At 54.6% G+C, this 234,368-nt stretch overlaps 1 protein-coding gene across 3 annotated transcripts; it reads right to left on the reverse strand.

Annotated features, from left to right (window-relative positions):
• Positions 1 to 1,178: 1,178 nt before the first annotated feature.
• Positions 1,179 to 122,186, reverse strand: MBOAT2 (membrane bound O-acyltransferase domain containing 2). Of its 3 annotated transcripts, XM_062208923.1 has the most exons (13): positions 122,104 to 122,186; positions 78,549 to 78,694; positions 71,231 to 71,308; positions 39,558 to 39,653; positions 32,333 to 32,388; positions 27,844 to 27,898; positions 22,713 to 22,896; positions 18,607 to 18,799; positions 14,072 to 14,175; positions 9,345 to 9,409; positions 7,405 to 7,537; positions 4,899 to 5,050; positions 1,181 to 3,845 (listed from the first exon to the last, which is right to left on the reverse strand). In XM_062208923.1, the coding sequence occupies exons 1-13, from the start codon at positions 122,176 to 122,178 to the stop codon at positions 3,620 to 3,622; spliced, it is 1,563 nt and encodes a 520-aa protein (XP_062064907.1). In that variant the 5' UTR covers positions 122,179 to 122,186; the 3' UTR covers positions 1,181 to 3,619. The 3 variants fall into 3 exon arrangements, with proteins under 3 accessions (XP_062064908.1, XP_062064907.1, XP_062064909.1); XM_062208924.1 differs by lacking the exon at positions 39,558 to 39,653 and having other exon boundaries at positions 1,179 to 3,845; XM_062208925.1 differs by lacking the exons at positions 71,231 to 71,308; positions 122,104 to 122,186 and having other exon boundaries at positions 78,549 to 78,618.
• Between the last annotated feature and the right edge of the window lie 112,182 nt (positions 122,187 to 234,368).

Below are 234,368 nucleotides of genomic sequence, written 5' to 3' on the forward strand. Positions count from 1 at the left end.
TCTCCAGGTTCCGTTTCAGGAAGTTCTCTCGAGCAGGGACCCATTGGGCTTACCAACTCTTCACTGGGGTTTGCACAATGTTACAAACCTACTAAATAAATATTATGCTGAAACATACAAAGACAGGATTGCGCAGCCTGCCAATTAAAATGCACTGGCTGCATCCTCTGTACAACAGCCCTCAAAAAAGCGGCTTGACCATGGAGCAGAGAGCATTTCTACAGAGTATCAGTGTGGAACTGTCACGGTAAGTTTTCTCTAATGAGTGACTATAACTAGATGTGCCTACACAGTGACAACGCTAGAAACCCCCACGATCTCACCTTCAGAACTCAGATCCGGAGCGCCTTGAGCACCGGGAACATGCACGGTGCAGGCTGCCGCGCATGAACCCCAGCATCCACGGGACGTGCAGAGCGACCTGCAGGCCTTGGAGGGCAGGGAGGCGGCGTCTCACAGTGGCCCAGCAGCGCTGGTTCCTACCTAAGTCCGGACAAATCCTTGGCTGACACAGCTCAACAGGCACCGTTCTGAAACACTATTCTCTCAATTTTTTCTCTCTCAATTATAAGGTAGAACTAAAAAAAAAAAAATTACCTCATAATTACTGAGCAACTGGAAACAAGGAAACAAAGAAGTTTCCAGGCCCAGCTCCACCTGAACACACAGGAGAAACAGACAAGGTGTGAATTTCAAAGATGCAAGCTTTTTGTCTGAAAGAGAATCTACGCCTCAAATAAAAAAATAAATCTTATGTTATTTCAAGGGCAAATTTTTTAATTGTTGCCTAAAGAGTTTAAAACAAGGCAGAGGTACACCAGGTGTTGTCTTACGTATCTTTGAAGGAAGTGACCTGTGCGAAGTGACACGGCGGGGAAGCCTATCCAGCAGCAATGTGTAAGTATATTCACCGGCATGGAACTCCTCCCCCCACCCCACAGCAGAGCGAACAGCAGAAAGCCAAAGGGAGCTCCGGGTCAGCAGAGGGGATCTCACTGGCACAGCGCCGCTCGGGGCTTCAGGAGGAGCCGGCGCCTCCGGCCCCGGACTGCGGCCTCCACAGCCTGTGAAGTCAGGGCCCGAAGCTCAAGTACGCGCGGCCGCGGGTTCGCAGCTGCTCTGCGGGCCTGCTCCCCACCGGGCCGGGCGCGCCAGGGTCACCCAGTGCCCAGAGGGCCCTCGCCCTTCGCCGCAGGCCGCCTCGCAGGTGGCGCCAGGCAGAACAGGCGGGCCCGTCCTCTGCTGTCTGAAGCTGAGTGGATTTCCCCAGGCGCCCTGCGTTCCACGAGCAATGCGCCTAAAACCAGAACGAGCCCCTTCTAGACGGCGACAGCCCAGCTGGCATCACGCTACGCTTGCCGAGGGGCAAGGGCACTTCCGCTGATCGGTCCCCCGAGAGCTGCCGAGCGATCGCCTCTGAGTGACCCCACGACCCCTCACGGGGAACACCAGCACCAACACGGCGCTCCTTTCTTCAGAAGCAACTGCGCCCAGTTCCACATCCCACCGCAAGCTGAGCAAGCGACCCTGCCCACCCGAGCAGAACACGCAGCTCGGAGCACAGGAACCTCCCGAGGAGAAAGGCCAAGCTCCTTCCTCAGTCCCCCGTCCAGACTGTCATCTGTGGTCATCGTTTCCAGAAGCTGGCGGAGAGCTGGCCAACACCCTTCCCACAAGAATAAAACCAGTGTTTCAGGAAGATGAAAACCATGCTGGATGTGCCACTAGTTATTTTCAAAGTAAACGGAAAACGGATAACAAACCCCGCCTTCTGCTGAGCTCGGTCTGGCGGCTGACACAGACATACTCAGGGAACGGAAAGAAGCGGTGATTACGTCAGTGGCCAGACGGGCTCCGCCACCAAATGCCACGGATTCTTACGAGCTGTCCTGGTGTTCACTGAGGACGCGCCTGGGCCGGCCCCTGTCCTTTCCAACAGGGACAGGGTTCTCGGCAGCATGGCTACAGCGGGGAGACGTCCTGGGTGCACACCCCACCTGCACAACCTTGTCCGTGCTCTCTACGCAGCCATCTGAACTTCAGCGGACAACAGCATGTATTTGGCTGTTCCTCCTTCCCCGGGAGGCGGGGACGGTTAATCACACGCATCACACAGGGAACTCCGCCGTCAGAAGAATCAGGCCATCTTGATTTCTGAAGTTCTGCAGCGGAACGCTGGCATGTTTGCTGATTACGATCTCGACGGTTCTGAATGCATTCGCTTCCTTTAAATGAGATACCACACAGCCTATGCCAGCCTGCTTTTTCTGTCCTCAACTTCACTTGCAAATTTATTAGTGACAAAAAGCAAATAAACTCATCATGGACAATTTGCATCTCACTAAAAAAATTTAAGGCAAAAAGAAAATAAATTGCACAAAAGATTGGTCAGATACCAGTGAAAGTTAGAGGCCCCGCCCCTCCTGTTCCTAGGGGATGACTGACCACCGACTAGCCCCCAGGCTCGCACCTGCTGCAGCCACACAACCCCGGGGGCTGAAGGGGACACCTGCCAGTGCAAGGCTGCCTCAACTGCGGGGACAATGGCCACAGGACGAAAGCACATTTTTCTACTTACAGAATCTACAACTAATTTTAACGAGAGTTAACAGCAACATTTTAATGTGAGAAGAGTTCAGAAACAAATTTATAATATTTTCAAAAAAGAAAAAAAAACCTCGATTCAATGACTAAGTTTGTATTTCCATAAAACCTTCCCAAATACAAATTAGTGTCAGGTAAGAAACTGATCAGACAACAAAGGTACCTGGAGATTTCTCTTTCAAAACCCCGAAACAATCTACCACTATCACGCTCTTAATCTCTAATTCTATATGATTTATGCTCGATAAATTCCATTCAGAAGTCCATTACCAAGCATTACCAAGCTGTGAAGCTAACAGGCGGGCGGCCTGTGCCGAAGCTCCGGACCACCGCACTCCTCACTCCTGCCTGTCATCTTCTAGGTTTCCAGGAAAAGCAGCTTAAAACACCACATGACCACCCTAAGTGACTTCAAAAATTCCTGCTGGAGGGTGCTCTGACCGGCACGGCTGATGTGGCCCAGCAGAGCAGGCCCGTGTCTGCGCCCTGGCCGTTGGCTCTCTCGCTGGGGCTACCTTGAGAAAAGCCCTCCTCAAAGACTGAGATGTTTATTGCATGTTTTCAAGTATCAGTGATCTCAAATATCCTGTTTCAAATTCCTTTACAGCGCACAACACCAAATGTTGAAATAGTGTTCTCACAATGTTACACATGAAAATACCATGTAGGAACAAGATTTCAGGAAACAGAGGGTTTAAGGCAAGACGTTCGTTTGGAAAAGTTAATTTCTCCCAGTCACCCAGACCGACACGATTAGCCGTCCACCTCTTCAGCGCTTGGGGTACACAACGCCCATTCAGCGGTGGGGCCCACGGGGGGCGCTGTGCGTGGCAGTGCCCCAGCGAAACAGGGAAGGACCAGGGACACGGCGTGGGAGGGGCAGCTTCACTGCGCTCCCATCTGCTCACCCGGAAATCCCCTCTCCACGACTGTCCCACCCCCCAGTCCCTTTCTCCTCGGACAGGTGCTACGCCAGGCGTCTGTCCCCAACGCGCGGCCAGCGGAGGGCTCCTGGTCACTGCTTCAGCAACGAGTGTCTGGAGGTCGTCCCTCGAGTCTGGCTGCAAATATTGTTGGTGGTGGAAAAACTGTTCTGGCCCAGAGAATTTTCCCTTTCGTCAGACTTTTTGGATGGAGAGCGCGGAACGTTCTCGTGTCTATTCTCTCCTCTCTGAGTTTTCTTCCCTGGCAGCAGCAACAGTACTAAGACACAAGCAACGTGCAGGCAGTAATACCAGGAGCTGAAAGGGAAAGAGAGAAATTCACTGTATTCAGTTGTGCGTGTGTGCACCTTGGTAACTGCACAGGTGTCAGAACGTCACGTGCCCCGCCCCCGGGTGTGTTTTCCACGACCTCGCTCCGCTGTGCCCGCCGGCAGGTGCTGCGGCTCTACAGCCTACACCAGGGTAACTGGGAACAGTGCACACGCCCAGTGGCCGGGACGCCGAGGGTCGGCTGGAATCCCCCGCGAGGTCCTGGGACCACGACCGCACCCAGCAGAGCAGGGAAGGACTTCCACGCAGCCAGGCGCAGCAATCTGAAAACCACCTCTCCCACCCCGTCAAACGCGCAGTGCACGGCGAGTGCAGGGAGGCCGGCCTCCGCTCCAGGCACTGTCTGCAGGCCACACACGCTGGGGGGCCAGGCACCGAGCAGCACTATGCTCCTGGGCGGCTGCTTTCATCAAAGAAAGCTCACGTTAGGGAACAGACTCCCCGAGCGGAGCACGAAGCAACGAAGCGAATGCACCCTACACGGCTTCCACAGCTGCAAGTTCCAGTGCTGTGAGACTAGTGTCTGGGACAGGAACCGAACCACGGCCCAGTCACGCTGCAAACATGTCCCACCCCTGCTAGATGGGAACTTCAGCGAGTCGGGGCTTCCTGTCTGGCTGCTGTCACAGTTGACCCAACCGTTTTTTGGCCACGTACTCTGTGCTAAGCCACTCTAAAGGCTACAGGGGTGAAGAGCCCACGCAAGAAGGCCAACCTAACGTGGGAGGGCTGAGTCTGGTGGGGCGGGGAGAGGGAATAAGAGAAGAAAGGACGTGGGATTTCAGACAACGTCCATAAAGAGGTTTGATCACAGAACCCTGAAACATCAACACAGAGTGAAAGGAAAACAAAGGAAATAGAAGCTGTTCACTGGCAGGAGTCATTCACTCTCTAAAGAAACTCAAGACTGCTCGGTTTAGGATTAAAAAGCAACTGACAGCGATGGGACTACTTTCCTATCCTATTCGGTGCAGGGAACTTCAACCGCAGTCAGCCCGTGGAGTCCTCGCGAGCACTCACCTGTAGAACGAGAAGGAAGGTTTTACGGAAAGCAGCACGAACGGCACCACCGTGTAGCTGACCGCTACCTGAGTCACCGTCCAGGTCACAGCGTCGTAAAACAACTTAAGCTGGGGGGGTTCGAGGAAGTGATGTCGAAAGGTGCTCCTCATCTGAAACCAAGAAACACAAAAACGTTTGCCACATCATCGCGACAGCATCGCTACTGGAATCCCACCGCCAGGCCAAGGGTTTGAAGGGCACTGCCTCTGCGAACGGGCCTCTCAGATGCCACTGCTCTACAGGGGACTCACGCAGGGCCCGTAAGAGAGGGAGCGGATGCAGCCGGGCGCCAGCGAGGCACACACGTGGCCCAAAGGGGAGGAGGCTGCGGGCGCTCTGGGCACCTCCTCCCGAGATCTCAAGTCGCACTGAAAGGAACATTTCCCTCCAGAGCTCAAGGAACACTGCCCAAAGCGCCCGTTACACTCGGAGAACTACAGCCTCCAAGTCCACTCCACTGTCAGTGTTTTTACCACTGTGAAATGGACAACGTCTGCACCTGTGAGAGACAGACAACCACTACACCCCCAGCGTGGGTCAGTCTTCACAAAACACACAGCAACAATACACGTTGGGAATGGTTTCTCACAAAAACCAAAAAGGTGTTTTCTAACATGTACTTTTTAATAACTTTTCTGGGGCTTTCAAAAGTCCAGATATTTCGATTTTGAACTATGCGAACTTAACATGATTTTTTTCCCTATCACATCCCTTGCTGCTTGTCTATGTAAAAGTGAAACATGGCCCTGCTAGGAGGACACCACGCCTGACTCCAGAGGAGAGCCGGCGCGTGACTGGGGGCTCTTCCAGACACACACCATCAGTCCTAGTGGCCACAGTCACCTCCTGGCACCTGCAGCTTCTTGCCTAGCTCACTGCCACAGCAGCCACCCACTCTTTAGCCCACTGTGCCCACCAGTGCCAACAACATTTTCCTCAGCTATAGTCTTCAGCATTCCTTCCCATGCCTGGAACACATGATTCGACCCCTGACTGGACAGGACGAAGCAGGCTCCTCCCCTATGCACACAGGACGGGGCAGGCTCCTCCCCTATGCACACAGGATGGGGCAGGCTCCTCCCCTGTGCACACAGGACAGGGCAGGCCCCTCCCCTACTGCACACAGGACGGGGCAGGCCCCTCCCCTACTGCACACAGGACAGGGCAGGCTCCTCCCCTATGCATATAGGACGGGGCAGGCTCCTCCCCTATGCACACAGGACAGGGGTAGGCGCCTTCCCAGTTTGGTGTTCAAGTTCTTTTCATATTGGCCCCCTCCCCCTCCTCATTTGCGGACCCTGAATCATCACCGTCTGCCCACGTCCTCTGTCTCAGGCTTCCTTGGTGGCCCAAGCACACCACGCACTGTCAAACTTGGTTCTGCTAATGCTATTCCTATGCCTAGAGTGTCATTTTCTCCTACACTGTGCCTCACGATTGAAATCCATTTCATCTTTCAAAGCCCAGGCCCAAATACTTTCTTAATGAGGCCATCTGTAGTCAATCCAACCAAAGAGATTTCTTCCGTCTCTAAAAGCCTGTGTGCTGCTTATCTACTCCATGGAGCCTATTACATGTCTTGTAATACACACACAAACACGTAACCCCTTGTGCCTCTAATTCGAGGCCTAATTAGGCTAAAAACTACTAAAAGTATAGCCCTTAGTGAACACTTCTTAAAACGTCCCCCACGCGTCCCCAGGGCACCTCAGAATTGCATGATCTCTACATTTACTTTAATGAGTGAAGGTGAATACATCTCATTTGAGCATGTTCACAGCCCGCGGCCCACTGTCCTGCTGGATCATGGTCTCTACTTCTGTTGAGCTCTTCATGTAGTAGAGCCATTAAGCTTTTGACTATAATGTAAATTAAAATTGTTATCTCAAAAAATATTAAGCTGAAAAAGGTTACAGAAGAACTGAACGGAGTAAAAATCTGCTCGAGTATGAAATGAAGCCAGTGAGCTGTTCAGCCACAGCGCCGGCGCCGCTGGCCGTGCCCGCAGTGCGGGACTTCCACGAACGACCCCCCTTGTCCTCATCGCTGTCCCTGGACCGCACTGAAGTCCCAGCCCCGCTGTGCTGTGGCGCCCACCCCCGGGTCTGTCCAGGCCCCAACTTTTATCTGAAGAGGACTCAGGGTTCCAACGTTAGGACACATTTCAGAAGTGAACCTACCCACCCCGATCACCCTCCTCCAACTCAGTGCTGACCTTCAGCGAGGTACTAATGCTCTGAGCGCTGCCCGGGAGCCAGGAGGCACGCAACAGCGTGTCTTCTGCGGTGAGGCACACAGTGCGGACGGAGCCTGGCACACGGGGAGCCCGCGGCAGGCAGGCACAGCGCACGCTGGCTGCCGCTGGCCACGGCCAAGAAGTGAGGTCTGCCTTAGAACAGTTACTCGGGCTTTCACAACAGTGCATGTCGACCACGGAATTAAAAATAAAATGCTTGATACTTACAGCTCGTGCTGCTAATGTCATTAAGACCCCTGTTAGAAACGTTAGGTAATATCCTGGGTAGACCCCATGCCAAATGGCAGAGAGAAAGAACGTCTGGATAGTCGGACTGAAGGAGGCTCGTTCATAACACACCCTAGAAACCACGAAAAACACGGAGAGCCAAGAGGAGTGAGTGAGCCGAGGTTAGGAAGCCACACGACTGTTTGATTACCTCACGCAGTCATGGTAACCAGAAAACACGACGTCACTTCTATCCTGGGGGACAACCTGACCGGTGATCCACTAACGCCAGCTGCAGGGACTTAAGTTCAACTCCCTCCTTCTTGTTGGTACAGATAATAACTACAGGGGTCATTTCTAGTGTTGGAAATCTATATAATTTATAAAAGAAAAGATACATTTTAACTGTTAATTTTTATTCTACCCTATTACTTTCTTTAAAAACACTACAGACTTTCCAATGACCTGACGACAACACTATTCTGGCAAACCAGCTCTGCTGTGCTTCCTCTAACTAAGGTTTTTCTAGGCATCAAATTTACAATAGGAGCAGCACCACGATGTAACAGCTCAGCCCCGGAATCCGGGCTGCTGGAGGCCACCAGGCTCTGTGAGGTGATAACAACGTCGTTTGGATATAGCAACAGACACTCAGCTTCTCAGTTTTCATAAAAAGGACAAAAGGACATGACAAAGGCAGGCTGCTCACAGCCCTGCCAGGGCAACCTGCAGTGAGATACCCCAGACGGGACACGGGCCCGTGAGGACGAGGGGGAGCCCTGTGGTCTCTGGGGGTACCAGGACACGGGCCCGTGAGGACGAGGGTGAGCCCTGGAGTCTCTGGGGATACCAGGACACAGGCCCGTGAGGACAAGGGGGAGCCCTGGAGTCTCTGGGGGTACCAGGACACAGGCCCGTGAGGACAGGGTGAGCCCTGCGGTCTCTGGGGTACCAGGACACGGGCCCGTGAGGACGGGGTGAGCCCTGCGGTCTCTGGGGGGTACCAGGACACGGGCCCGTCAGGACGAGGGGGAGCCCTGGAGTCTCTGGGGATACCAGGACACAGGCCCGTGAGGACAGGGTGAGCCCTGCGGTCTCTGGGGGGTACCGGGACACGGGCCCGTGAGGACGAAGGTGAGCCCTGGAGTCTCTGGGGGTACCAGGACACGGGCCCGTGAGGACGAAGGTGAGCCCTGGAGTCTCTGGGGGTACCGGGACACGGGCCCGTGAGGACAGGGTGAGCCCTGCGGTCTCTGGGGGTACCGGGACACGGGCCCGTGAGGACAGGGTGAGCCCTGCGGTCTCTGGGGGTACCGGGACACGGGCCCAGGGTGAGCCCTGCGGTCTCTGGGGGGTACCGGGAGCGACTCCGCCTGCGCAGCCGTGCCTGCCCGTCCACTGACAGCAGGAACCTCAGCTGAAGCATCGGCTGCTGCTGAGAGGCCTTCGCTCGCTTCTCTTCCCGTGCTCACGGTTCCTGCTCTCCTCTCTCTCCTCTCTCTCTCTCTCTGTGAGTGCAGGGCCTGGGTCTTCTTGTCTAACTCATCTTTTGCTCTGTGCCTAAGGGGGCAGGCCTGTTGAACTCAACTATTCAGACCTTGGACGGCTCTGGAGACCCAGGGCGTAGGTGCAGCAGTGGTGCAGGCATGTCTCCTAACCAAATCTCGAGCACCGAGAGCAGGCTCTGCCGGGGAGGACCGGGCGCCCTGAGATGCCGCAGGGGCCTTCGGGGCGGGCTAGGACGCTGGGAGCAGCGTTTGCAACTCAGCCCGCACAGTCTGACAAGCGCCTGGCCTGGAGGACACCGACAATGGTTCCTGGGCAACACCAGGCCACAGCGTCACTCAGCACAGTTAACTCCAGCAAGAGCCTGAACTCACTGCAGCTCAACCTCACATCCAGAGGAAAAGCACGGCTAAAAATTTCTTACAGGAACGTACCTTTTGAGCCAAAGAGCTGTCTGAATGTTCCAATTATCCAGAAACATCTTGAAACTTGTTGACATCTGAAAGACAAAGGAATCACTGTTTTTCGGACAACAACGAAGCCCTAAATTAAATAATGGCTTTTTTTGTGCTAAAAGCTAAAGTTACTTCACAAGGATTACCAGCACTCTGGTTTTCTCTGGATACTATCTTTTTAAGCAAAGTAACATCATTCCAAAGGAGGAGCTTATTGTTGGAAACAGCAGTAAGGTGTACGGATGCTCACCACTTCCTTCTGTGTGCCAACACTCACACAGCTGGTCACGGAGACAGGAGACAAACGCCCTTGAAATGACCTGTGCTCTCACCCAGGAGCCACACGCCTGCCTCACTAACTTCCTCTCCTGCCAAGTTCCGCCGCCATTCTGGCTGAAGGGGTGGCCACAGCGAGGACCAGGCCAGCGGCTGCCCCTCAGTCCCCTGGCCACTGGGATCCTGGCACCCAAGGGCTCTGTGGGACTCCACACACGCTTCCCTCAGGTCACGGCTTCCCACCCTTCTGGGCCCTCTGGCCAGCTCCTCTCTGACCCCTGCCCCGTGTACTGTCTTCCCAAGGGGCTGTCCCCTCCTCCGGTCTGCACTGCCTTCTACCACTTTAGATCCTGCGGCCCACAAACCACTGTCTCTTGTCAAAACCCTTGATGTCTTCATTTCCTTTTCAACTCACCCAACTCAGATCAGTCATCCTGCCAGCCTTCCCCACGGTTAACATCTGCAGGCTGTGTGCAGATATCACACCCGCTCTCCACCTGTCCTAAGTTCATGGCCCTCGACCTGCCAAGCGGTCTGTTTCCCTCGACAGTTCCTTCTGCTCCTGCAAACAGCTGTTGGACTGAATGACCTGAAACTGTCATTTTGGTTAAGTCAGAAAGAGGTAAATTCTACATGGTTCACCTGAATACTCCGGAAGTTCTCCTGGTCGCCCATCCATCCATGCACAATACACGCACACACACCCATCTGTGGCCCTGAGACCACCACCTCCTTCCTCCCTCCCAGCAGGGACCTGGGCCTCAGTCATGACACCCCAAGTGCTCCCCACCTGAACCCCAACCTCCTGCCTGTCTTTTAACTGGAGAAGGTCTTGCTACTCCAGGGCCAGCTCTGCCTGTCCTCCGTGTCACACGTCCTGCCACCTTCTCTGCAGCTCCTGCTGGACTTCCACACGTCCCCTGACAGATGCTCTTTCCCGTCACTGCACGTGTTCCAGCCTCCAGCTCTCCTCCCTCCCCTTCCGCTCGGCCACTGCCCTGTCCCCCTCCACCCCCCACTCCGGGCTCTCAGGACCTCCCTGCCCCGACGCCACTGACCGGCCAGTTCCCTCCCTGTCCGCTGCCTCGATGACCCGTGCCTCTCCTTCAGGAAAACGGCCTTCTTTACCTTTTTCTTTGTAACACCACGGTCTCCGCAGGCTGACACTGCCTCTGAGGAGGAGAGCTGGTTCGTAGGCACAACCCTGCCTTTTTATGCAGGAAGCACTGAGACACAGCACCCATCTGTGGCGCTATGTTCCAGGGGGCGTGGAGTGGGAGGAGCCAGCACGCCCAGAGAGCGCCTTACGGGGCTAGAAACACAGCCGTATCCACCCGATTTCAACATCTATGTATTTCCCTTCCCCTTCCCGGTTTTATGGCTGAAATTACCATTAAGAGCAGCTGTGATATTCTGCACTCACAAGTGCTGGCGTGGTGGCGTAACAGGTAAAGCCACCGCCTGCAGTGCCAGCATCCCTTGTGGGCGTCAATTTGAGTCCGGGCTGCTCCACTTCCAATCCTGCTCTCTGCTACGGCCTGGGGAAGCAGTGGGAGATGGCCAAAGCCATTGGAACCCCTGCACCTGCGTGGGAGACCCGGAAGAAGCACCTGGCTCCTGGCTTTGGATCGGCCTAGCTTCACCTGCTGCAGCCATCTGGGGAGCAAATCAGTGGAAGGGAAGATCTTTCTCTCTGCCTCTCTGTAACTCTGCCTTTGAAATCAATCAATATATTTTTTTTTTTACAGAGAATATTTCATGGGGCTGGCGCCGTGCCTCACTTGGTTAATCCTCCACCTGTGGCGCCAGCATCCCATATGGGCACTGGATTCTGTCCCGGTTGCTCCTCTTCCAGGCCAGCTCTCTGATGTGGCCCGGGAAGGCAGTGGAGGATGGCCCAAGTGCTTGGGCCCTGCACCCGCATGGGAGACCAGGAGAAGCACCTGGCTCCTGGCTTCGGATCAGCGCAGCGCCAGCCATAGCGGACATTTGGGGGGGTAAACCACTGGAAGGAAGATCTTTCTCTCTGTCTCTCTCTCTCACTAACTGTCAAAAAAAAAAAAAAATTCATAGCAAATACCTGACATCTTATTTTACCAATAAATACTTCAGAATTTACATTCAGAAAATAGGCACTTTCTGAACATGACAATAATATCTAAGAATATTAGTAATTCCTTCACATCCTTGTAAGGACACTGATTGCACTTTGTATCCAGGTACCCCTGGCTGTGTTTACAAAGATGCCTTCCCCCAGGGCTCTGTTCAGTCAGCATCCCCAAACGCCCTCACCAAGTGACCATGTGTCTGCTGCAAACCCCTGGGCACACATCCTGCTGGTTACCCGCCAGCCGTGGCGCTCCCTCCACATCCGGCAGGCTCGAGAGGTGGCACAGGACGGCTGGCTGGCTGCTGCTGGGGCTCCTTCCCCTGCATGGCTTCCCCAGCCTCTCGCTGCAGCTCGGCTCGCTCCCCCTCCCGCAGGCTGCACGCACTGCGCTGGCCGTCCCCTGCCCCTCCCGCCACCCTCCTCTGCCAGCCTCTGGCGCTGGCGCCCCTCCGAGGACGCCCTGCTTCTCTCACTCTCAGGGCTGCTCTCTCGTTCTTTCTCAGGCCTTGAGCTGCTGCACGCTGAGACCCCCAGTTCCCTCCTGAGCTCTGATGTCTCTGCTGTGCACCTGCTGGTCAATTCAGTAAGTCCAAAAATTAACGACAGTGCTTTCCCTTCAAGCCTGTGCTAATTCCCTGTTTCCTATCTCAGTGAAAGGCGTCACCAGGACCAGCATCGTAGTGCAGCGGGTAAAGCCGCCACCTGCCATGCAGGCATCCCACATGGGGGTCAGTTCACGTCCCCGCCGCTCCACTTCAATCCAGCTTCCTGCTAATGGCCCGGAAAAAGCAGTGGAAGATATTCCAAGTTTTTGGGCCCCTGCCACCCACATGGGAGATCCAGATGAAGCTCCTGGCTTCGGTCTAGCCTAACCCTGACCATTGTGGCCATCTGGGAGGGAACCAGTGTATGAAGACCTCTGTCTCTCTTTTTCTAAAAAAAAGAATGCTATCACCAGAAGCCTGCTGTCTACAGCACCATCTGGGCAAGCACTGTCACACAGTGGCTGAAGCTGCCCCTGGGACACTCACTTCCCGTATCAGAGTGCTGGGCTCGAGTCCTGCCCCACTTCCAATCCAGCTTCCTACTAACGTGTATCCTGGGTGGCAGCACATGATGGCCCGAGCGCTTGGGTTCCTGCCACCAAGAGACCCAGACTGAGTTCCTCGTTCCTGGCTTTGGCCAGGCCCAGCTCCAGCTGCTGCAGGCATTTGGGGGATGAAACAGAAGATGGAAGACTGATCTCTCCCCCCACTTCTACCTTTCAAATAAAAAAGTCAATCAATAAGTACGAGTTTAAAAAAACCACAGAGCCGCGCAGAAGCCCAGGTGCCTGTTCATTCCGCCTGAGTGGATAAATAAATGAATGACGGACACCGGGCTTGCAGAATGGCCTACTCCCCGTGCGGATTCCAGTCTGTCCCCAGGTCTGCTGAGGCTCTGAGCTCTCTGCGGCACTGGTGTCTCGGTAGGGAGCCCAGGTCTATGCTCTGTACTCACACAGCAGCTCCTTGGAGAGCAAATTTGTTAGGACTCGCACACCCACAGTGCTCCATCACACTCCTCGGACCCTCACCCTGCTCTCGAAGGCTGTGCCTGGCCTGCTGCTCCTTCTCCAGCCTCATCTCCCAGCCCTCTCCACACCAGGAGCCACACACGCCACGGGCCTATCTCACTCCGCACCAGGAGCCACACACGCCACGGGCCTATCTCACTCCGCACCAGGAGCCACACACGCCACGGGCCTATCTCACTCCGCACCAGGAGCCACACACGCCACGGGCCTATCTCACTCCGCACCAGGAACCACACACGCCACGGGCCTATCTCACTCCACCAGGAGCCACACACGCCACGGGCCTATCTCACTCCGCACCAGGAGCCACACACGCCACGGGCCTATCTCACTCCGCACCAGGAACCACACACGCCACGGGCCTATCTCACTCCGCACGCAGCTCCGCTGGAATGCCTGGCCCCCTCCTAGCTCCACTTGGGACTCAAGACATTAACTCTCCCCAGGCTCCCTTCCCCAGACACCTCATCCCGGGGGTCCCTATCTTGTGACGCCCACGTGCCCTACACTTCTCAGACTGGAACCTGTTTCTCGGTTCTCTATCCCCTGACTGGACAAAAGCTCCATGAGGCGCAGACGGTCCTGGGCCCTATGGCTGATGACCAGTAACTATTGGCTACAGGAGAGAATGAGTCTGTTTATTCAAGCTCTTCAGTGCCACTCTTGGGGAACACACCGCCACCCGGGGAGGCACACTACGACGCTCTAAATGTCACAAGGTGAGTGACACCTGCACTCACTCACCTCTATTTGCTGAATTCTCAAATTGGAGATCAAGTCCCAGCGAGCGGCTCCATTTCTGTCATAGCCTCTGAAACCAAAGCCGGCAGCATTATTAATAGCATCCGCTGTAAAGAAAATAAACAGAAAGCACTGAGCATCGCTGTAACAATCCACAGCATTCCCCAAGAGGTGTGTTACACCTGCTGCTCAGAAACACCAACCCCCCAAGAAGAGCCTGATGGGGAGCAGGGTGTGAGGGCAGGTGCAGGGAGAAGCCCCCGAGGGCCTGGGGCTGCAGGTGAGGACGCACGGCCAGAAGCACCTGGCGGGCCAGGCGTGCACCAGCGGCACACGGCAGAGCGCGCTGAGCCGCCTGGAGAGGAACCGCGAGGGAGCTCTGGCCCGGCTCCCGTGTTCTCCTCAGTCTCGTATTTGTCCTTTAGGAGAAAGAATCCACAGGTGAGGCAGTATTTCCATCCTCACTTTTCCTCCTTGGTTCGCCCAATCCACTCTCTGTCTCCAGGATTTGCTTCTAACCCTTTACCACAGTGCTTGACGAGCCACCCTGGCTGAACAAGCTGCTCAGTTAAGCTGCAAAGGAAGTTTCTGTCTCAAATGAGCAATTTCCCAATCAACCATCAAAGTGTTTACAATGTGTGCTGTTCATGCTATGACCAGAGAATAACATCCAGCAACATCCAGCAAAACAACACACCTACGTGGACGCATATACGTCAAGTTAGTTAATTTCTCATCAGTGCGTGTAGTACTTGGGAGAGGAGTTTAGACAATTACACCTTAAGGAAAAAGGAACAAGCAAGATTTCACTCTGCCAGATTTAAAGACATCAAATACGTTCAGAGCCTACAGTGAGCCTATCACTATGGTGAGATTCACGCTTAATAGAGCGACAATAAAACCCACACCAGCAGCCCCAGGCAGCTCCTCTGTCCTCAAGGCTGGCACCACATGGCGTCTTCACTGACCCCCTCCAGCCCTCGCTGCCAGCCTACTGCACACTGACAGCAGCTCAGCTCCAAGCAGCTGCTCACCAGCCCGGCTGCGGCCAGTCACCAGAGTCCAAGAGAACTGGGAATCAGAGCACAGGAGCCAACCTCCCACAGGCCCCGACCTGCACCACCGCCCAGCCTGAGTCTCATCTGACGCAGCCTAACTCTACTCCAAGCAACTGACCATCACCCCAGACTAAGCCAGCAACCTCCAAGCCCAAGTTCAAGGGAAACACACTGCTCACATTTCTAGAAACTTTTCTGAAGGGGTGAGGAGAGGGCAGGGCCTTGGGAGAGAGGAGACCTAGAAGTCTGAGAAACCCTGCATTCAAAGACCAAGCACTGGCCGGTGCCGCGGCTCCCTGGGCTGATCCTCTGCCTGCGGCGCCGGCACACCGGATTCTAGTCCCGGTTGGGGCGCCGGATTCTGTCCCGGTTGCCCCTCTTCCAGGCCAGCTCTCTGCTGTGGCCCGGGAAGGCAGTGGAGGATGGCCCAAGTGCTTGGGCCCTGCACCCACACGGGAGACTGGAAGGAAGCACCTGGCTCCTGGCTTTGGATCAGCGCAGCGCCAGCCATAGTGGCCATTTGGGGGGTGAACCAATGGAAGGAAGATCTTTCTCTCTGTCTCTCTCTCTCTTACTAACTCTGCCTGTCAAAAAAAAAAAAAAGACCAAGCATTATATTCTAGGTGGCCACTTAGTATCAGTGAAACTGTAAATCCAAAAATGCATGTGCAGGCAAGAAACCAGTGAGGTGATTATCCACACTGTCTCTTACTGTTCTATTTTAAATGATCACCAAAATGCAAAAACAAATTAAAGAATTATTTTGGAACTCCTGGATTCCTTAAATATATTCTTGGACCTTCCGAGACTGCAACTGGACAATCCAGTAGACAACCTAGGAAGAGGCAGCGGTGGGCATCTGGTGCAGGGAGTTGAGACGTGGCTTGGACCCCGCCAGCCCACACTGCAGTGCCTGGAGCTCAGTCCCTGCTCCACAACCCACGCCAGCTTCCTGCCAACGTGTATCCAGGGAGGTCGCAGGGATGGATCAAGTACGTGGGACCCCACCACCGACCCTGGAGGCCCAGGAGTAAGTTCAGGCCTCCTGGCTTTAGCCTGGTTCAACTCCAGCTGTTATGGGCATTTGGGGGAAGGGGAGGTGAACCGGCAGATTGGAGATCTGTCGCTTTAAATAACATTGTTTAACAAGCAGACACTGGGGAGCGTGCGGAGCTGCTGAAGTTTTCCCTCAACTTCTCTGCTGCTGTAAAGTCTGACACGGAGTTCAGGCTTTGACTGTTACGAGGCCCTCGCCCGCTGCTCGTGCGGGGCCAGGACACATCTCCCCCATGCACACACCACACTGACTGGCCTTACAACACCATGGCTGAGAATTCTTTAAATGCACTTCAGTTGCAAACCGCTCTCTTGTATAACCTAGCACATTTATATTTCCTTAGGTAGGAATCATGGAAAAGGAATTAGTTTACTTCTTTCCAGTTTTTCCAACCAAATACTGAGGGTGGGGATCAGAGTTCCCTCAGAATAATTTTTAGCTTCATAAATACCAAATAGTTAATGCGGAATATCTATATATTTACAAATACCTGTGCTTGTTCTGAAAAGCTTTATGAAGTCAATGACCTCATTCTCTAATAGATTTTTTAAAATTTATTTGACAGGCAGAGTTAGACAGTGAGAGAGAGACAGAGAGAAAGGTCTTCCTTCCGTTGGATCACTCCCCATATGGCCGCTACGGAGGGCGCTGCGCCGATCCGAAGCCAGGAGCCAGTTGCTTCTTCCTAGTCTCTCAAGCGGGGACAGGGGCCCAAGCACCTGGGCCATCCTCCACTGCCCTCCTGGGCCACAGCAGAGAGCTGGACTGGAAGAGGAGCAACTGGGACTAGAACCCGGTGCCCATATGGGATGCTGGTGCCACAGGCAGAGGATTAACCAAGTGAGCCATGGCGCAGGCCTCCTCTAATAGATCTTCAACAATTACAAGTAGAATCAAATCCCAGAGTGTATAGAGCTCTTATAATCTATACCTAGTGGCCGAGCAGTTAGGTCACATTTCTTATCAGATCCTAAAAATAACAGGTTGGTGGGTGAATTTTCAGTCTCAATTTAAAGTCAGAATTTAAGCAGTAGAGCAGGCACACAAATATCGTCAAAGTCTGTTACTGATGTTTACATTTGGCTAGAACAAACAATTTCCATCCTTAAACATTAGTTTAAAATCCACACATAGGGACACTATGCTATTCAATGCTGGCCATTAAATAACCAGGTAACGATGCTGTCTCTGGAGACTGACCACACGGATTCTGGTTCATTATGACCAAAACACAGGCAAGAACAGAGCAGGCCTCCGGCTGAGCTGGCCGTGCTCTGCTGATGTGCTTCTCAGAGAACCACAGCTGAACACCACCAACAGGACACAACCGAGGAAGACAGGACCTGCATACTGGAGGGAGCAGCAAAGCAGACACACAGAGGTCTTCCATCCTGGAGAGCGTCTCTCCAGCTTAGCCCCCGGAGCGTGGCCAGCATCAGGCCAGCACCAGCTCAAGGCCTCTCGCAAGGGAGCCGCCTCCCCTCCTGCCCGGCCCCCTCTACACACATGGAGAAGGCAGCGTCTCCACAGCTCCTTGTTCCTGAATGCAAAGCCAGCATTTCCCATGTGCTACAATCACATGCAGTCTCAAATGCACAGCTGGACGCCACCTTTTCTCTAGTGCTTGCTCCTCCTTAGGCAGGCAGAGCGGATGATCTCCCCTGAACGCACAAGTCTCACTCTGCTCACTCCGCTCATACAGCAGCCAGCAGCCTGTGTCACAGATCTCACAGCGGTAGGATCGGCAGTGTAGTGCAGCCACCCTAAACACACGTGTGCTTCAGCAGGCTGTGTCTATTCTTGCTGGTACAGAAACCAGCATACTGTAGCCTTTCAATAAGTGCCTGTCGTCTTCTCACTGATCCACTGATTTCTGTCTTATATAAAATGGGCCCTGATCCAATTCTGAAAATAGACTTCCATGAGCTGTAAGGTTCGTTTCTGCCACAGGGGTGACCACAATTTTTCTAACTGGTCATTAATGACACATCCTCAAGAGGGCACTCTTCTGGCTACTTATACACTTCGGGGGCTGGTGTCGTGGTATAGTAGGTAAAAGCCATAGCCTGTGCTGGTAGCATCCCATATGGGTGCTGGTCCGAGTCTCGGTTGCTCTACTTCTGATCCAGTTCCCTGCTAACATACTTGGGAAAGCAGGGGAGATGGCCCAAGTGCTTGGGCCCCTGCACCCACGTGGGAGACCCAGAGGAAGCGCTAGCTGCTGGCTTCAGCCTGGCCCAGCTCTAGCTGCTGCAGTCATCCGGGGAGGCACCCAGTGGATCGAGGATGGATCTGTCTCTCCCCGTCTCTCCCTCTCTGTAACTCTTTTAAAATAAATAAATAGATTCTTTTAACAAATAAACAAACAAAACACATATACACTCAAGCAGAGAAACAGCACAATGTGCTGACATCTTACTTACCTAACGTCCACGCAAAATAATACTTGGGTCTGGCAGCCAGAAGCGAGATGTACAGATAGGTGACCTTTGCCGGCCACGACGCCGTCGCCTGGAAGTGCTCATCAGTGTTGTATTCCACAGGCAAGGATTTGGAGACGGTCAGGTGGAACAGCAGCGAGAGCCCACAGACCACAAGCTTCTGCACGACCGCCATCTGGAAGGGGAGAGGCACGACCTGGAAACTCCTCTCTTTCAACCCTTCCCACACGCCCTCACCAGGTGGCGCTCCCACTCGACATCAGCCCCAGCCTGCTGCTCAGGACCAAGAGCCGCACATGATCTCAGCCCATACACACTTCCAACCCCATCGCCGCCGCAGCCTCGCAGGCAGGGCTCACCTCAGACCAGAACCTCCACCGGTGTTTTCAGAACTTTTAAGAAAAATAAATAAATAAAAGCACAAGTGAATGGGTGTGAATGGAAATGAACACAAAACACATGGGTGTTATATGAACACGTTTTTTTCCATTGTGCTTTTTGAATACATAATTTTTACATCTCTTTGAATAGGAAATTTTTTTTTTTTTTTTGGACAGGCAGTTAGTGAGAGAGAGAGAGAGAGAGAGAGACAGAGACAGAGAGAAAAATATGAACTCGGTTCATATTTGAAATCTTGAACTCGGTTCAAGAATGATAAAGCCAAGAGCTAGCTATACTCTGATAAGACTAAAGATCTGCACCAGAGGCTCTGACGGGAAGGGGAGGCCTGGTTTTGCCACAACGAGCCGGGGTTAAAAGACCACCTTGCAGGGCTCGCTCTGCAGCGTAACTCGGGCTGCTCTGGCGTTGTTGGAAGAGATCACACAGGCCACGAAAGGAAAGAAACAACCAGAGGCTGGAACTAAAGAAGGACGCAACAGAACGCCTGCACCGGAGCGCACCGCATAGAACCCAGGTGACACTCAAATCCGCTCAGCAGCTTATACACGAGCAGTCACGTTCCAGTGTTCCGTGTAACCGTGCCAAAAGAACGGCTCAAAGGTGAGTCAAGGCGCACGCTGGGCTGCTCGCACGATCAGTGATTCCCGGCTACTGCCGCTGCCAGGCGGTGCCAAACGGTCAGGCCTCCCTCGCTGCAGCGGCTCACCTCCCGTTCACCCGCCCCCAAACGCCTTGCCCACACATTTGGATAAACAGTCTCATGTGTTAATCTAAAAAGAAGCAGACCATTGGACCACATGCAAAGGATCTAGGTCTCAGTTTAAAAAAAGAAAATTAAAGTAGCACACGTGGGATCTCAAATGCCAGGAGGTACATGTGCCAACCAGAATCAGCCAGAGCGGCTATCAGATATCTGGGAAGGCGAGGGGGAAGAGGGAGGGGCCTAACTGGGAGAGAAGGGGTAGTGGAAAGGCAGACGTAACCAGGTTCCCGTAACCTCTCTGCTGAGCAAGGTGGATGTGTGTGTACACACGCACATGAATACACACATATATGACATAAAACACATATGGCTAAGCAGGCGTGTAAACATAATACACATGTATGTAACTCCTTTTTCTCATATGCAAGTACACATTAAAATATATATAAATATATAAGAATACCTCATTAGATACACATGAAGCTACCCCGCTTTATGATTTCAGCCCCCCCCCCCCCCCCCCCCAGTGAGGAGGACATCTGTCTCCCACTCCAGCAGAAGGCCAGAGGAGATACTGAAGTAGAGAAGATCCAGGCCCAGCAGAGCTGGGGGCTAAAACGTGGGCAGTCTGGGAAGTCTGGATCCTGGGCCCTGCCCAGCTGCAGAGGATCTGCAGCCCAGTTGTACATCCCTGGGAGAAGACGGCAGGCTCCTTCACTCAAAAACCAAACAGCCCCAGAGAAAACGCGACAGACGTGGGAGACGGGTGTCACCCAAGAGCTCACTCCTTCCCACCTGGCAAAAAATGCCTTCCTGGGCACAGGGAAGTCTGGGTGACGACGCCGTGCCCAGCCTCCCTGGTATGAGTGCAGCTCTGTCGCCACCTCCTGCTCAACGTGCGGGGAAGCCGGGGCGCGGACCTGCGCACTGTGGGGCAGCCACGGAAGTCAGGCGCTGCTCACGCGAGCCCCGACGAGAGGGCAGACGCACCTCCACCTGGAGCCCCCGCTGTTGGGCCTTGTCTGAGCCAAACCTGCATCTTCATTAAGGTGGACAGCCAGCCATGAGGGCTGCGCAGAAGACCAGCGGGCAGCCTCCCTCTGCCCTACACCCACCGCACTGGTGCACACAGGGCTTCCAATGCCGCCCAGGGGCTTTATAAACGCCCAGCACGTTCCCTTGTAAACTCTAGGCAGGCGGAGTAAGTAAAATACAGTGTTGAAATGCTGGGATGAGACGCTAAGAACGGTCGTTAACAATCAGTAACCTCTGATTTACAATGTCTATACACCAAGAAAGTGACATTTTGTGAGTGAATCTCACGAAAATTCAGAGTGAGGTGACAGAAGTAATATATAGGCTGGAATCATTCCCTGTTGGCTTCGACTTACGATTACAGTTAAAGCAGTTTGTATTTTTGAAATGCTTCACAAGACTGACCTTACACCTCCCTGACAGAGGAAGGGGTTAAGAGTCTCCCCCCACAGAGGGACGCGTGTAGATCAACCGCCTGGGAGTCTTGCACCTTTTATTCTCTCTGTCGTATTCAAGATCAAACTTTTATTTATTTATTTTTTATTTGACAGGTAGAGTGATAGACAGTGAGAGAAAGAGACAGAGAGAAAGGTCTTCCTTCCGTTGGTTCACCCCCCAAAATGGCCGCTACGGCCAGTGCTGCGCCGATCCGAAGCCGGGAGCCAGGTGCTTCTTCCTGGTCTCCCATGAGGGTGCAGGAGCTCAAGCACTTGGGCCATCCTCCACTGCCTTCCCGGGCCACAGCAAAGAACTGGACTGGAAGAGGAGCAACCAGGACTAGAACCCCACATGGGATACCGGCACCTCAGGGGGGGATTAACCAAGTGAGCCACGGCGCCGGCCCAAAAACCAAACTTCTAAGGTGCTGCCTGTGCAGTGACCGCCCTGTCATCCACAGGAGACTTAATGCCTAATACAATGAGGGGCTCGCTAATCAGCTGTTTATAAAATATTTTTTAGGTAATAAGAAACAAGGAAAAAGTCTCCACTTTTTTCAAGGTATAGTAGCAACCGCTTTTCCCCAAATACTTCTGGCCCACGGTGGGCTGGCTGTGGTGTGGAGCCCATGGCCGCAGAGGGCGGCCTGACATCATCCTGACGCCCTCCCTCCGCTCTGAGGCCTCTGCAGGTTAAGGCTCAGCCTGCAGCTGCAAAGGAGCCAAAGGAAGAGCTGCCACCTTCAAGTCCCCGAGTGAGCCTGGGTTAACAGGGCGGTTCTCCACCAAGCCACGACCCGCGGGGAAGGACAGCACCCCGCGCTCCCAGCGCCTGCCTTCCTCTCGGACATTCTGACCGGCTCCAGTTCTGCCAGGTGCAGCCCAGCAGGGAGGGAGGCCCCGTCCATGAAGCAGCATCCCCCAGCAGCCCAGTGGTTCCCAGGAGTCCCTGGGAGTCTGAGCTTTCTCACCCCGACCCTGGGCCCAGTTTCCTCCTCTGTGAGATGGGGAGAACAGCGGCTGCTGCTCCCAGGACTGCAGGGATGGTGAAGAGCCGGGGGAAGGGAAGAACCGAGGGAAGGGAAGCGCCGACCACAGGTGCTGTCAGAGTGGGCGTGGCTACGCTCCTTCACAGCTGTCAGACCCAGCTCTATGGGAAGGGTGGTATTGGTGGTATTGGAAGCTGGCCTTTAAAGAGGAGTAAGATTTCAATGGGCGGCGGTCAGGAAGCAGAGAAGAGAACTCAGTGTTTCAGTGTGGCGGAGGGCCAGACCAGATGTAGACGGGGCCTGGAGACCCAGCCACTCAGCCAGCATGAGCGCCTGGCTGCAAGGCTCCACAGCCACTGGGCGCTGCCCCAGGAAGGAGCCAGCGTCCACGTTCCCGATTCTGCAGCCAGGGGCTGTGCGAAGACCCATTTCCCCTGAAACGGGTTCTTCAGGACAGACAGGTGAGTCTTACTCTCTTTAAACTAAGACACGCTACAAAGGCAGAGAAGTCTCGGGTCTTACGTTCGGGGACGGCTCTGTCCTCTCACACTGTACTTCTTCTTTGCCGTTTTCTCCAGACTGTGCCATCTGGTAGGATCTGCCTTCAATGAAGGTGATGTAGTCTTTGTAAGAGCAGAGCGGGCCTGCCAGGATCCCCATGAAGTTACAGTTGTAACTCAGATACTCCAGCAGGCTCGGCATGCGCCTGCAACAAGACGACACGCGGCTCGTGAGACCAACAGAAGCCTTTGGAGCGGGACTGGAACACGCACTGCCCGCCTCGCTTCTCTGACCACTTCCAGCACAAAACAAGCTCGAGTGTTCATTTGTACTCACACAGTAAGAACTGAAAAGCCCGGGACCCAGCAAAGCTCCCCGTGTTTTTGGTAAGACAGCTTCTAGGAAGATGTTTACGAGCAAATCAGACCTCTACTAGGCTTCTCACCATGAAGCTGGCAGCCAAAGGTGGACGTGATCGGGCAGCAAGTGCCGTCTCTTGCTAGCCAATCCCTTGCTCAGCCAACAGCTCTGCCACCGTGTTTCAGCCACTACCTGGACGCCCGCATCTGCATCGGAGTGCTTGGGCCGAGTCCGGGCTCCTCTGCTTCCGATCCGGCGTCCTATTAACGCACACCCTGGGAGGCAGAAGACGGCCCGCGTACTCAGGCCCTGCCACCGACATGAAGGATCTGGACGCAGCTCCTGGCTCCTGGCTTCAGCCTGGCCCAGCCAAGCTGTTGTGGGCCTTTAGGGAGTGAACCCAGCTGATGGAAGATCTCTTTCAAGTAAAATTGAAGACACTCCCCTCCCCCATAACTCTGCCTTTCAAATAAAATAAATCAACCTTAAAGAACAAGTTTCTGGATGACTTCTGCGTGTTTCCTTGCAGGCAGCCTGGAGACAGGATGTTCTCAGTGGGTGAAGCCCAGCGTGAGCACCTGCGGCGTGGTTAGAGAGGGCAACCCCGGCTCCAGACTGAACACAGCATCAGGCGCCCAGAGGCCGCTCAGCCTCCCAAGCATAAACTACAGGAGATAATTCTGAACCATGACATCTCCTGGAGTAAGTTCTGGCCGAGCCCACCATGTTAGGTACCAGAGTAGATAACTGTCATATTCACCTCTGAAGTGAGAACTTAAGTCTACCTATGAGATTCGATCTACGATAGTAAGTGAAAGGTTCGTTCCTTCATTCTACCAATATTTATTTGGTATCGACGATGCTCTGTCTTTGGATAGGGCTCCTAATCTCAAAATCTCTCACAATTGGGGTCAACACTCCTTTGTTGTGGGGGACTGTCCTCTGCGGTGCAGGGCATTTGGGGGCATCCCCAGCCTCCACCCCCCAGACGTCGGTGGCACCCCCCCCCCCAACACCATCCAACAAATGCTCTTCCTCAGGACAGGCCAGCCCACAGCGGGCAGCCACCACTTAGGTGACAGGGAATGTGACGATCAACCAAACTGAGATCCTGTGTACCAAGACCTCAGCTGTGGGGAGCAGCGAGAGGGACAACTGAGATCACTGCGTTACAGACCGCCCAGCGATAACACGAACCAGGAGGGAAAACACGGAGGGCAGGGCCAGAAGTGACGGCAGGGAAGGGTTCTGATGGCGGGGGCTTGGGGGCGGGGGGGTCCTAAACAGCTGAGAGTGCAGCGGCCCAGGCGCTTGCCGGGCTCATGAGCTGCAGGCAAAAGATCGCCATTTTATTTTAAATTACATAGGGAGCCAAGGGAGCTGAGAGGCAGAGTTACAGACAGAGAGGTGTCTTCCATCCGCTGGTTCACTCCCCAAATGGCCACAATGGTCAGAACTGGGCCAATCCGAAGCCAGGAGCCAGGAGCCAGGAGCTTTCTCTGGGTCTCCCACGTGGGTGCAGGGGCCCGAGCATTTGGGCCGTCCTCTACTGCCTTCCCTGGCCATAGCAGAGAGCTTACGGAAGAGGGGCAGCAGGGACACAAACCGGCCCTGATATGGGATGTCTGCAGAGCTGGAAGAGGCTTAACCTACACACCACAGCACTGCCCCCCCCCCCTTTTAAAAATATTTTTAAAATATTTTTATTTATTTATTTTTTTTCTTTGACAGGCAGAGTGGACAGTGAGAGAGAGACAGAGAGAAAGGTCTTCCTTCCGTTGGTTCACCCTCCAATGGCTGCCGCGGTAGCGCGCTGCGGCCGGCGCACCGTACTAATCCGAAGGCAGGAGCCAGGTGCTTCTCCTGGTCTCCCATGTGGGTGCAGGGCCCAAGCACTTGGGCCATCCTCCACTGCACTCCTGGGCCACAGCAGAGAGCTGGCCTGGAAGAGGGGCAACCGGGACAGAATCTGGTGCCCTGACCGGGACTAGAACCCGGTGTGCCGGCGCCGCAAGGCGGAGGATTAGCCTGTTGAGCCGCGGTGCCGGCCTAAAATATTTTTTTAAATATTAAAAAAAAAATTTTTAAATGAGAGAGTTGAAAGAGAAAGAGAGGGGACTAGAGTGCAGTCAATCTTCCAGTTGCCGGTTCACTCCCAGCAAGTCAGAATAGCCAGGACTAGGCCACACCTAGGCCAGGAGCCAGCAACTCCAACCAGGTCTCCCACACAGGTAGCAGGGGCGCAGCACTTGGGCCATCTTCCACTGCTTTTCCAGGCACACCAGCAGGGAGCTGGACTGGAAGCAGAGCCGCTGGACTCTCAAACCAGCAATTGCACAGGATGTCAGCACCGCAGGTGGCAGCTTAACCCTGAGCTTCAACCCCACCCCCAAGGGAGGGGAATACTAAAACCTGATGCACACACGTTGGCTGCCAGGGGAGCGGAGGCTGTAGGGGCAGGAGAGGAAACAGGGACACCTGTCAGAAAAGCGACAGACCCAGGACAGGAGGGTCTGGGCCGTCCTGTGAGGGAGAACGGTGGGCAGCAGGCAGAGCAGAGGCACGCCTTCAGGGAGGGCTGACTGGACTTGGTGTGGAGCGAGTCTGCAGTGAGGAGACGGGAGGCTGCCTGCTTACCCAGTGTGCCCCTGGTGCCAGATGTGCTGCTACCAAGCAGGTGGGGGACACACGACGGCGGGGGATGGAAACCAGCGCCTCTTCTGACGTGGCAGACGGACTCGGGAGGCTAGGGCTTGCCGAGAGGGCTGCAGTGGGGCTGCACTCGCGAGACTTCAAAGCTGCAGATGGCACTTAAAGCCAGGCACCCCGTGCGATCGCCTGGAGGAAGCCCTGAGCTCCAGCCGAGAGCTCGGACGATGAGAGCAGTGAGGCAGAGGCAGAGGGCTCCACAGAGGCGACAACGAGCCAAGGCCAGGGCGGGGAGGGGGACGTCAAAGGAACGCTGTGTCCAGGAAGGCTGGTGACGGAAGGCATTCCAGGGCTGAGAGACCAATGGGGCGGGCCATGCTGCCAAGAGGCTGAGCACTGCGCCTACAAAGCTGGCAGTGCCAGTGCCACACTCAAGGCCAACTTCCAGAGAATGCTCCTCAGATACAGTGGGGACAAGAAGCCGGAGTCCAGGGGCAGGGGAGGGCCTGGGAGGACAGGAACACAGACAGCGGTGTAGAGGGGGGCAGGGCCAGGAGGGAGCTCCAGGGAAGGCTGGAGATGGGGGTGGACTGTGAAACAGGACCGGATCATCGCCAAAGAGGAAGGGGCCCTGAGCTGGATGGTCGACAGTCAGCTGTGGCTCCAGGAAAGAAAGTTTGGTCGCAATTCCAGGCAGTTCGGTGGATTTCATGGTTGCAGAATAAAGCAGAGCTGCTTTTATTTTCCAGAACTAAAGTTCTGTTGCCACCGTGGGTGAGGGAGCTGGAGTCAGGGGAGAGGGGCAGGCAAGGAAGGTGCCAGGGTCCAGACCTGAACCACGGTAAGCAAGGCTGGGTGCTGCCCACTGCCGAGACAGGTACACAGAGGGACCTGATGGGCCGGCTGCTGCCCGCTGCCGACACAGGTGCACAGAGGGACCTGACGGGCCGGGTGGTGTCCACTGCTGAGACAGGTGCGCAGAGGGACCTCACAGGCCAGGTGCTGCCTGCTGCCAAGGCAGGTGCACAGAGGGACCTCACAGGTTTGGGATTTGCTGCAAGGGGAAAAGGGCAAACGGGGCTGAGTGCCCAGAGATGAGGGGTCCCTGCAGCCTGAGGCCTTGGGTCACCCAGGTTACAGCAACCTCTCGTCAGTTACGCATGTTCAAGTGCAGGCTTATCAATACATAAATACCGACCACAGAGAATATTGGAATAGAATGACTTTACAGATGGGAAAAACAGCAGATTCCCAAGACCTGCTGCCCGGGCAAGGGGAACAGCTGGTGTGGGTCCATCTACAATTGGCAGCTCTTAGTTCTACATTTAGAAACAGTGTACTCCATAGGAACTCTGTCTTAATGAAATGTGTACTTGGTTTTTAACTATAACAGATTGAAACAGAACCATCTCTTGGATTGGCCCTCAGAGCGCCCGATGTCGACGCAGCAACAGCGCATCCCGGACGGGCGCCTCGGATACCAACTGGCTCTTTGCTCTTCACACCGTGGCAGACACGGGCTCTGCAAATGTGCCGATGCCATCAAGGTGCTGGGCTACAAATGGCTGCCATTACAACAACTGCTACAGGGCGGACACACTATCTTCCTGCCTTTGAAACTCAGAGCCTCACAGACACAAACAGCAGACAGGGGCCGGCACTGTGGGGCAGTGAGTGAAGCCGCTACTTGGCTATGCTGTCATCCTGTCTTAGCTCTGGTTCAAGGTCCAGCTGCTCGGCTTCCACTCCAGCTGCCTGCTAATGTGCCTGGGAAGGCAGCAGATGGTCCAAGTACTTGGGCTCCTGTCACCTGCCTGGGAGAACTCAGGTGGAGTTCTGGGCCTCTGGCTTTGATCCAGCCCAGTCCTAGCTGTTGCAGCCATCTGGAGAGTGCAACAGTGGATAAGTAAATGACAACAAACCTCTAACCAGTCTTAGCAGACACCCTCTGCCATGCGAGCCCGGGAAGGGCTGCCCCGCCTGGCCCAGTGGGACCTGGTGCGGGAGCTGTACAGGAGGAGGGCAGCTGGGTTTTCACAAGGAGGCACCTCTGAAAGGACCAGGAAGCCTTAGCCACGCCAGTGCTGCTGTCGCTGGCAGACACGGCGTGAGCCACGGCGGCACATGCTGCCGGCACACGTACCTTACAGCTAAACCCCTCTGTGACGGCGTCAGCTCTTCATCCTTCCGGAACATCCCTGGGAAACAAAAACAGGCACTTTTATCAACAAAGACGTCTCCCAAGAACGGCATTTTCCCAGACACACTTCCACTGCTTGCCACTTCCTAGTTCAACAGAATGTTTCTTTCTCGTGGTAGCACGGACGGCATCCCTGAAGCACCACAACTCGCCCACCAGAAGCCCCGTGGGGCAGCAGTATGGGCACAACGGCACGCATCCCGGCTGCTCCACTTCCTGTCCAACTCCCGCTACTGGGGCAGGCAGACGGTCCAAGTACTTGGGTCCCTGCTTCCCAGCGTGGGAGACCCACATGGCTCCTGACTCCAGCTTCAGCCTGGCCCAGCCCCAGACACTGGACCAGCGTGTGGAAGATCTCCTACTCTGTGTGTGTGTCTCCCCGTCCTCTGCCTTTCACACAACATTTTTAAAAAGTCACCGATGTGACTGCGCGCTAGAGGAAAGGACATCCCTCACCCAGCCCTTTCTGAATTCCGCCTGTCATCTGCGACCCTTCAGGGGGCATCACAGCCTCTCTGTTCCTGGACGAGTTAAACGACGGACATCAGTACTGCGGGCTAAAACCGACTTCGTTTCTCCTTCGTGACCCCAGTGACTGAAGACGGACTCAAAGCACCATGTTCATCCACGGATTTACCGTCTCCCTGCAAGCGGGATGATACTAGCTATGGTTCACCTCTACTTCCTGCACCCAGACACTTTTGAATATTTACCCTAAATAGATTTAAAGACCAAACAGAGACTAAATTAATAAGCAAACACACCGGGAAGACATTTGCAGCGAATGTGATAAAGAATTAATATCCCCCAAGGAGTCAACACAGAAGCAACTAAAAACACTGAAGTAAATAAATCCCGCACAAACAAAACCCATGAAAAAACAAGTCAAAGAAATACAAGAAATCAGCAGCTAATTAAATACGAGACACGTATGGAAACACAGATGACACTTCCCCTAGAGTAAGTATGCAGGGGTGTTAAGCACTCATACAGCATCACAACCATGTAAAGCACACACTTTTTCTGTATTACATGTGAAACAGAGATAGAAAAGAAACAAGTATCACTTTAAAATGCCCCAAGAGCTGTCCTGGGTACGGAGGAGGCAGCACAGGAAAACAAGCACCTTTCTTTCACAGAACTTAAGCTCAGCAGAGATGGAGTCCAAAAAAACCAATACACCAATTATGAAGAGCCCCCACCATCCTACAGATAAACCAGTGCACAAACCAGTGAACAGAGCCCCCACCATCCTACAGATAAACGAGGGCACGAACCAGCAAACAGAGCCCCCACCATCCTACAGATAAACCAGGGCACGAACCAGCAAACAGAGCCCCCACCATCCTACAGATAAACCAGGGCACGAACCAGCAAACAGAGCCCCCACCATCCTACAGATAAACCAGGGCACGAACCAGCAAACAGAGCCCCCACCATCCTACAGATAAACCAGTGCCCCAACCAGCGAACAGAGCCCCCACCATCCTACAGATAAACCAGGGCACGAACCAGCAAACAGAGCCCCCACCATCCTACAGATAAACCAGGGCACGAACCAGCAAACAGAGCCCCCACCATCCTACAGATAAACCAGGGCACGAACCAGCAAACGGAGCAACATCCTACAGATAAACTGCTTGAACCAGCAAGGGGAATCCTTACCACCTTACAGATGAACCAGTGCACCAAGCCCAAGGGGAGCCCCCAACATCTTTCTGCCAAGCAACACAGCAAATGTGTTAGGATCTTTCCTGCCTGTAGCACAGGGGCTCTAACCCAAGTAAATAACCAAAGATTACTCAGGATTTATGGCAAGGATCACAGCCTTATAAATAACAGCAAAAAATAACAAACTATACACCCAATTAGGGACTGGGAAATAAATAACTACATACTCCTTTTGATAATTATGGAAAAATAAAAACACACCATAAGAAAATGAAGCAGTAGGTCACATATTAATAAAAAGCTGGTTGGGCTCTGGTGGGCTGCGGGGGAGGTGAGCGCGGCGGATGCCTCCATTTTTGTGCTATCTGTATTTTTCAGATGTCAGTAAGCGTAGGCTTCCTTTCTGTCACCAAGAAAAAAGCAGTGAAGGAGAAGACTGAAGTTGGGGCAGTGGTAACCGTCGTCAGGAGCCGAGTCCAGGAGGGGGTACCCGTCCCTCCCCGGGGCCGACGTGCTCCCCGCTAAGCAGACACTCACAGTATGTCCGCCCTTTCCTAAGCAGGAGCGCGGTCTTTGGAGACGAGGATCAGCGTTCGCGTCTTCAAAACGCCATCCTTTCTGTCCTCCCCCCTCTATGCGGAGGTGGCACGCAGCAGCTGCGTTTGTGATTTCAGGCTCTGCCATGCACAGGTTTTCCTGTATCTTATGTGGCACTTACAGGGTCTGATGGAGGGTGGGGCTACGAGCTGGGCAGCAGGGCTAAAATCCTGCTAGAACTGCACTCCACCCAAGGGGCGGAGACAGGACAAATCTGTGTCGCACGTGTGCACGTACAACAAGCCCAGCCTTTCCTTTCAACAAAACAATCAAACATCAATGAAAAACAAGATCGCATTTTTCAAAGCTAGAAGTAGGCCACGCACAAGTGCACAGCCCAGTGTACCATGGGAACAAGGACACTTTTCATCCTCCCGAGCACCAAACCAGGCTGAAGGCTCCCACTGCGACGCAACACCCAGGAAGCTGCCAGAGAGGAAGCACGCTCTGTTCCCACAAGCTGGGCTACCAGTCCACCGTCAGAGCCACACACACTACCACCGCTTCTGGCACCCACGGACGCCCTGGCAACCCCCCGTGCACCGCTCGGAACCAGGAGTGCAGGGAGGTGCTGTCACGTGCGGTGATGGGCTGTCTCCAAACCGTGCCAGGGATTTCCCAAGATGAACGAACACCTGCTTCTGGAACCGCGCTAATGGGCCCGCAGCTGAGCTGGCAGGGGCCAGTTACAGATGCACAAGTCTGCCTGCGTCGTCCAGCAGGGGTCCAGAACCTAATGGTCGCGCAGAGCAGCGGCTACCGAGGCCTGAGCCTGTGATGCCCAGAACAGTCTGCCCAGAAGGCTGGCCCATGGCGGTGTCCGGAACTTGGCCATAAGCAGTCCCCTAAATGGACGAAGACGTCCCCTGTACCCAGTTCGTGTGGGCCAACCCCTGCTTTCCTCCTGGAAGCCTGGCCTCTTGGCAGGTGCTGGGCAGTGTCCCCACGTGAGCAGCCCCAGTGAGAGCCTCGGTGCTGTCTCTCGAGCCTGCCTGGCGGACAACCTCGCTGGTGCTGTCACAACCTCCCTGGTGCTACTGGGAATCAAGCGCACTTTCTGGGACTCCACAGGGCAAGCATTCCTGGTGGCCTCCTCGCCAGGCACCTCTGTCCTTGTCTGATCCTGTTGGGAATCTTCTCACAGCAACGAATTTAGCCATGAATACAACCACATGCTGAGCCCCGCGAATCACCAAGCTGGGCTCGGTCTCGGGGTCCCCACACCATGAGGGCCCCCTTTGTAAGACTTGCTGGGGAGACCTGGGCTAGGTGGGGTTTGCTCCGTCCTCAGGCACAAAGCGGCAGGTGCTGTGGGGCGAGGCAGGTCCACAGCAGACAGTCCTGCAGGCTGGACTGAACTGAGCTGCAGGGAGAGCTGCTCTGAAAACCTCGGGGGTGTGAATTCTCTAAACACTGCTGAGCCTGGCTAACACCTCACGATTGATTCTAACTCTAACATCTGTCATCAGATGCTTCGAGACCTACAGGTGCAGTGGCAGCCCTGCCCCAGGGCTGCCTGTACTGTGCTTCCAGAGGCCCCGAGTAACGTTTCCTGGCCACGGCGCAGAAGCGTCAGCCGAGGATGAACGCACCCTTCTGACAGCCTTCCACGGTGCGGGTTCCACGACAGCGCTAGGGCCTGCAGGGTCCCACTCACTCCACGATCAGGCTGTGAGGACCATGAGACCCTGTATACAAATCATGATCCACCAGAAACCTCCCAGTGGATCGTACTTTCTGTTTCCAAGTGAGAAACCTGAAGCGGGAAGGAGCAGGCGGGGCTGAGTCCACGTGTGCCCCCACCCCCAGCCTCCTCTACGCAGAAGCAGAGCTGCACACAGCACCTGCTACGCCAGGCAGAGCCTTTCTGAGACCAGTGAACCTGCCTCTCCCTCTCCCTCTCCCCAGCTCTAAGGGGCTCATTTTGCCCATTTCCTTTCTATGTTAAAACGCCACTAACGTGGGTAACATGACAGAACCACACTGTCGCACTCTGTGACTCCACTGCAGTGGGGACAAGCGCACCCTCACCCGAGCCCGGCTGAGCACCGCCCACCTCCCTCCTCCCCTTCCCAACAGCGCAGACTCAGTGCCCCACAAGCACAAGCCCGCTGGACTCGGATGCTTCTCAGTGGCGATGGAAGGTCCATTTCCAAACTCTTACCATCGTGGATTTCGTAGGCCAGGCTGGTGATCTTCTGGGTGATGATCATCATGGGGCTGTGAGGAGACAAAACAGAGAAGGAGCTGGGGTGACAAGTTCAAGGACGCACGGGGGAGTGTGCTCTGCTAACCAACTACACGGCCTAACATCCTTCTCGATTAACTTTGTTTGAAAGGCAGAGGGAGAGGGAGACAGACAGAGAGAGAGAGAGAGCTTCCACCTGCTGGTTCACTCCCTTCCAAAAGCCCACAACAGGCAGGGTTGGGTCAGGCTGAAGCCAGAACTCCAGAACTCCATCCAGGTCTCCCACATGGACGGCGGGGAACCAAGTACTTGAGTCATCCTCTGCTGTCTCCCAGATTAGCAGGAAGCTGGAGTAGAGCAGAGCCAGGACTGGAACCCAGCACCGGATACGCGATGCATGCGTATTTCCAAGCTGCCGCCCTGCGCTACCATCCCAGTAGCAGCCTAAGCGCTGCACCAAACACACGCCCCCAATCCTGACGTCTGGCAGAGCAGCTCAGAGCTGTGTGCTACACAGGAGGAACGGATACTGTGCCCTTGCCTTGCTTTGAAAAACCAAAAACAGCCGGTGCCGTGGCTCAATAGGCTAATCCTCCGCCTGCAGACCCGGCACCCCGGGTTCTAGTCCCGGTTGCTCCTCTTCCAGTCCAGCTCTCTGCTGTGGCCCAGGAGTGCAGTGGAGGATGGCCCAAGTCCTTGTGCCCTGCACCCGCATGGGAGACCAGGAGAAAGCACCTGGCTCCTGCCTTCGGATCAGCGCGGTGCGCTGGCTGCAACGCGCTGGCCACAGTGGCCATTGGGGGGTGAACCAACGGAAAAAGGAAGACCTTTCTCTCTGTCTCTCTCTCTCTCTCACTGTCCACTCTGCCTGTCAAAAAAAAAAAAAAAAAAAAAGAAAAGAAAAGAAAAAGAAAAAACAAAAACAAAAACAGCCCAAGAAAAAGCGCTCTAACCCCTACACTGCATCTCCTGTGCAGCAGGGAGCCAGCCCCACCCCTTCTTCTCTGGCATGTGACAAGGCCCAGAGGCTGGAAGCACAGGGCGGCTCTCCGGCTGCCAGACAGGGACCACAGAGCTCACTGCCTTTGGCCTCAGGGCTGAAAGTGAAGGGGAAAAGCAAGTTGCCTGGGAAACTGGACCCAGCAGAGAAGTAAGGCATTTGCATGACAAATGTGAGAGGCGGAGAACAGTACAGTGAGGGAAACAGGGGGGGAAGAAAAGCAACCAACTCAGCTCCTCATCTGAAAGCTTCAGGGGTTCAGGGCCCTAAGGGCAGCCACCTCCCGCACAGTCATGCCTACTTTAAGGAAAAGAAGACTTTAAACTGAGATACGAGGAAGAAAATGTCACCATTTCCCCCGTATTTCAGAATTACTGGAATTGAATAGGACAGGAAAGACCACCGGGTCATTCTTTATCCGTTAGCAGTTACCAGCAGCACTACCAATCACTCCTAAGTCACTCATTTCACCAAACCAGCAAGTCAGACGGCTCAGGGCGTCACAGGTCCCGGGGCCCTCAGGACTGGGGTGGGGAGGGGGTGGGGACCAGAAGGTCGGGCTGTGCCAGGGAGGAGACTCAAACCAGGGGCTCCCGAAGTCAGTTCTCACACTGCCCGGTCTGCCAGGACACGCCTCCTCAGGCAACCCAGCCCCAGCACTGGCTGGCTGGCGCTGCAAGCCGAGCGCGGTAAAATGCCCAGGGATGCCCGTTTCTCAGGGGAGCCCAGTCCCTGCCCTCAGCCTGCCTACCCCTTCGCAGGTTAGCCCAGCACTGACGAACGAAGCCCCCTGCAGTTCTGAAGTCTAACTCTCAGGTCACTGTAAAACACAATTCTTAAAACCACGACAGATGACACAGAGGTTCAGGAACACACAGAATCACCGACGTGTGCCCTTTCAGAGTGCAGCCCGCGCCCTCGCACCATGGCAACTCTCCCGATGGGGCGGGTGCAGGACCCGGCACCGTGAGCAGGCTGCAGGAGGGTGGCGGCAGCTGTCCACCGCCCGAGAGCCCGCTCCCTGCAGGAATGGAGGCCAGGCGGCAGCAGGCCGAGCACGCCCGGCTTCAGAGAGGTCCCCGTGCAGACCACAGACCCCCAAGTGCTGGCTCCCTCGTCAGGGCCGTGCGCCAGAGGCACCGGACAACTCCGTCTCTGGCTTCCACGTGTGTGTGCACGTCCTCCTCTTCAGCCCGCTTCCTGTTCGCTTCCCCATTTGCGGGGGTTTGAACAACTAAGGGAGGCCGGCAGCCTAACAGTCTCGCCAGCACTGACGCCCCATGCCTCGTGATGCGCACGAGATACGAGCTCAGTATTAGTAAGATACTAAACACAGGGAACCTCGGAGCCTGCAGCCAGGACCGGCTACTCTGCTCGCAAGGTCTTCCTCCCTCTGTCCTCTGTCCACCCTGGCCCACGCGTGCGAGCAGCTGCCACCCTCCACTGCCATCAGATGCTCTCTGGTCACAAGAAACCTCAGCTGCTCTCAGCACGGGCACTGCCGTAGCCATCTCCGAGCCTTCGGAACCTGCCTCCAGGGCAGCTTTCTAGGGCCCCCTGCTTGACAATGGTCTTTGCTTTCTGGTTCTTTTACTGCCGATCTTCAGCCCTCACACATGCCTTTCAGTTCCTTTTTTTTTTAAAAAAAGCAAATATTTATTTATCTATTTATTTGAAAGGCAGAGTTACAGACAGAGAGGGAGACCAGAGATCTTCCATCTGCTGGTTTACTCTCCAAATGGTCACAACAGCCAGTACTGGGCCAGGTCAAAGCCAGGAGCTAGAATCTTTTCCCAGGTCTCCCTCGTGGGTGCAGGGGCCCAAGCACTTGGGCCATTCTCCACCGCTTTCCTAGGCACATTAGCAAGGAGCTGGATTGGAAGTGGAGCAGCCGGGACTCGAACTGACGCCCACATGGGATGTTGGCATCACAGGTGGCTTTACAAGGGATGCCACAGTGCTGGCCCTTGCCCTCTAGTTTTGAATGGGTGGCAGTTCTTATGCCTCTGGTCCCAGCTGTCACCAGGGGGCGGTGAATACAGAACAGGACATCAGGAAACAAAGCTGAGGGAATACGGCAAACTCTCGGTGACAGGTGAGTGGATCCCTGAGTGCTCACAGCAGCCAGGGCAGGGAACGGAGCAGAAGCTACAGACAGGGGACGGGAGGCTGGGGGCCGCGGGCCTCTGCAGGGTGTGGCGAGGTCTGGCTGGGATCTGGCTGACGCAGGAGCTTCCAGGGGATTGCAGGTAGCCATGGGATGGCAAGGAGCCAAGGCCCTTGAAGGACTCCAGGCTGTGCACTGCCTAATCCTACTGCCTTCCATGCCGAAGACAGCACAACTCCCCTCCCCCCCGCACCACTGCCTTCATGCAGGAAGCCTTTTTTTTTGTTATTTATTTTTATTTTATTTTTGACAGGCAGAGTTAGTGAGAGAGAAAGAGAGACAGAGAGAAAGGTCTTCCTTGTTCCATTGGTTCACCCCCCAAGTGGCCGCTATGGCGGGCGCATTGCAGTCAGCGTGCTGCATTGCGCCGATCTGAAGCCAGGAGCCAGGTGCTTCTCCTGGTCTCCCATGCGGGTGCAGGGCCCAAGCACTTGGGCCATCCTCCACTGCACTCCCGGGCCACATCAGAGAGCTGGCCTGGAAGAGGAGCAACCGGGACAGAATCCGGCGCCCCGACCGGGTCTATAACCCAGGGTGCCAGGTCCGCAGGTCGGGGATTAGCCTAGTGAGCCGCGGCGCCAGCCCTTTTTTTTTTTTTTTTTTTTAAAGATTTTATTTATTTGAGAGGTAAGAGTTACAGACAAAGAGAGGGAGAGACAGCGAGAAAGGTCTTCCATCCAGAGGACCACTCCCCAAATGGCTGCAACAGCCGGGACTGGGCCCTTACAGCTACGGTGAGCATCTGCCATGTGTGTGTATGCAGCAAAAACCACAGTGCACGCGGGGCTCAGACTGTCCCTGGTTTCAGGCGTGTGCTGGGGTCCTGGGGCGTGCAAAGGAGACTAAGAAACAGTATGTGCCCAGTGAGGCACTGAGAGGCACGTGGACAGAGACAAGGACAGCTTCAAACTGAGCGAGCTGGGGGAACCCTCAAAGGCCTGGGACCTAGACCCACAGCTGGGAGGGGCTGCCAGCACTGAGGACGGCGGCTGGGCAGGGGGCTCCCCAGGCTGCCACCAACTCTGCGGCCTGTGAGGGATCAGCGTCCCACCACCCTGTTTTCTGGACACACGTAACCCCAGGGGAGGGGCCAGCAGGTGGGGAACGGACAAGTCACGAACAGATCCAACAGATCCGGCTCTGTTTACTCACGGTAACCTGAACCACACCGGCTCTGGCCAGAGAGAATGTTTCCTGTAGCCACATGTAGGTCAGGGGCTGGGAGACACTCCCACGGGGCAGCCGGCGAAGAAGGGAAGAGCAGGCTCGCAGGCAGCTGTGTAACTGGCATCGCCCTGCTCCCAGCACACGCTCTGGGCACAGGGAAGGGCAGGACTGTAAGAGCAGCAAGGGGCGCTCCTGACCCTAAGCACAGAACACAAAAGGTTTCTAAATTTCCTCTGCGCTTCAGTGAGCCTTCCCAGGGAGGAGAGAGGGAAACCACCACCACACCTGCGGCTTTGGGACCAAGTGGTCCAGGCCGTCTCAGGCCTGAAGAACGGCCACCCACAGCCCCTGAGCACCCAGCGGCGTGCACAGCCCGTCCTCAATCACCGCAGCGAAGGTCCAGGTGAGCTGTGGGAGGGACAGACCCACTGAGACTGACACTATCTAGTTAGCCCGCCACTAATCTGAATACAAGATTATATCACATGTATCTTTTTGTGGTGACCCATATTTCAGTCTGCGCAGATTACCCGAGCATTCTGCCAGAAAATCTGTCCTCACGCCCAACTACCACTTCCTCATCTACACCCAAGGCCAGGACCCTCCTTTCCAAATGACCCAGGGCTTTTTTTTTTTTTTTTTTTTTTAAAGATTTATTTATTTGAAAGGTAGAGTTACAGCAGGAGGGTGGGGTGGGGTGGGGGTGGAATAAGTCTTCTATCCACTGGTTCACTCTCCAAATGGCTGTCATGGCTGGAGCTGGGCTGATCCGAAGCCAGGAGCAATGAGCCTCTTCCGAGCCTCCCATGTGGGTACGGGGCCCAAGGACTTGGGCCATCTTCTACTGCTTTCCCAGGCCATAGCAGAGAGCTGGATCAGAAGAGGAGCGGCTGGGACTAGTTCACCTTCGTCCTGCCACACCAGTCCCTCGAGCTCACACAACTCTGCGTCTACTCGTTACCAGGTCCCTGATGAAGGCCTTCTTCTTCTTCTTCTTCTTTTTTTTTTTTAAGATTTATTTATTTACTTGAAAGTCAGAGTTACACAGAGAGAGAAGGAGAGGCAGAGAGAGAGAGAGAGAGAGACAGAGACAGAGACAGAGAGAGAGGTCTTCCATCTGCTGGTTCACTCCCCAACTGGCCACAATGGCCAGAGCTGTGCCAGTGAGAAGCCAGGAGCTTCTTCTGGCTCTCCCACGCAGGTGCAGAAGCCCAAGGACTTGGGCCATCTTCCAATGCTTTCTCAGGCCACAGCAGAGAGCTGGATCGGAAGTGGAACAGCCAAGACTCGAACCTGCACCCACATGGGATGCCGGCACTGCAGGCGGTGGCTTTACCCGCTACGCCACAGCACCGGCTCCAGGCCCTCTCTTACACAGCAATTCTGCCTGCACTGCCCACTGCCTGCCGCCAGCACTCCTCACTGTTTTCACCTTCTTCTTTGCTGCAGTATCCTCACTGACTCAGCAGGTGCTCATGCCGCTGTGTGCCAGGTGGGCACTAAGGGTGCAGGACAAACAAGACCGCAAGGCTGCTGCTTGAGGGTCAGGTATGCCAACACAATTCTTCCAGACTGGCATAACCAGTTCCCAATTTCCTCACAACTACGACGATGACACGAGACCCAGGCTGTCCCTCACCTTCATTCAGACATTCACGGACGGCAGACACATGCAGGGTCTGCTCACTCCACGGTCAAGAACACCATCTGCAAGTGGGGCGGCTGGCCTCAGGTCTCCCACACCCCAGGTGCGCTGCTCAATTCTGAACTCATTGCTAATTTGACTGACTGGTCTGTGTTTTGTAAGTGGACTGAATTTGTTTTGTTTGGCTTGCTTGCTTGTTCTGAATGGAATCTTCCTTCATCCAACTCTATTTTTTTCATCTATGTGATAAAATCCACTTTCATCTCATTAGGGAGAAAAAAGATTTCATCTTGTAACATCTCATTTCTTGGGAGGGTCTTTTCTGAGCTTACGTGACTCTGTTCTGTTCCTACTGCGGAATACTTGTTCCTGAGACACCGTGACTGACGGACTCACTTTCTCCACTTTACTTCTCCTTAAACCGGATTTACCGCTCACTTGTGCTGCGCCGCTGACTCCGAACGGACACAAAAGCAGCTCTTCTGCATCCTGTGGAGTGGCGGTGCGCCGGGTCCGCCACAAGGATGCAAACAGTAGCTCCACCTTCCCTGCCTGGTCCCCAGGTGCTGCCAGATGTCCCCTGATGAGGATGGGAGTGACCTGGTCCATAAAGCCTTACCCTGCACTTTTTGTTTTAATAGACATTTAATTAGATTTGTTACAAGACAAAGAGACCCACCCAGGGCCAGGGAGGCAATAAGTCACCTTGATAGGAACAAAGGCCAGAGGTTATTTTCACTGATGCTGATGTTACGGAAGTCCACAGAAGTAGTGAAACCCACGAGGAAGAGACTTCCCTAGGAAATTCAGACAAAGCAGCCCGAGGGCCTCTGGACCCAGGGACGCCCCTGGGTGCTGGGCAGCAGATCTTGCGCGTGGAAGCTGGCGAATGACAAAGGAACAGAGAACAAGAGAGGGAAGGATGCAAGCTCCAGGGGCCAGCCTCTCCCCAGGTGTCAGAACCAGGATGCCACAGGAAACGTACATGCTGTGTATCTGACATTCTATGTAAGACAAGGGTCAAGCACAGGGATTTCTGCGACACAGAGTGTTATCGCAGACTACGTACAAGAAGAAAAGTTCTAAATGCATAAAGGACTTTCCAGCTCAAATGTTCAGTTACAGCTTTTCACTGGAGCTACTAAATGCAGCTGTAGCTTGTCCTTTAACCACCACATTAGGAAAGATAAAAACGGCTACTGAAGCAAGGTTTGGATCTTACCCTGAAAAATCAGCCGAATATTGTCCATAATCAAAGATATAGACTCTAGTAATTTGGCACACTGTGAGGTATCCCAAAGCAAACACAAAACAATATCTGTAAAACAAAAATAAACTAGATTAGTGAAAATAAAAGCTTCATTTGCTAGAGTACATTTTAAGGTAATTTATTAACAAAATGATATGGTTCAGAAATTAAGCGTTACTATATCCACTCCCCAGCGGCCTTTCAGAACCAGATGTGAAAACTCTGCCGAGACCTGCGTCGCTCTCCTGGACGCCACGTTTGAGGGAAATGCGGGAGTCGCCAATGTCACTGACTCCCTTCTGAAGGACACCCTCGCACACATTCACAAGGGGCCACGACCACACAGCCGTCCCGGCTGTGTCATTCTTCACTTACTGCTCTCTTCCAGAGAACAAACTTAGCTCAAAAATATTTGGCCAAGATATAAATTAAGCACATTCTTAAAAGAAGTTTAAGAGCTTGTCCTCACCAATCTAAAGTCACACAGTTTTGGCGGGGTTGGGGGCTCTCACATGCTACAGGAAGGAAGACTTGGTGAGTTCCACAGAACTGAGAAGCGTGGGACAGAGTGACAATAACTGAACACACAGCACGGGGGCAACACTTCACACGTGAACAGGCGCGTCTAGCTACAGAGACTCCAGAACGCGTACACTGCGCAGGGCGAAGGCTGCCGCGCGAGTCATGGACGTGGGTGCACAGTTAACAATTCCAGTGGCAGAGAGGACTACGCCTTCCCTCGTCCTAGAACAATTCTAGATGGACTGATGAATAAAATACAACACCAAAACAAACAGAAGTTGTGGCTAAATATTCATTATCTTCTCAAATTAGGGGAGAAATTGAAGGAAAAAGCCAAGGGGAGCCCCTTGGATGTGTGGCGGAAGGGGCTGACACCATAGTGGAGAGAGGTCCATGCGTGGAACCCCTCCTGAGGCCCCGACCCACAAGATCATGAGCAAAGTAACATTAATATTTCTCTTAAACCACTAGATTTTGATATACAGAAACTGGTTACTCAAAACGAGGTGTTCCTGTAATTGGTTCACCCCCCCCCCAAGTGGCCACTATAGCTGGCGTGCTGTGGCCGGCGCGCTGTGCCGATCTGAAGCCAGGAGCCAGGTGCTTCCTCCTGGTCTCCCATGTGGGTGCAGGGCCCAAGCACTTGGGCCATCCTCCACTGCCTTCCCGGGCCACAGCAGAGAGCTGGACTGGAAGAGGGGCAACCAGGACAGAATCCGGCGCCCCAACTGGGACTAGAACCCAGGGTGCTGGCGCCGCAGGCAGAGGATTAGCCTAGTGAGCCATGGCACCGGCCTAAATCACTTATTTATTTGAAAATCAGAGTTAGAGAGAGAATGATCTCCCATCTGCTGGCTCACTCCCCAGAGATCCACAATGGCCAGGGCTGAGCCAGCCATAGCCAGGAGCCAGGAGCTTCATCCGGGTCTCCCGCATGAATGAAGGGGCCAGGCACTGGGGCCATCTTTCACTGCTTCTCCCAGAACATGAGCAGGGAGTTGGATTGGAAGTGAGCTGGGACTCAAACCGGCGCCCGTGTGAGATGCCAGCAATGCAGGTGGTGGCTTAACCTGCTATGCCACAGCACCAGCCCCAGAAGTCTTGAGACTGGAAATGAGAGAGAGGCAGAAGCAGCAGCTGAGCCTCCTGGGGGCACTTCCATTACCTCAAGGGCTTGGTTCCTGTTGCTTGGAAGTAAACAGATCTCATGCCTGCAGCAGGCTCTCTCCGTGCAGTGGGCCAGGGCTGACCCAGACCGACCTACCGCTCATTCTACATTCACCGGCACACGTCAGCACGCTCAACAACACACCTGCCGGGCGCCATGACGAAACACAGGCCACATAAGGAGTGAGAAGGGGTGGCGCTGGATTCCAGGCCATCAGGCAATTCCCTGTGCTTCATTTAACAACCCAAATGCTGCTAGCCACAGCACAGAGCCCAACCAGGCCCTCAGCGAGCACACCTGCTTCCTCAGTGAACGTCTGTTCTCCGACTCAGTAACCCCGGACGCGGGGTAGCAGGCGGTGGCCGCTGCCCAGGGCAGCAGGCGGTGGCCGCTGCCCAGGGCCAGCAGGACGGCAGGGCGAGAGGAGAGGCAGCCTGGGCCGAGTGGCAGCAGCACTGCCCGCACTAATGGGGATACACACAGCTGGTTTCTTCTTGTAGACACGTGCCATGAGGCTGGGTAGAGAGAGATGAACTAAAGTAAAAAGTGTTCCAGCTTTGAGACAGAAAAAGCAAGCAACACGTCCTGGAAGTCACCGAGGTACGGACGAGTCAAGGGCAGTCTCCGACGGCCTCGGGGAGACTGAAGGGCCATCCTTGACGGACCTCACAGACAGAGCACCGCCTCTAGGAATCCTGCAGCTTTGTCGCGTGGACTTTCTCTGAAAAACAAGAACGCTGCCCCAGCACACGCTGAATTTCAGACCCAGGAGGAAAGAGACATCTGAAGGGATCCGTGGGGGTGTTTCTGTCCAGTGCAGGGATTATAATTAGATACACAGGAGGCCCACACAGCTCTTAAAAGGAGTTACAACAGCTGGGCAGGAAGGGAGACTCAGCTGGAGATGAAGAGCTACCCCTGGTTCCCAGTACTCCACTGGCACGTGGCATGCTGTTCAACAGTGTTACCTCTCGTGGGAAAAGGAGGCCAGCTCCGAGAGCGCAGGCGCGAGAGCCACAGAGAACACCCAAGGCGCTGGGGCCGGGCAGACGCAAGGGGCTCCAGGAGCCGTGCGCTCCAACCCTCTTAGGACAGAAGCATCTGCTCATTTTCCTGTCCCTGTTCACCAAGGGACGCTGCAGGTGCGGGGGCCAAGTCCTGCCTCCTTTTCCTGTCCCTGTTCACCAAGGTACGCTGCAGGTGCGGGGGCCAAGTCCTGCCTCTAGTTCCTCAGACCGGGAAGGAGTCCTTGTGGACTCCACTCCAGACGTAACTCAGAAGGAAAGACAGGCTCGCGCTTGCTGTCCTCATGGGATGAAGCTGTGGGGATCTCGGGGGAGGAGTGAGTTCACTCTTGTGTGGGATGTGAGCGAGCTGAAGGGCCAGGGCAGGCAGGTCCACAGCCCCCGGCCATCATTAACCACTACTGCTGCACACGGCGCGGCTTACATCGGGAGCTGGGGTCCAATCTCCTCCCTTCAAGTTTGTGCTGGACCTAAGCCTCGGTTCCCCGACAGGACACGGTGCAAATGGCTCCCTGAAACTTGGAGACCAGACCATAAGACGTCTTGCAGCCTCCTCCTGGTTCTCTTGGAAGGCTTTCCTCCTCAGAGCCTTGCCACCGTGCGTGGGAGCCCCACGGCCACAGAGAGGCGGGGACACTGCAGTCAACAGCACTAGCTGATCTCACCAGCAGCAGCCGACACCACTGCCAGCCTTTCCAACGACTGCAGCGCTCAACAGCGTTCACGTACGACCCCAGGCAAAAGGGGTCAGCCGAGCTCAGCCTGCACGGAAAACAACCACCTGTTGTCTAGCCACTGAGTCTGAGCGCTCCGCCATCGGGCAATGGCTGGGAGAGTCCCTCAGCAGAGAGGAGCGCACTAATGTGAACTTAAAGAATAAGACACCTCCATCAAGCAGGTGTTCGACAAACGTGAGATTCTATTAGGAGAAGACTAGTAACGTGTGCCATCATACTGATGAGCCAGAGGAAAAAATCACTATAATGGGCCCACAGAAGGACGTTTAATAAAGCTCAGTAATATCCCAACATCACGATAAAACTCTCAGTAAAAAGGATGCTTCCCTAAAATGAACAAAGCTTGTTGAAACGTTCAGTATCTTCTCAGCACTGAAGCTAGTGATTCTGGGGGGGCAGGGGACGGCTGTGGCATCACACATGCTAGTGTTCACAGGCACTCACGTGACACTCCAAGTGAGTCTGACGGTAATTTCTTTCCTGAACGTAGTTTATGAACCTAGCATCACAATCCCAACCAAAATCCTAAGGGCAGCTGGCTGGCTGACGGTCAAGGTCTTAGGAAACTAAATAAACGCATGACGAGGAAGACCTGCCTTGCTTTTATCTCCAGCGGATGACAGAGTAACGCAGATTGTTTCAGAAATAGATCAAAAGGCTAACCAAACAGAAGAAAGGTAAAAAAAAATTTCACTGTGCAATGGAAAATTTTGTTATAAAGCTGGCACTCACAATTAGTGGGAAAGCGAACGAGGGAAGTGAGGCTCAGGAAACACTAGCTCTCATCCCAGTCCCCCGGTTCACACTGCATACACATACAAAAATCCAATGAAACTATGCACATGTCAGAGGTAAAAAATACTTTTACCGGCCACACAGTAAGACAGACCAGAATGCCCTAAAAATCTGGAGTGGTGACATCTTCAGAAGCATGATGAAAATGATGAATTCTTAACAATATTCATTACCGAACACTAGAAATTTCTATGTGACAAAAATTAAATGATATGCAACAGAAACTATTTATAACATATAATCAGGCTAATATCCCTAATAAAGAAATTCCACAAATCAATAAGAAACAGATAAAGAATATAAGCGGTAAAATGGATGACACACTGAGTAAATTATAGAAGAAAAAATTATGACAGCCAGTTAGAAAAATAAATGAACCCGAGATCAGGAAAATCAGAAATAGCGAGGAAGTGCATATCGGAAGGATAACATCTGTCCAGCGTACAACACAGACACACAGGGCTGCCTGTGTGTTCCTGCAGACATTTTCCCCTAAAAGCCAGTTAGCTGTTAACTTACCACCTTACCCCTGCCTGCCACATGTATTCACTGAGCTCTTGAAACGTGGCTACACTGAGATGTGCTTCACCGTACAATGCGTCTCAGAGTTAAGAGACGAAGCATCAAAACAAAGAGCTGTTAAACCTCAGTTACTCGACACTGCAGACCAAACGGACCTAAAGGCTGTCTGGAGGACTTTCCAGCCTACAGTTGCAGGGTACACATTCTTCTCACCACTGCACGGGACTTCCTCCAGGACTGACCACGTGGCCAGGCCAGGAAGCAAGCCAGCAAATCCAAAAACAGCAAACCATGCCACTCATCTTCCCTAGTCACAGGGGAATGGAGCTGGGAATCAGCACCTCAGGAATCTCTAGAACGCATGCAAACACGTGGAGGCTGAACATGCTCCTCCACAGTGGGTCACAGAGGAAATCAAGAGAAACCAAAAATTCTGGAGACAAATGAAGATGACAACATAACATCTGAAAACGTACGGGATACAGCAAAAGCAGTGTTGAGAAGAAAAGTTTACAGCAGTTGGTACCTACATCAAGAAATTGGAAAGGCACCAAATAAATTATCAATGCATCTCAAAGACCTAAAAAAACAACAGCAAACCAAACCCAAAACTAGTAGGAAAAAAGAAATAATTAAAATTAGAGAACCTATTGTGCTCGCTTCTGCAGCACATATACTAAAATTAGAGTACCTATAAACAAAATTCAAACAAACAAAAAAAAACGATACAAAAGATCAGCAAAATGAAGAGCTTTTTTTTTGGGGGAGGGGGGACCACAAAATTGACACACCATTGGCCCAACTAACCAAAAAAAAAGGATTTAGATCCAAATCAGTAAAATCAGAGATGAAAAAGGAAATGTAACAACAGACCCCACAGAAATAAAAAGAATCATCAGAAATTACTACAAAGAGTTGTATGTCGGTAAACCTAGAAGAAATGGACAGATTCCTGGACTTATACAACCTACCTAAATTGAGCCATGAAGACACAGAAAACCTAAACAGACCCATAACCAAGACAGAAACCACATCAGTAATAAAGACCCTCCCAACAGAGAAAAGCCCAGACTGATGGCTTCACTGCTGAATTCTACCAAACATTCAAAGAACTAACTCCAATTCTTCTCAGGCTATTCAAAACAACTGAAAGGGAGGGAATCCTCCCAAATTCTTTCTACAAAGCCAGTATCACCTTAATTCCTAAACCTGAAAAAGAAACAACAGAGAAAGAGAACTATAGACCAATTTCCCTGATGAACACAGACACAAAAATCCTAAGCAAAATACTAGCCTAGCAAATCCAACAATGTGTCAGATCATTCACCTGGACAAGACTGAATTTATCCTTGGTATGCAGAGATGGTTCAACATTTACAAATCAATCAACACAGTACATCACACTAACAAACTGAAGGACAAAAACATATGAATATCTAAATAGATATAGAGAATGCATTTGATAAAATATAACACCATTTCACGATGAAAAATCTAAGCAAATTGGGTATAAAAGGAACATTCCTCAACACAAGGCAATTTACATCAAACCCACGGCCAGCGTCCTACTGGATGGGGGAAAGTTGGGAGCATTCCCACTGAGATCTGGAACCAGACAGGGATGCCCACTCTCACCACTGCTATTCAATACAGTCCTGGACAAGAAGAAATCAAAAGGATACAAATTGGGAAGGAGGAAATCAAACTATCCCTATTTGCAGATGACATGATTCTATATATATACAAGGGAACCAAAAACGAGAGTCTTCACTAAGAGACTACTGGAACTCATAGAAGAGTTTGGTAAAGTGGCAGGATAGAAAATCAACACACAAAAATCCCCAGCCTTTGTATACACAGACAACACCACAGCTGAGAAAGAATTTCTAAGATCGATCCCATTCACAATAGCTACCAAAAAATCAAATACCTTGGGATACATCTGAACAAGGATGTCAAAGATCTCTACAATGAGAATTACAAAACATTAAAAAAAGAAATAGAAGATATAAAAAAATGGAAAAAATCTTCCATGTTCATGGATTGAAAGAATTAGTATCATCAAAATGTCCATACCACCAAAAGCAATTTACAGATTCAATGAAATAGAATCAAAATGCCAAGGACATTCTCTCAAATACAGAAAAAATATAGAAAAAACTCATATGGAAACACAGGAGACCCCGAATAGCTAAAGCAAACTTACTCACAATATCTAAGATATGAAATCAATCTAAATATCCATCAACTGAAAACTAGATAAAGAAATTATGTGATATTTACACCATGGAATACTACACAGTAGTAAAAAAAAAAATGGAATCTAGCCGTTTGTAATAAAATGGAGGAAAACTGAAAACATCATACTGAGTGAAATAAGCAAGTTCCGAAAGGACAAATACCATATGTTCTCCCTGACCTGTGATAACTAATAGAGCACCTGAAAGGTAATCTATAGGAGCAAAATGGACCCTTCAAGAAGCAAAGACTTTGAATAGCCCTTTTCTCCACTGTTGAGAAACAGGTTTTTTTTTTTTTATACTATTTTTAAACTCTTTACTTAACATTGTTAATCATACATATATAAAGTTAACTGAAAACAGATCCTATAAAAACTAAGAATGGGAATAGGAGAGGGAGGAGGAGGAGGGGTGGAGGGCAGGCACAGCGGTTAGAATCATCAAGTCCCTGAAGTTGTAATTATGAAATGTACGAAGTTTTATTCCTTAAATAAAGGGTTTTTTATTTATTTATTTGTGTGTGTGACAGGCAGAGCGGACAGTGAGACAGAGAGAGACAGAGAGAAAGGTCTTCCTTTTTCCATTGGTTCACCCCTCAATGGCCGCTACGGCCGGCGCACCGTGCTGATCCGAAGCCAGGAGCCAGGTGCTTCTCCTGGTCTCCCATGCGGGTGCAGGACCCAAGGACTTGGGCCATCCTCCACTGCCTTCCCGGGCCACAGCAGAGAGCTGGACTGGAAGAGGAGCAACTGGGACAGAATCCGGCGCCCTGACCAGGACTAGAACCCGGGGTGCCGGCACCGCAGGTGGAGGATTAGCCTAGTGAGCTGCGGCGCTGGCCAATAATTTTTATTGATAACAATCTGAAATACTTTAATATACTGACTAAAACATATTACTAGAATTAACATTTCTTTTTAGGTTTTTAAATTATGGCTAGTAGAGCATTTAAAAATGTATCTGTTGCTTGCGTTATTTTTCTACTACACGGCACTAGAAACAGGCCAAGACCGCTCAGGAGAGAGAAGAAAGCTCCTCCTCGGGGGAGCTGCGGAGCTGCCCCGGGGTCCTGCACACCTGACAGCAGCAAGACTCTTAGGAAGGTTTTTTTTTTCCCCCTCTATTATCTGCAAATGAATGTACACCTGACACAAAAGCACAAACATTTGAATCTTTCAGGTTGGACTGCACGGAAGGTGGCTGGGGAAAGCCTCTGAGGTGCTTTTTTATTTTTAAGATTTATTTTTATTTATTTGAAAGGTACAGCTACAGAGACAGAAAGATCTTCCATTCATTGGTTTACTCCTCAAATGGCTGTAATGGCGAGTGCTGCGTCAGGAGGAAGCCAGGAGCCAGGAGCTTCTTCCAGGTCTCTCACGCAGGTGCAGGGGCTCAATGGCTTGGGCCACCTTCTACTGCTTTCCCAGGCCATAGCAGAGAGCTGGATCAGAAGTGGAGCAGCCGGGTCTTGAACTGGTGCCCATATGGGGTGCTGCACTGCAGGCAGCGGCTTTACCTGCTATGCCACAGCGCTGGCCCCAGGAAACAAGTTTTTATACAATAGATTCTTTCTCATCCTAAAGGGCTGGCGTTCAGTCAGCTTCTCTTATCCACTTACACTTATTTCCAAGAGGATCTCATCCCGTACCATAACTGCAAACACCCCCTCTACAAATCAGCTCCTAGGCATTCTCTCTCTAGCCTGGACCTGTCTCTTGATGTCCAAACTCAATCCAGCAAACTACCTGACACCTCTGCCTGGTTGCCTAAGGAGCATCTCAAACTTCCCGCTACCCAGAAGAGAAGTCCTGATCTTCCCTACCCCTCCCACGACCCCTTTTCCTAGTCTCCTCTGTCTTGGTAAACAGTACCAGCTTACCCAGTTGCTCTGCCCAAAAATACCTCAAGTCATCTTTAACATACACTCATGATTCTCTCTTCCTACCTGAATCTTCAGATCTACCTTCATCCCTCACAGATTCCTCACAGCCACCCCCAGTCTTCAGGATACACCCTGACCTGAACAATCCCCAGTGGAGCACGTCCCAGCAGGCCGTGGTCAGAGCCCCGCTGGTGTCTCTCCCTCCACTCTCACCTCCTAGTCTGCTGGCCACAGCCAGGGCGCTCAGAACTAAGTGTGGCTGCTCACCATACTCAAAACAAAACATGGCTTCCGTTCAGAATGTCCCAGGATTTAATTCCTTTTTTTCTTTAAAATTTCACAGGTACAGTTCTAAGAATAAAGCCCTCGCTCAGTCCCCAAGTCCGTTCTGTGGTTCTTATGGAAGCATGACCTCATTTACACGGCTTTGGTTTTCATTACAACTAACGAGTGCGGAATTCCTGACGACTGGTAAAGTAAGAAACTCTCTGGCGCTCAGGAGTGTGGCGACACTGCGTGTTCTCACCACGTGGGTGCACAGGTGGGCCCTGGGACTCCAGCGACAGCGAGGGGACAGGCTGGTCACCACCAGCACTGCTCAGGAAAGGGGGACAGCTCCACTGACATGATGTGCGTCCCCTGCAGCCCAGTAAAAGACGAGACACAGAGCAGGCACAGGGGCTGCCAGGGCCAGACAGGAGCCAAGTGCGGGGCACCCCAAGTGCAGACAGCGCACGGACGCAGGGCTGCTGCGAGCACCCGGGTGATGTCCGTGCATCCTTGGCTCAGACGAGCCCTGCCAGCGACCTGTTCACTCCGCTGGCAGACTTGCACGCAGTCTCCTTTGGGCAGAAGCTACTCGTTCTCTGATCTACAAGGACACTGGACGATGGCCTGTCCACGTCCTGAAACCTGTCTGTCACCCGACCACGGCTGAGCTGGAGCACTGCGAATGAAGCGCTTTTTCAGAATCTTCTTACCATGGCACACAAGACACAGACATAAAAACTCAGGCAGATATTAGAAATCTACTCCTGTGTTTAAAATGCACAGGAACTGTTAGGTGGGAAGTCAGAAATTAGCCTATGTGTGTGAGAGAGGGGTCTCAGGATTGCCACAGCCGCAGAAGCAGCCCAGGAGGCAGACCTAGTCCTGGCCAGACCCTGAGAGCTCTCCAGTGGTCTCAGCCCTGCCCCGAGGAAAGCGCCCCAGCAGAGTGCCCTCTGCTCAGCACAAAAGGGCTACGTGGCCTGACAACATGGAGCAGCAAAGCCACGACAGCCTTCCTCCAAGGCAGGAGCCCTGTGCCCCAGGACACTCCTCTGCCTGGCCAGGCGGCTCCCCACCCTGACAGCACGGGGCAGTCCACCCCTGGAGAGTTTCCCTGATTGACACGTGGCAAACCCTGTATCCTGGAGGAGGAGGACAGGAGGGGAAAGAGAAGCGGGGAGAACTGGGCCCCTTTCCCTTAAAAGCCCCAGTCTGGACCAAGTGCAGCTCGGCACTCAGCTCTCTGCTGAGCCGCCCACCTGGCCTGCCAGGTGTTACCTCTCTCCTTTTAACCATGTACCCTCAGTGACCGGGCACTCTCTTCCAGATTCTGTCCCAGCCGGTCTGCTGGACGCCCTGTCCCCAGTAAACCTTGCGACCTTGCGGACCACTGCGCTCTGTCTCATGCCTGAAGAGCCCACACCGATCTCTGCTAACAGGAATTATTTCAAGTCAGCAGAAACACTGTGTTTTCAGTGCTAGGAACTTGCAGGTGCTAAAATCAGATGTAAAAGAAGAATGAGCCCTTTGCCTTGCCTGTGCTTTAAGCTGAGACCAGGAAAAGTGCTCAGAGCTGTGTTTAGGGGATACCATTTTTGAAAACCCAAAAAACCCTAATACAGAGATTGGTAAACTATTACCTAGGGTCCAGTCTGGTTCAGTGACTGTTAGGGCTCCTACATCAATAGAAGTTTACTGGACCACAGCCACGTCTGTCCCGATTATACTCTGCAGTGACAGAGCTGTGCGGCTGCAACAGAAACCAAGCCAAACTTTGCCAATCTCTATCCAAAAATCCTCCTAGAAGCTCTGCTTTACTACATGCAGTCAGATCAATCTGTGAACATCACCAGCTCCACAATGTGAGGTCCGTCCACCCATGACCACAGAACACCTCTCCATTCAGTCATCTTTAGCTTTTCTCAGGTCTCGTCCCTGCCACTCTGTTACCCAGCTTAGTCCTAAGAACCTTCATGTTTTTGATGCCACTGTGAATGAAACTTTTATACTTTCGTTTTTGGACTTTCAATTTGTACTAGAGAGCAACCTAACTATTCTGTACACTGCTTTATGTCCTGAGGCCTTGACAACCTCATTTATTAGTTTTGGTAATTTTTTTCTTTTTTTTTTTTTTTTTTTTTTTTTGACAGGCAGAGTAGACAGTGAGAGAGAGAGACAGAGAGAAAGGTCTTCCTTTTTCTGTTGGTTCACCCTCCAATGGCCGCTGCAGCTGGCGCGCCACGCTGATCCGAAGCCAGGAGCCAGGTGCTTCTCCTGGTATCCCATGCGGGTGCAGGGCCCAAGCACTTGGGCCATCCTCCACTGCACTCCCGGACCACAGCAGAGAGCTGGCCTGGAAGAGGGGCAACCGGGACAGAATCTGGTGCCCCAACCTGGACTAGAACCCAGGGTGCCCGCGCTGCAAGGCGGAGGATTAGCCTGTTAAGCCATGGCGCCGGCCCAGTTTTGGTAATTTTTAAAATTAATTTATTGAAAGGCAGAGTGACAGAGAAAAGAGGGAGAGACAAAAAGAGACAGATCTTGCATCCGCTGGCTCACTTCATTAATAACTATGTCAACTGGGTGGGGCTGGACCAGGCTGAAGCCTGGAACTCCATCCAGGCCTCCCATGTGGGTGCAGGGGCCCAAAGACTTGGAGCATCTGCTGCTGCTGTCCCAGCCACATCAGAAGGGCGCAGGATCGGAAGCAGAGCAGCTGAGCTTGGAACCAGCGCTCTGATGTGGGATGCTGGTGTTGCAGGTAGCAGCTTAACATGCTACACCACGATGCTGGCCCCATTCCTAGGTTTTATTGTTTTTGGTTTTTTGGTAGCCACTATAGCAGTGCTCTCTCTTCCTCTCTCTCTCTCTTTCCCATTCTTTCACTTTCAACCTAAGTTATTTCTTTCGATCTAAAAAGTGTCCCTTGGACACAACATATGGTTCAATCTTTTTTTATTCAGTTTATCAATCTCTTTAGATTGATGTGTAATGTGTTTATTTATATGGTTAGATTTATACCTGCCATTTTGCTATTTGTTTTGGTTATGTCTCAGGTTGGTTTTGTTCCTCCTCTATTGCCTTCTTTCATTTCAGACAGACACTTGGTAGCACTACTTGGTACTATTCAATTCCTGTTCATTCTTCCTTCATGATTATAATGTGCCTTATTTTACCACACTCCACTTCAGACTGCTGACTTCATTCTGATAAGGCACAGCCAGTCTGCTGCAGCACAGCTCCGTCTTCCCCTCACCCCGTGCTATGATTGTCATTGTCACACGATGATGTCCACATATGTCCCAACCCCAGTAACACAGTGCTACGATGACTGCTTTACACAGCCACACATTCCTTCAGGAATTCAGAACAGAGAACGTGTGCACGCAGTCTTGCATGTTTACCACTTCCGCCTGCAGAACCAAGTGACCACGTGAGGGTGTCCTCCAGCAGGTTTTCTTTTCCCTGTTTTTGACGGACAGTTTTGGTGGGGATAAAACTTATGGTTGAAAACCTTCCCTTCTGCATTCCGAATGTCATCCTACTTTCCTAGGGCTGCCAGCATTTCTGATCAGCATTGCGCTGACCCTCTGCCTGCCCTGAGCCGTTCTCAGTGTCTCTGACTTCGACGTATCTCAGGGAAGACCTGTTTGTGTTTACCCTATCTGAGCTTTGTTGAGCTTGAATCTGCAGGTTAACACTGGACATCCAACATGGGACGCCCCAGCCATTCCTTCCAACACTTCCTCCCTCTCTCGATCCCCTCCTCCGAGAACTCCCATCACTCAGCCAGCACACTTCACGCCACTCCTCGGTCTCCAGGGCTCTGTTTCATGTCATTTCTTCACGTTGGCTAGCATCTCTGACACATCATTAAGCTCACCGATTCTTCCTGTGGCCACCACGAATCACTCTGTAGCACATGCAGTGAATTTGTAATTCGGCTCTTTTCCGCTCTAGGACTCCCTGCTTCTGTATGGGCACCGTGTACCTGCTCAGTCATGGTCACCATTACCTTGCCTGTATTTACAGCAGCGGCTCTGACACCCGGATCCATCAGAGAGTTTCAACTGACTGCTTCTTTTCTTATTTCTCGTAAGTCTGACTTAAAGCTGGGTGTGACCGGATATCACACTCACTCTGGACTCTGATGGTCATGTTTCCTTCAGCACTGCTGTGCGGTCCCCCAGCTCTGCGCTCCGACTTGATCTGCTGAGTTCTCCCCTCCCTGTACGCAGCAGCGGAGGCCTCCACTGTACTTCCCCAGGGTTGGTTTTCTCTTCTAACCTCACTGTGGAGGCCGCTCCTGTGTCTGCACATCCGTGTGGTCAGAGCTGGTGCTCACACACCTTCAGCCAGCCGGGCTCCAAGCTGCTGCTGCGGGACCCCAGGTGGGTCCCAGAGCCTCACTGGAAACTTCCCCCTGTCCACGTGCAGACACGCAGGCTCCGGCCACCCGGCATTCGGTATAGATCTTATCCAGGCTTTTTACAGCTCTCTGGTTTCCAAGGTCTCCCTGCTAAACTCCTGGATCGCCCTCAGGACGGCAGAGCTGCAGGAGCTCTGCTACGACGCTGCGTGGGGCTTTACAGCCCCCACTTCGTGTCAGCAGTGCCCACGGCCAGTCTGCTCTGGCGGAACCACTGGGTCAGGAGACGGGAACCGGGTGACCCTCAGGCAAGAACACCACGTATTCCCACTACGCTTATCCAAAAGCCTACAGTTCCTCGTGAATAAAGGATTCTCAAATTATTTGCTTTTATCAGCTTCCAGAATCCAAAAATAGCTTTCTCAAGTTCATCCAGTCTTGCGGTTTTCTGGGGTGGGTGGGGATACTGGTTGACCTCCTCAGAACTCAACAGCTGGAAACTCTGTCAGTTAACATGAGTGTTGTGGACCTGCTCCTCTAACAGAGGGGTCTTAGAAAACACCTGCCCTTCACCATAAGACACCCATGCTGTCTTCACACAGGATTCGGGCGGCTCATTTGAGAGTGGATTCTGCAGGGTTGCCAGGGTCTCGCTTCATCGATGAACAGATCTCACTAGGCTCTTCCCTGAGTGAGGGTGGGTGTCTGCCGGCCACGAGCACACTCTGAACTCCTTCCTACAGACCGCAGACCACCTCGGCTCTCAACACACCTCTGCCTGTTACTGCCTGCCGGGCTTTTCTGACCAGGTGCTCTCTCAGAGGGAAGAGAGCCAATGAGTTCCCAGTGTAATAAAAGTCAAGGCAGATTTTGCTTGTTATTTTACAAAACCCTATTTGTGAGAGAAAGAAGGGGAGCTGAGCCATGCTGTATCAGACATAAACAGTGACAGCGACACATGAACCACTCGAGTCTTTCCTGCTCTGTGTTTAACGTGACAGAAATGAACCAAACCACCAACTCTTGTTCAGGCTTTTTAAAAAACCCAACTTTTCTTCCCTCATCTGGCTCAGTAACATAATGAAGTCACTTACTTGTTCTTTACAAAGAAAATCCTCTAAGTTGACTCACGTATACAAGCAAAATTGGAGTTTGGCTGTATGTATTAAGCAAGATTATTTTGCCTTTCAAAATACAAACAATAACATAGATTGCATTAAGATTTGAGACCTTTGTACTCTAGGTCAAAATAACACTGGAGTAATAGTTCCCAACTCAGTCTCTCCCATTACCTCGATAAATACACAACAACAAAAATTGAAACTTTTATTAATAACATCAAAAACTATACCTGCCAATATAATGAGGGTCTTGGAGGAATTAAGAACAATTACCCACAAAAATGCACCCAAATTCCAGTTTAACTTAGTTGCTACCAAGACCAGGACTCTGGAAATCCAATTTTATTTATTTATTTTTTTTTAGAGAAAGCTTCCTCCATCTGCCGTACCCAATCTTCGGCGTCTACAACCCGAAGAGAAGGCACCTCTCACTGTCCGCCCTCAGGGGCTGCGTGTCCCACCCCACCTGCACAAAACACCACTTATCTTTCTTCTCACACTTCAGAAGGAATATTTAGGTGGAAAACAGGAAAAGAAAAAAAAGTAATTTGCCGTTCTTTACATGGAGATTCGGGCTCACAAATGTAAAAGATCCAAGAAGCGGGAGCAGAGAGCAGACAGCAGCACGCAGGGCACAGCAGAGCTGCCAGAGCTCCGAGCGGGGACCTGGGAGACCCACACTGCGGCCTGTGAGAGTCCGAGCGGGGACCTGGGGAGACCCACACTGCGGCCCGTGAGAGCTCCGAGCGGGGACCTGGGAGACCCACACTGCGGCCCGTGAGAGCTCCGAGCGGGGACCTGGGAGACCCACACTGCGGCCCGTGAGAGCTCCGAGCGGGGACCTGGGAGACCCACACTGCGGCCCGTGAGAGCTCCGAGCGGGGACCTGGGGAGACCCACACTGCGGCCCGTGAGAGCTCCGAGCGGGGACCTGGGGAGACCCACACTGCGGCCTGTGAGAGCTCCGAGCGGGGACCTGGGGAGACCCACACTGCGGCCTGTGAGAACACGGCCGGCTCGTGTGCTCACACCCCTCAGGTGCACTCACATACACACGTTTAAAATTCTTATAGAGGGGCAGAGTGATACAGAAAATCCCCAAATGCTTGCAGTGGCTAGGGCTGGGCTGGGCCAGAGCCAGGGATTCAATTCAAGTCTCCCTCCCTCATGGATGGGGGGAACCCAGTTACCTGACCGGTCACCTGCTGCCTCCCACGGTGCACACAGCAGGAAGCTGGAGCTGGGTATCAAACCCAGGTCCTCTGATGAGGGAACTGAGTGTCCTCACCATCATAACTGCTGGGCTACACACCTGCCCTGGAACATGCATGTTAATCCCCCGAGGGTGGTGAGGGTCTGGGGACACCACACAGACAGGACCAGAGGCCAACACACGCTGGGCACTGCATGCAGTGGCCTCCCCGGGCTCCACAGCTGCAGCCCTGCCCACCCCGGATCCAAGTCTGACACACACGCATCTTCACACCCTAACCTCCGGGAACGAGAACCCAGCCCCAGACGATGGCCTATGGTAACTCTTCCAGTCATGGCCTGTCACAGCTGAGAAATGGGGTATCTCTTTTAACCTGCCCTACAATCTTAGGACATACCTGTTACTACTCACAGTTGATAAAAGAGGAAACTCAAGGGAGAAAGGCTAGATCACCCAGACAGTGTGACAAGGCTACGGCACTGGAACCTGGACCTGTTTGAGATTTCGTTTATTCATTCATTCATAGGAAAGGCAGAGTGAGGTGCGGGGAGGTGGGGGGGTGGGGGATAATCGATCTTCTACCCACAGGTTCACTCCCCAAACAACCACAACAGCCAGGGCTGGGCCAGGCTGGAGCCAGGAGCCAGGAACTCCATCCGGGTCTTTCATGTGGGTAGCAGGCCGGCTCCTAGGATGCACCTGACAGGAAGCTGTCAGAGCGGAGCAGCCAGGATCTGAACGAACACTCCAATGTGGGATTCTGGAGTCACAGCACCAGTTAACCTGCTGCACCATCGAGCCAATCCCTAGAGCTTGGATCTTAAGCCCACGATTATCCCATCGTGCCAAGGGCTATGTGAAGTGATCAGTGGTACATGCTGGAGGGGACTTACTCTGTTAGGAAAAGGGGGAAAGGCCTTCACCCAGAGGTCATGGGTCAACAGGGCTCTGAAGGCCAGCAGGACTCATGGTGAGTAGGCAGGAGGTCTCTGCAGACACAAAGGCTCCAGGCGTGCACAGCAGAGCGTGCAGAAGGAACAAATAGTTCGCTCTGGCTGAGCCAGGTGAACAGCAACTGCAGGACGGGAGGCACAAGGGTGCTGTTAGGCTGCCTGCAGACAGCAGTGCATCCGGTCAGAGACATCTGGATCATGTGGGGAGCAGAGCACAGGACAGAGCGGAGCGGGCCAGGGAGCAGTGATGTGAAGGTCCAGGGAAGAGACAGCGAATGAAACAGATGGGGCCAGGGAGCAACCATAGGCTGGAGGCACCAGGAAGCAATGATCGCCACACGTCTGGGTACTGTTTTAAAAATGCTGGGGGGGGGGGGGGGGGGGGCCTGGTGATGTGGCATAGATCCAGCTCTCTGCTACGGCCTGGAAAAGCAGAAGACAGCCCAAGTCCTTGGGTCCCTGCACCCGTGTGGGAGACCAGAAGAAGCTCCTGGCTCCCGGCTTCGGATCGGCGCAGCTGCAGCCATTGTAGCCAACGGGGGAGTGAACCAGCAGATGGAAGACCTCCCTCTCTGCCTCTCCTTCTCTCTGAGAAACATGCTGAGTCCCCGGAGGAAGAGAGGTGCACGCACAGGGTGTTCGCTGGAAGTGGAGGTGAGAAGGGAGACATGAGGACTTTACTCCAAGGACCCGCTGGCCGACCAGGAGCTGGTCTTGAATCCCCCCGCTGGGTGTGGGAGAGCAGTACCCACAGGGCAGGAGCATCTCGCCCAGGAGGGAGCCTCAGGCCCCCTGCTCCCACCTCCTTCCCGTGGTCATTTCCCACCTCCTCTGCCTTCCTTTCTGCTGCTTTTTAACTCGTGATCACCCATCTTTAAGGATTGGCTCCTAAAAACCAACTTCATCTCCACTTAAAACTTTTAGTTATGAATGCCCACTGTCTGCCAAGTGTACAGGACTAAGCCGGGTGAGTGAATCTAAGAAGGTGGCTAAGATTTAGACCGATCTTTGAAAAGAATGAGAAAGGGAGCTGGAAAACATGATCAAAAGCAAATGCCAAGAGCATGGAAGACGGGAGCGCCCTGAGAAACCACGCGTCTGCGGTGGCCCCTCTGCCGTTACAACAGCCCTGTGCCCACCCGAGCGTGTGCCCACACCCACAGCCACACAGATAACATGCAACGGGAGAACACGCGGGCACGTGGGAAGCGTGCCCCCTTCCATGCCCTCCCAGACTCTCAGCTCATCCAAAACCCAGTCCTGAGTGGGCCCCGTAGCAGCAGGGGAGGAAGCACAGAGGCGGGGCCCCAGAGCCACAGGAGCCACTGATCGTGACGCACACGGCACAGACACGGAGTGCGCCGGGGGAAACAAGGGACACTGCAGAGCCTCTGTGCAGACGCCAGCCCAAAGGCCACGGGCCACGAGGCAGCACAACTCAGCGTCTTTGGGAGATACTTTATACCCTCAGAACTTACTAAGGAAACAGAAGTGTAACCCATAGTGAGCAAGTCGCTGAAAATCACCTTTTAGAAATTAAAACTGAGAACGCTTAAAATTCAGATTTAAAATCATTGCTCATTCAAGCATGATCATGCCAATTTAAAACACATTTTTACAAAAAAAAAAAAAAATACTGGTGGGAAGAGTGACACCTGTTGACATGCTGTACAAATCTCTGTAATGTCTGACAGCCAGGGGGCTGGCGTTGTAACACAGCAGGTAAAGCCGCCATCTGCAATGTGGGCATCCAACATGGGCGCCGGTTTGAGTCCCAGCTGCTCCACTTCTCATCCAGCTCCCTGCTAAAGGCCTGAGAAAACCAGTGGAGGATGACCCAAGTATTTGGGCCCCTGCTACCTACATGGGCGACCTGGATGAAGCTCCCGGCTCCTGGCTTTGGCCTGGCCCAGCCTTGGCCATTGCAGCCATCTGGGGAATAAACCAGCAGATGGAAGATCTCTCCCTCTTCCGGTCTCTCCTGTGCAGCTCTCCGAGTCTCCATGAGCCCAGCTGTCAGCTGGGGTAACAGTGCCGCAACCCGGGGCTGGGCCAGTATCCAGCAGGAATGGCTTTTGGCAGCTGACACCACACCACACCCACACAGGGCGGCGTTTACCAAGTGAAAAGTTATCTCCTGGCAGTAACCTACCCACGACGGCAGCTGTCTGTCGCCACCTGAGCCCTCTGGAAACTTCAGCTCGCCTCCTTCTCCGTGGGTTTCCTCTGCAGTTCTCAGTTCCACTACTCATTGGGAAACATGGAACTGCCGAAGAGGCAGAGAAGCGCACGCTGACAAGACAGGTGGCAGTGTCCCGACGGCACGCTGCTCCGTGCTCACGACGGGGGAGCCCTGGAGTCCCGACGGCACGCTGCTCCGTGCTCACGAGGGGGGAGGACTACCGCTCAGGAGGGGGGAGGACTACCGCTCAGCCCAGCGCATCCAGCTCCACCCCCTTGGCTGCAGACGCTATCACAGACATTTACCAAGTGCATGGCGCAGACAGCACGGCGCTGGGCACCGCACGCACTCCCCGTGCTCCTCTGTGTCCAGCACCGCGGCCTGGCCGTCAAGGGGAGCAAGTGACTTCCAGCAGACGGTCTTGAAGGGAGCAGGGCACAGAGGCACATGTTCACCAGGGACAGAGCAGCTGGAGTGCAGGGAAACCACCACGTGTCTGTGTCTGAGCCGTCAGGGTTTCCCAAAGATCAACTAGACCCTGACTCAGGCCAGCGCCGACACCCGAGGGAGGCGGGCAGAGGGCCCCGCACGGCTGCCTCTCGCCATCCCCGTGGACAGCACTGCCTCTCCCGGGGGCCTCGCACTCTCCCAGGTCAGTGAGATCCCCGTGGACAGCACTGCCTCTCCTGGGGGCCTCGCACTCTCCCAGGTCAGTGAGATCCCCGTGGACAGCACTGCCTCTCCCGGGGGCCTCGCACTCTCCCAGGTCAGTGAGTCCATGCCTGCGCTTTTTATTTAGTACATGTAAAGATAAAACTGTAGTAAACAGGGACCTAACAAGGTGCCAAAAAATGCAACAGAAGAGATAAATCTCTTAGGTGTAAAAGAAGCAGAGACTCTGACATGAAATGCAAATGTAAATGCAGTGAGTTTAAACAGAAACTCAAAAATCAGAGAAATCGGGTACGGGCTGTGAAAGGGTTCAAATTTCAAAGAAGCAGGAAACACAGGATGAGATGCATCTGTCTTTGTAAAGTTTTTAATTAATTAATTTCAAAGAAAAGATCTCCCATCCACTGGCTCACTCTCCAAGTGGCTACAACAGCAAGCACAGGGCCAGGCCCAAGCCAGGAGCCCAGAACCCAATCCAGGTCTCCCACATGGGTCCAAGGACCCAAACACGGGAACCATTACCTGCTTCCTCCCAGAACACGTGTTAGCAGGAAGCTGGATGAGGCATAACCTCACCTGCCCCCTATACACCATTTTCAATCAATCTCTCCCTTTCCCCTCCTGTTTCCTAAGGAAATAAAATCAGTTACTGCATTACATACGCCTATCAAGGAACACTGTAATTCTCTGAGTTCCCTATCAAACATTGTAGCGGTTAAGCTGCTAAGAAAGATACTGCAGTCTGTTTTCTGCACAGTTTAGAGCTCTGGTCTCTAGGAAGACCGTGACACAGGCAAAGCCCTGCACAGTGCTCCACCTAACAGCTCTCTAACCACTCTGAGCCTCAGAAAGAAACTGTCCCAATGATACAGCAATTCGACACCAGATTCTGAAAATTCTTTGAAAGGCAAATGGTGCCTAACCCATCGTGGGGCAGTCTGTGGTCTCCTAACACAGGATCACCACACACGCTGCTCTGTGACAGCCTAGTCCCCAGCTCCTCTGCGGTGCCCTGTACAGAGCAAGCGCTCAGTGTGCCCGTGAGCAGCAGACACCCACGTTCTGTTCTGCTGTTTGGATGCCCGGGCCCACAGGGCCTGGCCAGCTCTCAGGTCCTCAGAGAATCTCCTCTATTACTTTTGTCTTTCTTTCCATAAAGTTCTAAAGAAGGATTGCTGAGCAAGCCAGCAACAAGAGGAAGTATTTTTTTACATAAACTTAATTTATATGAGTTACTTGATAATTATATTTTTAGTCAACTGATATTAAGATACTGAAGTCTGGCCGGCCCCGTGGCTCAACAGGCTAATCCTCTGCCTAGCGGCGCCAGCACACCGGGTTCTAGTCCCGGTCGGGGCACCGGATTCTGTCCCGGTTGCCCCTCTTCCAGGCCAGCTCTCTGCTGTGGCCCGGGAGTGCAGTGGAGGATGGCCCAAGTGCTTGGGTCCTGCACCCCATGGGAGACCAGGAGAAGCACCTGGCTCCTGGCTTCGGATCAGCGCGGTGCGCCGGCCGCAGCGCGCTGGCTGCGGCGGCCATTGAAGATTGGAGGGTGAACCAACAGCAAAGGAAGACCTTTCTCTCTCTCTCTCTCACTGTCCACTCTGCCTGTCCAAAAAAAAAAAAAAAAAGATACTGAAGTCTAACAAAATTTTAATAATCTCACGCAAAGCACTTATGGAAGTCTGGAAAATTTTAAATAAAGGCAGAGACTCTAGAGATTAAAAATCATTACTACTCAGACACTGAGAGGCTGAAATCTTCTTGACAACACCCTCAATACTATGTTCCTTTAAAAAAAAAATGATTATATTTATTTGAAAGGCAGATTTACAGAGAGGCAGAGGCAGAGAGAGAGAGAGAGAGAAGGAGGTCATCCATCCGCTGCTTCACTCCCCAAATGGCTAAAACAGCCGGAGCTGTGCCAATGGAAGCCAGGAGCCAGGAGCTTCTTCCAGATCTCCCACGTGGGTGCAGGGGCCCAAGGACTTGAGCCATCTTCCACTGCTTTCCCAGGCCACAGCAGAGAGCTGGACTGGATGTGGAGCAGCCAGGTCTCAAACCAGAGCCCACATAGGATGCTGGCACTGCAGGCGGCTTTACCCGCTACACCACAGCGCCAGCCCCCAGTTCTGTGTTCCGATGAAGAAACCTACAGAGAGGCCACTCCCACCTCTCGTCAACAATGCCTGTCAGTCTGTCGAGCAAATAAACCAGGGTGTTTATGCTGTCTGCCGAGTGAATGTCTCGTTGCTTCTCCAACTTAAATGAAGCACCCCTCCTCAGACTCCAACAACCCACTACAGCATGGACTCTCAGACCCTGGCCAGCTGCTGGTTTTGTGGCCTGCTCAACAGACTCTGCTTCTGGAACCTCCGTCTCCACACCCGTCCAATCTGGTGCTTCCGACACCAGATACTGAAAGGTCAATGGGGTACTTGGGGCAAGTTCTCAACAGTGATGGGTTTGCAAAAAAGTCCCAGGTCCAAGTCCAAGATGCGACGAAATCACACTGTTTCTAGCACAGAGATCACAAAACGTGCACAAGCCAAGCCTACAGCTCATAGAAAGATAGCCGGCAACACGGAGAGGTCATCATTTGGTAAGCCCTAATTTTCCAAACAGGTTCTCTGCTTCTTACCTAACGGCTAAAAAAGCCAGTCTGCTCACTGGCACTCTTCTCTCACGGCGTTTATGTAAATGGCGTGGCATTAGGACAAGCCCCGAGGGACCCCTCGCTGCTCATCAGGGCTGCAGGGCTCCTGCGCTTTCCTGTGGTGTCTGACAAGGACCAGCCTCTTCATGCAGGGCACGGTGAGCAGCCACTTAACCTGCCGTGCCACAACACTCACCTGCCATCTTTTAATCACACCCTATTGTTATTGTCAAGACAAGGAAGATACATCATCTAATCGGACAGTGTTTTCAAAAGCCTCTTTGTTTGCACCGATTAGCTTGGAACATTAGCTAGCAAACTGGCATTTTAGATACTCCTGACCCAGCAGCCCCTTCCCACAGGTGATGTGCGCCGACTTCTGTCTACGCTAGGACGCTGCGATGGAACAACACCCACAGCCATGCCTTAGTCACCAGAGGACTGTGGTAGCCACAGTGGCCCCTCCTCATCTGTGTGATCCTCCCACTTCATATAAAAGCCCGTGACCCAAGAGCGGGGGGCTGCTTCCCTAACTTGCTCAAGAATGACTGAAACCCTCTCAACAGAGAAACAGAGATTCGGTTTACAGTTGGAAACACAGACTCAAGTTCAACCATCGCCATGAGCCGTGCCACTGACCTACCAGTGGACAGGCATCCGAGTCACATCCCTTCCTGGCCGGAACTGGATGGACGAGGCTACAGAGTGCCCACACACCCAGCAGGACCCGGCATCCTGAGCGCCAGGTGACCCCCCGGCGATGGGCGGTATTCTGAGGCCTGCATCTGCTCCAAGGAAGAACGCCCACCACACACAAACCCCTGCCTTTGTTCAGGGACCCTGCTGGCTCCCAGGACCTCGCCTCAAAACAGCGAGGATTTTTTTTCATGACACATTCTCATAATGCTAACGGCCAATGCTCTGCAGTTATTAGCATGGTGAGCCCCCGGCTGGAACCAGGCACCGCGAGTCCAAACCCCAGGCCCAGCACCTGCTACCCTGTTTCTGGACCTAAGTATCCCCTGCAGTCCACCAAGGGCTGTTGTTGGGATACAGCCGCAGTGTGTGCTTAGCACAACGGCTGGTAGGTGTAACTGCTGGAACATTGGTCGCTACGAGGCTAAGATCACATACAAATCAATTTGCTAACTGAAGTCTTAGCTTAGTATAGCGCAGCAACACCACAAGGGCCTTTATTGCACATCACTAGAGGGCTCGTAAACCAGTGCCCAGGGACCGTAAAGTGAAAGCCCCAGGTGCACTTTCCTTCCTTCCTCACTGCCTGCCCACCGCGGGATCGCAGGGCCACCCTCAGAGAAGTCCGTATTTGCCCCCATAGAGGTCCTGTCGGGCACCACACTGCTAACCAGCTACCGAGGACAAACGCAACTGATGAAGCTTCCGCACACCAGATGGCAGCCTCTGGTGCAGCCCGGCGACGGCAGCTCCGGGTGACATTTCTGTCCGGGAATCCACACTACAGCTTCCTGTGAGGGGTGCTGGCAATGAGAGGTGAAGGTGGACCCCAGCACTACATGTGAGATTAAGGCCACATCAGCTAGAACTGTCTCCAACTCCACCCCACTTTCCCCAACCACCACGACTGCTGTTCCATGGTGAGCCTACAAGAAAAACAGAGTGGGCAGAGCACCACAGAACCCCTCGGGCCACTGCAAGCGACCCCCCATAGAGGTCATTCAAGGGCAGTAGGAGGGAAGCACGCATCTGCTGGGAAATCTCTCCCAGAGTCAGGAACCAGCACCCAACCCAAGACACCTGAACAGATTCAAAAGCAGGAGCCCCCACACACCCATTCAACAGGACAGGACAGAACACCTGGCCAGGTGAGCGTCCACCATCTGCAAGCTCAACAGCGGGGCACCACGTGAGCACAGCGCCCCCCACAAGGAGCCAGTGTTTTGGGGAGAGCTGCAGCCATGGAGTTTACACGGCAGCCGAGTACTTACAACAGCTCTGGCAGGACACCCTCTGAGAGGCGAAACACAAAATCAGCCCATCAAAGTCTTTGGAACTAAGAACCTTCGCAGCATTTCACTCCCAGGCCGGAGCACCTCTTGTGAGTGGCTAAGCTCACCCTTCCAAGGTCCCCTAGACAGACGCCCCACGGTATGAAGCCCCTGGGCGCCTCAGCAGTCAGGGGTTCAGCTCAGTTCAAGCCCAGAAAGGAAGTCGCTAGGCGGAGATGCTGAAGCTAATGACAATCCAGCAGAGTCTGAATTCGAATCCGTGTGAGACAGGACTTCAAAACATTCATGGATGGAGCCGGTGCTGTGGTGCAGCGGGTTAACACCTTGGCCTGAAGTGCCAGCATCCCATATGGGTGCTGGTTCGAGACCTGGCAGCTCCACTTCTGATCCAGCTCCCTGATATGGCCTGGGATAGCAGTAGAAGATGGCCCAAGTCCTTGGACCCCTGCACCCAAGTGGGAGACCCGGAGGAAGCTCCTGGCTCCTGGCTTTGGATTGGCGCAGCTCCACCCCATTGCGGCCAATTGGGGAATGAATCATCAGATGGAAGATCTCTCTCTCTCTCTGCCTTTCCTCTCTGTATAACTCTGACTTTCAAATAGACAAACAAATCTTTTTTTTTTTTTTAAAGTTTGTGGAAAATGGAATTAAAAGAAATTCACCTTGAAATTCATGCATAGTTTTTTCATACTATGCATTTTCCATGAACCTTATGAAGAATCCTTGTGTGCACAGATTTTAACAACTTTTGCACCAAAATAAACTTACCTTTTAATTCCATTTTCAAGGAACTTTATTTTATTTTAATTTTTATTTTTGACAGGCAGAGTGGACAGTGAGAGAGAGACAGAGAGAAAGGTCTTCCTTTGCCGTTGGTTCACCCTCCAATGGCCGCCGCGGTAGGCACGCTGCGGCCGGCGCACCGCGGCCGGCGCACCGCGCTGATCCGAAGCCAGGAGCCAGGTGCTTCTTCTGGTCTCCTATGCGGGTGCAGGGCCCAAGGACTTGGGCCATCCTCCACTGCCTTCCCGGGCCACAGCAGAGAGCTGGCCTGGAAGAGGGGCAACCGGGACAGGATCGGTGCCCCGACCGGGACTAGAACCCAGTGTGCCGGCGCCGCAAGGTGGAGGATTAGCCTAGTGAGCCGCAGCGCCGGCCATTTTCAAGGAACTTTAAAAACTATCCTCACAGATCCAACTCTAAACCAATGCTCACAATAAAACCAGTCCTGAGGCCGCCCAGTGCAGCCTGGAGTTGGATTCTGGCCTTTTCTCAACCTAATCTGCTGTTCGTCATCAACAATGCAAGCTTCTGATGAAAGTATCTTTTTACTATTTCCTAGCATCACAAAATAATTATCCTGAGGCATAATTCTATTTCACACCGAACACCTGGTTCCGGGTGCGCTATCTGAGGATGCACAGCCAGTGCGGCCTTTCTGTTCGGCATGCCAATCTCCTCTCCCCGCTCCCTGCTCCTCGGCCTTCTCTCTGACAGTATCCCACGGTGATGGGCCCGCGGGTGACGAGCTTGTCTTCCTATTCACAGGAGCAACATGGATTGTATGCATGAACAGACGGCGCATGCTCCTAGCCCAACCATGGCTCCATTCTTTGGGCTTGCAAAAATGCTGTGGCACACACTAACCGTCTGTTCAAACCAGCGGACAGCCACTCTGAGAGCACCATCCTGTAGCTCTCTTAACAACCTCAGGCACAGTTCGGCAACCGTGAGACACACACAACCTTACTGTGTCTATCCACGTCTTCCAGTTTTTCTTTAGGTCATTTACTCTACGGAGAACGGCGTGCCACGTTAGGAAGAAAACACTCCTGCTGAACTTCTCCCGGTCAGCGGGCTTTCCCACTCTGCCGTTCCCACTGCCGCACGTTTCTGCTGCTCGTATCGACATAGGGGCGGTTCCCTTCTGCCATGTTCCAAAAATCTGAAACGTCTTTGGAGCTCAAAAGGAATTTTTCCCACAGAAAAGTCAGAAGACAAATCCAGCCACACCAAGGGCACCTGGGCTCCCCTGTCCTCACAAAAGCCTATTCAGCACACAAGAACACCACAGGGCCAGTCACGCTGCGCCACCTTCTCCAGGAAAATGCTGTCCTCACTCCAGCTGGCTCGGCTGGAAACACACTCCTGACCCCTTCCCCTGTGACCAGGCGGAGCGGCTCCGTTCGCACAGCCCTTCCCGGGGCACGGAGCGCAGCTCAGCCCAGCAGAGGCTTCTGGTGAGGGGTAAGGACAGGTCTCTCAGGGGGGACTGCAGGGCATGCGGGGTGGGCCTGAGATGGCGCTCTGCGGATCGCAGGAAGCCACAGCTGCGGCCAATCAGGAGCAACAGCTCTAGAACGCTATCTGGATGGCATCAGCCAACCCATGTCACCATGCGTCATTCGATCAGCACTGAGCAAGAACATTCCACCTCCTGGTGCGCAGATGGGCACGGCTGACTGCTGTCACAGAACCTGCAGGCTCTGAGGACAACACACAGTACTGACACTCTCCAATATGCTCCCCCACCCCCAGTGGGCTGTGTTAGGAATGCTGAAGACAAAGGAAACTGACAAGACAGCGTGGGAAGAAACCAACACCAGGGACACGGCACAGGAGAAAGGCGCCTGTGACAGCTCAGGAACAGGAGGCTCCAGGACAGGGGACTGAGGCCGGGCCCAACCTCAGAACCTGTGCTAAAGTAAGCAAGCCCCAGGACTCTGTGCCACAACCACTGAGCAGCCATCATGTCAGACACGCTGGGACCCTCCACGCGGCACAGGTCCCAGGAAACAGGCCTTGGCAGCGGCTTTCCAAAACACATCGTCCCTGGGGAACAGGAGGGCATCTAAGGTCAGGAAGGAGACACAGCCGTCCTCAGAATATGGAAGACACATGGTCAATCGCCCTCCCTGAGTGATCTCAAAACATACGTGCACAGTAACTTTGGAAACAGCTGTAACAGTGGAGACAGATAGGAAACAAAGCACAATGTGAAAACCAAGTGAGAGAAGCTGACTTAGACCACTTTATCCCACCTCGGCTGAGATCTGCAACGCCTTTAACAGCAACAGCTTTTCATTTCATGAAGTGAGATACAGCTTAAACTGTTCTGACGGCGTGTGACACTGTTACTTTCAAACAAAATTAAATGGCTTAAAACAGCACACTCAGGGACCAGCCCCGTGGAGCAGCAAGTTAAGCCGCCTGTGATGCCAGCATCCCATATGGGTGCTGGTTCAAGATCTGGCTGCTCCACTTCCGATCCAGCTCCCTGCTAACGCACCTGGGAAAGCAGCAGCAGATGGCCCAAGTGCTTGGGCCCCTGCATCCATGTGGGAGACCTGGAAGAGGCTCCAGGTTCCTGGCTTCTGGCTTCAGCCCCAGCTGCTGCAGCCATTTGGGGAGTGAACCAGCGGATGGGAAGATCTCTCTGTCTTTCTCTCTCTGTCTCTCCTTCTCTCTTTGTAACTCTGCTTTTCAAGTAATTAAAACATAAATCTTAAAACAAACAAGCAAAAACCCAGCATGTGGGTTCAAATCCACCGGTTTTTAGCTACGTGGCCTGCCCCACTGGTCTGCTTGCAAACTAAGGCATTGGGCAGCCAGACAGCAGCTCCCTGCTCCCTGTCTACATGTTCTGATGGATAAAAACCAAGAAGGAATTTGGGTGTCCGTAAGAAAGAACAGATGGCCATTGAGGAATAAAAGACAGAGGCGCTGAAATCGAAGAACTTCTCAATTTTATTTAGGGCTCTTGATGGATTTTCAAAACACAAAAAACAGGTACTTGTCAATGTCCACATTCTGTGGTCCCAGCAGCTCCAGCTGTGGCTGGTCAGCAGCTGCCATCAGAGAGAACCTGGACGGCAGCCTCCAGCATTCAAATGGAAATAGCCCCTAAGCATCTACACACGGTTACCTAAGTCACACTGGCAAACGCTGCAGAGTACTGAGCTCACCCTTCCTCGGGCCGCAAATCCACCCTCACCTACGCCACCAACTCCACCCCAGCACCCAACGCTCCCCCACAGCCTGGAGACAGCTGTCACACCTTCCCTTCAACATCTGCTCCTCTGTGGGCACTGGCCTTGAGGGTCAGCGCTCCTTTCGACCGTTCGTTCTGTTAATAAACACAGAAAGATGCAGGTGCATGTGAACACCTACGAATCTGCTTAAATGAGAAAACGGAAAACCCATGCGCCAACCTGCAGAACTGTGCCTCAGTTTTAGCTGAATACTCACCTGCCCTCCTACACTTCCTGTTTCTCCCCCCTGACAACTTCATGGAGGTAAAATGTACAAAACATGAAACATACCTATTTTTTAAAATATTTGAGAGGTATAAACACAGAGAGAAAGCGAAACAGAGGCAGATAAGAGCTCCTACCCTCTGGTTCACCTCCCAAATGCCCGAAACCCTTCTAGGACCAAAGCCAGGAACCCACCCAGGTCTCTCATGTGCGTGGCAGGGACTCAGCCACTTGAGCCATCACCTGTTGCCTCCCGGGGTACATGCACTTTGGCAGGAAGCAGAGGTAAGACTAAAATCCAGGCACTGACATGAGATGCGGACATCCCCACTGTGCCCACCCATTAGGCCAAACACCAACCACACTCACCTAATCTAAATGTACAATTCAAGGAGCTTTACTCTTTACACCACAGAACAACTTCAGACATTTTCCATCACTCCAGAAAGTTCCCTTGTTCCGGGACCTAATGGGGTGATGATGGGTGGAGCCATGGGGCTGGGGCTGCAGCAAAGGCTCAGCTACCAGGAATGTGCGCCACCTGCCAGGGAAAGCTGTGGGCTTCGTGCCAACCCTGCCTGCAGTGCAGGGCTGGGGGGCGGGGCTCCTGCTCACAGGGTGAACAGACGCTGGACTCGGAGCCACAGGACTAGTGTCTGTCCTACCGGGTTTCTGACTTTGGCCAAATTCCTCCTTTCTCCTTGCCTTCTGCCCCCTTTTGGAACAGGAATCTGTACCCTGTGCCTGTCCCACCACTACATCCTGGAAGGATGGAACTTGACTTTTTGATTTTTCACAGGTTCGTAGCTCTAAGAGTCCATCTTAAGTCTCAGGTGAGACTCTGCACTTGGACTTCTGAGTGATGCTGGGACGATCTGGAATGCAATGAATGCACCTTGCGTTCTGAGGTGGACACAGGCTGGCGGGCCAGGGGCAGAGGTCACGGCTGGGACATGGCCTGTTCCCCACGGTTCACATGTGAGAAGCACGGTCCCCAGAGTGGCAGCGCAGGCAGATGGCGTGGACCTCTAGGAGAGCGTTCTTCTGGAAGGCCCGTGGGTCCCATAAGGCCCGTGGGTCCCATGGAGCTATGATCTCAGAAGGGACTGTGGGCCCACACTCTCTGGCTCCTGGCTGGTGATGTGGTCTCTGCCATGAAGCCCTCACCAGAGCCCAGCTGATGCCACCACCATGACACTGAACCTCCAGAACTACAGCTAAACAAGACTCTCTTCCCCCTTTTTTTAAGCTCTCTAATTCCTGTTTTTCAGTCATTCCTCACCCTCAGCTCTTGACAGCACTAAAATGGGACTACCTTGACCTGCAGTCTCACGCCAGGCCCTTCACTCACATGCCGTTTCCGACACGCACCCCTCCTGTTCGTTTCCCTTGATCAGTAGCACTGCGTGGATGTGCCACAAGCTGACAGACAGGAGCCATCCAGTGCACAGCTGTTTCCATTTCTCTGGAACTGCTGGGTTACATGTTAGCCACGTCCTCCTCCTCAGCAGCCTCCCTGCTCCCCCCGGCAGTGTGTGCAGCCCCGCCTGCTGCCCCTCATCTCCCACACAGCACGTGGAGTGGAGTCCCTGCTGCCCCTCATCCCCCACACAGCACGTGGAGTGGAGTCTCGCTGAGTCCTCACGTGCGTCTCCCTAATGACTAACGCTCATATTCACTTCCACCGCTTTTGCCAGCTTAAATCTCGTGCCCCTTCCTTAAACGGGTTATTTATTCTCTTGACAAGGAGTTGAAAGAGCTCTGTCCTCCAAACATAACCCATCATCAGACACTGTGCATGTGTTCTATCCTCACCCGCGGCTGGTCTTCTCGTCTTCTTAATGGTGTCTTAGTCCGCAGAGTGAAATCTGTTTTGTTTTTGTGAAGTCCAAGCTATGGGTTTCCTGTTATTGTCTGTTTAATGTCGTGTCTGCCTCATCTGCTGTCACACTTACTTTCGCTCGTTTCCTTCCACAGTCTAAAGCTCTTGCTCTCCCATGTACACCACTACTCTGGGTAAATGTTGGTGCATGGCCTGAGGTTCGAGCTAAGATTTGTCCACTGCTTGCATTTGCATGTCCCGTTGTCCTAGCCCCTGATGAGAGGCCGGCCCGTCCCCTTGTGAAGCGCCTGGCACGTCCGCCAGCTGTACCGGGCAGTTTCTTGCTCAGCTGACCGACACCTTGATTTCTGTACCAGCAGACGTGGTCTTGATTACGACAGCTTTATGGTTTTGAAATCTTCCAATTCTGTTCTTCTTTTGGGGCTGGCCTAGGTCCTTTGTATTTCCATTTAAACGCTAGGATTCACCTGACAAGTCCTTAAAGAAAGACCCTGCTGGAATTCTGGTAGGGACGACGGTGAACCAACTGCCACAGTGGGGAAGAGTGGCCACCTTAGCTGCCCGGAACCTCGCTTTGCTCCCTCTCGGCAACACGCTTCCCTCCCAGTGCAGCGGCCCCACTAAATGCCTCACAGACATCTCAGAGTGGACATTCATTTACTCAACAAATATCCACTGCTGAAGCCCTGCTTTGGGGCTTTCCTAGCCACCTGCTCAAAATGCTCCAACCCCGCAACATGCTCGCCACTTCCGGGGCTCCGCAAACACTGCTTCCACCTCCCTTGCTGTTCAGGAAGGAATGGTACTTGCACCTTCCACCCATCACTCTGTCCTTCTAAACTGATCTTCCAACTCCCCCAAGAACTCTGTCACCCATATCTCCATGCTGTCCCCTGCAGACTCAGCCAGCGGTTGTTAACTGGAGGAAGTGCCGCCTGCACCGGGCACCCGAAAATATTCAGAAATGCTGATGGTTGTTCCGGCTCAGGAGGTGCCACCAGCATCTAACAGGTAGAGGCCAGGGATGCTATGAACAGCCTAGATCACAGTCAATTCTGAACATCGAAAACCTGCCCAGAAATGTCAGCATTAATGAGGTTAGGAAACTGTGTACAGCAAACATGTATGACAATTCTCTTAAAATGATCAGAATTCAGAATGACTTTCAAGGTACGAGATTCTGCTACTAAAGTGAAACACGTTATTTCTGTGTGAACGAAGAGACAACTCACTTGTGCATGCTCTCCACTCCTATGATGATCATGATGCAGTAGGAGACCCCACTTTGTACGAGAAAATGTAAGGCATACCTATAAAAAGAAGGAGCCCGTTAGACAAGGCACACCCCAAACACAAAGGCGAACTAACTGAGGCTACAAAATACTTCTGGAGAACCCAGAAGATTCCTAAGTAAAATAACGAAAATAATACCAAGGAATAAATCTTTCAAAGCCTAAAATTCTGAGAACACCCTGGTGAGGGAGTCCTGCACCACGGGACCCAGTAGAGCTGGAAAAATAAAACCCCCGAAGTCACACTCAATGCCCCAGCATTCCAGGTCTCCTAGCTACGTGAAGGCAGCAGGGGGTTATGTGGCTCAAGGACTACAGCTTTCTTTGTAATGACTTTAAAAGGAGTAACAAACAGGGATTTCAGAACAGTCCTAACAGAACATCAGCCGTCTTCCCCAACTAATTTCTCCAATACCAGCTCCATGCTCTGCCTTTATCTTGTCAATAATATTTCTTACAAAAGTCTGGGTACATCCAAATGTATTTATTCTCAAAACACTATGGCTCAAGTAAAACCTGGTCATTCAGCAATCTGCTGTGGCATATGCACAAACATTCTGGCTAGCACGGTGCAGTATTTTCTAGTATTCTATTCTCTTCATCCACATACCACTGGATAAGAAAACCAATTTACCCACACATTCCACAAAATGCAGGCACAACAGCAGTAGACGTTCTAGGGTTACAATCGATACAAACGGCCCCTGAGGATGCGCTTCGTGCACACAGACACACACACACGGACACTCGTTCGCTTTCAAATTTCTTTTGCTTTCGAAGCATGAACAACTTAGGACAGAGTCTTTAGACCATCATGCACAACTTAAAATCTCTCTCTCTTTTTTTTTTAAGATTTATTTATTTATTTGAAAGTCAGAGTTATACAGAGATAGAAGGAGAGGCACAGAGAGAGAGAAAGAGGTCTTCCATCCGCTGGTTCACTCCCCAGTCAGCCGCAACTGTGCCGGTCCAAAGTGAGGAGCCAGGAACCAGGAGCTTCTTCTGGGCCTCCCATGCAGGTGCAAGGGGCCCAGTGACTTGAGACTTGGGCCCTCCTCCGCTGCCTTCTCAGGCCACAGCAGAAAGTGGATCAGAAGTGGAGCAGCTGGGACTCAAACCGGCACCCATATGAGATGCTGGCACTGCAGGCGGCAGCTTTAGCTGCTATGCCACAGCACAGGCCTCACAGCTTAAAATCTTAGTAAGGATCTTAACCCAAGACTGAAATTACTGTTTAACTCAATCATGGTAGAATGACAGATACCATCAATGTGGGAAAACTACTAGAAAGTCTGAATGTATTTTTCCACAGAAAGGTCTTAAATAAGGAGCAGGCACCAAGGCAGGCCCATAAAAGCAGTTTATTTTACTCTTTGTGCAGAGTAGGTCGGTCTCTGTCCACTGTGCCCCTCTCCTCTGCCCTCCTGCACACCACACACACAATTAGAAAGCAAGGTCGGCCTGAAGTGCTGCTATCACCCGAGGGCCAAGGGAAGCAGAAAAACCTGCACAAGTGGACTTCAAGAAGGTCATGGAGGGGCTGGCACTGTGGCACAGCAGGCACAGCCAGCGCCTGTGACGCCGGCATCCCGTATGGGCTCCAGTTTGAGTCCCAGCTGCTCCACTTCCGATCCAGCTCCCTGCTCATGCACCTGGAAAGCAGTGAAAAATAGCCCAAGTCCTTGGGCCCCTGCGCCCAGTTGGGAAACCAGGATGAAGCTCAAGTTCCTGGCTTCAGCCTGGCCCCGCCCTGGCCATTGTGGCCATTTGGGGAGTGAACCAGTGGATGGACAATCTCTCTCTCGCTTTCTCTCTGTAACTCTGCCTTTCAAATAAGTAAACCTTTTTTTAAAAAGTTCATGGAAAGGGCCAGTGCCGTGGTGCAGTAGGTTAATCCTCCACCTGCAGTCCCGGCATCCCACATGGGCGCCGGTTCTAGTTCTGGCTGCCCCTCTTCCAGTCCAGCTCTCTGCTATGGCCTGGGAAAGCAGTGGAGGTTGGCCCAAGTGCTTGAGCCCCTGCACCCACATGGGAGATCGAGAAGAGGCACCTGGATCCTGGCTTCGGATCGTCGCAATTCTGGCCATTGCAGCCATCTGGAGAGTGAACCAACGGAAGGAAGACCTCTCTCTGTCTCTTCCTCTCACTGTCTGTAACTCTACCTTTCAAATAAATAATAAAATCTTTAAAAAATTTTTAAAAATTATTTAAAAGTTAATGGAAAATAATTATGAAAAAATATTAAAACTTCCCTGCACCGGGATAAACTGATTCCCTTCCTGCACAACTTTCTGAAATGGCAGCCTGTGAGTGCCAACAGAAGCAAACTGAAGCCCACAGTAAGAACCCACGCCTGGCAGGTGCAGCCCGGCCCCGTGACTAAAAGCCAAACGCTGACAGGACAGCTGGGTGCTCCTGCGAGCACAGCACGTGACAGCACTCATCTAAATAGGAGAAAATGCTGTGGGGACTTCCGACGACAGTGTCTTCTGTGAGTCAGTTTCCTTGGAACACGAGGGATCGGGCTCAGGGCTCTTTCTCTCAAACAGCGCTCAGTGCCTCCTGGTGCCTTGAAGCACCTGCTGCCCTGGCATCACCACTGAGAACACAGCTTGGCGACCTCCGGGGACAGCACACAGCCCGGCCTGCGCTCTGGCAGCGACAGACACACTCATTCCCTGCTGCACTGGCCTCCCCGGCAGGCGTGGCACTGCGGCTGCACCCAGGAATGTTCCTCACAGTCCCCTGCGCCAGCAGCTCCACCTGCCTGCACTGGCGAGCTCAGATTAACACGTAACGCTCCCGAACACACGGCAGCCACTCAGACGCTGACCCACGACAAGTGCTGATCCACTACCTGGCACAGCAGGCACTCCTCTGCTGGGTGCTGCTCCAGGGCAGACTCCAGACAAAGCTACCTTCCAACACACCTCTCCCTACCTCTCGTCATCCAGGGCTGAGGAACCAAGTTCGTATGCGTGGTGAGTGCCCTAACTGACCTTGAAACCCAGTCGGTCCTGCACAACACTCCCCTGGCTGACTGCTCAAGGCTGGGCAGAGGACGGGGAAGCCCACACGCCACCAGCGTGATCTTGCACGCTGCTTCAGCACTTTGAAAATAAAAAGCACCTTATCCCAAAACGTGTTTGTTTTTAGAAAATATATTTTACTTATTTTGAATTCAAGTAGCACCAAAGGCATGCATAAAATATATTTTTAGAGGCGGGAATTTGTCCTAACTGTCAAGACACCACTTGGGACTCTGGCATTTGAGAGTGGCTGGGTTCGAACCCCGACTGCAGTCCTGATTCCAGCTGCCTGCCGATGTGCGCTCTGGGAAGCAGCCGGTGATGGCTCAGGCGGTGGAGCCCCTGCCACCCACGCGGGAAGTCCAGACTGAGGGAGCTCCAGGCTCCTGGCTCCAGCCTGGACAACCCCAGTCTGTGCAGACATCTGTGGGGTGAACACCCTGTGAGTGGGACTTAGTCTCCCGCCTGAAATAAATTTTTAAAATTTACTTTTAGCGAAGGAAGGAAGGAAGGAGGGAAGGAGGGAGGAGAGAAGGAGGGAGGGAAGGAAGACAGAAGGAGAGGAGAGGAGGGGAGGGGAGTGGAGGGGAGGGGACAGGAGAGGGCATCTAAGTTTTTAAAAAGGCTGAAAATAGGCAGGCGCAGCGGCTCACTAGGCTAATCCTCCGCCTTGCGGCGCCGGCACACCGGGTTCTAGTCCCGGTCGGGGCACCGATCCTGTCCCGGTTGCCCCTCTTCCAGGCCAGCTCTCTGCTGTGGCCAGGGAGTGCAGTGGAGGACGGCCCAAGTGCTTGGGCCCTGCACCCCATGGGAGACCAGGAGAAGCACCTGGCTCCTGCCATCGGAACAGCGCGGTGCGCCGGCCGCAGCGCGCCTACCGCGGCCATTGGAGGGTGAACCAACGGCAAAGGGAGGACCTTTCTCTCTGTCTCTCTCTCTCTCTCCCTTGTCCACTCTGCCTGTCAAAAAAAAAAAAAAAAAAAAAAAAAAGGCTGAAAATAGCTCTTCAATTCTTCAACTAATCTTAGCTGGCCTTCTGAAAGGCACTGTTGTGCACATTGGAAATATCACAGTCGACTAGCCAAGCTTGTTCCTGAAGATCCTGGTCTAGAGAGGAAGACACCAGATTAAACAGGTAGTGCTGGTGCTGCACACACGGAAGCAGAGCCTGGGAAAGACCCTGCTGGATCTCCGGCTGCAGGCTGTAGAACGGGCTGAACACCCCTAATCCATGAATCCAAAAACACCAGTGATGGTGGATTTCAGGGAATTCTATTCAGATATTTCCAGGCTGGGGCCAGCACCATGGCGCAGTAGGTAAAGCCACTGCCTGCAGTGCCAGCATCCCATATGGGCGCTAGTTCAAGTCCCAGCTGCTGCTCTTCCAATCCAGCTCTCCACTGTGGCCTGGGAAAGCAGTAGAAAGTAGCCCAAATCCTTGGGCCCCTGTACCCACGTGGGAGACCCAGAAGAAGCTCCTGGCTTCGAATCAGTGCAGCTCCAGCCGTTGTGGCTATTTCAGAAGTGAACCAGCAGATGGAGGACCCCTTTCTCTCTCTGTGTGTAACTATGCCTTTCAAATAAATAAGTAAATAAATAAATCTTAAAAAACAAAAACCAAACAAACCCACAAATATTTCCAGATCTGAAAAACTCTGAAATCTGAAACACTTCCGGTTCCAGGGCCTTCTGGGTACACAGTGCTCAGCCTGGACAGACTGGTGACCCTGAGCATCTCTCCCTGTCCCCAGTAGTGGCCAGTGCACTGCATGGCTCTTTGTCCTAAGACACTCACAGCCCCATCTCACAGGGGGGCTGAGTGACACATCTCAATCACATACGGGCCTCCAGGCCTGTCTGACCCAGAGTCCAAGTCTCAATCTGTTATCAAAGAAATTTAAATAAATAAAAGTATGAACTGAGTCAAGGAAGTCTATAGATGGTAGTTTAAAAATAAATTAGCTGAGACCCAAAACAAGCAGAAGTAGGTCAAATGATCAGCTGTATTTAGAGTATGAACAGACGTCATTCACAAGGGAGACTGTCCCAAACCATGGCAGACAGGACTGCCTTTGAGCCCCTCCCGTAAAAAACACAGCGTGAAAATCCAGACCAAGAGGATCTGCTCCCGGGGAGCTGAGCCCAGCTGGCACAGTGAGCTCCCACTGGTCCAGAAGCAGAAACAATCTCTCTTCTCAAAGAAAGGAAAACAAAGGGTTTCTCCTTTAAGAAAAGAACAAAGAATTCAATTTTGAATAAATCTCAGCCGAATGACTTGTGGGCTGGCACATAGCACCCAGTGAGGCCTCCCAGTAGGAGGACACTTGTTGGGGGGGAGGGGGGGCCCGGGGCAGAAGGCTCCGCCCACTGGCAGCACCTCCACTTTGCACCTTCATCTCCACCCCCACAGACCGCAAGGGGAAAGGTGCCTCCTGGAGCTGGCCAAGCTGAACCACAAAGGCCTCCCCCAGCCCCTCGTGAAAATACACTGAATACCTGGGGCTGAGACACAGGCTGGAACAGACTGGAAATACTCTAGACAAGTCAGTCAGGGAGAAATAAAACAGGAACGCTGGAATACCGCTGATGCTCGCCAACAGGCCTGAGGGTCCATTATATTCTACTCTACTTCTGTGTGCATGATAAAAGGTTTAACACACACACACACACAGTACACACCCTGCCCTGGGACGGGACCAATAAGATTAAACAGCATCATCTGAGAAACCAGGAAAACTCATAACACAAAGTAGACACTGCAGAGGGAACCAGAAGGCACCGTCGGTCTCACGGAGAGACGGTACCTGCACCTGCTCCCACACTGCACCTGCTCCCACACTGCACCGGGCAGCACGGTACAGACCGAACAAACTGTCCCTGGCTGAGGCTTCATAAGCTTCTAGGAAACACAGCGCCCACCAGGACAGACGTTCACTGAGGAAACCCCGGGGTGTCCCAATCCAGAATCAGCCAACAGCACCCAGGAGACACAGAGAGGTGGGCCGGAGTCCCACAGCTTCCCCCACCAACAGGAGGCCTGAGGCGCAGTCCAGGGTGGGACTTCGGTCCCCAGCAGCGGGCGAGCAGCGTGAGGTGATTCAAGGAAACTCGGGAGCAAACCACAGAGGCCTCTCTGTGCAGTGCTTGGCCACCCGCGGCAGTGGGGAGAGGCTCCCAGCTCCCAGGGCAGCCCTGACCCGAGGGGGGAGGCACCAACTGGGGAAGCACACACAGCCCGCCCCCAGGGTCAGGAGTCCTTTCTTCCCCACAGGGAACAAGCAAACAAAAGGCTTCCTTTCACTGATGGCAGACTTCAGAGTTCCAGCATGGGCGTCGCCAGCCCTGAAAGCCACTTGTACAGAGAAAAAACACGCCTTGTCTTGGCACAGAGTAGCAGCAAGCCAGGTGGGAAGAACCATTCAGGACAGAGTAAAATTTCTTTATATCCTCTTTCATCTTTTTTCACAAATTATAAATGGAAGATTCCCTCTAAGACTAAAAAGAGTCCATCTCCATTCTTTCATTTTTTGCTCTAAAAGTCAAAACTGAGGGCCAGCTTTGTGGAGCTGTGGGTCAGGCCACTGCTCACTTGACGCCAGCGTCCCACATCAGGGAGCCAGTCCAAGTCCCCATCTACTCCACTTCCAAACCAGCTCCCTGCTAGCATGCCTGGGAAGCAGCAATGTTGGCCCAAGTGCTTGGGCCCCTGCACCCACGTGGGAGGCCCAGGCCTGGCTTCGTCTGTTGCAGCCACTTGGGGAGTGAATCAGAAGACAAGATCTCTTTGTCTCTCCTTCTCCTCCTCTGTCACTCTGTCACTCAAATAAATAAACAAATCTTAGAAATAAGAAAAAGTTTTAAAAGTTGATCCTGCCACCAGCACCCCAGTTTCTAGTCCCGGTTGGGGTGCTGGATTCTATCCCGGTTGCCCCTCTTCCAGACCAGCTCTCTGCTGTGGCCCAGGAAGGCAGTGGAGGATGGCCCAAGTGCTTGGGCCCTGCACCCGCATGGGAGACAAGGAGGAAGCAACTTGCTCCTGGCTTCGGATCGGCGCAGTGCCGGCCGTAGTGGCCATTTTGGGGGTGAATCAACGGAAAGGAAGACCTTTCTCTCTATCTCTCTCTCTCTCACTGTCTAACTCTGCCTGTCAAAAAAAAAAAAAAAAAGGTTGATCCTGACTATGTCTTGTATCCAAACAGTCATCATGCAAATACCATCAAGAGACTTACCATCCAAAGCAAAACAGTGCGAGATAAAGGCCCAAAAGGGTCGCGATCCCATGCCTTACAGAGGAGCTGGTTCTGCTTGCGTGCAGGTAAGTTCGAAACCAGATGGCTGCCAGCAAGGCAAAGAGTTGGCACACTACGAAGTTGACCTGTGACGGAAAATCAGGAGTCTGCATTAGTAACACATTCTTGGGTTTTTCATTCAGTGTGACATTTCAACTCTCAGGACAAAAACACCAAACTAACAGTTTTACAAAATTAACAATAAAAACGGTTTTTCAGAAGTTAAGATCTTCTAACTTACAAAAATCAAGGACAAAAACCCGAGACCTTCCCAGGGAGGGGCCTAGCCCAGAGCGACAGGCCAGTGCTGGACTCCTGGCCCCGGGAGATGGAAGGCTCAGGACCCCGCCCTCAGCGGCTGGCAGGAAGTGCTCCAGGAGGGCGGGAGAGCGTCCCAGGCTCCACGCCACCGCCCTCGTGTACGCTCTCAGGAGCACAGCCCTGGGAGGCTGAGACGCTGCGAGAACGCCTGCTTCTCTCAGGCAGCGTCTTCCCACAGAACGCTAAGGAAATGTGTCTTTAAAATCTGCAAATAAAAGACATTGCCACAGAAAGACAGCCAAGTCAGTTCTCTCTCTTGCATTATGAGGAGAAAACAGAGCGACCCGCTGGGCACGGCCTCAGAGTCCACTGTTCCCTGAAACGCTCAGTATGAGCAAGAGCAAAAGCCTGTTCGGAAAAAGTATACCAATTTTCTGAACACATCAGGAAAATTAGTAACCCTGGTATTAACCACTACACCTGTGCAGCTTCTTACAGTAAAAAAATCTTCAAATCTCTCTTCTTTTTTTCAAGTATCTTTTAATTAACAAAAATTCCTAGAGCATCTACCGTGAGCAAGCATGGGAAACGTACACATGCCCAAGTCCTGTGCTAACCTGGATGACTCTGGAGCCTGAGGGGAGCAAACACGGACAGCAGGAGCACCCCCTGCACACTGAGGTCTAGTTACCCCATGAAGTGCCTTAAGACCACCACGGAGAGAGGCCAGCACTGTGGCAAAGCAAGTTAATGCTAATACGCCTGGGAAAGCAGTGGAAGATGGTCCAAGTAATCAGACCCCCACACCCATGTCAGAGACCTGGAAGAAGCTCCTGGCTCCAGCCTGCCCTAGCCCCAGCCACTGTGGCCATTTGGGGAGTGAACCAGTAGATGTTAAGATCGATCGATCTCTCTCTCTCCCCCATATCCCCTCTCTAACTCTTTCACATAAATAAAATAAATCTTTAAAATAAAATAAAATAAAATAAAAAGAACAGCATGGAGGAACGTGCTTGTAGGGATCCAAATCCCAACAATCTACTGGGCCGCGACCCTGCCCACTACCTCTCCTTCCATAGCTGTACATTTAGATACAAAACAGAGCACAGCTAGTACAGGAGCATTCTAGGACCACCAGAACATAGAATTTTACGGAATCTTTAAAAAAAAAAAAAAAGATTGATTTATTTGAAAGTTAGAGTTACAGAGAGAGGGGGAGAGACAGAACTTCCATCTGCTAGTTTACTCCTCAAATGGCCACAACAGCCAGGGCTGGGCCAGGCTGAAGCCAAGAGCCAGGAGCTTCTTCTGGGTCTCTCATAGGGGTAGCAGGGGTCTAATCGCTTGGGCCATTCCCCTGCTTTCCCAAGCCATGAGCAGGGAGTTGGATTGGAGGTGGAGCAGCCGGGATGCAAACCGGGGCCCATATGGGATCCCGACATTGCAGGTGGTGGCTTTGCCCACTCTGCCACAGAGCCGGCCCTTTACCAAATCCTTGTAGCTACCTATTTTCAACACTGTCAACTTTCAAACAAATAAAATGGGAATTGGTCTCCTCCAGGCACCAAATCAGAATCTTTGGTAGACAGGCCCGAAAGTCTACATTTTTAAAAATTAAAGTTGCAGGTTCTTACCCACCCAGGGCACAAAATCAGCATGCTGGACAGGACGGGAGAGGGCATTCCAAGGGGAACACCCTGACGTGAGGGAGGCAGCAGGGCCTGCAAGTGCCCGTGAGCTCGTGTGGGCAGGAGTCACGGGAGATGAGGGTGGACGGGGCGGCTCAGAGCACAAGGGCCTCTGGATGCTGCACTGAGGCGTGTACAGGGCAGCCCCTCACCCGATGAGAACCCACCAAGGACATGAGGTAGGACAGTGACAGGACCCCTCCCCATGCCTCTGTACACAGGGTAGAAACAGGCAAGCGGCTGCTCCATCCCCAGGACGGACGGGCTGGTGCTGCTGAGAGCACAGGACCAAGTCCGTGACCGGTGCCAGAGCCGTGGGGACCAGCCACCAGATGCAGGGGTGAGGAAAAGGCGACAAGTCCATGTAGGATGACAACGCCAGTCATGACCCAGAAACATGGGGAAGGTAGCAGATTGCTCGTGCACACTTGGCTTGAGAAGGCCCCAAGATGCGTGTGCACACGCCAGAGTCTGCAGTGCCAGGAGGTGGGTGTCAGTCTGGGAGTACGACCACCTTGGGCTGAATCCTAAAGGCTGGCAATGGCCATGACCAAGGCCACTGCCCCAGGAGCAGCTGGGGAGCAGTCTTCTGAGCAGGGCACTCAAGAAGCCACGGTCACTGTCAACTGTTTTAGGGCACTGAGTCCAAGCCAGGCACCTAATCTGGCATATTGGTGACCCTGGTGAGATTTACTGAGACGGTTCAGAGCCACAAGGATGCTAAGTGACCAGTCTGAAACCACACGGCATAAGAGTAATTCCCACATTAACCACTCATAGCTAGGAGAGCTGCCCACTCTGCTCCCGGGCGAGTGGCAGACACACGTCTAGAACACAGTGTATCACGTACTGGGCAGAGCCCTTGGAGAGCCCAAGGAAGGAGCAGTCAAGTCCCCAGACTGGGGTAAGCGTCCAGAAGGCCTGCCCAGGACTTGGACCTTGCAACTGGGCTAGGAGGGTAAGACGGCTGGAAGTCAGGGGAGGGGAGCAGCTCTAGGAGAGGGGGAGCAGGACTTCCATCAAGAAAGATAGCTGTGGGACATCCCAATAGAGGCATCTCCCCAATCACCCAGATAATTGCTGTGAGGGTCCCAAACCGTTATGTGGGTGGGGAGGGGTCAGGGAGAGGAAGGACTTGAGACTGTGCCTCCAGGAGTCCAAGGGAGGTTCTGCTGAGGTCTGACTTGGCCACAGCCCGCAGACCCCGACCATGTGCCTGGTGGCCCCAAGGCTGCAACAAGGGACCCTCGGAACAGGTGCTAGGCTGCCGTTCTACTCAACCAACTTAGGGACCAAGCTCACACACACTAGGAGGTGGTGCCCGGAGCCCAGCCCTGCCTGCCTGAGCCCAGCACGCCACGGTCGCCGCTCTGCCGGGCCAGCCCCTAACTTCACGAGACGTCGGAGCACCAGACGCACGCGCTGCCAGCTGCTGACGGACACCGCCTCACTACTTCACGAAGCATCAGCACACGGCCACTTCTCACAGCCAATAAGCACTATCCAAACCCCCAACGTGCAGTGAGTGTCTCTCTGCTTCGGCCTTTTACAGACCCGCTTTTTATACCAGCTCTCTTCTGTGTGTTCTTCCAGAACCACTTTGCTGAAAACGCAGCCCTCGGAATCTGCAGGTTCCACATCTGCGGATTCAGGCAACCACAGATCAAACTTTTCCCCAAAATAAATACCTAAAGACACCACAGTGCATCTGTAGCAGCAGGTACAGACCTCACGTCACTGCTCCCTAAACAATACCGTCTACCTCTATTCACACAGCTTTTTTACCTTGTATGAGGTCCCCAGGAGGCATGCACAGGCCATGGACAGTCCTGTGCCACTCTGGATAAGGGACTTACGCATCCCTGGGGTCCTGGGATCACCCTCCAAGCAGCCGGAGGGACAAGTGCCTGCCCCTTCAAATGACAGAACATTCCAGACAATTCACAGAAGCTGCCTCCAGCAACCTGAGAGTGGGCGGGAGGGCAGGCAGGCCACAGAGGAAGGAGGAGGGGTGGAAAACCTTAGCTAACTTAAGACTTACAACATCCTCTGCTTTATCCGAGATTTTCTGTGGAGAAGCACAGTTTTACATTAACAGAGACAGTGCTCTCTAAGACGTGTGTTTTACTTGAGGTGGTGAGAAGTCCTCTTTTCAACACCAGGTGACTGGGCTCAGTTACCGCGGAGCAGCTCGGTCTGGAAGCCTGCTGCTCGCAAAGTAACCTACATCACTTGGAAGTCATAGCACCAAAGCTAACTTATTTCTAAGAACAAAGAAATTCCTAACATCACAAAATAAACTTTTAAGTAACATTTAAGTAACTTAAAAGCCTTTTCAAAGAGAAAAACACAGACAAAGATCGGCAGATGTTTACCATGTAAAGACTGCAAAGCTACTCATGGCAAGATGAAAAAAGTCAGAATACATGGTAAGTGGGGGAGGCAAGACGCAACCCAGACCACTCGTGTGCACACAGAACGCTCACAGGGACGCGGGGAAACACGAGCCTTCCATGGGAAAACCGGGCACAAGGCACCAACACTGCAGTGTCCCATCCCATAAAAGTCCCTCCCAACCGACCGCGGTGAAGGAAGAACGAAACTGAGCAAGGCACGGCTCTCCCTCCCGGCGCTGCCCCGCTCTGAGCAGCCGGCAGCCTGCACGGCTCGTCAGGCGTCACTAACAACCACCATCAAAATGTCATCTTTTCCAAGGAACTCCGCACGGACACCATGGCCCCAGCAAAGTGTCCCCGGGCCCAAGAGGGAACCAGGGCAGGCCTGTCCTGGACCCACGAGAGTCCTCCGACTGGGCTTTGACAGATCTACCAGGCGGGGCCTCTGCCTCCCCAGAGGGGCCCGGCCAGCCTGGAAGTCAGAGGTCCCCAGCTCCCCCACTCCCTCCAGCTCCCTCACATGTGAGCCCAGCACATCTGCTCCTCTGAGCACCCAGACAGAAGAACTGCGCGGTGACAACCAAGTTAATCTGCACAGCCACCCCACTCACTCAGCTCCACCATCAAATCCATTTCAAAGACAAAGAAACCCAGACAGACAGGGCTTAGGAGCACAACTCATCTCCAACCCAGCAGTTGGGATCCAGAGCCTCAGACCGTAACTGCTACAGGACACTGCCTCCCCCATTTAAAAACAGATGCCAGGTAGAGTAACAGCCCACACACAACTGCGGCGGTCCCTGGTGCTGATCGCCTATATGTGGCCTCCCTGCCTCCAGGTACCTCGTAGGTGTCAGCCGAGGTCACGTGTGTCACCTCCAGGCCAGGATGAAACTCCTTGGAGCTGTCCTTCTGCCTGCGACGTTCCAGAAATGAGAAGCAGCAAATGCGTGGTCAGGCGGGGATGGGACGAGCAGCAGCGTCAGGAACCTCCTTGTTGGCTGCTCACCACACGCGCACCTTCAGCTGATACAACACATGCTCCAGGCAAGAATGCAACAGACCACACAGTCTCTCTAAGATAAGCAACAATGGCTCAAGGATATAAATTTTATGTATTAATCACTCACTATATAAAAATTTAAAACTTCGGGGCCGGCACTGTGGTGCAGCGGGTTGAAGTCCTGGCCTGAGGCGCCGGCATCCCATATGGGCACTGGTTCTAGTCCCGGCTGCTCCACTTCCGATCCAGCTCTCTGCTAGGGCCTGGGAAAGCAGTGGAAGACGGCCCAAGTCCTTGGGCCCCTGCACCCATGTGGGAGACCCGGAAGAGGTTCCTGGCTCCTGGCTTCAGGTCGGCGCAGCTCCAGCTGTTGCGGCCATCTGGGGAGTGAACCAGCGGATGGAGGACCTCTCTCTCAGTCTCTGCCTCTCTAACTCTGCCTTTCAAATAAATAAAATAAATCTTAAAAAAAAAAACTAAACTTCTATGGGCCAAGCCCTTGGGCCCCTGCACCCACGTGGGAGATCCAGAAGAAGCTCCTGGCTCCTGGATTTGGATCAGCCCAGCTCCGGCTGTTGCGGCCATCTGGGGAGTGAACCAGCGGATGGAAGACCTCTCTCTCAGTCTTTGCCTCTCTGTAACTCTGCCTTTCAAATAAATAAATAAATCTTACAGAGAGGTGCACCTTACAGACAGGAGACACTGTGTATGCACGCCCCATTCAGTAGGAGCCCACCGTCACTCGGGATGCACTAGACAGCCACACGGTCTCCAGACACTGTCCATCCCATCCTCTGCTAACCACAGGTGTTCAGGGAGCCTCAGAGGGGGGCCAGGCACAGGGCAAGGCACTGTGCTTTACTGATGAGGGTGGCCCACGAAATCCTCACAACCACCCTGCGTGACCGGGCAGGTCACTGCAGACGGGCTGCTGCCACACAGAGACCTGGACACAGCTAACCACCAGCGCGGGCACCTCCATGAAGGCGAGGATGGACAAAGACACAGGACTCGAGAGTCTGCAGTGTTTCCTACGCTGCACACACAGGGAGCCTGCTGCGCCAGTCCTTCCTTCCAGTCCACTGCCTCACTCCTCCCACCAGGAGAGAGCAGGCTGCACGTGTCCACGTTCATCACGCTGTGTGGCTTTACACACCGCATCGCTCTGAATGCCGACTCTTATGAATGCCTGCAGTGTTCCACTTAACACTGCTACTCCACCCATCCCACTCCTGACTGCTGCCTGGACCCCACTGTGTCCACATCCAGATACGCTTCCGGGCGGAGCGGGCTCCCCTTCACCAGACACTGCTGAAGAGCCCTGCTGCGCATCTGCGTTCTTTACACTCCCAGAGGGGTGTGAGTCCCCTACTCTGTATTCCTGACAACAGCCGGTGCTGTCAGACTTCACATTTTTGCCAAGTTAATGAATATAAAATGTTATTTCACTGTTCTTTAATTTGCATTTTCCCTGACTACTAGGCCAGGCTGAGCATTTTTCATATGTTTATTAGACATTCAGCTTCCTTCTATCTTTTGTCCATTTTTCTATTGGGCTTTTTCTTGGTGATTTTTTAAGAGAATTCTTTCTACACTTGAGACTGACCTTCTGCGCGTAGCTTTTCTTGGTGGATGGCTTGTCTGCCTTTCCTCTTTTGTTCTTGGTGCCTCTGCCAATGGCAATTTCTTTCAAGGTCTGTGTGTAGCCTCAGCTTTTGCTTTATGCATACACATGCAACTATATAACATGACCAGTGACTGGGCTGTTCTGTTCTTGGGCTAGTTGTTTTTTTTTTTTTTTTTTTTTTGAAGATTTATTTATTTATTTGAAAGCCAGAGATACAGAGAAGAGGAGGAGAGAGTCATTAGCTAGTTCATTCCCCAAATTATCAAAATGGCCAGGGATGGACCAGGCTGAAGCCAAGAGCCTCCTCCAGGTATCCCACGTGGGTGCAGGGAGACCAAGTACTTGGGCCATCTTCCACTGCTCTCCCAGACACAGTACCAGGGAGCTGGATTGGAAGTGGAGCAGCCAGGACTTGAACTGGCACCCATATGGGATGCCAACACTACAGGCAGAGGTTCAACCTTCTAACTACAGCAACAGCCCCTAGGTATTTTTTTGTGATTTTTTTTTTTAAACAAAACAGAATAGTTCAAGTGTGCTTATATCACGGACTCAAAGAAGTCAGACTATGAATTTTCTACTTATGACAACAAAATTCTGACCTTACCTATATTCTACTTAAAATATCTCAGTGCTAACATTTTCCAATTCTGAGTGCTGAAGTCTATTACATTTAAACCTAGGTTATCTTCACTGCACATGAGATGCATGTTGTCTCGGTTTAAAGTGACAGGTGGAGGGGCAGGCGCTGTGGCATAGCAGGTTAAGCCACTGCCTACAGTGTTGGCATCCCATATGGGCGCCAGTTCGTGTCCCGGCTGCTCCACTTCCGATCCAGCTCTCTGCTATGGCCTGGGAAAGCAGTGGAAGATGGCTCAGCCTCCAGGCTCTTCCTCCTGCACTCCCCGCAGGTCCCAAGTTGAATCTGATCTTTACCATTTCACATTTTCACTAAGGGTGCCTGGACTTTAATTAAAATGTGGCCAAGAAAATGTAAAAACGCTACTTACAAATCCACACCATTTCCACAGCAGACTGGCCTGTTCTCTTGGAAGCATCACACCCCACCCTCTCACGGGGCACGGAGAGGGAGTCCGGGGGGTGTTTAATGGGCATCACCCAGCACACGCACCACCGCACAGCTCTGCACCTTTCAGGGTGACGGCCACCAGCCACTTGTGCCTATGAGCGCTCTTATGAAACAACTTCAAAAACTTCTTGGAAAATGGAATGAAAAGGTGAACTTATTTTGCTACAAAATGTTTCAGAAATCTTTGGAGTCAATGATGTAGTGCAGCAGTTTAAGTGGCCATCTGCCTCACCAGCATAATCCAAGCTTCTGGCTTTGGTCTGGCCATGAGGGGACTGAGCCTGTGGATGGAAAATCCCTGCCCCCATCATCTCTCCCTACTCTCTGTAACTCTGCTTTTCAAATAAATAAATCCTTAAAAAGAAGTTTTGGGGGCCAGTGTTGCAGTGTAGTGGGTTAAGCGGCCGCCTGCAACACTGGCTTCTCATATGGGTGCCAGTTTGAGTGCTGGCTGCTCCACTTCCTATCCAGCTTCCTGCTAATGTGCCTGGGACAGTAGCAGAAGATAGCCCAAGTGCTTGGGCCCCTGCACTCACATGGGAAATCCAGATGATGCACCCGGCTTTGGTCTTGCCTAGCCCTGGCCATTGAGGCCACTTGGGGAGTGAACCAAAGGATGCAAGATATTCTCTCTCTCTCTGCCTTTCAAATAAATAAAATCTTTTTTTAAAAAAATAATGTTTTGGGCCGGCGCCGTGGCTCAACAGGCTAACCTTCCACCTTGCGGCGCCAGCACCCCAGATTCTAGTCCCGGTTGCCCCTCTTCCAGGCCAACTCTCTGCTGTGGCACGGAGTGCAGAGGAGGATGGCCCAAGTGCTTGGGCCCTGCACCCCATGGGAGACTAGGATAAGCACCTGGCTCCTGCCTTCGGATCAGCACTGTGCGCCGGCTGCAGCGCGCCGGCCGCGGTGGCTTGGAGGGTGAACCAACGGCAAAGGAAGACCTTTCTCTCTGTCTCTTTCTCTCACTGTCCACTCTACCTGTCAAAAATAATAATAATAATAATAATGTTTTAGCTGGCGCTGTGGCTCACTAGGCTAATCTTCTGCCTGTGGTGCCGGCACTCCGGGTTCTAGTCCCGGTTGGGGCGCCAGTTCTGTTCTGGTTGCTCCCCTTCCAGTCCAGCTCTCTGCTGTGGCCGGGGAGGGCAGTGGAGGATGGCCCAAGGGCTTGGACCCTGCACCCACATGGGAGACCAGGAGAAGCACCTGGCTCCTGGCTTCAGATCGGTGCAGTGCACCGGCTGTAGTGGCCATTTGGGGGGTGAACCAACGGAAGGAAGACCTTTCTCTCTGTCTCTCTCTCTCACTGTCTAACCCTGCCTGTCAAAAAAATAATAATAATAATGATAATTTTTTGAAATCCACACAGTTTTTACAATTCACATTTTCCATCAACTTTTTTCTCCCACAATTTGCCTGAACTTTAGTCTCTTGAATTTACGTTTTAAGTATCCCCATGAACTTTGTGAAGACCCCCCTCAGATGTGGCTACACCAACTGTGCTGTGTTTTAAATGCTAAGTACATACCAGGCTTCAGATATAGAGGACAATTTAAAATATATAAAACATCTTATTAATAATTTTCATATTGATCACATAAACTTTTTTTTTTTTTTTGACAGGCAGAGTGGACAGTGAGAGAGAGACAGAGAGAAAGGTCTTCCTTTTGCCGTTGGTTCACCCTCCAATGGCCGCCGCGGTAGCGCGCTGCGGCCGGCGCACCGCGCTGTTCCGATGGCAGGAGCCAGGTGCTTATCCTGGTCTCCCATGGGGTGCAGAGCCCAAACACTTGGGCCATCCTCCACTGCACTCCCTGGCCACAGCAGAGAGCTGGCCTGGAAGAGGGGCAACCGGGACAGGATCGGTGCCCCGACCGGGACTAGAACCCGGTGTGCCGGCGCTGCAAGGCGGAGGATTAGCCTGTTGAGCCACGGCGCCGGCCCACATAAACATTTTAAATATACCGGGTGAACAAGATACATCATGAACATTCCTCACCTGGCCCAGCTCTCCTAATTTCGTTACTATTTGCGTATTTGAAATTCTACACGCATTCAGCATGTGACTCCCATTACACTCCTATTAGACAGTACTTACACATCCGACCTACTTTATTCTGAAAATTTAAAATTTTCTTCTCTCCTCTTATGAAAAAGCTATACATTGAATTAATCAGAATTAAGCATCCTACAATAAGCCAACAATGTATAATAAACTTACAGTAAAAAACAAGACAAGACAACCCTTAAATTTCAAGACCACTCCAAATCAACAAAGACAGCCCAAAAAAATCCACTTCTCCACTGAGGGAGTACACAGTGTGTTGTAACGTGACTTTCCTAAGGACAAGTGGATCTCGGTAAGAGTTCCCCCTCCCGGTGAACGGCAGACTTTGAGACCTCGCCCTGATGGGAAGGGAGGGGGGAAGAGACAGACACTACCCAGGGCTCCATCCTCAGCTCCAGGGGCGGGCGCTGCAGGCTGTGTCTGCGAGGGACAGCCACATAGCAATCACGTGCACAGACAGCTCGGAACAGACTCTCAGATACCACCCCTTGGTGTTTTATTCCCCAAGTCTGAACTGAGACCTTGAATTTTTGCTTGTCTGTCTGACTTCCCAAGCCAAAACTGATGTGCAGCTAAGTCTGGAAAACGATCCTCATTGACCAGCCAAGCTCATCTGCAGCAACCGCAAAAGTCACGCACAAATGAAGAGGGCCACAAAGTAACCAGTCCTCAAGTCGCGAGAACAGTGCTCACCACCCACACCCAACACTCGCTAAGCTTTTCAAGTCTGACAATACCAGGTGTGGGCTTCCAAGCAGAGCCATGGGATTTCCCATGCACAGTCAACAATCCGCTACCCAAGAAGTGCTCCATAGTTTAAGCTAACCGTCCCTACCTGTGACTTCTGGAAGCCTGATCACCTCCAGAGGACAACGCCTCAAAGGTCTGCAGGGCGCACGGCCCTCTCACCCTCAGCGCTGCTCCAGCTTCTCCCACGCCCTGAGCTCCTTGTCAACTCGGCCCAAACTCGTCAAGTAAGGAAAACCAGGTTCCCCTCCATTTTGACAGAACAATTTCTGAATCCTACAATATTAATATATTTTAGAAAACAAAATATCTTGCCCAGCACTGTGGCTCACTTAGTTAATCCTCCGACTTCGGCGCCGGCATCCCATATGGGCGCCGGATTCTGTCCCGGTTGCTCCTCTTCCAGTCCAGCTCTCTGCTGTGGCCCGGGAAGGCAGTGGAGGATGGCCCAAGTGCTTGGGCCCTGCACCCCATGGGAGACCAGGAGAAGCACCTGGCTCCTGGCTTCGGATCGGCGCAGCGCCGGCCGTAGCGGCCATTTGGGGAGTGAACCAACAGAAGGAAGACCTTTCTCCCTGTCTCTCTCTATAACTCTACCTATCTATAACTGTCTATAACTGTATACCTGTAAAATAAGTAAATAAAAATAAATTAATTAATTTTAAAAAAGAAAACAAAATCTCTCTCCAGAGATGCTGAAATCCATTAAAAAGTATTAAGAAGGGGCCGGTATTGTGGCGCAGCAGATAAATCCACTGCTTGCAATGCCAGCATCACATATGGGCACAGGTTCATTCTTGGCTGTTGATGGCCTGGGAAAAGCAGCAGAAGGTGGCCCAAGTACTGGAGCCCCTGCACCCCTGTGGGACACCTAGCTGAAGCTCCTGGCTCCTGGCTTCCGCCTGACTTAGCCCTGGTGGTTCAGCCATTTGGGAAGTGAACCAGCGGATGGAAGATCTCTCTCTCTCTCTCTCTCTCTCTCTCTCTCTCTCACTTTCTCCTTCCTTCCCTCCTCCCCTCCCTCCCAACTCTTCCTTTCAAAAAATAAGTCTTTTCAAAAATCCATGTAACAGTACCTGCAACTAACAGTCATAATCATGACTCCTAATTGTTGAGTGCAGATTTTAAACACTGCACTTGAATTCAACAATGCAAAATTCAAGACTGAAGTAGCTTTCAAAATTCTCCCAGTTTTCCCAATTATTAATTGAAATAATCTACCAAAAACCATAAAAACAAAACTTGATGGCTTTTTATATAGCAAGTAAGCATCAAAGCCAACATCACTTACCAAAATATATCATGACTATAGAAATAGACAAGAGGAGGGAAGGATTCGCTATAGACTCAGATGCAAAAATATCGCATTCATCAACTTAACACATCAACCTACAATCTTCACATGATCAGGAGAAACATGAAATAGAAACAAAAATTAACTGCTCCATGTATGTGTATGCATGTGTACACACACACACAGAGCACCTACAGACCAATAAACTATAACACAATAGCAAAATAAGCCGAGTGGAGACAGGCATGGCCAGTTTTCAGAAAAAGAATTACAACTGACTCACCCTTACATAAAGACGCTCAAACTCAATACAGTGAGAAATGGAAACTAAAATCAGCATAAAATAACATCTTCACCCACCACACTGGTAAAGCTGCAGACCTTCAGAGCTCACTGTAGCATCAAGGGAACAGGCATCCTGACATCGGAGCGGACGTGCAGACTGGCGCTGGGCTGAAGGGGGCAGTTTGGACGTGCGGGAGCCGCATGTTCACATGGCTGTGTATGTGCTGCAGCCCACACAGGAAGTGGGAAAAGACAGGAAGCGGTAAAGCCGGCAGGCACTGTAAGTGGGCAAAGACTCTACAGCCCCCGCCAAGGCCGAGGCGGCCCTGCCAGCACTAGGATGAAGTGAGCTTCCAGACGGCCCAGGGTAGCAGACGATATCCTTGTAGCGAAGCCCTGACTCTGTCCAGCAATGAGGCTGCCATCTGCTTCAAGAGAAACCAGACCCTCCCCAAGTCCCAGTGGGGTGAACAGTGACGGAACTCAACCAATCACGGCCAACAGCTCGCTCAGGGAACACCCCTGTGCTGCGACTCCAGGCAGGGAGAAAGAAGCTGGCGCTACAAAGAGTCTCTGTCAAAGATGGACGCCGCGAACAATGAGCACTGTGGTTTTCACCTGCAGACTGCGCAACTGAACGGAATGGCACCTAGGGAGCAGCCGGAGGGGAATAAACAAGAACGCAAAACCGAGCCTTAAAAACCAACACCTTGATGACAGCACTGAGCTCCTGAATTAACCAGCCCTGGAGCAGCGCTCCACATTTCCAGGTGGAAATGAGGCGGGAGCCTGCCCTGGTGGTTAAGATGCCCACGTCCCACTCCGCAGTGCCTGGTTCAATTCCGGTTTCCAGGTCCTCGCTCCAGCTTCCTGCTCCTGGGATGCAGGGTCCCTAGCACCCATGTGGAAGATCTGGAGTGTGTTCCCCAGGCCCAGTCCTGGTCACTCTGGGTATCTGGAGAATGAATCAACAGACAGGAACTCTCCCTGTCCCTCCCTCAACCTCTGTATCTCTCCTTTTCCTCTCCTCCCTCACCCTCTCTTCTTCTCTCCATCTGTTTCTCTGCTCTTGATAAACAACCTTTCTAATTTTAAAGAATACAGCAGTTAATGTCTGTCTTCCCTCTTCCCTAATGGCTTAAAGCTTTTAAAATAATTGCGATTTTTAAATAAATACAAGAAGCGTAACAATGTATTCTACCCACCATCCGGGCAGCACTTACTGTATATACTTGATGGATGAGCAACATGGGCTCACAAGACAGCAGCAGCACAAACAACAGTAACAGTGACTCCTAAGCCTTGGAGCAGGCGGCAGCCCAGCACCCTGAGACCCCACAGAGATGCACTCAGCGTGCTGGCTCAGGACAAGCACGGAGAAAACCCAGGGACCGACACGGTCAGCATTTGGCAGGCTCTCCGAGGACTCTCTCCTACCTCTGGATTACATGGCCACTGCCTATCCTGATCCCACACCAAACACACTGGGTGTAGCCAGGAAAGAGCCCTGCTCCCCCCGGCCAGGCCTGCACCTTACCCACAACATTCTCGCCTCCCAGGCAGCGGCACAGAAAACTGCAGGGCTACAGCCCTATGTCCTCCTGCCAAAGCAAATGCCATTAAAAACAGCCAGAATCCCAGGGGCTGACTAACTGGCAATCCTAAGTGTATTCTCAGATCATCACAGAAACCGGACGCAGGAAGCTCTTCTGGCGCTCAGAACAGAAGCAGAAAGTGATTTAATCAAGACATCACAGAGATTAGAGTGGGTATCTTCTACCCGCCAGTTAACGAGAGTTGTATCAACTGGATCTCAGTCTTAACCAACTGCATAATACTCCCATGAACCCAGAAGGCATTTATTTATACTCCCCTGTGGAATTAGAAGGTACTGGATTAATTGGATGAACAGCTGCTACACGGTACAGCACCAATACAGGCAATCCAGTGAGACAGGCACAACACAGACTGAAAATTAATAAACACAGCTCAACATACATCCCAAAAAGCCACAGAACACAAAGGAGCTGGGCCTCCCGCCTGTCCACAACACCATCACACCTGCCCTCGCCAGTGGCTAACGAGGCGCTCAGTTAGCCCTGGGCAGAAGGAGGGGTGAACACAGGAACCCCTTCTCTAAGTGAGGTAGGTGAGTCTGTGTGTCTTCCGGCGTTTGTCCCTTAGAACATTACAAACAGTCCTAGCAAATCACAAGTCCTGCTGAGGGGAGAGGGAAGGAGTCTACATCCATGACTGCATACAAAGACCTCAGCAGCTACAAAGCAGGTGTTCCTTAGCAATACAAACGTACGAACCACGACACACCACCAGCACAGGGGAATCTCAAAATAACTGAGAGAAATAACCCAGAAAACAGAATAGTGCAAACTGTGTGACTCTAGCTATAAGAATTTCTAAAAAGTGCAAACCAGTCTCTAGTGACCCAAACTTTATCAGTGGCTGCCTGGGGCCTGGGGGCAGGAGGGGAGCGCTGTGCAGGGCAGGGCGAGGTTTTGGGGAGCCACAGACACGTCCACTCTCTTCACTGTGTCACGGATGGACTCCACGCAGGTCACAACTCAGCAGCACACCCCCAGCTGCTTATCACAGACCCCACGTCACCAACGTGCATAACCACCACCCACCGTGATCCTGCAGGCCTCCTTACCGGTTTATCCTTGCTGGGAAAATTCTCTGATTCCTGCTGGGACTCTCAGGAGGAGCCCAAAACTAAAGTGATCCTCTGATCCCCCTGGGCAGTGCTCGCCTCAGGGGCCAGGCACTCCTCGCTGCTGACAGCGGCCACTTTCAACTGTCCTACCAATCTCACTTCTAAAGAACTGAGAACTCACCGCACTCCTGAGCTGCCTCCTGCTCATCAGATTGTTCAATACAACAACTCACAGACTTGTTGCTTTGACTGTGAAATTGCACTGCCTCCCACTAACACAGCATACGTCTCAAAAAGGACCAAGTCGATATAAAAAATATTAACTTCTAACGATGGGCTTGGGATCTGAGACGCCCTGCCTTTGGCCAAGAGCCAGGTAAACATGTTTAATTTCTATTTTTTGGAGTTTTGAAGTTTTCAGACACTGCTACCAGAAAGCCCCAACTATTCTGCCTCTTGCTGTCACCCATGTCAATGACCTCACAGTGAGTCATCAGGCTCCCTGGAAGGTCACTTCAGCAGAACAGGTGCTGTTACTGGTGTCATTCACTGCACCCCACGCCTCTTCCTGGCGTGCCCTCACCTTTATAAGCGTGCAGTTAAACACATGCAAGCTCCATTCTGTGTGATCTTATGTAGGCTGCCGTGTCACTGGAAACCGAAGGCACACGGTCACTGGTACACGTTCTCTCCCTGCCATCGTGACACCAAGCACCACCTGACAGTAATTCCCAGTCACAAGCAGACCTCTGAATTATGCCTGAGCACCTCAAGAAGTTCATGGGAGATGGAATGAAAAGATGAGTTTATTTTGGAGCAAATATTTTGAAACCCACACATATTTTATCCCCAATACACATTTTCCATGAACTTTTTTGAAAGACCCTCCTGCGATGTCATGTGCTAAACCGATGGCAAGAGATCAACAAAGATTCTCACCTAAGGGGTGATCTCACTTCAGGTGTGCAAAACTCAACTCAGAGGCATGCACGCCAATCTACAACCAGCTCGACAGTGCTGTCTGCCCAGGGCTAGCGAGAGGGCTACAGATGGAAGACCATCTGGACGGCCCCAGCCAGGGACTGCCAGCTGATCAAATATTTACACCAACTCCAAGGTGAGTGAGTGCTGAACAGCCTTGCGCAGCTCATATAGAAGATCGTGATAATCGAGGTCACAGACAGCAATTACGAACCAAGAAATGGCCGGGTTCTGAGGGTGGTGCAGGTCAGTCGTACTAAGGAAAGAAGAGAGTCAAGTTTGTGAGCAAATTAATAAAGATGACTCTCAAAACAGTGCCCTCACCCTCATATGTCTAAGACCCAATTGCTGGGAAATACACCCAACACCACGGACACTCGTGAGAACGCATCTCATGTGAATGTCACCTGTCGTATCACAAAGGGCTGAGATCACCCAGCAACCAGAGACACAAATCCTTGCTCCAGCCTTGACCAATCAACTGCAAGCACTTACAACCTCTGAGACTTACAAAATCTATGTAGAAAAACAAACGTATGCTTCTGCTCCCTGGCCAGCTGTGCTGAAGGGTGCTGGGGTAGGTTCAGACCCTACAGGCAGAGCTCCAGGACATACAAGACGACAAGAAAGGGGCCTTTTACTGAAACAACAAGACAACATTTTGTGAAATGTGTGTTATACCAGTTCACACGCACCAAGATGGCCGTAACCAAAGACACCCGGGGTGGGCTTTGCCGCAACAGTTAAGCTGCCACTTAGGACGCCCGCACCCTGTATCCAAGGGCCTGGGTTCAAATCCTGGGTCCACTCCCAGTTCTGCCAATGAGTGCCGTGGCAGGCAGAAGATGATAACCCAAGCAGGTGGGTCCCTGCCTCTCACAGGGGAGATCAAGATGGAGTTCAAGGCTTTTGGGTTTGGGCCTGGTTCAGCTCTGGTTGTTTGCAGGTATTTGAGAAACATACAGTAGTTGGGAAGTGTTTATCTGGCCCTCTGTCTTCAGACAAGATGAAAACAAATTTAAAGATTTTAAAAGACATACATGCTAAGTGAAAGCAGCCCACGTACTGTGATTCCACTGCCATGAGATGTCCAGAAAGGCACATCTGTGCAGACGGAAAATACCAGTGGTTGCTTGGGGCTGAGGGAACTGGGAAAAGTGAGCGAGAGATTTCCTTTTGTGATGAAAATGCTCCATGAGGCAGTGACGATGGCTGCACCATCAAGTGAGCTGCACAGTACATAAATCGTAACTTGATAGAGCTGTTAAAATACAATGTGCATCACCTTTAAATGATAGCTACAGCCTCCAGCCATCAAACGGCACCTGTCATCCAGATGAGGACAAAGGAGCCATCACCCCGGCACCCCTGCCCCAGGCAGTGCACGAGGCTCTGTCCCAGTCCCTGGCCCTCCCTGGGGCGTTTCAGCCAAAGCTGCCGAACACAGCTCTCTTCCCGGGGGCACGGAGGAGCTGGCTGCATCTGGAGTCTCCCGGGCGGCGGACAGGGAGAAGGGGCCACCCCTCCAAGAGAAGCAGAATGGGGACAGGAGCAGCGGGGAGGGACAGACGCACGGATCTGTGTGAGGTGGGTCTGTGCGATTCACTTCCCGGAGACTGCTAATCCATCACCTCACGGCCAGCTCCGGCTCTGTGTGACTGGTAAACTTCCTAAGGATCCAAACAAAAGGAAAACTAAACCCTTAGTCTCTCATGCCTAATAAAAAGAAAGTAAACACTGGGGGGAGCACACACAGCAATGGTTAAAGAAGTCAGATGGACTTACGTTCAAACCCGAGTCCATGGTTGACCTAAGTGACCTTGGGGGCACTCTTCAACCTCTCCAATCTTGTTATCACTTCCACAAAATGCGAGTGCAGAGTTTAGCTTCCTTAACGCAACGGTGGGGAAGCACTCGGCTCATGGACCTGTGAAATCATTCGGTCCGGCCTTGCCAAGGCAACCACGGCCAGGACAAAAATTCAATCACTCTACAGCAAGCTAATATTTAAGTTCATAATTTTCTATGGCCTGAACAACAGTATAAATATCTAAATGGCCCTGGCAGAAGAAAGGTTCCCTACCCCGCCTTGAAGGGAGGGTAAGGTAAGGATTAATGAGAAACCCGGGGAAAATTCTCCATATGGTTCCCGTCACATGGAAGTGCTGCACCGCAGCCTACGGTTCCCAGGGTGCATGTGCTACCCCCACAAATACATCAGAGCACAGGAAAGTTCTGGTTTACAGCAGAGGTCGTTCAGGAAGACTACAAGGCCAGGCTTAGAGAAAGCTGTACCCAGCTTCATAAAAATGTCTCTCCTTCATTTGGAAAGCATCGTCCTTAAGATGTCAGAGGGTAAACAGGAGCCAGAGCCAAACGTTCGTTCATAAAGAGCCTTCGAGGTTCCGGCCACCCTTGTAGTAGCTTGGTCACAGCCACTCCCTTTCAGCCTGAGTCTGTACCGCTTTGGGAAATCACTGCTCACTTCCGCCTCACAGCTCCAGGCCACTGCCGCCTCGCCTCAGTGACCCCCAGGCTCCCAGCTCTGAGTCTGTTCATCCATCGGCGAGCACCTGCCGAGACGCCACCGCGCTCAGGCGTGCACCAGGTGCTGGAGCCGCGAAGACAACAGGGAAGGTGCCTCCCCGCTCTCACAGGAACTGACGGCCGAGCACCTCTCCGTAACCCCCGCGGGAGGACGCCCAGAGCGCGGACAGCTTCGAAAACACTGCCCAAGGAACGAGGCCTGCGTCTGCGCGACAGGGCCGAGGCCCGGCTGACCCGACCGGCCACGCCCGGGCTCCGTCCGAACCACGCAGTGCACGCGCCCGTCTCACCACGGGCTTGCCCGACACACACGCTCTCACGTAAGGAAGCCCGGCACCCACGGACTCCACAGCCGCCCGCGGCGACCCACGCGCGTGGAAGCCCAAGGCGAACTGTCAACCCCGGGCGAGGGCAGCCCCAGGCCCAGAGAAGCCAACCATTCGCTCCCAAGAGGATTTACCACCGAATTTACAGTTTCTTCCAGGAAACAAGTAGCTCCGGCCTCCCGAGAGCTGCGGGCAAACCTCCCGCCCGCGCCCGCGCGCCTCTCGAGCTCTGGGGCCCACGCGCGCAGCCTGGCTCCAGGAGGCCCGGACCTCAGAACGACCGGACCTTAGGACAGGCGGGGTCTACGATCTCAGCCTGAAGAACCTCCTGAACCGAGAGCCGAGGCAGACCACCCGTGATCACGTAACTAGTCACATGTACGCTAAAAACGCCATATGATGGGCTGTCACTAGCCTTTACACAGAGGAAACCCCGGTACACGTGAGGACATCGCGTGAGTGAAATGAGCCAGGCAGACAGCCCCAAGCCACGTGCAGCCTTAGGCACGTGGCGGCCTGTCCCCTGCTGGCCTCGCTTGCGTCAGGGCCGACAGGAGCCGGCGGGGCCTGCAGGCAGGGATGGAGCCTGGCCCCTGTGTCCAGCGGGGCCTGCAGGCGGGGACAGAGCCTGGCCCCTGTGTCCCTCGGGAAAGGCGGCCGGAGGACTGCTCTGGCTGCTGCAGGCTCCCGGTGGCTTTACCGCTCTAAGCCCCCCACGCTCAGCGGGCCGTCAGCCGGGGAGGAGGTCAGACTCGGAGAGGCGGGGAGACCCGCATTTACCCCTGGCTCTCAGGAGAGCGAGCGTCTGCGGAGGCGCCGTCTCCCCACCCATCACAACAAGTCTCAAGACAAAGTGCAAACTCTTCCAAGATAAACTGATCCTGAGCGCCACACCTTCCGAGGGCGTTTCTACCGCAAAGCCTAACACCATCTGCACTCACAGGGCGGCGGGAAAACCCTGCACAGCCCCAAAGCCTCCTGGGCATCTGCCCAGCTGCTCGGAGCAGGCGTCCTCCTGGACCCCTCTTTTCCTACCTCATATTCCAGCCCCCCTAGTCCCATGAGCGTGCTCCAAGTCGACCATTCTCGCCAGCACCCGCCAGGGCCACAGCAGCCTCGCCCCAGCTGCTCTGGCCATCCAGCTCACAGGGGAGCCAGTGTCCTCTGCTCACAACACCTGCCAGCTACCCTGCGCAAGGGCTGCGCCCGACAGCGTCCTCCAGTGTGCGCAGAGTGGAGTGGGGTGAGAGGGGAGACTGCGGCGGAGAACCCTGGAGACCCCTCAGCCCCGACCAGAGGTCTCCTCCGCAGTGCTCACAGCCAAAGCGTCTGCCTCTGACACGTGAGGAAGGTGGCGCATCATCTCCGGTCTCGCATCATCTCCGGTCTCGCATCATCTCCGGTCTCCCTCGCAAACAGCCACAGCCTGACCAATGAGAAAAGCATTAGACAAACCCCACTTGAAGAACATTCCGCAAAAATCTGACTGGGGCTGGCGCTGTGGCGCAGCGGGTTAACACCCTGGCCTGAAGCGCCAGCATCTCATATGGGCGCCGGTTCGAGACCTGGCTGCTCTACTTCCTATCCAGCTCTCTGCTATGGCCTGGGAAAGCAGAAGATGGCCCAAGTCCTTGGGCCCCTGCACCCGCATGGGAGACCTGGAGGAAGCTCCTGGCTTCAGATAGGTGCAGCTCTGGCTGTTGCAGCCAACTGGGGAGTGAACCATCGGATGGAAGACCTCTCTCTCCCTCTGCTCTCTTTGTGTAACTCTTTAAAAAAAAAAAAAAAAAACCTGACTGGTCCTCCAGGCTGTCAAGGTCATCAAACGCAAATGAGAAACTGCAACTGCCTAGAAGAACCCAAGGACCCCCAGCCAGGTCTGAGGAGCTGCAGGGCTGCCCGGGACCCTGGAGCCCCAAGAGCACTGAACATCTGTGTCCTCCTGGAAGCCCTGTGGGGGCTCCGGCTGCCAGTGCAGCAGCCTCTGCAGGAGCCTTCGGGGGGTCAGAGGAGGCCCTGAGGACGGGGCCTGGTCTGAGGAGGGGCCCTGGTCTGGGGGGGGGGGCCTGGTCTGAGGAGGGGGCCCTGGCCCGAGGGGGGGGGCCTGGTCTAAGGGGAGGGCCCTGGTCCGAGGAGGGGGCCCTGGTCCGAGGGCGGAGGCACTGGTCTGAGGAGGGGGCCCTGGTCTCAGGGGGGCCCTGGTCTGAGGGGGGGCCCTGGTCCGAGGGCGGAGGCACTGGTCTGAGGAGGGGGCCCTGGTCTCAGGGGGGCCCTGGTCTGAGGGGGGGCCCTGATCCGAGGGGGGGGGCCTGGTCCGAGGAGTGGGCCCTGGTCCGAGGGCAGGGGCCCTGGTCTGAGGAGGGGGCCCTGGTCTCAGGGGGGCCCTGGTCTGAGGAGGGGGCCCTGGTCTGAGGAGGGGGCCCTGATCCGAGGGGGGGGCCTGGTCTAAGGGGGGGGCCCTGGTCCGAGGGGGGGCCCTGGTCTGAGGCGGGGGCCCTGGTCTAAGGGGGGGCCCTGGTCCAAGGGGGGGCCCTGGTCCGAGGGGGGACCCTGGTCTGAGGCGGGGGCCCTGGTCTGAGGGCGGGGGCCCTGGTCCGAGGGCGGGGGCCCTGGTCTGAGGGGGGGCCCTGGTCTGAGGGGGGGCCCTGGTCGGAAGAGTCGCTGCCCTTACGAGGGGGGGGCCTGGTCTGAGGCGGGGGCCCTGGTCTGAGGGGGGGGCCCTGGTCCGAGGGCAGGGGCCCTGGTCTGAGGCGGGGCCCTGGTCTGAGGAGGGGGCCCTGGTCTGAGGCGGGGCCCTGGTCCGAAGAGTCGCTGCCCTTACGAAAAGCCACACCACAAAGCCTGCTCCTCCTGCCAGCGAAGCACACAATGAGGAAAGGCCACGCGATCACACGGGAAGGGGCCCTCACCAGAACCCAGCCATGCTGGCCATGACCTGGGACTCAGCCTGCAGAACTGTGAGAAAGTCCATTTCTGTCGCTCAGCCGTGCAGTCCGTGGTATTTCTTATGGCTTTTGACTAATACAGACATCAAATAAAAACTAAAGTGATCCAAAGACGCGTACATTTTAGTTAATAAATACTACCACTGGTTCAGTACGTGTGACTGGGTGGTCTTTGGCACAGTGGTTAAACTGCCACATAGGATGCCCGCATCCCATATCACAGTCCTGGGTTCCAGTCCTGGCTCTCCTTCCATCAGGCTTCCTGCTGATGTGCACCCTGGGAGGCAGCACATGACAGCTCGAGTGGTTAGGGCCCCGCAACCCACGTGGGAGACCCAGACTGAGTCCCCGCTCCTGGCTTCAGCCCACATCACTCTTGGATGATGTGGGGATTTGGGTAGTGAACCAGCACACAGAAGATCTCTCTCTGCCTTTCAAATAAATGTTTGTTTTTTGTTGTTGTGTTTTGTTTTGTTTTGTTTTTGACAGGCAGAGGGGACAGTGAGAGAGAGACACAGAAAGTCTTCCTTTCCGTTGGTTCACCCTCCAATGGCCACTGCGGCTGGCACACCACGCCAATCCAAAGCCAGGAGCCAGGTGCTTCTCCTGGTCTCCCATGCGGGTGTAGGGCCCAAGCACTTGGACCATCCTCCACTGCCCTCCGGGGCCACAGCAGAGAGCTGGCCTGGAAGAGGGGCAACTGGGACAGAATCCGGAGCCCTGACTGGAACTAGAACCCGGTGTGCCGGTGCCACAAGCAGAGGATTAGCCTAGTGAGCCGCGGCACCAGCTCTCAAATAAATGTTTTTTTAACAGTTATGACAATAACCATTCTAATGTGATATGTTAACAACAGGAAAAACTGGATATGGTATAAATAAGAAATGCACTCTTTGCAACCTCCTGTACATTTTAAAAATTAAAATTAAAAATGTTTAACTATTCAAAGGCTCATATTATATTTAGACTATAACCAAACTCCCGCGACTCTTTCTCAACTCATCAGCTGATACCCTAGCCTTGCTCACTCTGGTTTACCAGGCTTGTCTTCTCAGGGGCTATACAGGATATGGGCTGCACAAGACAGTGCTCTTAAGATCTGTGCATTTCATTCACCAGGTATGGGTTAAACTTCAATAAAATTTTTAAATATGTGTTTGCCAAAATGAGTACTTTATTGCAATAAAAATCACTGTTGAACCTGATAGCTTAAAACAATATCATTTCTTTGCTTTTAAATCTGCCAGCTGGGCCAGCGCCGTAGCTCACTAGGCTAATCCTCCACCTGCAGTGCCGGCACCCTGGGTTCTAGTCCCGGTTCGGGCGCCGGATTCTGTCCTGGTTGCTCCTCTTCCAGTCCAGCTCTCTGCTGTGGCCCTAGAGGGCAGTGGAGGATGGCCCAAGTGCTTGGGCCCTGCACCCGCATGGGAGACCAGGAGGAAGTACCCGGCTCCTGGCTTCAGATCAGCGCAGCACAGGCTGTGGCAGCCATTAGGGGAGTGAACCAACGGAAGACCTTTCTGTCTCTCTCACTGTCTATAACTCTGTCTAACTCTGCCTGTCAAAAAATTTTTTTAAAAAATCTGCCAACTGGACAAAGTTCAGCAGGGTCAGCTCACTGGTACCCCATCTACTCTCAGCAAGGGACTGGAATTAGCCAAAAGCACACTGGCTCCCACGTCAGAAATGATGCTGGGCCCCCAGGTCAGACAGCTGCACACGGCCTCTCTGTGCCCCAGGCTTCCTCACACTAGCAGCTGTGTTCCAAGGACAAACACTCCGAGGATGAGAGAGAAACAGAGCCACAAACAGATGAAAGCTGTTTTTTTTTTTTTTTAAAGATTACTTATTTTGAAAGAGTTGCAGAGAGAAAGGGAAAGATCTTCCATCACTGGTTGACTCCCCAGTTGGCCGCAATGGCCAGGAGCTTTATCTGGGTCTCCCACATGGGTGCAGGGGCCCAAAGACTTTGGCCATCTTCCACTGCTTTCCCAGGCCATTAGCAGGGAGGTGGACAGGAAGTTGTACAGCTGGAATACAAACCACCGCCTGCATGGGATGGCAGCGGCTTTAATCACTACACCGCAGCGCCGGCCCCAGCCGCACCCTTTTAAAGATCTGACTTCAGAATCACGTAGCACTGCTTCCAGTACTCCACTGTTGGTTGGAGCAGTCACAAGCCCATCCAGGTTCAAGGGCAAGGGAACAGGAAATGACAGGGTCTAAGAAGGCCAAGGGAGCTGGGAGTGCTGCTAGGACATGATAGGAAAACACGAGCTGCGACAGGCTGGAACGTGAATGTAAATTTGAGGGAGGTCTCCCAAAAACATGGGTGGCAAGAGAGATCGTCTGGGACAGAATTCATGTAAAATGCCCAGAGTCTGGCAGAGTTCCACAAAGAAAACAAAAGACAACAGAGGGAAGAAACTTCCAGAGAAATGACCTGCAACTCTGTCCCAGAGCTAAAGAACACAAGCCCTGGGACTGAAGGAATTTAGCAAGTATCTACATAGACACAACAACATCAAAAAGATACACAGAAGATCCTAACAATCTTCAGGAAAGAGGCCGGCGCTGTGGCTTAACAGGCTAATCCTCCGCCTTGCGGCACCGGCACACAGGGTTCTAGTCCCGGTTGGGGCGCCGGATTCTATCCCAGTTGCCTCTCTTCCAGGCCAGCTCTCTGCTGTGGCCCAGGAAGGCAGTGGAGGATGGCCCAAGTGCTTGGGCCCTGCACTCCCATGGGAGACCAGGAGAAGCACTTGGCTCCTGGCTTTGGATCAGCACGATGTGCCAGCCGCAGCAGCCATTGAAGGGTGAACCAACGGCAAAAAGGAAGACCTTTCTCTCTGTCTCTCTCACTATCCACCCTGCCTGTCAAAAAAAAAAAAATCTTCAGGAAAGAAAATCTGCAAACTATCAAGAGAACCAGACTAGACATGAGCAATGCCGTATGGTGAAAAATAATAGAACACACCAATTGTTAGAGGGAAAATTGTTTTCAATCTCAAGTTCTGGCTCAAAGACTCACAAAGTCCCTCCTTATATGTATGTATGTATATGGTATGTGTGTGTGTGTGTGTGTGTTTATACAGAGAGAGTGAGCAAGCGAGCTCGGAACTCAATCCAGGTCTCCCACATGGGTGGCAGGAACCCAACCACTTGAGCTGTCACCTGCCACCTCCAAGAGTGTTCATAAGCAAGAAGTCTGAGTAGGGAGCAGAACCAGGACTTGAACCCAGGCCCTGCAACGTGGGACACACAAAACTTAGCCACTGGGCTAAGCAACAATGACCATTAAAATCTATGGTTCCTTCCTGTTCGAGTCCCAGCTGTTCCAGCTCCAATGCAGCTCCCTGCTAACGCACCCGGGAAAGCAGAGGAAGATGGCCCGAGTGCTGGGCTCCTGGCTGTGGCCGGGACCAGCTGCAGCTGTTCCCACCACCTGGGAAGGAAACCAGCTGATGGAAGACCTATTCTCATACATTCTTTCATGTTCTCTCTCTCTCTGTTCTAGTCCAGTCCTGCCACTCACCTGCTACCTGACTCCAGGCAGGTGCACGGGACAGCCATGCCATCACTGCCTCACCTATAACAACGACTCTGTCCTGTGGTACAGCAAGGACAAGGGTGAAGTGAAGAGAGAAGTGCCTGGCGTGTGCCCAGCGGAGCGGAGTGACGGGTAAAATCATTTCTTCTCCGTGTGCTTTCTAAACGGGTACACAGCAACAGCCGCTGAGCAGCTCCCACGGCGCCGTCTGTACCGTCGGCCCAGGAAGATTCTCCATAACCAGGACACCTTCTACCACAAGGGCTTTGCTGTAAAAATGAGGGAAATGAAGTGATCTGCCAGTCCGGAGCAGCTGAGCCAGTTTCAGCTGAGGCAGGTCTCAAGGGCAGGCTCAGACCACCGTGGGAAGAACACCCTGTGTTCCCATCTGCGAGTGCCCACTCTGGAATCAAGGCTGAGCTGCCTGGCACTGTCGCTCGGCCGCCTCCTGGTGCAGTCACAGGAGGCGCACGTGGGAAACGGCACGCACCAGCATCTGTCCCCAAGCGCAGGGAGAACGCCAACTGTGACCCAGAGCAGCGAGGACGCCGGACTTGGCATTCAGGATGCCTGACGGGGAGGAAGGGGAAGCAGGCGGCTGTCTGTGGACGGCGTCTGCTGAACTGCAGTTTCGTCTCCTGGGGCCAGCGCTGTGGCGCAAAGGGTTACGCTGCTGCTTCAACACTGGCATCCCCCGTCCAAGAGCTGGCTGGATCCCAGCTGCTCCAATTCCCACTGCTGATCCAGCTCCCAACCAACGCACCTGGAAAAGCAGCAGAAAATGGCCCAAGTACTTGGACCCCTGCCTCCCACACGGGAGACCAGAATGGAGTTCCAGGCTCCTGGCTTCGGCCTGGCCCAGACCGGGCTGTTGCGGCCATTTGGGAGTGAAACAGCAGATGGAAGATCTCTTTCTCTCTCTTTCAAATAAATAATTTTTTTTTAAGAATTTAGCCTTAAATTTTTTGTATGCAAGTATACAGACTTACATTCATTTTTCCATAAAAAGTTCACTTACTGTTCATAATGAGACATACCCCCACCCCGAAAGACCTCACTTTGAACTTCTTCTTCTTTTTTTTTTTTTTTTTTTTTTTGACAGGCAGAGTAGACAGTGAGAGAGAGAGAGAGACAGAGAGAAAGGTCTTCCTTTTGCCATTGGTTCACCCTCCAATGGCTGCCATGGCTGGTGCACTGCAGCCGGCGCACTGCGCTGATCCGAAGCCAGGATCCAGGTGCTTCTCCTGGTCTCCCATGCAGGTGCCATCCTCCACTGCACTCCCGGGCCACAGCAGAGAGCTGGCCTGGAAGAGGGACACCCGAGACAGAATCCGGCGCCCCGACCGGGACTAGAACCCGGGGTGCCAGCGACGCAGGCGGAGGATTAGCCTATTGAGCCGTGGCGCCAGCTTGCTAGTTTTTAATTAGAAAATGGATCCTAGCAGTATCATCTGTCAAGTGTCCATCACTCACGGGAGCCTGACTTCTATACCACCACCTGTGAACGACACGAAACAGTAAACCAGACAGCATAAGCGTCAGGGTGCATGCCCTGTCCAGCCTGGACCTGTGCTCCGGCAGGAAGCAGTCACTGCTATTGTCAGCATCTTACACACGTGCGTATGAGCCTGCTTCCTACTTCACATCCCCTCCTTGTTCTAACAAGGACTGACTCCCCAGTCCACTTTTTTGCACTCTGCCATTTCTCTTCTCAATGATCCAGCGCTGGAGACTCAGGAGATGCTCAACACTCCTTCCACCAGGAGCCCACCGGGTCTAACAAGCCAACAGGAAAACGACTGCTCCCGTCGGTGTGACCCCTGGGTCACGCACAGGAGCCAGGGTGACAGGCACTCCCCACCTCCCCACCTGGAGTGTCTTGTGAACTCCCTGCACACTGGGGACCCTTTGATCGGGGCACCCTCCTCTCCCAGGGTACCGGGAGCTTCCTGCCGCGGCGCCCGGCGCCCTCACCTTCTAGCTGAGACAGCAGCCTGAAGAGAATGTTTTCCTCCCTAGCTGGGAAGTCCGGGAAGCTCTGCTCCGTCCCTGGGGAAGCCTGCAGGCGCCCAGCTCTGCCTGTTGGCTGAGTTACGCTAACCCTGGAGTGAGGTCCCAGGACCGCACACAGGAGCCGTGCCATGAAGCCCAGCTCTTATTCGCAAGGGTGACGGTCTGACCCACGTCCACCTGACTCTCACAGCCCTCTCTCAGCTGGGTCCAAATCCGGCAAGAAAGAGTATCACCTGGAACCCCAAACCTCCAGCACTACCATTATCTGCATTTACACCGCAAGGAACTGAGGCTTCCACATCTCAGAGGTCAGGTGACCTGCTGCCAGCTGCTGACCTAACAAAGACACAGCTGCCACCATCCGAAACCACCACACAAATGCACAAGGCAAACTGAGTTCCCCAAGTGAAACCTAAGGTGGAAATAAAAGGAAATGGAAGTTAATGCTAAGGCCGGCGCCGCGGCTCACTAGGCTAATCCTCCGCCTGCGGCGCTGGCACCCCAGGTTCTAGTCCCGGTCGGGGCGCCGGATTCTGTCCCAGTTGCTCCTCTTCCAGGCCAGCTCTCTGCTGTGGCCTGGGAGTGCAGTGGAGGATGGCCCAAGTGCTTGGGCCCTGCACCCCATGGGAGACCAGGAGAAGCACCTGGCTTCGGATTGGCGCAGCACGCCGGCTGTAGCAGCCATTTGGGGGGTGAACCAGTGGAAGGAAGACCTTTCTCTCTCTCTCTCACTCTGCCTGTCCAAAAAAAAAAAAAAAAAAGAAGAAGTTAATGCTAAAACAAGTCATTTATTATCATTTGCTGATCACTTAGAGAAATGAAACAGGAGGGGCACTGTCGTGTAACAGCTGAGGGGCCTGTTTGAGTCCCAGCTGCTCCACTTCTGATCCAGCTCCCAGCTAATGCGCCTAGGAAAGCAGTGGACAATGGTCCAAGTGCTTGGGCCCCTGAACCCACATGGGAAACCCAGAAGAAGCTCCCAGCTCCTGGCTTCAGATCAGCCCAGCACCAGCCACTACAACCAGAGACTGATCTCTTTCTTTCTCTAAAAAAAAGAAAAAAAGTGGAGATTTGGCACTACGGTTTAGGCATTTGGGGAATAAACCAGTGGATGGAAGATCACTGCTCTTCAAATAAAATTTTTAAAAGTACCATCTAAAATAAATAATATTCTCAGGCCCACAGTCCATTAATTCAACAAATTCTGACTGCGCACCTGCTCTCTGCCGGGCAGCAGGCACAATCAGTGATTGTGATTTCACGGCGCTTACATTGAAGTGATCACTAATAACCAATGAACGTGAACTACCAGAACACCCAAGCTGATGTCGGTGAGAGTGAAATGCCAGGAGGCAGAGGCGGCTGAGGAGGCCTTGAGCACAGGGCTGTGCCCTCCGCAGGCTGCGGCGCCGGCCACACAAGGGTCTGGGTGGCAGGAATACCAAGCGAGGGCCGGCGGGGAGTGTGTGCTCTGCATACCCAGGGCCCAGGGAGGAGGGAGGAGCTGCGGGAGTGAGGCTGGGGAGGAGCCAGGGTCAAACCGCAGCGAGCAGGGATTTCCGGGGAGCTCTGGGCAGGGGACCGGCATCTGCGCTGAATGTCACCTTCACCTTCACAAAGGCCAGGGAAAGTGGAATTGAAAGATAAGTTTATTTTGGTGCAAAAACTCTACAAGTGGCTCCTTCTCGTGTACAATTTCTCTCCACACTAAACAAGCTCAGAATGAGGACTTGTAAGCAAACACTAAGAATATCTGAAGCATGAAGGTGATATTCTAGAAGTGCTTTTAAGTAACTGCTGGATTTGCTTTAAAAAAAAAAAAGCTTCTAATGGAATCCCAAATGGTCTGGAAGCTTAAAAATTAATTCAGTATCATTTTTCTAAAAATAAAAACACTATCATCGGGGCAGGCATTTGGCCTAGAGTTAGGGCACCAGTTAAGATGCTCACAACCCGTATCAGAATTCCTGGGTCTGAGTCCAAGCTCCAGCTGCCCATGCCAGCGTCCTGCTTATGCAGACCCTCAGAGGCAAGGGGGTGAAGGCTCACGAAGTTGGATCGGTGCCGCCCATGTGGGAGACCTGGGTTTGTTGCTGGCTCCCAGCTTCCACCTCAGCCCTTGCACCAGGAACTAAACCAGCAGGTGGAGTTCTGACTCCTCAGTCCCATAAATAATCATGTTAGAAAGACAAAAACAGTATTATCATAAACGCACAGCCAACGCAAACATCCGTGAAATGCCTGCCCCGCCGAGGGAGGCAGGACACACAGAGAAGAGTGAAACCGAGTTCTTACACCAAAGGCAGCGGTCACACGGGCGACGCTCTAGTCACCAGCACTTACAAGATGTGCCAGAGGCAGAGGGATGGACAAATTCTCAATGCTTTCACCTGGACCATGAAGTCGGCGGAGGGGAGGCCACACACCCACTGCCCGTGACCCCGAGCCCCTTCCTGCACAAAGCAGACTGGTGAAGAGACAAGACAAGCACACAGCGTAAGAAAGACAGTAAGGGAGAAAATATAATCAGAGTAACTTAAAAGAAAAATTAACAACTTTAATAATTTCTTAAAACCAGTAATTTTCTATTGTTTCAGACCCAAACAATATTTTTCCCTACAGAAACAAACAGGTCTATGCACCCAATGCATCTATAAGGAAATGTACTACAAAATCGAGACAGCAAAACCCTTCAAAATGAGGAATCATCAAACCATGACACACACAAATAAGAGGACATTGTAAGTTTTAAAAAGTAATTTAATAAAATCACAAATGACTCAAAATGCTAGATGAAAACAACAGGTAATACAAACTGCAATATGAGCCCAATTTTATTTAAATATATACAGACACACAGCCTTGAAGAGAGCTAACAAAAGTCATTTCTGGATGGAAGGCTAATGGATGACTTTAAAACATCCATATTTATACTTTTTTGAACCTTATAAATTTTATACAAGAGATGTACTTTCTAAATTGGATTAAAAACACACAAACTCAGTTCCCTGTTAGGATACATAATATATCAGTGAAAACACAATGGAACTGCAGAGGCACAAATGTCAACATTTTTGCATATGATAAAGGAACCAGCCCCCACACAGCAAGAACATTCTGGGGTCCCTACCTTCACCTGCCTTTAAGTTACTCACCCTCGGTGACTCAGCCTAAACCTACTCTTCTGCTTTGATCTGATTCCAGCCCTCAGAAGCCACGTGGCCTGAGGCCCAAGTCCTGGTCATCTGTAGCATCCCTAAGTTGGTGGGATCAAAGATCATTTAATGACCTATTCAGCAGAACAGCAATGATACAAATAATGCATTCATGTACATTTATCGTTAGCATTTGAGTATTAATTTTCAAATATAAACAAGCATTCCACATTTAATTTAGAATGAAAAAACCCTTATATGTTAACACACTATCAATCAAAATGTAGACACGCTTATTATTACAGTAGCAAATACTGTACGTGATGAGTATGAACTGTTAGTAGGGACACAGAGAGTCATATGAGCATCGAGAATGAGCATGTTTATATGATTTTTAGGAGCCAAATTTTAAGTGAGAAGGGCTGCATTATTCTGCAACGCTCTTTGCTACAGTGTGGGTGTCAGCTCAGATGTCCACTGTCCCCCACAAGGCACAAGTGCGACAGGCTTCGTCCCCAGGTGGTGCTGCTGGGAGGTGGTGGGCCTGTGGTGGTCCACAGGTCACTGCGGGAAGCTGGCTCTCCCAAGAGGGTGGGTTACAAGAGCCCGAGGACAGACCCAGCCATGCTCGCTCTTCTTCGGGTTTGCCATGTGGAGCTTCCTCCACACATGGCCCACTCTCCACACAGAAGCCCAGGCGTCGGGCCACCTCATCCTGCCCAGAAGTCTGAGCTGAGCAAACCACTTTCCGTTATAAAGTCACCGCAGGTGCTTCAGTGTAATAATGGAAAACTAACAGGCTCTTTGTTAAAAGCGAAGGTTAACTTGTATTTTTTTTTATTTAAAAGGCAAAGGTGGGCGGGTGGCGGGGGGGGGGGGCATAGATGCATCTCCAATCCGCTAATTCACCCCTGAACGACTACAACAGCCAGGGCCGGGCCAGGATGAGCCAGGAGCTTGGAACTCAACCCAGGTCTCCCACAGGGGTGGCAGGGGCCCAGCCACCTGCACCACCACTGCTGCCTCCCAGGGTGCACGTCGGCAGTCAGCTGGAGCCGAGAGGGAACTGGAACCCCGGCACTCGGACACGCGCTGCGGCTGCGCCGAGCAGCAGCTTACGGGCTAAGTCTAAATGCCTGCCCGAAAACAATCTTTTTTTAAAAAACTGGGTAGTGTGCTGACACTCAACAAAGTAACCGTTCAAGAACTGTATTTGATTTTTAGTTACTTAGTTTCTTTTAAATGAAAAAGTTCTATTTGTGAATTCTAGGCAGCTTGTGAGAACAATTAAAAGCAGAGCAATTAGCTCTGCCATCTCCATTTCACCAAGGGGAAAAAAAACCCTAACTCATTCACTCAAACAATAACCATAATGAATCATACAGAACAAAGACATACAAAGAATAGGAACAAAAAAGGAAAATGTCAATGAACTGAGTGTCCAAAATATGCAGTGTTCCCATTCATTAAATCTGAAACCAGCAGTCTTGGTGGGAAGGTCTGAGAGGCTAGCCCCTGCAAACCAGCAGTCTTGGTGGGAAGGTCTGAGAGGCTAGCCCCTGCAAACCAGCAGTCTTGGTGGGAAGGTCTGAGAGGCTAGCCCCTGCTGTTTTAAATCTACGGTGGGAAACAAGCATTTGCAGAAATGATCAGAAGACACTGCTGAGCGCTGTCAGGAGCTACCAACAAAGAAAGCTCTGTACTCCGGATGACGCGCAGCCCTCGCTCGGTGTGCACTTCAACACCAGCCATGACACACGTGCTCAAACGCATGATCTGCTGAACCTCTAGGAACATGATCCTCGACAACACTTGTGCTGCATCTCATACATGCTTTGGTTGTACGGTGTCATCTCACTGAACACACAGTCGACCAGCTCAAGTAGAACAAGCCCACTGGGTCTACAGAAGTGGACTCTGGGGAGTGGCGCTGTGCTATAGTGGGTAAAGCTGCCTCCGCAGTGCCGGCATCCCATACGGGCACTGGTGCGAGTCCCAGCTGCTCCACTTCCGATCCAGCTCTCTGCGGTGGCCTGGGAAAGCAGTGGAAGATGGCCCTGCACCCGCGTGAGAGACCAGGAGGAAGCTCCTGGCTCCTGATCAGCGCAGCTCCAGCCATTGCAGTCAATTGTGGAGTGAACCAGCGGATGCAAGACCTCCCTCGACCTCCCTCCCCCTCCCTCCCTCTCCCTCTCCCTCCCTCTCTCTCTCTCTCTGCTTCTCCTTCTGACTTTCAAATAAATAAATAAATATTAAAAAAAAAAAAAAGGTGGAATCTGGGGTATACTTGAGGGTTTCTATCACTTTCTTGACTTATGAGAATGTGCCTATTAAATCAACAATCTTTTCTAACTTTTAGTACATTTCTGTAAACAATAGAGGTAAACACAATAAATCTTCAAACAGGTGACACCCCTGCCAAACCTGAACGAGGACAACCTGGAAAGTCAACTTTCAGATGCAGGGCCACACGGCCCCGTGAGACCCAGAAACACCCACCCCACACCAGCCAGTCCTCACTGGAGCACTGGGGCCTGACACCCAGCACCCGCCACGCAGTCGTTTGTGGCCAGCCACAAGGGAAGGAATGCGATGTCTCCGTTCCTGGAAGGGAACCATGCTGCCCGGATTATTCCAGAAGCCTGCAAGCACAGAGGTGGTAAAATCTCCAACCTAACTCCCCAGACGTGGAAGCAGAGGCCCTGGTCAAGGCAGCAAGCTCGGATGGCAGCCACCAGAGACCTCGGCAGTGTGGACAGAAGCAGCTCTGCTCCTTAGGTACCAGGTGCCCACAGATAAGGAGAAGCCCGAGTGACTCAGAGCGGGAAAGTGACACCAAGCGGCTGAACCAGTGTGAGCCTGGGCTGATCAGGAACCCACGCTTAGTCACCAGAATCTAACATGATACACATATGGTTTTTAATTCGCGAGCGCTGCGCCCCGCCTGCTAGGACTCAAAGCCAGCAATCAGTAAATATTTACCCACAAGCAAGCCTGCCCCTCCTTGGCACAGCGTTCCCTTAACCGGAAGCTGCACTGTTGCTCTGCCATCCAGGGAAAGGCCTCCTTCAAGGGGGTTTAGCTCAAACAGTGCCTCACCCTAGGCAACCCACCCCAGAGTTGTGGTCGTTGCTCCCTAGATAACTCCGGAGAGTGCTGGGGCCTGCCCAGCTCTTCCACTTCAACAGAACCATGGCTGGGCACAGCTCCTAGCTGCCCTCCACCCTGCCCTGAGCCATCTCTTGGAGACCTGTGCCACGGGACAAAGCCCTCGCAAAAGTGACGTGTGCAGAAGAGCTGCACGCGGGCCACCGCGGGCCAACAAGACACTTGCTTTGTCCGCCGATGACTAGGCCGTGAGTTCTCCAGCCTCTGATCTGGAGAATTTGGGGAGCAGCAAGCCACACCGGACCCCAGAGCTGCCCGACCCCAAGAGCCCAGCAATCTGTTTGAACAGATGCTGCCAGAGATTCATCCTCAGGCCAGAGCTGGAGCAGGGCCCTAGGTGAACCAACCTCCGGCAGCTGACGCCCACGGGCCAGGAAGAACAAAGGTATGAGCCGGGGGAGCAGCATACCCACAGATGTGAACCACTCACAACAAAACTATTAAGTAAGAAATAGAAGCTTCTATCATCTTTTTATTAAAAAAAGATTATTTACTGGGGCCAGCACTGTGGTGCAGCAGCCTAATCCACCATCTGCAGTGTCAGCATCCCATACAGGCACTGGTTCGGGTCCCGGCTGCTACACTTCCAATCCTGTTCCCTGCTAATGCACCCGGGAAAGCAGTAGAAGATGGTCCAAGTGCTTGGGCCCCTGCACCCTTGTGGGAGACCGGGAAGAAGCTCCTGGCTCCCGGCTTCAGATCAGCACAGCTCCGGCCATTGCGGCCAATTGGGGAGTGAACCAGAGGATGGAGGACCTCTCTCTCTGCTTCTCCTCTCTCACTGTAACTCTTTCAAATAAATATATAAATGTTAAAAAAAAAAAGCCCCCTCTTGGGTTCTGATCAGTACCTTGGAATCTCCATTGAAGCCAACGGGGGCTGAAACTCAATGTTCTGAGGCCAACAATTTCCTTTACTATGTGGCTTTAACGTATTTTCCAAGAACAAAAGAACAGCTGGTCTGAGAGTGCAGGAAATATGCAGAGACCACCACACCTACAGGACACAGGATTAGCGTCTTGCACTAGATCCCAGACAGTAACGGTGCCCCCACTCTGCCCTCCACCCTCATCCTCATGGCTCTGTTCGTACACCAAGCGCCTCTGTCACTTCTATTCTTGGAATGTGGCTAGTATGACAACAGCTGCTCCAGTCCTAGGATTAGAAAAGGCACGCCAGCACAGCGGGGCACACTGGGGAGTCAACCGAACTCCACGCCTGACCGCTTACCTCCAGACACAGTGCTCTGGCCCCAAACCAACACCCACTCTAGAAAAGCTGAGAACGCGACAGGGGCTTGGTAAAACAGTCAAGACCACCCCAAAGCTCACTTCACTCCCCATACACAGCCTTGATGAGGCACTGTAGTTCTACCTATCATTTAGTTTCAAAAAGAAGAGCCAGAATTTTGATTGTATAAGCAATGAGTTATTTAACATACATGGAACTGAACAACTTAAACATATCTAAAATTATATATTATCTGTAACTCTGACTTTCCACAGACACCTAGTCTGGCACAAGACAAACCAAGCCCCAAACTGAGCTCCTATGGGATTATGGATTAAGACAGAAGCACGTTACATCCGTGTCCGAGGCCTGGACAGGAGCAAGGCAAGCTCACCAGAGGCCTGGGCCTTCCAGAAGACAGCAGCCTTCTGGCTGGCCACTGGCTGGCTGCTGGCTCGGCTCCTCACTCCTCAGAGCAGGTGAGCTACCCCGGGAGCATTCGCTGGGCACGCACCTGCTACTGACCACAAGCCAGGCTTCTGCAAGACGGGCTGCTTAGAGGGCCTGGGTGACAGTGGGGTCCTCCTGGAGGGCCTCACGAGAGGGGAGGGGCAGACACTGCAAGTGGCAGCCCTCTGTTGTTCACAAATAAGGACAACGAGACCAAGGTTTCTTTCCTCTGAAGTCCAGGATGTGGATGCTGGCTGAGCTTCCCTGTCCCCCACCCTGCCGTCACCCAGCTGTTCTCTTCATTCTTCTTGGATCATCCGTCCTCCCCCCCCCCACCCCCCGGCCATTCTTCAATGTTTTGCATGTCTTCAGCATCCTCCGCCTAAGTAGCCCACCTGAAGACAATAAAGTCAGCCGCAGAGGCTTCTTTCTACCCCGCAGAACTCTGCCGTGATGCCCACGAGCCACGCGGACCAAGGGCATCAGACCTGTCCTGGCCGCACACGGAGCAGCCACAGAGCCTGGGCTTGCACAGGGCCCTAAACCTGTGGGAGCTCAGACGCTGGTCAGCTCTGCTCTGCCTTCTAGAGGACACGGGTGCCAAGGGAAGGGGCAGGGCACGTAGGAAAGACCCCTGGAAGCAGCCAGCCCAGCCCCTCCAGACCTCAGGCCCCAGAACACTGCCTTTCTGCTCCTGGCCGACTCCCCAGGGGGAGCCCGCTGTTCCAAGGCCGGCAGTCCCTCCCTCCGTGGTGCCCCGTTCGGTACAGTCTGGCATGGGCTACTCACTCAAGTACTTGCAGTCTGGATGACCAACAATGCCCTAAAGAATCTGGAGAGCCTGGGGGATGGGCTGGGCCTCTGAGCCCCGCAGCACCTTCACGGTGGCCAGCACCCAGCGCGCTGTGCCCTGCCCTCTGCATGCCAGCTCCTCAAACGGCAACCTGGGAGGGGCCTGCTGTGCGCCTCACCTTACAGACGAGGAAACAGAGGCCAAGCAGAGCCACTCACCTACCCAGGCACGCAGCCGACAGGTGACAATCAGAATGCCAGTCTGTGCCCCTCACCACACTGGTCCCACCTGCTCCAAACGTGCTGAGCTACAGCATCCTAAACAGAAGGGATGCAACGATGCAGGGGAGGGCCCGTCTGGAAGGAACTCCGCCTGGCAGGCGGTGAAGTGGGAGGGGTACACAGAGCCAGGGCCAGGAGGGTGGCCAACTCCCAGGGAAGCGTGGGCACTGTGCCACTGCTTCCTCCTCTCCATCTATACCACAGGGACGCCCGCAGGGAGGCTCCTAAGACAGAGCGGAAGAGGCCGCCTGCTTTGTGACACAGGACAGGCTGGGGAGAGTGCGGAACACAGAGGGGCGGGGCCGGACTCACCAGCTGTCGCCCTGCCCTCAGCTTGTCCACGCGCCAGCTGTTACAGATGCGCTGCGCAGGACCTAGGAGACAGCACACCTGGGAAGCTCAGAGCCAGAGGCCGACGCACGTGTGCTAGGCACAAGCAGGCCATACAGGCTAGGGGCCCAAAAAGGGAGCCCAGTGACTGGGAAGGCGGGGGCACAGCGGGAAAAGCTGCATCACTGAGGCACGGGCTTGGGTGAGCGCGGACAAGCACGAACGTGCAGGCCACAAGGGCACAGGGGATCCCAGGCGAGGAAACCACTTCGGCCAAGGCCCGGGACTGCTGGACAGGAGGACCTCACACACTTCAGGTGGCAGCAGGCCAGGCTCCAACCTACAGCTACCACGTCCACACTCGACCAGCTGCACAGCGGCAGCAACATGAGAGTGAGGTGGGACAAGCGTGCTTCCGACACTCTCGGTCTGCCCGAGGCCAGCGGAGCTCAAGGCCCTGCAGGGCAGGAGCGAGTGGGGCCAGGCCTCCGTCCCACAGGGCAGGCAGCAGGGCGCACGGCCCAGGCTTCCTTTCAGTGTTCAGCACGTACAAGTTACATGTACGAGGGGACGCAAACCCCTTACACCCAAAAACCGGTCCCAGCTCAGGGCCGCCCTGCCTAGGGCAGAGTACGCTCTGAATTTCATTGCTCCTAATCTTGTGATTGCATAATCAGTAGCACAGTTACACAGCATTGTATTTTAGAGGTGACATACTCGAGTATTCGTGAAATGCAAACATTTAAAACATCACATTCACATAACCTTTTACAAATACGGAGAGCCTGTAAACATGGCTCGGGTCTTTCTCTACCTCTGAGGGTGCTGCCGGCGGGGAGTGAGTAGGAGCCCCTTAAAATGCAGATTCCCTGGCACCCACTGATGTCTAAGCTGAGTCTGGAAATAGGTATTTTTAATGGCAATCCCAAGTGATTTTGGGGCAAACTTTAAAAAGTGCTGCCGCAGGCCACACGGGAGTTACGAGGAGTTCTGAGCAAGCAAGACTGCACTGCCTTCCTCAAAGTCTGCCGCTGGATTTGGCCATGAGTGTCAGAGACGGAAGCCGACGGCAATGGTGGTGGCGCGCGGAGCCAGGCTGCCGCCCGTGAGGACCGAATCCAGTGTCTGCAGTCCCCGCTTCGGATCTAGCTTCCTGATAATCAATGTGCCTGGGAGGGCAGGGAAGCACGGCCCAGGTACTTGGACCCCTGTCACCTGCCTGGGAGACCCAGACAAGTTCCTGGCTTTGGCCTGGACGGCCCAGGCGGACATTTGGTGAGTGAACCGGCAGACTGAAGCTGTGTGCTGGTGCGCTGGACATGGGCTTGGAGCATAAGGGCCCATTACGAGTGGCTGCTCAGGTCTCCCAAACCCTGATTCTCTCTCCCCACACATCAGCCCCCTGCCCGCTTCTCCACAAGCTACCACCCACTAAAGCAAGATTTCAAGTTTCACTCACGTCATTCTTAAAATTGCACAATGATCACGCTCTTGAGGGCCACACTGACAGCCGGCAGAGCCCAGCTGTGACGCTGACGGAAGGCAGAGGCTGTGAGCCCACGTGCTCTTCTGCCCGGAGAGTTGGCGCTGCCGGACCCCCCTGGGGGAGTGCACGTGCCGTGACCACAGTGGCAGGCGCTCCATAAGCAGGGAGACCAGGAACACTCGAGCGGCAGTCAGGAGGCAGAAAAACAACGTTCAACTCCAAATTCAAAACCAGATTTTAATCTGAGTTTAATCGCTGTGTGGGCAGACGACTGAACCTGAGCCGTCTATTTCCCATCCTAAAAAGGAAGTCCTACAGATTAAAGATGGTACATGGGGACAGATGTTAACCGCTCAAAATAAAAAGTTCCAAATAGCTCATCATTTGCAAGAGGAAGGGATGGTGCAAACTTCTACTAAGAGCCAGACATTTTACAGACTGTTTTTTAAGGGTTGTTTATTTATTTATTTACTTGACAAGTAGAGCAACAAAGATGGAGGGCGGGAGAGACAGAGAGGTCTTCCATCAGCTATTTTACTCCCCAAAAGGTCACAACAGCCACGGGGCCTGGACCAAGCCAAAGCCAGGAGCCAGCACTCTATCCCAGTCTCCACGTGGGTGCAGGAGCCCAAGCACTCGGGCCATCCTCGGGCCATCTTCTGCTGCATTCCCAGGCGCGTTAGCAGGGAGCTGGACCACAAGTGCAACAGCGGGACTCGAACCCGCGCTCCGATGTGGGCCGCTGGTGTCCCAAGCAGCATCTTAACCCACTGCACCACAAGCTGGCCCAACCCACAGCAGGTCCTGTGTATTACTGCCCTCATCCACAGATGGGGGAAATGGGCTGATGGGAAAACACAGCGCTTCGGCAAGGCGCACAGTCCAGCGATCAAGCTCCAAGCCTGAGCACACCGCCCCACGACAGTCCTCTGCGAGCCAGAGCAGCGCGCACAGGGAACCCTGTGGCAGCCGCAGGCTCCAGGGCAGCGCCGGTGAAGCCGGGATGCAGGCTCGGCGCTCTGCCGCCCTCAGTACGCGTTTGTCTGCCTTTCTCCCCTGTGTTTTTATTTATGTTCCTTCCAACTCACCCTACCCAAAAAGGAGTTTAGGAACGCTTCCGCAACCGGTAACACACACCCAGCATCACAGACTTTTTTTTTGGACAGGCAGAGTGGATCGTGAGAGAGAGAGACAGAGAGAAAGGTCTTCCTTTTTGCCGTTGGTTCACCCTCCAATGGCTGCTGTAGCCGGCACATCGCGCTGATCCGAAGCCAGGAGCCAGGTGCTTCTCCTGGTCTCCCATGCGGGTGCAGGGCCCAAGGACTTGGGCCATCCATCCTCCACTGCCTTCCCGGGCCATAGCAGAGAGCTGGACTGGAAGAGGGGCAACCGGGATAGAATCCGGCGCCCCGACCGGGACTAGAACCCGGTGTGCCAGCGCCGCAAGGCGGAGGATTAGCCTGTTGAGCCGCGGCGCCGGCCATCACAGACTTTTAAAACCCGGCCCCACACCCATTCACACAGGAGAGTCACGGATGTGAAGGGACTTCTCTAACACTGTCCGCTCAGAGGGCCCAGAGCCCAGCCCGGGCGCCTCCCTGCTGCCGGGGGAGCGTCAGCATTCCTGCTACCGTCGCTGTACAAGCATACAGCAGAGGGAGCGAGGCGCTCCCGTCCTAACCTGCAGCACACGCAGGGCGCCTAAGCACATCCCTGCACTCCTCCTGCCACCTCCCGAAAGCCACCGTCTCTAAAAGGTTACGCGGAGAATTTCACTTGTTTCTTCGTCTACAGAGTGGGGTTCATCACAGCTCAGACCTGGAGAATGATGAAAAAAAAAATGTTTTAAATTGCTCTGTTCCCTAACATATTCACCTCACGGGGGTGGGGCGTCAAAAGAAAAGTCAAACAACCAACCGCCCAGAGAAGGGACAGGGATTTCAGAAGTCTGCACGCAGCCCTGAGGCTCACTCCTCCAGCCCTGAACCCAGGGCGCAGCCTTGTGAGGATTCCTTTCAATAACACAAAGCCTGGGGCCGGCACTGTGGCATAGGGGGTAAGGCTGCCGCCTGCAGTGCCGGCATCCCAAATGGGCTGCTCCACTTCCCATCCAGCTCTCCGCCAAGGCCTGGGAAAGCAGTGGAAGATGGCCCAAGTCCTTGGGCCCCTGCACCCACGTGGGAGACCCAGAAGAAGCTCCTGGCTTCGGATCAGGATCAGCACAGCTCCAGCCGTTGCAGCCATCTGGGGAGTGAACCAGCGGATGGAAGACCTTTCTCTCCATCTCTGTCTCTACCTCTCTTTGTAACTCTGCCTTTCAAATAAAATAAATAAATCTTTATTTAAAAAAATACAAAGTAGGCCGGCGCCGTGGCTCAATAGGCTAATCCTCCGCCTAGCGGCGCCGGCACACCGGGTTCTAGTCCCGGTCGGGGCACCGATCCTGTCCCGGTTGCCCCTCTTCCAGGCCAGCTCTCTGCTGTGGCCAGGGAGTGCAGTGGAGGATGGCCCAAGCCCTTGGGCCCTGCACCCCATGGGAGACCAGATAAACACCTGGCTCCTGCCATCGGATCAGCGCGGTGCGCCGGTCGCAGCGCGCTACCGCGGCGGCCATTGGAGGGTGAACCAACGGCAAAAGGAAGACCTTTCTCTCTGTCTCTCTCTCTCACTGTCCACTCTGCCTGTCAAAAAAAAAAAAAAAATTAAAAAAAAAAAAAAAAAAAAAAAGAAAAAAAAAGAAAGAAAAAAAATACAAAGTAAGTGAACGAGTCATAAGCTCTAAAGCATCAGGCGCCGTTATTACCTGACTGCAGACTGTGTAACGGGTAGCGTTCTGCCTCCCTCGGGGCCTTCCAATGCCGGCAGCTCAGCCCAGCATCTCCACACCGACCGGGTCCCGAGCCAGGGCCGTTCAGTGACTCACCCCCAACCGGCCCTCTGCCAAGGGCGCCATCCTGGCCACCCCCTCCGCAGGGACACCCCCTCCTCTCAGCAGCGCTCAGGGCTCCATGGGAAAGAAAACAGTTGAGGAGGAGAGGGATGGAAGAAGGCCACACAGTAACCTTATCTGGCAACTCAGAGCGTGTAAACCAAATGTACCAGATAATACGGTCTGTTGAGATTAAAAAGACAAAACAAAAAACTCTAAAAGTTGATCTGGGACATTTAATTAATCTTGTCTCATTTCGTTTCGGAAGGCATTGCTGGGTCTTAAAAACCCACCACAGCAAATAGCACGGTCTGCTGTCTAAGTGGCAAGGCCGGCTCTCAGCTCTGCCTTCCCTCCCGTCCCAGCCGCCCGGGAAACCTTACCCGGGAAGCCACCACCTGCGTGGCCTCAGACTGGCCCGTCTCGGAGCACCAGCAACCTCCCCGGTGGAGTTCACACTTCCACTTACACGCGAGGCCCGTGAATAACCGCTATGGCTACCTCAAGGTCACTCTGGAATCCTCACTGAACAACCCAGGAATCTAGGGCGAGATCTTGGGCTCCCTCCCTCCGGGGCCTCAGCCCTGCTGCAGAACACTTCCTGCTCTCCAGCTCCCCTCACCTGCACGGTGCACTCCGACCCCACACCTGCCAGCGCTCTCATCTCAGGGACCCAGACAGCTGCGGACACCAGCTGTGCTGCGCCCAAACCCTCTTCTGTGACACCAGAGCTGATTCCGAGGTTCTCAGTGCTAATTAGCACGTACCAGATTAACACACTAACAAGTCATATTTTTACACTCTTCCTGTCGAATCGCACTATTTGATTACAACCAATTCTCACGCCTTCTCTCCGCTTGCCCTTGACTATTTACAGGTTTAAAAAACGAACTCCTTTTTTGTTCAATTTGAAGATAACGGTAAAGACTTTTACTCCTGCGGCTTTGGCAAGGCGAGCTGCAGCCACCCCGAGAGCGTCAGACGCAAAGCAAGCCCAGGTCTGGGGGCTCCCAGGGGTCAGTCCACGGCACGGCGACTCGGACGCTGCGCCCACGCGCGCTCACGCCTTCCCCACAGCGCGAGGCGAAGCCGCCCGGGCCTCGAGAGCTCGCTCCAGGTCGGAGAGCGGCCGCCCCAGGGCTGCCTTCGGCCTCCGACAGGTCTCAGGGCACCAGCCCAGGGAGGAGACGCCTCCGTCGGCGGGAGCGCCGCGGCCGAGACACGGAGGGGCTGCCCGCTGCCCGGCCCCGGCTCCCCGCTGCCCGGACCCCAGCCCCCCCGGACCCCGGCCCCCAGCCTCCCAGCTCCCCGCTCCTGACTCCCCGGCTCCCCGCTGCCCGGCCCCCAGCCTCCCAGCTCCCCGCTCCTGACTCCCCGGCTCCCCGGCCCCCGGCCCCCCGCAGCAAGGACATCCGTGCGCGGACCCCGCTCAGCGGCCCACCGAGGGAGGGGCTCAGCCCACGGAAGGTCGCGCCCCGCCCTCAGGAGGGAAAGCGGAGGAGCCGCCCGGGGCCGGGGCCGGGGTCGCCCTCCGAGCCCGCGACCCGAGCCGGCCGCCGTGCGCACACGCTCGCCCAGCTGCTGCGGGACGCGCCGCGCGCCCGTCGCGGGGGAGGCCTGCGCGCGGCCCGGCTCCCGGGTCCCGGCTCGGAAGCGTCCAGTCCCCCCCCGCGCATCGCCGACAGCCACGCACCCAGCCCGGGAGGGAGCGCGGCGACGCGGGCGGCCCGGGCACACCTGAGCGCGGCTCCGCGCGCGTGGGGCCGGGGCCACGCACACCGCGCGCGATGCCCCTGCACGAGGCCCGCAGCAAACTTTCTCTGCCGAACAAACATGGCGCTGCTCCCCGCCTGCCGGCGCCGCGGCAGCTTCCAGCCTCCCAACGGCCGGGGTCGCGCGGCCCCGGGGGCTGCTCGCGCGCGCGACGCCGCGACCTCCTCGGCGGCCAATCCCGGGCCGCCCCGCTCGGCCCCGGGCCGCCCCGCAGCGCGCTCGGCGCGGTGTCCCCCGGAGGCCGCCGCCGCCGTCCCCGCCTCCGCGCCCCGTCCACGTGCACGGCAGCGGCGCAGGCACCCGCGCGTCCCCTCCGCGCGGGCCCACGGCGGCTCGGGCACCTCTCCCCGCCCCCACCCACCAGACGCCGGGGCGGGGGGCGGCGGCCGGCGCGGCCCGCGGTACCTGGTCGATGGGCAGCTGCACGGCGTTGCTGAGCGGCTGCAGCAGGGTGGAGCCCGTGGTGCTCGTGGCCGCCATGGCCGGGCCTCGCCTCGCGCCCGCCGCGCAGCCGGCGACGCCGACGATGGGGATGCAGCGGCGCGCCCGCCCCTGGGCCGCCCGCGGTGGGAGCGCCGAGCTGGGAGGGCCGGGGCGGGGCCGGGGGCGGGGCCGGCTCGCCACGCCCCCTCCGCGCGCCCGCGCCGGCCCCGCCCCGCCCGCCCCCCGACTTCCAGCAGCTTCCAGCGCCCCCTCCCCAGCTCGCGGGCTCGCGCGCCAGACAGCCCCGCGGCCCAATCGCGGCGCGGCGACCCACGCAAGCAGCCAATCAGAGGGCGCCGGCCGCGCCTCGCCCCGCCCCCGAGCCGAGGACCCGCGCGAGGGACTGCGCCCCGGCGCGCCGCCCGCTGGTTCGGCCGCTGCTGGCGCGGGCGGGCCTGCGCCCCCGCCCACCCCCGGGACGGCGGCCGCACAAAGGGCGGCCGTGGGGGGCGCGCAGGGGCGCGCGGGCGCGGAGCCGGGTCCAGCGGCCGGCGGGAGCGTGGCCTCGCGGAGGAGCCGCGTGGAGGCCGGAGCCTGAGAGCGGCGGCGGGGGTCCGGGCCTCCCGGGTGGGGCGCGCCCCGGGAACAGGTGTCACCCGGGCAGAGGCTCGGAGAGCACCTCTGCCGGACCTGCGCGCTGGCCCCGGGGTCGGTGGGCTTCGAGGGCGCGGACCCCTGCGGCGCGCCCAGGGAGGCCGTCGGGGGGCTCCCGCCGCGGGCATCTGGCGCTTGGCCCTGTCTGCCCGCGGGCGAGGTGCGGCTCGTTCAGCCTGCTCCGTGACGCTCCGAAGGCGGGTGGAGCCTTCGTCTACACAGCGGGCACACGCGGGCTGGGTGCTCTCCTCGGTCGTTCAAAGAAACTGAGGCCCGGGAAGGGTTCGGGGTTTGCCCAGGGACTGGACAGCATCCCGGAGGGCGCCGCTCCGACCGGAGGCCTCGCCCTGTCACACCTCACCCGGCCCCTGAAGTCGCACCTGTCGGCAGGTGCACCTTTCACTCGAGTAGTGAGGCTGCGTGGCTGGGGACACACGCGCCCGGCCCAAGGAATCTGTGCACGTCCTCTGAGTAAAAGCCGAGGTTGACAGATCTGTGCAGTCCCTTCCTGCCCAGCGTTCTTACGTTGGCTAATTTAACCCTAACCCGGTGGTTTCTGAACCCACACCCAGCGGAGGGTGGGAGGAAGAAGTCCAAACCCAGGACCCGCCTTCTGCCTGCAGTGTGGTTCCGATGGCCGCGGGAATCAGCAAACCTGTTCGATCAGCCGCCTATGAAGAATGTTATCCACATACTCTGAAAGTGTCCGTTTAAAATAACCATTATCCCCTTTTCTGCGCTTCGGGGCGGGTAGAGGAAAAGTACAGGTGGCTGACATACCCACTGGTGGAAAAATGGAAATACCACCTAAAAACTGGAAGGGTGGGTGTTGCAAACACTCTACCAAGAGGCGCCGCCTTCAGCGGCATCTTTGTTTTAGTAGGACAGGACTCGGAGACATTATTTAGTACCTAGAATGGGAAAGGTTTTAACCATTTGGGGAAACTTGGTTGTGTCAGTGACACAAAAATAGAGTAGCAATTAATAGCTTAGATTTTGGAGTCAGACCTAGATTTTCAGCTGTCTCTGCCATTTATTAGCTGTGAGTTCTTGGGCAAGTTGTTTCACCTTTCCAAGCCTCGGATCCCTCGTGCGTGAAAATGAGCATTGTAATAGCGCCAAATCCGTGGGTTTTGAGGTTATATGAAGAGCTCAGGTATGCTTGGCACATACCAACTTGAGAGAGAATGTATTAGGCAATGTGTGGCCGCGGTCCGGAGAGCCAGGGGAGCCGCTGGGCAGCACGTCTGGAATCAGAAAGCCCTGGACACCGCCTCCCTGGGCGGACCAGGGGCCACAGATGAACCAGCTCCCGCAGGAAGCTACTTCTGCCTTCCTTCTGTCTGGGACCTCAGCGGACCGGAAGAGCCCCCTCGTATCATCAGACTCCATCCAAATGCTAATCCCTTGTGGAAACCACCCAGAAACACAGAGTGACCCCCCGGGCTTATGCAGGCAAACTGACACAGAAAATCAACCATCCAAGAAAGTCAGTGGAATTCTAAACATGGAAACTTCAGTTTCTTGTGTTAGAAATACTGCATGGCTGTTTACCACTGCACGATGTGTGCGTGCATCCAGACACGTGCATCAGAACGTGCCGCTGTACTCTGCAAAGACACACTTTTTATTTGCTAACTGTATCTTCAAAAAAAAAATTGCCTCTCTGTGTTTCTAATGAAGAAACAGGCCCACATTTAAGTGAACAACACAGTGACGAGAGCAGAAGCCGGAGAGAGGTCTCCTTGCCAGCATGTGCTAAGTAGACCACAAAGTCTTCAGTGGAACTAGTGACGTATAGCGGCTCCCTGTTCTGCCAGATAGCAGCCGACCTGTAGAAGCAGTTCTCTCGTTTTTAATTCTTAACCACTGAGTGCTTGCTGTGTCCAAGCATAAATGTTTAAAATCAGAAGAAAACAATGAAATGTTACAAGAAAATAGTCAATAAGGTCATTTTTTCAAAATGTTAAAATCCAAAGAACTTCTAGAGAAGAAAGAAACGTGGTTGGAAATAAAAAGTTTTAATCCAGACATTTCTACCACATATCTGAATTTTAGAAATATGCCTGCCTAACTCCTCTGTGCCTTGTTTCCCATTGTTAAATGTGGATAATAGCAATTCCTTGTCCTACTTCGTGCTGGTAGGAGTGTTGTGTCTATACGTATGAAATTAATAAGAAAATAAATTACTATTAAGCTACTATTACTATTACTATTGATTATTACTATTAGAAGTAAAAATTAGCAGTACAGGGATTTTCGTGTAGCAACCACCCTGTTAGCGAGAGTTATCAACTCCAGCCAAGCACAGAGCCCTGAGCAGTGTTCGCGTGTGACAAGGTGGCCGTGAAGCGGGGTTGGCTGGCGCCAATGCTCTCGCCTCTGAAAATGGCTGTGATAATTAAGCACTGCTGTATTGAAATCTTCCCTCCTCAACTTATTTTTAACTTTGAACAAACCACTCAGAAGAAATGTAGAATCTGCCAAGCTGCTTTTGTTTCCTAAAAGTGGTGTGTGTCATGAAATTCGCGCTTCCGGGCAACTCTTTTGCCTTTTCAATGCCCTTATACACCAAATAACTGCTGCTGCAGGGCACTGAACCATACCCTTGAAATGATCACCCCAGTCATTGTAGGCATTTGCACACTGACTCTACCCTAAGACCAAAAACTGGAATTGAGAAAGTCACCCTTTAACACTTAACGCGCTTCAATTAGGAAGTCACGAAGTAGACCGAAACGAGCACAGATAGCAAGCTCGGTGGAAGCCCCGGTCCCGACCCCAGCCCCAGCCCCGGCCCCGGCCCTGGCCCCGGCCCCGGCGCTGTGGAGCCGTCAGCGCACTGCTTTCTTTCCGTCCCACTGCCCATGTGTTAGGAGATTTAAAACAAAATGATTTCACTGGTACCCTCTTCCTTGAAAACTGCGTGATTCCCAAGAAGTGCTGGGACCTGCTATGTCTTCCTAGGCCCACATTCCATCTCAGATTATGGGGAACAGATGCAAACAAAACTCTTACTCATCAACTTGGGAAAAGCATTGCCTTCCGGCTGCTCCAGAGGTTCAAAGCTTCCTTTTCTAGATCTCTAGTCACATTCCTTCTTCGAAACATGCACTCTTCCTCAGACCTGTGAGAATTCCTGTTCTGTGTTCTACCTGTATCCTACCCACATCTTGGGGAAATAGTCCACTTTCCTTGTGATTTATTTGGCTTTTCACCTTTGAGTCTAAGCTCCTAAGAACACCACCTTTGTGCTTGCTTATTGTAAGATAACGACTTGTGACCCCTGGTTCCCAGGCATGGAAAAGCAAGGTACGAACTCTCTCATGCTTCCATACACTTGCATAATAGTGTTTGCATCCGAATTATGAAACATCTTAGTTGTATCCACCCCAAGTTTCATCATCGTCACCATTGCCACTAGCACCGATTATCATATCTAACCAGGGCACTACTCTGGGTGAAAGGCCTCGTTTTCTCAGCTCTGCCTAATATGTAGGGTTGTCGCTACCATTCTGGGTCCCCCTCCTGAAATATGCCGACAGCTCCCTGCTCTTGGAAACCCTCTGGTGTGGCCACTAGGCGAGCAATTGCACTTCCCCTCTGCTGTCACCAGCCCCGTGACACTGGGCTGTCATACTCTATACTAAGTGTCCCCAGAAGCCTGGACAAACTACTCAACAAAGCCGCCTCCTTGCAGGCAGATGTGACAAACGGCACATTCTATGGTATTTATTTTCAGTTTAAACCTTTCCTCCATGACTGTCGTCTTTTAGATGCTGGGTTTCGGTCCTGGACTTGCAACACCAAGATCAGAGTCCTGACCAGTGACGCGTAGGCAAGGAGATCACCTGTGCCCATAGGTTCTGTGGTTGCGGCATCTAACCCAGTTCTCACCAGGAGGCCTGCTCTCCAGCGCGGGTGACTCTGCAGGCCAAACCGGAGGAAGGGCTGCATAATCAGATAAAGGCCTGGTTTCAGTTTCATCAAATTAGCTTTGGATTTACGTTCCATGTGCAGAGAGATGTGTGGGCTTTTGTATTTAAATTCTGAGCTAGGCTTAAAGTTCTGTCTACAATGAAATAGTTGTTATTAAAACCATGAAAAATGTTCAAGGGAACTACATCACAAAGGAGATATCAAATGCTCCCCCAAGAAGCTTAAGCAAATCGTGTTTTCTGTGAGTACTGAGCTGCAGCGTCCCAAGGCAGGTAGGAGGACGCAGCGAGGGAAGGTACTCCACTCCGGTCCTCATTCTGAAATAGTGCCCCTGGCTGCTGAGGCCCTGGGAGAGCAGGGTACGGAACGCACCAGTAAAGCAGTGTGCCCTGCATCTAGATTGCCTGGTCTGAACCTGATTTGCAGCACACTGCCTAACCTCCGCAGGCCTCAATATTTTCATCTATAAAATGGGAACAATAGTGATTTGTGTGCCATTCAAAGAACGTAATAACAGTACACGTAAGGTACTTAACGCTCGTCACACTGGAAGCCCTTGCTAATTATTTGCTGTCATCACCTCCCTCATCCCTGTGGGTGCTGCAGGTCTTATGCTACAGATTTGTCACATCAGAGGTCTACTACGTCAGGTAGAGGTGTAAATTAACAGTTGGTTGCTTTGATCAGTTGATCCCTCCAAATTGACAGGAAAAAGCCCCAGAAATGGATAAGATTGGGAGTACAAAGAGGACGTGAAATGTTTGAATAGTCGCTCCCTCTCCCCCTGAAAGCATGACCCGAGCTTCCACTTGAAGACGTAAACAAGGTGATAACTGGTTTCAAACCTTGTCTCACCGCTGGAATATTCTCTGGTGTTCCATTGCTTTCTCTTACGTTGGCAATATCTATAGAGTATTTACAACCTACACAGCAGGAAAGAAGTCAAACAGTAACTATGTAAGGATTCCATGGGTAAGGGCTAAGCAAATGAAGGCTGATTTGTAATTTGCAGTATTACTTTGTGTGACACATTTTACATTATTCCTGATCGATGATTTTGAAAACTCAAGACACCATTAGGTTTCATCCTCCTGTATAGCATTTCTCTAAATCCCATCTCTGGATCCACAGATATTTATCTCTCTCTTTTTTAAAAAAATTTTTTTTGTTAGTATCCCACTGATAACCAATGAAATGATCCGCCTTCATTCCAGGACGGGAGCCAGGAACTTGGTCTTAGTGCATAATGCCATTCCGTTCCTCTTTATGTAAAATACATTCAGCCGCTGGTCCCTAGACAGCTCTCCGAGAAAGCACTTAAATTGTTCCCTTTGGAGCTGAGTGTCATTGAGAAATAAATTAAAAGACAAAATCAACAAGCCTGTGTGTCTCTGGGGGCCCAGGGCCTCCTCTGTCAGAATCATTCAAGATGCTTATTTAAAACCCAGATTTCTGAGGCTGGCGCTGTGGCAAAGCGGGTTAAGCCGCCGCCGCCACCACCGCCGCCGACGTCCCATATGGGCACCGGTGGGAGTCCTGACTGCTCTACTTCAGCTCTAGCTCTCTGCTGTGGCCTGGGAAGGCAGTGGAGGATGGCCCAAGTGCTTGGGCCCTGCACCCCATGGGAGACCAGGAGAAGCACCTGGCTCCTGGTCTCCGATAGGCCCAGCTCCAGCCATTGCAGCTATTAGGGGAGTGAACCAGCGGATCGAAGATCTTTCTCTCTCTCTCTGCCTCTGCCTTTCCCTCTCTGTAACTCTGCCTTTCAAACAAATAAATAAATCTTTTTAAAAAGTAAATAAATCCATAACCCTTTGGCTGTGTTAAAATGTTAATTAAATTCAATAATGTTAAGTTGATGCTAATAATTATGGCAGCCAACATTACTAGTCCCATTTTACTATTTACAGAAAATAAAAACCAATTGCTAATTCTTGTTGGCTGTGTATCTGTAGTAAAAATAAAGACACAAATATTCCTTTATATTTCTGAATAACTGTGATGGTGTGTAGTGTCTAAGTGTGTTATGACAGCTTTGAGATCCTGAGTCTGCGAGCCCTGGGAGCAGGAAGAGACTGTGGGGCATACAAGAAATCCACGCAGCACAGCGTTCAGTTTAAGAGGCTCATCTTAATTAAGACTCATAAATAATACGCATTCCTGAGTCTTTGCCAAAGACCTGCAGCTCAGGGCTTCTATGAAGAAAAGGTAATCGAAGACAAAAATTCACAGTTGTTGGCCGGCGCCGCGGCTCACTATGCTAATCCTCCGCCTGCGGCACCGGCACACCGGGTTCTAGTCCTGGTCGGAGCGCCGGATTCTGTCCTGGTTGCCCCTCTTCCAGGGCAGCTCTCTGCTATGGCCCGGGAGTGCAGTGGAGGATGGCCCAAGTGCTTGGGCCCTGCACCCCATGGGAGACCAGGAGAAGCACCTGGCTCCTGGCTTCGGATCAGCGCGGTGCGCCGGCCGCCGCGGTAGGCCATTGGAGGGTAAACCAACAGCAAAGGAAGACCTTTGTCTCTCTGTCTCTCTCTCACTGTCCACTCTGCCTGTCAAAAAAAAAAAAAATTCACAGTTGTCAAGGCAGAAAAAGAAATGAGCAGTTGGGCTTCAGAAACCCGGTAAGCATTTCTTCTCTTCTGCTTTTATTTTTTGAATTTCAGTTCATTTCTTTTTTTTTAAAGTAAGGTATAATTTTACAGATATTAGTTTTTAAATTTTCATTTATTTATTTGAGAGGCAGACAGACGGCTCCTATCTGCTTGTTCACTGTCCAAATGCCCGCAAAGGCTGGCAAAAAGTTGGGCTGGAACTGGGACCCAGGAGCTCAGCCTAGGTCTCCCGGTTACCCGAATCACCCCCACTGCCCCGCCCCCCCCAGATCTGCACTGGTGGGAAGCTGGAGGCGGGAGCCAGAGCTGGCAGCTGAGCCCACAGGCTCCAGTGTGCGACATGTTAACCAGCCCACACCTTTGTTTTTATTTGTGTTAAAGTAAATAGGTGCTCCGTTTTCAAAAGCAAATGGTACTATAAGATTTTAATGAAAAGGAGAGAGAGACAGACAGACAGACGAGGGAGACCCAGAGAAGTCCCTGTCTTCCCAATCCTGATTTCTGTTTACCATGGTAAACTCTGTCAGGTTTTATAATTATTTCTATTGGTATTGGCCTCCACATTTAATAAAAATAGACAGACATATGGTGGCATTTCACGATTTTTCACGACATACTTAAACATTGTACACTGACAACGTTAGCACTGACGATGGGATGCAGGCCTTTGCTCGTCCTCTCTCCCTGTCTCCCCAGTAGGACTGAGCACCACTTTAGTGAGCAGACACCCAAAGTCTCCATGATTACAGTCTCACAGGTTGCTCAAAGATGAGCCACACCGTACGCTGTGATCACCTGTCCCTGCCTCTGTAACTTTGCATTTCTGCAGTTAACAATTGCCATTTCTTCTTCTTCCTCTGATTTCTATGGAACTCTTACTGACGCAAACTCGTCTCCAGACCCTGCCCGAGAAGGCTCAAAAGCCCCCATCCCCAGGGTCATGGGCATGGGTGAGTTGGTCAGTGCTGTGTCTCCCTGGGTGTCCTGGAGCCCTAGAGCAAACCTTCAGCCCTTTGATGTCATGGAAGGCGTCCTCTCTGCTCCCGCACTGGAACACCTGCACGCTGCCCAGCCAGGACCCACACCCAGCCGCACCGCAGACTGTAGAGGGGCCGCGCAGCCTTGCCTTCCGCTGCGAGCTGAAGCACGCTGCATGCGTGCTCAAGGGAGCTGCAAAACGGGCTTCTAGCATAGGGCACAGGGATCGGTGCTGTGTGCAATGGCTTAGGCCGCATCCTGGGACACTCGCACCCCATGTCCAAGTGCCAGCTCCTGTCTTGGTTCCTCCACTTCCAGTCCAGCTGGGGGAAGCAGATGGGGGCTTAGGTGCTTGGGTCCCTGCCATCTGTGTTTCAATCTAGAGCCAAACTCGGGCTCAAAGGTGACATAGAATTATGCTGTAAAAGAACATTCCTTCTGGGGCTGGTGCTGTGGCTCAGCGGGTAAAGCCATATGGGCGCTGGTTCGAGTCCCAGCTGCTCCTCTTCTGATCCAGCTGTCTGCTGTGGCCTGGGAAAGCAGTAGAAGATGGCCCAAGTCCGTGGGAGACCAGGAAGAAGCTCCTGGCTCCTGGCAGCAGAATTGGCTTTAATTGTCCAAGTGCTAGAGACTTTGGGAACATCACCTTTGCTTTTAAAACTTCCATAGGAGACAATAAGCAACAGAAAATCAACTCACCAACATGACTGGACAGCCCATTGAGGTGTTCTAGAATACTTTTAAACGTGTATAAGAGTCATGAAATTAAGGTTTCACAAGGTTTTGGTTGTTGTTGGTTGGTTCTTTCATTCACAAAATGTATTAAGTTCCTGGAGTTGTCAGGCACTGTGCTAATCACTGGAAATAGCAGAGGAAGCAAGACAGCACCCTTCCCCTCGTGGCGGAAAACCCCTGGGGTCACTGGAGAGCTATGTCTCCAAGAGTCGCTGTGAAGTGAAAACCGCCTTCACCATGTGTCTGACCTCGGTGCACCTGCCTCTGATACTTCATTCCAGTACAAGGGCCTTCAAAACCATCGTGGAGAATGTGCATTGGCTCTTTCCTTTTTCCTTCCTTTCTCTCTTTCTTTCGTTGGAGGAAGAGTCACAGAGACACAGAGACACACACGTACACACACACACAGAGAAAGAGAGAAATCTTCCATCTGCTGGTTTACTCCCCAAATGGCCACTACTACCAGGACTGGCCAGACCAAAGCAGAGAGCTGAGAATCTAATCCAGGTCTCCCACGTGGGTGTCAGGGGCCAATCAACGACCTGGGCCATCACTGCTGCTTCCCAAGGTCTACAGCAGCAGGAAGCTAGAAGCAGGAGCAGAGCTGGGATTCGAACCTGGGCATTCCCAATATCAGATGTGAAAGTCCCAAGCAGCCTCTAGCCTCCTGTGGCAAACACTTGCCCTGTGCGTTGTCTTTACAAAAAATCATGTGTGGAGAGAGAGAGAAAGAGAAAGAATATGAACCTTTCATCTGCATGTCCATTCCCCAAATAGCCACAACAGTCAGGTCTAGTCCAGACTGAAGGCCAAGAGCCAGGAGCTCCATCCAATGCCAGGGACCCAAATACTTGGGGCATCTTCCACTGCCTTCCCTGGAGCGTTAGCAGGGAGCAGGATCAGCAACAGAGGAGCTGAGATTTGAAGCAGTCCTCTGGCTGTGGCAGTTGGCAAGCATGGGACTCAAACACATGCTCTTATAATCTGAATTTTGTTTCTAATTATAAAATGGTATTTTTAAAAAAAGATAGGTTTATTTATTTATTTACTTATTTGAAAGGTAGATTTATAGAGAGGCAGAGGCAGAGAGAGAGAGAAAGAAAGAAAGGGAGAGAGAGAGAGAAAGAGAGAGGTCTTCCATCCACTGGTTCACTACCAAATGGCCGCAACAGCCGGAGCTGCACAGATCCGAAGCCAGGAGCCAGGAGTTGCCTCTGGGTCTCCCATGTGGGTGCAGGGGCCCAAGCACTTGGGCCATCTTCTATTGCTTTCCCAGGCCATAGCAGAGAGCTGTATCAGAAGTGGAGCAGCTGGGACTCGAACCGGTGCCCATACAGGTTGCCAGTGCTGCTGGTGGCGGCTTTACCTGCTACGCCACAGCCCTGGCCCCAAAAATGGAATTTAATGTACACGTTATTACTCTATCAGTGGATTCAATGTTTTCAAAAAGAGCTGAAACATTTTAAGTTGTTAACACGATGGTAAAATGGAGAATTTATTTTTAATAAATTTTATGTTCATTATTTGAATCTTTCAGTAAGAAAATATGTATTTGAACAGACTTGTTCCAGCTGCTGTCTGAGCACTGGTCATTTGACTACTTTCTCACTATATTTCAGCAACTTTAACCCTGAGAAGGAGGCAAAAAGAAGTCTGAAATTTTCTGGGCTTTGCTCAAGATCATCAGTGGCCAAAAGATAAGAAGTGAAGAACTGTGTAACGAACAACACAGCGCCAATCACCTTAACCCAGCGTCTCCCAAATGCACTTCGCGAGCCAGAAGGGAAGCTAGTGGGGTGTGGACAGACTGATAGGAAACCAACTCAACTGCTGCAGAGGACAACGCACTGTGCGGCCGGTGGAATCGGCTGCTCAGGGTCGCAGCCCAAAGCCGCCATCGTGGTATCCACACTACAGACGAAGTGTCCCAAGTAGAACGAATTTGTGCACAACGTCCTTCCTGAGACTTTCGGACGACACCTGCCTCGTCCCCATGCTGTAGACTTGTCTCTACCAGCTACAGCCTGACAAGCTACAAAGCGCACATGTTAAATGGGGAGACTGCAAAAAGTTCATGGGAAACGGAAGTCAAAGACAATGCACACGTTCCATGGGCATTGTGAAGTACCCCGTGTACACCCTCGAAGCCTACTCTCACAGTCTCTGCATGCTGCGTCTACAACCTAAAACTACTTCAACATAACCAAGCCATCGGTCTTTGAGCGGGAAAAGCCATCTCCACCCTCTGACTTAACACGAGCAGAAGAGGCACAGGGTGTGAGTTAGGTTGCCAGTTCACAGAGAAAAAAAAAAAAAAAAAAAAAAAGCTGCACATATCATGTCCATTACTTCCAAATACTGCCGTATGTATTTTTCAAGATTAGGGATTTTTTTTTCTTAAATAACCACAATACAGTTATCAAACTCATAAATTATGTTGGCACAAAAAGCGCTCGCCTAATCCACCAGTCTGCAAGCCGTTTTTCAACCTTGTCAGGTGATCCGCTGGTGCTTAGGCATCAGTCGCAGGGCATCTTTCTCGGCCCAGGGCCTGTTTTGGAGTTAGCAGAGTGCCTAAGCCTGCTGGAGTCTGCGCCAGCTCTACAGGCCTTTCTCGTCCTTAGTGGCACGGACAGTTTCAAAGAATGTAGCTCTGGTTCCCGGAACGTTTTCTTTCTTTCTGGTTAATGTCACCCCCCTCATTGTGTACTTTTCTGTTGTCCCCTTCGCAGCTGGATTTGGGCTGTGTATTCCTCACCGGAACACTGCCTGTGTACTACATTCTCTGCAGGGCGGCACATCTGGAGGCACAGGACACCCAGTGGCCGTTGGTAGGTCGCGGTCACTTTGATCACCTTGATTGCCCGGTCATTCCACCGGTAGCTTCAATAGCGGAGAACATGGGTCCGTCTTTCCTCTGTGCCGCCCGCTCCCCTGGCCCTAGCTAGACAACCTTTCAGGCATTATATTCTTTAATCTGCAAGCACTTCTCTTTGTCACTAAACACATGAGGGATGGAGATGTAGCCTCATCTGATAGCAGCCAGTGCTCAAATCCCCTTCATTGTTCCAAAAAGTCTTTTTGGCATTCGGCTTGTTTGATTCAAGGAGTAAAGACACATGTGCTGTATCTGAGTGACATCTTTTCATGGAGAAGAATTCTCCCTTTCACTTTTCTGACTTCTCTCTTTCTCCATATTCACTGTTGTTGCTAAGGAAACCGGGTCATTCATCCCATAGAATTTTCCAGTCCCTGTGGTATTGTTTGACACGTTTCTCTGTCTCCTTTGTCTCCTCTCATTAGCGGGTGGCTCTAGAGCCTCAGTCAGATTCAGGGTGGACGTGTTCCTTTGGCAAGAATCCTTTGTAAGGGGCCGGTGGTGTGGTGCAGCAGGTTAGGCCTGCGACGCCAGCATCCCACGTGGACATTGCCTCAAGTCCTGGCTGCTTCACTTCCAATCCAGATCCCTGCTAATGGGCTGGGCAGAGCAGCAGAGGATGGCCCAGGTGTTTGGACTCCTGCACCCACATGGGAGACCCAGATCAAGCTCCTGGCCATTGCAATCATTTGGGGTGTGAACCACAGAAGGAAGAGCTCTCTCTTTCTGTAACTCTGCCTTGCAAATAAATAAATCATTTTAATGTATATTTTTAAAGATTTTATTTATTTGAGAGGTAGAGTTACAGACAGTGACAGGGAGAGACAGAGAAAAGTCTTCTGTCCATTGGTTCACTCCCCAAAAGGCCACAAAGGCCGGAACTATGCCAATCCGAAGCCAGGAACCAGGTGCTTCTTCCTGGCTTCCCATATGGGTGCAGAGACCCAAGGACTTGGGCCATCTTCTACTGCTTTCCCAGGCCACAGCAGAGAGTTAGATTGGAAGAGGAGCAGCCGGGACTAGAACTGGCGCCCATAGGGGATGCCGAGGCCACAGGCGGAGGATTAACCTACTGCGCCGCGGCACCAGCCCCTAAATAAACCATTTTGAAAGACTCCTGTCTGGTGTGTACTGTCTACTGCAGTGCACCAGGAGAGAGAGGACCTGCGTGCCTGCTCCTTGCCGAGGGCGACGGTGCAGGTGCCAGGGCGTGAACGGCTGGCTCCTTCTGCATGGTTTCTGCAACTGTGATTGACCCATGTGATGCTTTGATGATGTGTGCACACCAGATGTGCGCCTCTCTTCATATTCCCTACGAAAGCTAAATTGCGTTTGGGCCAGTGTTGTGGCACAGCAGGCAAGGTTACCACCTGTGCCGCCAGCATCTCGCATAGGAAGCTCCAGCCCCTGTGCCAGCTGCTCCACTTCTGACCCAGCTCCCTGCTGATGGCCTGCGAAAGGCAGTGGAAGATGGCCCGAGTGTCTGGGCCCCTGCACCCACGTGCGAGGCCCGGAGGAAGCTTCTGGCTCCCAGCTTTGGCCTGGGTCAGCCTTGGCCATTGCTACCTGCCGTCTGTGGAGTGAATCAGTGGATGGGAGATGTCTCCATCTCTCTCTGTAGCACTTTTTGGGTTTTTTTGTTTTGTTTGTTTGTTTGTTTTTGACAGGCAGAGTGGACAGTGAGAGAGAGAGACAGAGAGAAAGGTCTTCCTTTTGCCGTTGGTTCACCCTCCAATGGCTGCCGCGGTTGGCGCACTGCGACCAGCGCACCGCGTTGATCTGATGGCAGGAGCCAGGTGCTTCTCCTGGTCTCCCATGGGGTGCAGGGCCCAAGGACTTGGGCCATCCTCCACTGCACTCCCTGGCCACAGCAGAGAGCTGGCCTGGAAGAGGGGCAACCGGGAGAGGATCGGTGCCCCAACCGGGACAGAATCTGGTGCCCCGACCGGGACTAGAACCCGGTGTGCCGGCGCCACAGGTGGAAGATTAGCCTAGTGAGCTGCGGTGTAGCTCTTTTAAAGGAGTAAATAAACCTTTTGTTTCTTTTCTTTTCTTTTTCTTTTTTTTTTTTTTTAAAAAAAAGCTAAATTGTGCCCAGACACACAGAGTCAGGAGCTACCTCAGGGTGCTTCAGTTGGGGCAGACACCGTTCCCAGGGTGGTGTGGCTGGGTTGTGGCGCGTGATCTCCCCTACACACACACACACACACACACCGCAGCCCAGGCGTGGAGGTGGAGACAGAGAAGTCGGCGATGCGGGCCCTGTGGGCGTTTGTGTTTTAGCTTTTAACAGAAAAGCTGAAAATGCTTTTCAAAAATTAAATAGAAAAAAGGTTGCAGAGTAAGGATATCAAGAAAGAAACTTTCTGTGCAATGTGCCTTTTAAGCCGGCTGTTACGACAAGATCAAAAAGTTCTAAAGTCAGCTGAGGTTAACTCGCTGCTGAAGAGGGCAAAGCTGTGTCACCAGCTGAGCGTGGCCGGCCCACTCGCTGGCTGCCCGGAGCAACCCCCAGCCTGGCCGGGAAGGACGCGCCCTTTTCTGGCCCCACTGCGCAAGCGCAGGCGCAGGCTTGCAGCCCAGGAGGGACCGGCGTGCCCGGGTTAGCACCCAACTCCCTTCTCAGAAGGCCCCGGTGCTAAGTGACCATGTGTGGCGCGGTGGCCGAGTCGCCCCCAGCGCTTGCTCTGGGCGCTCCCCTGGGGTGTGAGGGAGCTGAGCTGTGTGGCTGCGAGTCCCCTGGGCCTGCACAGTGACGCCCCGGCTCCAGAAGCAACGTGTAGCCCTTGCCCTTGCCCACATGGGTGCCACCCGGCACCTTGGACCATCCCAGGGAGAGGAACCTGCAGTGAAAGTTTCTCTTGCTGCTGCTGACCCGTGAAGAAAATGTCCACCTTGTCATTGCTGAGGCTACAGGGGTGGCCGGCGGGGCGGGTTCTGAGCGGCAGAACCTGCAGGTCTGGAGCCGGCCAGGCCGCCAGTCAGCCCTGCTCTCTGCTCGGGGTGTGGAACGGTATTTGATATCCGAGTTAGGACTTTTAGAGATTTCCAATTTTTTTCAAAATTTATTTGAGAAGCAGAGACGCAGACAGACAGTGAGTGCCCACCCACTGGTTCATTCCCCAGTGCCTGCAGTGACCAGGCTGGGCCAGGCCAAAACCAGGAGCCCAAGGCCTTGAGCCCTCACTGTGCCTCCCAGGGTCTGTTTTAGCAGGAAGCTGGAGTCGGCCCTGGGCGGGCATCCATTCCAAACACGCCGACACCGGATATAGCACCTAACTGGTGTCCACCACTGGGGCAAATACTCGGCCCTGGTTTTGAGATTCAGACAGAACAGAGCGAAAAAAAAAAAAAAAAAAAAAAAAAAAGAGTACTTGGTCAGAGAGAAACTTATTAGCTAATTCTGATTCTCTGCCTGATGATAACTACAGTGCTATCACCACCTTCAAACACCTGACACTCACTCTACTTCGAAGCCTATCTCTATATGGCCTATTTTTTTAAGGTTTGTTTATGTAGTTAGTTATTTGAAAGGCAAAGTGACAGAGGGAGAGAGAGGGAAAGACAGAGAGACAGGTTTTCCATCTGTTGAGTCACTCCCCAAATGATTGCAATAGCCAGGGCTAGGCCAGGCTGAAGCCAGGACCCCAGAGCTTCCTCGGGGTCTCCCCTGGGGGCGGCAGGGGCTGTCATCTGCTGTCTCTCAGCTAGGCGTGCACCAGCAGGAAGCTGGATGGAAAGTGGAGAAGCTGGGCGCTGTCCCAGCTGACATGGACAGTTCTGGAAATGTAAACAGGGCAGTTCACTCTATTTACTTTATATGAGCATGACTTAGAATACAAACATGCTTATAATACTTGCATATATATCAGAGAACTCACAGCACCATCCAATCCATCAGGCAGGACAGACTGAGGCATGGCTTTCAGTTCAAAGAAAAACCCAACAGGGACAGTCACAGGAAGGGGAGCTTGATTTCTCCCATCTAAGAGGCTGAGGTTTTAATACTGAGCATAAAAACTCATAACAAAACAAAACAAAACACTAAGAGGCAGCAGGCGGTGGTCCCCTGCCACCCACAGAGGAGACCCAGATCGAGTTCCAGGTTCCTGGCTTCAGCCTGGCCCTGTCTCGGCTGTTGCAGACGTTTGTGGAGTGAATTAGCATATGGAAGATCTCTGTCCACCTCTCTGGTGCTCCCTCGCTTGCTCTCTCTCTGTCAAATAAATACAATCACAAGTAAATTAAGCATCCTGCCAGAGTGCCCATGGGTGTCAGGGAGCAGGGTCCCCGGGGAGCCAGCACCACAGCCTTTGGGATCAGTTTGCGAATCTAGATGCTCTGAAAGTGTCTGAATGTCAAACCCTTCAGCTGAGAACTTCCCGTCTTCATCATCTAGAAGGCAGATTACGGCCCTGCTCAGTTCTGATCAGAGACCAGCTGGGAAGGGGCTCAGACAGAAGTGGAGGCTCAGGAAGAAAATCTGGATTCAGCTGTGAACCCTCTCAGACCTAAGACCCGTTTTGTTCCTAATTATGTAAAGAATTCTTTTGGAACGTTTGCAGTTACTATGTTTTTTTTTTTTTTTTTTTTTTTTTTTTTGACAGGCAGAGTGGACAGTGAGAGAGAGAGACAGAGAGAAAGGTCTTCCTTTTGCCGTTGGTTCACCCTCCAATGGCCACTGCGGCCAGCGCACCGCGCTGATCTGAAGCCAGGAGCCAGGTGCTTCTCCTGGTCTCCCGTGTGGGAGCAGAGCCCAAGCACTTGGACCATCCTCCACTGCCTTCCCGGGCCACAGCAGAGAGCTGGACTGGAAGAGGAGCAACCAAGACAGAATCTGGCGCCCCAACTGGGACTAGAACCTGGGGTGCCGGCGCTGCAGGCGGAGGATTAGCCAAGTGAGCCACGGCGCCGGTCAGGTCTTCAATTCTGAACAGGACCCTGAGCCCAGAGTTTGAGAATAATGCCACTGAGAAGGTGTGCTAGCTTTCTGGGGGAGAAAAGGAGAATGAATCCTGTATGTGAATTCATGTTCACATTCTGTCCTCTTTCCCATGAATTTGATGCAGAACACCACAAAAGTTATGATTATCATAAATTTAACAACAAAAATAAGCCGACCAAATATTGGTGAGGGCAAATAAGGAAAAATCAGAACAGCCAGTAACTGGGTCTGAGTTTCTTGGGGTGGAGCCCAAGAGAGAAGCGAAGTGGTTACACTGTTCTCCCTGTCTGGGAAAAGGAAACATTCTGCTTCCTGGACAACAAGCTTCCTCTGACTGGTGTCTCCCAGCAACTTCTCCAGGGGCAGACGGAATGCGCTGCTCGCTGGGCGATGCGCTGCTGGCGGAGTCACTGAGCAGGCACCAGCCCTCCTCCTGCTGGTCCTCTGGTGGCCTGTCGCGGAGTCAGCTGAGGCTCCGGGCAGCCGTCCTTTCATGACAGAGGTGCTGAGGGGACCACACTGAGCCCACGCTTTCTGTAGAACCGACTTCCTACAGGGAGGCCACAGGGAGGAAGATGTTCCTCTGCAAGTAGCAGGTGTCTCCACTGGGTTTTTGACACGCGCTGTGTTCCGACAGTTTATTTTCTTTCTTTTGCTCCTTTCTTTCTCTGTCCTTCCCTCCCTCCCTTCCCTCCATTTTCCTTCCTTCACTCTTTCCTCTCCCTTTCTCCTTTCTTTCTTTCCTTTAAAGATGTATTGTATTTAGTTATTTGAAAAGCAGAGTTAGAGAAAGAGAGAGAGAGGGACAGAGAGAGAGAGAGAGAGAGCTTCCGCTCACTAGTTCATTCCCAAATGGCCACAATGCTTGGAAAGGTTGAAACCAGGAGCCTGAAACTCCATCTGGATCTCCCACGGGGGTGCAGGAGCCCAAGCACTTGGGCCATCTTCCACTGCTTTCCCAGGCCACAGCAGAGAGCTGGATGGGAAGCGGAGCAGCCAAGGACTGGTGCTCCCATATGGGACGCTGGCATCTCAGGCAACACTGGCCACTGTTCAGACAATTTCTAATCAGAGCTCTAATAATTTGTACAGAAGGACAGACAACCAATATGGTAAGCTGCAGGGAGCTGCAAGTGCCCGGCTGCCGCGTGGGTAAGTAGCAGAGAGCCGTCGTGGGAAGTGCAAGCAGCCCGAGCTGCGCCTCCTTGCCCCTGTGTGACTCCTTATAAGTGCACAGGGCCCCTGGAACTCTGCCAGCCAGCGAAGCTTCCTTGGCATGGCAGGTACTCCCCTGTCTCTCCTGCCAGCATGTCAGGCTCAGCTGAACCTCAGCATGGTGCCCCGCACGAGTGGCAGCACTGCAGACACTGGGACAGTGACAGGGAAGCGTTTCAAGCTGCACGTCAAAAATCACACTGTACACCGAGGAGGGGGAGCACGGGGGAGAGAGCAGAGGTGGAGGAAGAGCAGGCCACCAAGAGGGGCGGGAGCCCTGCAGCAGCTTGAGGGGGGCCCACAGCGGCCTGGGCAGAGGACCCAAGGGTGGGGAGAGCAGCTGCAGGCGCCCGGAGCCTCCCAAGCGTGGCTTTGTTTGAAGAGAACAAAAGAGCATCTGCCGATATACAATGAGCCGAACTCATCTTGGCAGGGAACACGGGATGCCGATCCCAATCTCTTCCGCACTGATCTGCTAAGAGATCCCTCTCCTGGAGCATGCCCCGGGCTCCAGGTGGCTCAGGCGGACCTGCTGTAACAGAATTTCTCTCCATTGACTGAATGTTCCCTCTGCGCTGGGAACTGGGCTAAGCACTCGTCATTCGCATCCTGTCTAACCCTCACAAAAGCACTCTAGGGAGTTTTTATTACATCCATTTTTCAAAGAAACCTGAGGATCAGCAAAAGGAAGTAACTTGTCCATGGTCACGCCTCCAGTAAGTGTGGAGCTTGGGCTCAAAGATCCCCTTCCAAGCCTGAGCCTTTGACTCCATCCCACCGTGTCCCGTGGAACGTGTCCTGTGGAAGCCCCAAATGTTTAGCGTTGTCTCCTTTTCTGCAGGTGCATTTTTAATACACTGCTTGAGCAGGACCGTGGTGGGCACAGGAAAGAGAAGAGGCGGCTGGAAGCACGAAGACGTGGGTCTTTGATGCATTTCACCTTCCTTCGAAACTTAGGGGGTGGTTGGCAGCAGCAGCCAGAGGAGATGGAGAGGGAACGCTCGTGTCCATCACATCCCGGCTCTCCCAGCCTCTGCATCTGATGTCTCCCTGGCCCCTGACACAGCAAAGCCAGGTGCATCCCCCTCGCCTTCCACCAGGGACAGGAAACTCTGGAGCCCCCTCTTCTAACGCTCACCAAGAAACTTTTTATGCTAACAACTTTTCGATAGCACATTCCAAATTCTACAACCAATTGGCAATTTTATTTTCCAATTTTTTCACCACGCTTATCTCTTTCACAAAAGGTTTCTCCTTTACCATTTCCCTTTGCCAACCCAGCCCAGACTGGACCAGTGGTCTTTTGTTGACCAGAACACAGAGCTCCATCTGACTTGATGTCAGGGACTTCTTAGATCTCAGGATCGGCTTCCAGAAGCTGCTTTTAGTTCTTCCTAAAAACAGCTTACTGTTAGCTACCTCAACACCAAGACTGCCTGGCTGGCATTCAGATAGACACTGCCAAACGATGCCTATAGATTCGTTTGTTCAAATGGTCTTTTGGGAATAAGGAAGTGGTGCAAGCCGACTCCAGCACCACCAATGGACCTGAGTCAACTCCGTTGTAATCAATATGTTCAGACAGCTTGGTGGGGAAATGAAAGTTTAAAGAAAACGAAAAACTAAAATACACAAAAGCCCTACAAGACATCCAGTAATGTGCAAGGTAGGTAGGTCTCTCCTTGTAGCATACGCCAGAGGAAGGAGTGATGAAATCCAGGTGGCAGCGACGAGCTGCACCAGGAAGGCGGAGACTGTAGGGCTCTGTCACCTTCCATCTCAAGCTTTTTAGATGGAGGAGCACTTTGAGAATATCTCATTTTCATTCTGAACCCTCCAGGCTCATTCTTCTGCAAGTCGTGCAGTTAATCACAGAATTCTTGCTCCACATTTCACCCATCAGATGACCACTCACTGAGTCCCTAGTGCAGCAGAGAGCTTCATGCAATCCCTGGACAAGGAGACTGCAGTGTGGCCATTGCAATGTGGAGGAACTGAGACGCAGAGAGATCAAACAAATCACCTGCAGCCTCCGGAGGGAACCGTCAGGGTTCAAATCAGCGTCCACCCAAGGCAAAAGCATGGTTTTCCTCACGCTGAATGCCTCTGGTTTGTGAGCAGGTTCAAAGCAAAATCTGGTTTTCAAAGGTGCTCGAGTTAATCCACCAATTCCCTGGGGACTAGGGCTCAGGCCTCCCTGTAGGGGAGATCATTGTGAAAGCCAGGGAGGGTCTAGATCGCTAAGCCAGGACCACAGATCCGGCCCCAGCCACCCTGCAGGTGAGACACAGGTGCTTGCTAGCTTCACGGTGGCTCTGGATGTTGCGCACTGTAGCTGGTGGGCTACACTCTGGGCAGGACAGCGGTTCCCCTGCCCAACCCTGCAGGGAGCAACTCAGTGCCCCTGTGCTCCTGGGCTTGACCCCTCCAACTAGCTTGGCACAAGGACGCTGAGTCACTCCAGCAGATTTGCAAAACAATAGGATTTTGTAACTGCATGGGACTTCTGGGTTATCTAGTTCAACTCCTCCTGTTCCAGACAAAGAAACCAAGGCGCGGCCACTCCCCGAGCGGTGAGCGTTGGTTCTGCCAGAGCTGGCTCCACGCTCCAAGCCAGCTGCTCTCTCCGCCTGACACCTGGCTCCCTGACCATTCTGACCAACACAGGGCCATGTCCCCAGGGACCGCACTCTGTACAGAAGGCTTAGCAGGTAGACGCTCTCTGGATTCTCAGATCTGGACCCCATAACTAGCAGAGGGCGCTTAAGATCTTCACCCAATTGAAAACCCCTTTCCGTACACTCAGATTACCAATAATGATTCCCTACAGGTTGGTGTCATTTACAATTTGTGGGAAACTTTTTCACACCTCATCTCTTGATCACTGAATTTACTAAGCAGCCGGAGATTATTATCTGTGTGTGACAGGTGATGAAACTGAAGCTCCAGCACACCTTGCCACACAGCCAGGTACAGAGATAGGACAGGGCGTGACCACTGCTCTTTCCCCAGGATTAGCTAACAAGAGGGCACAAGCTCATAAAGTCATGCCAAGGAAAACTGAGGCAAAGAGCTCTCATTTAGGGCCTTATCCAGGAGTACAGAGGACCCCCCCCCTTATCCAGGAGTACAGAGGACCCCCCCATCCAGGAGTACAGAGGACCCCCCCTTATCCAGGAGTACAGAGGACCCCCCCTTATCCAGGAGTACAGAGGGCCCCCCCTTATCCAGGAGTACAGAGGACCCCCCATCCAGGAGTACAGAGGACCCCCCCATCCAGGAGTACAGAGGACCCCCCCTTATCCAGGGGGCACACATTCCAGAACCCCAGTGGGTACCTGAAGTGGCAGGGAACATCAGACCCTAGAATACTGTTTTTTCCTATCCCTACATCTCTGAAATGAAGTTCAGCTTGAAAACGAGGTATAGTAGGAGATTAACAGCAACACAAAGCGAAATACAATGACTCTAACCACATATTGTAATGGAAGTTAAGACCTATGCATTGGTTATTTCTGGATTTGTCCATATTTCAATGTTCAGACCACAGTTGGCCCTAGGTGATAGAAACTATGAAGAGTGAAGCCACACGTAAGAAGGGGCACTCCTGGGGACACAGTCCACAGCAGCCAGTCCAGGAACTGAATGTCCTACAAGGGACTGCCCAGACTGTGCCATTCCCACACCCCCAGAACCCGCTGGCCTCTCCGCCCTTGGCCGGCCTCACGCTGCTAGGCAGTGCAGTTGGAAAATCTAATATCGCAAGGCTTCCGTGCTGCTACCAAATCCAAATCAGGTGTGTCTTGGGCTTGTCCATCCCTTGTGTCACGAGCTCAGATCTTTCTGGAAGCTGCACCCTCGCAAGCAGAGGTAACAGACGCTCTTTCTGTCATGAGCCCTGTGATGCAATCAGTACTTGCTGGTTCACCAGCCAAGCCCTTTCTGCCAGTTGGGAAAAGAGGCGGGGGGAGTCCAAGGGGCGATTCAGGACTTGACCCTCAAAGCCCACTCTGAGTGATAAAAGATGGTGGTAGAAAGAGGGGCGCCCCTTCTGCTCTGAGGTGGGGAAGTCTCCTCAGATCTGCTAGTGAGAACCTTGGTTTTCCCGCTTGCAAGTACGCGAAGAGATAAGATTCTAATATTTACCTTCAGGAGCTTATCATGTAATGGATAATATAATAATCTAGGTTAAATGTCAGAACTTTTTGCTCTTATTTAACTAGAAGATAATTTGTTTTCCTATCTGTGACCATCAGAAATATTAACTGCTGTACATTCCCACAAACTCATTTCTATCTTATGGATTATAAAGGATTCAAGGGTAATTCATTATTCCTAATGCAACTATTAAAGAAATAGATGTTATATAATCGATGGATGTACAGAGACATAAAAAGGAAAACCTCGGAGCCAGCACTGTGGCACAGCGGGTAAAGCCGCTGCCTACAGGGCCGGCGTCCCATATGGGTGCCAGTTCGAGTCCTGGCTGCTCCACTTCTGATCCAGCTCTCCGCCAAGGCCTGGGAAAGCAGTGGAGGATGGCCAAGGCCTTGGGCCCCTGCACCCACGTGGGAGACCCAGAAGCAGCTTCTGGCCCTGGCTTTGGTGTGGCCCAGCCCTGTCTGTTGGGGCCATCTGGGGTGTGAATCAGCAGAGGAAATAGCTCTCTCTGTCTATCTCCCAAGCCCTTGGGCCCTCTTCTGCTGCTTCCCCAGGCCATAGCAGAGAGCTGGATCAGAAGTGGAGCAGCTGGAACTAGAACCAGCGCCTCTACGGGATGCTAGCATCCCAGGCAGCAGCTTACCCTGCTACGTCACAACTCCAGCTCCTAAACAAACTGAACGGTTATAATCCCTGGTTTTAAGTTGTAACATTTGGGGGCACATTATGCTACCTCCTGGAACACTTTGAGAACTCAAACTAGTCTACTAAGTAACTAAGCACACTCAGAAAGTTGGCATTCGGACGACACCTGCGCTCCAGGTAGCGACACCGACCTGCAGAACCAAGTGCTCTTTGTTGAATGACGTGACCTCTTTCTCCTTGCCAGCTCGTTTGCTTGGCGAGTTTTATTGATGATGGGGACAGCCATCGGGGACTCCAGCTCCTGAGGTTTTCCTGTCGATCACACTCCCGCCTTCCACGAATGTCTACACTCTGAGTTTCAAACATCGTTAGGGGGTTGTTTGACACTGGCTAAGTCTGCTGTTATGAACTGGAACTCTGTCCAGGAGAACCGAACGCTCAATGGCATTTCCACCACGGCCAAGAGCGGCCCGTGGCTCGGGTGGTCACAGCCCTGGCGGGGCAGGGCGCGCACAGCGTGTGTGTGTGTGTGTGTGTGTGTGAACCTTGGCAGAGTGCTCCCTCCAGGCCCCTCTGCGAGGCATTCCTTCCCCTCCCAGGAAGACAGAGCCCCTTCCAGAATGAGGGTCTTCTGACCCCTACCAGACAGGGCGGAGCAGAGAGCGTCTTTATGGCCAGTTCCTGCACAGAAGGGGGAAGCGTGGAGTGGATTTCACAGCTGGCTTTGTGGGGGAGGGCTATGGTGCCCATAATCTAGGGTAACAGGGGTTCCTGGCATCTATGCCTTGCTTCAAGAGAGAGTGAGGGGCAGAGACAGGAGGGCCGGAGGCCAGAGAGGCCTGGACTCGGAGTCTGCTCCTGAGGTCCTCCAATGCCCCCTCTCCACGGGGCTCAGAACAACAAAGCCCCATCCCTAGGGGTGTGTCTTTCTGAGCCCCAGCAGCAGCAGTCTCGAAACACCCACAGCAGGAATCCTGTCTTCCAGGTGGCCTCCATTCTATTCTCTCGCTTGTGCTCTCTCTCTCTCTCTGTTTTTCTGTTTTGTTTTGTTTTTAGATTTATGTATTTGAAAGTCAGAGTTAGAGGAGAAACAGATCTTCCACCTGCTGGTTCATTCCTCAGATGATCACAATGACCAAGGGCTGGGCCAGGCTGAAGCCAGGAGCCAGGAGCTTCTCCCGGGTCTCCCATGTGGGTGCAGGGGCCTAAGGACTTGGGCCATCCTCCCTGCTTTCCCAGGCCATGGCAGAGAGCTGGAGCAGAGGTGGAGCAGCTGGGATGCAAACCGGTGCCCACATGGGATGCCAGCATCCCCGGCAGCAGCTTTACCCGCTGTGCCACAGCGCCGGCCCCTCTCCATTCCCTTCTGCCAGTCTCTTTACTTTGGGAAAAAAACACCAGAACAAAACTAAACCAGGGCTCCCATTGCAGATGGTAAGTGGGAGATGCGCCTACTTCCTTTTCCCCGGGGACAATCATTTGGAAACAAAACAAACAGGAAGACACAGACTGGGAACCCAAATTCCCTCTTTGCCCAGGCAGGAGACTTTCTGCACCCCAGATCGCTGAGAAGACGGACGGTGGAGAGGAGCCCGAGAGGCTCTGCTGGCAGCGGGAGGAGGGTGAGGCTGGAAGGGGACAAGGACAGGACGTGGCCCCACGGCCCCGCAGGCTGTGAGAGCCCCAGGGGAGGCTGTGCATGAAGGGGAGGTGGGCTATCCCTGCGCGTGCAGGTCTGAGGCAGGTCCTCCTGCCGGCCCCTGTGCCCGTATCCCAGAGACCAGGCTGCCCACCTGAGACCTACCTGCCTCTTCTCTTTTATTTATTTATTTGAGAGGCAGAGAGACAGAGCTCCCACCCATCGGTTCACTCCACATACACGCACAATGGCCACGGCCAGAAAGCCAATCCAAGTCTCCCACAGCGTGTGGCAGGGACCCAAACACCTGATCCCCCACCGGTGCCTCACAGGGTGTGCATCAGCAGGAAGCTGGAGTCAGGAGCCGGAGCAGGGCTCCTCTGGGGCGCGGGCGTCTTTGTCTTCCCACTGGGTCACATGCCCACCCCTTGGTCCCCCTTTGCAAACTTCCTGATCCGCTGCATTGCCGCCACAGCCCCTCCCAGCCAGCCACACTGCCCCTCAGGGCTTTGCGGGCTCTTCCCTGGAAGCTGACCCACCAGCCCCTACAGTGGAGGTACCGGTATTTTGCTCACACAGAGAAATGGCCCATACCCGGTGACCCTGTGCTGAGGCTCGGCGGCGTCCAGGCCTATTCCCAGTCCTACCACAGCCCATCCCTTGCACACGTATGCATGTGCACACACATGTATGTGCACGCACACATACTGGCACACACATGCATGCACTCTTACACGCGTGCACACACACAGCTTCTATGCAGCTTCTTCGTGTTCCCCTCTTACATGTGAGTTAATGGTCAATTATTACATCAACAACAGGAGTCACTGTGCACTTGCTCCCCATGTAGGACCTCTGTCCTTAGTGAGTTGTACTATGAGAATTAACGGTAAAACTATTCTTCAAACAGTACTTTATACTTTGTGTGTCTGTGTGGGTGCAAACTGTTGAAATCTTTACTTAGTATATATTAAGTTGATCTTCTGTATATAAAGATAATTAGGCTGGCACCGTGGCTCACCAGGCTAATCCTTTGCCTGCGGCACCGGCACACCAGGTTCTAGTCCAGGTCAGGCCACTGGATTCTGTCCCGGTTGCCCCTCCTCCAGGCCAGCTCTCTGCTGTGGCCTGGGAGTGCAGTGGAGGATGGCCCAAGTGCTTGGGCCCTGCACCCCATGGGAGACCAGGAGAAGCACCTGGCTCCTGCCTTCGGATCAGCGCGGTGCGCCGGCCACAGTGCACTGGCTGTGGCGGCCATTGGAGGGTGAACCAACGGCAAAAGGAAGACCTTTCTCTCTGTCTCTCTCTCAGTGTCCACTCTGCCTGTCAAAAAAATAAAAAAAAATAATAACTTAGAGACACAAGAAAAGATATTGAATGCATGAAGCAAGAATATAATTTTTTTTAAAAAGTATAGTGAGAGAACAGGAAAGACCTGATGTATTAGAACTAAAAATAGGAAGAAATGTTTTTAAAGCTCAGTAGAAAGATTAAAAGATAAAGTTGAAGACAGACTGGAGGTTAAACAAAGACAGAGAGGAGAGAAAGCGCGAGGCGGTATGTAGTCCAGTGTTCCGACAGCAGGGCCGCAGCAGAGGGGAGTGAGGAAGACGCCTGAGAGAACTTGGAAGTGGCCTGCTTGGGGTAAAGCTGCCCCCCCCCCCCCCCCCACTCCAGCATCCCAAACCGGCACAGGTTTGAGTCCCGACTGCTCCACTTCCCATCCAGCTCCCTGCTAATGCACCTGGGAAAGCTGCAGAGGACGCCCCAGGTGCTTGGTTCCCTGCACCCACTTGGAAGAAGCACCTGGCTCCTGCCCTTGGCCTGTCCTAGCCCTGGTCAGTGCTGCCATTCGGGGAGTGGACCAGCTAATGGAGGATTCCTCTCTCTCTCTCTCTCTCTCAATCTTAAAAAAGAAAAAGACGCAGGGTATCCCAGATTGTATGATTGCATTTGTCTGGAATGCCCACATAGGCAGATCCCTGGAGACAGAACCAGGAAGAATGACGGCTGGGTCCCCGGGAAGGGGCCTGGGTGCGACACTCCTGTTGGGGTGATGCTGATGACGGTCCAAAGCTGAGAGAGAAGATGAAGGATCGGAGGGACGACAGCAGAGAAAGCCTTGGGTAGCAAACATTACAGCCATAATTTGTGGGACGAAAGGACGCTGATTTGCAAAGCGCTTTGAGACGACTTTCAAGCGAATCATTGACATTCTAATCGTCGTCATTAGGACTGCTTGGCCAGCAGGCAGCGGCCGGTGCAGCAGAGCCACGCCAGGAGCGAGCTGCTGGGGAAGCTCTCGCCTCCTCACAAAGAGATCTTTGCAGCCCGCAGGAGTTCAGACGCTGGGCAGAGTCAGGGTCTCCTCCCGAGGAGGGTCCGTGGGTGATTGTTCAAAACACAGCAGGAAAGAACCAGAGCCCCGGCCGGAAACAGCACTGGCCATCCTTGCTATGCTGCTTTGGGTCTGGCTCAGTCAGAGCCTTCATTGTCCCACCTGCAGAATGGGGACAATGAACCCTCCAACAATGGCCGTGGGGTTGGGTGAGGTCATGCGCAAGGAAGCACCTGGCCCGGCACAAGGAAAATGCTTGACGAATGTCCTCCCATTCCTTATGTGCTCAGTGAATCAGGATTCCAAACACACTTCGCCAAAAGGCACATTATTGTGTTGCACAAAAGAAAAACAGAATTATATTCTGCACACTGCAACTAATAATTTTTTAAATTATTGTTTATTTTCATTTTATTTGAAAGGCAGGAAAAGAGGTATATATATAAAGAGAGGTATCTCCCATCTACTGGTCCACCCCACAAAGGTTCACAACAGCCAGGGCTGAGCTAGGCCCAAGTCAGGAGCCTGGAACTCCACCCAGGTCTCCCATGTGGGTGGCATGGAACCAAGCACTCGAGCCATCACCTGCCGCCTCCCAGGATGCACGCACAGAGGCTCCGCCCACCACGCCCCAGCTCCAGCCCCAAGCCCCCTCTCTTGAGCTGAGATCAGCTTCCTTTCGGCACCTCCCCCAGGGGATTTCTCTGAGCTCTGCTTTGCTCATTCGTGGGCTTGCGGTCATGTAGGCGCGTACTTCCACAAGCTCGTGGAAAACAGAATTCAAAGACACATTAATTTGGATTCAAAAAATTTGAAATCCATGCGTGGTTTTTTCTTAATATTCATTTTCCATGAACTTTTTGAAGGACTCCCTAGTAGTAGTATTATTCCAGAAGCTATGTATTATACCTGCAGGTGTTTGTCGTTGTTGTTGATTCAAAAAAATATTGCAGGAGACCACTCAGCCCCGTAACAGAAATCCACCCACACTCATTTGCCTCTTCTGATTCTCCTGTGAGAGGAACTCAACCACTTCTTTCCTTCTCCAGAAGCCTAGGACGCCTTTCCGAGGCAGGGCTTTGCACTGGGGCAAGCTTCCTCTCACCTTGATGGACGTTCCATTTCTCCCAGACATCACTCCCTTCTCTAGGAAGGACCTCCATAGCCTGCACTGCCTCCCCACCCCCTTTCCGTGTTTTAAATGCACAGAACGGAACATGAATACAGTAGCCATTGCCACAGGAACCTGAGTAGTTGCTTATGTTTACTTCAAATGTATGTTTTTTTAAAAAATCCTACAATGAAGTCAAAGCCCTCTATTTCGGAGTTGGGAATACATCGCTCCCAGGTGTGGTTTTAAGGTGTCATTATGTGTATGAGCCTATAAGATATATGAAATTGGTTTGCAAATTTTTAAAGATTTATTTATTTACTTGAAAGGCAGAGTCACAGAGAGAGGAGACACACACACACACACACATACACATACAGAATTTTCTATCTGCTGGTTCACTCCCCAGATGGCTGCAACAACTGGAGCTGAGCTGATCTGAAGCCAGGAGCCAGGAGCTTCTGGGTCTCCCACGTGGGCGCAGGGGCCCAAGCACTTGGACCATCTTCTGTTGCTTTTCCAGGCATGTTAGCAGGGAACTGGATTGGAAATGGAGTGGCTGGAATTCCAACCGGTGCCCATATGGGATGCCGGTGCCACAGGCGGAGGCCGCAGCTCTGCCCCTACGCCGAGGCGCCCGACAGGAAAACAGCCTTCCTCCTTGCTGGCAGGCGCAGGGGAGAGTTTGGGCTCCAAGTTCTGGACTCGGAACAAAGCAGGGCATTGTCTTCTACACCCTGGAACACACAGCTGTAGGTTTTCTGATGCATCAGTCATGCAACTTCTGATTGGCTCTCTTAGAGCTACAGCGCCACTTCACTACCGTCACACGGTGACACCTGCGTGCACCCGGATCGCGGGGGCTGACCCAGCCGCACGGCTTTAGTTGAGCTAGCTGCATTGCAGTATTCCTCCGGAAGCCCCTGCACCCCTTCCCCACTCCAGGAAGCCCCTGCAGCCCTACCATGTCTGCCTTTACCTGTTTGTTTTTGTTTTTTTTTTCTACCTAAGGGGAGGGGTCCACACCACATTATAGCTATTGATATAATCACATATATCATGCTGGAGATTAAGACCGAGAAACTTAAAACTCCTTGTTAATTAGCTCATTGAAAGAGCAATTGTGGCCCCGTTACAGTAAAGCTATGCGCAGCCTTGTGTTGGCAAGATGCCGATCACCAACTTCTTCTCCAGAGGGACGGCTGAGTGCGTGCCTTCATCAACAGCCCAGAGGAAGCAGTGCTGCTTCGTTTTTTTAAAGATTTATTTATTTATTTGAAAGTCAGAGTTACACAGAGAGAGGAGAGGCAGAGAGAGAGAGAGAGAGAGAGAGAGAGAGAGAGAGAGGTCTTCCATCCGCTGGTTCACTCCCTAGTTGGCTGCAAGGGTCAAAGCTGTGCTGATCCAAAGCCAGGAGCCAGGATCTTCCTCCAGGTCTCCCACATGGGTGCAGAGGCCAAGCACTTGGGCCATCTTCTACTGCTTTCCCAGGCCACAGCAGGAGCTGGATAGGAAGTGGGGCAGCCAGGACTTGAACTGGCGCCCACATGGGATGCCGGCACTGCAGGCAGGGGCTTTGCCCGCTACACCACAGTGCCGGCCCTGCGTGCTGCTCCTTATGGATTCTCCAGCATGTGGTATGGTCAGGCTCTCACTTTTGACAAACAGAAGAGTGTTCATCATTGTGTGAGTTTCCACTCCCCTAATAAAAAGGACAGCAAAGTCTTCCATTAACTCCTCAAATGACAAGTGTGCATTGGCCAGGATTCTGCTGTAGTCGTTTTACACAATTTTGTTTTAAAGTCGTTTGGAGCTCAGAGCGTTCTCATTGTTATTATCATCGAGCCTAGAGACACAGAACCGGAGCGGCCACTGCCCAGGGCAGCCCAGGAACACAGAGCCGCTCGCACTGTGGGGAATGAGCAGACGCACGGACCTGCCCAGCTGCCGGGGGCCTTCTGATCCCCGGCTTGGAAGACCGAGTGTAGACCCCACGCTGTCACTGCTCATCTTCATCACCACTCCAAATCTAGAATATTAGGGACTAAACACACATCTTGCCTGCCTCAGAGCCCCTGCAAGGACCCTTGAGATATGTGAAACCGTTTAACTGGTGGTATATCCACATACGGGAGTGCTACACAGCTCTAAGGAAGATATCTACATGTGATACAGAGTCATTTCTAGGACACATCCTTGAAAAAACCCCAAAGGCAAAGAGTACATTTACTGTTGTCAGCCTCTGTGCATGGAAGATACACAGATGTTGACACGAGATACAGATACAGATGCAAACCTACAAACTAACAAGATTCATTTTCTATGTGGTAGATGGGAATTGGATAGCAGGTATAGAAAAGGGAGCACCCAGGGCTGGTGCTGTAGCACAGTGGGTAAAGCTGCTGCCTGCAGGGCAGCATCCCATATGGGTGTCGGTTCGAGTCTCCGCTGCTCCACTTCTGATCCAGCTCCCTGCTAATGAGCCTGGGAAAGCAGTGGAAGATGGCCCAAGTACTTGGGCCCCTGTGCTCTCATGGGAGACCCGGAGGAAGCTCCTGGCTCCTGGCTCTTGGCTTTGGATCAGCCCAGCTCTGGCCATTGTGGCCATCTGGGGAGTGAACCAGTGGGTGGAAGACCTCTCTCTGTCTCACTTTGCCTCTGCCTCTCCATAACTCTATCTTTCAAATAAATAAGCAAATCTTTCCAACAATCTGTAGGTGTGTAGTTACACTTGTGAATGTGTATGCGTGTGTACTCGCTAGCTTTGTCTGCTGGAAGAACTAAGAAATAATAAGACCTCCGAGCCAGGAACGAACCAGTGACCAAATGCTGAATTTCGTAACTGGTTTCCACTAAAAAGAATCAGGACATAAAAAAAAGGCTGGTTCCGAGGCAGGAATGGGGGAAGTAGAACATAGAACATAGGCGTGAAACACTGTCACACCATAAAATAAAGATAGGCTCAAAAAGTGACAGGGTGGGGCCAGCTGGGAGGGGCTCCCCCGGGACGAAGGCTGGCACCAGCGTGATCAGTGATGAGAACAATGGGCTGCAGCCCACGAGCACAACAAGCTTCTGCTCTCTGCTCTGAGACAAACAAGCCCAGGATGGGGAGGGAGAGGCCGTGTAGCGCAGCGCACAGTCCTGCTCTGCGACCCTCGCACGCACGACTGGGTTGGGCAGGAGTCAGCCGTGCACGCGCAGGGGCGCTGTGGCTGTCCACCGGGCCGTGCACGCGCAGGGGCGCTGTGGCTGTCCACCGGGCCGTGCACGCACAGGGGCGCTGTGGCTGTCTCACCGGGCCGTGCACGCGCAGGGGCGCTGTGGCTGCCCACCGGGCCGTGCACGCGCAGGGGCGCTGTGGCTGTCTCACCGGGGACCCCTGGGTGATGTTTACCCACTTCGGCTCGGGCAGGTGCTGTGATGCGGCTTATCCCCACTTCACAGTGTGGGAGGCTGACACTGAGATGGCGATTAACCAAGGCCACACGGTCTGGGGACAGGATGCCAATTCAGGCAGCCACAGCCAGAGCTGCCCCTCTTCCCCTTTGTCGCACCACCCTTCCCCTCCCTCCCTGTCCCCTGCCAACCTGGCTCTCCGGCGTCCCAAGCTGTGCTGAGAACTGTGTGGGTGTGGGGGGGGACACAGGGTGGCTTTGGGACCTCCCACTGTGACAGAAGCTAGGAGGAGGGGCCAGCGTTGTGGCACAGTGAGTTGGGCCGCCAGCTGTGATGCCAACATCCCATATGAGCTCCAGTTCGAGTCCCAGCTGCTCCTCTTCTGATCCAGCTCCCTGCCAATGCACTTGGGAAAGCAGCAGAAGATGGCCTGAGTGCTTGGGCCCCTGGCACCTGTGTGGGAGACCCAGAGGAAGCTCCTGGCTCCTGGCTTTGACCTGCCCTGCATGTGCCTGGTTGTTGTGGGCTCTTGGGGAGTGAACCAGCAGCTGGAAGATCACTCTCTCTCTTTCTCTGTAACTCTGCCTTTCAAATATTTAAATAATTTTTTTTTAAAAAAAAAGCAGGCCAGGAGGAAGCAAAGGGGTGACGTGGCTAGGGTGACGGCTGTCAGGGCGGCACGTGGCTGTCCTCGCTCCACATCCACTTCCCGACCTCAGGCTTCTGTGCCCGTAGCTGAAGGAGCCAGACTCAGCTGGCCGTCGCCTCGCTCACCTGGGCCCGTGTAAACATGGACGCGAAGCGCTCCCCCGGAGATCCCTCACATCTGTCTCTTCCCACGAGGCCACAGAGACCACGCCTGCCTCCTGTCTACCCCCAGAGCCTCCCCATTCGTGTGTCTGTTTCCTGCTCTGGATGACTTCACGAGGTCACATGAGGGTCAACAGCTTGTTGAATAACATAAAGATCTTAGGCTGCTCATCTGTCAGCCAAAAGGTCACCAATGAGAAGCCCTGGGACGATGCCTTCCAGCGAGACCTCTCCGGCGGGAATGCGGAAATTCACGGACAACAGAATTAAAGGATAAACTTACTTGTGCAAAAAGTTTTGAAGCCCATGTGCAGTTTATTCAGAATACACATCTTCCATGAACTTTTTGAGAGCCCTCGTATTACAAAGCTCTAGCAAATGGAAATTCTAGCAATGAACGGTCAAGATAATGGACTGATTTTGAGCCAGTTTGACTTATTTTTGCTAGGATGTCATTTTTTCCCCTGGTTTGATAAGTGTCTAGTTGAATATATTAAACAAAAAAACAAAACCAAGTCCTAAGTTCTGTGCACAAAATGCTTTTTGTTCTTAATTGGTAATTTTGTTTTGCTGATGGAGTAAAAAATTAAAGGAATATCATCTCTTGAAGCAAAATAATTCGACGCAGTCATTAACCCCCAAGGTCGGGCCCGCAGCGGATGGAGTGCCCTTGGAGTCCAGTGCCGCTGAGAAGGTCAAGGTGACGTTCCAGGGGCACGGTTGTGTGTCCCGAGGACCACGTCTCCCTCTGATGCCACAGTGACACTTCCCAGATCCCTGACACACAGGCTCCGTGGTACGCTAAGAAGCTCAGGCACACGCATCTGTGCTTCCGTGGCTTAAAATATATTTGCTTCGGCCCAGTGGGTTAAGCCCCCGCTCGGATGTCTGCATCCCATCCATCAGAGAGCCTGGAGTTCAGTCCCCGTTCCACTTCTGATCCGGCTTCCTGCTGGGGTGCGCCCTGGGAGGCAGCAGCAAGTGGCTCAAGTCCTTGAGTCCCTGCTACCCACGTGGGAGACCCGGATAGAGCCCTGGGCTCCTGGCTTTGACCTGGCCCAGACCTGACTGCTGCAGACATTTGGGAGGGAACCAGCGGACGGGAGATCTCTGTTTCTGTCTCTCTTCCTCTTTGCCTTCCAAATAAAATGAAAATCAACTAAAAATTTTTTGTGATCTAATTATCTCAGTGATTTTTTAAAATTTTGCTACTGGGGACAGTGCTGTGGCATAGCTGGTTAAGCTGCTGCCTGCAATGCTGGCATCCCCTATCCAAGCATGGGTTCACAACCAGGATGCTCTGCCTCCCATCAAGATCCCTGCTAATGTGCCTGGGAAGGCAGTGGCTGATGGCCCAAGTGGTTGAGCCCCTGCCACCCATGTGGGAGAGCTGCATGGAGTTCCTGGCTCCTGGCTTCAGGAGGATCTCTCTCTCTGTCTCCTTCTCTCTGTGTGTGTCTCCCTCTCTTTCTATCACCCGCCTTCAAATAAATAAAATAAATCTTTACAAAATGTTTTTTTGCTGTCAACTATCCCCATCCCAACCACTCCCAACTCTGATGTTTTGTCAGGTGCTGAGAAGAAATTAACCAAGCTCCAGGTGTGTTCACACTTTCCTCTAAGCTTGAATATAGAAATATATTGTCAACCGAGCCTATGCAGTATCCGCTCTGCAGTAAATTACTGCTTTTATCCCTTTGTTTCTAGGGAAGAAATCAGTCAATTAGAAGGCAAGTTAGGGACTCAAAAGTCACCTTTAAATGAAAATTTTCTTAAAAAGACTTATTTATTTGAAAGGCAGAGTGACAGAGAGAGAAGGAGAGGTGAGAGAGAGAGAGAGAGAGAGAGAGAGAGAGAGGGAGAGAAGGAGAAAGAGAGATCTTCCATCTGCTAGTTCACTCCCCAAATGGCTACAACATCAAGTTTGGTCCAGTCTGAAGCCAAAAGCCAGAAGCCAGGAACTCCATCCATTTCTCCCACATGGGTGCAAGGGCCCAAGCACTTGGACCATCTTTTTCTACCTTTCCAAGTGCATTGGCAGGGAGCTGGATCAGATGGAGAGAAGCCGGGACTGGAACCAGCACTCTGGTGAGATGCTGGCCTGGGAAGCGTTGGCTTAACCCACTGCGCCATGACACCTGCCGGCTACAAACATTTTTGAGGGTCTATAATATACAAAGAGCATTTTTAAGAAAGCCATTGTGAAGCAAATTCCCCACTTACAGAAGAGGAAAACGGCTTTGAGATTACAGAGCTCCCGTGAACAAACGGCAGCAGTCGCATTGCCATCACGGCCGTTCTGTGTTGCCAGGGCCACCCCCAGCCTCAGCGCCGGGAGGAAGGCCCCCGAGACCGGGGTGGACTCCCACGGCCTCCCGCAGCGGCACCTCGGTTCCCTGCCAGGGGCCGCAGGTCACAAAGCAGGGTAGAGCCGGTGTCCTGGTCCGTTTCTTTGCTGAGTTCAGAGTGCACAGCTACCAACGGAGCCCCACCCACCGCTGCAGCTGAAGATCTTCGATTCTTTCTTTTAAAAGATCTATTTATTTTACTTGAAAGTCACAGTTACACACAGAGAGAAGGAGAGGCAGAGAGAGAGAGAGAGAGAGAGAGAGAGAGAGAGAGGTCTTCCATCCGATGGTTCACTCCCCACATGGCCGCAATGGCCAGAGCTGCGCTGATCTGGAGCCAGGAGCCAAGAACTTCCAGGTCTCCCACGCAGGTGCAGGGGCCCAAGGATTTGGGCCATCTTCTGCTGCTTTCCCAGGCCATAGCAGAGAGCTGGATCGGAGGTGGAGCAGTCGGGTCTCGAACCGGCGCTCACATGGGATGCTGGCAATGCAGGCAGTGGCTTTACCATAGCGCCGGCCCCTAAAGATCTTTGATTCTAGAAGTCTTTCCGCTGTCGGCTCGGTCAGCTCGCCCTGTCCTCTCAGCCGAGGGGCCGCGTCCCTGCAGCCCAGCACTGGTTTCGGCCCCGCAGGGTCGGTTTGTGCTGCAGTCAGCAGCGAGATGTGCAAGGGCCGCTCCCTCCGTCCCTGGGCCTGGCACACCGACGCGCGCAGGAGTTTGCTGAGTGAATGATGGTTCCATTTCATTCTCTTGGGTGAGAAAGCAATTTCCTCCCTGTGAGTTTTGGAAGTGGCCTCTGGGGGAATGAAAGTATTTGCTTTTGCTCCTCCTTCAAAATACTGACGAGCAAAAGATGTGGTTTCTGAGCCCAAGCATCTCACCGTCATGTTCATGTGCATAGAAAAAAAACAAGAATAGGAGGCTGCAGCATGGGAGAAGTCACGCGGGAGGACGGTTCTGCCCCGGCTGCCCCACTTCCGATCCTGCTGCCTGCTAACGCACCTGGGAAAGCAGCGGAGGATGGCCCAAGTGCTTGGGCCCCTGCACCCACGTGGGAGACCTGGAGGGAGCTCCTGGCTCCTGGCTTCGGTCTGGCCCAGCCCTGGGAGTGAATCATTGGATGGAGCATTGCTCTCTGTCTCTGTAATTCTTTCAAGGAAATAAAATAAATCTTTAAAAAGAAGCAATAAGGATCAGGAGGGCGGTGAAAGTGATTAGGCAGAGCTTTGAACAGTTCTTAGGCGTTTGGATTTGTGTTCAAGACATAAGCGTGTGGGTTAGGATTACTTTGGCTCATGTAACATAACATGATAAACTGAAGCTTCTTTCAAAGGGAAATGAATTTTCCAGAGCATTTGGGTTATCTTGCACGTGATAATTGCCTTTTCAGTAGTTGCTGCATGGAGTTGAGGTTTTAGGATGCTCTTCTCGTGGAATGGATGGGAGAAATGAAGCGATGCACAATACACGTGGTGGGGGGAGTGGTCATAAGAACCTCTACAAGGGCACTGCAAAGACTTTGTGGGAAAGTGGAATAAAAAAAAATAAGTTTACTTTGGCTCAGAAAATGTTTAAAGCCATGCACAATGTTTTTCGTAATGTGCATTTACCCGCGACCCTCTTGAAGACCCCTCTTATTAGAGCCACGAGTGTAGTAAGAGAAGACTTGAGGTGACTGCGACTCAGCTCTCGTTGTCTCTGGGCACCTCCGGCATTCTCAAGCCCTGGGGGTGGCTGGGGGAGGAACTGGAGCTTCGTGGCCACGTCCCCTCCGTCCCCTGCAAGCAGGGACTGAGCGTTTCCTGCCGAGGCCCCCACATTCACAGCAGGGGCCGTTTCCTGACCTTGACCATGGCTCCCTCTGCACAGAGCGGAACAAGCGCCGGCAATGCTACCACCTTACCAACAAGAGGAACACATGGACACAGTGTGTGACGAGCAGTCGTAACCTCATAATGAGCTGTCCTGAACTGGACGTCTCACTCTTGCTGTATTTTGAGGATTAATTCAGAGGGTGACTCCACCCAGCCTGGGACTGTTAGAATCAGCAGTTGTGAAAGCAGGAAGTCTTTAAAAAGCTGTGGGAATAGGTCAGACAAGGCCAACACACTTCATTTGTTCAAATATATATATAAAAAAATTAAAGAGCCTTGACCGAGAGGGAAGCAATTTGGGAAATGTAATTGAGCCAATTTTCTTATCTTTTTTTTTTTTCTTTTAAAAAAGCTATTGTGAACTTGCGAAGCCTTATAGGGGAACATCGCAGAGGAACACTGAGTTGCAATAACCATTGTTCCAACCCATCCACGGGCATCTCTCAGTTCTGCATTGTTGTGCAGAGGGTACGCTGAAGATGTTGTGCATCATTTTAAATTTGTTTTATATAAACAGTCTATGTATGGACTTTGATCTCACATGGGTCATTTTAATATCCCTATAGCATCTCTTCATGGTGATGTGAGCCCACAGAGAGGGACCCTGGAGAGTGAGTGAGGGGTCTTCATCAGGACAAGGCTTTAATTGACAAAGCCTTACAATGGAAGAGCAAGGAAAACCCGCAGGTGAAAATTTCATCCTGCCTGTTTATTTAGCAACTTCTGCTTGTGAGTTTTATTTAGCGTGAAAACCACGGGGGTGAGACTATAATTCATTTAACACACTGACCATGGAAGAGCAGAATGAAGAAATCCGTGCACAGTTACTGAGTTATTATCAATGAGCTCTAAACGCACCCCTCTGCACTCGGCTTTGTGATGCTAGAACCGGGACTCTAAACCACATTTGTGCTTTGTGGCTCCGTGTTTGGCTCTGTCAGCAGGGGCACTAGGAGAAGTTGCTAGGTCTGGAAAGGGCGAAACAGTTTGTTCTGTCCACTTGCTTCCTGTGACTTCCTGCCTACCACCAGTCTGTGTGACTTCCTGTTTACTTCCTGTGTGACTTCCTATCTACTTTCCATGTAACTTCTTGTCTACTTTCTGTCTAGGTGACTTCATAGTTACTTCCTGTGTGACTTGTTTACTTCCTATGTGACTTCCTGCCTACCATCAGTCTGTGTGACTTCCTGTCTACTTCCTGTGTGACTTCCTGTCTACTTCTTGTGTGACTTCCTGTCTGTGTGACTTCCTGTCTACTCCCCATGTGACTTCCTGTCTGTGTGACTTCCTATTTCCCATCTGGATGACTTCATAGCTACTTCCTATGTGACTTGTCTACTTCCTGTGTGACTTCCTGTCTGTGTGACTTCCTGTCTACTTCCTGTGTGACTTCCTGTCTACTTCCTATCTGGATGACTTCCTAGCTACTTCCTGTGTGACTTGTCTATGTCCCATGTGACTTCCTGTCTACTTCCTATCTGGATGACTTCCTGTGTGACTTGTCTACTTCCTGTGTGACTTCCTGTCTACTTCCTGTCTGGATGACTTCCTGTCTACTTCCTGTGTGACTTGTCTACTTCCCGTGTGACTTCCTGTCCGTGTGACTTCCTGTCTGTGTTTGCTCTTGCTGGGAGTGGTACCCGAGCCACACTGCCGCGCCCAGCAACAGCAGCTCCTTCACAAGGCTCTGGATCCCCCTGCGGCTGCCCGGTGCGGGCAGAACCAGCTGTTTCCTCTTGCTCAGCTCAGCCATCCCAGCACCAAGCTGAGCGCCTGCTCCTCAGAGCGCAGTTTCCAGCTCTCATTTTTCTCTGCTCCATTTCTTGTTTTTCTCTTTATCTGCTTCCTATTGAAATGATAGCTTTTTAAATGTCTCCGTTTCTTTCTCTCTACTTGTATTGATGCTGTAGGCTGTATTTCTGGTTTTTTAATGATGGTACTTACTCTTTGATATATACAAAGGATCTTTAAAAAATTTTTTGGAAGTGCATATTATGAAGAAAAAACATGGGTTTCAAAAACTCCTTGCACCAGAATACACTTATCTTGATGTTCATCTTCCATGAGTTTTTTGAGATGCCCTTTAATGTTTACCTATGAATTTCTATTTTTTTAAAAAATTTATTTATTTCAAAGGCAGAGTGACAGAGAGAGAGAGAGAGAGAGAGATCTTCCACTTGCTGGTTCAGTCCCCAAATGGCTGCAGTAGCTGGAACTGGACCAGGCCAAAGCCAAAGACCGGGAGCTCCGTACGGGTCTCCCACATGGGTAGCAGGGCTCAAACACTTGGGCTATCTTCCGCTACCTTCCCAGGTGCACCAGCAGGGAGCTGGATCAGAAGCAGAGCAGCCAGGACCAAACCCAGTGCTCTGATACGGGTGCCAGCAGACAGCGCTTCCCTTGCTGCGCCACCACAGCAGGCCCCGAGAGGAGCATCTTAAATACAGAAGTGCTGTTGGGCTGGGTGTGTGTGTGCGCACCACATTCTTAGCAGGTGTCTTCCGCTTACCAGCCTCATTCTTGACACCTGGGTGAGGAAAGGGGCTGAGAGGGTGGTGGTGGCTGTTAGGGTAGGTGGGGAGCTCTGAGCACCAGGGTCATTTGTTTCTTCTGGGTGGCAGTTCCTGGGGAACCGGAGCAGAGTCTGTCCATTTTGTCCAGAAGAAACTCTGCTATAAGCAATGCCAATGACTTAAAACACATTGATTCCGGGCCAGGTAACGGGTAAAGTCGCTGCCTACAAGACCGGCATCCCATATGGGCACCGGTTCCAGTCCCAGCTGCTCCACTTCTGATCCAGCTCTCTGCTATGGCCTGGAAAACAGTAGAAGATGGCCCGAGTCCTTGGGCCCCTGCACCCACATGGGAGACCTAGAAGAAGCTCCTGGCTTCAGATCGGCACAGCTCCCAACCGGAAATCCTCTGCACAAGGTAATCAAGAAAGAAACACTTTTATTACCGAATAGGAATCAGACTGGAATGTGATCCACACCGCAGGCATTCCACAAAGAAACTGCCAAGGCAGAAAGCAAGCCCACCCCGTGTACAACCCAGCAGACACGCCCCATTGCATGCTTGTTGGCAGGATAAGCAGGAGCCAGTCCTCGTGTGATAGCGCCATTTGTCACACCTCGCTCGTCCTAAGGTCACCCAGCGATCGGGATAAGCGTCTGTGTTGGTTTCTTGGTTCTATCCAGCAGAAACAAAGCCCCCTGCTGTCTTTGTGATAGGATAAGTTTGCAAACCAGAGCAAGCAGCCCACCCAAGAGGCTCCTGTCCTCCCCGGGAGCTGGGAGATGGGGGAGTCAGCTCTTGTGACGGTTGCATTTTAAAGAACTGTCTCTCATATTCTCTAGAAAGACATCCCGGGTCATAAGGCTGGACAAGCAGACCAGCTGGCACCAGGCCCATCTGCCTGAGTGACACATTCGCGGTTTGTGACAATCACAAACTGTCCGCGGCCAGCGGCCTGAGAAAGGGAGAAGAGGGGAACCCATTTCCTGTTTCGATCCTCAGAATTAAGCCACTGGCCTGTCCTGACCTGGCCAAGGCAGCCACACGCTCCTGCCCGGTGCTCCCCACCCCGCCCCCCACCACCCCTCTCTCTCCTTGGCTCCCTGGGATCGCCCCCCAGGAACCCACCACCTGCTGAGCAGGGAATCCCACGGCGGTGCTGAGCAGGGAATCCCACGGCGGCGGCAGCCAGCGACAGAACAGCGTGACAGAAAACGTTAGGGAAGAGTGGGGGGCAAAGAATTCATCTAATTACAAGCACTAAACCCCGAAAGCAAACAAGGCAATTCTAAACCTTTGAAAGTTCTGCTAGGAGGTAATATTGTATTTAATCAACTATTAGACGTGTTAGCTATAAGATGCACCACTAGGTTCTGAGCCTTACGCAGGGGACATAGCCATTACACAAAATCCAATTGCTTCACGTGATGTGTGTCTTCCACCTCGGTCAATTCTTCAGCGCCAGAATTTGGTTTCGCTCTCGTTATGATCGTCATCGTTTGGTTCAGCTCCACACATAACTCCTTGGTCCGTCTGTGTTCTGTTGAAGCTCAGAGTTTCACGGCTGTGGCTCCCTGCGGTGTGGACCCTGGGAGGCAGGGATGGTGGCTCCAATAATTAGGTCCCTGGCACCCAGGTAGGAGAAGGAGTCTCCTGGCTTCTGCTTTGCAAAGGCAGGGTTCGGGAAGGGGGAAATAACCAAACTGTGCAAATGTACGGCTGGCGTCCAAAAGCGTTCCACAGCTAAACGGGACACCTGTGCCGCAGACGTCGCTGCCGCGTGTCGTATTAGAGTGGGAACAACCCGTGTTCAATAACACACAGGCCAGCCACGGAAGAAATAACTTGCAACCATGAAAAGTGACTTTTTTCAGTTTGTGCGTGTGGCAGCGGTCAGCCACTACTTCTGAGGCCCACGTCCCACATCAGAGTGCCTGGTTCGAGTCCCGTCTCCTCTGCTTCCCATACAACTTCATGCTAATGCACACCCTGGCTGGGCAGTAGATGGAGGCTCCAGTCCCAGCCACCCACTCAGAGACCCGGATTGAATTCTGGGCTCCTGGCTTTGGATTGGCGCAGCTCTGGCTGTTGGAGCCATTTGGGGAGTGAACCAGAGGATGGAAGACCTCTCTCTGGAATTCTACCTCTCAAATAAATAAATAAAATCTTTTGAAAAAATCAATGATGACAGATTTTTTAAAAAGATTTATTTATTTTTATTTGAAAAAGTTACAGAGAGAGCAGAGAGGCAGAGAGAGAGAGAGAAAGAGAGGTCTTCCATCCACTGGTTCACTCCCCAATTGCTCACAACGGCCAGAGCTGCACTGATCCAGAGCCAGGAGCCAGGAACTTCCTCCGGGTCTTCCCACGTGGGTGCAGGGACCCAAGCACTTGGACCATCTTCTACTGCTTTCCCAGGCCATAGCAGAGACCTGGATTGGAAGTGGAGCAGCCAGGACATATGGGATGCTGGCACTGCAGGTGGTGGCTTTATCTACTATGCCACAGCACAGGTCCCGATGACAGATTTTTTTTAAGGAGGCAGTGGTTTGAGCACTTACCATCAGCAGATATCATTGATCTGAATTTCCCCACCACATAAAGTCTGGCCCAAGCTCTCACTTGCTGGATACAAAGTGGGTGTTGCTCAAACAGCTGCAGCAGACGCCGGGGCTCTAAAGCTAAAAGCTGAGTCCACACGGCAGGGGGCGAGTGTGCAGCTGTGAGCGGCTGTGAACAGGGACCAGGTCCCAGGCCTCCCGGGCGCTGCCCTAGCACCCTCACAGCCCCTCACCCCCACCCATGGCTCCGGTCCAGCCCACAGGAAGGGGCATGGAGGGGCTTCCGGTCTCCAAGGGAGAACTCAGAAGCTGAGCAGGAGGCTCCGGCTTAGCCATGCGCCACAGCTGGCTGTGAGGAGGCTGGGACCTTTCGCTGGCAGGTGGCCTGCGCCCTCTGCTACATGGAGGGGACACTCCTGCGGCCCTGCTCACTCTCCCATGCACACACAGCAAGTGTCCCCCAGTCCCTGTGACCGATCACGGAGCGCAGGGCAGCTGCTGGAGCGAGTTTCCCGGGTTCTTTTTCTCAGCTTGATATAGAAATAAAAAGCCAGGAAACAATTTGCAAAGAGGCAGAAACTGTATTTGATAGAAAAGAAACTTTGATTTGATTGGCAAGCGACACAGAAAGCGTGTGGTCTGGGAGGAGAGCAGGTGGCGTGCCCGAGCGGGACACCGGCTTGGGGCAAGTGCCCTGGGTTTTTAAGGCGTTACTGTTCATTGGGTCATCCTATTGGGGCACCCTTTGGACAGGGCTTTCACATACATATGTTGATTGGCTTGGGGCTCATGGAGATAGCGGGGGTCTCCCAGAGATAGTCCATCTCCTTAGGGCTCGGTCCCCTCCTCTGCTAGCTCTGGGTGGACGATGGCAGCTAACTTGAAGGCAGATTTAAAGCTACAAGGGTCACACGAGATAGCCGGGGTCTCCTGGAGCCGGTCCGACTCTCCCCAGGGGCTCAGCCCTTCCCCTGCCAGCTCTGGGTGAAAGACGGCAGCCACCCTGGAGGTGAGATTGAAAGCCGCAAGGTCGCACACGCAGCACAAGAAGCTGTCAGTGGGGAGAGGCCGGTCGGCCTGGAGTCAGCTCTCCAGCCGCAGCCGGCAGCCTGCTTGTGCAGGGCGTACGTTCTCCCTAGGTCTGAGGGCCACGGACCCCAGCCCCACGGGCCGGCCTCAGTCCCTCTTCGCATGTCTCCAAGAGCCCCTCATACACACAGACAAAACCGCTCGCTTCTTAAGACCTCCACTTCTCCAACTGTGAGTCCTTCTCTTTCTTGGATGGCACAGCTGACTCGCTCTGGGGCACAATCAACCCAGAAGCCTGGGATGGGCTCTGTGCGGGGGTCCTGCTCTGTCCATTCAAGCAGGAAGAGCAGACACAGGGCTTCTGCGGGAGGGGCCGGAGCATCCAGGCTTCCGGGGCTGGGAGACATTTTCCCTTTAATTTCTTCCAGATGGGTCTTGGGTAGCCAGAACGAATCACAGGCAAATACCAACAGAGCTGCCTCCTTCAATCAATTAGAAACACACCCCGGTGCCACGCAGGCCTACGGGCTCAGCTGTGTCCGACAGCCCAGCCACCCACTGCAAGGCACAGGCGACCTCATCCCAGTCCAATCTGATGGGTGTCCCAGGGGGAAGAGACGGCGACACACACACACGAGAGACGACACAGGGCTGTGACAAGGATGTCTGACCCTTCACCGTGGCAGTCGTAGCAAACACCGCACGATGGCTCACCTTCCTGCAGGGTTGATAAGGAGATGTTTATGTCTGCTGTGCAGGGGCCGACGTAGGGGGATAAGTTGCTGTCCGAGACGCTGGCACCCACATGAGCACCACTTCCTGTCCAGCACCCTACTGATAGCCTGGGGAAGCGGTGGAAGACGGCCGGAGTGCTTGGGCCGCTGCTACCCACGTCGGAGACTTGGATGGAGGTCCAGGCTCCTGGCTTCAGCCTGGCCCAGCTCTAGTCGTTGCAGCCTTTTGGGGAGTGAACCAGCAGACAGAATCGCTCTCTTTGTCTCTCCCCCTTCTCTGTAACTCTGCCTTTCAAATAAATAAATGGTACACCTGCGTAGAAAAAATGTATAACTATTGATTAGTGACAGAATTTAGGTCAAGAAGTAAGGGCTGGAAGTCTGGACTTCTGAATTTGTTATTTGAGTGATTTATTTGAGAGGCAGAGAGAGAGAGAGAGAGAGAAAATGAGCCTCTCCTGGTTCACTCCTCAGATCCCTGCAATGGCCTGGGCAGAGCTGAGCCGGGCCCAAGCCGGGAACCTCATCCAGGTCTCCCACATGATGGAACCCAGCGACTTGAGCCATCCCTGCTGCCTCCCGGGGTCTGCATACGGAGGAGACAGGAGGCAGAGCCGGGAGTGAAACCCAGGCGCTCGGAGCTGACCTGGAACGGGCGCCCTAGCTGCTGTCTAGCCCCGCCCGGCTTCTGAACCTTCCTCCCAGGTCAGGCCCTCGCCATCTGCCTGGCCTGGGCCTGCCTTGTCCTCTGGGGCCTGGATGCCTCGTTCGAGTGATGAAGGGATTGACGACATCATCTTCAAGCTCTCGGCTCCCAAGCCCGGGCCTGATACAACTGGGCAACACCCTCTCTCCCAGCTTCTGCCAGGGGGCTTGTGCCGCACTGGAACTTAGTGTACCCCACTTTCAGAAAGACCTAGGTCCGTGAGCACTTAAAGAATCCAAAAATCTTAGCAGGAAGCAAACCGTTGTGTTACGCAAATGTCTCCTGAGCTCAGCAGGCCCGAGGCCCTTCTTCCAGGCTCAGGCTATGCAGACGCCCCCCCTCCCCCCCAGGTGCTAATGCTGCACAGCTCTGCCTGGGACAAAGCTGCTCTGTGCCACCACTTCACAGAACATGATTCTACACTATTAAAACAGCACAGGGTCCAGCCCACCGTCCTGGGGCAGAGAGAAGGGGCCCACTGCCAACGCTGTGAGGATGAGGGCAGGCTGAGGGGTCAGCACATGGAAATGGCCCTGGAGAGACCTCGGGGCGGGGGGGGGGGGGGGGCTTCTTGTGCACATCAGCGTCGTGATGTGGGGATTTTTCCCGAACGTGGCTTGGCAGGAATCTTGCTGACACAGCGCCTTCGTCAGCCCTGCGTGACTACAACAGAACAGTGGAAGCGGCTCACTTTATAAAGAGAGCAGGTTTCCTTTGGAGGTTCAAGGGCATGGCCTGTGCCGGCTCAGTTTTGGTGTCGATGTCCCCGCGAGCGGTGCGTGGCGCGTGGCAGAGCACGTGGGGAGGGGGAGGGATCACCCCTGAGCGGGAGAGCCCAGCTTGCTGCTTTCATAACCTCTCGTGAGAATTGCAGAGGGGCCAGAGGGCAGCCTCATGCCTCCGACAACCTGGGACCTCCTGGTGAGCCCCCCTTCTGGAAGGGCCCCGGCACTCCCAATCCCATGGACCTTCCAGGGAGGGGCACAATTAGACCACATCCAAGCCACGCACCAGGCCAGGCAGGCGGATGGCAAGGCCCACGGGCAGGGCCTGTGGAAAAGAGGTGGTGCTGGCCAAGCTTGGGTAGAGGCGTGGCCGCCGCATGGTTCCCACCAGGGTCCTCCCTCCTAGCCGGGAGCTGCTGCCAAGTCTCCTGGGTCCCTCAGCCCAGTCCCTGTGGAAATCATCTCGAAACAGCCTCTGTGCCCAAGAGGGAAGCAAGGTGTGAACCTGGGGCTTCAGCTGCACTGGTTTCAGGCTAATCACCACGCCCTTGACCTTGAGCCCGGACTCTACCCCCCTCTCCATCCCACCCTGGTCACTGCTGCAGCAGCCAGGCCTCAGGCTTGCCGTGCGGGACCCTCGTCCTTGTCCAGAGGTTCCTTGGGCTGTTCTGGACACACCAGGATGGCCCCAGGGCCAGGGGTGGCCCAGCCATGTCACAACCATCTCAGCCCGGAGCGGCTCCCTTTCCCGTCTCCTTGGGTTTCTTCACAGAGGCCCTGGGACATTTCTGTGGCGAGGTGGCAGCCTCCTGTTTCCCTGGGACGTGGGTTTGTGAGGTGAGAACGCCGTGTTCACGAAAAATGTGGCAGCCCCGGGGGTGGTGTGTGCCGCACTCCCCCACCCTCACTGCTCCCCAGAAAGCAGCTCTGACAAAGCCTTGAAGCCGGGCAGAACGGGACAGGGTGCTGCTCACCCAGAGGCCAGGGCTCGGGCTAACCCGTGGGACAGGGTGCTGCTCACCCAGAGGCCAGGGCTCGGGCTTGGGCTAACCCGTGTGCACAGCAGGTCCAGGTAGAGGCAGAATGAGCATCAACAGTCCCACCCCCCGTTGGGTCAGAATCACCGCGGGGGCGGTGTGTGTGTGAATGCCTTCACCTGTCAGGGTCTCAGCCCCCGGGGAGTCTGATTCAACAAATCTGGGGAGAGGGAAGAGGAGCCTGTAGAAGAAGGTGACATCAGCTCCCAGCCAAGGCTGAGACCCCCGACGTAGAATAACCCCCACACTTTGTGGGCAAAGAAGCCCAGGCCCAAAGAAGATGGGTGACTTGTGGGAGGTCGCACAGCCACCGGCGGCAGCTCCTAAAGTGGAACTGGTGACAGGCAGCGCTGCAGGTGTGCGGAGTGTGCTCGTGCCCTGGTCACCTCAGTGCCCCTGCGTGGTCTTGGCAGGTGAGGAGCAGGACCTGGACGCCTCCAGCTGGGCTGCACCTGAACTGGCTTGTGATTTGGATGTGCCGATTAAAAGAACCTGAAGCTGACTCAGAGCAACTGGGGAAAAGTTACATTTCAAGGTTAAGGGTTTCTAACTAGCTACCATTGTAGCCACGCCCTGTGACTCCAGCATTCCTTGTCAGAGCGCTGGTTCGAGTCCTGCTTCCTGCTCACGCACACCCTGCCAGGCAGCAGGTGACGGCACAAGTACTTGGGTCCCTGCCACCCATAGGGGAGGCCCAGATGGAGTCCCAGGCTCCATGGCTTCAACCTGGCCCAGCCCTGGCTGCGGCGGGCATTTGGGGAGTGGACCTGCGGATGGAAGCTCTCTGCCTGGCTGTCTCTGTCTCTCTGCCTTTCAGATAGAAAATGAGAACAAATAAACAGAAACCGAGGAAACAAACTGTGGGGACTTGGGCGATGATTGCTGAGATAACGTGCATGACCAGCACTGGGAGGCGCGCCGTCCCGGGGGGCTCACGTGGAAATGGACTCCTGCACTGTGCAGGCGGAGAAAACCATCCCGGCCGGTTCTCCGCCTACAAGCCTCCCTGAGCCTCCTGTAGACGCTCAGCTAGCCTGGTGTTCAGTCCCAGCTGCCCGGAAATCTAAGCTAGAGATTATAGTTTTCTTTTTAAAGATATATTTATTTACTTTTTAAAAACGATTTATTTATTTATTTGAAAGAGTTACAGAGAGAGGTAGAGACAGAGAGTGAGGTCTTCCATTCCACTGGTTCACTCCCCAAATGACCGCAACGGCCGGAGCTGCGCCGATCCGAAGTCAGGAGCCAGGAGCTTCTTCTGGGTCTCCCATGTGGATGCAGGGGTCCAAGGACTTGGGCCATCTTCCACTGCTTTCCCAGGCCACAGTAGAGAGCTGGATCAGAAGTGGAGCAGCCGGGACTCGAACCAGTGCCCATATGGGATGTTGGTGCTGCAGGCGGCAGCTCTACCCGCTGTGCCACAGCGCTGGCCCCTATTTATTTACTTTAAGGGGGGTTGAGTGGGGGTGGGAGTGGGGAGAGAGATATCTCCCCTCTGCTGTTTCAATCCCTAAACAGCTGCAATGGCTGGGGCTGGGCCAGGCTGAAGCCCGGAGCTTTGTCTGGGTCTCCCATGTGGGTGCAGGGGCCCAAGCACTTGGGCCATTTCCACTGCTTTTCCAGACCATAGCAAAATTTGAAGCGGAGCTGTCAGGACTTGAACCTGCACCCAAACTGGACGCCAGCGTTGCAGGTGGCAGTTTAACCTGCAGTGCCACGTGCCAGCCAGAGAGATTGCAATTCTACAGGTTAAGTTAGAAACACAGTGGTCCAGCCGGCGCCACGGCTCAGTAGGCTAATCCTCCACCTTGTAGCGCCGGCATACCAGGTTCTAGTCCCGGTCGGGGCACCGGATTCTGTCCCGGTTGCCCCTCTTCCAGGCCAGCTCTCTGCTGTGGCCAGGGAGTGCAGTGGAGGATGGCCCAAGTACTTGGGCCCTGCACCCCATGGGAGGCCAGGAGAAGCACCTGGCTCCTGGCTTCGGATCAGCGCGGTGCGCCGGCCGCAGCGGCCATTGGAGGGTGAACCAATGGCAAAGGAAGACCTTTCTGTCTCTCTCTCTCACTGTCCACTCTGCCTGTCAAAAAAAAAAAAAAAAAAAAAAACAACCAAACGAAAAAAAAAACACAGTGGTCCTCCTTGATCCATGGTTTCTTTACCTACGGCCAAATGTGGTCCGAGAATACTGAATGGTAAATTCCAGAAGTCAACAGTTCACAAGTTTTACCTAACTTGTATTCACCACATTGTTGTAATTGTTCCATTTTACTATTGGTTATTATGATCATCTCCTATGCCTAATTATCAATTGAACTTTTTTTTTGACAGGCAGAGTTAGACAGTGAGAGAGAGACAGAGAGAAAGGTCTTCCTTCTGTTGGTTCACCCCCAAATGGCCGCTACGGCTGGCATGCTGCACCGATCTGAAGCCAGGAGCCAGGTGCTTCTCCTGGTCTCCCATGCGGGTGCAGGGCCCAAGCACTTGGGTCATCCTCCACTGCACTCCCTGGCCACAGCAGAGAGCTGGCCTGGAAGATGAGCAACCGGGATAGAATCCGGCGCCCCAACTGGGACTAGAACCCGGGGTGGCGGCACCGCAGGCGGAGGATTAGCCTAGTGAGCCGTGGTGCTGGCCAATTGAACTTTATCATAGGAATGCATTTATGGGAATCGATGTAGTATGTGCAGGGTCTGGGGTGCTCTCTGGTTTCAGGCCCTCTGGGGGTCTTGGATGAAGCTGAGTGGGGACCACTGTCCCTCCCCTGCCCTAAGGACTCCGTGTCAGTGGCTGGCAGGCATGGCGTCGAAGCTGTTTGCTGTCCTGATGGCTCTCCTTGTCCTGCACCAACAGACACTGGCCTGGCCACGGACAAGGAGCTGGACGGGGTCTCCGGGCCGAAAGAGGAGGCTCCCGTGTTCCATTCCCTTTAACTGTCCATCGCAGGGACACGGCAAGCGCGTTCGGCCCCAGTCCTTCACTCCGGAACCATCAGAATGCTTTAGTCCACAGTCGCTCTGCCGCCCCACAGGGATCGCACAAGAAAATGATTTCTGCTGTGGTCCAGGGGAGCAGGGGTGCGCCCGAGGCGGCCCCAGGTCTGAATCTGCTTGGCGACAGGAGGCCGCATGCGGGACTTGGAATTGGCTCTGTCTTGAAAAACACTGCAGGCATGGGGATGTTTTGTTTTGTTTTGTTAAAGATTTGTTTGTTCGTTTGTTTGAAAATCAGAGCTGCAGAGGGGAGACACACACAGAAAGAGAGATCTTCCACCTGCTGGTTCACTCCCCAGATGGCTATATCAGCCGGGGCTGGGCCAAGCCAAAACCAGGAGCCAGGCGCTTCATCTGGGTCTCCCACATAGGTGCAGATGCCCAAATGCTTGGGCCACCTTCTGCTGCTTTCCCAGGCCAACAGCAGGAAGCTGGATGGGAAGTGGAGCAGCCGGGACTCCAATCAGCACCCATATGGGATGCTGGCATTGTGGGCAGGGGCTTAATTGATTGTACCACGATGCGGGCCACACTGGGATGTTTTGTATCAGTTATCTCCCTCCAGTGAGAAGGTGGGCATGTAGACAGGGCCCCCAGGTCAGGTCCGGGTGGTGCAGGTGGTGAGAATTCTGAGAATGGGGGAGGGGGGAGACATGGTGCTGGCGGAACCCTCTCGGCTGTTGGCCCTGGGGTTCTGGGAGCCCCACACGTGCATCTGTGTGGCTTTCTGCCTTCTAGTACATTCTCTCCATGATCCTCGTGGGGGCAGCCCCTTCCTCCTGGCTCTGGATCACACTCTGTAACCAATTCTTGTAGGCAGCCGTTAGAAGTTCAAGGTCACGGTGGACTCGCAGGAATGGACCTCTTTGTTCTTTTCCTTCCAGTAGGCAGATAGTTAGGGAACGCACTGGCTGGCCCCACGACCCCGAATTCCATGAGCCTCGATGGTGCCACAAAGCGAATTCCGCAGAATTAGCAAGTTGGGGAGGTGCTGGGAGGAGGGCGGCTGCCTCCTAGCTGAGCTCCTCTCTAAAGTTCTCTCTCGGTTTGGGGGTGTTCCCAGGGCTGCGAGTCCAATTTCCCTCTTGGACGTGTTAAAAATCATCCTGGAAAATGCTGAGACTCGTTCCACAGAGAGCTTCGGGTCTTAGGCCAGCGTAATCGCCCTGAATTGAACAAAATCGCTCTCATAGCACTGAAAGGCCTCTATTTTAGCTGGGGGGGGGGGGGGGGACAAGAATTATTCCTCCCTACTGGGTTGTGTGGAACTTGCGCTCTTGGCGGTGTAACCCCAGCTGGATGGAGTCACAAAAGTCACACAATTCCTTCCTGCGCAACAGTCGCCCCCTGCCCTAAGCCCCCACACTCTTTCTCAGGGAACTGGGAAACTTCAGGACCAGGGCATCTCCCCGGGATACGGACCCTAATAGCCGAGGAACTGTCTGTGCATCCCAGATAATTCGGTCACTATCCATTAGGACATGAAAAGGTTGACGATGAAGCAAAGGCTCAGACCTGGAGAGAAAGCCGTGAAGTGCGCCATTGACAGCAGGACTTGGGGGAGCAGTGCGCGGGGTGATGCTGATGCGCTACAGGGATGCTGGTCGGCGGTGCCTGGGACGTGATGTCCCCTTAACAAAGCAAGAGGCAAGGTGGGGGGGAGCTGGGGGAGAGGGAGAGATGTCCAGGCACACGCAGAGCTGGAGGCTTGCGAAGTTGGAACCACTCGCCCACAGGGCGTGCTGCACCCGCTCAGAGCAGCCGCCCTGGAAGGGGAGGTTCTTGGAGGAGTGGAGCGGCGCCCTAGCCAAGCCGCTCCACAGGAGGCAGTCGGGTCCTAAGAAGGACTCTGGAAACTATGATGAGGTCATTCTCAGGTTTAGAAATTTGCTAGCCAATGAGAGAGGGAGTGGACACTGTGGCCTGACCTTGGTCTGGTTGACCAGTGGAAAAAGTCTTCTCTAAATACAGAGCAGGAACACAAAGAGTTGGACATCTCAGTGGAAAAGACAGGGCGCCTGAAGTACAGAGGCAGCCGTGTCGCCGGAAAATAATTCCAGATGGAGAAAAAGTGGGAGATGGAGAGTGACAATCAACAACAGGAAAGGAATCTGTCCGAAGCATCCAGCCCCCAAATCAGGGGAGATTGAAGAGACTCAAAGCTGAGCGCATTCCCCCGACATGCCCGTGTTCCAAAGAGCAGAGTCCTTCTAAGAAGGGGTCTTATAAAGAGATAGATTGTTTATTTGTTTGAAAGGCAGAGCAGGAGAGAGAGAGAGAGAGAGAGAGCGAGAGCACTTCCATCTACTGGTTCACTCCCCAAGTGCCTGCCACAGCCGGGAGCCGGGAACTCATAACAGCTGGTGTAGCCCGTTGCTGCCCCAGCATGCCCCTCTGCCCCCACCAAGAAGTGGCTTAAATGCAGGAATGCTGGAGCCTTGGTTTGATTCAATCCCCCAGTGGGGTTGGCACTGGGGCACTGTGGGATAAGCAACTACTCGGGCTGCCCCACATCCCAGCTGAGAGTCTTGGCAGCTCCACGGCAGAGCCAGCTTCCCACTGACACAGACCTTGGGAGACAGCAGACGATGGCTCAGGTAGTTGTCCCTGCCACCCACATAGGAGACCCGGATGGAGTTCTGGATCCTGGCCTCGGCTTGGTCCAACCCTGGCTGTTGTGGGCATTTGGGGAGTGAACCAGCAGGTGGAAGATCTGATGCTTTGCCCTCTCCAGAGGCCCTCTATCCACCAGCAGCTTCCTGTCCTTTGTGCTTAGAGAAACCCAAACAGTGCTTCCTGGTGCTCACCGGTGTTTTCCCAACCTTGCTGATCATCCTAAAGTGATGTCCCACGTTGGAGTCATCCAGGCTCCGGGTCAGGAGCCGTCGCTTGCAGACAGAAGGATCCGGCTGGCCTCAGAGGGCTCGTGAACCTCCAGGAGCTGGGCGTGTGCAGCTGTGAGGAGCCCTGCAGGACGCGGTGCCGCAGCCCCAGGACCCCGCTCCCAGCCAGGATCACAGGAGATGGAGGATGGGCGAGTGTTGGGGACCGTGCCTCTGCGCTGGTTGGGGCCCTCGGCCGTGGATGGCGGATTCCGCCCCGGCTGTCTTTCAGAGAGCGGGCTGGCAGCCAGAGTCACTGGGGACCCGGGAACCCTGGAAACCCCTCCCTCAGCTGCCTCAGCCACCCCCAGGAACCGCCGCCTGCAGGCCCCAGAGCGACCCGGCAGCCCTGCCACTCCGCCAGCACCAAGGGCCCAACACAATCCCAGGACATGGTCCCTCAGCAGCCGCCTTGGAGCTACTCAGAAGGGAGGCTCTCCAAGGGGACCCCATCTAATCACAGGAGCCCCCGAAATGCTGAGTCTTCCCTGGATGGCAGCGAGAGGGGAAGCCAGAGAGATGGGGAGGACTGGACATGCAGCGGCTGCCTTGGAGATGTGACGTGAGCAGGGGTGCAGGCAGCCTCCAGGCGCCCCGAGGCTGTGGCTGCCAGATTACGCCCAGCAGGCGACAGGACCCTCAGCCCTACAGCCCCAGGGAGACGGATACCGACATCAGCGATCTAAGTGGGAAGAGAGGCAGATGCCCCAAATAAGAACCCAGCCTGGCCAGCACCTGGAGGCGGCCTTGTGAGACCCTGGAGACCCTGTGACTGCGGAAGCGGAAGCGCTGGCTACAGAGACGGCCAGGAAGGAGCGGGTGCCGTGGCAACGTAATCACCCACACTGTGTCAGACAGCAGAGGCGAGGAGGAGGAAATGGCACCGTGGGGGGCCTGCGGAGCTTCTGGAACCTGGGCATCGCAGCACGCGGTGTGGGGAGGCCACCCCGTCCTCAAGGCCCATTGAAGGAGTGCAGTTGAGCTCAGAGAGCGCCAGGGGCCTGGGGGGAGGGGGGGCTTGTGATGGGCGGAGCCTACACGACATGGCCCCTGACGATCTGGTGAGACCCCAGGTGTTGCTTGGCCGCAGCCGCTCATCTACAGCCCAGGGCCAGAGGAGACCGAGCGACATCTTAGCAGAGGCCGGAGCTGACCGGGGACATCAGTGCCAGGCCCGCTCGTCCCCGGGGCCCCAGACCATGCTCGGCTCCTCCTTGCGAATCAGGGATGCGGGAGGGGGACCTGGGGGCGGGAGCTTGGCCCAGTGGTTCCCAGCTCCACCTCCACTCCCTGTCAGTGCAGGCCCTGGGAGGCAGCAGTGCTGGCCCCAGTGACCGGGCCCCCAGCACCCACGTGGAGACCTGGGTAGAGTTCCCAGCCCCAGCTCAGCCCTGGCTGCTGTGTGGGAGTGAGCCAGCGGACGGGAGCGCTCTCTGTGGATCTACCTCCTTTCTCAAATAAATGAAGCTCAATTTCAAAATGTTTTTAAAGAAATAGAAGTCAGGATGACTGATTTGTCTACTTTTTTGATTGGGAAGTCACCTGGATTTACCCTGAATTACCAAGACTAAATTTCCTATTATTGAGAGGAAATGCGGGACCTGCAGTGCTAACTCAGATCTATAAAAAGAAAGCTCAGTTTCCACAGACCTGACTTCTAGGGACACAAAATGTGCATCACTATGCAATGATTTGTGACAGTTTTCTCATGCATTCATATTGTGTTAGTCCAGCTAAAATGAAGAACAAAATACAATACTCAGAGTCATAATCAGGATTCTGATTCTTTAAGTCAACCTGAGGGGCAAATAAATGGTAGAATTCAAAAATTGGAAAACTACTTAGTTTACAAAACAGAGACTTGGAGCTTCTAGTTGCTTGCTCAGTACCCTTAAGGGACTTGGGTTTTTGATTCATCCATTCATTCTTTTTTTTATTATTATTTTTGACAGGCAGAGTTAGAGAGTGAGAGAGACAGAGAGAAAGGTCTTCCTTTTCCATTGGTTCACCCCCCAAGTGGCCTCTACGGCTGGCGCGTTGCGGCCAATGCACTATGCCAATCCGAAGCCAGGAGCCAGGTGCCTCTCCTGGTCTCCCATGCGAGTGCAGGGCCCAAGCACTTGGGCCATCCTCCACTGCACTCCCGGGCCATAGCAGAGAGCTGGACTGAAAGAGGGGCAACCAGGACAGAATCCAGCACCCTGACCGGGACTAGAACCCGGGATGCCAGCACCGCAGGCAGAGGATTAGCCTAGTGAGCCGTGGCGCCGGCCCATTCATTCATTCTTAAGTGTTGTCTCACAGAGAAAGGGCAGAGTGATGATGGTCGATTATTGGACATCTGTTCTTAGTCCTAGGTGTTGTCTTATTTAATCCCTAAATAAAAAAGCCTGTTCCTAGAGACATTGCCTCCCCAATTTTTTTTGTCAAGATTTATTTATTTGAAAGATGAGTTACAAAAAGAGAGAGGAGAGAGAGATCATCCACCCACTGTTTCACTCCCCAAACGGCCACAGTGGCCACTGCTGACCTGGCTGAAGCCAGGAGTCTGGAACCCCATCGGGGTCTCCCACATGGCAGGCAGGAGTCCAAGTGCTCGGCCCATCTTCCCCTGCTTTCCTGGCACCTTAGCAGGGAGCTGGACTGCAAGTGGAGCAGGAGGGACTCAAACCGGCACTGTCACTTAGGGTGCAGGTGGCAGGGTGAGCCGCTGCGCCACGACACCAGCCCCATCGTCCCACTTAAAACCAAGCCTCAGACAGGTTGTGCCCCAGCTCAAGCGGCGCTCACTCTTCAAAGTCCGGTCTTCCCAGCACACCCTGGAAAACACTTCCTTTTGATTCAACTCAGTTGGGACAGGAATTCCTCACTGTGCCTTCCAACGAGAAGGAAATGGGATGTTTCCCAACAGTCCATCGTGTGTAAGATCTCACAGGCTCCCCCCAAGGCTCTGCCACCTGCTGAGTCCAGCTAAGCCACATCCACTCCCCCACTGGCTGACACTTCGCCTGAACACCCGGATGCCAGGTTGAGTGGCTTCTAAACCCCACCGAGGGGCCGAGACCCTGGGATTCCAGGACGTCCGGGCGTCTCTCAGAGCTGCACCCTCCCAAGGAAGTGGGTGCAGCCGTATGAAATATTGGCTTACCTTGGCTAGCGGCCAGGAGTCCACCGTGCCCTTGGCCGTCCACCCTGGTCACTGCCCTTCTGCAATGGCCAGGCTCTACCTTTATGCATAGCTCCCATTCTTTGCCAAGTCTGGACTTGTCCCTGATGTACGGCCAAAGCCCACTTGCTTCTTGCAGCCTGCTTTTTTTTTTGGACAGGCAGAGTTAGACAGTGAGAGAGAGACAGAGAGAAAGATCTTCCTTCCGTTGGTTCACCCCCTAAATGGCCGCTACGGCCAGAACTACACCGATCCGAAGCCAGGAGCCAGGTGCTTCTGGTCTCCCATGCGGGTGCAGGGCCCAAGCACTTGGGCCATCCTTCACTGCCCTCCTGGGCCACAGCAGAGAGCTGGACTGGAAGAGGAGCAACTGGGACAGAACCGGCACCCCGACCGGGACTAGAACCCGGAATACCAGGGCTGCAGGTGGAGGATTAGCCTAGTGAGCCGTGGCGCCAGCCTTTGCAGTATACTGTAAACGACTTTAATGTGGTGCACGCTCTTAAAAACGCCCGCGTTGTCAAGGTTGCATGTTGACGGACTGGGGTTTATTTTAGACATTTTCCTGTGATTGGAAGTTTTGGTGACATAGAAGCCCTTGCCTTGTTAGAGAACGGGGCGGCGGACAGACGAGTGTCCGTGCTCCTGTCCCGAAGTGCACTGCTTGCTGACAAGGTCCCACGGTACAGGCTGGGAGAGCCGTCTCCTTACATCAACTCCAGCACCAGTCATCATCACTTTTCACACATATAAATAACTTGGCATAAAAAGCTCCCTCAAGGGGCCGGTGTTGTGGCGTAAGCGTTCAAGTCCCAGCTGCTCCACTTCTGATCCAGCTCCCTGCTACTACACTTGGGAAAAACAGTGGTAGACGGCCAATGCTAGAGGCCCCTGCACCCAAGTAGGAGACCCAGGCTTCGACCTGGCCCAGCCCCAGCCGTTGCAGCCATTTGGAAAGTGAACCAGCTCTCTTTCTGTGTCTCTCTGTGTCTCTCCCTCCCTGCTTCCCTCTCTCTCTCAGTAACTCTGCTCTTCAAATAAATAGAATAAATCTTTTTTCAAAAAAAAAAAGTTCCCTGCAGTTCCCTCTGCTGTGCGTTCCGTGGTTGGGGGAGGGGAGGAGCATGCCTTGTTTATCACTACAGTGCTGGAAATAGAATGAAAAAGAAGAAAATCAACAACTAAGTGAATAATTGCAGCAAACTAACCCCCTGGATTCTACCCTGGGGGGGAGACTTCCTGTGTCCCACGGTCAACTTCCGGCACACGGGGAGTCCTCTCCGCCTTGGCCCTTGCTCAGCGCAGGGACAGGAGGACTTGGTGCCCAGCCCTCTGATGCCTTCTGCGGCCCCCCTTCCCCCTCCCTGCAGGCTGGGGGGCCAATGTCCTCCCCGAGGTCACACAGGCGGTGACATGGCCGAACAGGACCTGTATCCAGAGCCGCTGACCCAGGTCAAGCGATGAGATCCGCCGGGCGGGGTCTGGCGGGGGCTCATTAATAAGAGGCGGCTCCCCCCCCCCCCCCACCCCAGCCGCCTCACCCTGGGGAGCTTTTCCAGGCATGCCTTTGGGGAGCTAAGGCCCTTTAATTTTTTGCTTCTTTATGCCGCTTAATGAGGTCTTGGTTACAGCCTGATCCCAGGGAGCCGGGCTACACAATGCTGCTCTGTGGACGGGGTAATCTGATAGGCGATTAGGGGTGGGAGCCCTGGCCACGGGCACTGGTCCAGCCAGAAGCCCTCTGCCTCTTGTGGGCTGGACGGGGCTAAGTTATCCGGGGCTGGCCTCTGCTCTTAGCCCCGGGGGTGGGGGTGGGGGTACACTGTGGTCCTTGAGATTCCGAAGGATCCTCATGGGAATTGGGAACTGCAGGCCCTGACGTGGGCCTGATCTCCCGCAAAACAGAGGGGCTCTGATGGCCCAGAGCAAACGCTATTTGGTGCAGGAGCTGTGACAGGAAAAGGTCCTTGTTTGGATGGGTTCTTTTTTTTTTTTTAACTTTTATTTAATGAATATAAATTTCCAAAGTACAGCTTATGGATTATAATGGCTTCTCCCCCCCCCTCATAACTTCCCTCCCACCCGCAACCCTCCCCTTTCCCGCTCCCTCTCCCCTTCCATTCACATTAAGATGCATTTTCAATTCTCTTTATATAGAGAAGATCAGTTTAGTATGTATTAACTAAAGATTTCAACAGTTTGCACCCACACAGAAACACAAAGTGAAACATACTGTTTGAGTACTAGTTATAGCATTAAATCACACTGTACAGCACATTAAGGACAGAGATCCCACATGAGGAGCAAGTGCACAGTGACTCCTGTTGTTGACCCAACAAATTGACACTCTAGTTTATGGCACCAGTAACCACCCTAGGCTCCCGTCATGAGTTGCCAAGGCTATGGAAGCCTTCCGAGTTCGCCGACTCTGAACATATTTAGACAAGGTCATAGTCAAAGTGGAAGTTCTCTCCTCCCTTCAGAGAAAGGCACCTCCCTCCCTCTCTCTCTCTCTCTCTCTCTCTCTCTTTTTTTTTAAGGGAAAGGGTTTATTGGGGAACACCCAACAGACTGGAAAGCTGATTCCAGCCAAGACTGGGAGAAAAGTCACTCATCTTTTGTAGGTAGAGGGGTTTGTCTGTGGAGAAATTCTGAACAATTATACAGCATTAAGTGGGGAAGAGGACCATCAGTACACACAGGTTGGGAGTAGAGCCATTGGTGGTAGAGTAGAGGTTATGATTACGAAGGAATGAGGCCCAAGTGCGCTAGACAAGGTCTAGAACAAAGGACAGAGTCATTATTAGAGGAGCTAAGAAAGGTGCTGTCTAAGCTACAATTAAGTTTTCTGATTGAGAGGCAAATAGAACCTGACAGAAGGGGCTTGAAAATAATCTGGTGGGCTTTAGGCCTTGTAAGTTAAGAGGCCCAGACCTATCTATCTCTTCACATGGGGTACATCCTAAGGGAGGTGTGAACCTCCTAGGGGAAGGCACTCTGTTGACTTTCATTACTTGGCTGGCCTGGGAGGAGAGCTGGCCAGGTAAAGGCAGGGGGCATCTCTAACAGGAAATTTACAGTTCTGCCTGCAATGTTGCTGACCCTACTTGACCATCCCCTCAGCTGCAGAGGTCACTTTGGAAGCTGGGCAGAGTGAAGGGCTTTTCATGGATGGGTTCTGATCCCGATTCCACTGTGGCTGTCTGTGGGACCCTGAGTGCTTAACAATGTTGAACACTTCTCCAGCATCTACGTGGGGACCAGTGTTGTGGTTAAGCCACTGCTTGTGTTGCTGGCACCCAGTTCGAATCCCAGCTCCCCCGAGTCCAGTCCAGCTCCCTGCTAATGCACCTGCTAAAGCAGCGGAAGGTGGTCCAAGTCCTTGGGCCCCCACCACTCTTGTGGGAGACAGACTGAGTTCCAGGCTCCTGGCTAAGGTCTGTCCCAATGCTGGCCATTGTGAACCAATGAATCAAGATTTCTTGTGCTGTCTCCCCTTCTCTGCCACCTGCCTTTCAAATTCATTCATTCATTCATTTTTTAAAGATTTATTTATTTATTTGAAAGGCAGAGTTGAGACAGAGAGAGAAAGTCTTCCATTCACTGGTTTATTCCCTAAATGGCCGCAACAGCTGATCTGAAGCCAGGAGCCAGGAGCTTCTTCCAGGTCTCCCACATGGGTGCAGGGGCCCAAGGACCTGGGCCATCTTCCACTGCTTTCCCAGGCCACAGCAGAGAGCTGGATTGGAAATGGAGCAGCTGGGACTCGAACCGGCGCCCATATGGGATGTGGGATGCTGGCACTGCAGACGGCGGCTTTACCCGCTATGCCACAGCGCCGGCCCCTAATTAATTCAATTTTTAAAGTGGCATCTAGTATGAGTCAGTCCCTGAAATGCTCTTTTTAAAAATATTTTATTTATTTATTTGTGAGGTAGAATTACAGACAGTGAGGGGGAGAGACAGAGCTAGGTCTTCCTTCCGTTGATTCCCCAAATGGCCACAACGGCTGGAGCTCCACCGATCCGAAGCCAGGAGCCAGGAGCTTCTTCCTGGTCTCCTATGTGGGTGCAGGGGCCCAAACACTTGGGCCATCTGGGCCATAGCAGAGAGCTGGATCGGAAGAGGAGCAGCCGGGACTGGAACCAGCGCCCACACCTACTGCGCCACGGCGCTGGTCCCCTGAAATGCTCGTTTACAAAACCTGTGTGATTCACCACTCCCATCACATCAAGGAGGAGGCTGTTGTAACCCCCATTCTGCAGACGAACGATTGAACAGGAGGCCTAGAGGAACGTGTGATCCGTCCAACACCCGGCAGCTGGTAAAGCGGAGGGAAGGTCAAGGTCTTCAGCTTCCAGCCGGGGCAGACGGCCCTGAGGAGCACGCAGCTGGAGCGTGTGGTCCGTGAGTTCTGGCCACGTGACGGTGCTCGTGGAACACCCAGGGCCAGCGGTGGAGCCAGCACCTGCCCTGCTCCCCAGAGGACACCACTGCCGTGGCCTTGAACCCTGCGCCTGGGTTAGGCCCATTTTTGAGCTTTCCCAGCCATGCGGCCAGCGCTGAGCCGATCCAAAGCCAGGAGCCAGATGCTTCCTCCTGGTCTCCCATGTGGGTGCAGGGCCCAAGCACTTGGGCCATCCTCCACAGACCTCCCAGGCCACAGCAGAGAGCTGGCCTGGAAGCGGAGCAAGCGGGACAGAATCCGGCGCCCATATGGGATGCCAGTGCCGCAGATGGAGGATTAACCAAGTGAGCCACGGCGCCGGCCCCCAGAAATCTCTTGATCCTGAAAGTCTTGCAAGGCTTCCCACCAGCGCTCTATTAGGGAGCCCCTGTCCGCTCCTAATTTGTGAGAGTTTCTGACGCCTGGATGTTGAATTTTGTCTCCTGTTTTTCCTGCATTATTTGGGAGGGGCCCAGGGTTTCCTTCTTCTGTGTGTGGATGTGCTTAATTACACTGATTGGTTTGCCAGGTGTCTGAGATGTCACGCCGGGAGCAGTGCTCATGCCCGGGCTTTGTGTTGGGTGCTGAGGCGGACGCCGCCTACCTGGAGCTCAGAGCGGGCTTGAGAGCCCCTGGGAGCCAAGGGAGATCACCAGAGGTCACCAGCTTGGGATCTCTGCCCCACCTTGCTTCTGGTTAGAGGCCTGTGCTGCCGGTGCCCCACCAACCCAAATCTTGGGGTTCCCCTGACATTCTAGGGGAGTACGTGGTCAGCCATGCTGGCCCCAAGGATGAGGCAGCCCCTGAGACCCTGGCCGAGGGGACAGAGGGCCAGCCCTGCTGTAGCTGCTGTTGGGGCCTGATGCAAGACCTGGACTGGGATGTGTTAGGTCTGGAATAGTTCGGGGTTCCGGCCTTTTGTACCCCCAGAAATGAGATGGAAAGGAGACAGAGCCGACCTCACCAGAAACAGGTTGCCAAGAGGGGTGGCAGTCTGTTCTTGCAGAGGGCTGGGTTTTTATCTGGCTGAAGCAGGAATCTGCCGCTCAGTGGGAGGTAGGGGCTTGCACTGGGCGGGAAGTAGGGAGAGGGGGGCTTTTAGAAGCCACTGGGAATTTTCCTCCTATCTGCTTTGCAAGGAGTCTGGGGAGGTTGAGCTTGGTTCCTCCTTCTGTTGAGGGTCTCAACAAGGGAGGAGATGGGGGGGCATCCTGGGAGCTTTATTGCCCCTGGGGAGGCGTCCCTGAGGGCTGCAGGGCCTGGCCCTGCCCTGCCCTGGCTAGAGCGGAGATTACAGCCCTGCCGGCCATGACTGTCTCCTCCACGGAGAGGGGGAGGGACTGTCACAGCCCAAAGAACTTGGAACTTTGGAAGCAACCTCCTGGCCCTTTCCCTAGGAAGGGGTCGTGTTGGATTAAAAGAAGCCCAGCAAAACGAAGAGTGGACCACGCGTGGCGGTGACCGAGGCCAGCCTCCTGGAAGCTCGGGGGCGTGGAGATCGAGGTCAGTGGGGGCCTTGGCAGCAGGTGCTGGAGCCGGAAGCTGTTGACCATGACCCCTTCCCTTGTAAGACAGAGGCTCAGGCCGCCCTTGAAGCTCCCACGCTCTCTGCGATGCTGAGCCAGCTTCACGTGTGGCTCCCTCCCAGCCCCCTAATCCGTTCTCTCCGAGCTCAGCCTAGGGGCTCTCCCGGGACTAGAACAACGTGAACATGAAATTTCTCCACTTAGACTTCCCTGCTGGCTCCTCGTGACCTTCAGGGTGAAACTCGAATTCCCAGCGTGATAAACCCACGGCCTGCAGGGCCTGCCCTGTCCCACGGCCTGGAGCCTCCTGCCCTCTCCCACGGCCTGCAGCCGCCTGCCCTGTCCCTCGGCCTGCAGCTGCCTGCCCTGTCCCACGGCCTGCAGCCGCCTGCCCTACTCCACGGCCTGGAGCCTTCTGCCCTGTCCCACAGCCTAGAGCCGCCTGCCCTGTCCCATGGCCTGTCCCACGGCCTGCAGCCTCCTGCCCTACTCCACGGCCTGGAGCCTCCTACCCTGTCCCACGGCCTGCAGCCGCCTGTCCTGTCCCATGGCCTGCTGGGCCTGCCCTGTCCCATGGCCTGTCCCACGGCCTGCAGCTGCCTGCCCTGTCTCACGGCCTGCAGCCCCCTGCCCTACTCCACGGCCTGGAGCCTCCTGCCCTGTCCCACGGCCTGCAGCCTCCTGCCCTGTCCCACAGCCTAGAGCCGCCTGCCCTGTCCCATGGCCTGCAGCCTCCTGCCCTGTCCCACGGCCTGCAGCCGCCTGCCTTATCCCACGGCCTGGAGCCCCCTGCCCTACTCCATGGCCTGGAGCCTCCTGCCCTGTCCCACGGCCTGTCCCACAGCCTAGAGCCACCTGCCCTGTCCCATGGCCTGCAGCCCCCTGCCCTACTCCATGGCCTGGAGCCTCCTGCCCTGTCCCATGGCCTGCAGCCTCCTGCCCTGTCCCACGGCCTGCAGCCGCCTGCCTTATCCCACGGCCTGGAGCCCCCTGCCCTACTCCATGGCCTGGAGCCTCCTGCCCTGTCCCACAGCCTGTCCCACGGCCTCCAGCCGCCTGCCCTGTCCCATGGCCTGCAGGGCCTGCCCTGTCCGGGCTCCTCTCCCGCCACCTTGCCCCCTGCCCTCTGCCCCAGCCCCATAGGCCCACGTGCTTGTACCTTGTGCCCCAGTGCCTGCCACCACCCTCTCGGGGCCCTGGCTCCAACGTGGATGGTCATTCAAGCCATACCGGCTCCTCCCCCGCCCTGCGAGGACTCAGGGTCAGCTTTGCCATCACCCACCCACGTGTACTGGTCAGCTGGGAGCTGCGCGGCGCGGGCCAGCCTAGATGGCCAGGGGCTTGCCAAGTTCCTGCCCTGCCCTGCGGGAAGCTCGGGCTGCAGGCGCGGAGCTGCAGGGCGCCGACCAGCAGCCCTGGGAGTAATCCTGAAGCCCCCCATCACGAGCGCTGGAGACCCCTTAGGGACCCTAACCATCTCCTCAGAGCCTCCCGATTCACTGCAGCGCAATCAGGCCTGATACTTGCCGAGAGCAGCCGCTCTGTGGCAGGATTCGCACTCACACCAAGCTCTGAGACTTCTGCTTTTTTTTTTTTTTTTAATAAAGATGTATTTATTTATTTGAAAGTCAGAGTTACACAGAGGAGAGGCAGAGAGAGAGAGAGAGGCCTTCCATCTGCTGGTTCACTCCCCAGTTGGCTGCAACAGCTGGAGCTGTGCTGATCCGAAGCCAGGAGCCAGGAGCTTCTTCCGGGTCTCCCATGTGGGTGCAGGGGCCCAAGGATTTGGGCCATCTTCTGGTGCTTTCCCAGGCCATAGCAGAGAGCTGGATCGGAAGTGGAGCAGCTGGGACTAAAACCAACGCCTGTATGGGATGCAGAGCTTCAGGCCAAGGCATTAACCCGCGGCACCACAGCGCTGGCCCCAAGACTTCTGCTTTAAGTGTGAGAGTAAACAGTGGTAGGAGGGGGCAAGGGAAGGGGACAAGGGAACTGGGGCCCGGGGGGTGGGGGACAAAATCTCATAGTAGGTGGGTGTGGCCCAGAAAGCCCAGAGAAGCAGGTGCAATCACGTGACTATTAGGCAAATTCTAAAGAAATAAAAATATGCAGGGGCTTCTAAAAGTTCGCGGAGTGGCCACTGTTGTGCTGCAAAGGGCTAAGCCGCCTGCAACACCACCATCCCATACCAGCTCTGCTTCCGATCAGCTCCCTGCTGTGGCCTGGGAAGGCAGTGGGGGATGGCCCAGGTCCTTGGGCCCTGCACCCTCGTGGGAGACCCGGATGGAGTTCTCGGCTCCTGGCTTTGGCCTGATCCAGCCCCAACCCTTGCGGCCATTTGGAGAGTGAACCATCAGAAGGAAGCTATCTCTTCCTCTGTTCTCGCCCTCTCTGTCTGCCTTTCCATAAATAAATATTTTTTTAAAAAACTCATGAAAAGGTTGGTGCTGTGGCTCACTAGGCTAATCCTCCGCCTGCGGCGCTGGCACCCCAGGTTCTAGTCCCGGTCGGGGCGCCGGATTCTGTCCCGGTTGCCCCTCTTCCAAGCCAGCTCTCTGCTGTGGCCCAGGAGGGCAGTGGAGGATGGCCCAAGTCCTTGGGCCCTGCACCCACATGGGAGACCAGGAGAAGCACCTGGCTCCTGCCTTTGGATCGGCGCAGTGCAGCGGCCGTAGCGGCCACCTGGGGGGGTGAACCAACAGAAAAAGGAAGACCTTTCTCTCTGTCTCTCTCTCTCACTGTCTAACTCTGCCTGTCAAAAAAACAAACAAACAAACAAAAAAAAACCATGAAAAAAGTTAATTGAAAGACATTTATTTCGGTGCAAAAAACTTTTGAAACGCACAGTTTTTAACGGCTACGTGTTTTCCGTGCACTCTTCGAAGATGTCTTGGGTGTCTTTGCCTCCCTCCTGCCACCTGCAGCTCCGGGGCGCCTGGGGATGGGCCAGAGAACGGCAGTGGTGTATCTTCCTGACAGGTCCGTTCCACTCAGAGACTTGGGGTGAAGTCAGTGCATAGCTGGGCAGCGTTTTAGAACCCTGTCTTTGTATAAGAACAAACCTGGAGGAACTAAAGCACAGGATGTAGACTTTGTACAAATTCCAAAACTAAGACACAGGAAACTGCCTGAGGCTGTGTTGGAGTGGAGACTCCTCTGGGCAGCCCTCCGGGCCTCTCTGGAGTCAGGCAGTTACAGCGATGAGGACTGCGTGGGGCTGCCTCTGCCCTGGGCGCGTCTCGTGCCGGCGACAGGCAGGCCCGCAGGTGCAGGTGCTCACTGCCGGCCACCGAGCACTTCTGTCCCTGTCACTCCTGCCTCTCTGAGCTCTGCGGGCTGAAGCTGTGCCCGTGGGCGTCAGCCAGCCCCACCCCGTGGCCCTGAGACCACCCTGCAGTGTCTCAGCCTCTCCCCACCCAGCGCCTGGCCCAGCAGGGGTGACCGCTGAAAGGGCCGGAAGCAAGGCCGCGCAGCCCAGCCTGCCTGATAATCCTGGGAGGAAGGCAGCCGTGGTCAGAATCCTCAGCTGAACCTGCCTCCCCGCGCCAGAGGCGGGAGCGGCTGCCGATCGGCCAGGAAGCAAAAACACAAAGAGTCGCCCCAAGGCCCGCAGTGCAAGCGAGGCCGGGACACGGGTGGCCTCTGCTCTACCACCTTGTGGGGAGGCCCCAGGGGCCGGAAGGAAGCAGATGCCCTCGTGCGGGGCTCAGAGCCGCTGGCTCTGGGTGTTGTGCTGTGCCCACCTTCACAGGGGGAACGAGTCCGGGCGATGCCAGCAGGTGTGGCACCATCAGGCTCAGGTCCCTAGAGAGCCACCTCTGAGGTGAGGAAGGGGGCGGGGGCTCACGGACGTGTGCGGCTGGAGGCTCCTGTATTTGCCGAGTCTGGAATCACAGGAACAGCCCAGATCGTGGTAAAACTGATGGGCAGGAAAGATCCGTGAGGTGTCCAGTCCATCGCCAGCCCCCGGTGGACAGCCCCTGCCCGGAGAGGCCTCCTCTAAATCAGAGGTGCCTGCCGCACCCAGGCCTTCGGCAGAGCTGGACACTCGAAAAGGACCGTGACTCAGCAGGGGGAGTAGTGGGGGGGGGGGGGGCTGAGCCACCTGCCCAGGAGGTTGGCCAGGCCAGGCCACAGAGCTGACCGCTCTCAGCCTCCCGAGGTGAGCCCCACCCTCTCTGCGGAGGGGCCTGGCTTCACTGGCAGATGGGGTCTTCAGGTCCAAGGCAGGGAGCCGGGGCAACTCGGGAGGTGCCAGGCAGAGGGGTGTGGAGCTGGAGGTCGGAATGCAGGGCGGGGCCAGGCACTGCCCAGAACAGGTGCGGCCGCGTGGGGCTGGCCTGGCTGGCAGGGAGGGGTGTGGGTGAGGCTGGGCATGGGCTGCGTGCCAGGGGCTAAATGCACCCACACCCATTCCATCTAGGGCAGGAGGGACTGTCGGAGCAGCTGAGGCACGCCCCCGGCTTCCAGTACCCAGTGCCCCTGTTTCAGACACAGATGTGGGTAAGCCCGGCAGGTGCAGGGGGCACTGGGTGGGGCAGGGGAGGCAGACACCCCCAGGGACTCTTCCCGAATTGGGACTCCAGCCTGCCCGGCAGCTCTGGGACAGTTCCAGGACAGCGACGCCACGGTCACCAGGGCCCGGGGACACTCAGTGTCGGGAATGGCAGGCTTGCTGCTCCCAGCTGCAGGGCCACAGCGGGAGGCGGTTAGAGAAAGGGCAGGACTGCTACTATTCATAGTACAGCCCTCTGCACTCACTCACACCCGGCCCCTGTGTCCGTGTGTGTGTGTGTGTGTGTGAAAGAGAGAGAGAGAGAGAGAGAGAGAGAGGGAGAGAGAGAGAGAGAGAGAGAGAGGGAAAGAGAGAGAGAGAGGGAGGGAGGGAGAGAGAGCGAGAGAGAGAGAGCGAGCGTCCTGAGACTTGCTGATGGATCTGGCTTCCAAGTGAGGTTGCCCACTGCACGTGGGGCCTGGGGCCGATGTCTCCATGAGCCCCACGAATGCTCTTGGACGGCCAGCAAGGCTTCCAACCGTTCAGAAGGTGCCCGAGCAACAAGGAGAACAACAGACGCGGCGACAGGCTGCCTACGGTAACTTGTCAGGCACATTCCTTCATTCACTCAACAAACATCCACGGGGCGAGACCCAGAGATGTCTGACGTGAAGAGAGGAAAAGTGACATAGCGCCTGGGCCCGGGAGGTGGACGGTGGAGAAGGAAGTCAGCGTGGACGGTGACCACGCAGGGCTGGGTGGCTACAGCAGTGAGCCCCGTGCCCGGCGCTAAGCAGAGGGGCGGTGGGTGGGCTGCAGCCAGGGCACAGGCTCACCAGGACGTGCGAGGCTGGAAATCTGCCCGCAGAGTCCGAGGAGGACTCGCCACAGGACTGCGGGCTGGGTTGGGCCCAGCCTTTGTGCCTCAGCCGGGGCCTGGCTCCCATCATGCTCTCTGCTGGCAAGTCCCCACCTGCCACACCGGCCTCACCCTCGGTGCGGTCTCTCGCCGCAGGCGCCGAGCACAACCCGAGGGCTCCACCTGTGGCTGGCTCCCCACCTCGGGCTCCGTGCTGGTCACGGGCCCCTCTTGGCTGCTCCTGGCCCCGTGTGCTGCCCATGCACCAGCTGAGCCACAAGCCAAGCGTGGCCTGGGCCCCCTCGTGGGCCTCCTGTGGGGAACCGGGTGGATTTCAGCGTGTGGGTCTGGCTCAGTGGTCCCAGGCCAGTGAAAAATGTGTGTTGAATGGACGAATGGGAGAAAAGCCAAAGCTTGAAGACGACTGGAAACAAGATGCCCCTTTCTACTCGAATGAGACACCGAGGCCAGCATCTGCAGTGCCCCCTTCCCCCCCAGTGTCTTCTTCCGGGGGGCCTTCTAAGGGGCTAGCAGTGGGGGTGGGCATTGGCTGCACACTTACGATGCCCAGGTCCCACAGCAGCGTGCCGGAGTTGACACCCACCTCCCGCTCCTGACTCCAGCTGTCCGCCAATGCAGACCCCAAGCAGCAGGATGGCTCCAGTGGCTGGGCCCCTGCCACCCCCACGGAAGACCTGGACTGAGTGCCGGGCTTCTGGCTTCAGTCCTGCCCAGCCCTAGAGTTCAGCAGGCACTCGGAGAGAGAACAGCAAATTGAAGTTCTCTCTCTCTCTCTCTCTGCCTTAAGTAAATAATCTTTTAATTAAAAACAATTATAAAGCGGTAACAGACACATACCCCTGAAGGATTTCACACTGCAGCCCTATAATCACAGAAAATAAAGTTGGCCCGGCCCTTGACAGTCCTATGCCCTTAATTGACAGCGTGCCTAACCCCGGCCACGGCACCACCAGGGGGATGCTGCCTGTGTCCCTCTCAAAGGTGAGGACACAGACTCAGAGGCGCAGTGCCCACGGCACATCCCCGTGTGGCAGAACACAGACGGCCATGTCTGCAGCCGCCTTCCACAGCCAGCGTGCTCTTGACCTTGGCTTTGCCTCGTCTGGCCGGCTGCTGACTCACCTTGTGCGACCACTCATGTTTTCCAGCTCAAGTTCAGCCAGGGCTCCACTGTCCCCGGTTCTCCTGTCGTGTGCCCGGTTCCCCAGACGTTGACGTCAGCAGAATCCTTGGCTACAGCAGAGTCTGCCCCAGCTGGAGACCCGCACAGGTGTGGCAGTGGCAGGTGGCAGGTGTTCTTGGCGCCAGCGCTCCGCCAGGAAGACGACCATTCCAGGGAGAGGCCGGGGACGGGGAAAGAAAGGTGTTTCCGTCGGGGAAGCAAAGACGTCTCCGTTAATTAGGAAAAGCCAACGAAGCAGCACGTGGTCCCCACAGCCCTCACCAAGCCTTAGCTAGCAAGTATATGCATGGAGGCCACTTGTGCGTTAGCTCTGTAGCTTGCAGGTGGCCGCTTTAAATGCCTCAGGCTGTGAACACACTGAGAGTGGCCTGGGGCACTGCAGAGACCCTCTCTGTCCGTCACGTGATTGGAACCCACAGCCAAGAAGTCCTAGCGAGGCGGCGCGACTCAGAAATCAGACACGACTCCGCAAGCGACAGGGCTCGATCCTCCATTTTACCAGCAGTCACGCCTCAGTCACGCCAGAGCCCTTCCCTCTTTCCTCTGGGATCTGGAAAGTTCCAGGGGTGACGGTAGTGAGAACGGCACAGCGCTGAAGCCTTGGTCTTCGTGGTCATGTTCTCACCCTGGCATCAGCCTGGGCTATGGCCGAGTGTCCCCGGTTCCTCCGCACAGCCCTCCCCTGGCGGCTTTGCCACTTGGACACTGTTCAGTAGCTCCTGCCTGGCGGTAGAGCCGGCGTGGATGGAGCCCGGGGCCTCCTGGCCACATCACCACACCTCCCTCCCAGAGGCTACCCTGCAAGCCCCTCTGGGATTTGGAAGCCTCTACCCCGAGATCAACGGCCTGGGGAACAGACTGCTGGGTCCCAGTCCCCCAGATCCGCCCACATAAGCTGTGCCGGGAGGGAGGTCATCTATTCCGTGAACTGTGCTGCCTGCGCCCTGGGGTCCCCTCGCAGCCGGGGGGCTTGCGCTTGGGTTTCGGGTGTCATTGATTCGTCGTGAGCACCCAGAACCCTTGCCGCAAGCCCGAGTCCCCGTCATGCCCGAGGGACCTCGCCTGCCTCTTCCTCTCCACGCCCTGTGACTTCAGCTCGCTGTGGTCTGCGCCCAGCCTGCCCACCGCAGCTGCCCACCAGGGCCACGGATCCTAATTGGCAGCCGCCCCCTCTGCCTTCGTCTCGCCCCGATCTGCAGCTGAGCAGGTGCTGCCCCATGGGCCGTCCTGCCAGCTCTGACGGTGACCTGCTGGGTGCATGTACAAACTATCCCGCCCATGCTTCAGGTGAGAACGCTGAGGCCAGGAGTGGCGATGCCCCACAGCCGGGGGCTGTCAGAGACAAAAGGAGATGCGGTTCCCGCCCAGCCCTCAGATTAGCCGGTGGAAAAGGCGGCAGCTGCTGGCGCTGGGGAGCCCGGGGGGAGCGCGCTGTGAAACCTTGGACCTGCACCGGTGCTGGTGATGGCCCAAGGCGGACACCAGAGCCACAGGCCACCTCCTGGGCCAGGTCTAGTATGCCCCCAGGTGATCCACTTACCCCAGTGCACCTGGTTTGCCCCACATGCAGAGAGAAATTGGGACTCCCACTCACCAGGGTTACTGTGGCCATTCCCTGAGGCCATGCAATGCCCCCCCCCCCGGTGCCTGGCACCGAGGGGACATCAGGAGCCGCTGGGTGTTGACGGACCCTGTGCCCAGTGCAGCGGGCTGATAGGAGGGTGAACGATGGGAGCAGCCTGACCCGCACCTAAGATGTTACAGAGGAGGGTGTGGAGCATCAGAAACTCTTTGTACTACTTGGCGATCTTGTAAATTTCTAACTATTCTGCAATAAAAAGTTTATTTGAAATGTAAACAGATCTTGCCTTTTAACAAGGAGCCTCTACCATCCCCGGGGCCCTGCGAGCTCGTGGGCGTGTCTGCCCTGCAAACCCTTCTGAGGCCATGTTTATTTCCAGAAGTTCTGGGGAGACCAGACGCCACGCCGGGTGGGCAACCGGAAAGGCAGGCGGCACTCCATGGCGCCCAGGTGCTTGCAGGGAGGGGCGCCCGTGGTACAGGCGGAGGATGTGGGGAAAAGCCAGGCAGGTCTAGAGGGCTCGCCCTCGTGCGCTCACCAGGCAGGGAGACACAGAGGCCATATGGCCAGGCGGGGCCGTGGCCGGCACAGCTCATCCCAGATGGAGACAGGGATGTGACCAAGGAGGGGTGAAGGTCAAAGCTGAGGGCCCATGTGGCCACTGTGTGCTGCCCAGTGGCGGCGGGGGTGGGGTGTGCAGGGGGCTGTGCAACAGAGCAGGAGAGGACAGAGGGGCCTGACGCCGTCAAGTGAAAGACATCCCCCCACCGGGGTTGGGAGGAGCTGGGGAGTGTCGGGGATTGCTTTGTTTCTCTTTTTGTTCCTGAGAAATTGGACTCTGAAGGGGGGGGGGGGGGGTGGAGCCGCTGATTTAGAGACCCGGGAAGGGGGGAGGAGCCTTGTCGCCTGTGCAGTGCCTGGCCCATCCCTGGAGCAACGCTGGGGTCACTCCTGACCTATGACCCCCCCTTCTCTCTCCAGGACACCGAGGCCTGCTCTGGTCCAACCCCGGCATCCGCAGGGCTGACCCTGTCCGGCGCGTTGGCAACACCCAACACCTGAATGAATGAATGACAAGCCCCCAATCCCAGACACGTGAACGTCACAGGAGCTCTCCGGGCAGCTGGTCCCTGAACAGGGCACACAGCGATTTTCTAGGACATGTTAGCTCTCGCATCGTCATTCTGTGTTGTTTGGCCCTTCCACTTTGGTTTACTGTTACGCGGTGACTTGAAGCATCCCAGAATCCCACGGTGTGGTAGGCCGAGGTGAGAAGCAGCTCAGCTACAGGTGGGCATAAGAAGAACCAACACCTGCGTGAAACTGGAAGTTTGCAAAGCACTTTTGTGGCTTCCGGGGTCTTCAGCTTTGGAAGAGAGGAGTCAGAGGACACAGAGAAGGTTGTGGGAGCCGGCGCGTGGCACAGAGGGTTAAAGCCGCTGCTTAGGACACCAGCATCCCGTCTGGGCGCCGGTTCGAGTCCCAGCTGCTCTGCTTCCGATCCAGCTCCCTACTGACGCGCCTGGGAAAGCAGCAGAAGACGGCTCAAGTGCTTGGGCCCCTGCACCCACCAGGCAGACCCGAATAAAGCTTCTGGCTCCTGGCTTCGGCCTGGCCCAGCCCTGGCCTTTGTGGCCATCTGGGGAGGGAAGCAGCAGATGGAAGACTTGTGTGTGTGTGTGTGCATGTGTAACTCTGACTCTCAAATAAATCTTTAAATTAAAAAAAAAAAATGTTGTCGTCTTGGAGAGATGGAGTGACCGTGAGAAACAGGTTTAGCAGGAAAATCGCACAGGTTCCATGGCTTGGCCAAGCGCTCACCATGTCCAGCACGGGGTGAGTGGGCGACGCCGACTCCCTACCAGAGGCTGCCGATGGGAAAAAGCAAAGGAGAGGAGGTAGGGGGTGGCGAGCAGCTCAGCCCCAGATGGGGGTCCCAGGGGCTCTGTACAGCTGAGGAAGACTGGGACCAGAGCGGCAGCCAGTCGGGACGCTCTGAGCGGTGACTCCGGGATGTGGCGGGAGGTGGCAGGCGAGGTCGCTGCCCTGTCACCTAGGCCCTTGGGCAATCTCCCTCCCTCCCCCGCAGTGTGGGAAGACTTCGTGGCTCGCCAAGACCTCTGGGACGCTTATCGAAAGTGCTTGCCCATCCTGACCACAGGAGCTCAGCCAGGTCGGCCATCACCACACAGCATCGCACCCCTAGAAGACGCCATCCTAACTGCCCCACTTGCTGCTGGGGCCCACCCCCGCCACCCAGCACCCAGCACCCAGCTTGCTTGGTTTCCTACCTGTGTCTCCAGTGACTCCCCCACCCCAGGGGGCCCCCTGTGGGGAGCCCGTATCTGGCTTGGGGAGGCTGTGACACCAGACATCCAGCCCGGCTCTGCTGCTGGCAGGGGCGACTTGGCCAGCTCCCGAAAGGCCTCACACACCCTAAGCCACCTCCCCTAAGAAGTCCTCCACTCACAGCTCACGCTGTCGGGTCCTGGGTGCTTTTTGGAAGCCTCTGGGCTATGGTCACAGAGAGGGACGAAGCCCAGCAGGCAGGAGAAGGACATCACAGCTGCCCCACGGCCGGTGCTGGCCCTGGGCTCGCCGGCCTGGTGATCTGGGATAAACCCGTTTTCTCTCTTCCCATTCCACCTCCTGCCCACAGCAACGCTAATGCCCGGCGTGCAGGGCTGTGGGAGGATCAGACGAGATCACCGCAAGCCAAGTGTTGCAGAAATGCAAGAAGCATCATTTTTACTGAAACACCAGGGCCCGGGCTGGATAATCCCCACCGGGATTAGCCAGGGGCTCTCCAGGGCAGGGGACCGGGGTGTGCCAAGGAGGGAAAGGCGGGGGCCCCGAGTGTGGGCACGGTGGGCCAAGGTGTGGGCAGGGAGGCGCTCCAGAATCTCCCCCCACTTCCCAGACACCTGTGTGTGCAGCGCACCTGGCCCAGGGTGTACAGGGGGAGGACCGAAGATGGGGGGGGGGGGGGGCATGGGGTTAAGCACGGGAAGACAAACACGCAGGCGTCCGTTCTCCCCGGCACATCACTCAGAGTCTTCCGGCAAGAAGGCCCGGTTCTGGCACAGGGAGCTCACACACGTCAGACCCGAGTGGCTGCCGTCTGTGTCAGTTTCCTGGACAATTTCCTGCCCTTTGTTTGGCTCTGAGAGCCCAGCCATGCATCTGGGAGCCTGCTTGCCAAACAAGATCGGCCCCTCAGAGATGAGAGGCAGGGCAGGCTGTTTTCCATAAGCACGCTGGCAGGGGCCCCAGTTAGCACGGGGACAGGTGGCCCGCGCACCCGGCCCATGCGGTGTCAGCACGCGGTGAGAGAGCCCCGGGAGGCGCAGGCGCAGCCTCTGGTGCAGCCTGTTTAGTCCCTTCTGTCGGGAACCTGCTGGCTCCCGCTTGGTTCTGGTCCTCGGGCGGTAGAATAAAACCTCCCTTAACCTTTGCCCCAGCCCTGGGAGGCAGCAGCCAGGAACGGCCCAGGAGGGGAACGCGGCCCCGGGCTGATGCCGAGGGAACCAGGCAAGGTGCTTGCTGGCCACAGGTTCCTTTCTCTGAATTCAAGGTCATCAAGGTGGCTGCCCAGCGTGCCCTGGAGATTCACCAATGGCCGCTCTGGTGCCGCCCCCTGAGGAGGCAGGAGAGCGAGGAGTGGGACGTGCAGCCCAGGCCACCTACTGGCCAATAGCAGAGCTGTCTCTGTCTCCCTCGCAAGGCTCAGAGGAAGTGACCCCAGGCCCTGCGTGGCCGCTGTCACAGCAGCTGGCTGGGGGCGCCCCGCAGGCTCAGGCCTCTGGGTACCACAAATGCCCGTTCAGTGCAGGGGGAGTTAGGAGGATCTCCTGGAATAGACCGGTGGAGCTGAGAGCCAGGAGTGACGCGGCGGGTCCCCGGGCCGTGTGCCGACGGCTTCCGTGTCCGTGGGGCCCGGGGTCCTGTCTCACCGTGCAGGGAAGGTGGTTCGAGCGCCAGCACGGCTGGCTGGTAGGGTGTGGTCCTCACGACTGGGGAGGGATGGGGTCGTGGAGGAGACAACAGAAATCGGCTCCAAGGCAGACAGCACAGACCGGGGACGCACCAGGAAACAGGAAAACGTGCCAGGACCATCTCGTGGGGTAACGGACGCGAACGCACTAATGAAAACGCTAAAGTTCAACAACGGAAGTGCGAGGCTTCGCTGTTTCTGTCGATCGCCGAGGCCTAGACAACGGTTAGCCGGGTTCTAGGGAGAAGGCAGGAGAAGCGAGGGCCGGACAGACCCTCAGACACGCACAGGGCACTGGGGGTTTAGATGAACCAAGTCTGGAACAGGGCTCTCCCACTCCTGCACCTGTGTGTGTCACAGCCTTGGGTCTGGAAGCCTCAGGACAGCGACCGTTCCCCCCTCTCCCCCGTTGATACACGCACTCTGGACAGGAAAGCCTCCAGCTAGCCCAGAGGCCGGCGTGGTGGAGCTCTGGCGTCCTGGCCCGGCCCTTGCTTCTTCCTGCTGTGGACCAAGCTCTTCCTAGGCTTCATTGAGCTAGAGTGGCCGGGTACCCCTGCCCAGCCAAGCCGCCCACCGCAGCCCGGCACGGGGGGAGTCATAGCTCATAGTGTCTTGTGGCGCGGGGGTGTGATGGCTTACTGGGTGGTAACACGTGTCTATAGCTGTGTATCAGAATTCACTGGAAGTCCCCCCATGGGGGGCGGGAGGCATTAAACAGCCACGCAGCCATAGAAACTGCCTCTCATTCAACAGGAAAATGTTGATCTCATCAAAGAAGCAGGAACAGGGGTTCTGAGAGGCCAGGAAGGAGAGAGGAGTTCCAGGCTGTCTTTCTATTTTTTTAAAGATTTTTTTTATTTTTGGCCGGCGCCGCGGCTCACTAGGCTAATTCTCCGCTTGCGGCGCTGGCACACCGGGTTCTAGTCCCGGTCAGGGCGCCAGAGTCTGTCCCGGTTGCCCCTCTTCCAGGCCAGCTCTCTGCTGTGGCCTGGGAGTGCAGTGGAGGATGGCCCAAGTGCTTGGGCCCTGCACCCACATGGGAGACCAAGAGAAGCACCTGGCTCCTGGCTTCAGATCAGTGCGGTGCGCCAGCTGCAGCGGCCATTGGAGGATGAACCAACGGAAAAGGAAGACCTTTCTCTCTGTCTCTCTCTCTCACTGTCCACTCTGCCTGTCAAAAAAAAAAAAAAAAAGATTTTTTAAAAAATTTATTTGCAAGGTAGAGATACAGATAGAGAGAAGGAGAGACAGAGAGAAAAGTCTCCCATCTGCTGGTTCATTCCCCAGATGGCCGCAATGACCAGAGCTATGCCGATCTGAAGCCAGGAGCCAGGAGCTTCTTCCAGGTCTCCCACGTGGGTGCAGGGGCCCAAGAACCTGGGCCATCTTCTACTGCTTTCCCAGGGCATCAGCAAGGAGCTGGATCAGAACAGAATATGAACCGGTGCCCATATGCGATGCTGGCACCATAGGCATAGACATCCTGCTACGCCACAGTGCCAGCCCCCCAAGCTGTGTCTTTTTTTTTTTTAAAGAATTATTTTATTTATTTGAAAGACAGAGTTACAGACAGAGGTAGAGACAGAGAGAGAGGTCTTCCCTCCGCTGGTTCACTCCCCAGATGGCCGCATCAGCTGGAGCTGCGGCGATCTGAAGCCAGGAGCCAGGAGCTTCTTCCAGGTCTCCCACATGGATGCAAGGGCCCAAGCACATGGGCCATCTTCCACTGCCTTCCCAGGCCATAGCAGAGAGCTGGATCGGAAGAGGAGTGACCGGACTTGAACCAGCACCCATATGGGATGCCAGCGCTTCAGGCCAGGGCTTTAACCTGCTGTGCCACAGCGCTGGGCCCCCAAGCTATGTCTTAACTTCTGCCCCAAACACCTGCTGAGATACATATTATCAACCCTTGTTTTGTTATCAAACTCTTTAATCATCAATGTTTCAAACAAGGAGGCTGGATCTTTTTGCCGTTCATATTCCTTGGAGAAAGTAGTTTTGGAAGTGAAAGGTTAGCCGAACACAACTTTGGGAAAATGATTGTAGGTGAGATGGCGGACAGCAAAACAGAGCAAGCTAGGAGGAGCTCCAGGATTCAGGGGCCACAGTTAGCACAGCTTTCAACACAGCTAGAAAAGGTCATTTGAAAATTCCCGACATTGAAAGGATAAATGTTGCCAAGTCCATTGATTCAATCATTGTATGCTATTACAGTGCATGCATTGGATTACCTATCATAGTGTACCTCATAAGTAGGTACAACTAAAATGTTAAAAAAAAAAAAAAAAAAAAACCAGCAATCAGGACACACACGCTGGCTAAGGGCCTCCTGGGAGAAATTGTCCATGAGCTGGGCTTTGACAGGGAGATGAAGTGGAAACGGACGAGCACACAGTTGGTGCCGCCTCCACCCCAGGGAGAGGAACAGAGAGTGTGCGGCGCTCGCACCCTGTGGTGCAGCTCCTCCAGCCCGGTCCCTGCTTCCTGCTACTGCCCATCCCGGGGGGCAGCGGTGAGGGCTCCAGTGAGTGGCTTCTGCCGCCCCCGGGGAGACCTGGGCTGAGTCCCCAGCTCCCAGTGTTGGACCCGGGCCAGCCCCAGATGTTGTGGGCATCTGGGGACTAAGCCAGTGATGGGAAGGTGCTGTCTTGCTCCACCTCTAGTACATTCATTTTTGGAAAAGCCTAAGAGCACCCAGCGCTGGAGACGATGCGGCCCACAGGTTCTCTTTACCCAGCAGTGGTAGGAGCGCGAAGTCCCCAGATGCTTTGGAAAACAGCTACACAGCCCTGCAGGGGGGCTGGCCAGGGACTGCACTTGCAGGCACGTACCCAGGAGGAACCACACACGGACACAAAGGGGTGTGGCAGCACTGTTCACAGGCCTGTCGACGCAAGGATGGACAAGCAAACACGGGTGGAGATCCCTCAGAGTCGGAATAAATGGAGTCGCTGGGGCTGGCGCTGTGGTCTAGTGGATAAAGCCGCCGCCTGCAGTACAGGCATCTCATAGGGGCACCAGTTCGAGACCCAGCTGCTCCACTTCTGATCCAGCTCTCTGCTGTGGCCTGGGAAAGCAGTGGAAGATGGCCCAAGTGCTTGGGCCCCTGCACCCACGTTGGAGACCTGGAAGAAGCTCCTGGCTCCTGGCTTCAGATCGGCACAGCTTCGGCTGATGCGGCCATCTGGGGAGTGAGCCTGAGGATGGAAGACCTCTCTCTCTCTCTCTCTCTCTCTTTCTCTGCCTCACCTCTCCCTGTGTAACTGTGACTTTCAAGTAAAATAAATAAATCTTTAAAAAAAAAAAAAGAATAAATGGAGTCGAGTGACAGGTGACAGTAGGGCCAACGAGAGAACTGAGAACAACCCTCAAAGATGGCATATGGCAAGAGCCTTCCTGGAGACGAGAGACAAGGGTGACAGCCAACATGCAGCTTTTAGAGGGCACGGAAGGGGAGCAAAGAGAGGCTGCGCCCAGGGCTCCGGCTGGCAGGTGAGAGTAGGGAGGTGATGACAAGGGCCGAGCTGGGCTAAGCCCTGGCGGAGGCCCTGGCTTCCCGGCTTGGCAGCAGGGGTTTACTCCAGTTCACAGGTGTTAATTCCAGTCTTTTTAAATGTGACCTGTAGCCCACATGGGCAGGTGGATACGTAGGCAGTAGGTAGACAGGTAGATTAAGGCCTTGTCTGTTATAGCAAGAGTAACACAAAGGCATCGCGCGCCCTGGATCATGGTTTTGCCTCGTCTGGGCCCCAAGGTCCAGGGGGTCGCTGTTAAGTGGAGGAGGCGCTGCAGTAGGCAATGGCGTGAAGAAGGGAGTGCGTCCAGCGGACGGGGAAGGACCCAGCGGGAACCAGGCCTGCAGGGGCAGCGTGGCCCAGGAGTGACCAGAGTGCCAGGGTCTCCAGGCCCACGAGGCCCACAGGACAGGTCAGGTGTGGGAGCTGGGGACCACCCGTCCACACTGTCAGCACAGAGCGCCCAGCCTGCGCCCCAGCTTCCAAACTCAGAGACACTGCCAAGGAGGCTGGGTGTGAGCCGGAGAGCAGGACAAGAACCTGACCCAGCCTAACCGGAAGCTCTGAGTGACCACAACTTCCTGCAGAATCCGCAAGTACTCAGGGCTAGGGCTGGCCCCCTGGGGCCTGGATTCCACCCCGGCTCTGGAACATCAGCTCGGGCCTTGGATTCACAGCTCTGTCTGGTGGCCTGCAGCACCTGCTCCATGTGGCATAGACGGCGGCCGGCTCTCTCGGTTCAGGCCACAGCCCCAGGGAGGCCGAAGTCTGCTGTGACTCCCAGGAGTGCCCGTGCCCGGACCGGGGCCTCCTCAGAACTTTCCTCTACCCAGGACCCTCCTGGGAGTCCAGACCAGCCCAACCCTCCACCGCGGCAGAAACTGAGCTACCCAGGCCGCTGGCTTCCCCCAGATAGGGCAAACCCACCTGCTCTTTGCCTAAACCTTTTGTGGAACTCTGACTTAAAGGGGCACCAGGGAGAGGGGTGTGCCAGAAATCCCAAATGTGGTTAAAGACTCCCACGGCAGAGGCGAGGGGAAGCTGTCCCCAGGGAAAGCCCAGCAGGCGTCCCCTTGGCCCAGTGAGGCCTCGAGCCAGAGAGCAGGTGCACCTGGGGGTATCCAGGGGCAAAGGGGATGGCACCCAAGAGGGATGTGGAGCTGAACTCTACTCTCAGAACACCCACGCAGTCAGAGGCAGGGAGGTCACGGAGGTGGCCGTGGCCCGAGTGTCTGGGTGATGGACCCACAGAGGCAGAGGACGTTTGTGCACATCCTGAGTCCCTGGGCACACCCACACGCCCCCCACCCTAAACACAGCCCCACCCACAAGTGTCCTGGAACTTGGCCGTGACCTCAGGGAAAGGAGGGAAAAGGCAGCCTGAAAGGTTTGCGATGGACTTCCTGCCTCCCTTGGAATGGGGCCAAAGGGACATGAGTTCCAGGGCAGGGTGCGCTGGCTCTGAGACGGACTGTGGCCCCCCACTCTGGTCTTTAACCACCTGGCCTCAACGTCCCCATCCGTGCAATGGTACAGCGGTCACACCAACCTTACCCAACACCTGGAGGACGCCTCGGGCACAGGTGAGCGCCCTGCAGTCGTGGGCACTCCTGCCTTTGCCTGCACCACGAGCGTGTCTCCCTCACGAGTGGGAGGACAGCGCTTTGCACCCAGTGCCTCCCACGCTCCCTCGCCACTGCTGGGAAGACGCTGTCCTGGCTGCTACTTCCAGTGCCCAACACGGGTGTGTCCCAGAGTCAGCGCCCTCCCGGCTCCCACCTGCCTGGAGCCATCACCACCTCCACCTCCCTCTGGCCACACTCTACTTGGAACGCACACCTGTGCCCCTGCAGCCTGCCCCAGCCTGCCCTGCCCCGACACTGTCTCTGCACGGGTCCCGGGCAGCCCCAGGGCAGCCCTCGGCCGGCCCCGCGGCCTCTCCCAGGATCTTGCCTCACCGAGTCCTCTATCTGCCATCTCCCTCTGCCCACGCTGTCCCCTCCCTGGGCTTGCAGCCTGCTCAGGTCTTGAGCCACCCTCATTCTCTGTCCCTTCAAGCCCTTCGGGGGAAGCCCACCCTCACTGTCCCCAGGTCGGCTTCGTCCATGGGCCATCCATTGCCTGCCCCCGAGTTTCACTCCACTCACCCCTGCCAGCTCCAGGAAACAGCCTGAGTCCCCAGGGTCCTTTGGGCGGCCTCTAGGCCACTCTCAATGTCCCCTCCTTCCTGCGGCTCCCATTTCCAGGGTCTCTCTTGCTCCCCTGTTGCCCCTTGGAGGGCTCCTCAGATTCCTTCTGTTTGCTGCTGTGTCCACCTTCGGCCCCGTCTTCCTCCCCTCTGTCCACTCCCCTTGCACTGCCCACCTGCTCAGGGCTTTGCTGTGTTGGGGCTGGTGGAGGCCACCGCCTGGGGGACGCAGAGCTCGTGGTCTCCCCACACCTCGCCTCTGCTCCTGTTTCCCCACGCAGAAGGCGCCAAGCTCCCACCCAGCCTGGGATGCACTCGCTCTCTCCCTCGTTCCCTCCCTCTGGGCTCTGAGTCAATCACTGGCTCCCGCCGATTCCACCTGCTACACATTTCTCCTCTCCTTCGCAAATCCCGGGCCTCCGTGCCCAACCTCCTCTCAGGAGCCAGCTTAGCGGCACAGCGGGCCCATCCCCCACCTGCCACGCCAGCATCCCATAATGGGTGCCAGTTCGGGTCCCAGCTGCCCTACTTTTAATCCAGCTCTCTGCTATGGCCTGGGAAAGCAGTGGAAGATGGCCCAAGTCCTTGGGCCCCTGCACTGGCGTGGGAGACCTGGAAGAGGCTCCTGGCTCTTGGCTTCGGATTGGCCCAGCTCTGGCCATTGCAGCCAATTGGAGAGTGAACCAGCGGATGGAAGACCTCTCTCTCTCTCTCTCTCTCTCTCTCTCTTTCTCTCTATCTCTCTCTTTGTCTCTCCTTCTCTCTCTGTGTAACTCTTTCTTTCTTTCTTTTTTTTTAAAGACATTTATTTTACTTGAAAGGCAGAGTTACAGAGAGAGAGAGAGAGAGAAAATCTTCCATCTTCTGGTTCACTTCTCAATTGGCTGCAATGCTGTGCCAATCCAAAGCCAGGAGCCAGGAGCTTCTTCCGGGTCTCCCACATAGGTGCAAGGGCCCAAGCACTTGGGCCATCCTCCACTGCTTTCCCAGGCCACGGCAAGGAGCTGGGTCGGAAGTGGAGCAGCCAGGACTTGAACCGGCGCCCATTAGGGATGCCGGTGCTTCAGGCCAGGGCTTTAACCCACTGCACCAAAGCGCCAGCCCCAACTCTTTCAAATAAATAAATAAATCTTTTTAAAAATGAGCACTATGGCCGGCGCCGCGGCTCACTAGGCTTATCCTCCGCCTTGCGGCACCGGCACACCGGGTTCTAGTCCCGGCTGGGGCACCGGATTCTGTCCCGGTTGCCCCTCTTCCAGGCCAACTCTCTGCTATGGCCCGGGAGGGCAGTGGAGGATGGCCCAAGTGCTTGGGCCCTGCACCCCATGGGAGACCAGGAGAAGCACCTGGCTCCTGCCATCGGATCAGCGCGATGCGCCGGCCGCAGCGCGCCAGCTGCAGCGGCCATTGGAGGGTGAACCAATGGCAAGGGAAGACCTTTCTCTCTGTCTCTCTCTCTCTCACTGTCCACTCTGCCTGTCGAAAAAAATAAAATAAAAATAAAAATAAAAAAAAGAGCACTATGAAAAACCATGCAGGATTTAAAAAAATTTTTTCACTTACGTTTTAATTCAATTTTCCCACTGGCATTTGGAGATTCTGTCGCCCATGCGTTCCCCTCGGTGGACTGGATGGGGCCAGGCATTCTCCATCTTTCTCCACTGAGGCCGCACCGCAAAACCCAGCGCAGTCAGTGTTTGCTGGAGAACCAGCGAGCGACCTCGGGAGGCCCTGTCCAGATCGGAGCTTGTTTGTTTGTTTGTTGACTTCATAACTTGGCAAATTTTGAGCTTAGGGAAGCAGGAGAGAAATGAAGAAGGCGGAAGAACTCAGCACCAACCGGAATCCTCGCTCTGTCCTCGGCAGGTGCGTGGACCAGGAGCTCCTCCTGCCGCGGCCGGGGGCAGGTAAGACCGGGGGCAGCGAGCAGAAAACCAAGTTCACCCATGGTCCCCCCACGCAATGCGAGGACAGTTTCCAATTCTCCTGGCGTTTCTGTCCCAGGTGGAACACGGAGCAGCACCTGCACGGAGTGATTCGCTGAGCGCACAGCCCACACACGTGGCTCCGTGTCCAGCACCACAGACTGCAAGGCGGTTCCAGTGTCTCAGAAAGGCCGATGTCGGGCACAGCTGGTTAGAGCTGCCGCCTGCGACACTGGCATCCAACATGGGCGCTGGTTCAGGTCCCAGTGGCTCCACTGCCGACCCAGATCCCTGCTAACGCACCTGGGAAAGCAGAGGAAGATGGCTCAGGGCTTGGGCCCCTTGCCCATGTGGGAGACCCGGAGAAAGTTCCACGCCCAGGCTTTGGCCTGGCCCAGCCCTGGCTGTTGTGGACATTCAGGGAGTGAACCAGCAGATGGAAAATCTGTTTTCCTCTCTCTATAACTCTGCCTTTCAAGTGAATAAGTAAATCTTTAAAAATAAATAAATAGGAAGAAAGCAAAACAGCAAAGCAGCAAAATTACGTAAGAATTCTAGAATCACGTATTTATTCTAGAATCATGTACTTGTTCTGGAATCGCGTATTTATTCTACAATCGTGTATTTATTCTAGAATCGCTTATTTATTCTAGAATTGCGTATTTAGTCTAAATCGGGTATTTATTCTAGACAAATGTCTGGTGCTTACGAAGTGGAGGAGAAGGGCAGGAATGGCTGGGAAGGGGCCGGGAGCGTTTTCTGGGTGACAAGAACATTCTAGAGCCTCTGGGGCTTGCACTGCATTTGCCACAACTCTGCAGAGGTAGGCTGACAATGTCTGCTTTCATCACATGTAGAATTTACCGCAAAAGAAGAACCGTGGTCGATGCTGTGCACGAGGAAGGGCTTGGTGGGGGACCAGCGTGTGAAGAGGAAGCTGAGCGACTGGACAATCGATGGGCAGATACGTGATGCAAGCAAATACAGCGAAATACTGAGGCTAGGCCCTCGGTGACGAGCATCCACTGCAAGATGACATCAACGTGCTGGCCTGTTTGAAATGTCAGAGATCAGGGCCACGAAGGATCAGTGACCGAAGGACAGTGGTGGGATGGCGACTCATTCGGAGGATTTTGTACCCACCGATCTCTGTGGAATGTTCTGGCCACACACGCACTGTGACGCAGGAACAACAGTTACGTAGGGAAAAGGGATATGGTTTTGCAAGTCTATTTCAGAACTATTTGCAATCCTGAAAACCTGGGAACACCACAAAGATCCAACAGCATGGACATGGTGCAGCGTGTGACGTCACATGTTCCCGGACCGTCATCCATGATTAACGTGACCGCTGTCAGACGGGCCGTGGCCACACACAGACTCAGACACATAAACTGGCCATCAGAGCTGGTGCTGGGGATGTGAGACCCCATCATGGGTGCTCATGCATCGCCAGAACTCTTCCGTGCACCAGGCCTGGGAGCCCCTGGACAGCCTGCACTGGTGAGGGCACCTGTAAGCAGACGATTGTGAAGCCGTGAGAGTCACTTATGAAGAGGGGTTATCCACACTCAGTGACGAGTTTTTGGAAGACACTGAAATGATATCAAGTTCAATTTTCTTTAGATTGCTCTTCCTTTTCGGTGTTACTCAAGTTCATAGCTTTGTTCTCTTTTAAGACCAAGTTCACTGTGGTTTTTTTAAAGATTTATTAATCTATCTGAAAGGCAAAGCAACAAAGAGATGGAGAGAGAATGAGATCTTCCATCCACTAGTTCACTTCCCAAAGGGTCCAAACCAAAGCCAGGAGCCTGGAACTCCATCTGGGTCTCCCATGTGGGTGCAGGGGCCCAAACACTTAGCAGAGAGATGGGTAGGGACCAGTGCTCCAGCATGGGATGTGGCCATCACAAGCGGTGGCCTAGCCGCTGCACCACAGTGCTAGCCCCTGAGAAAGTTCCTCTTTGTCTCCCTCCTCGGGAGACTTGAGAGAATTCCTGAGCAAGAATCCATTTCCAGGTCACTTCTGGCTGCTTCCGGGTCACGAGGGCACCCAGCTATGGCATCACGTCTCAGCCGTGGTGACATTACTTCCGCCCAAAGCTCCAGGTGCACCTGGCGAGCATTCTTTTCCAGGTTACACAGCGTGGCGTTTCCAGAGAACCGGGGTGCACAGCGTACTGCACACAGCCGTCACGGCCCTGACAACTTCCAAATCACTGGCACAGCACCAGGCCTCAAACTCAGTACCCAGGCCTGACTGTGACCTGCCTCCCTCACGCCGCCCCGTGCTGACAACGGGGGCAGTCGCCAGGCTGTTGGTGTGATTCCAAATGCGGATCCTGTCTGTGACGGGCGCTTGTCACACACAGATCCACCCACACAATGCTTCCCGCTCATCCGTCTGTAGTTACAACCTTGGAACGCTGTGTCGTGTGACGCATCAGTGCCTTCTTACCCGTACCCTCCTATGGGAGGGGATATTTGTGGACACTTGGTGTGTCTCTGGCATGTGGCCCGTGGCCCCTCAGCCCGTGCCTTGTGGGGGGAGTGTCCTCATTTACAAAGGTGGGAACTGAGGCTCAGGTGGCTAACGTCACTCGGTCAGGGTGATTTGGGCAATAAAAGGTGTTTTTTCTTACTGAGGTGTTGAGATGGATTCGTTCTGGGAGGAGCAGAGTGGTGGGGGCAAGAGGCGCAGAGTCACCACACAGACCCCAGTCGGGTGAAAGCAGGCCAGAGGCGAGCAGCCTGCAGACTCGTTTATTTCAGTTGGTGCAGCAGCTTATATAGCTGAGGCAGCCAATCTGGGCAAGGGGCGGTCTATGCCCTAACCAATCACAGCCTGCTGCCAGGCAGGCTCTGTTGCCGGGTGGGTTTCAAAGCCATTCCTGAGTAACTGACGCTCATTTGCCAGCAGCCATCTTGGCATGGCCTTCTCATTCCACCGCACTGAAGAAATAATATTTTTTAAAGCTTTATCTTCTAGACTAAAACTATTTTGAACCAGCCTATTTCTTTTTTTTAAGATGTATTTATTTATTTGAAAGGTAGAGTTATACAGAGAGAGACAAAGACAGAGAGAGAGAGATATAGGTCTTCCATCTGCTGGTTCATGCCCCAAATGGCCATGATGGTCAGAGCTGGGCTGATCCAAAGCCAGGAGCCAAGGGCTTCTTCTGGGTCTCCCCAGGTCATGCAGGAGCCCAAGCACTTGGGCCATCTTCCACTGGTTTCCCAGGCCACAGCAGAGAGCTGGATCAGAAGTGGAGCAGCCAGGACTTGAACCTGCGCCCATATGCGATACTGGAGTGGCCGGCAGAAGCTCTACCTGCTACACCACCATGCCTGCCCCAAATCAGCCTATCTCTAAGGGAAAACTTTTGTTAAGATAAAAATCGCCAGGGCCGGCGCTGTGGTGCAGCGGGTTAACACCCTGGCCTGAAGCGCCGGCATCCCATATGGGCGCCGGTTGTAGTCCCGGCTGCTCCTCTTCCGATCCAGCTCTCTGCTGTGGCCTGGGAAAGCAGTGGAAGATGGCCCAAGTCCTTGGGCCCCTGCACCCACGTGGGAGACCCGGAAGAAGCTCCTGGCTCCTGACTTCAGATCGGCGCAGCTCTGGCCATTGTGGCCATCTGGGGAGTGAACCAGCGGATGGAAGACCTATATCTCTCTATCTCTACTTCTCTCTGTAACTCTGTCTTTCAAATAAATAAAATAAATCTTTTTAAAAAAACTGGCCCTCTTTCATTTTCTAAACATGTATTCTGGGTCTGCAGAAGTAAGATGCTTATAGTCTTGATAGAGGCTAACGTTAATGCACTGGGTCGCTTTGGCTTTTTTCTGCTTAATCCTGCTGCACGTAGCATCAACAGGGGTGCGGATTTCCTGCTTGGCCTCTGGTTGAACTTGAGCTCCACGTGGCCTCCTGAGGGTCGAGACGGCCCTGACCTTGCAGCCTGCTGGTGCACTTAGAGAAAGCCATGGGTGTATGTGAGTGAATATTTCAGGGATTAAGACCCGAAACCGGGAAGGCTGGGCTCAGCCACCTGCCCCGGCGCCAGCTGAGACCTGGCCAGGCTCAGCCACCTGCCCCCGGTGCCAGCTGGGACCCACTCCGAGGAGCAGACACGGGTTCAAGCCCCAGAGGTTGCCAGCACAGCCTTCCAGAGCGCGAGGCGGGCAGGGCCAGGACCCTCCCCTCCCTCAGCACCTCACTCCTGAGAGGCGGCCGTGAATTGTCGGCTTCGTGCCGTTCCTAAGATCACACAGCAAAGCAGCAGCCGCAAGACCAGAGCCCACCTCGCCCCCCCCCCCCGTGACCCGGTTCCCCCCCGCCTCAGTCTCGGATTGATTTATGAATTTTAGGATGGACTTACAACTTTTATTTTTGGGAAATCTGTATTTGTCTATCTGTGAGAGTAGAGGCAGACAGTAGAGCCTCCATGTGCTGACTCACTCCCCACATGCCTCCAGCCGCCAGGGCTGGGCCCGGCGTGAGCCGGAAGGTGGGAACTTAATCCGGTCTCCGCTGTGGGTGTGGGTGACGGGATCCAGCTGCTGAGAAGGAGGCTGGGACTGGGACCCCAGTCGGGGCAGCGCGGCGCGGCGTGGAGGCTCCGGAGCAGTGGCTGTCTGCCACACACCTTTCACCCACACCTCCTCCTCTGCACCAGGCACAGGCGACACGGATGAGTGAGCGTGACTCAGGCCTGCAATGAAACAGCACAACTCAGCCGGTTAAGCCCTGGAGTCCTTGGAAGCCCAGGAGTTTATGGAGAGCTGGCAGAACCGGTGTGTCCAGGAGGGGAGGCTCTGGGCGCCCGGCTCCCTCCATACAGGAGGAGCAGGTGCGCTCCAAATGGTCTTGACCTTAAACGGTTCCTGTGTTACCGACAACTGCCCACGGACTCAGTGGGCCCCAGGTCCCTGAGGCCCCTACGACCCAACAAAGCAAGAATCCCCACCCTCATCTGAGGGATGACGGGAAGAGACTCGGGATGAGTGACCTGCCGACGGCCAGGCGCCCAACAAGTGAGCTCCCCAGGCCTGGATCGAGTCTGCTCAACCTCCCAGCTTTTTCTCTTTCCCCTCACCCAAAGAAAATCAGAAATATTCAGCCAAGTGTTAGAAGCCCTCCGCCATCCTGACGCAGAGCGGAGGCTGGGAAAGACGGAACTGGTCCATCTTCCTGCTCTCCAGGGAGGTCGGGCAGCGGCTCTGCACGTCACACACCCCGGGGGCCGGCGGCGCTGCTGGCAACAGGAAGCAATGCCCGCCGACTGACACCGACGGCAACACCTCCATGCTCACTTCCAGGCCAAAAGCTGCCAGTCTGAGCCGGAGCTCAGCGTGCCCCGCCCCACCCCTCCTCTGCTCCAAAGGCAGGTGGTGGGCGCCTCTCCCACTCTCCTCCTGGCTGTCTCCGGATCAGCACCGTCTCCCCGCCCTTGCTCCAGCCCAATACATGCATACACACACATGTACATGTACACACATACATGCACATACACGCGTACACACACGGATGCACCTGTGCCCTGCTCGACCCAGATCCGTTGCTGGTGAGGAACCTGAACCAAGCAGGTTTATAGTTAACTCAGTGTCATCCACAAGGGTCCTGCAGAGACCACACTTGGCCCCTAGGGAAAAACTAGGTGAGAACAAGTGACGGGGCAGGCGTCTGGTCTAGCGGCGCAGGCATCGGCGTGCCGGATCCATGTGTGGCTCTGGGTTCTGGTTCCAGCTCCTGCTGCCGCAGACTCTGGGAGACAGCAGTGCTGACTCAGGTAATGTGGTTCCTGCCACCCGCACGGGAGACCTGCGTTGAGTTTCCACCTCCCAGCCTTGTCCCTGGCCCAAATCCCCCGTGCAAGCATTTGGAAACTGAACCTGCAGGGGGGAGCTCTCTCTAGCTTGCTCTCTCTCGCTCTCTGCCTCCCAAAACACATTGAATGAAAACTCGTGTCCACACAGCAGCCTGATGCATGACAGGCAGAAGTAGAAATGACCCGGATGTCTGAGCCACCAACCGCACTCTGGTGGCGGAACATGGCGGAACATGACTCAGCATCAACAGGACGGCCGCAGGGATGCAGGCCGCCTCGCCGGGAAGCCCCGGAGGCACCGTGCTGTGTGCAGGCAGCCGGCACGGCGGCCCCGGGTCCTGTGATTCACTCACATGAAATGCCCAGACCGGGCACATCGCAGACATGGGATGCGCGGGCGGCAAGTGGATTCGTGGGAGCCTGATGAAGGGGACGGGTGTGACCGTGTGGGGCGTGGGGTTTCTTTGTGGGCTGATAAAACGATGTGAAACGAGGTTACGCAATCTGCAAATTTAGTGCGAACCCTTGACCGTGCACTTTAAATGGGTCAATTGTAAGGTATGTGAGATCCTTCTCAGCCACGCTGCTACCCAAATAGACAACCTGTGAGGTTCCCAGGCCGGCTGTGGAACCCGCATCCAGGACCTGCAGTCCATCTCCTGGGTTTCACAGCAGGCGGAAGCCTCAGGACCCTGGGAGGCTGACACTGACAAAGCCGGCTCCCTTCAGGCAAGCTTGCTCAGCGCCCTTCAGCGAAGACCCCTGGAGACGCCACTGAGCACAGGTGCACCTGGCCCGGGGAAGGACACGAAGCCAAGGACACGCGGCCCCAGGCTCCAGCTCCAGGCTCCCCTGACTGCCAGCGTGCAGCCAAGCCACGTGAGCAGGTGCCTGGGCTGGAGGCGCTCCTGTGAGATGGAGGAGGAGGAGGAGGAGGAGCAGAAATGGGGCTGAGGTGCTGATCACATTCACTCGGGAACTGGGTGTGCATTTAGAGAGGTGGCTGTTAACTCCATCATAGCCACACCCAAGGAGGAGAGCTGGGCAGCTCGGACTGACCGGCCATCGGAGAGTGCCCACGTCCGCGTGAGAGACTCGGCCCAGTGTCCCAAGCCTCCTGGGAGGAGATTTGAGAGGACACGAGAGCAGGCGAGCGCTGTCTCCCTTCCTCCAAGGTGGAACGTCAGGGCAGTGTCTCTCCCTCTGTCTCTCTCTCTCCCTCTCTGTCTCTGTCTCTCTCCCTCTCCAGTGTGGAACCTCAGGGCAGTGTCTCTCCCTCTGTCTCTGTCTCTCCCTCTGTCTCTCTCTCTCTCCCTCTGTCTCTCTCTCTCTCCCTCTCTGTCTCTGTCTCTCTCTTCCTCTGTCTCCCCCCCCCCCCGTGTCTCTCCAGTGTGGGACCTCAGGGCAGTGTCTCTCCCTCTGTCTCTCTCTCTCTCCCTCTCTGTCTCTGTCTCTCTCTTCCTCTGTCTCCCCCCCCCCCGTGTCTCTCCAGTGTGGGACCTCAGGGCAGTGTCTCTCCCTCTCTCTCTCTCTCTCCCTCTCTGTCTCTGTCTCTCTCCCTCTCTGTCTCCCCCCCCCCCCGTGTCTCTCCAGTGTGGAACCTCAGGGCAGTGTCTCTCCCTCTGTCTCTCCCTCTCTCTCTCTCCCTCTGTCTCTCTCTCTCTCCCTCTGTCTCTCTCCCTCTCCCTCTCTCTCTCCCTCTCTCTCTCTCTCCCTCTGTCTCCCTCCCTCTCCAGTGTGGACCTCAGGGCAGTCTCTGTCCAGTTTGAAAGCTCAGAGGCCACATCTGCAGAGACATCAGGCAGTGTGTGAGGAAGAAACACGGTGCCAATGCCAACCCCTCTTTTTTTTTTTTTTTTTTTTTTTTTTGGCCAGGCAGAGTGGACAGTGAGAGAGAGAGAGAGAGAGAGAGAGAGGTCTTCCTTTTTCCATTGGTTCACCCCCTAAGTGGCCACCACAGCCAGTGCATTGTGGCCGACGTGCTGTGCTGATCCGAAGGTAGGAGCCAGGTGCTTCTTCCTGGTCTCCCACAGAGGTGCAGGGCCCAAGGACCTGGGCCATCCTCCACTGCACTCCCGGGCCACAGCAGAGAGCTGGCCTGGAAGAGGGGCAACCAGGACAGAATCTGGTGCCCCAACCGGGACTAGAACCCGGTGTGCCGGCACCACAGGTGGAGGATTAGCCTAGTGAGCCGCGGCGCAGGCGCCAATCCCTCTTTCACAGTCTTGGCTACCGGCTGTCTCCCCGTTATCTGGTGTTTCAATCATCATCAAGCACACATCCTCACCAAATGCAAAGTGCTGGCCTGGATTCCATAAGGTACAAGAGAAGACCTTGAGTCTCTATGTTCTTTTTTTAAAAAAATTGTTTATTTTCATTTTTATTACAAAGGCACAGAGGTTGAGAGAGAGAGAGACAGAGAGAGAGCTTCCCTCTGCTGCTTCACTCCCCAAATGCCCCCAACAGCCGGGCTGGGTCAGGCTCGTGCCAGGAGCTGGAAACTCCATCTGGATCTCCCGCGTGGGTGGCAGGGACACAGGAACTTGAGCCGTCACCTGCTGCCTCCCAGGGAGCCCATTCGCTGGAAGCTGGAACCAGAGGTAGGGCTGGGACCGAAAGGCAGGCTCTCCGTCGTGGGGTGCAGGCATCCCACACAGCATCTTAGCCGCCGTGGCCAGTGCCCACCCTGAGTTCTCCTTGCCAGGAGCTCACAGCAATTTTATGATGTGGGCACGGCTGGCGTTAGCATGTCCATTTTACAGATGGAGAAACCAAGGCCAACAGAGATCAATGGCCTGCACTCGGTCTCACAGCTGTGACAATGCTTAGCAAGGTTGAAACTCCAGCCCGCGGGCTCCTCATGCCTTCTTCCACTGCCTGCGAGCTCCCTCATCAAGAGAGCTAGAGCGTGAATTTAAGGCTGTCCATGGCACCGTCTGCCTCCAACATCCCCCAGCAACGAGGCCAGCACACTGGGGCAGACCCCTTGTCAGGACCCAGTCCATAGCTTGCAGGGCCAAGTACAAAACGGAAAGGCAGGCTCCCTTGTCCAAATACCACAGAGAATTCCCAAGACAGGGACGGCAGAGCTCAGAGCCCTTCTAAGTGTGGCCCCTGTGAGACTCCTGGAGGCCAGCCCCGAGCTCCCTGCCATGCATGCACGTGGCACAGAGCGCTCAGGTCCCCGGGGACAGACCATGAGCCAGCAGTGACCCCAGGCCCAGCTGCCTGACTGCACCCCCAGCACTTCAGCCCTGCAGCTTTGCAGTCTCTCGACTGACGGTGCAGCCGCCGTTCTTGCTTGAGAAACCCAGGCTCCCTTGCCTGGCTGCGAGGGCGGTTCCATGACCAGCCCCCAGGCGGCAAAGGGGAACAGCTCCTCACAGCCTGGGGGCCCTGGGTGGGGGAGGGCGGCCGGGCATCTCCCTTCCCAGGTCACTGGTGCCTGCGGCTGTGCTGCCGGAACCTCACACCCACGGGCAACAACCTGTTCCCTCTCCCCCACAGGCCACCCGGGGCCCCGCCTTCTCAACCCCAGGTACACAGGAACTGTGGGGAGCTGGGGCTACTAGAACTTTCTGAACTACAAGGACTGGGCTGTGACTGGACGGCGGAGGCAGACGCAGTGAGCCCCGGGCACCCTGAAAACCCCATGAAGAGGCGGGGAGACTTGAGCAGGTCACGCTCTCCCTGCCCTGGTGGGAAGCGTGCACCTGCCCGCGGGAGCGAGGGCGTCCTAACCCCTGGTCCTCATTTGGAACGCCAGGTCCCTGCCGGTGCGGTCCTACACGACGCCGAGCTCGCACTGGAGCCGTGTGGGCCTGGCGTCTTTGTAGGAAGAGAAGACGCAGACACACGAGGGGGAGGCCGCGTGGCATCGGACACGGAGGCTGGAGCCAGGGCTCTGTGCACGCGGTCAGGACCTGGGGGAGGGGCGTGGAGCAGACCCCTCGCAGCCCTGGGGAAGAGCCTGCCCTGCAACATCTTGGCTTCCAGAACCGTCAGAGAAGTCCCTGGGGTTTTCGGTCCCCCAGTCTGCGGCACGTGGTAACAGAAGCCCCAGAAAGCCCCCCATCCCCTCCCAAGGACCATCATCCTGGTGCCGGGGGCCTGGCCCCTGCCTCCCCTCCATCTCCTCCTTACTGTTAGTGACCCCGTCACACTCCTCCTCGCCCCCAGAAGTCCAATCCCTCCCTGGAGAGCGCCAGACCCTGCTGATCTCTGGGAGCCCCCTCCCCGGCCCACAGCCCTCGCAGACACCACGAAGAGGGGACAGAGCAGCGAGCAGACACAGCCCGGGTCCCTGACCTCTCAAATGGGCTTCAGACACGTGCTCTCTCCCCGGAGCAGCCACCAGGGGGCCCCAGTGAGCCACACACGGACATTCAGGCCTGCGGTGCTTCGTCAACACGGGGAACTGTTCGCCCACGACAAACAAAACGAGGCTTGTACACAGACAGATTGTTGAACCACAACAAATATCTCTCCCTCTCTGTCCTCCAAATGAGTAAATCCTTTTAAAAACCACACAGCACTATGCTAAGTGAGATAAACCAGGCACAACAGGACCTTCTAGGATCCCACTTGTACGACGTAGAATTCTTAGAACACTGTAGGGTTCCACTCGCCGGCAGAATCCACAGAGACAGAAATTTCCACGGGGCAGGCATTGTCACAGCAATGTAAGCCAGCACTCGGGACGCACACCTCCCTTATCAGAGTGCCGGGTTCGAGTCCTGGCTCTTCCACTTCCGGTCCAGGTCCTGCTCATGTGCACCCTAGGAGGCAGCAGGTGATGGCTCAAGAACCCGAGTCCCTGCCACCCACATGGGAGACCCAGACGGAGCCCCTGGCTCCCGGCTTCAACCTTGGCCGGCCCTGCCCACTGCAGCCATTTGGGGGGTGAACCAGCGGATGGAAGGCCTCTCTCTCTCTCTCTTCTCTCTTTCAAATAAATAAACTTTAAAAAAAAAAAAAAAAAGACCATTAGCTGGAGAGTGAGGGGCAGGGAGAGTGACTGTTTTCTCCTGCTGGGCAGAGCGATGCATGAAGCCATGGAAAGTTCTGGAAGCGATATGCTGATGATCGCACATAAACTGATGCCACTGAACCACACAGCCGAAGCTGGTTAAAATGACACAGTTTAAGCCAGTGCCGCGGCTCACCAGGCTAATCCTCCGCCTGTGGCGCCGGCACCCTGGGTTCTAGTCCCAGTCAGGGCTCCAGGTTCTAGTCCCGGTTGCTCCTCTTCCAGGCCAGCTCTCTGCTGTGGCCAGGGAAGGCAGTGGAGGATGGCCCAGTGCTTGGGCCCTGCACCCCATGGGAGACCTGGAGGAAGCACCTGGCTCCTGGATTCAGATTGGCACAGCACCGGCTGTGGTGGCCATTTGGGGGGTGAACCAACAGTAAAGGAAGACCTTTCTCTCTGTCTCTCTCTCTCACTAACTCTGCCTGTCAAAAAAAAAAAAAAAATGGCACAGTGTGACGTGGCGTCGCTGCACAGATTCCGTCACAGTTGTTGTTAGTGGCTGCTCTGTGTGGCCAACAGGAGGTGCAGAACATGCAGACGTAGTGCCAGCCTCGGTCTGTGCACTCGCTGTGCTGGAGGAAGCCAGTGGCCACGCCACGAGGTCACGCATGCAGCCCCAAGGCGAGTGACGAGAAACTGGGACGTCTGGTCGACCATCAGCCCTGACTCGCCACCTGGGGAGAGGGCCCGGCAGGCCCAGCAGAGCCTTCCAGCGACCCCTCCCCGGCTGACAGCTGCACACCCGGGCCAGGAGACGTAGCAGACCACACGTGCCGGGGCCACGCGTTCCCCGTCACCAGGCGGCTGATGTGCTCATCCACAGAGATGCGAGGACAGTGTGAACGTGTGTGTGGGAAAGACAGCAGAGGGACCAGAGGCTGGGGGGAACGTGACGCACTCACAGTGTCACCTCCAGGACAGCGAGGGTTTCCTTCCTGCACTGTCAGCCTGGAGGCTGTGACCTGTTCTGTGAGGACAGCACCACTTGTGATCAGTCCTCAGCTATTAGCTCTTTTTGATTAAAGATGTATTTATTTATTTATTTATTTATTTGAAAGAGTTAGAGAGAGAGAGAGAGAGAGAGAGAGAGAGAGAGAGAGAGTGAACCATGCACTGGTTCACTCCCCAATTGGCCTCAACAGCCGGAGCTGCGCTGATCCAAAGCCAGGAGCCAGAAGCCTCCTCCCTGTCTCCTATGCAGTTGCAGGGGCCCAAGGACTTGGGCCACAGCAGAGAGCTGGATCAGAAGTGGAGCAGCTGGGACTCGAACCAGCACCCATATGGGATGCCGGCACCGCAGGCGGCAGCTTTACCCACGACGCCACAGCGCCGGCCCAGTTATTAACCCCTCAGCCATTGCTTCTGTCCCATTGTTTCCATCCCCTTCGGTGACTCCAAGGGTCTGCTCTTCACACTGCGTCCCACAATCCCGCTCCCTCCACGCTCTCTGCCCTTGCGTCTCCCCGTGCCTCCGCCTGGATTCTTTTCTCCCGTAGGACTTCCGGGTGTGTGTTTTCCGCTGGGTTTTAATGCTGGCGATCACACTTTTCGATTCTAGGATGTCCACTGGCTTCCACTCTTTCTTTCTAGTTCTTGGCCAAAAATTCTCAGTCCTGCCTTCCAATCCCTCGAGCGTGTGGGTGGTGCACGAAGCCGACGTCCAGTCCCCTGGGGTTCCGTGCCCTGGGGCTGAGCGCCCTCATTCCCCTGGGGTTCCGTGCCCTGGGGCTGAGCGCCCTCACCAGGCCCCCCGCCACGGTTCAGCTGCGCCCTGCCAGGTCCCCTGTGTTCACAGCCGAACACTGGGCGTAGGGAGTGACAGAGCATCTGTCTGCGCTACGCTGTCTTCATCCAGAAAGGATTTCCCTTTGCTTCTAGAAGGCAGCGCGCGGGGCCGGCGTTGTGGCACAGTGAGTTAAGCTGCTGCCTCTGAGGATGGCCGTCCCTAGCAGACGCTGGTTCAAGACCCAGCTGCTCCACTTCCAATCCAGCCCCCTGCCAATGCGCCTGGGAAGGCAGCAGATGACAGTCCAAGTGCTTGGGCCTCTGCACCCACCTGGGAGACCAGGCTGGGGTTCCCGGCTCGTGGCTTTAGCCTGGCCCAGCCCCAAATATTGCAGCCAGTAGGGGAGTGAACCAGTGGATGGAAGACCTCTTTCTCTCCCTCTGTCACTCGCCCTGTCACTCTGCCTTTCAAATAAATAAAATAAAGCACAAGCCACCCTGATGGTGATGGCCCAGAGCTCCCACACCGCCCGGCTGGCAGCACCTTAGGGTCCCACTGTTTTTTCACAGCATTTCTAGGCCAACGGAGACCCCGGAGGGTGCCCTCATTATACAGTCAGGCACAAGACTTAGTAGCCATCTGAAAGACAATCCCAGAAATACAACAAACATTTCACTTCATTCTTAGGTAACTGCCATCATGGACGGGTGGCGAGCAGGTGCCTGTTGGGCACTGAGAGCTTTCCAGTTGGCGTTGGACTGGACACCACCTGCTCACCCTCACTGCCTGCCCCATGCACACCTCCCCCCCCCCAGCTGCTGGAAGCCCACGTCCCCAGGGCAATGCGCCAGTTGGTGTGAGCTGGGCGTTTGTGCTGTGTCCCCCGAAGAGGGTGCTTGCCTCAAATTCTAACACAGCCGCCTGAGCCTTGGGCTCACCGGGCCGGGAAGCTGGGTCCCAGCCCAGGCCGTGTGCCATGGGCCACTGCTGCCCAGGGCTGGTTTAGGGTCTTCCTGCTGTGGGGCAGCTCTTCAGAGACCCCTGCCGCAAGGGGGCCTGGGGCGTTTGCCAGGACCCCTCCTCCTGCAGGGGCTCGGAAATCCACTTTTCTCCCCCAGCCCCGAGCACCTGTCAAACCTCTGCTCAGCTTCCCTCCTGTCCAGCCACTGCTTTGAACTGGGGTCTCCCCAGAGCACAAGGCGCACCGGTGCTGGGCCCCCTGCTCTGGATGTCTCTCGCTGTGCTCCTGGGTGTGTGTGCACATGCCTGTGTGTGCGCATGCGTGTATGTGTGCATGTGTGTATGTGTGTATGTGTGTGCCTTGTGTGTTCGTGTGTGCATGTGTGTGCACGTGTGTATGTGTGCATGTGTGTGCATGCCTGTGTGTGCGCATGCGTGTGTGTGCGCACATGTGTGTGTGTTCGTGTGTGTGTGCGTGTTCCATCTCTCTTTGCCGTTCATAGTGAGAAGTTTGGTCTTCAATAACCTAGTTGGGGCTGGCATTGTGAGACAGCAGGTCAAACCACTATTTGCAGGGCCAGTACCCATATCGGAGTGTGCCTTGGGGTCCCAGCTCCCTGCTAATGTGCCTGGGGAGGCAGCAGGGAATGGTCCACGCTCCTGAGCCCCTGTCCCATGTGGAGACCAGCACGGGATCCCTGGCTCTGGCCTGGCCTGGCCCAGCCCAGCCCCGGCTGTTGCAGCCATCTGGGGAGTGAACCAGTAGATGAAAGACCTCTCTCTCCCTGTCTCTCCATCTCGCTCTGTTATTCTGCCTTTCAAACAAATCGACCTGGTCCTCCACTGTCAGGAGAAATTCCCCAGAGTTCTTTTAAATTTTGATCATGGAAAATTTCAAATAGATATGCAAGCAGAGAAACCATATAGTAAATTTGCTCTTGTGCATTTTCTTGCTTGAATAATTATCTGTTAGCTGCTTCTTTTCTACCCATTCCCCCCTCCTTGTGGATTATTTTAGAGAAAATCCAAGTCATCTTATTTTTCACCCTAAATGTTTAATTGAATATTTCTATAAGAAAGGAATTGTTTTTAAACATAATACCACTATTTGGCCTAAAAATAATAAATATTCTTTGGTCCGTGCTCATCAGACATTGTCTTCCAAATACAAGGAGAAAACACATAGAGGAAAGGAAGGGAATGAAGAAAGAAAGAAAAGGTTTTATGGGGAAAATAGCATATCTAGAGAAATCATTCAAAAGATATTCCGTATACAAAACAAAAACATCCAAATGAACACTCAGAAGACAAAGACTCCTAGGAATCAAAAACGATCTAGGAGCCGCCACCTGCAGTGCTGGCATCCCATATGAGCACCGGTTCGAGTCCCGGCTGCTCCTCTTCCAGTCCAGCTCTCTGCTATGGCCTAGGAAAGCAGTAGAAGATGGCCCAGGTCCTTGGGCCCCCGCACCCGTGTGGGAGACCCAGAGGAAGCTCCTGGCTCCTGGTTTCAGATTGGCGCAGCTCCGGCCATTGCAGCCAACTGGGGAGTGAACCAGCGGATGGAAGACCTCTCTCTCTCTCTCTCTCTCTCTCTCTCTCTCTGTCTGTCTCTCTCCCTCTCCCTCTGCCTCTCCCTCTCTCTGTGTGTGATCTAAAGAGGTGCCGCTCAGCCACTGTGGCACGGGCATCCTGTATGGGCTCTGCTTTGAGTCCCGGCTGCTCCACTTCCAATCCCGTTCCCTGCTGATGGCCTGGGAAGGCAGTGGAAGACGGCTCAAGTGCTGGGGCCCCCGCACCTCCGTGGGAGACCCGGGTGATGTTCCTGGCTCCTGGCTTCAGCCTGGTCCACCACAGCCATTGCAGCCATCTGGGGAGCGGACCGCAGGACAGAAGACTGATCTCAGCCCCCTCCCCCACTTCCCTGTTGCCCTTCCTTTCAAATGACTACATTTCCTAATGATGTAAAGTGGGGCCTGGTGGTCTCTGGGTGCTTGGGTTCAGGTCCCAGCTCTGGCTTCTGATCCAGCTCCCCGCCAACGCAAACCCTGGGAAGCAGCGACGGCTCAGGTGCCTGGGTCCCTGCTACCCACGTGGGAGACCTGGACCGAGTTCCTGGCTCCTGGATTCAGCCCGAGCCCAGCCCTGCCTTGGCTGTTGCCAGCATTTGACAAGTGAACCAGCGAATGGGGGCGCTCTCTCTCTCTCTCTCGCTCTCTCGCTCTCTCATAAATCGCTAAATAATTTTTTAAAAAGGATTCCAAGTTTAAACTGCACTCATAGGGTTAAACAGGAAGTAGAGAAAATCTTTTAGGAAGTAGAAAAATGGACAAGTAGATGAAACCCAGAAGAAGAGCAGAGGATGGGCCTGGCCTCGGGGTGACAGATGGCCTGGTGAGGGGCCACATCGCCGGGCCCACAGGAAACCACGCTGACCAGCAGGCAGGAGCTGGGCGCACGGGTGTCCAGCAGAACCCCCTGGGCTTGGCCCTGCAGAACAGCTTCCCTGGTCCAGGCTTCCTGATGCCAAGCCCGGATTCTCTCCCTGCCTGGGGAGACAGGACGAAGGCAGGTTTGTCCAGAAACTAAATGCTGGTCGTGGGTGGCAGGAAGGCAGCAAAGAATGCGTAAAACAGGAAAAAAACAAAAAAAGCCAAGAAAAAGCACCGAGCGCAAAAGAGAGACCCCGAGGAAAATTCCAGTGCTGTGGCCAACAGGAGCCGAGCAGTGTCCAGGGCAGCCAGGGCTCGCGCCCACAGCCGCCAGGCTCCAGGTCGCTGAGGGAGCGGGGCCTGAGCGCCCGTCCTCCCCCATAGCAGCGCAAGCCCCAGTCACAGCGGCCAGGACAGGCAGGCAGCAGGTGTCGCGGTGGAGGACGGTGGCCCCTTCCCACGGCGCGGGCCTCGGAGCACAACCAGGCGGCCTCGGGCCAGCCCTCTCCTGCTCCTGTGTCATCCCCGTGCGAGGGGCGGGCAGGTGCACACGCGGCTCATGAGATTCCGGGAGGAGCCGCTACCAGCCTGAGCCTCCCAGGTGCTGCACCTGTGTGTGGGCAGGTGCTCGCCTGTATGCATGTGGGTGCGCGTCACATGTCTGTGCGAGTGCTGGCATGTATGCACATGTGTGAGGGCTGACATGAATGAGGCTGTGTGTGTGCTGACATGTATGTGGGTGTCTTGTGCTGGCATGTGTGCACACGTGTGTCTGCTGACATGTATGTGGCTGTGTCTGTGCTGACATGTATGTGGGTGATGTTCCTGTCTGTGTGCTAGCATGCATACACATGTGTGTGCTGACATGCATGTGGGTGTGTGTGCTGGCATGTGTGTACACGTATGTGCTGACATGTATGTGGGTGTATGTGCTGGCATGTGTGTACACGTATGTGCTGACATGCATGTGCGTGTCAGTCTGTGTGCTGGCATGTGTGCACATGTGACATGTATGTGAGTCTGTGTGCTGGCATGTGTGCACACGTGACATGTATGTGCGTGTCAGTCTGTGTGCTGGCATGTGTGCACCCATGACATGTATGTGGCTGTGTGCTGGCATGTGTGCACACGTGACATGTATGTCCGTCTGTGTGCTGGCATGTATGCACACGTGACATGTATGTGAGTCTGTGTGCTGGCATGTGTGCACATGTGACATGTATGTGCGTGTCAGTCTGTGTGCTGGCATGTGTGTACCCGTGACATGTATGTGGGTGTGTGTCTGTGTGTTGGCATGTGTGCACCCGTGACATGTATGTGGGTGTGTGTCTGTGTGTTGGCATGTGTGCACCCGTGACATGTATGTGGGTGTGTGTCTGTGTGTTGGCATGTGTGCACCCGTGACATGTGTGTGGGTCTGTGTGCTGGCATGTGTGCACCCGTGACATGCATGTCCGTCTGTGTGCTGGCATGTGTGCACCCGTGACATGTATGTCCGTCTGTGTGCTGGCATGTGTGCACACGTGACATGTATGTCCGTCTGTGTGCTGGCATGTGTGCACCCTGGCCAAGCCCCTTCCCCACCTGAGCCTCAGCTTCCTGCTGTGCCCTAGCGGACGGCAGCGTCTCCTCAGCCCGCGCCAGGCCCGCGGCTGTCACCGGGGTCCCCCGAGTCCCGCTCCCAGGGTCCCCCGAGTCCCGCTCCCAGCCCAGGTTCCCGCAGCCCGCGCTCAGCGGGTCTCGGGCGCACCTGTTCGTCTCTGCCACGGGGGGGGGGGGTTGACCCAGAATCCCCCAAGTGCACCTCTTACCCACGCCTTTGTGCTCGCTCACCCTTCTAGAACATTCTGCCCCTGGCTGGAAAACTCCTGTGCGTGCTTCAAAACCCAGCGGGGCCTTCCTGACCCCTCACGCCCGAGCCCCCAAGAGCACTGGCCCCACCGCCAGCCCAGGCCTGCAGCCCCGGCTCCTTCCTCAGGTGTGAGCTCCTGGACGTCGGGGCCCGCGGCCCGCCCGTCTCGGGGCCTCGTCAGCCAGCACGGTCGGTCCCCTGCATTGCAGACCCTCACCAGGCTTTCTGGTCGGGCGAGAAGGCGTGGCCGCCAGACCCCCGGGTGCGGGGATGGAGCCCTGCACAGCTTCCCTCGGGTGCAGTACTGCAGGCTAGCGCGAGGGGGCGCCGCTGCGCCGTTCCAGGCGCGTGCAGTACTGCTGGCCAGCGCGAGGGGGCGCCGCTGCGCCGTTCCAGGCGCCGGCTCTGCGGGGTCTCCTCGGCCTGGGAGGCGGGGGATCCGCGGGGCGCGGACACGAGGGGACTGGACTCTGCGCGGCGAGCGGGGTGGGCAGGCGATGGTGGAGGAAAGGCTGACCCCGCGTGTTCCGGTGCGCCGCGGGCCTGCGGGGACCGGGCACGGTGGGACCCGGGCGGAGCCGCCCCCGCAGCCGCCACGCCCCGGTGCGCTGCGGCCACCCTCGTGGACACGCGGCCGGGGCGGCCCGCGGGCGTGCGTGTCCCCGTGTGGGCTCTGTCTCCAGTATGGGCGCGTGGGGGGCGGCCCCGCGGGCGTGCGTGTCCCCGTGTGGGCGCCATCCCCAGGGTGGACACGCGGCCGGGGCGGCCCCACAGGTGTCCCTGTGTGGATGCTGTCCCCGGTGTGGACGTGCAGGGGGCGGCCCCAGGTGTGCGTGTCCCCGTGTGGGCGATGTCCCCGGTGTGGACATGTGGCCAGGGCAGCCCCAAGGTGTGCGTGTCCCCGTGTGGGTGTCATTCCCGGTGTGGACACGTGGCCGGGGCAGCCCCACAGGTGTCCCCGTGTGGGTGCTGTCCCGAGTGTGGACGCGCGGCCGGGGAGGCCCCAAGGTGTGTGTGTCCCCGTGTGGGCGCCGTCCCCGGTGTGGACACGTGGCTGGGGCAGCCCCACAGGTGTCCCCATGTGGGTGCTGTCCCCGGTGTAGACACACGGCCGGGGCAGCCCCGCGGGCGTGCTGGTCCCCGGTGTGGACACACGGCCTTTCCAAGGCCTGGGGTCGGGTGTGGGACAAGAACGGCCGCAATGATTCCCTGTGAGCAGGGCTCCAGCTGGGACCCATGGCTTTTCTGGGACCGTGGGCAGTGTGGCAGCCCCCAGGCCGCCCCGGCACTGCTGGGAAGGAACCAAGCCTGGTGCTGGGCCCTGCCCTCCCCCTGGGTTGGGCTTGGCCTGTGGTCTCCCCTGTGGCAGGGCTGGAGAAAGCCCACCCAGTGACCAGTGGTCCTCCCGCTGAGCCTGGGTTTAATTCAAGGAAGTGATGTGTCAGCAGAGATGTGTGGTCTGGGCCCCGGTTCTGTCAAAGGAGCCGCTTCTGCCTTTGAACCTTCCCCTTCTTCCTAGTGCGTAGGCTTGATGGCTGGAGCTCCAGCAGCCTTTCTGTGACCACAGAGCCAGAACCCGTCCTGCAGAGGGTGGAAGGGAGGAGAGGAGACTGGGCCTCTGACCGACAACCTTCCCAGTGGGGACCACCATCCCCTGGAGGTCTTTGCAGATAAAGAGCGCGCATCCTGTCGCTGCTGTCGCTCGCTGGAGAGGGAGGGGCCACTCAGGAGCCATCGGGGTGACCCTGGTACCAGAAGTAGGGGATCCCTGAGAAACGTTTGTTCCCCTGCACGGAGAGTGGGGGCTATAAAGGGGGGGACCTGCCAAGGTCACCAGGGTCCCCGGTGGTCCCTCCTCCAGGCCCCGCCCCCTCTGACCCTGCCCTGGAGCCTGGCCTCCCGGGTCCTGTGGCTTCTGTTTGGGTTCAGCCGGCAGGGAGGAGGGCGCTCCAGGAGGCCACTTCCTGTGGTCATGGCGAGCTGGCTCTGTCCTGGCCCCTCCCCAGACCTGCTGGCCTGGCCCGGCACCCCCTCAACAGCCCCCAGCTGTCTGCTCTCCCTGGCTCCCCGGCCCCCCCCACTAAGGAGGCCGGGGGCCGCTTCACGGAGGAGGAGTTGGAGGGACTGAGCCTGGCCCCCACCACGCCCGGGACCTGTGGCAGCGAGGTCCTGGCAGGTCCTGTCCTGAAGCCAGGCCTTGGGCCGCCTCCCTGGGAGGGTCCCTCGTGCAGGACGGCTGGGCACCGCAGGCCTGGGCGCTGCTCCCCGGCTGGCTTTCCCAGGCTGCCCCGGGCCCCGGCCCCAGCCTCCTTCTGGGATGTGGGGGCCTCACAAGGAACCTCCAGGGCACAGGGGGCCCGGGACCCTCTGGAGCTGTGGCGCCACCTGCTGGTGGCCGCCTTACCTGGCCAGCTGGGTAGAAGCTGCGACCCTCTCACATCCGGGTCTGCTTGCTCATTTCACAGCTAGGCTGTTTTTTTTTTTTTTTTTAAAGATTTATTTATTTATTAGACAGAGTTAAAGAAAGAGCGGGAGAGAGAGATCAATTTTACATCCTGTGGTTCACTCCCCAAATGGCCACGATGCCAAGGGCTGGGCCAGGCAAAGCCGGGAGCTCCATCCAGGTCCCCCTCGTGGGTGCAGGGCCCCAGCGCTCGGGCCGTCTTCCGCCTCTCAGGAGCGTTAGCAGGGAGCAGGCCTGGAAGCAGAGCAGCCGGGACTCGAACCAGCGCCCACATGGGATGCCGGCGCCACTGGTGGCAGCTTCACCCGCGCTACCACAGATGCCAAAAATTAAATGCCGCCGTGTGGATCGGAACTTTAATAACGACCGCAACTTCTAATTAATGGTGAGCGTGAATCTGTTAAGATCCCTGTGACGACTGTGATGGGATACGGGACACCGGGAGGATTTTACCGGTGACAGAACCACCGTGCAGCGGGGACCGCCGCTCTGGGCTGTTGGAGACACTAACATCCTCCAGCTGCCAGAAGCCCTCGGGAGGTCTGTGTCCCGGGGTAAGGGCCACAGGTTGGGAACTCAAAGCTTTCCCGTGGGAACCCCGGGACCAAGCACCCTCGCCCCTGAGGAAGGTGACGCCGGGACGCGACCCAGGATGCCAGTGTCCGTGACGGGGGACGCCCCGGGAGGGCACAGCCCCCGAGGAACCGCACAGAAGGCCAGGCCTTCAGCGACTGCCCGGCCGTGCCATGCGCCGCTTCCTCCCGCTGTCTGAAGCCACGCGTGGCTTCTCTCTTCAGCCCCCGCTCCCCTGAGCTGCAGGAAATACAGTCTTTAAAATACAGCCTTGCCGGGGCCGGCGCCGTGGCGCAGTAGGTTAATCCTCTGCCTGCGGCACCAGCATCCCATATGGGCACCTGGCTGCTCCTCTTCCAGGCCAGCTCTCTGCTGTGGTCCGGGAAGGCAGTGGAGGATGGCCCAAGTGCTTGGGCCCTGCACCCGCATGGGAGACCAGGAGAAGCTCCTGGCTCCTGGCTTCGGATCGGCGCAGCTCTGGCCATTGCAGCCACATGGGGAGTGAACCAAGGGACGGAAGACCTTTCTCTCTGATTCTCCCTCTCACTGTCTGTAATTCTACTTCTCAAGTAAATAAATAAAATCTTTAAAAAAAAAATACAATCTAGCCAGTTCAAAAGTTTCTCAGGAGCCTCAGGATGACTGGAGTCGCAGCCGATGTCCCTGGGGGCTCCGGGTCACCACCAAGCTGGTGCCCCTGGTGGCAGCCCTGGGCTCTGCAGAACCACCTGGGCCCCTGCTGCATGGCTGGTACCCCCACGGCCCCTCGAAGGCTGGTACCAGGTACAGAGGAGAAGGTTGAGGCGGGAGAGGCTGCGTGAGCCGCCCAAAGCCGCAGGCCTCCTGGCTCCACAACCCAAGGGCGGCCCCCTCCCCGTCCCTGGCCACGGGACGCCTCCCTGCTCTGTGCTCTCCTTTAGCATCGAGACAGCGTGAGTGACAGCCCACGCCTGCGGCTGTGCCACCACGGGGTCAGGACCAGGACTCCCTGCAGACGCTGTGGCTTGGGGCTCTGCCATCCGGCTGAGAACCTACCCGGATGTTTCCCGCGGGTGGGGGCAGCAGGGGCCGCCGGAGCTGGGGCCCTTTCTCCACGCTGCAGGGCTGGGGTGAGGACAGTCACCCACGTGCTGCCCCACCCCTGCGGGCCTCAGGCCGCAGTCCAGGCCCCGCACAGAGATGGATTGAGCAGGTGGCGAGTGCCGAGCCAGGGTGGCGAGTGTGAGCCAGGCACTTTTTTTTAATCTCCCAGGTGATCCTGACCTGGGCGCAGGGCTGTCACAGTCATAGACTGGAGAATTGAACCCCTCGGTTCCTGGGGTCCGCACTAAACCCCTCCCCTCGCAGCCCTGGGGGCGGCACGTCCAGGAGCTGCACCTGCAGAGGCAGGGAGAGGCCCTGACGGGCAGCGTCCTCCCTGTCCCCGCCGAGCCTCCTTCCTGGTTGGCGGGAATTCCCCTCCCGGTAAGAGAAGCTCCTTCTGCTTCTAGAAGCTCAAAGCACCCACCATCCCCCCCACCCAGCCCCCACCCCCATCCCACCCTGCCCCCGCCTCCCTAGCAGCCAGCTCGAGGCCTGGTCCTGGGTGGGAATTCAGGACACAGAAGACAGAGAAGCTGGGGGCACCTGCGAGCACAAATCCCTCCCACCCCACCCCACCCCCACCTGCTGGGCCACAGGGGCATAGCCAGAGCCAGGCTGCCCCCCACCCCGGCCCTCCACCCCGAGTTACCCGTCACTCTTCAACCGCCGTGGATTTTGCTTGCTTGAACCTCGTGCCTGCTTGGTGGGGAGTCAGAGGAAGGGTAAGGCAGAACCCGGCTGACCGTCACGGGCCAGCCAGCCAGCCGCTCCGGCCGGTCTCCCAGCCTCAGATGTCAGAGACAGGACCAAGCCTGCCTGCAGTTCCAGTGGGGAAGTCAAGTCCAGAGAGAAGCAGAGGTTTGCTCCAGGTGGTTCAAGGGGGCGGGGGTGGAGAGGAGGGGCTTTGCAGAAGGCGTGGCAGTGGCCCAGGGAGGGAGGGACCCCAGGAGCCTCAGTTAGGGCCCCAGGGTGGGAGGGACCCCAGGGGGCCTCGGTCAGGACCCAAGACAGAGGGACCCCGGGGGGCTCAGTCAGGGCCTCAGGGAAGGAGGGACCCCGGGGGGCTCGGTCAGGGCCCCACCAGGAAAACAGGCCCCTTGGGAGCTTCACACAGGGAATTCACTCACAGATGGGTTACGGAGACGATGCAGCAGCTGAGCGAGCAGAGCGGAAGCGGCCGAGAGAGGAGGGACCTTACAGATGCGGGCGCTGGCTGGGGTGGCAGGAGCCGGCCACACCGAGGGAGGCCTGGGCATGGGCGGCAGCTGTGATGAGGCTGTGCACACAGGAGCCCGGGATCCGCCCTGGCCGCCCTCCCGCTCCTGTCTCTCTCCAAGGCACTGCCCACCTGCTGCCGCGTCCGAGAAGTCCTGGCCTGCTCGCTCAGACCCCTCTGCTGAGAAGGACCTTGGGGCCAGAGGACCGGACCAGAGCATCCGGAGAGCCGGCCGCGGAGGGGCCGTGGGGCCCAGCTGGGCCCAGCATCGCACTCCTGTTAGTCCTCGTGTGCGTGGATTTCAAATGTTTTGCCCCAGAATGAACTTACCTTTTTGATTCCACTTTCACAGACCCCTCGTTTCAGGATTAGCCTAGAACCGCTTCTGCTGGGCCCCAGTCCTCGCCTCTCGGCACAGGCGTCTGGGCTGCCTCTGGTTTGGGCTCAGCAGCTGTTTCTCCCGTGGCCCGAGGCTCAGCTGCACCTGGGCCTTGAGAATTTGCACTGGGGGGGTCGGAGGGGGGGGAGAAGAGCCTAGGAGATGGGTGCCCTCGCCCGCCGGCTGGCTAAGAGGCACGGACCCGGGGCCGCGTAGGGAAATCGAGGCGCCTTCTGCGCCTGGAGCTCGCACTGACTGATACAGTGCGTGAACCCCAAGACCGCAGCCCCCCCGTGAGCGGGGCACCTGCAGGCGCAGCCCTCGGTCCAGCTCACCTGCTCCGGAGAAGCCGCAGTCCGGGGCTGGGCCTGCCTGACCCGAGCGGCCACCCGCAGGTCGGCGCTGGTGGACGGCAGAGCTGAGCCCTGGCCTGGGAGCCGGGCTCCCCAGCGCTCACCACAGCCTCCGGGATGCAGTGAGCTTTAAGGTCCCCGCGGCTCCGGGTTTGCTCCCCGCCCCCCACCCGTGTCCTTTACCCACAAGCTCTGCTCCGCTGTCACCCTGGCTGCGGGACCCCGCGCTCCGCTCCGCACGCCCCCGCTACTGCTCTCACCGCAGCAGCCGCGCTGCACGCTCCACGCGGTCAGCTTAGAATTCACGACCCCAGGCCCCTCTCCCTGGAGCAGCCCCTGAGAAATGACGTCACGCGGACGCCTCTGACGTCAGCGCGCGGAACTCGCTTTTCCCGTGCAACCCGCCATCTGTTTCCTCAGGAGACAGGCAGAGGTGGGGGTGCTGAGAGCTCTCTACAACAAAGATATTTTTCTTTTCTTTTTTTAGGATTTATTTATGTAAAAGGCAGAATTACAGAGAGAGATCTTCCCCCCTGCTGGTCCAGTCCCCAGACGGCCACAACGGGAGCGGAGCCAGGCAGATACCAGGAGTCAGGAGCTTCATCCGGGTCTCCCACGCAGGTGCAGGGGCCCGAGCACTGGGGCCGTTAGCAGGGAGCCGGATTAGAAGTGGAGTAGCCGGGACTCGAACCGTCGCGCATGTGGGATGCCAGCACTGCAGGCGGCGGCTTAGCCCACTGCGCCGCAGCGCCGGCCTCGCGACATTTCTCCTGAGCGTGTTTTTGTCAAGATCCTTTCCAGCCCAGGACCGTGACGTAATGCTCTGGCTTTGAGTCCGCCCTGTGCTCCCCCCAGCTCCCCGTCCTCCTTGTGATAAAGCTGAGATCCGGTGAGCAGTTGGAAAAGGGAGTGACTGCACAGCGCTGTTATTAGCATCTTGGTCCACAGTGGGAAAACACGGGTCATTTCATAGCCAAGTTCAAGCACATGGTGCGGCCCTGTGCCAGCCCAAAGCACTGGGAACTCCCACTCAGCAAACAACTTACTTGATCTAGGCTGTGCTCAATTTTTTTTCTTTTTTCAAAGTCTCTTCCTTATGTGGTGGCACAGCCAGCTTGCATGGGGGTGGGGGTGTTCAAGGCGCAGTGTGCCTGGCACACTCTCTCCCCTCCCCTGGGGGGTGGACCCTGCTTCTGCACACCGGGAGGGGCCGGGAGGCAGCCTGCCTCCTCTCTGGGGGAGCTCTCTCCCCTCTGCCAACTCAGCAGAGCTTCCTGAGGGCTGGACAGATGGTCCCCGCTGCAGGGGCTCAGCCAGGACCGCAGGGCGTGGCTGAGAGGCCTGTGAGGACAGCCCTGGTGACGCGGCCCTGGGGAGCCGCCCAGCAAGAGCACCAGACACCCCAGGGTGGGCCGCGGACCAGCGGACCCCGTGCAAGGGGCCGGACGAGAGCGCCTGGGCCATCCTCAGACTTCGTCAACCGGAAACATGGGTGCAGCCCACCAGGCAACCACTCAGCCGGAATTCCAGTGACACAGCACCAGCGCTCTAACACTTGGAACACTGTGGGCGATGCACACGTCCATCCACCACGTGTGCTACACGTGTGCACACAGCATCCATCGTACACGTGCCTTACACACGTGCACCAGGCATTAATCGTATGTAGCACGCACATGGACACAGCAGTGGTTACATGTAGTGCATTCCATGTGTGTATACATACCATACACAAGGCATTGCTGTATGTAACGCCTACGGGGGGAGGGGGTCCCTGGGGAATATGCAGGGGTCAGCATCTGACAAGGAGCAGGAGTGGATGAGCGGCTCCACCGTGACGTAGGCTGTGGGCCCAGCAGGGGTCCGGCCCCTCTCCCACCACGAGGGGCCCCCCCAGAGCAGGAACTGACGTGGGCTGTGGGCCCAGCAGGGGTCCGGCCCCTCTCCCACCACGAGGGGCCCCCCCAGAGCAGGAACTGCCCTTCAGCCTTGTCTGACCTTGAGTAGTGGAGCCCCCACAGTGTCTTCCCTTCACCCCAACCCCAGGAGAGGCTGCCCTGTGGAGGGCGCTTCTCCGGACGGGTCTTTGTTGAGGGCAGTGACAAGGACTTGGCTGGTGGCCGGCCACCGCGCTGCCAGCGCTGGAGTCGTGCCTCCGCCCCAAGGGCGTCTGGGGGGCTCTTTATGGACGCGCACCCGCTGTTCACAATCGCACCTGCGGATGCATCCCGGAAGGCAGCAGATGATGGCCAAGCGCCTGGGCCCCTGCCAGCCACGAGGGAGACCTGGATGGCGCTCCTGGCTCCCGGCTTTGGCTTGAGCCAGCCCTGCCTGTTGTGGCCATTTGTGGAGTAAACCAGTGGATGGAAGCTAAATCTTTTTTTTTTTTTAATCATATGGAAATGAAAGAACCTGGAATGGCCAAGCAGCTTTGCAGAAGGACAAAGTGGAAGCACTCACACTGCTGATCACGGAGCTACAGCAATTCAGGCTGTGGCTCTGGTGTCGAGTGGACAAACAGACCGAGGGAGCAGGATGAAGAGGCTGGAAATGGATCCTCACGTCTGTGGTCAAGTAATTATTAGGGTGCAGAGGTAATTAGGTTGTCTTTGCCGCAGATGGTGCTGCAACAGCTGGGAGTCACGGGCCAAAAAATAACCCCCGTCCGCAGCACCCCACGCATAGCTAGGCCCAAACTGACCGCAGACTAACAGGGAGGGCCTGGCACTGTGACATTTCTAGAAGGCAGCGTTTGTGACTTCAGGTTTTTATCAAGGTCCCTAACTTCTGCTCTTGGAAACCCATGATTAAGAGATGGGAAGCCCATCCATGGACTGTGAAGACACACTGGCACACTACATGTCTGATGAAGAATCAGGACCCAGGGTATGCACAGAACCCTCAAAGCTTGCTACGAGGAACAATAGCACAACAGTTTTCAGTGGGTGAAAGGGGGTGGCCTTTGGCACGGTGGCTAGGAAGCTTCGTGGGATGCCCACATCCCATAGTGGCGTGCCTGGTTTGAGTCCCAGCTCTGCTCCCTATCCCGGTCTTCTGCTAGGGAGGCAGCAGGTGATGGCTCAGAGAGCTAAGCCCCTGCCACCCACGTGGGAGACCCAAATGGAGTCCCCAGCTCCTGGTTTTGGCAGGCCCAGCTCTAGAGGTGATGGGCATTTGGGGAGTGTGCCAGAGAATGGGAGATGTGTTTCTCTCTGTCTCTCCCTCACAAATAAATAAATAAAATGGGTACGAGATTTAAAGAGATCCCTCACCAAAGTAGAAACCTGGACAGCAGACATTTTCCCCAGGGAATGAAAGCAATGCCCATACAAAGCCCCACACACAGACATAGCAGCCTGGAAACCACCTGAGGGCCCAACGCCAGGCGGCTGAACAATCGCAGTGCGTCCGCTTCACGGCAGGAAGGAAGCAGCCGGCCACGCACACGGCACAGGTGGCTCTCAGGTCAGTTACGCTGCGTGTGAAAGAGCCCTTGCCGTATCATCTCCGTTTCTGCACAATTTCAGAAAACGCACACTGACCCACGGTGACCGAAGGCAGATCAGGGGCCGCTTGGGGACAGGGAGACAGGGCAGAGCAGGACAGAGGCCACAAAGGGGCTGGGGGAACGAGGGGTGAAGAATACGCCCATGATCTCTACACTGGCGATGGGTCCACAGACACACCCATGTGCCAACATCTGTCAAGTTACAGACCTTAACGTGAAATCTGGGCAGCGCTGTGGCGCAGTGGGTTTAGGTGCCGTCTGTGGTGCCTGCGTCCCATACGAGTAACGGTTCGAGTCTTGACTGCTCCACTTCCGATCCAGCTCCCTGCTAATTCACCTGGGAAAGCAGCAAAGGGTGGCCCAAGTGCTTAGGCTCCTGAACCCACATGGGAGACTCAGATGAAGCTCCTGGCTCCTGGCTTTTGGCCTGACGCAGCCCTGGCCATCGCAGCCACTTGGGGGAATGAACCAGGGGATGGAGGAGCTCATTCGCTCGCTCTCTCTCTCACTCTCTCTCTAAGTCTGACTTTTTAAATAAATAGATCTTTTTTTAAAATGTGAGATTTCTTTTCTGTTAAATATACCTCGATAGAGCTGGTCTTCTAAAATGTGGAAATGGGGCGCCAGCGTTGTGGCGTAGTGGGTTAAGCCACTGCCTACAACGCCCGCCTCCCACATGGATACCAGTTCAAGTCCCGGCTGCTCCTCTTCTGATCCAGCTCCTGGCTAATGGCCTGGGAAAGCAGTGGAAGATGGCCCAAGTGCTTGGGCCCCTGCATCCATGTAGGAGACCTAGATGAAGCTCCTGGCTCCTGGCTCCTGGCTTCAGATCGGCGTAGCTCCGGCCGTTGTGGTCATTTGGCGAGTGAACCAACGGAAAGAAGACCTCTCTGTCTGTCTGTCTCTCTCTCTCTCTCTCACTCACTGTCTGTAACTGTACCTCTCAAATAAATACATAAAATCTTAAAAAAAAAAAAAAGAACCTCAAGTGGTATGTCCTGACTTACCTGGGTTTCATTTTTCCTAAAAACGAGCGCCTACGTACAGCCACATTCTGAGAGACTGCGCTCAGGACTCGGCCAGAGCTGTTTCCAGGGCCGCAGTCCACAGAACAGGTGTCAGGTGACCGCGAGGCCCCCCCTCGGGCTGTGGGAGGAGCAGTGCGTGGAGGTTACAGCCTCGATGCCAGTGTTGGCTGCCGGCGTCGGGGAGGAGCCAGACGTGGAAGGCACACAGGTTTCCGGCCGGCCGAGCTCACCGGGCCTTGGTCTCCGAGTTCCGGCGTCCAGAGGAGCGCTCAAGCTGCCTCTGGGCCCCGTGGAAACCTCCAATCGAGCTGAAGATTTTCTGCAGTTCGGCGAGAAACAGGTGGCAACACACAAGATAACAAGGTCTGCCCCCTCGAGCTGAGCGACCACCCCTAGTTCATGTTCAAGGCGTTGAAGCTGCTCCTGAGCGCTCAGTACGGATTTACAGACAGAGCTGTCCGGGCCAGTGTTAGCCGAGCCGGCTGGGACCCAGGCCTGCGTCCCGCGCAGCAGTGCCTGGGCCTGTTGCACTTAGCTTATTGCTAACGTGCGCTCCGAGAGGCGGCAGAAACGGCGGGGAAACCTGGGTTGGATTCCTGGCTCCCAGGTGCAGCCCAGCCCTGTCCTGGCCACCTGGGGAGTGAACCAGTGGAGAGGAGCTCTGTCTGTCTGTCCGTGTGTCCGTCTGCCTCTTCAATAAATAAATAACAAGATGCAATTGTTAGTATGCGTATCGACAATGAACTTCAGCCAAGCGTACGTAGTACCCTAAGTACTCAGAGCGTCCACGAGGGATCCTACAGCCAAAGGCAGAAGCCTGGAGAGAAAGGAGAGAGTGGAGATCCAAGACTCCCCTGGGGCACCCACAAAGCGGCGGACGTGGGTTCAAGCTCACTCGGCTCCCGCGGTCTGGACCAGGGCTCGTCTAGGCGGGCACCCGTGTGCTCGGGCCCGCGTGCACGTGGGGGCTGAGTGACAGCCGGGGAGGCTGCTGACTGACCCGGTTCAAACCCACCCTCCAGGCCTCTGGGCTCCTGGCCCCGCAGTAAGGAGCGTTCTGGAACGGTGGTGGGTTAGAACCCTGCCACTGGCAAGCGGGAGCCACGCGGCTGCCGGAGCTCCTCCATGCGTGCTGAGGGCGGGCTCCCGAGCTCACGCACGTGCACAGACCTGAGAGGCGGTGGTCAGCCACACCTCTGGGACGTATGCCGGACCCCCGTGTGAGCCGCGGGGCCTTCCCTCTCTGAGCCTCCTCGCGGAATACAAACGGGAGTGAGTGCAGACATGGCTACCTGCTGTCCCACCGTCCATCTCTCCCTTCTCCACATCCCCAGGCTGCATTTCAGCCATGTTGCCACCAGGCAGTCTCCAGCGTTACAGAGGTTAGGAAGGAGTGACTCCCCTATCACCCTTTCCTTCTTCCTGTGGTGCTCAGAACAAGGATGTGATAACCGGAGCTCCTGCAGCCCATTTTGGGCCCAAGAGGAAGCCTTGAGACAGGAAGGAGATAGGCGCCTGCATCCTTTGTGTCGCCAGGGGTGACTTCCTTTATGTGATCAAAAAATAAACGCGGCTGGAGCCAAACTCATCTATTCTGTTTTTGGGCCATGTGCTACTCGAGTTAGGCCGGGCTTGTGGTCAGGAGCAGAAACACGCCTGAAGGCGGAGACGCAGGGCCCGGCGCGCTAGCTGGGGCCAGGACAGTGGGTAGTCAGCCTCCCACAGGGCAGGGGAGAGAATCAGGCGTCGTCTGTCGCCAGGACGCACATCTCCGCTCCCAGCCTGTGTCTGAGTGGCTGGACCTGACCAGGTTGCCCATCCTGCTGTCCCACAGAGTAACCCCCCTTATTAAGCCTTATCTTCGGCTGGCTGATCTGTGTACACCCTCGCGTCCCATTGGCTGCCTGTGTGCGATGAAGCCGTGTAATTAACACGACGAGCACCCATGGGACAGAGGGTTTGGGAGCAGACAGCGGGGGCGGGACAGGGTGAGGAAGCATCAGTCCATCTGCACCAGCAGGAAGCCGGTGATGCCCTCTGACCCCTGGACACATCACAGCTGCCAAGGTTGGCCTGTGACCCATTTCACAGAAAAGGACATTGAGGCACACGCATTCCTCTAAAAGTTCATGGAAAAGGGAATTGAAAGGTAAGTTTATTTTGGTGCAAAAAATCTTTTGAGTTCCAGGGCCAGCGCTGTGGTGTAGCTGGTTAGGCCACCGCCCGTAGTGCCCACATCCCGCGTGGGCGTCCGTTCAAGTCCTGGCTGCTCCACTTCCGATCCAGCTCCCTGAGAATGCACCAGGGAAAGCAGCGGAAGATGAGCCAAGTGCTTGGGCCCCTGCATTCATGTGGGAGACCCAGAAGAAGCTCCTGGCTCCTGGCTCTGGATCGGCACAGCCCTGGCCATGGCAGGCATCTGGGAAGTGAACCAGCGGATGGAAGACCTTTCTCTCTCCTCACTCTCTATAACTCTGCCTTTCAAATAAATAAAATAAATCTTTAAAAAAATCCTGAGATCCATGCATAGTTTTACACAGTAGGCATTCTCCATGACGTCTTTTATGAAAGACCCCTCTTAGGTTTCGCCAGGGATCACACAGGGAGAAAGTGGCGGGGCAGGGCTGGCAGGGCAGGGCTGCCGGAGCTCGGGGTGCCTCCCCCACCACCTTTCCACCGTGCAGAAGTAAAGAGATCGGCGTCTGGTCACCGCGGGAGGATTCTGGGCGCTTTGCCTCGCAGCTGCCTGCCGTCCACATGAGCGGAGGAGCTGGGAGAATACGGCAAACCCCGTCTCCAAGGAATGCACGCTTCCGAAATCAGCAGCTCACGGATGTCCACACCGCTGGGGCCACATCCGCCCCCATCCCTAGCCAGTCAGCCAGAGCTGGTGTCTGGCTGGTTGCCAAGCACTTTCGGCGTCACCGGCAGCCAATCCTAGCAGCCAGCCCAGCCGCCACATTCCCCGAGCGGGCTCCAGGGAGATCAATAAAAGTCAGGGGAAGTGGAGTTTGAGTCTGGACTTAATTGCTTTTCAAGGGTGTTTTTGGGCAGAGGGAATTAGAAGCCCCAGCTGGGCAAGCGAGGCCCCCAGAGCGCTGGGCCGTCCAGCTGCTGCTGACCACGCCCACAGCAAGCGAGTGAGGACCTGCTCTGGGTAGCCCCTGCCCCAAGGGCTTCACAGTCTGGTGGAGACAGACAAGGGAACAGGAAGACGGCAGTGAGCAGCCAGAACAGGCACCCAGGCAGAGAACACAGCAGCAGGACGGCTGGGGACACGGGGTGGGGGAGGGCTGGCAAGGCGGGGGGCGGGGGGACAGGATCGGGATCAAAATCTCTCAGGGGGCCGGGCCTCCACCCGGGTCTCCTCTGCCCGCCACCTTCCCACCCTTCCCCTCTCTGCAGAAATTCCTGTAGGTCCGTTTGGCTCCAGCTCAGAGGTCTCACCCTCG

This window comes from Lepus europaeus, chromosome 13 (genome assembly GCF_033115175.1).
Source record: "Lepus europaeus isolate LE1 chromosome 13, mLepTim1.pri, whole genome shotgun sequence".
NCBI lineage: Eukaryota > Metazoa > Chordata > Mammalia > Lagomorpha > Leporidae > Lepus > Lepus europaeus.

Bases quoted from the DNA above. Each gene is read 5' to 3' on its own strand.
- MBOAT2 (XM_062208923.1), bottom strand. From the start codon at position 122,178: ATGGCGGCCACGAGCACCACGGGCTCCACCCTGCTGCAGCCGCTCAGC. The intron at 78,695-122,103 runs GTACCGCGGGCC...TTTCCGTCACAG, and splicing joins TGCAGCTGCCCATCGACCAG to GTCAACTTCGTAGTGTGCCA. The intron at 3,846-4,898 runs GTGAGTGCTCGC...TTTCCCTTTCAG, and splicing joins CCTTCCTTCTCGTTCTACAG to CTCCTGGTATTACTGCCTGC.